This window comes from Leptosomus discolor, chromosome 12 (genome assembly GCF_034619465.1).
Source record: "Leptosomus discolor isolate bLepDis1 chromosome 12, bLepDis1.hap2, whole genome shotgun sequence".
Taxonomy (NCBI): Eukaryota; Metazoa; Chordata; class Aves; order Leptosomiformes; family Leptosomidae; genus Leptosomus; species Leptosomus discolor.
The window spans coordinates 6,079,756-6,368,113 of record NC_141402.1 but is presented as its reverse complement, the minus strand read 5'-3'; the positions used below and the strand labels follow the sequence as shown (position 1 = coordinate 6,368,113).

The 288,358-nt window shown below is 42.1% G+C and overlaps 3 protein-coding genes across 5 annotated transcripts; 1 reads left to right on the top strand and 2 right to left on the bottom strand.

The window, feature by feature from the left end:
- The first annotated feature begins 33,905 nt into the window (after nucleotides 1-33,905).
- Nucleotides 33,906-52,950, top strand: RIC3 (RIC3 acetylcholine receptor chaperone). Of its 3 annotated transcripts, none has more exons than XM_086472223.1 (6): nucleotides 33,906-34,053; nucleotides 42,003-42,226; nucleotides 43,572-43,650; nucleotides 45,773-45,866; nucleotides 51,224-51,369; nucleotides 52,460-52,950. In XM_086472223.1, exons 1-6 carry the CDS (start codon nucleotides 33,906-33,908, stop codon nucleotides 52,948-52,950), a joined length of 1,182 nt encoding a protein of 393 aa, XP_086328349.1. The 3 variants fall into 3 exon arrangements, with proteins under 3 accessions (XP_086328349.1, XP_086328348.1, XP_086328350.1); XM_086472222.1 differs by having other exon boundaries at nucleotides 51,221-51,369; XM_086472224.1 differs by lacking the exons at nucleotides 45,773-45,866; nucleotides 51,224-51,369.
- An 18,929-nt stretch (nucleotides 52,951-71,879) lies between these two features.
- Nucleotides 71,880-225,462, bottom strand: TUB (TUB bipartite transcription factor). Its single transcript, XM_086472147.1, has 13 exons — nucleotides 225,407-225,462; nucleotides 111,778-111,829; nucleotides 110,192-110,354; nucleotides 98,238-98,375; nucleotides 86,874-87,041; nucleotides 83,187-83,258; nucleotides 82,159-82,280; nucleotides 81,087-81,278; nucleotides 80,431-80,543; nucleotides 79,210-79,324; nucleotides 73,934-74,032; nucleotides 73,366-73,537; nucleotides 71,880-72,013 (listed from the first exon to the last, which is right to left on the bottom strand). The coding sequence occupies exons 1-13, from the start codon at nucleotides 225,460-225,462 to the stop codon at nucleotides 71,880-71,882; spliced, it is 1,596 nt and encodes a 531-aa protein (XP_086328273.1).
- Nucleotides 225,463-243,712: 18,250 nt separating this feature from the next.
- Nucleotides 243,713-287,879, bottom strand: RRAS2 (RAS related 2). Its single transcript, XM_086471949.1, has 6 exons — nucleotides 287,760-287,879; nucleotides 255,846-255,933; nucleotides 254,820-254,922; nucleotides 252,396-252,504; nucleotides 244,351-244,469; nucleotides 243,713-243,884 (listed from the first exon to the last, which is right to left on the bottom strand). Exons 1-6 carry the CDS (start codon nucleotides 287,862-287,864, stop codon nucleotides 243,797-243,799), a joined length of 612 nt encoding a protein of 203 aa, XP_086328075.1. The 5' UTR covers nucleotides 287,865-287,879; the 3' UTR covers nucleotides 243,713-243,796.
- Between the last annotated feature and the right edge of the window lie 479 nt (nucleotides 287,880-288,358).

Here is a 288,358-nt window from a genome sequence, read left to right as displayed (position 1 = left end):
TTCCCCCTCAGCCCCCAGGTATGGGTGATGCCTCCTTGTCCTGGCACTGTTGTAAATTTTGTGTGATTCTGGTAATATCTGCAGAGCGAGGCCTGATTGATACCCATGTATGTGAGCATGAGACGTGGAGGGAAAGCAGTTTATTAGTAGAGCAAATAATTCTCAGTGAATAATTTCTTCAACAAACACAGCCCCTATTTCTGAGTGCCTGCAAAGTGGCTGTGCTTTTCTGAAATCTGTTTGTGTCTGGAATGAATGGATTTAGCTTCTTGGTTTTTTCCTTTCTGTTTGGGATGGGTGAGAGCGTGCTGGCCCTGCTTGGGCTATCCTGGTGAACTGTGATGGCTCACACCAGTTCCCACTCTGGTACCTCATCAGAGTGCCCTGGCACGCTCCCTCAGCCTGGCCACAGTGAAAGTCCTGGAAATATCCCATTTCCCAAAAAATATTGCAAATGCAAGGACTTGTGTGGACAGGCTTAACACTTACCTAACACAAAAGACTGTGTGGGCAAACCTTGCTCACTGGTGGAAGACAAGGACAAAAGCCATCTAAGCAGGGCTGCTGCAGCCTCATGTTTAAGCTGACCTGAGTGCTTGAGAAAATGCCTTGGATACATTTGCTTGGTAATTTTTGATTTCATATGTTCGACCCATTTTTTTGATTTCATATGTTCAGTAGTTTTCTTTTGCATCTTCAGCGGCACTCAGACGGGCAGGAGGTTGAGAGGGAAGGCAAGAATGTAATTTATGGGAGAAAAAGCTGCAGCAATCAGGTGTTTTGTCCTCTATAAAGTACTCCTGCCACTTAAGTGCCCACTTGTTGAATGGCACTTTTGGTTGATGTAATTTGCTGGCTTCGTGAGCAGCTTCTTCCAAAAGCTCACTTTGAGGAAAAGCATATTTTAAAAAATGAGTGTGTATGATCTGGACTCTACTGTTATAAGTGATCAGGCCCAAGATCCTGGAAACAACTCCCTTATTGCTGGTAACATGATCTAGCAGTACTCCTGAAACGTGCCTCACACCCCCTAAACATTGCATTTACAGCAGGAGATATGGGCCGTGGGTAAGATAAATGTCGTGAGAAAGCTGCAGGCACAAATACACTGTGCTTTGAACTGCTGTTGTCTTTCCTCACACAAAGATCACTGGTGGTGCTGATTTGGCCTAAATTACCTCTACCCATTGATGCCTACCCCTTCTGAAATCGGGGCCCCAAGGAGGTAACTTCGGCAGATGCTTATTCAGCAGGAAGGTGTGATGGGCAACACTTACTTCTGGATGTGATGATGGCTGACCACACCAGGCAAAGTAAGATAAGCTCAGGTTTTGTCCCCATCAGCAATAGCTCAAACCAGTACATCTTTCCCGTGGCTGGTGATGAGCTGACACAGGAGTGGGCTCCAGGCTGCCTGCCTGCCGCAGCTGCTGAGAGGAGGGATTTGGGATTAGGGGTCTTGTCCCCTCAGCATCCTGCTCCGAGCCTGCCTCCCCTCACGTCACCTCTGCCCCAGGTTTTGCAGGGCTCTTTTTGCAGAGTCACTCCTGGTGACTTCTCCGTTGCAGCCCAACACTCAGCGGTGTGGCTGCCCCCTCCCCAGCGTCGCGGGGCTCTCCCAGGGGGTGTGTGCAGCACAAGAGCCGTACTCAGTGCTGTGCAGCAGATAAATCTGCACCTGCAGGGCAGGGAGAGGCATGGGTATCGCTGCCCTGGCAAACCACACTGCTCAGGAGTTCAGTAGATTAACTTTCTAGTCATCCCAGGTCTTTTAAAGGGCTCTCTTTTATTATCCAATTAACTATACATGTTAATAAGAAATTTTCTTTTATACAAAACCAAGCAAATTTTTTTTTCTCTGCCTGCAGTGACATAAATAGACCTTTTCACACATAGCTTCAGTGTCCTGGGACTGATTTGTGGATATATATTGCTGCTTAGAAAGACTGTAATTTACAGGTGATTGTTTGGAGGACTTCAAATTACCACCACTCATATATATGGATATATAAATAAAAAATGAAGCTTCTCAGGAGATTTCGCATAAACAATCTTCTTGGGAAGAAAAAGGATTCTCAATAAAAAAAGTTGGGTTTTTTTTATATCTATGCCACTGCATAAAGTATGGGTAGATTATTTCAGTCCTTCATTTCTATTTCAGCATTTCTGGACCATTTCCTCTAACATTTTATCTTTCTTCCATCGTATAAATCCTCCTATATTCCACTCCAAGGGGAGCTGGCAGGTTTGGGGGCTGGAGGCAGAGGAGCCCTGCTGCCCAGCCCCACCTGCCCGCACTGTCTGAGAGAAGAATAGGGACAGGAAGGATTAGCTCCAACTACCTTAATGAAATATCACTTCAGCTCCTAAGTCTCTCTCACAGAAAAATACACACACACACAAAGAGGAATACTTTTGGAAGCTGCTTGTGAATTTATTGCCTTGCTGCTGAGGATGCCCAGCTGGCAACAGCTCACAGCCACCTCTGCTGCTGGGAGCTGCTGACAGTGTCTGCTCTCAGCAATCAGGCTTCGTGTTAAAACCAGATATACCCTAAAGTCACTATTTCACTTTGGAAGATATTTATATAAAGTTTATTGGCTCTTCTGGCCCACGACAGAGCTGTGGCTCACCCAAACCAGGACCGCAGGGCTTGAGCAGTGGAGCAGGTCTGCAGCGGTGGCCGAGGGCACGTCCGCAAGAGCAGCTCTGCAGCAACGCCAGACGAGCAGCCAGGGCTGTGCATCTCCCCGCGACGGTTCTCCAGCCTCTAGTGTCTGTGCTTTGGGGGCAGCTGTGAGGGAGAGTTGTATCATAGCCCTTAAGGGATCTCTTCTGCCATGAATTTGTCCAGTTGCTTTTTTTTTTTTTTAACTCATATGAACTTTCATATCTGCAACACCCATTGCATGGTTTTGTGATTTTTTTTTCAAAGTTATAAACAGATTAATGTAAGTTTAGATGACTTTACGCGACCTGAAAGTAGATCACTTGGTTTTAGTTAATGTTCCTTCTCACCCACCAGCAAACAAGTCATTCTAGTCCTTCTATTAAAACTAGCAGCAAAATCTGCCTTCAGCTGCCAGCATGCGTTTCCAATATAATTATGGGGTTTAAAAATGAGTAAAACTTGCATGGAGGAAAAAGGATGTCTATGTAGAAAGACTATGCTTTTAATTGAGATTAGCTGATCCATATTCCATTAACAAATCCTGTCCTGTGGACACCGTCCCTGTGCAGCCAGGTGGGATTTATCAGCCTCTGTGCCTGCAGGCTCCCTTCTGCTGCTGCTCTCCCAGGGAGGAGCGAGGGCGGGACGGGCTGCTGTATATCACCCATCTCCTGGTCGCCAAATGATGATTCAGATTCACACGGAGATCTATAAAAGTCAGTGGTTTATTGCTGTCTTGTATTTCTGTATTAACCACCTCATTATCATCCCAAATGGAGTATAAATCCAAGGGTATCCAGTTGCTCAAGACTGCATGCTTGTGCTCCCCCACCTCCTACCATATAAATCTCAGCTCTGGGTGGCAGGAGGGACCCTGTGGTTTCCCAGCTCGGGAGCAGGAGCCGTTTATAAAGGATGAGCTTCCTCTGCTCAGGGGCAGGCCAGGCAGCGCTCCATACTTCTCTTGACCATGTGTCTGCTCCCGTGGCTGAGCCGCTGGCTCGGGGGAGCAGCAGTGCTGTGCACTCCGGGGATGCCACCGGCATGAAGCCATGCTTGCTGCCAAGCCACGCATCTTGCCCCCTATACATCTGGGAGATGTGCTGGTCCCTTGGAGAATGGTCTGTCTTTTGGGGTCTGGTGTTTTTTGTGGGGTAGGTGGTGGTTTTGTTCAGCCCTGAGGTTGCTGATGCAAGGCCAGTTGCTAAGCGGTCGGGAACCAGTCGGGGCAAGCCCCACACGCCCTGGCCGTAGCCGCATGCTGCCTGCTTTGGGCACTTGGTGTCTTGTCCTTGTGATGGAGAAAGCCTGAAATAAATAACTAGGCTGGACTGGGCTGGGTGAGGTCACATGGCATCAGGCAGCTGCGGCTAGGAACAGGGACCTCTCTGGAATGCCCCCTCAAAGCACATGGGGAATTTGCTGCTTTGGAAAACCCTGAGGATGGCCAGTCAAACCCTCCTGATATGTTGAAAGGAGCTTTTATGCCAGGTCCATAGTTCACTGCATGTCACAGCCAGAAATAACTGTCAGAGGAGCCGTGTGATCTTCTGAGCTTTGCTGTGATCATGAGGTTTCATCCCTGGGACCACGTGCCATTAGCAGGAGACAACTTGCTATCTAGTTCAAGGCTAACAAACTAGACTAACAAGCATTGGTTGAAGACATTACCGTTAACAATGAGGTATAATTTTCCTAAAATAAATCAGGAAAAAGATGTAACCTTTGGACCAAGATCTCTCAAAGGCAGTAGCTCTGTTGGCCTCAACAGCGTGACAAGGGTATGCATCAGTCAGGACACTTGTCCCACAAATGAGAGCTCGTGCATCTATCGTTTGGCTATAAACTTTGTAAGCACAGGCTGGCTTGCGCCGTTATTAATTGGGGCAGCTCAGACAGAGTTAATGCAGTCTGGCATCACCGCCTGCTGTTCCGTTACTGGCTGATGTCAAAACAGCAATTCTCCACGTTTTACTAAACTAATCCTTTTTTTCTGTCCTGTTTTCATTAAGAAATAATGAACTAATTATTGAACATCTCCGAAGTTCTTCAGCTGAGCCATGTCAAATCTGATGCAACTCTCAAAAATGTATCTTTTTTAAAAGGCCCTCTCTTCTCAATGAAGTGTGGGGCTTTTCCCTTCAGGTTAGTGCTAGCTACCAAAAAACTCATGTCTGTGCAGGAGCTTGGTTCACTACTCGGAGTTTTCATCATTACAGTTTGATGTGACGGAAGCTACAGGTGGAGAGTAAGACTGAAGGCTGAAGCTCCCCGTATTACAATTACATGAATCTATATGAGTCTGCATGTAAATAGTGGGCCAAGGCATGTTGATTTTCTCAGAGAGCTTTTCTTTTTTATTTGTCTAGTTCATTTATTGGGAGGAAACCAAATGAACAATGGGGAAAGCAAAATTATTTAAAATTTAAATTATTTTCTGTTTTGTAATACAGGGCCCTTTTTGAGTAGCTGCCTCTTCTAAAGCACGCACACCACCACTGGCTATTTTTGCTGCAAGTTCCTGTTCAAAGTGAAGTGATGAGTTTCCCAGAATTTGACAAATTACACCTCTCCTTCGCAAATTATTCTCCTTCAATCTTACACCATGTCTGCTCTTGATACGTGTGCTGGAGAGGGTGACAAGCTTTTAAACCTCATTTAATGCTCATACCCAAAAGTTGCACAGTTTTCCGGGTTTCTCAGAGGTCCGGCACACTTCTCGCACTCTGCACGCATGCTTTTTTCAATTATTTTAATCATAATGCTGTTGCTCCTGAGCTGATTCATGCAGCCAGGTCACACACATTCAAAAGCAAAGCTTTTGAGGAGGGAAAAAGTATCAGAGGCAGATACACTAGTGACATAATGAAGAGCCTGACTGATGCTATGCCCAATGCTGAGGCTGCCATGAGGAGGTGTGGCTTTTCTTCTCTTCCTTCTCCTCCTCCACAAGCTGCTGAAGGCCCCTTGTTGCCTTCCCTCTGGCACTGTGTTACCGTTCCCTTGCTCTTCATTGTCGGGCACTGAAATACCACGCAGTTGCACAAGGGGTTTTGTTCTGTGCCTCTTCTTTCCCTCTTTTGGGTCTTTTAGAGAAACAATCGTTTCTCTTGTTTGGCATGTCCTGAGCTGTCAGCTTCAGGCAGGTTTTCCCTCATTAACACCCTTTGAAGAGACACTGGTAAAATGTCAGTGCCATACCTCATCATATGATGAGAACTATTAAGTGAATGTTGTTATTCCTGCCTACACCATCTCTCTTTGTCTCGCTGGGAGCCTTGTGTAAAGATCAAATAGGATGTTATGGATGATGGTTAGAGTGGGCAATGTTCCTTTCCCTCCTGCTCCTACTCCTTTTTTTTTTTTTTTTTTTTAAAAAAAAAAAAAAATATTTTCCTCTCTCCAGTGGATCTTTTCCCTATCCTCATTATACCAAGCAAAAGCAACCGGGACATCGGCAGCATGGTTCTTTGTGGTTTTGTTGGGGTGTGATGGGGGAATTAAAGTGCTGGTAGAGCAGTTGGTTGTTACGGCCGTTCATGGGTCGTTTCAGGAACCGGGCTGGGGGCCTGTCCTGGAGAGGCACAGCCAGGGTTCACGTATGGCACCTCTCCAGGTCTAAAGTTGGGGTCTGTAGAACCAACTAGCACGTGAAGAAGCGTTAAACCACTACTGCACGTCACCTGCTCAGGTTCGCTTTTAACCGAGTGAACCGTTCTTGCAGCAGCTGGGATTGCTCACGGTTTGGGTCACTCCTGTTGGCAGCTTCCAGATGGGCTTTTTTGTGGGGAGGATAACCCTGGTTTCAAGCCTCCTGAAGGTGCCCAACACAGGAAACCTCCGCATTGTCCTTCTGCAGAACGTAACGTTTAATTTGGATTTTATCTGCAGAGAACTGCATCTTCTGCACCACTCCATTGCATTTCCAGAATACCTTGAGCACCTTGGCCAAACAGTCATCTTGGGAAGCCTACAGGCCTTCCTGCAAGGCATATAAGTTACCAACAAACGGGAGCACAAACTCAAGCTTGTGTACACTTGCATGCAATAGAGGAGGCAGAGGGCGCGCACCGCTCATGCAAGCAGGTGTTAAGAGGCACGTTCCCCTTTGAAATGTAGTACCAATGTCTTTCAGCTCCACTATTGGCCTTTTATTTTTATACGATGCTGCAGTGTTATGCAATTTAATTTGGGTTCTCCAGTTCAGCTGTTTGGTATCCAGAGTTCACATGCAGGAATAGGGAGGTTTGCACTTGGGTAAAAATGTACTCCCACTGACCCGGCTCAGTTTATTTGGCCCAGAAAAAGACTCGTTGGCAAAGGTGAGCCAGTTCCACTGCTACCTTACTCTTCCATGAACTGAAACCTGAACTGCAAAGCAAGTGAAAGGTCTCCATGGCTGGGCCATGCAGGTTGACCCAGAAATGTGCAGAGCAATGCAGCAGCACCCATGTTGGTGCTGGACACAGCCGGCTGCTGCTGCTGACCAAGCCCCGACGCCCAAAATGTGGAGGCATCAGTTTGCTCAGTGGGAGGGACAGAGGTGACAAAATTACTGGGTAGCTTGTGGGGCTGTCAGAGCGGGGATCTACTGTCTTGTTGGCTGCAAAATGGACTGTTCAGGAGCATCCACAGCCCTGAATCCCAGGAAGGATCCTATGGGAGGATCCTGTTAGCTTGCATTCATCCCACAGTCTACCATGGAAAAAGACTGAGACAGTAAATACAGGTGGGCTTCATTCTTCTTGTATTATAAAAAGTATTTAGTTGGAGCAGAAAGACAGCTGCCCTCAGCAAGAAAAAGCTTCTGCAATGCATGTACTGGACACAGGTGTACGCTGCTGCCGCAACCCTGCAGACAGACAATCATGTGTGATGCACCCTGCACTGGAAATGCAGGGGAAGGATGTGAGGGGGTGCATTGACCTTTGGGAATTTGGAGTTTAGCTGGGAGATATTATTTCAGAGAGTCTTTTGGAAATTCATGCTCGCAGATACAATATCATACATTTCAAAGCCCTGGTCTTGCTGTCCTAATGTAATTTGAGGCTCCTAAGGCCAAGTCAGCACCAGGAGAGGGTGAGAAGAAAGGAATTTAACCAGAAATAAAGAAGTTTCCCCAAACCTTCATTCATTTTTGGGTATATATCTGCTGGAGCATCCCCACCAGCACGTTCAGCATTGCCCTGGTCACTGCAGGCTCCTCTAGACACAGATGACTTACCCTGACTTTGGAGCTGCCACAAATGAAAGGCACTTAACAAATGTTTCTGAAACAAGAAAACCTCTGTACTCCTCTCCTCGTCATTCATTTTCAAATTGATAAGTTAAATACTGTACTCCAGCATAAACATTTCTCAGGGACAAAGTATAAACATTTCTAGTGGAGTGCACTTAATACAATTTTGTTTGCCAAGTGGCGCTGTCTCCTCCCAAGCTATGACTATGAGAGGGTTTTATTTAAATGGAGATATAAATTAATTGCACTCAGCACAGCCTCTCATCCCAGCTTTCTCCTGCATGCGTACCCTTGGACTCTCTGAAGGAAAGGGCAGGTGGGATTTGCTGCAGCACAGCCTTGCTGAAATGCTGGCAGGACACTGCCGCAGCCACTCCCCCGCCTGCTGCCTCCCCAGTCTCCCCTAGATGTTTTGGGTTGTTTTTTTTTTTTCCATTAGAAGAGATGTGACTGGATATGCTTCAGTTAGACAGATGCAGATGCAATTCCATAAAAAATCTCCTTTCCAAGGCAAGGGTTAATGCAATGTTTTGTGACCTGGCTATACAGTGACGGGTGACACCAACTCTTAGACAGCTGGATTAGATTAATAGATGTTAGATATTTTAAGGTTTCATTCAAGAGAAGAAAGCCTAATTTTAGACTTTGATTGAAAGCCCATCTTGGTAATAGTACGGCTAATTTCCTTTCAAAATTTGCAAAACTTAAGCTTTGACAATGTCTTAAACTGGGCCCGGCTACTAACAAGTCTGACCTTTCTGACACCTGTCCGTCTCCCTGTCTGTCTCTTCTTTACCTGAATTTCTATTTAGGTGCAAATTATACAGAAATTGGTGACACCTGACTCTCCCCCAGTTCCTGCTCAGTTATGTGTTTTGTTCACCCCTGAAATATTTTGGAAGAAAGGGGGAAAGTGTGCTCCTAGTGAATGGAAATCAGTTTTGCACTCTAGACTAAAATTTCAATGTTTTGCAAAGAGCTGCGCGCTGTTGCAGCTGCAGCCAGGTGTGGCGAGCGCTGCGAAGCCTCTCTGCCTCCATCAGCCCCAAAGGCAGGTGGGCAGTCATGAGTTTATTAGCTGTTTCTTTTGTTTTCTGTGAGATGCTAAATTTGCTACATAGATGATTTTGACACAATTTTTCCACAGCAATTTGACCTGCTCATTATGAAAGATGAGAGGAGGCTTGGGGCAGGGGATGGAGGCATCAGCTCAAGCACTGCAGGGTCCCATGGACCCCAGCCCGCTTGAGGCCCCTCTGAAGCTCGGCCCAATGCCGGCCCTAAGAGGAGATGCAATCTGTCAAGTCTGCAGAAACAAACTTGTTCTCATAAAACATGCAGCAGTAATTTTATGGTAGGAGAGGAGAGATGTACAGCCAGGGTCTTGCTGCTCATCAGAAAAATGGCAGCTACCTTTTGTATGACTATTGCTTTCTTTCACTTTTTTTTTCTACCTTTAAGATTAAAAACCTCCCAAAGAAGGCTTACAAGGTTTATGGCAGAGGTATACAAGCAGCGAATTAAAATTCCATAAATATATTTGCTGGCTAAAATTTATATATACTGTATTCCTCGGGTATCTAATTAGACCCAAGAAGAAAATAGCCCTGCAAAGGATAGGCATTTTGTTCAAATAATTTTAAAAAATTGAGCTAAATAATGGCCATTTTATACTGCACACAATATAATTGTTCTTCTTGTATTGGGGAGCAGTTATAAATTATCTGGTATCCCATTCAGTCTTGTTGCCACGCTGAGTACCAAACAATTGTGAATGTAGTTACTGGGCACGTAAATTCACGGCTTTCTGACAGCTATACCGTTATTGCCGCTGCTAACTAACCTTCTGCATAAAAAATGCAATCCCTGGGAAAGAAGGAGCATTTATCTAAGTGCTGACATTGAAACATTCTGAATAACTCTTTGAATCATTTGTACTATTATGGGTAGAAAATGTAATTATTGTAATCAGCCTTGAGTCTGAGGCCATGTTGTTTTAAAAAAAAAAAAAAAAGGAGAGAGAGAGAGAGGGGGGAAACCAGATCTGAACAACGAAAATGAACCTTGATAATGGAGCAGCCTTGAATTCCACTTCATTTATCACACTAATGGATGTCAAGATGACCTCAATCAAACATTTTGTTTTCCAGTTTTAAGCAATGGAAAATGCTTGCTTTTTTTTTTTCTGGAAAAAAAAAAAAAAAGTTATTTAAATTGTTCCTAGTAATTACATTAGAATAGAAGGTCAAAGTCAATATGAAATAATACCCACCAACCTTTTGATGAGTCTAGTCCAGGCTTTTTACTGGCACAGTTCACATATCTCTATAATCCTACTGCAAGCTTTGTGCTTCTCCTTCCCTATCCCAATAGAAATCACATTTCTTGGTGTTTTTATTAGTTTTCATTTGGAGCGCCAGTAGTACTTCATCTAATATTTTTAAGTAAATGATAATGTGGTTTAAACACTACCTCGCTGATAGGATAGGATATAGCTGGGAAAAAAAAAACAAAACAGAGAAATCTAAATAAAAAGAAGTTTATGACAGCAGCACTTCATTAAAATGTCTTGATTCACCTAAGCCAATATCATGAAGAACATCACATGAGACCCGAGGTAGGTCCTGGGGAAAACATTGTGAACATGGGCCCTGTATCTAGATTTAGTATTTCAGTTCAGTTTTATCTCTGCGATGGACAAGAGCATCCAGATACCAGCACTTCTGCTCCCCATGACTGGGAAAACTGTTGGCTGGACCCAAATTTAGCCTGTGCCCAGAGCTGCCTCTGGTGGCTTGTCTTCTTCTGGGTCATACAACTTAGTTCTGGACATTGCGTGACAGTGTCTGTCCACTCCTCAGAAATGAGGTGACAAGCTGTCTTTTTATGTCACTGTGCAGGTATAGTCTCTAATCTGCACCAGTGTCACCTGTAACAGTCAAAAGAGATACATGATGGATGTATTTTGACTCATTTAATTTGGCATGCCAGCATTTCTGTGGATCCACAAAGTATCTTGAATCATCGAGGGCCTGTTTCACAGGTTTCCAAACATGACTGTGAGCTGTAGAACTACGAATTCCTTAGAAGCTACAAATGAATTATTTCATTGAACACTGGCAGTCTTATTAAAAAGAAGAAAAATAACATAAAAATCATCAGTCTGGGAAGAAAACCAAGGAGGAACTATCTGTGAGCATTCACCATCCTTGGACCCACCTGCAGCTGTGGCAGGTACAATATTGTCCCTCTTATAGCCTCTTCTGTCCACGGGGAATGAAGCAGGTGCTGAAGAGTTTTTAACAAGCCTCTGCAGGAGGTCCCGTTTTGTAACTTTTGACATATGGCAGTCTTGGTGCGTTTATGCAGTAGTCAGGGAAGGAAGATATATGCCCTAAAAGAAGACACTGTTGGAAGAGCCAGGTCTCAATTTTAAGCCACACTTTCTACAGCAGACTATGCAAATCCTGGCTTTGGACACAAGAAGTAGCCCTAAACCCAAGTGTATGCACCTAAGAGATCTGCATCCAGTGGTCAATGGCTCGATGTCCAGATGGAGACGGGTGACGAGCGGTGTCCCTCAGGGGTCCATTCTGGGACCAGTGCTGTTTCATATCTTCATCAATGATACAGACAGTGCACCCTCAGCAAGTTTGCAGATGACACCAAGCTGAATGGTGCAGTCGACACGCCTGAGGTATGGGATGCCATCCAAAGGGACCTGGACAAGTTGGAGAGGTGGGCCCATGTGAATCTCATGGGGTTCAACAAGGCCAAGTGCAAGGTCCTGCACCCGGGTTGGGGCAGTCCTCATAACCAATACAAGCTGGGGGATAATGTGACAGAGAGCAGCCCTGCCAAGAAGGACTTGGGGGCACTGGTGGATGAAAAGCTGGACAGGAGCCAACAGTGCGTGCTTGCAGCCCAGAAGGCCAATTGCATCCTGGGCTGCATTGAGAGAAGCACGGCCAGCAGATCAAGAGAGGTGATTCTCCCCTTCTACCCTGCTCTGGTGAGACCCCACCTGCAGTGCTGCGTCCAGTTCTGGAGCCCTCAATGATGACATGGACCTGTTGGAGCGGGTCCAGAGGAGGCCACGAAGATGATCAGGGGGCTGGAGCACCTCCCCTATGAGGACAGGCTGAGAGACATGGGGTTGTTCAGCCTGGAGAAGAGAAGGCTCCAGGGAGACCTTAGAGAGGCCTTCCAGTACCTAAGGAGGACCTACAGGAAAGGTGGGGAGGGCACTTAATGACAGGATGAGGGGCAATGTTTTTAAACTAGAAAGGGGTAGATTTAGATTGGATATTAGGAAGAAGTTCTTTACCATAAAGTTGGTAAAGCACTGGAACAGTTTGCCCAGAGAGGTGGTGGAGGCCCCATCCCTGGAGACATTCAAGATCAGGCTTGATGGCACTCTGGGCAACCTGCTCCAGCTAAAGACGTCCCTGCTCATTGCAGGGGGGCTGGACTAGATGACCTTTAAAGGTCCCTTCCAGCCCAATGCATTCTATGATTCTATGATAAATTGCATTTTTTCTGTTTTCTAATGCAAGATTATTTCTATCTTTTCTACTTTTAATGGGATAATGATGTTCTCTGTTGACATTTTCCACCACGGCTTGTAACATAAGAATATCTTGATTTTTAATTCTGGAACTTTAAAGATTGCTTACATTAGTGTCTTTGGACAGCACTTGTGAAAATGCCATGGTTTATTTAAGAGACAGCCTGCTTCTTAGGGAAAAGATACTATGCAGTAAATGTTTTGTAAGAAATCTGTAACAAACCTCCCACCCCAGTAATAGCATCATGCGACAGATTGCCACTGGCCCTTGCTCACTTAAGCGTGAACCTCTTGGAGCAGTCTGCGCCAAATAAACTTCTTTGAAATGGTCAGAAATCATCCATATGGTAAAATATCATCTCACCCCTCTTTAACAATAATTCAGTATTTAGAAAAATATTTTGCAAAAAAATGTGAACCATGTTGGTCCATGCAAGGGACTCTCCTGCAGGAAGGGCAGAGACCAGCTCACCCAAGTCCTCTGCTCTCCCCAGTTGGGCACAAAGTACTTACATGGCAGAAAAGAGCAGGAGCAAAGGGGTAAGATGACAGGAAAGATGCGCAATGCTTAAAAGGATGTATAAAGAGAGGCAGGGCACAGACCTCAGTGTCTTTCCTGGAAATAGTAGTGCACTGTGTAGTAACTTCAGGCTAGAAGATAGTCCAGTGAATCATAATAGGGGGAAAAAAAAAAAAGTGTGGATATTTTAAAGTTAAGCTTTTAAGAATAAATAAATCTGTAGACTGTGACATAAATCAGCTGCCTTTCCTCCTCCTGTCCTCCCCCACCCTCAAACGCTTGCTAAAGCGATTGGAAACATTTGGGTCTGAAAAAAAAAAAAAGGAAAGCTATAAGTGCTTTTTCTTTCTTTTTTTTGCCAAATCATGCAGAAGATGCTGGCAGCTGCAAAGATTCAATTATACACAATGCAAAAAATAATTTAAAAAAATAATGGCACTTGAAAAAAAATTGCCTCTCCAGAAATTGCGTGGAACAATAAATCTGTTAATTAGCTAATTAATATTCAATTGGGGTCAGTGGGCTTAATAGAACCTTTTTCTGAGACCCAAGAAATTTTCCAATCACAATGTTAAGTCTGCCCACTTTCATTATCATCTAAGCGCAGGCAGCCCTTATCTGGCTGCCAGGCGCCCAGGAACAATGCAGCACCATTATCATCTCGGCGCAGTGGGTGCGGGTACCACAGTCGGATGTTGCAGGCTGTGAAGTAAAAATGCTTGAGCATTTAGGGTAATTGATATATGGGTTCTGCTGTATTGTTTAGGGCTGTTTGTTTGCTCTACTGGTATTTAAGGCAGCGGAGCATCAGAAGATTGATTTTCATTGGTTGCCATTTTTTATTTTTTTTTTTAAACAAAATTGATGACAAGTTGTCAGAGCGGGACCCAGACCAATAGCATCCAGCAAGTCCTCCCCGTGGCACAAGGGCTGCTGTCGGCCAGGCGCGTGTGGAGGTGCCAGGGCAGCCCACTACCCGTGCCTTCCACCGGATCTCGTCCGGCAGAGACACCGCGGTAACGCTCGCCTCTGCGGGGAAGACATTTAAATCCACAGCACTATAAAAAAAGGACACATTTAAACCGGCACCATTACAAAAAAAGGACAAAATGCAAGATCCATGTTATTAATGGTGGTAGCTGCTTTTATTTGTTTTTCCATCAGATTGCCATTTTCTGCCATAAGACCTGCTACCTGTTTCTTCCCTTGATAGCAAAATATAGAAGAGGGGGTTGTTTGGTTTGGGTGTCCCCCCCCCGCTTCCTTCCAGGTTAAGAGAAAGCTGTAGATTACAGCTTTTGGAGTTCACGGGACTGAGTATCGTTGTTTATGGTATTCCACAACATTTCATAAAAGAGTTTGTGGCTGAAATTACATTCGCTGCTTAGCTGGTAGTAAATCCCCTGGGTTAGCTTAGAAAGGCCATCTAGGTCCAAGCGGTTTGACACAAACTCCTTAAATCACTGTCCCAGGCCCCTGATGTCTACCATACTCTTCTGATGATTAGGTTGTAAATGAAAAATACAGTTGGCTTTAACTCTACAGAATGGGGAGATGATCTACAGGATCGACCTGCTCCTCCACTTCTTCACTGAGCTTCATCTCCAGACACTTTTGCAAGTGACACCAAAGAGGGTAAAAGTTGCCTGAATACTTTGCAGTTGCCTCATTCAACTGTTAAAAGTTTATCCAAAAACTTCTCCATCAAGGAGCAATTCTGCTTTCCCTTGCTTTGCATGGCTCCCTCACTGGCCCTAGGTTTGTCTGGGAGATGATCTTGGAAAGCTGAAGAAGAGGGAAAGAGGTTTTTCACTAGAAACTTTGAGACTGGGAAACCCTTTTTCTTTTCCTTCTTCCCTTTCCCTTCTTCACAAAGGATCCTCTTTGTGGTATTTAGCAGAGAATATCATTACTTAAAAAGAAAAACTGAGAACTTTGCAAGTATTTCCCAGGTGACACCTGTTGGTTATTTGTGTGCTTGAAACTAGAGACTCCTGGTTACAGATGGCTTATTCCTGAATCTGCTGGAAAAGAATATATCAGGCAATTTCTTGCCAGCAAAGCTATAGGTTAAATTATTTGCAAGTGTTGGCCTTTCGTGGTGGCGGCTTCTCTGCCTGCTGCACCCTGAGGAAGTTTTCTCCTGGAGCTGTCAGGAAGACGTGGGTGCTTGTCGGACAGGGAGATGAGAAGGTGCTGTACATGGAGCCACTGGCAGCCCCTCCAAGCCATCAGGCAAGTACTTGTATTTTCACTTCAGCCTTGCTATGGTATTTTTAGGCAGCTTTTTCAGCCCCACTTCCCAGGGCTCACATACTTTATTTTAGATACACGTGCTGGGGAGCAGGAAAGATGTTTTTTTTTTTCTTTCTCCTTCAACTTTCTTGCAAGTCACTGGACTTTTATATTTATTTCCCTGGTAGCCTATGTGCAATTATTCTGATTAGATCCTGCTCGTCACCTCTCTGCTATAGCATGCGCATACCCTAAACCTTAAAAGGAAAATAAAAGCTGCTATTTCCTATTTTCTTAAATGAAAAGATGTTTCAAGTATTGGGAGACACTGAAAGAAATTCTGCAGTTTGAAGATACTTCAACTTAACTACTAATTGCAGAGGACCAGTGGGCGTAATTTTGGCACTATATTAGCTTTGCCACTCCATGAATAATTTGCATACAAAATGCTTTATTTTGGCAATCTATTAAAGAGCTATACAGTATTTGTGGCTTATCGCATTCACGCAGGAAGCAGGATCCTTGGCCATCTCGTTAAATTCTGTTGATGCATAACAATTTAAAGCATGGCACAAGCTGGTATGACATTTAAAGATGCCTTCACTTAATTATATTACACAAATATTGGGTTGTTTATCCTTGGGAATAAAGTCTTTTTGAAGTCAAAGTTGGCATGCGTATAAAGGAGTAAATTTTAACTGATCCCTCAAGTGGGCCTCCTAGCTGCAAATTGGGGTTCTTGCATTTTTTAAATTATTTGTGATAAGAAGCATTACACTTTGAATACAGCCACTGGAGTTTGTTTGGTACTCCCTCCCCCTTCTTCTCCTTTAACGGAAAACATGCTCTTTAGCAATAAATCGTCACATGAAACCGGAGGGGTAAGTGTAGGCTGGGGGAAGAAATGGGACAAACAGTGGCAGTCGTAACAGTTTGTGGCTGCAAAAAATCCTCACATTTGTCTTCAATGGGAGGAAAAAGTTTAACAGTATCTATAGGCTGTTTGCATAGAAGCAATGGGGAAATTAGGGTAAAAGAAAAATCGATGGGTTTTTTTAATTCCCAGAAGGATCATCAGCATGAAGCAAACACTTGACTTTGAATTTCTCTGTAGATAATAAATCAAAAGGCTGTAAATCTAAAATTCACATTGTTCACTTTAGTGGGGTGATCAAATTTTCTTCAATAGTAAAGATACTTTATATATATATATATATCACATACAGAAGCTGAAGGGAAAAAGACTGAGAATGGTCTGGGCAGAGGGGTCTCCAGTCCAGTAAAAGGCACATACGTGAAGATCCTCAATGAGGAAAATTAAACCATCCAATATTTGCCAGTGTGGGAAGAAACTGTGATCATTTTGCTCTGTAGATGATGTTAATAATAGACAATAGAACAAATTTTTGCTCACTGGACGGTCAAAGGGAAGATTCCTGTTGATAAAAACCCTGGATTGGAGCAGGAGCTTGTCTCCATTTTCTGCCTCACTTTGAGCAAAAAAAGGAGAGAAAAAAAAAAAAAAGGAAGAAAATAAATAAATAAAATAAAACCAAAAACAAAACCAAAAAAACCCAAAGTCAAACTAGGGAACAATCCTACCTAACCTTACTTGTAAATAAATGGGATGACCTCCAGGTATCACTTAGAGGGTCACTGCGCATCAAATGGCCTTCTGTCCCTTTCTAGACTTATTTTAGAAGCTAAATGTGGTGGCTTGAAATGACTTTGTTTGTTGGGTTTGCTAATCAGAAACATTCGTCTGGCCAATTCTTGCATAATGTAGGAAAAATATATGGTATTTCACTCTCACCAAAAACAGCCATACAGAAGACAGCTTAGAGTGCCTGTCTGTGAAGTTATAACTACTATTTTTCTCCATTGGTTTAGCAGACATACTTGCTGTCATAGAAAAATCAACTTTATATCCCATTCCTTAGTATACTCATTCAGCCGCTTAGAGGGTGTCCTGGTTTGTCTGGGACAGAATCCCAGCCCAGCCATGCTGGGCAGGCCATCAGCAGTTTGGAGTCAGGCAGGGCAGGTGGCCTGAGTGAGCTACAGGGGCAGCCCACACCATAATGTCGTGTTCCCCCCTGTAAAGGGGGAAGATTGGCTGAGGAGAGGGGGTTCCTGCTGGGGTTCCTCCTCTGGCTTCTCTTGAGGACCGCTCTCTGGTTGATTGTGATGACTGGATATTCATTTGGCTGAGTATAACCTGTACATCTCTGTTGGTATTGGTGGTGTTTCATCAAATCTGTTTCTCTTCTACCCATGGGTCTGCTCTCCTTTTTCCTGATTCCCCTCCCTGGCTGGCGAGGGGTTGTTGGGTGACTGAGCAACTGTTACAGTTTAGCCCCAGGTATAGGCTAAATGTAGACAGACAGTTTTTAAAAAACTGGTGTATATATATTAATTTTAATTCTGTAGTTTCTCTTAGTCAGCCGCTGTTCTGCCAGCTGCAGCTCTGAGCTGTGGTTCACCCAGGAACTTCTTTACCCCTAAAGATAAAAGTGTCAAAAAACTGAAAAGAAGGGCTGGTCCTGGGATGGTGGCCTCATCTCCTCCTTTTTAGTACTTTGCAAAGCTGTATTGCTGTGAATAAGTATCCAAAAAAATCCAGGCCAGTGGGAATTAGCACTGCTGCACCAGAGGCAGAGCTTTTCACTTCACTCAAGGAAAAATTTGGGTCTTCAATTTACTTTTGGCTTTGTTGTGTGTCCCTCCTATAATTAATTAACTAATTGGCTGATATGAAGTAATTTTATATATCATGAACTATTGATAAAAATCAGTGTTAAGTATATTAGCAATTAGGAAACTAAGAGGATGTTAGGAACCCTTATGTCCAATTAAGTACTATGATTTAAATTACCATCCTCCCATTATCCTCCATTTCGATCTATAAACTGTCCCTTATTGATGATGGGCATGTATAGATGCACTCCTGGAGAAGCTACACCACATCTTGGACTATCTGCCGTGCAGCAGGATGGATCTGTGCACAGGCACTATGTCCCAAGCCCCAGCCAGCCGGTCAGCCAGACGGAGGCACCTGAATGTCTTCAAACAGACAAGCCTCCTTAGCCTAAATCCCATGGATTCTGGTAAGAATTAAGAGCCTCGGCTTTGTCCTTAGATCACTGCAGCTTTGTGAGTGCTGGCACATGCTGGTGCCCACGGCCAAAAACATGGGGACATGCTCCTGAAATTGGTAGACATGGCGCAGGTCTGAGTCCTACCAGTGTCCTCGAGTGGTATGGGCCCACCGAAAGCCAGGGTGGGGCTGCCCTGGGGTGCTCTGTAAATTAGCTAGGTGCATCAATAGCTTTTAAAATCTGTCCTTCAGGCTTTGGTCCTCAAAGTGTTGTGGCACCTGCCTTTAACTGGTACTCCAATGACTGGGGCATGGGTGCGCAGCTCCCAAGAGTGTAATTTTTTTATCAGGAGTTGGCCGTTACCTAACTTTAAGGATCTGCACCAAAGGACTGGCTCAAGTTACTGTCTGAAATTATGTATTTTCAACCACTCATCTGCCCTATAAACTATCAGAGGACTAATCTGTTACTAAAAGGAAAAGGTAATAATTTTTAGTTCCTTAAGCAAGAAAAAAAAAAGTTCTGCACAGAAATATTCTTAAGTATCAGAGAGGAAAAGTCTGCTTTAAGCTGTGCTTCGTAGCAATGTAGTGAGGTCTCCTCCTACAACTACTTCTGACACAAATTAAGCAGCATTCATCTCTACACTGGTAAACAGCATATTCTTTACTGTTTCTACCAAGTGCAGCCCTAATATTTATCTTACACTTTCTATTCGTTGTGAGATTTGGTTGAACAAATTTTAGCTTCATAATAAACATCTCTCAGAGTTAATGGACCAGCAGAGAGGCTGCTGAGCTCCAAGCTGCACCAGCAATGCCAGCGACTCCCAGGGAATTACTTGCAGGTGCAGGTACTTGGCAATGCCTGGGGCTTGCCAAATGCAGGCGGTAATGACTGGCATAAAAAGTTTGGCCAGTGTGTTAGATGAACTGGGCACGCTGCAACATCCAGGCTCGCAGATCTCCTGCGCCCAGTTCAGCAGCGCTTCCACCAGATATCTGTCTACAATCAGGACAACCGTCTCATCACTGTAGTCATAACACCCTTGAAAGCAGGCTGCTGCACAGCCTAAGGACATAATGGGAACGTACGGAAAACCTGCAGTATCAGCTCATACTCACTAGTAACTCTTTATTTTTCCCTTCCTTTTCTTTTTCTTTTTCTTTTTTCTTTTAATCGCAATGTAAAATTGAGAGCACTGATTTTTGCTTCCACATCAGTTTTTAGTCGTAAGAAGTTAGGAAACACAAGATGTACACACTGTAGTTATTTGTCACCAATGTGTGAGCCCACCACGCCAGCCCTGACAGCCATACCTAGCCGAAAGGTAGGCGCCCGGCCTTTTCAGTCGTGTAAGGCACAGCCATGCCACGGTCCTCGCGGGATGAGCGAGCTGCCTTTTCTCTATGCGTTTTTCAAAGTGTAACTACGTACATGAACAGAACCAAAAGCTTGAGAGTGGCCGGGACCAGAGCTGAAGGGAGCAGGTAGGACAGGCACGAGGTGCTGAGTGGGGGGACAAGCATAGCGTGACTGCTAGACCACAGAGCTGGTCTGGTCTGGTGCTCTTCAGGGGCTTTTTAATTTCAGTGGATGATGCCTGATTTGCAGGTAGAATTTGGGCCTTTGGGCTAATTTTACTTAATCTTACAAGATCTCCTGAGAGATTTTTAATGGGAACTCTGTATTAACTTTCCCTACAGCTGCACATCCAAAGATTATTTAAACTTGAATGTCTTCTCAGCCTTTATCATTGAAAATCACAAGCTATCGTTTCTCCCCTTTTCATCAAGCCCTCGATTCTTCCTTCATCCCTATGCTGTTGCAGCTGCAGTGTCTCTCTGAGGCTGTCTCCCCCTCTTATGGTTTCTGAGAGTGGAACTTTCCACAGCAAGATTTACTTGTGTCATTCTTCCTTTTCTCATTTGTGGGAATGATCTACCAGCAGTAGCAATAGTGTTGTGCCCAGAGGCCTCAACCAAGCTCTAAACATATAAAATGGGGACCACAGCTGAAGTCCTAGTAACAACTGCAGGAGCCCAACCAAGCAGAAAAAAAAGGCACAGAGAGGTTGAAGGACTTAAGACACATGGAAAGTAAGTAACTGCCCCAGAAATAACAAGTCCCTGTGACTTCAGTTAATGTTCTGCTCTTTGATCTGTCTGTCTTCTGGTGACTAGTCCTACCTGGTGCTGCAGAGGGATGGATGTGCTGTACAGAGTTGGGATGTTCATGCATTTCTTGCACAAGAAGAACAGCACTTGAATCACACCCCAGAGCAAGCTGCACTTGAGTTTCTGTGGGAGGTGCACATGCCTTCAAAGGTGTAGGGCTTCACTTCTGAAAATTACCTTGGTGGTAATGGATGACTACAAACATCCTATCAGTCTTGTTCCTCTAGTTTGCTTCCAGAGCCATCATTTTTGGGAGGAGGGTTCCTCCAGGATCTGGTTGGAGTTTTATTGTCTCTGCATTTGTGTGCTGTCAGGTATGTGCATGAGAAGTGTTTTACCCGATATTCAGCTGTTTCTCACGTATGACAGAAACCTGCTCTGCTCTTTTTTTCTAGTTCTGATGCCTCACGCTCCACACATACCTGGCCTGTTTAGTTATTGCACTGAAACATGCTCCAGTACTAGCTCGTTGTTCACATCTAGAGTAACATCTCTGAACAATATGGTCCGCAACACCTGTGCTGGCATTGCTTGCATTAAATGACAGCTTTTCATACAAGTGCAGAATTAAATCCTGAGTGGATATAAAACAAGGAGGCTGTACTGACTTGCAGGTTTCAAGCCCTGCTTAGCTGTCTTCTTACCCACCAGCACAGTCATATGATGGACTTCACGAGGCTGGTCGGAACGCTGCTTAGTCAGAAATCAGTATGGTTTATATTTTTCTTTTTCCTAACGTGACGAGTATCAGTCATAGGACCTGAGCTCCTTTTTGATTAGCTCTTAGTGTTGACCTGTCCTACTCATCCAATGCACAGTTTAATACGTGGAATGTTATATTTGAAAAGAAATTATTTAAATACCTCATTTTTGTGTTTTGTCATAAAGTCTATACAATAAATTGAAAGGTATAAACAATGGGGAGATTCTCTGCAACACACATTAATTTCCTGATGTTTTTATCACGTTCATAATGCAAAGTACCATTACCAGTTACTTCACCATCATCATTAACCCTGAGAATTAAACGTAACTGGTGTATAAAATGTTACTATGCAATGGCTGCGTTTCCTTCTCGTATCTTAGTTATCTCCGTTACCACAAATGCTACACTCCCTTCTACCAGCACCCACCAGTGGAATGCGTGTTAAGCATTTTGACATGTTCCTGCGTAGTATGGGACAGGGTTTAGCACCATCTAGGAGGGATGCAAATGATATGATGTGCATGCTCGTAAGGCTGTAAAGAGCATTGGGGTGCTGCTGCTGCTGCTGTTACAACAAATGAGGTTGCTGTTGACATGGCTTTCCATGAATTCCTATGACTTGCAAAAGATGATGTTGACCAGCCAATTATGTTATATTACTGTTGACTATGAAACAAGGATCTAATCTGAATCTCATTGACACTAATGAACATTTTTACACTGACTTCAAAAGGTGCTGTTGGATCAAGCAGCAAATTGTTTTCCTCCTGGGTATTTAAATTTTGATTGTGTCCCACAAAACTAAATATCTCAGGTCTAATGAGCAGTGCGTAACTCTTGCCTCATTACAAGGAAAACGCAGAGGCTAACACTGATGAAACAAGGTGGATCTTTCCTTCCACCAGCTATTTGACAGTTGTGACAAATTGTGTTCTGCCATGAGTTCCTACTAGAGACTCAGTTGTTGGTACGGAGGGCAGGGTCAGCGGTATAAACTTTCAGAGCTTCAAAAAAAAAACCCAACCACAAGGTGTTTCTATAAAGCACATATTTCTGGCCTACTTGAATCCAGCTGTGTGACTTTCAGGTCAGGAAGAGGAATTACAATACAATCTTCTCTAACTTTTGATTCTCCACAAAAGGTCTTAACAAAATTGGATGAGTTTTATATGAATACGTTAGCAGGGTGTAGAATAACTCTTTGCTTGCCTTCTTCTCACTGAACTGGTAGGTAGCCTTTCTAGTGTGAATAGAGCCCTTTTTTGTAATGAAAGACTTATGAAAATATAAGAAATGAATGGAAAGAGAAGAACAGTAAGTTCTGCATCTTTTCATTGATCTGTTATTTTTAGTAAATCACATGTAATCATAACACAAAATCCTTGAAATATGACGTGACAAAAATAATCAGAGATCAAGCTCAACCTGAAAATTAAAGGCATCAGTTCACACAGCTCATGAAAGCAAGAATATATTTTAGACAGTCTAGTTAGCATATTGCAATCTGTTTAGCACTGTTGTTAGCATACCACTGCATCTGGTGCAGTGCTGTGTTCCTTATTAATTTTCAATACGTTTTTTCGCCTGCTTTATTCTTCAGATCTGCCGGGTGCTGCCAGATGTGCTATGCCATTTCCTCGAATTGAATCCAGCGTTTACCGTCTACTTGCCTGCTACTGCAACTCTTGCAACACCTGCGCTCACCCCAGGTAGGGGCATAGGAGATGGGTGTTAGGAGGGCAGTTCAACATCCAGTGTGAACAGGTGAAGCAAAAATTAATTATAGCACATACTGTATGTGATAGAAATGAGTTACTGCCTAATTATGTCTCCTGTTTCCATTCAAATGAATTAATGTTTGTTGTGAGCCCTTGGGAAACCAGACACACTTTAAAGTTGTAATGAGTGCTATCATTATTGCTTTTGACAGTCATTGAAGTATAATTATCTGATCATTCATTTAAAAAAAAAAAATCAAAACTTGTTATATATGAGTTCTGAGCTGGCAAATTACAGAACAGTCACTTTAGGAGCTCAACCACTCAGCTATTTTCTGTAGTGGCACTGCCATCTCCTGGAAAAACAGAAGCTGTGCTTCCGAATTTTTCACCTTGAGATGAAAGAACTTCCAAGAGCAAGAGGTTAAGTACAAAAGCCAACAACCTCTTAAATTTAAGGGGTTAGGAGTTCCTGAGATACCTGGTTTCAATTTTAGAAATGGCTTCACGGCTCTGTTATCAAAGGATTTCCCTGAGGAAAAAGAATGGATGCAATGTTTGGAGTGTGGTGGGCTACTCTAAAAGGAGATGGTGAGAACAGCTAGGTGCTCCAGTGGTTTGGTGTTTCTTTACAAAACATAAGTTCCCTAAACACATCACAAATTGCCCACCAAGAAATGGTGCAGCATTACTTTACTTAATGCCCCCAGCAGCCAGAAACTTTCAGATGATGGGATTTTAGCAGGAAAGAGGTTTGTATTACAGTTTTCATCTGAAAGGAGATGGTATTGTATTTTTTTGTCTGCTTTCTTGGCCTTTCCTGAGCCATCCTGTGATAATTAGCATTGATCATCCTACCAACTTCCTAACAGTGTTCTGGCTGCCACTGGAGGATTTCCCCCAACTCCAAACACACTTCCTGTGTCTCCAGGTGCTACGTTAGTTTTGTTACTCAGATTTTATGTTTGTCCATATTCCTGGTTGCCCTCTGCCCCAATGCTAGCTTTTCCATCAATTAGCTGGGACCTCTGGCTGCTATGTATGACCTTCAGCCTCAAGAGGAACTGTAGTAAGAGCCTCTCACACTCTTCCCGGGCTCAGCTTCTCAGACTGGGTCTAAGACCAGCTGGAGGATCGGGCTATGGCTCTGCCTGCACCCATGTCTCCTGTGGGGCTGCCCTTCCTCAGGACAGACACCTGAAGCATGTAGCCGCTCAGTGGTGTTTTCTCGAGCAGGGCTGAAATCTTCCTCCAGGCCCGGCTACTCCACACGTGCCTCTCCTGTTTGCACACTGACAGGGCTAAGGGCGGGCTGCTCTTGTTTCAGCGACACAGTTTGTCACTGTTACAGTTATCAGGTAGCCTGTGAGACTATGCATATTACACCCCAACCCATCCCCCAAATTAGAACACAGTCTAACTACTTTCAAATTTACTAGGCCTTGTTTTCAGGGTATTTTCATATTTCCAGTCAAAACAAAGTGTTATGTAGTTTTGTGGTGTTGGTTTTTTTTTTTTTTTTCCTCTCACAATTACTGTCTCTCTGCTGAGGAGAAGCTGCGTCTGAACTATCTGCACTTTATTATCCACCCTCTGTGGTAATGGTGACTCATTACTCCCACACCTGCCTCAGCTGGTCCCATTCCCATCTCCGCAGTGCTGGAATACGGGTACGTTGGCTGCTCAGTCAGCAAGCTGCACGCAGCTCCAGCTGAACGGTTCCCCCTCCCACCACGCTCCGTATGCTGCAGGAATGCTGGCCTCACAGACCTCCAAAAATTGCACAGCCTTTCACTAATACTTTGGATTCAGATTTTTTTTTTCTGCCTATGATGCATGCAAGATATCAAAGCTGCTGCAAAGGGTGTTGCTAGGACTCAATTGCCCAGACTGTTCATTTCTGACTGTGCATAGTGTCAAATTGCTCTCTGAAATAATCCTGTGGAGAGTAGGATTGTGGAAAGTGGTACCCACTTCCCTGACTGTGGTCAAAGCAAAAGTCACATCTGGTCTGCTGAGGATTTTCCTTTTATTATAAACACCTAATCTCCTCTGCAAGATTTTTATATTACACCTTGTAATAGATTTGCTAAAATTTTTGTAACTTCAGACTGTACTTCTTTCTTAAAATTATGAAATAGCATCAGGATTTTATTTTATTTTAAATAAATTCAGTATAACCAGTTGATACTGGTACCAATACTTATGAGGATTTTTTTCCCAACCTATAAGAACTCTTTAGAGTTTCAAGTTTTCTCTTAGACAAGAAAACTTTTCCTGTGGTGTTGTAGGACATGTACCCGCCAAGTTGGTTACTTGACAGTCTCTTCCTGCAACTGTACCACTGAAGGATGAGGAACATTTGCATGTCTGCAAAGAGAAGGGAGACAACAGACTTTTTTCCCCTCCCTGAGCACACTTACTCCCTTCAGCCGCCAATGCTTTTCTCTTGTGCTCACAGCAATGTTTGATATTAGTTTCCCAGTAAGCCCATCTGGAGAGAACATCAGCAATGCAGAGTTTTTACACAAGACAGACTGCAAAGCCAAATCGCTTCTTTTTCTAAGAATTCAGATGGGCATCTGCCAAGATTCCTCAGTCACGAGCTACTGCAAGAAGCATAGTTTGAACTGGCCTCATAAACTGGGACAGAAATTCCTATGACACTCCAAAAATTTATTTCAGAAGAACTCAGATTTTTCTAGCAAGCCATTATCCTCTCAGCTCCTCTGCATTGAGCAGTGAATAGTGGCTCCAATACAAAAACAGTAACTCGAAGGTTCTTCAGCTCTGAAAATATGGCAGCTTGCACTGCTGACCATTACAGCACTCCCTTTTGTCCCCTCCCACAACATTTCTGAAGCACTGCCAAACCTACAAACACATTTTCTGCAATAGCAACAGAACCTCACCACATTCACATTTCTGTGGATCTCAGGCACAGGACCACTTGCTGACTAATGCACTGGTTTTCTGCCAGTAAAAGTGACCCCACTGAAGGGGTCAGTGTTGCCTCCATGTTCAATTTCAAGCTGGAAGCTTTAAACTTAGCAAAGGCTACCAGGTGACCTCATTATTTCTTGATAAAATGGTTCATCTTATACAAAGATACCACTTTGTTAAAACAAACGGCTGGGAAATCACACGCTTTTCAGTATCCTCAGCATTAGACTTTTTCATACGGCAAATGTTTTTAATAAGCTGAAAGCTACAGTTCGAGACTGCCAGTAGTTCTCAAATGAAGCTTGAGGCTTTCTTTGGTACTTCTGATGCTGTTTTGAACTTACACACTCATCTCATGATCAAGTTTTCCCAGTACCTGTTTTTAATTGAAATGCTTCATCAATGCTAATTTCACTACAAAATTAATGATTTTTTTCTCAATACATAAATGGCTTTCTTAGAAGCCTCTTTTCTATCCTATGTATAATGTACAGGTTGGTGCTAAAACAGTGCTTCAATTACATCATCTTCATCCTCTTTTTCCTCAGCTCCTCTGCAGTCACTGCTACTTCACATCACGCTCAGCAGAACTAGATAGATGTTTATTCACTCTGACCCAAAAAGTAACACAGTAATACAGCCCGTTCTTTGTTCATTAGCCGATGATATGCTGGAGGAGGCTACAAGAGGGCTGAGCTCAGCAGGAACTCTCTGGGTGCAAAAAATAGCTGCCTACGGAAACTGTAAGGCTGGTGCTTCTGCTCTGTCAGCTCAGACAGACCCCCCAGGCACAGCAGTTGGGCAGATGTGAGGCACAGAAAGCATTTCCAGAGACTTGGGCACAGATTTTCTGCTGGACACTGCCACAGTCATCCTGCAAGTGGGTCTCGCTGTAGTGGACACAGTGCTGCAGGGCTGAAACCCAAAAGGCTCTTCTGGCAATTGCATCATTCCTCAAACTGACACTGATTATCAGTTCAGTACAGGTACCTCAAAAAACAGCGGGGCCTCTCTGCCCTAGGTGATGATTTGGCCCAGCATACACAATCTTTCTTTTTTTTTTTTTTTTTTTAGCAAACACTGTGTAGATGTAGATTATCATCCTTCTTCGTAAACAATGACTAGCTCCTCTATGAAACCTCTCCCTTTGCCTTTAAGTCATGTGAAAACACACCAGCCTATGAGGGACACACTGGCTGGCAAGCTCAGCCTACAAAACAGTTGGCTGGTTTTCTTAGCAGCTCTTTCTCTCTTGCCTGGCTTCCAGTAATGCCTTTTGCTAGAAGCAAAGACCCTGAAAGATGCAGCAGACCTGCTGCCAGATACTTCGACCTGAAGCTGTGTTCTCCAGGTCACGGTGTTAGTTGTGCTCGAGTTAGTTCAGCCTGACGGCTGGATCAAGCCATATGTGAAGGGCTCGCACCAATCCAATGACTACGTGTTTTTGCTGCCAGTGCCATCTCTGTAACATCACCAGAGATGGGTCAGTTATATTTGCTCACAGGAATTGTCTTTTCTGTTTGTTTTCCCAGATTTTCATTTGCTGAGCTCATCAGGGAAGCTCTTCCCCAATTTTGATGTTTCACAATGACAGTTCAAAATGGCCCCTGTTACCAGGGAATTTCCATTTTCGTTTCTTTCTCCAGGTAATTTTTTTTTTCCTCATTTCCTTCAACCCTGCTTTTAGCTGGGTTTCTGAATCTTCAGAGATGCAGAAATCAAAACTTTATGAACCTCACCTGGCTTCTAATGCTGGTATTCTCTTTTGCACTTGCTGAGTGAATTGATGCTCCCCACAGACAGTTTGTGTTGCTTCTCAGTTGGTGGCATTCATCTGACTCGATGTTCACATCTACGGGGGGCTCATCAACCTCTGGGCAAGGCACCCCCTGCACCCTTTATTGGCAAGGAACGAAAATATAGTGTAATCTGTCACATCTGAAAGTAGACCTGCACCTATGATCAGGTGAACTGTACCTTAAAAGTACTGATTTCTCACTGATCAATACAAACATGTCTCTGACATAAATGTGTATGTCACAATATCGGAAGCTAGTGGCATGAGTCCACTTTTCCAGTCTCATTCTTACATAACCCCAGCATTTCCTTGGCTCCCCACAGTAAAGGATACTCCCTACAGCTGGCAATGTGGACTCAAAATAATTGTCACCTTTTGAACAGCAACAGTCCTGCCAGTCACACTGTGCAAGGAACGTGCCTTTAGAGAGCACACTGGAAATGTTGATCCCAATTATACACCCAGGAGATAACCCAAATTATCTCTGTACTAGAGTTCTGTTGACTTCAGTGAGAATTTACAGGTACCCCAAGCATGCTGGGGTCCATCCAGGTGCACCTCCTGAAGACAGCAGAGCTCATGATACATGTGACTGTCCTACAGCCACCAAAAGAGGCAGGCTTTGTGAGGATGGCACCTCCTCCCATACAGCATCTTCTCTGAGGGAGGCTTTGCATCGTAGTCAACACAATAAACACTCCCTAAATTATCTGTACCTGAGCCACAATGAAATCGATTCAGGATGAAGAACTTTTATTTCTAGGTAAAGTGAAAGTTTTGCCTTGTAATGGATAAAATTATAGTTTAACTGGCCCTAAAGGTGGCTGGCATGTAGTAAAGAGGCCATGTTCTCTGGTTCCTACTGTACTAAATGCATCCTCTAGCTGAAAGAAAACAGTGATTATCAGAAAGTCGATTGTCATTCTGCCTCTTTAGAAAAATTCCCATTAAAGATAAAGCCAATTTTAATTAGATTAAGTATCCAATTACTGTAATTACATTTTTAAAAAATTCACATCATGAGGATGACCCTTTTAAAAAGGGTTACAAGAATAATTAGTGTATTCATATTAACCAAAATGTATTGGATAATATTTATACCCAGAAGGCAAAGTACATTACACATATTTCACCTTTGGGGAAAGCTTGCAAATGTTTTGGCAGTGGTATGAATATTTATAGGGAAGAGCGTGCTTTAGCAAGATTATATGAGAAAGCATTTATATGCTCACAAATTTTTACCCAAGGGTAAAGTATACATAAAATATAGTGCAGAGATTATGGATATGCAAAGTACGATTTAAGCAGGGAATTTATATCAGTTTGTTTAATTAATTGGAGCAGAATACTACTTCCCTTATTTTTTTTTTTTTATTTTTTTGTGACAGAAGGGCCCAAAGAATTCAAGTCTGAGCTTACTTTCTGTTGATCAATGACAGCAAGAAAGATGCAAGGAAAGGGTCTTCCCTCTGCAAGGCAGCACCTTGTCCGTAGGTTAAACCATCCCCTGATCACGTGTTCCTGATCACCCTGTGTAAGCAATCCCATCTGTTACCTGGTGTCACCTTATCAACTCACCACGGAGCTGAAAAACACGCAGGCAGCCTCTAGTTAACACTGCTCATTTAGGGGCAAAGCCTCCAGTTCTCAGTGTGGGGAAGACTTGAAGATACACCACAGGTTTGCTCATGCACAGGTGACAAGACACCACACCCTTGTTCCAGGCTACCCACAGAAGGCACAGAGGGTGTGACCCACTTTTACTGCTTACGTACCCCACTGGCTCAGTGTGCGGCAAGGACAGCGGCTGTGTGAGCTCTTGGGCTGCGCACAAAATCCTCGCTGCAGGCTAGCGAGCACAGCATACCACAGAGGTCTGCACAGCCAATGCTGCTGGTGCAGCCTGACCACTGATTTTTGTCTGCTCTGCAGCTAATCAATAGATTTGGGAATTATCCAGGCGTTACATTCTTCCTCAGAAAAAAGCTCTCAGGCTTCCTACTGGTGTTTGCACTTACCTAATACTGTAGCATCTGGCCCTTTACTACTAAGATACTCTGCAATGAGAAGTATGCTTGCAGCACGCACAGACACCTTCCCAAGTCAGGTGAGAGGAGCTGTGATAGCACAGCTTTTGGCAAGACTCATTAATGTTTATAAATACGTAAAGGGCGAGTGTCAGGAGGATGGAGCCGGGCTCTTCTCGGTGATGGCCAGTGACAGGACAGGGGGCAACGGGTGCAAGCTGGAGCACAGGAGGTTCCACATGAACATAAGGAAGAACTTTTTCACTGTGAGGGTGACAGAGCACTGGAACAGGCTGCCCAGGGAGGGTGTGGAGTCTCCTTCTCTGGAGACATTCAAAACCCGCCTGGACACGTTCCTGTGTGACTTGCTCTAGGTGGTCCTGCTCGGGCAGGGGGGGGTTGGACTGGATGATCTTTCGAGGTCCCTTCCAACCCCTAACATTCTGTGATTCTGTGATATGAGGAAGCTCTTGAGTCATTTGTTAGTTTGATTAAGTTAAGAAATTTGTTCCTAATTTACATTTATATCAAAGACTGTTCATTTTTATAGCAATTTATATGTGGCCAGTCAAGAATGAGCGGACAAAAACCAGACAGGTTTACAATGATTCATTCAAGTTCTTCCACATTAATTTTCTCTTCACTGAATTATCAACAATCGTACTCAAGCGTTCATGCCCTTCCTGGTTTTCAGAATTGTTGAATATTGTTTTACATAATCTGTAGTTTGGTATTCATTAAGCCATAGACTGTGGCTCATGCAGATCTTTACCTACACAAGCGAAAAAGGTTCTAGCTTCTGAAGATAACCCTTGCCTTACGATAGGAAAAAAGTTACAATAAGTTGCAAATATTTGTGCAAATAGATGGTTGCTTCGATGCTGATATTGCCAGCATGGATAGTAGTATGAACGTGTACAATTTCCACAACTCACACTGTCATTTCCTGGGTTTTGAGCTTTTTTCCAAAATAAAGTAGCCCAAGAACAGCCCTACGAGAAAAGTGTAATAACAAGGAAAAAAAAGTCTGATTCATACTGAATAAATTGTCTGTGAAAACTCTTTCAACATTTGTCCCACAATAAGGAGAAACTGGGAATGTTGGTAACCACGGGATAGCGGAGAGGCAGCTAAGTGGGAGCACATCAGGGTTAAATAAAAAGGAAAAAACCCCCCAAATTAATTTCTAGCATTCCTTTCCAGAAGTTCAAAACAAATAATTTGTTGGAGATTGTTGATGATACCTGCTGAATATCTATTATACTACCTGGAAGGTATTTTGCTATTAAGTGCTGTTTCTGAACACTATAAAAGCTGTACTTACATCAGTTTGGAAACATAAATCAAACAAGATCCTTATGAATACTAGCACTTATGAGGACATCGTTCAGAGAAAACATCTCTTTCTACGTGATGGCAAACACAATTCAAAGCAATCTAAACACAGCAAAATCCACTTCACGAGGCTGACCTTTTTGAGGCCCACGTGAGCAATCAGTGTGTTCATGGTACTCAGACTGTGGTCTGAAAAACACGTATTCAGATCAGAATACATTTATGGTACTTTCCCTTTCCAGAAGGTAAAATAATCTAAAACATCCCCTTGATCTCCTTCGTTAGGATGCCGTTTTCAACGGTGGTTTTGTACGATTAGAAGCGGGTTCTACAGCAAGCTGAATCAGAATGATTTCACCTTTGACTTCCACAGACAAAGGAACAGGCCTGTGCTTTTTGTGAAGCCAAAGATTCATACTCTAGGCTTCCCCTGCAGCAGTTCTATATTTGGCTGTAGAAGGAAAATGGGTTTATCAAATCTTCCTTTTCTTGAAACATAACTTTTGATGACTGAAAACTTCACAAAGAGTCATTACATCTATGCAGTCTCTACGTGTAATCCCAATATCAAATTCCTTGCTTTGGCTTTGAGCTGCCGTAGGCTGCTTGTGTGGCCACGGACCAAGTGCCATGCCGGCATCAGAAAGCTGGTGATCGCACGTGAAATACTAGTTGTAGAACATCGGTCTCCCCATTCCTCCTTGGCTTTGAATGGTGTGGGGAAAAATACTGAGAACAATGCCAGAAGCATTTATTTATTTCTTTCTTCCAGTGACCTTCTTAGGAACAAGGTAAGAGTGGCAAGGTAAAAGTGGCTTCTTCATCCACACCTGATCACCAAGGAAGCCCCCAAGTATCAGTGTTTTGAACCAACTGCCTTGATGACACCCATGGCACTTATAATGGTGAAACTGTCCTTTGACAGCTGCAGCTAACGCCTAAATGGTGGTGCTGCTCCCCCAGTTGCTGTTTGTCCTTCCTGCACATCCCAAGAGCTACAATGGAAAGAGAAATAGTCCCCAGGAGTGCTGAGCCAGGCCAGTGGTGTTCTCCCTGTGCCCATGGAAGGTTGTTTTGCTTTTGGCTTTAGGAATGATGCTCTGGGGAACTTCAGCATCATCAGACACTGAGGATGATTGTCCTAAGCAACTGCAAAACATCATCACTGTACTATGCCAAAAAAGCTTTTTCTCCTCAATGAAGAGACAAAAGCTGCTGATAATGGTAGCACGTCATTGCCAGAGAACAATGTATTTTTCATGGCAGGTTGAGTGAACTTTTTGTTGTTAGTGGACTTAGGACTCATTTCTGATCAAGGCGATGCTTCCTGCGGTGCCCCTACCTGCTGACTTTGCCACTGCAGGCATCAAGAGCTGCTGGCAAGTTTAGGAAAGAGTCCTAGTCACCGAACAGACAGTTCCCACAATTCTTACCTCCTGGAGCAGTGTGGAGAGCCCCAGAAGTCCTACCATGAGGTGCCTGAGAACTGGTGAATGAGTGATGGGTGAAGGAGCCGTGTAAGGAGACAGTCGAGCCAGGATAGCCCAGTAGCGGTTGGTGGGACCTGACCAAGGGCTGCCATCTCCCTAGGGTTGAGGCGCTCCGTAAGAACAATTTCTGGAATTGTCCTCCCAGTTCAGAGGGTATCTCTTTTGTAGTCGTTTAAGAGTCTGTGGTATTCTGCTGCCGTAGTGGTCTGCAGCGTTAGTCAAAGCAATTCTGCTCTCAGCTCAAGTCTAATTAAGGGTAGCTCTTGCGTAAAGTGAGTTAAATTCAGTAGTCACAGCCCAGACCCCATGGAAAATAGTCTAATTCAACTACAGTAATATGGTGTAATATAAATATAATGGAAATACAAAACCATATAATTAAATTTGACACGACTGGCAGTTTTTTGCTTCAGTTGGTGAAAATGAATGGGTACAAACAACGAACTTCCCTCTTTACTTCGATCTTTTATTGTTCATATACTAGGAAGGTGGTTTCAGGATGACTTTGCATAGCAGCAACCTAAACGAATGCATTGACAATATGCAAATTTTAAGCTCTTTTGAAAATACATGCACATTTATGATTTTTAAATTTCTTAAGATAGTTGCAGTAAACTGAATTCATTTTAAATATGGTCTGGATTTTTCTACATCTGTCCTGTGTGCTCAAAGGAGAACAATTCCATGTGGTGAGCCCACGTGAGCCATGGCCTCAACCAACTGTTTCAGCCAAAACGCTTTCCTGCCCCTGCAAGTCCGACTGCCCTCACAACACCAGTCCTACCACAGGCCGTGCCCTGGCCCCTTCCCAGGCCGGGGAGAGCACCGGTAACCACACTGCTGGTGCCGACACCTGCTCACAGCATGGCAGGACGCCACAGAGCTTTCGGTGCCCAGGCCCACCTGCTCCATCCTGCCGTCACTGCCACCAGCAGAGACCAGTCGTGACACCACTGAAACCCTTCACAGGGGACAAAAAAGGGGCAATGTCTCCTCTTTTTTTTTTTCTTTTCCCCCAACAAGTTTGCAGCGCCTCAGTCAAGGCGGGGCAGAGTCTGGAAAACACTTATGGCAGGACTGGAAAGAGCGGATGCAAACGCGCCCTCCTGCCCCACGTTTTTAAGGGCCAGGGCCGTCTCCGTAAGGACCCAACCCAGCCGGGGACCAGGCCGCCCCACACCCCACCTCTCAGGGCCCGCCCAGCGCACCGGCACCGCCGAGCCCTGCCCGAGGACCGAGGCCGCCGCCGGCCGCCCCGCGCCTCCCTCAGGCTCCCGCCCTGCCGCGCCAGCGCACGGCGCATGCGCGCGCTGCCCGCGCCTGCGCAGAGACTAACGGCGCGGTGAAGGCCAGGTAGCGGCGCCGCGGCGGGCGGGCCGCCATGGCGTACTCGACGTGCTGCAGGGTGGCCGTGGTCTCCTGCCTGGTGCTCTGCGTTTCCCTCCTCCTGCCGCGGACCTTCTTGTCTCGGGGCGGCGGGAGGCAGGAGCCCGGGGCTGCGCCGCTCGCAGCGCCCGCGCCGCCCGAGGGTAAGAGGCCGCCGCGGGCCCCGCTGGCGGCGGCTCCGTTGAGGCGAGGGCGCGTCGCTCCCCGCCGCCGTTCCCCCCCGCCCCGGTACGCCGAGGTGCGTGTTTGGGCAGCTGCTGGGGGACAGTGCGGGCGGTGGCTCCGCGCTGAGCCCGGGGCGGGGCGGGCCGTCGCCGCCGGCTCGCCGGTCGCTGGGCGGTAGGCCGCGCTGCGCTGGGCCCGGCCCGGGAGCTCTCCGCCCCCCGGGTGCTGCCGCCGCCGGCCGGGCTGCGTGCGAGCGGGCCTTGGTTGCAGGGCGCGTCCGGAAGGTGCTCTGCCGCCTGGTGCGAAAGCGTAGCGTAGTTAACCCTTCCCGTGAGTGTAACCGCGGCACTCTCGGGCTCCCTCCTTAATGACGTGTGGAGTGTCAAAGGCTGAATTTACCGTTCCTGCTGTGATTGACCTTTTTCCTTCCAAAAAACATAGTTTAAATTTTTCTAAATTTCATTTTATTTGTTTTGAGTAAGTGGGGTACTAAATTAATGAAAAGAGACATACCACCTTTTTTTTTTTTTTTTTCCCATTGTGATACATCACTTTTTATTTGAAATCTTCATTATTTTATTATTTTCTGTACGGAATGCTTTTGTTGTTACATATGAAATAAAAGTTCATTTGAATCGTCGTCATTGTTTAGTTTCCTACTCCAGTATCTTAAACTTGGCTTTCATGCACCTTATTCTCTTAAAAATGTGCCACGTGGTGACTCATTTAGACTCAAGTCTTGTCCATGCAATCCCTTGAGCTGTGTCCTTCTTCCCTGCCTTCCCACTCTGCATGTCCCCTCCTAAGTGCTAGAAGAATGGGTTAATACAAGCATCTCCCATTATTTTCTTGCCCTTTGCCTTTTGCTGTGGGTGTTTCTCCCCAAGGCACTTCACAAAGGTAGCTAGTATCATAGCCCCAGCGGTTGTCAGGGAGAGAGTTTTGCCCAGGGCTGCCTCACCAGGTGAGGCTGGTGGAAGTACAGAGAACTTCTAGGTTGTGCTAGGTGCTGTCCCACAGGGCCTCCTGCTCAGTGGCTTTATCTTCTGCATCCTTCCAACAGCCTGGTTCTTGAGTGACTGTACGCTTCGGTAATGCCGATTTCATTTGACCAGGGTTTTTGAAGACATTCAGGCTGAAGTTACTGCTGAAAGAATGTCAGGTTGAACCAAAATACGTGACTTCTATACTACAGCAACCCTTCTGTGGTTGCTGTGTGTATTCTTGGTCTTTAAGGACTTGGGTATCGGTTGTAATAATGGAAGTTTGGTGAGGAGAATTGTAAACACGCTCAAGTGCCTTGCAGCTGGGGTGTAGAAAAACGTGTACCGTACTAATCATTGTTTAGTCTTGTGTGTTTGACAAGTAGAGCATCTGTGTTTAGATACGATAGGCCTGTGGTAGACTTCGAGGCATCCTGTTGAACATGCTTGAGGTTCCTGCCCTGCTGTGGGAAAGATCCAAGCCAAGTGGAAAACGCCGCCTGCGTGAGTCCCGATACACAGGTGAAAGCAGCAGGTTCACTGATCCTCTAGCATGGACCGAGCTCTGCGGTGCCTGCGTCCCCGCGTGTGCCACTTCAGGGATCCCCCAGTCGGCGAGGTAACACAAATAAATCTACTCTTTGCATTTCATCCATGGTTTTGTGGTGGTTCCTGTGTCCTGCCTGTGCTGGCTCACACATGGATTCATCAGCCCCATAGATCTATAGGGTCTTAGTGTCATTGCAGAATCTCTTAACGCTGAAAACCTGAATGGTAGCTGATTTTTTTGATAGCATATCAAGAGCAGTACTGTGAGGGCATGGTGAGCGCTCTGGAGTCACCTGCCTGAAGCAGGGATGGGAGCAGACGCTCTTAACTTCTGCCCCATGCAGCCCCTGACTGATCCCACAGGGATACCAGACGACAGTTTGACGAACTGTATTCCCACAGCAGGGCAGTCTTGGGCAGTTGTAAGTTAGTGTTCTGGTACTTCTTTCTTTGGCTGCGGGATGGACTGGATTGGCTTGATTTGACAGAAAAATTAGCTTTAAAAAAAAACAAACCAAAACAAAAAACTCGCCCCCAAATTATTTTCAGTGGCATCGTTCTGATGAGTGATGTTCATACCTGTTCTAGCCCAGCCTGCTTTAAGCAGTACTGTCATAAGCTGACTAATCAGCCACAGTTAAATGCTTAAAATAGGTAGCATAACTACCCTTTCCATCATCAATATGTAGTATAACTACTCTTGGCACCATCCTGCAGGAGAGCACCGTACAGCACGAGTTAGTGCGTGCCTGGTGCAGAGTGTGCTCCTCTGTTGCACCCCAGCACCTGTCTGTGGATGAGGATGTAATACATCACCTCAGCTGATCCGTTTCAGATGAGAATTTATAGTCCATATTTTCAATTTGATAGCAAGAATTTTATTACACCTGCTCTGTAGACCAAACTTTATTTCACCTGAAGTTATTTTTTTATTGGAAGAATAAATCTTGATTGAACAGTTCAATTCATATCTCTGTCATTAGTCGTCCTTTTCAGTGAACTGATAGCTGCAGTTACCTGACAGAAGTTTCAGGGACTTGAAGTAATCATGTCATTCTTGAAGTTAATAAAGTGCTTATTGTTGTCTTGGGGGCAAAATGCCTCTGAATAAAACATTCTTAAAGTTTACTACCATTTGTTAGAACTCATTGTTACCAGAAGGCTTTTTATCGAAACAGGCTTAAGCCCGGCAATGGCTCTTTCTCTAATAAAGCCATTTTCAGAGGTCTCTTCTAGGAAAATGATGAGCATAGCACTATAGAAGTTAATATTGTCTTTCAGTCAGGAAGGTTGTTCTTTTTCACAGTAATAGTTTCGTGTATATGAAAGAACTTATTTAAAGAACTTACTGTGAATGCATTAATTTCTAGTTTACTTCATGGGCAGGCATTAGAATTTTATTTATTTTTAAAATCTTTTGGAAAAGAGGAAGGAAGGAGCCACTAGCAGTTTAAAAAGTACTTTGAAGTCTAGTGTTCATAAATATATGCCATGCATTTTGTAAAGCAACCTTCTAAGTTGGTAGTTTAAGAAAAACCTTACAGCACAATGACAGTAGGTGTATAGTCTGGTTCTTAGGAACAACCAAGTGGCATCAACTTTACAAGAAAAATACATGTCTGTTCAGGTAACACCCCTGCCTAGCTCAGGTTTGGGCAATGCACACATCAGTTGCCTACAGGTATCCCTACTTAAGAAGGTGTTTCCATTTTGGGTAGTTTTTGTGTTTTCCTTTTTAACCTCCACCCACAATATTTAATAAAAAATGCTCAAGCGTTGACTGTGCGGCGATTTAAAGCAAGGGTTTCAAAATTGTCATTCCTTCTAACCTTTTTTGGGTAGGTTTGTAAAGTTGTGTTGTTGGGAACACAGCTAGAGCTATTTTGTAAATGTCAGTAAAAGAGCAAGAACTAAATGAATTCATACTGTATGTCCAGTTCATCTTCATGTTACGCTGTCTGCCAGAATGAGAAGTATTTATAAAAAGATTTAGAAGAGAAAAACATAAATGACTGCACGTGTAAAAAATCTAAAACATGAGTCTTGTGATAGTGTGTAATACTGAAATAGAGAGTGGCCTCCACAATGAACCGAATGTGAACTTGTAGTGCTATAAAAAGGATTAATTACTTGGGCTTTCTTTTGGCAGAGGTGTTGGGGAAAAAGAATAGCATCAGAAATGATATAGTGGCTTGAAAGAGAATTTAGATTAAATGTCAAGAAAACAGTTTCTGTGTAGAATATTCAAAGCTATTATATTAAACATGGAAAATGTAGGCGGATGCTTTCAGTCTAGAGAAGATCAAGTTACTTTATCACGGAGTCCGTGTTTGTTTCTGTGTGTTGCCACTTGCAGCTTTAGAACCCTTTGGCCAATTCCTCTCATTGGACAGAGAGAGAGAAAATAAATGTTTTATGAAAATACACTGCTGGGAGCGGCTCAAGATTGGTTCAAGTGTCCTGAGACGAAGGCTTCAGTATGAATGCCTCTTTATTGGCGTCTACCAGAGAGGGAGGTCTTGCATATCGTACTTAGCAAAAGCTTTGCTTAGGGCACACATCTTTAAATATCAAGTCCAACAGAGCAAGGGAGAAAAATGTACAAAACGCGGAGTTCTCACAGAAGCGTATTTCATTTCTGATCCCTGTGACTGTCTGAAAAAGCATTGGTTTGCGTTTTTGGTCACTATGATCAACATTTTGCCAGGAAAATGTAAATAGCACCTAAGCATCCCTAAATGTGGGAGACCGTTTGTAGATAGGTTTGAGGGCTGGAACTTGCATTGCTGAGGCAGGAGAAGAATTCTGTATCCCCCTGTCACGTGTTTTTTCAGTTAAAGCTTTTGCAAAACATCTAGCTGGTTTGTTCTTGGGATGTGTTTTTTGCTTTGGTTGGTTTTGCATGCACAGTAAGGAATAGTAAGTGTCTTACTTGCAAAAAACACACTTAATCTTAGCATTTGCAAACCAAAGTAGTATAACCATGGTTTTGGGATGGAAACAAAAAAAAAAAAGGGCAGAGCGCCTACCGTAGAGCGTGAGCAGAACTGTGGGTGCTGTCCCCCTGAGGAGCAGCTTGGTTGAGATTTAAGGAGTGAGGAGAACAGCTTCCTTCGCTGTGCTGCCAGCTTGGACAAGGCACGTGTGCTTCCCAGCGTGCCGTTTCCCGTCTCTAACCCTCCTCCTATGCTTCCTGGTTCCTGGGATCTGAAGAACATGCACGTTTACAAATTAAGTCATGTATTGTAAACCTCCTGATGAATGGAGCGCAAACTTAATGTAGCAACAGCCCATATGTACCGTATGTCAAACTTTGTTTTTTTATTATACATGTATGTATGCATCCCAGCATTTTACAGCTGGTCAGATATTGCAGAAAGACATAAGAGTTGCTGAATCATACAATAACTGGAGTCTAAATAACTTTATAAACAAGTTAAGTTGGGCTCAGTAGCAATTCCTAAATCCCATTAGGTGGAACATATAACAGCTGTCTTTTGTAAAAAAAGATACTTGGATGGTCTGAATATTATCAGCTGGTTGGCTGTTGTAATAGGTGTGCTATAAATAGACTTTTAAGAGATTTGCTTTTTTCAATTGAGTGTTAATATTGTTAAAAGAGTAAAAAACCCACAGTAATTCTGACATGATACTGGTGTTAAGGACTTCATCTACATTCAGAAATTTACAGTCTCTTAAACAACACAAGCGTTAGCTTGGGCGTAATTTCATTTTTGGACTTAAAGCTATTGAAGGGACAGGATTAGACAAAACATGCTCTGCTTGCCCTGTAGCTGGGTTGCAAAGTTGATTTGAAGCGTTAAACTGACAAATCATTAAATGTGTTGGGTAAACCTTAACTAAAGAGATTGCAAAGCCAGGTAGGGTGTATGTGGTGGAGTTATGATGCGCAGCAATCAGGTCGGCATGAAGACAGCCCACAGGCTGTCACAGGGGAGTTGAGAAATGGTTCAGAAGCAGAGCAGCGCTGTGGCACCCTTCAAAGCTAAATGGAGGTTAGTGTTCTTTCCTTCCCAGAGCATGGAAGATGTCCTGTTGAAGTGCTCACCATCAGGACTGGAACTGGATGGTGCAGCAATCAAGGACCCAACACATGCCCTTCTGCGCTCACATAGAAGCGTCGCTTGATTTTGTTGGTGGAGAGTATGTTGTTGTCTCCATTTGAAAGGGGTTTGTATCGTCCCTGGAAATGTGGAACCCAGCCACGTCACGTACCGGTGTGTGTGCTAGGGTGTTGGGTTTTTTTTTAATAGCAGGAAGTGTCTTGTTCAATTGACAGTGGCATCCAAATCACTATGCATTTCCATTTATATACTGTGTGTCTGCCAGCTTCATGCATATGTTGCCTGTGCCATCGATTTCCTCTCTAATTTTCATGGGTTCTTCACATAAAAAAACTATGGAAAATAAGGAAATCGTTATAAAAGTTTAAAGATCAACAGGGAGGATTTAGAACTAGGAGCCATGAAATTCCTCTTTAAAATTATTTTGATAATGAAATGACTAGTGTGTGTCCCTTTGGCCTGATTATCTTTAATCAAATTGAATCTTTTAAAGCACAAATGAGGCTTTGTGGATAATTTAGAAAACTATTCCCTTTAAATACAGTTTCACTTTGTCAATTATTTTCTGCTTTCTTCATCTCTTTTTTTTTTTACAAAGGTTTATCTACCCTGCTGTTTCATCCCCACCTCAGTGCCACTGCTCTCTACATGATGACGTCACACTTGTTTACACAGTGACCTACTGCTGGAGGGCATTCCTGCTGGAGCAGTGGGACTTCCTTGTAAATAAGATGCTATGCTTTCCATCAGAGACTTTGAATAATTCACTAAAATTAAAGTGCATGATAACGGCTTCCTCAAAGTTAAGCCTCAGCTAATCCGAGAGTGATTTTGGCCAGTGGTGGTATACCTGGGCAGCGTCAGTAACGTGTACAGCACTCAAAGAAAGTGTGCCATCACCTACAGGCGAAATGTGTTTTTAATAGTAGAACTTCACGAGTTACTGCTATCACTTCCTCATACGCACTGTAGTTTTTTGTGCTCAGGAATTTAGCTGCCTATGATGGTGTTTCCTAGCAAGAGCAAATGTTAATCTCATTTTCTCTTGTCTTGCAAAAAAAAAAAATATCTGCAGCTGGATACTCACAGAAATAAAGTTAGTTATTTTCAGTGCTAGTTCAGACTTGGTTTTCATTTTCTTTATGCGCCAGTGAGCAGTGTCCAGGCTGCCTGGCTCTCCTCCTCTGTGCCAGGGAGGGGGAGTTTTGCGGCTGGTGTCAGGGGGTGAGCTGCAGCCTGGCCTGGCAGTCCCTGTCTCTGGTGCTTCCATCCAATACCTCCTGCCGCCAGACTCGGTGGCAGAGTAGCTGAGTAATTCAGTTTGGTCCCAGTCGATGGAAGAGAGTGCGCATGAAAGTCCAGTCTGGATATGGAGATAGAAAGTAGGATGCCAGGTACATGGAGAAGTAAAATAGTAAATTTCATGGCAAAATTGTTGAATTGATAGTAGAAAGAAAATAGACTTATGTGCGAGCTTAGATTTATTGAGATTCTAGTGCCTTTCTGTTGAATGAAATCACTTGCAGTAGCATTTCAGGCTCTGCAGTCTTACTCTAGCATCCATGCATCCATTTATGCTCACTCCCCTTTCTTGTTTTAAATTATCTCTGCCTCTCTCAAGGCCAGAAACCATTTTTTTCTCGTCTAAAATGTCGAAGATAATATGTCCCAAGCTATATTCAATCTCCTTTCTTTTACCTTGCTTTAACTAACACCTATGTCAGAAGAACAGTTTGAGGTGCCACCACTTTTGTTTCATTACTCATTTGGTAAAATCAGGTAAAATACTTCTTCTTATGGCAATAGCTGAGAATCTATACTGGGCAAACACGGCAGTCATGTATCAGGATGTTAGGTAGATGGTGGAGTGGTCTATACATTAACATGCCTTTGCAGAATATTGAAAGATCAGGCTCACAGCGGCAAACTGGTATGTTGTTGGAGTTTTTTTGAGCAGAGAAACAGAAGTAAGAGTTTGGGGTTTCATCCTGTGAGGGATACTGATTCATAGGGTCTTTGGACATATATATACCTGTTAAAATCCGTGTTTTGTAAGTTGTCCTACCAGCTTTTTCTTTTCTTAAAATCAAGAGAGTAATTGTGCACACCTAACTCCTAGCACTGCATATAGTAAGTGACTGAGGACTGAGTTTACAGACTTTGCACTTACAGTCCAACAAGTTATTTATTCACCAGTGGTGGTGCATTAAAAGTAGAGGAAATAGGTCAGCCGCACGTGCTGCAGTTTTAGGCTTCATGTTGAAGGGTGAAAAGTAATAGAAGAACAATAATTGTGTGTTTTTTTTGCAGGGAAGCTTGGTCGCTTTCCCCCGAGGATGCATTACCAGGCTGCTCCCGACATCCGAGCTGCCCCACATTTTCCAAGGTCTCACCTTGCTGAAGCAGTTGCCAAAGCCAAGGCAGGTGGAGGTGGTGGTGGAAGCACTGGTGGAACTGGGAGAGGTCTTGTGGGGCAGATTATCCCTATATATGGATTTGGCATCTTCTTGTATATTCTGTACATTTTATTTAAGGTAAGACCAACATAAATTGGGGAAATAACAACTAAAAAATGATAGTCCCATTTCTGTACCTGTTTCCATTTCAGCCTTGCTCAAAAAAAAAAAGCTTTTGCTGGACCTTTGGCTGGTGGTTGAAAGATTGGTATATCCTGTGGCTTTTGCTATTGCAAAAACTGTGGCTAAGATTTCAGGGATGGGTTGCTGTGATCTTATATTGGCCTCTGACCACTTACAATTTTTTTAAGGATTTTTTTTCCCCCCTGGAAAATGCGTATGTCTAGAACAATGTTGTATTAATTTTGTATTCTTTTCTGTTATGTGTGACTACATATTATATACACTGTATATGTCACATTTTATATATACTGTCCAAACAGTATATATGTACACACATAGTGTGTATATATATACAGAATATATTTTTTTACATACTGTATGTGTCATATTGTGTTATGCACTTAAAGTGGGAGAGAGGGAGAACAGTTATGGCATACCTTCTGTAACAAAAGCACCACATTGTTGGAGAATGGGAGTTTGTAAGGTTGTACTGACCACGCTGGAGCTACCTCAGCTGAGGAACAGGTTGAAAGCTAGTTTAAAAAAATCACAACCCAAATTCCTCTCAGGTGTTTCACACATGATTTGAACTTCCCATAGCTTTTTGTTACACAGACCTGACTTGCATGTAGGTGATGACAGTCAGCTGCATGGGAGGAGGGAGAAGTGGACTTGTGGAAATGTTTTTTTTTCCTTTGAGTGGCAGCTGAATCCCAGACTGAGCAGTGTCCAAACAGCTGAGCCTGCTCTGGACAGACAGAGGCAAGAACAGCGTGAATTGGGTGAACTGACCAAACACAGAGAAAATGAAAAAATTAGATAGCGTGCAGCTTCTATAGAGCCAGCCAGTATCTTCGCTGCAGGTACAAAGTTGCTAAGGAATAATGGCAGAAAGCATTGCAAGAGGGCCAAGCTGGGTCACATATAATTCCTTCCGAACCTGTCCTTTATTTCACAATAATTGCCCCATGTGTTTGTTTTTTTTTCCCCTCCTATGCAGAAGAAGGGAACAGATAAATATTCTAAAATGAAGACGTTATTTTTAATGAGTTATGCATTCACTATGCTTAACTCATCAAAAGTAACAAATAGCATTTGTTCCAAGTGTCTTTCAGGAGTTTTCAGCTAGCAAGATTTCCCAGGCTTCTTTCATGGTTGTCTGGTTTTGTTGCTGGGCATGCTTTTCTCTGGTTACTTTCTGGTTTATTTTCGTTTTCTAGCCTTTTTTCTGTTACCTTTGCGACTTATTTACTACTATTGCGGTAACTCACAGAAGGGTCGTCATTTTTTCACTTAACAGCTGGCTTCCAAGGGAAAAACTGCTGCTGGAGAGCGGAAATCCCCTACTGCTGCACCTGGAAACATGAAGAGGAAAATCAGTGAGTACGACTTCTGAGTTCTGTCTGTGTAGCTGTTGACTTTGTAGAGGCACGGTCCAACTGGGTTCTTCAAGTTTTGGGCACACTGTAAAGCTGCTGTTCCCGTCATAAAGAGCAAACCAGAAGCTTCTGTGTGGAATGAGCAAGAGTTGAAGTGAATTACTGCGCCATCACTTTCTAATCTCATTCAGCTAATGAGACGCTGCGATAGTAGCCTGATCCCAAGCCCCCCTGGAAGCAATGGCTTTTCATGAAGTTCACTGAATTAACTGTACGGATTTGCTGAAAAGCTATATAGCTAATGATTAAAAATGGATAATAGGATGTCCATCTATTATAATTATTCCATAATCCATAATATGCTAGTAATAGTATATAAAGATATTACTAAAAGCTAGCTTCATTTTTTTTGAATTTGTGAATTCTTAATCATCACCAGGCACTTCCCTACTTTTTCCCTTCCCTTTTTGCAATACTCAAAGTTTTCATGTGCGTAATAAAGAAAGAAAAATAGTATGCTGAAATGTTATTTTGATTTTAGCTAAACATCAGTGGAACATATTCAACTATTTGTAGATATTTATTAGATAAATAAATGTGTTGTGTTTAGCTGGATGAATTGTAATAAGACAGAAAAGTATTTAGGGCTTTATAGAAAGTGCTAGCAGTAAGGTAATTCTCTTAACATAGCTGTAATTATCTTGACATTAATGCGTATATTAGGAATACCTAATGTACTCAGTGCTATAGATTGTCTTTTCAGTGCGCTTGTACTGCATTGTGCCTGGCAATTTTGTGCAATTTATTAGCAATGGTAATTGTATTTTTTCTCTCTAATGCTTGGTAAGGGAAACTAACTTTGCAGTAAGTTAAACATTTACCATCATTATAACCCAAAGAACTAGTGATGAAAATTATTCTGCCTTTTTCTAGAGCTCTTCATTTGTATTCCTAAAGCATTCGTGGCAAGCTGTAGCAGAGCAGGGGACAAGTCACTGGAGTAGGAACCTGGAGACTGAGTCACCACTTACCTAGTGACTTGGAGGGAGTAACTTCCTTTCTCTTTGGCAATTTCCCTTCCCCTGTTTTTAAAGCCTCAGGCATGCGAAGTAATGACATCAGTGATAAAGTAATGACATTCTCTGCAGAACAGAGATTTTTCCAAAAGCGGAATATTTGTAGATGGTTTTCTCCATTCCTGCTATTTTGGAGTTCCATTGTGCCTTTGTGCTGCTTAAATGGATGTGCCTGTAGCAGCTGAATGTTTAACTAAACCAGGCTGGTTTAATTTTGTTCTGCAGTGGGGAGCAATGAAGTCTCAGCTTTAGGATTTTGATCATGAGCTACAAAAGCCAAACAAGGAGCTCCAGCACTTTTGTTAATGTCCATGCTGTTGCATCTTTACTGTTAATGCTTTTGGCTAAATGAAAGCCAGTATGGGTGTTCCTGCATGTGTGCATGTGTGCCTACTGTTGTACTGTGGACACATTTTTGGAGAAAAGTGCAACCATGGAAATACCATGCTTTGCTCCCCAGACAGACACCATGTCGCTAGCTGTTGTTCATCCCGGTAAGCCTGGCAGACCGTTAGCACTCACTGCCTACCCTGGCCCACCTGCACAGGGTTGGATGCCATCAAGCCCATGAACTTTATTCTCTTTGATAAAGATGTGGTTTCTCAAACCTTAGACTCATTAGAAAATGCTCGAGTGACCTTTTTTCTCTGTTCCCAAGGAATTAACAGGGAAATTCCATGAGAACTATTAATTCTGCAGTAGACAGTAAACCAGTTTGGTTTCCTTACCCAAAAAAAAAAAAAAAAAAAAGGTATTTTCTTTTCCCCAGCTTTAATCTCCAGGGCATTTTCAGTTGCCCACTCACTCTGCTTATTGGGAAGTCACTCAGGAGCCTTTGAAAGAAGGTGCTTCCTGTGTGTCCTATTGCCATGGGCAATAGTCTTCACCTTCTGACACCAGAAGTAGGTAGAACTCTTTAAGCTGCATGTTTTGGGTTCCTCACAGCCGGTTAGGTTTGGTACAGTGTATGCTACCTGTGATAATGGGACAGGGATAAATTTTCAAAGCTCCTACTGACAGATCTTGGGATTTTGTTTGGTTTACAGCTGACTATGAGCTCACTCAACTCCAGGAAAAACTGAGAGAGACAGAAGAAGCTATGGAAAAATTAATCAACAGAGTGGGACCTAACTGTGACAGGTATGTTTCAAATTGTGGCATTTTTAAGGAGAGATTCTGCTCTGATTAGAACTTAAACTTTCTTACATTGGCTGTATTAAAATAGCATTTTTATTACTGCTTCAACCTGTAGAAATTTGATTTTACACATCACATTTCTTGTTCTGCAGTTTTTATCTTTTCAGCATCTATATTTAAAATAAATAATTTTTTCCAAATTTATTTTCCGTAAACTGAAAAGCAACTATCCCTACCTTTGTAGAGTGTGTTATTTGGAAGACAATGACAGGTATGTGTAAACAGAAAATAAAATGTCTACATTGAAAGTATATAAAACAACCCTTCTTAGGTGACCAAAGTAATATTCTGAATGATTCCAAAGAGACACATTTGGTTTATGTTATTTTCCAGTTCTATGGATTATTTTCCTAAATGGGAATGCTGTTATAATCTGTGTAAATGCCTGTTAGAATATCCATAAAATATTTCTTTAAGGGCAGAATTGTGTAATAATCTGAGTCCATAACTTAGTTCCACCCTGTAACCAGTAAATGCATGCATTTGCTTATAAATATAAAAGAAAAAAAAAGAAAGTAAAACCAGGAATTAAAAATTTATTATGTTTGTTAATGTTTGCTATAAATCTGAGATCACTATTCTACATTATAAAGAAACACTGGAAACAAGTCTGTTTTTCATAAGGAGTACATCAATAGGACAATGCATAACTGCAGTGTTTGAAAATTTAAATACCATGAATACTAAGGTGACGTTTGCAAGCAGAAAGGATGGTTGTTCAGGTTTTAACACGTGTTAACTTTGTCTGGATCAGTCAATGCCTGTTTTAACCCAGTATAGGAACAATTCTATGCTGAGCTTGCACGTTATGCTTCAAACCACATTCTCTTTGAGCGTGTAGTTTTGCCCGCTTTGCACCGTGCCGTGTATGGTGGTTGCACTCATCTCAGCAAGACAAGGTGCCAAAGTTGCCTGTGTTAGGCCAGGTCCCAGCGAGAGAACCCCTAAGCTGCCCTGGTTTTGTTAGTGCAACAGAAGGATGCTATTTTGACTATTACTCATCTTTGTTTTGGAGAGCTAACACAATGCTCTACGCGTACCTTTAAGCTGCCAGAAATAGGCTTACGAGCTGCCCAGATATTGTGTTGACTCTCAGAATAGGATATTTTTTTTACTGAGAAAATGGGTTAAGGGTCTGATCCAGTATTTGTTCCACTCTGTGTTACTGGCTCAGAGCCTCTATTTAGTAGAACTTCCCTTCTTTGTTCAACCAAACTATTTATATAGTTGGATCTAGAGGCCTCAGGGGAAATCATAATCTGAATCTAATAAAGAATTTTGTACGTAGCCTCTTTAAAGAGGTGACAAGCACCTCTAGATGGAGCAAATAGCTGTTTTTCAAATATACCCAGACTTTCTTAATCTACACTGTGATACTCATTAAGTTCAGTAATACTGGATGAATGTCTTTTAAAATAAAATGTATGTCCAGAAAGTGTAATAAGAGCACAGAGTACAGTGCTAGGCTTAATCTGTCTGGGTGTTGATAGATTTAAATAAAAAGGAAAGAGGAAGAGAGCAAAAATTACTTGAGCTCCACTTATTAATACACAGTTAGACAGAAATCCTTACAACAGGAAAGTCAGAGAAAGAAGTAACTGGTATCAACTTTAAACTAATGCTGGAAGACCCCAGGTGAGACTATGGCCTGTTATACTAGATATGGCAAAGTGGATTGCAGCCTGCCGTGTAAAGTATTAGTAACCAAACCAGAGGGTGTATTTTGCATTGTCACAAAACCTGATGTGTCACTGTTACACACCGTGTTGGCTGAGCTCGTGCCTCAGTGTCCTCTCACTGTACTTCAGGAACATTCTCCTCCTGGCTGAACTGCTCCAGGATTGGTCCTGGCTTTCTCCTTCTGGTGAAGATTCTTAGAATCCAAAGACATTCTAATTTTGTATATTTTCTTAAAAAAAAAAAACAAAACCACTTTTGAAATCTGAATGAATTTGGAAGGACAGCTTATTCTCAGATAATGCTGTTCCATAGAAAGAAATCCTGTTTATCATCACATCCTGTCACTAAGGGCACCTCAATATCTCCAGTTTATAAATGTAGATCTTCACAGTCCAGTATATCTCCCAGCAGAGTTGAGAAGCCTTGCCAGGAATTTCATGATTCAAGAATAAAGACTTGATTGATGGTTATATAGGGCTCTCTGCATTAAAAGCAAGCATATTGCTTTTTTCCAGGCTTTTACCAGAGTGTTTCAATGTTGGGACAGTGATATAATGGGTACAAAAGATTTCCCTACCCATTCTCACAGATGTCTTACCCATGTCTTCACCACTGTCTGTAAAAATTGATATTTTGAAACCACTTTAAACTGAAGAATACTAATAAATATTTTTCTCAATGGGAGTATTGGACAATACTCTCTGTAAAAAAAAAAAATCTCAATTTCTGGTAATTAGGTAAGAGGTAGAAATAAGGCAGCTCAATTACCTGTTTTTAAATTTCTGTTTACCAGGCTGTCAACTGGAAAAACTTACCTTTTTACCATAAACTGAGCAAATGTGATATGGGGAGAGAGAGAGGGAGACAGAGAGACAGAGAGAGAGAGAGAGAGAGAGAGAGAGAGAGAGGAAGAGGGGCTGTACTCTGTGGGGTGCTATTTTTGGGCTATAGCTTCATTTTAATAGTCATTATTTTAAGATCATGAAGCAAAAATATACTGGTTGACATGTCTGAGCTACCATGTTAGATTATGGATTCTCACTGCAGTCATGATAGCTCTTTAGGAAACGTTCTGATCTCAGTGTAAGAATAAGAAACCTTTACTTTACCTGTTAGTGAGCACTTTGGGACTCTGCAAAATGTAATCATTGCTACTATGAAAAGTAATAGCTGTGCTGGAGCTACAAACACACACAGCAAAAGTAATGACCTATTCTTACACTGTAAACCTTTTGCATCTGTTGCCCTCTTAGTATTCGTAAGTGCAGCCAGGTGCTGCATACATTGCCAGCATCCTACAGCAAGTCTTCCTAGAGGCCTTAAATGAAGTTGAAATAGTGCATGGGCTTTGGCTTCTCTCTCTCTCTCTCTCCAGGGAAAACTGTCTTTTAAGCAAGGTATCTGGAGGAAGAATACTCTGAAATACAGAGACCTTGTGTTGCTATAAGACAGTAATGCTTTCTAATGAGAGCATGAAGCATATTAGGAATTTTCCTATATGAAATGCCACGGTGATGTGGCTGCATTGATTGATCCTATTATCTGAGCTAGCATACCTCCCATTGTGCTAAACAGACAGGCCTCTCTGTCTTCATCCAGGTGACACCACCTCAAATGACATACACTCTGGTCTATAAAGGGAGGATTAGTTTGGCAGTTCTATTACAGCTTCTGTCAAAGGCAGCTAGGTGATGAAGCCCTTTCTTTTTGTGTGCTTCTTAATTCACATCTCAAATTCTACACTTGCATAACCCAGGCTTTTGAGAAGATGCTGTGTCTCACCTTCGCTGTGGAACAAACTGCCACCGCAACTTGAGAGGACTCAGCGCAACCTCCGTATGGCGTTGGGACCATATCAGCTTTTCAGACTGTGGGGCAAAGTGCCCCTCAGGGGAAGAGCAGTGAAGTGATGTTTAGCCTTGTGATCTCAGTCAAAGAGTTTAATCTGGGTAGGTGAAACCAGTGGGGCTGCTCATGAAACCAGTGGGCCTGCTCCTGAGCTAAGTTCAGGTACAGTCGACTGTGTGTCAACTATGCACAAACTGTAGCCCAGGGTCAGCGCTTTTTGATCACCATCGCACAAACCAGCAGTATGGTGCTAATCCCTTTGGCTTTAAACCAGTGTGACTCTGCTGCTTTTGGTGGAGTGACTATCATGTCACCATCATTCCCGTATATGTAGCGTAGCACGGAGTATCTATTAAAGTGCTGCTCTAGTCATGACAGTTAGTAAGAGGAAAAACTGAAGATGGACGCTGCAAGTTTCCAAGTTTATGAGAATTCAGGTACCTGAAACAAGGTTTAGGTAGATCCTAATGACTAAATCCAAAATCATTAATCTGTTTCCAGCTCCCCTCTCCCCATCTCACCCCTAAGACTCACTGAGCAGCTGTCTAATCTTGGAGATTATCTGTCTATTTGATGGTCTGGAGATCACCAGAGATCATCTGTCTGACCTCACATATTGGCTACAGCTCAGCGTTCTGTGCATGCCAAGGGTCACCCTCTCTGAGTAACTAGGGGCGATAGATCCTGCCTAAAACACAGTGACATTCAAAAGAGCGCCAGAGTAGGGCCTCAGTCTCCTGAGAGGCTTGAACTGGCACATTTGGAGATCAAACCCCTGCTTGAGAACAACTTGAAACTTAAGATGAAACAAGCACAACAGTCAAAACCATTTTCACCCCTAAGTACAGCCAGTGTCTTTCTTATTCTGACCTACTGAGTTAGTAGAGCTCAGATCACTACCCTCCACATATTTCTTTTTGTCCATAAGATTTTTAGGAGACTATTTTTTTTCCAGAGAAAATAACATGTAATGGCTATATGATCTTATCTGTTGGAGGCATTTTTTTTTACAACGGTAAGTAGTTGTATTACCTAAGCAGTAGTAATTACTAGAATCAGCAGTGTAGAACCAGTCAAAATTATAGTTTGCTTTTAATCTGATAGAAATCTCAGTCCTCTTCTACTCTACCTCTGATTCTAAAGGGCAAGTTAAAGTTAAATGTAACACCTTCTTGTCATTTTAAAATCTTCTTTCCCGCTTCTCCCCACACCTCCCCGCCACGAAGCATTGTTGACTGTCTATAATAACATGATGATCTGTGCAACTGGTGTTTCTTAATGAGGCCTTGCAAATTTAACACCTTTAATGGTGATAATTAGGGGTCATTGGACTCTTCAGACTAATGTCTGTGTGAAACCTTTTGATCAGCCCCACAGTTGGTTTAAATGTAGCATTGGTTCTGAATTACGTTTTCTTATAATGCTTCAAACAAGACATGGCCCTCTAATTCTCACCTAACACTCTTTTAAAGGCCAGAAATTTCTGTAGTGTCTTTTGTACCATAACTCTTGCTTGTGTGTCACTTCCATCTTGCTCTCACATTGGCTGTACCTGCCTTCCTTTAGCTGTTTAAGTTTGCAGGCTTTCTGGGTAAATGGATAAACCTTTATACTGATCTGAACTGCAGGCCACATGCAGTGTTGAACTGTGATCATACTTCCAGGTTTCTTCAGCCTGTGCTGCTGGGACAGACCAAACAGTTGGGTTCAAACTCTGTTAATAGTTTGTAGTAATAGTGGACTGACTTCTGATCTCTAATATTTTCTAGCAGGACTCAAAATGTTACAACAGACCAGGAAAAAAGGTTACTTCAGCAGCTCCGAGAAATTACTAGAGTTATGAAAGAAGGAAAATTCATAGATGGCATCTCTCCTGAGAAGGAAGCTGAAGAAGCTCCTTACATGGAGGACTGGGAAGGTAAGCAAGAGCCTTTCTTACCATTACCCTGACAAGAAAAACTGAAGAAGGATTACTTATAGTCCCAGATACTTTCAAAAGTTTTGTTAACTTTATCCTTCCTTTTCAGAGCCAGTGTTCAAAACTTTGCAACCATAATAGAAAGAAAATAGATTTTGAGGCATCCAGTGTTTCCCTTAGTGTAAACACTAGACTATTGGCTGCCAAAAGTGGCTTATGAATATTCACACGTGTTCCATCTGCTGCTGGGTCTTGGCTGGTCTAGGTTTATATCTTTCCCTTTCTTTGCTGGGCTAGATTTCATGCAAAATCATAAACCACTTGGAAATCAGAATCAGTATGTTTTGGATAACTTACAGTTTTTACTTTTGATTAGTCATTCTTTGTTTGCTCCAATGTTGTAAAAGTCAACTCCAGAAAGTCTGCCTTTAAAAATTCTTTATTTTAATGTCCTTTCCGCTCCTTGGTGTTTACTTGTTACATAAATGTGTTTTCAAGATATCCTTAGTTGAGCTGCTCACTATCATAATCTTAAATGCAGACTTAATTCCTTGCTTTTTGTGAAGCTTTCAAAAATGATCCAAAACATAAAGCATAAATAGTGGCCTTGAGCTCTGTTTTCTTAAGCCAAGTTCATGATGCATTTTCTAAAATGAAATGCACAAAGTCATTGACATATCTGGTTTTTCAACCAGATTTGTAGCAAAAGTCTTCAAAACATGAATCAGTCAATCTGTAGACAGAAACAAACAAACAAAATGGATCTATTTAAAGATCTAAGACATGCAATTTTCACCTCTTACCACCCGTAGCTTTCAGCAAAGCTCAGATATTCACTCCTGAAAGTCAGGGTTGACATCCTGGCTCCCTAAAATAAGTGGAATTTTCTCATCATCTCCCCAGAAGTCATGTTTTGCACATTCTTGCCATGGATTTAATAGTGCAACATATACATGACATTAAATACATGACACTTATACTGGCAGTGCTAAAATTAACTGTTGCAACAAACTTGTGCATCCATCACTGAAGTCAGTACTACTTTTAAATGTTGGTAACACTTCAAGCTGCATATCACTTTATTCCTAAGGTTATCCAGAAGAGACCTATCCTGTCTATGATAATTCTGATTGCTTCAAGCGGAAACAGGACACAATCCTTGTAGATTACCCTGACCTGAGCCAGCCCTCTGCAGAAGAGCTCGCAGAAAGAATGGAGGACATGGAGGATGAGGAGCATCTGTGCAATGAAAGCCTGTTATCTGATCTCAGCATGGGAAGAGCTGGCCACGATTTAATGCAGAAAAAGGGCGAAGTAACTGGCATCAGTGAAGAGGAGAGGGACGTTCATCACAGCCAAAGCATTGAGGAGTGCTGCTGTTGTTACGAGAATGACGATCCTGCTGTCATAGCGGAGAATGCTGGATTCTACTCTGAGAGCTGCAGTGAAGCAGAAGAGTCAACACAAGAGGACCTGTCTGCGGAGTCAGAAAATGAGAATGCAGCACTGGAAAAGCAAATGGCCAGTGATTCAGATGACACAGGCACACTAAGAAAGCGCAACATGAAAGGACTTGAGTAATAGGGACAATAGTGGATGTTATCTAGATGGTGAAGGTAGAGGTCATAAACTGTCATTCATGTGGTGTTTGTTCCCAGTGAAGACTTCTCTGTGTTCATCCCCTTGTACCAATTTCATTCCCATAACAATCAGTCACATCATCTACCTGAACTGGAAGCCAATGCTGGCTCTCGTGCAGTCTTACCATGATGTTGCCAGCAGCGCTTTGTCCTTGCCTTGCTTTTTTGGAGCCTGGTATCTTGAAGCAGATTATTCGGTTCAGATATTTGTGATTGTTTCCTTTCCAAGTCTGTAGAAACAGTCCTTGGTTTTGCCCTTTCTCATCCCAGAGGTAACCAAATGTATCTTCTTTCTCAAAAATATCTGTTTGTGTGCTACCAGTTATGAAAATTCATCAAATCCATATATATTTATGAGATTACCAGGAAGCTGGAGGAGAAAGTATGCCTTCTTTCTCTTACCTGAATGTTAACTGACCAGTCAAACGGACCATAGTCACACACATGACTCTTTCTCAACTGTGTCATTGCTGCTGTACGCCGGAGAAATTTGTCACTACAATCCACAAAATTCATATACTACCCCACCCCAAAGTCCATTTCCCAGCTTATTCTCTGCTGCAGGACCAGTAGCCTAATCTATGTTGTGTTCCAGGAAGAGCATAAGCAAGACTGAAGCGTTTTGAGTTGTTCTCTATCTTTGCCATAGCCGTGGTGAAACGTCGTGGTGAAATGTCTTGGTGAAACTGATGAATGCAGGAGCTGGACCATGCTTTGTGATGAAGAAGGACACTAAAAATGTACCTGGGGATTAAAAAAAAAAAAGGCAGCGAGAAGGTTTGTCCTTAAAAGCAGAGAAGAGAGCGAGTGAACCTCAGACTGAAAAGAAACCCTGCCACCTTTAGCCTCCAAGACCTCCCTTGGTGGCCTCCAACAGACTTCTCGCGTGGCACCGGCACAGCGGCCTAAAGGACGCCAGACCCTCTCCTCCCCTCTGCCTTGGGGCTCTGTGCAGAGGAGACGGCACCTCCCCGTGCTCCAGGGGCAAGGCCAGGGGACGAGGAAGAAGGGCCCATGCAAACACTTGGCAATCAGCAGTTTTATGGAGTGCTGGGAGACCTCGCGCAGACCAGCTGGGCCTCCCTTTCATGCTGGCAGGATGTCCGCGTGCTTCACCCCCTCTCAGCCACTGCTGGGCACAGGGAGGCTGTGCCACTTGCAGGGAATTGGCTGCATGATCACATCCGGAGAGTAGTAGTCCAGATGGCAATCAGTGATGGGTGGTGTCCTTCAGTGGTCTGTATTGGGACCAGTACTGTTTAATATTTTCATCAAGGACATATACAGTGGGATTGAGTGCACCCTCCAAGCTGAGTGCTGTGGCCGACACGCCTGAGGGACAGGATGCCATTCAGAGGGACCTGGACAAGGTCAAGAAGTGGCTTCATGTGAACCTCGTGAGGTTCAACAAGGCCAAGTGCAAGGTCCTGTACCTGGGTCAAGGCAACCCCAGTATCAAGACAGGTGGGGGGATGAAGGGATTGAGAAAAGCTGGACACGAGCCAGCAATGTGCACTTGCAGCCCAGGAAGCCAAGCGTATGCTGGGCTGCATGAAAACTAGCGTGGCCAGCAGGTCAAGGGAGGTGATTCTGCCCCTCTGCTCTGCTCTGGTGAGACCCCACCTGGAGGTCTGTAGTCCTGAACACAAGACAGACATGGACCTGTTGGAGTGGGTCCAGAGGAGGCCACAAAGATGATCAGGGGACTGGATCACCTCCCCTATGAGGACAGGCTGAGAGAGCTGGGGTTGTTCAGCCTGGAGAAGAGAAGGCTCTGGGGAGACCCGACTGCGGCCTTTCAATACTTAAAGGGGGCTTCTAAAAAAGGTGGGGACAGACTTTTTAACAGGGCCTGTAGTGATAGGACAGGGCACAGTGGTTTTAAACTGAAAGAGGGGAGATTCAGACTAGATATAAGGAAGAAATGTTTTACGATGAGGCTGGCAAAGCACTGGCACAGGCTGCCCAGAGAGGTGGTGGATGCCCCGTCCCTGGAAACATTCAAGGTCAGGTTGGACGAAGCTCTGAGAACCTGATCAAGTTGGAGATTTCCCTGCTCACTGCAGGGGGGGTTGGACTAGATGACCTTTGACTGTCCCTTCCAACAGAAACCATTCTATGATTCTTATGATTAGCCCTGGGACTTGAGAAGTACCAGAAGTGTATTGGACAGCTGATTTGAATCCATGCATTATCTTCTGTTTAACATCTTTGTGCAACCACTGTGGACCAGCTGTCTTCCTACATCACCAGGGTATATCTTGAGTGTTTCTGGGGAAAAAAAAAAAAAAAAAAAAAAGAGCATCTTGCCCTACACACTCGGGTTGGGTTTGTTGTTCAATGGCTGTCTGCCTTTGAGAGATCTCTTTGCGTTTTTTTTCAGCTGATTGTTTTTCCAGGTTATAAGTGTAGCCAGATGTTTACAGTGCTGATGTTATTTATGAAGAATTCCTACTGCAAAAATGAATTTGTAGTAAAGGAAGAGAGAAAATAGAGAAAACATATTGAATACTTACTCTGTTTTATTAGGAGCATATGTATTTTTGAATAATTTTATAAGCCAACATTTATTTTGGTTTTGTTTCAACACATTCTGGACTCTCTCAGTACTACTTAACCGTGTCAGTAGTTTGGCCTCTCTCTCTATGAGCAGGGCTAGTGTTTTCTTCACTGGGAATCCCCGCTGGGCCTCTACATGTGGGAGCTGATACACAGCGTTTCTTCATACCACATTTTATTTAGAGAATAAGTTAATACCAAAGACAGCTGTTAAAGGACTGCCTTCATTCCACTGCAAGTAACAGCATCTGTCCAGCTCTTTGTGCCCATAACAATGCTCCCACTGTTTAAACACTCCTAAAAGCCACGTGAGTGGAGAGACTGAGTGTAAAGGATGGGAACTGGATGGCTCTGGTTCTTCTGTAGAAATAGTCAGGCTGGATAAATTGATAGAGCTGTTGACTTGCCAAGCATACAGCCCTTACTTGTTACTTATCAGTGGTCTATGATACCCATATACCACAGCTGCTGCAGTAGTCCAGCCCCTTGCCCCGAGAAACAAGGATGTCATCTCAGGTCTACTGCAGCTGACAGAAATGTAGACTCACAGAATTTTACCTATCTATACAAATATGTGCTTATGATGTACTTCAAATTGCTGCTGCTTATAAAGGTATGTGAAATTTAAAAGGTTCACTGTTTTCATTTGCATTTGGGCAAATTTCTGCATTTAATTTTGTGCAAGACATTGTAAAAGCATGAAAAAGGGGTTTTATTTGTGAAGTACAAGGTAAAGTTTTTAAACAGCTATTTGCTTACATTGAGAAGCTAAAATGTAGTAAATGGTTGTGAATTAACAAAGTCCATGCTCCAAAGCATGATAATCTTAATATTACAGACTGCATGCCCGTAATCTTGCTGCTATGGACAGCTCAGACAATACCCAGCGAGTCACTGTGTGCATGTTGTACTCGTACACGAACCTGGGGTACAGGTGAACGTTTCCATTGGCCTTTCAATGGTCAGTGTTTCTGTACTGAGTAGTTTGACAAGCCTCGATACAGCACTGAGTATGAAGACACACAGAGGCAGCCTGCTGTGTTAATGAGGACCCAGTAGTGGAAGGTGTATGTAAATCCTCACACCGTGGTGTGGAGGAAGGACCACCAACCTCAGCTTTGCCCTGAGGGTGGCCTAACCAGTAGGCTCTCACCTGGTGTCGATCAGCATGTGCTTTGGAGCTGTTCACTTGGCATTGAGAATAATATCCTCCTTGTATCAGTGAGAAATATAAAGCAGTTAATTTGTGTCTAACATACTAAGCTTCCCAATTAATAACAAAAGTTTAACTCCTAAGTCCAGTATGGTTTTTGACCTTGCTGTCTTCCACCCTCCCACGGTCCTTACTGAAAGGTCATTTTTGGCAGACAAGTAAAAGTCTAGAATTTCTTTTCAGGCCCCTCAGCATAGGTAACTACAGAATTTGGTTGTGTCCTGTGAGTTAGTCCGGTGGGCCAACGTGGTCCCCACAGGCACACCAAGCACACGTTACACTGGTGTGTGAGGCGCACTATCACAACACTAGTGAAAAAACAAAACAAAACAAAACAAAAAAACCAGTGAGTTTACCAACACGAGACCAGTTGTTAGGACTCCGTTTAATACCTATGGCAGAGCTAAAGGCTCCATATTTCTTTGCAGCACCAACAGGAGAAAATGGTACTTGTGCAGGTTGACTGTGTGGTGTCAGAGTCTCAACAGCTCAGTCCTGAGGTCTCCATCACCTTGGCAGCCCCACCCCCGGTACCAGTAAGCACTCTCTGAATGTAGCCAGCCATACCGCGTGCAGCAGCTCACCAGCAGCCTTCAACCTGATAGTCTGCCTGTTTACATGACACTTCCTTTTCTCTCTTTGCGTCAGCTTTCCCCCCTCTGAAACAGAAATGGCTATTTAGATAAGCATTTTAGAAAAGGATCATCTCACAGGGGTGTCCAGCATTCTTAATTATTAGCTGTTCACTTTTAGCAGAGGGCATTCATAACTTGAAGAAGAGCTTATCTGAAAAAAAATCATTAACTTCTCTTAAATAAATAAATGAAAATCATAGGTCAGAACATCAGCAAACCTGGGACTCGGGGAAAAAAATTGTAGAAGCTCAGGTGGACACCCAGTGGAAGCAGTCAGGCTTATGAAAAGCACATGCTCCTTTACTTACAATGCAAATTAAATGGCAATACTTTTTATTAAAGCTGAAAGAAACAGCACATGTGCTGTTTAAATTAAATATTCTTATAAAACCAGATTTAAAACCCCACAAAAGTGTTTACATCTTCCTGGATATTTGTTAATGGTTACAGATCATTTCAGGCATTCCATGGGATCAGAAAAAAAGTACAAAGTATAAGATCAGTGCTGGTCCCAAAAATACTGTAAATCGTATTTGGAAAACAGATAAACATGTAAGAAGTTTATGACCTAACTCATTGCAATAGCAATTAGTGTTCATATGTTGGCTTCTTTCCTTTTCCAGCTGACTAAAAATACTATCATTAACTTTGAGGTCACAGAAAAATGTAGTGCAATAATCCTCTATTTAAATGATTTTAACTTGCACATCCTTATAAAAACATTGTTTCTAGCCCCATGTATCACAAACACTGGACAAGAGAACCCAGGTAAGAGTTAGAAAACTATCTATTTTTCAGTGGTTTTATACCAACCACGTATTTCAACACAAAGGAATGCAACATCAGATCAGACCGACTGAGCATCCCCTGTACAAATGCTGCTGGAAAGGTTGTCTAGTCAAGTGATTTTTCTCAGCTTTGGAGCTTCACCAGTTTTTGGGGGGTGGGGGGCAGAGATTCCTAGAGAGCAAACAGACACCTGACAACATGCTCATTTTTCTCAGTGATCTTCCCAGGATGGCTTAGATAGTGCCCAGAGATCACTTCTCTCTGCTGGTAACTACTGTTGTGATTAACCACCCGTTAAAGTCCAAGATTGCCCAAACCTACATTGTTCCTGACAGAGGAAAGTGCAAGTTTGCTGTCACCAAAAGTTTCTCAGATAAAAAGGTCTGTTCACTAGCCTTGCAGTCAGAAAATTTTCTGGTATCTAACCAGACCGCAGTTTGAATCAGTTCTGTCTGTCAGAGATATGGAGGACAGATGCTTCTCTTCTGCTTTCCAACAGCTTTTTATGTGTTTGAAGCTTGGGGGGGGTTCTACTTGTGCAGTTGATCATTCCTGCCTAAGTAGAGTTGTTTGCTCTTGGCCTTACTGAACTACATCCCAGGTTTTTCTGTCCATTTTCCAGACTCATTTTGGTAGAAATAAGTAGGCCAAAAATTCAGTCCTTAACAACAGCTAAACTTGGAAAGAGTTGGTTTACCTCAGAGCAAACAGCACTGAGGCAGCAGGAACAGGACATGGTCGTCTTGCGGTAAGAACCTAAGGCAGCAAACAAGTGGGCCTCTGCTCGGCCAGTGTTCATTCGGAGTCTCACCCACCTCTTCGTGAAAATGGGTAGGAGGAGTATTTCTGCAGTGTGCACCAATTCAAGTCCTTGAGCTCAGTTTGAGAAAACTTACAGGCTGAAAGTGACTACAGATCTGGGAAAGTATAACTTTCCATGGCAGTGTGTTTTGTTTTGAATCATTATTAGCGTTAAAGGTGAAAATACAGTTTAAAGAGCACTGGAAACTCCTTATGTTAAATCAGCTCCATTTAGTAGGTAATTTATCAAGGTCTTTCTGACCTTGGGTAGGGAAAGACATAGTTGTTTCAAACAAATTAAGTTTAATATGTCTGCACAGTGTTCTGTGTTGACAACACCGGAACCTCTATGACGTACACAAGGCAAATTATGTGAAAATACAAAAATCAGTCATTGCACATACTGGTAAATAAATACATTTACTCCAGAATACCAAAGAGTTTCTTTAAAAACTTTACTTTGTAAAAGCACATTCTTGCAGGTTTATCTAAAACTATATAGGTCTGAACAAAAATGAGATGCCTGACTACTCGAAACGGGTCAAGACAGTCTTGTGTGCAAACAGGCGTAACATATTACAGGCATCGTGAAAAAACATGACTGGTTAAATATCACTTCTCACAGTTAAGACATTTTTTGTCAGTTTTTATATTTTCCACTCTTTAAACTCCATATAATTTAAAGGGAATCTAGACCATAACATACTCAATTTCTACTGTATAGCATTGTTTTATTTAAGAAAGGCAAAGAGACGAATTAAAGATGTTTACTGTGGAAATAAAAATTTAAAAAATTAAAAAGCTCTAACCAAACTACTTTTTCATTTTATGGGGACAGAAATATTCATGTAGCACTTACATCTTCTACTTCTCAAAGTTTAAGTAAACAAGTCAGAAACAAAGGTGTATTATTCTTTACAGGCAGATAGAGTCCCAACACATTCTAAAATGAGTATTTCTACAGCTGCTCCCAAACAGTGGATCTTTCAGACTGTCATTAGTTGGATGAATACCGTGTTGGGAAATACAAAAACAGTTCGGTGTCTACTAGGAAATCTCAGAAATTAACCACCTCAAAAGTGTTTACTTTTGAGATACTTCTAAAGGTGTATCAAATTACGAAACATCCTCCACAGATCTTTCTTCCCTTGTTCCCCTACTCTTGAGTATAAGAAATTGTTCAAAAAGGAAAAACAAAAGCCCCAGTCTTGTAATGATGAGGTACGGATTGATGGCATGGATCAATCCCACTGCAAAGTCAGCTCAAAGGAAGAAGGAAAAGCAGATGGCTATCTGTAATAGATACAGATGCTTACGTGGAAAGCATTTAAGACAATTTTTAAAAATCATTTTCACAGAAAGATTTCACTTGTTCAAAGTTATTTTTAAAGGAGTTTCAAATATCAGACTCTTTTAGATATGTTTTGCAATAATTATGCCAAAACAAATAAATATCATGGTTTATGCTGTCAATGTGAACTCAGTAATCCCCTGATATCACCAAAGGAAATTTTTTAACACTATATACGTATGTATATGCCTGTGTGCACAGCACAAATGTTTGCACATCTAACACGGGAAATGTTGGGAAAGTCTTAAAATTAAAGCTATTCCTAATACTGAGAATCCTGCCGTACTGGGCACGCACGTGTGCCCCCTTTGTACTTGGTATATAACTTCCAGATGATCTTGCTTCCTGATCACAGGATATTTTTATTTGAAATAAACTGTTAGTTTTAATCAGAAGAAAAAAATTTTACACTTTTAAGATACTAACAAAATTAACAAAGCTCCAATATTTGTCTTTTTTCATACATGTTTTACGGTAACCCACTGTAAGAGGTTTGTCTCATACAGACCTTGCTTCTTGGGGAAACTCCCCATGTGATTTGCTAATTCTTGTGCAGAGTCAGTTATCCAGGAGTATCCCTTAAAACATGGGCAACTATCAGCCACTTTCTGTCTTTCTAAATTCCCTGTTTAGTTGCAGTAATGACATCATAGAATTTGATGGCACATTTAACAGAAAAGGTCAACTTCTTCACTGATAGGCATTTTAGATCCCCCTTTGAGTGTGAACAAGGTTTCATGGGATGTACTTAACAGCAAAATTTGGCCTCCCTTCCACATCCAATTTTCTGAAGTATTCATGCCAGTAATGCCCAATTTTTCAGATCCACATAAGCCCACTCTTAAACAAAGACAGACAAGAAGACATTAGGACTCTTGCAGAGACATGCAGTTGGGGCGTTATGAAGACACAACAGAGGTTAGAAATGTTCAGTTACACCAGCAGGCTTTGGATTAGATATTGAAATAGGAATAAATGGGTGAAAATGTCATCGTGAAGAAATCTGCACATAAATCTATCTGTTTAGGAGGGAAACAAATGGTATGGGCAGAGTTCTTACCAACGTAACGCAACATAAGCAGCGACCGTCATAGTCCATCAGTGAATACCGCTATCCCTCCCTCGCTCTGAGCGATGCCAAGCAGCGTGCCAACCTCTGCCAAGAAATCCCCCTGCCGTCAGTCCCCAGCACACACGGCTGCCTTGCCGGCATGCTGGAGTTCCTCCACATCTGTAAAGGGACCTTGTTTGCACTTCTGTTTGCTTCTCTGTAACCGCGCTCCTTGGATTGTATATTCCCTTTTCAGGGCTTATATAGTGCAAGTATAATAAAGAAGTGTTACCTTCTTATATGCAATGCAAACACATGAAAAGTTCAAATAACTTAAAAAGCCACAGGTCCCAGTCTTTGCCTTCAGGACGAGCTCTTTCTTCCGTACTAGGAGAGCTGTATCTTAATGGCTTTGGTTCTGCACTTTGCTAAGCTTCCATGCACGTCTTTGCAGCAGTGTCCTCTGACTGGTGACAAGCACACAGGGTGGGAAACAGCACACGGGGAAAAACAGGCACTGTTACACAGCAGGATGGCAGTAAGCATGGACTAGCTGCATTGCTTAGTGATAAACCCATCCGTAATAAACCTGCTGTGTGTGTTTTTCTTACATGGTGGCTGCTTGCATGAGTGCTAAGAGGGGCTCTCATCCTCCAGATCCAGGCAGATATAAATGAAGAAGAAAAAGAGAAAGGGAGATTATTTTCTGAGAAACGAGCATATGTCTGATGGGTACTGTAAAAATAAACCTAGTTATACTGGTATGATTTTACACCATGCTCCTAGCATCAAGCTCTGCAATGCTAGTAAAGCAGTTGCTTTTAGCATACAGTCCCCAGATCCCTGGCATCCACAAAATCCAAAGGAGAAAGCACACTGTTGTCAGGAAGCTTAAATTCATCATACAGGTAGCAACAAATCAGAGCGCGCTGAAAACCACTGCAGTAGAAAAGGAAGACTTCAGAAACATGGCCTCTAGCATGTCGGTGCTGAGCTTTGCCAGTACAATTCAAGGAGCCAGCTGTTAGAAATGCTGTACCGTAAGTCACAATGGCCACCCTGAGAATACAGCAGGGTGAATCCCTTTACATATGTTCTCTGGTATCTCGGCCAGAAACCTATTCAGCACTTTAAAATGCACCAACAACCTTGAACTGCGCAATGGGATGAATACCCCCGCTGAGGATTACGCAACCGGAATGGAAGGCCACCCTACTTCGAAATGAGAGCATATACACAGGGATTTAACACACTTTAATTCACAGACATTAACTTTATAGGTTTCACTGACTTCACTTTCTGGAGTGTCCCCATATAGAAAAACCTGTACATATTTGAAACAAGAGAAAGTTATAGATGGAAAAAAACCCCAAGAGAGAGCTTAAAACAAAACAAGGCAATTGTAGTAACACAGATTACTAAGCAGCTGAAAAGCATCTACCACCTGCAAGAAAGCATTTGAAGTGATACCAATTAGGAACTCATCCTCATGGACTTGTGCTGTGTGGTCCAGCAGACTAAGACAGAAAAACACGTGCTTTTGAAAAGAAGTGTTTTATAAAAAAAAAAAAAAAGAAAAAACAACCAACAAAACCCTTGTCATAGGGTCATTAAATTCAGTAACTCTTGGGAAAGAGCCATATTCCAAAATCAGCTTTTTAAGACGACATTGTGTCAAATCTTGTAAGAGTAAGCATCACTGCTGTAGCCCTACTTTAAACCAGAAGTTAGAATTAACAGTACACAGCATTTTTATCTTTTCAGCCTACATTATAAAACACTGAATCTCCAAATAAATACAGTTAGAAATGAAATATAGCCCCATTGGGTTTTTTTACTTAGGAAAACTCAGTGGGCCTGATTTAAATTATTTGCTGAGCAGCTTTTCAGTTCCTGACACTTGCACAGCATGAAACTTCATTTCAGTGTCATTTCAATCGCCTGATGAGAACCCTCTGTAGAAATGTGGTTTGGTTTTCCACTATTCCAAACTCAAGTGAAACAGTTCAGACTTCACAATGAAGTTCAAAACAGAAACCCTTCGCCTGCTAGTTGGTCACCCACGGCAAGAGCTAGATCACAGGTTTCGGGACTAAGAACTTCGTTCTAGTGCCAGCTCAAGAAAGAACTCTTTGTTTGCTTATCTGTTTGCTTTTATAAACTGCAAATCACAGCTTCACTGCCATTAAAAGGATAATAATACTCACCTGCTGCTTCTGGACTGCTGTAAGCCTTTACTAGCTGATGCATAGCATCTTTGGGAAGTGTTGGTTTTAGTTTGCGGATGTTCGTTAAGGCCGATATTTGCTAACCTAATCACAGATTGGCCCCCAGATGGAAGATACTGCAATAAGCATAATAGTATCAACAGAAAGCCCTCCAAAAGGAAAGCGGTGCCATTTTGGTGAGAGGGGGCTGTATCTTTGGACCAGGTCCTCACACTGTCTCAGATGTAGTATGCAACAGGGTATCATAGCATGTTTCGTGGCACACACTATTCTGCCCGTAACTGGTTGGAAAAAAAAAAAAGCCCTCTGTCAATCCAGGCACACAGCACTGAAAGTTAATGATTTTGCCTAGAAATCCTGTTTTTTTTTTCTTAGAAGAACAGTTTCTATTTTTAGTATCAAAATATCAAATCTCCACATGTAAGGCAGCAGAAATGAGGCAGAGTCTTAAGTAGAAAACACTGCTCTATTTGTATTCAGCACTGGAAGTACTGACCTTCAGAAATAAAAGTAGTGGTGCACACAAAAGCAGATCGTAAGGCAAAACCCAAGGAAAGCGTATTACAACAGCTATGTTGCGTCTTTCCAGCAAGACTACCAAGTGCTGCCCATGTCAGCTGAGAGAATCGCTGGAAAAGGCAGCTGCCTCTCAACAAACCAAACTGGTACACCTATAGCTACTTCAAAGGCTATTGTCTTTGAGCTCAAACTACATCTTTGAAAACCTCTTCAAAATAGCTAAAAAATACCATAATGTTTAAAGACACATCAGGATCAACATAGTTCTACTTCTAGCCAGTGAGGACAGGAGATTCTCCCTAGGGAAGTGAACAGGTCAGTAGTAATTGGGTTATCTTGTGATGTCCCCAGACTGGAATGAAACCCTCCTGTTACAAGAGCTCACAAACTTGTTTGAACACTGAACTTCACAGCATGAGCAGTGCCCAAAGCCCACTGTCACAAAACATACTCTCGTTTTGTGTACTTGTGAGATTTTCGGCACTCTCAAAATAAGTGATCCCATGACATAATTTTCCAAGACATCAAGACTAAATGTCTGATAAAATTACTCTTGCCTAGACAGTAAGCATAGCCTTGAGGGGAAAAACATCATCATAATAATAAAAAAATAATCAAAGGGAGTGAAAATATTCCTGCTGTTATTTGGTAAATCAACATAGGAAATGTACATGATTTTTTACCTGCTGTTCAAGAGCGCCTCAGAGAATTAGGAAGTGCGCTTTTGTTAGGACTTTGGAAATCCCATCACTTACTGTGTCCTGATCACACTGACAGATTCCTGCAGCCAAAGTCCATTAGTCTGCATAGGGCAAACTGTATTCTGCTTGCACAGGTGGAGCTGCAGGATGAGGAGCTTCCTGCTTAAATGAGAGCTCAAACTTCAAGACAAGCTTAAGGAAAGAAAATTTTGAACAAATAATTTCCTTGTGATTTCACCAAATCTGTAAGCATAAAAATCAGCTAGATTTTAATGTTAAAATCTATTAAAATGATGATAAATTACTTTCTGTTACTTTGAAAGAGTTCACTTTATATATTACTGATACTTCTAATGGCATCGTGCCAACTGGGATAACCTCAGTAAGAAGCCACAGATACACGGTCAATGTGAGAAACGGATTGCACTGTAAACATCCCATTTGAGTATGCAGGTAGCCATAAATCATGAGACTCATTGTTTTCAAATCAGATGTGCGTGCAGTCAAACTCTGCAGTAACAACAGTTTTGAGCAGCCAAGTCTCACCCAAAGGAAAAAAGAAAAAAAAAAAAAGTACAAAAAGGCACAATTGCCAAGTGTCTCAGTTTGCTACATGAAAGCATAAATCGGCAGTTGCATTAACGGAACCTCTGCAATGTGCTCAGGAATAATAGTTTTAAAACAACTGATGGTGCAAACTGAAACACAACCAACAACACATCACTGAGAAGGAAATGTGCATCAGGAGGTTTGTCCTTACTTTTTTTTCTGCACATTTAGTAACCAAAAGTGACACAAGGGAAAAATTCAAGCCTCACTAAAATCATTGACAAGATTTCCATAGAATTCAACAGTGTCAAGATTTTGTCCTAAGAGATTAGTTAGCTATTCAGTTTCTACATAAGTGGCAGAAAACTGTCCATATTTTCCTGCTGTTCCTTCAGTGAGAATTAAATAGGGTACTTAGCGTGCCATCAGCACCTGCCGTCCACTAGCCCCAAAACACTCCTGAGAAGCCTCTCAGCAGAATGGGGATGGACACAGGTGGGTTCAAAAACTATTATTTCTATTCAACCCCTTGGAACTGAGACACAAAGAGGTTACAAGATTTGCACAAAGTCACACAGTCAGTTGGGATTAAAACCCAGGTGACCTGATCCCCAGGCCAGTGTCCTACCAGCTGTCGGACAGCCTAAAAGACTAGGCTGATTTTAACAGAGTTGTGACTCTTTGGGACTTTTTTTGCATGCAAGCAGTACCTAGGCACAGAATAGATGCATGACTATTCGCTGGTACTTGCTAGGTCCTGACTCTCATTCCAGTTCATGTGCTAGCAAGCTGTTGCCAGAGTAATTTTCAAACTGCCGTCATAGAGTTAAATAAAACCATGATAAGCTCTCAGTGTTACTGAGTAATCCAATCATAAAGTGAATAGAAAGGTTTTCTTCTCAAAAACATAAGCCTAATTTTTCTGAACTGTGTCCTCTTCCTAAAGCACTTTAGCAAACCAGTGTACTGGTTCCACTAAACAGTTTCAAGAGAGCCAGGTAATTCAACTCTTCTCAGTGAAGGTATGGATAAACATACCCTTACTGAAAAAGAGGAATCTAAAATTTTTAGGCAGTTAAATAAGATACAACATATAAAACAAGTTTTAATGCATTTTCATCCAATATACAGGCATTTGTGAGTATCAGCTACTGAGCTATAGTTCATAGCAAAATACCGGAACACTGAGATAGTTGTGCAAATCCTTTTCTTAGTTCCTTGGCGAGCAACAGAAAGAGCTGAAAAAATCTACATGATGAATTTCAAACACTTACAAAGCAGAACCCTGGAAGGTACATTTCATACATGAAGCACAACCGAAACCCATTTTCATTTAAGTAGCACATACAAGAGAAGCCTGCATCTGCAGTTAAATTAACTCTAGTGCAAGATTTATACGTATAAAACTACTTTCTTCTAGTAATCAAAATGAGGCCTTTTGAGAAATCTGAAAGTCATCAGCCCGTAATTCTAATGAAGGTGACTGCTGCTTTATCACATGTGCTGTCCTTATTTGCCAAGCAAATATGTTTTATTGGTGAGCACATGCTTCTCTAAAACCAGGGAAAATCTTGCAAATTATGTTTTAGGAGAGCAATGGGATAGTACAGGGGAACTAGTTAGAATGCCACAGGATCAAACCCAAAGTCTTCCCTCCAACACCTGCCACACATCAGGAGAGACTCTCTCTGACCAAAACACCAGGCAACCCCCTGTCCTATCCTATTAAAATAATCAAGGACAAAATATTCATACTGGTCTAGCGTCCCCATCTCTTCAGGGCAAGAACTCGTTTGCCACGTGACATCCAGTCCTTATTGATTCATGCGAAAACACTAATAAATGGATAATAAAATTTGTAAATAGCTAAGATACAAGAACTGGGAGTGATTTTCTATACCAAGGACTGGGTTGATTTCCTTCCTTTTTAATTGGCAGCACTCAGGTAGGGGCAAGATATTTATAGGTAGAAAAGTAGGTCTACTCCTCCATACTTGTAGAGACCTCACTGATGTCTCTGCTTGTTGAAAAGCCCTCCTTTTGTTCATCCAAAGAGAGCAAAAACCCAAAAAGTTCTAATTGATGGCATTGGTTCACTGTGACTGATAACACTCAGTGGTGTCTTTTGACTCCACAATAATGTTTTTCGATCGTGCAGCTGCCAGGTTTTGGTACAGAGCCCTTTTCACTAAAGCTCCTTCAGTTCTAGCACCTCATGAGGACAGCCAGCTGGGAACTCCAGCACTACTGTAAGGCAACTAGAATAGTGAGAGATTTGCGCAGCAATTATTACAAAACCATTCTCACAGACTTCGCATCAGAATTTCTAACAATGGCCTACGACATTACTATTTAAAATATAATGCTGTATATTACCCTACAAAAGGAGTGGGGTGATGTCTAGCTTCTGAAAAATAAACTTTATTTTAGGGCACCGACACACTTCAGCTGACAGAATCATCTTCAACCTTTTGAAAAAGGAAAAATAAGGCAGCACTACAAAGCGAGTCTGTCTAACAGCCTGCCTCCAGGCTTGTGGACAGTTCTGCTCATTGATTTGCAACCAATGGTTTGGAAACCCTGGTTACTGAATGTTTACTGAGAAAAATTCTGATTATATTTTAGGCAAGCTTTTTTATCTGCTGCCTTTTAATGTGTTAATTCACTCTACTGAAAAGCCAAAGGGCCAAATTCACCCCTCTGATAAGGCTTCTATTGTAGGAGCAGTCACTGGATGTGCACCGAAGGCATTATTCATCTGTGGAGAGATCACCGAGTACTGTTGTCAAAATAAACACTTTTGAGTTGCACATCCTTGAAGAAAAGATAAAGGGATTGTGAAGAGAATAAGAAGGAACAGAACATCAGAGATGAAGAAAATTAGATAAAGGGCCAGGAAGAAACTGTTTGATGTAAACAGAGTGACAAGTTAGATTAAGAACTCTCATTAAAGCATGCAGTATTTGCCTATAAGCAACTCAGGCAAGGAATTTGTTTACAACTGTCTGCCAAAATCAACAGTAGATGCAAAAAAATCATCAATATTGAAATTTAAAAAAATATTAAATCTACTGTATCCAAACACTCACTAGGACTACGTGAAGGAAAAACACAGCTCTGTGCCATTATATTCTGTGTCACACTAAGTAAACAAGGTTATGCCCTGTTGCACGTTGACATGCAGGCCCTGCAGAAGCTACTACCAATATGAGTGTGCCACTAACTACTGCTCGGTTAGTCTAGTATGCACGTATCTCTGAAAATACACTCTGGTACCAACATTTTATTGCTGGTGTGGAGGGAAATCTAACTTTGTGAGGACAGTATAATCTCAGGTGTGACTGTATGTGAAGACAGGACCTGCTTTGACTTTACCAAGTTAGGAGAACAAATTTTGGAGATGTGCTGCAAAACTTGTGATATCACCTTGCATTGACATGCAGTAGCGACCTGCACCAGAAAATGTCTATCAGAAATTACATCGAAGCTAAATTAAAAGCAATTGCTTCTGGAGCAGACGGGGATGGTCAAGTGAATAAAAAGAACCCAATACCTTGCTCAACAACAGCGAGGAATTAGGGTTTTGACAAAGGCCACTAACCCCAAATCCCATGATAACTGAACCAGCTTTAATGACAGCTCCTCATTCCTCTTAGTCCCAGGTGAACATCCCCCTCTAGTGACCTCCGTTTATAGTGGGGAATTTTTTCCTCAGCAGCTTGTTGGCTGATGTCCCTGTATGATTCTGTTAAGATGATGGGAATTTGAGTCACCACTTTCCTCCTGGCACGCTTACAGGTTAAAAAAATACCTGGCTGGGAAGAACATGCAGTGAGAGTGGAGTTACACAATGTGCTGGCAGCAAAACTGTCCCAAGAAGCTGAACTCTCTGCCTTTCCCAGCCCCTCATTCTCACCCTTGTGCAGGAGTTCACTGCACATGAGCTTCCTTTTCATGCCAGTTCCCTCTCCTGTGGGGCCATGAGACAAGTCAGACCATTGTTATGATCCATGTTAAAAATAACCCTTCCTAAACCCACTCCAGTACTAAAGGCCACAGGTCGTACGTTTGCACCGTAAGACACTTAGTTCCTTTGACACCATGCTGTGCACGGAGAGGCGCAGAAAACTATGTCAGGTGCCACTTTCTCAGGCTTTAAAGAAAACAGAAGACTGGTGAGCCACAGAATTCACGCCGTGCAGATTCAAATGTTCCCACGCTGCAGAGTTCGTGAAATCCACATTACACCTAAATACCCGCAGTGGGAATTCCTGTCTGTTTTTGCAGTAGTCTAAACAAAAAATTCTGGTTATCATCGGAGCTAGGTTATAAAGACTGACGTGAGGTAACCAAAGGCCTAAGTGCCTTTGCTGTTAAAAATCCACAGTGAGATCACAGGTGGGGATGTGAAGTGGTGGCAACTGGCAACTACAGGGGAAAACAAAGCATCCATGTGCAAAGCCTCCGTATCCCGCTGCAGCTCATGACTCATCATGTTGATCATTCATTGAGGGAACTGACTGCTCGTTTCTGAAACAAAAGGTCTCTTTCCATTTCATACCATTGTATGGAAAGGCTTCTTGCAAAAAGATTTGAAAAAAGTGACAGAGCCTCCTGCTATTTAAAGATGACATTTGACAGGCTGAGTCCGTCAACAAAACACTGTTCAAAACCAGCAGATTTTTTTTTCTACAGATTTTAAAAAAGATTAGAAAAAATGCTGGCAATTACTTATTTCCATCTCTTATCTGAAACTTCCTCCTCTGAATACTGGGAAGGAGACCTGAAGGCAAATGTGAAGAAGAGAGCATATTTCTTTTATTAGTTGAAATTATGCAGCCCAAATGGCACAACCTCTCCTTATGGCCTGTCCCCTCTAGTAAAAAAGGGACTGACAGCTACGAGACGAGGAGATTTGATCTCATTTTCTCATTACATAATCTTTGGTTGTGCAACACAAGAGTCTATAACGAGTAAAAAGGAGGATCTGGATACACAGAGCATAAAACTCAACTGCTTCTTCACTCACATTTCAATACCCTTCTGGTGAATTACATATAAATTCCTTCACTTTGTGTGCCGTTTACGATAACATTGTACAGTACAATGGCAGAAAGATTCATTATTTTTAAGGGTGTTTTACAGTGTGCTTTCAGTTGCAGCTCTTGGTTTTTGAGATGTTCAGAAGAGAAGAGAATGGCTTGTTCTTTGCTTGTGTTTTGAAATGGTATTTGTTTCTATATTCCAGATAAATCAGCAAAAAAAAAAAAAAAGAAAAAATCCACACTATTTTAAGCTATTCTGTGTCCTGCCAGTGTCTCATTTGTATGCAGCATACACTAGAATTGCCTAGAAGGACTTAGCTCAGTAGCTGGCACATTCACTTCAGAGAACAACATATACAGTTTCAATCGATATCAAGCTTTCTTACAATGGGAAATAAATATGAAAAGTGGTTGTTGTTCAAAAAATGCAATCAACAAATTGTAAAATCGCAAAAGGCCAGACAAATTTAATAAAATATTTCCATTTACCTTCCTTAGCCTTACACAGCCTGTTCAAAATCGTAAGATTCTCTGCAGAGAGCCTTTATCCAACTGTTTATATCACTTCATACAAAATATGTGTTTGAATTACCACAGCAATACAAGGATATAAATTCCCAACAGGCAACATGCCAAATTCAACATAAGTTATGCTTTCTTGGCATCCAGACATTTTCCTTTTCCTTTTCTGTACTCCAGATACATTTTCATTTGAAACAAATTAAAAAGCATGTAGATGTTAAAACATAGTGACAGCTTAGAATTCAAGTGACTTGTGCAACATTGTTTTGTGCTTTCTACTTCTCCATTTCCTTCTACTGCAATTAAAATTCATCATGCCCTACTACATATACAATAGCAATGCATTAAGTTCAGTCCAGTATAGGTTTTCAACCTCCAGACTTGGTTTTATACTACACGAGATCCTTGCACGTTCAAAAAAGTGCATCTTTTTTGTGATCTTTCTTTTATGTTGGATGATGTGAAGCTCTGATTAGTCGATGTAGGAATGCAACCTTGAGGTATGATTGCAGCCTCAGAATAATTCTTAAATGTAAAAAGAAATTTTTCGAGCGTGCACGCCCTTTCTGGATTTAAAAAAGACACCGTTATACTGGTGCTACTAGAGCCACGGTACAGTACATCATGGCACATCTCCATAACATCATCAAGGACATGAGCTAGAACTCCTATTTACACAAACTTGATGCCACTTCCAGAAAAATACGACAGAAAAAAAAGGAAAATATTATTTCCTGAATGTCCTGAATTTTTAGGAGATTCCTTTTACTTTCTCTTCAGCAATAGAGTGGTCCTCCACAACTGCATTTTCCCTGACCTGTTTAGTATGGACCATGAGTGACACCAGCAGGCACTGGGAATCACATGGCAAACTGCTTCCTTTGAGAGGATGCTCACCCATGCCCCTTTACTCACAAGCCAGCTTGCTGTCAAAGCTTGAAAGGGCAATAGCAAAGGCTTGCAGCGCACACATTGGGTAGTTGTAGTCCATGGTGAACACGTCCTCAGCCACGCGGCCAAACTGCATCACGATATAGTCAGCTGCAAGAAAGGTCAGAAAGGTGACAGAGCATTATTGTTGTTTGCAGCCCTTACTAAATAAGTATGCATTCAACATCATCCTCTGGCCCAGTTCGATAAAATACAACCGAAACGTGCTCACTCATCAAACTTTGCAACACTTATTCATGCAAGTGGGTGTGCAGATACCAGAGGGAGAAGCAAGGATAGCTCGAGTGAGGAACAGTTCAGTGATAAAGGATTGCAAGACTTGTTACTGTCAAAAAAAAAGTACACAGATAAAAAGTGGGGTTTGCAAGCATGGAGTTTACGTCCGAATAGAATTGCTTCTGAATAGAATGCTCAAACCTCTTATATAGACCTAGTGCCGAGTTTCACATGCGCCAAGAACCAACCAATTCTATTCCCACTTAACTCCAAGCAAGCCAACAAGCAAGGATAGCAGAGGAAGAGAAGGCATGATTGTGATCTAGACCTAATCAAGTGTCTCTGTTACATCATATTCAGAAATTCTTCCTCAAGAATAATTTTTTCCCCTTTTTGTACTCTGTCAGCAAGACAAAATCTCAGCCCCGTTCACAGTTCAAAATGTTTAATTGCAGAAGCAAGTGTAATTGTTTCACCTTATAAAAGGCAGCAAATGCATACACCATTGTTTCAAATTCAGTGTTGCTCTGAGTCTGGCACAGCCACTTTCACCAGTTTCCGATATTCCCCCGCAGTCTCAGCATGGCACTGGGGTAGCCCAGTGCGCTCCAGCACCTAGTCACTATGCCTGCCTAAAGTGAGCGTAAAGCGGGGCAAGTATCGCTCCACTCGAGCCTTTGTCTTTATCCCTGCCCCAATAACTTAGTTAAGCTTGAGAAGAAAGGTGGCGGTACCTCGCTGGCAGAAAGCAGCACATCGGTAAGGCCCCAGCGATGGTGTTCCGTAGGGCTCATGCTACAAAACCTAGTCATGGCGAAGGAGATGGGCAGTGTGACTGCCACTGTCTCCAGCTGGGCAGTGTATGGGGAACAGAGGGAACAAAAAAACCCGAGGAAGGATTGTGTGATCCAAGTGCTTGAGCAGAGCGATACCGCCCCATGGTCCTGCTGACGGGAGGTTCCGCAGCTCTGAGAGCAGAAAGGACGCTAAACTGCTGCTCAGTTCACAAGCTGGGCAGCCAAGGGAGAAAACTGAGACAGCACATAGCAGAATCACTTGTCTCAAAGATGAGCATTTAGACACCCAACTTACATCAATGTCAGCATTAAGTTGGACCCACATAGCTAAATTAACTCACTCAGGTAACAACAGTAAGGGCAGAATCACTGCCAGGCTGTGTATGCAGTGCTGTTCCTACACATTACAAGACAGAGCGCTATACTTACGATCGTTATCATGAATAATTTGGAAGTTTTTCACTGAGGCCTGTGTGACTCGACCATGGAAATTTAAAACATAGGACTGGGTGTCATCATTCCAGACTGGCGTTTTGTTATGCAGCTCAATGACACTCTCTGTATTTTTGTTCTGCCATCTTGCAAGAAGTGTCTCATGTTCCTGCACACACCACAGACATGGACTTCAGTTTAACACTCTCACAAGACAAAAAATAACCTCACAAAAAAACCTCAAACGCATCCATATATCCTATCCCAAAGACTAAACTGTCACCTCAAAACAGCATCATCGAATGAAACTGAGAACTCTGAGTATCTTAATGCAAATGTGCATTCGAGTCCTTTCCACACCTTGGAAAAGGTTAGTTGTATCTTTTGTTATCAAAATACATTATTACTTGTAGTGCTTTTGTGAGTCACAGAACTAGTCCCACATCCCATCATTCTGCAATTGTTCAAACACTGTGTTTTTTAACCTCTAAACCTTCAGCAGTGCAAAAGACCAACTGAAAAAGAATTCAAGTCATCTTTATCATTGGCTGATAGTATGACTTACATTTCGTGGTCTGATGGAAACTCTTTCGTGGTCCATATTCATTCCTGGTATGATCACACTCATTTTACGAGGTCCTTTAAATCCCAAGACGTTTGTTTCCTAAAGATGTTTAGAAAAGAGTTCATGATGTTCTGTATTTTCAAAGTTAATTTCTTCAACAGAGAGACACAGTGGCAGCCCAGGGAACTTATTTGTTAGTCAACTCAAAAAACATCTTGAAACTCCTACCTTCACTGGCACTGCCAGACATTCTAGCTTTGTCTTAGAAGCCCCAACAACAGGAAAAATGGAAATAGAGAGGTTTCCAAAAACACTCCTAGCATTGGCTGCCAGCAACCTTAATACAATTAAAAAAAAAAAATCCCTTTGTTAAAAAAAGGATATGAACTAACCAGATTGCTTGGCTACTGCTAGATCCCAAAATAAAGTAGCTGTAATTTAAAAATCATAAAATGCAGTCACACATTTTGATGCGAGACAAAGTTAAATATATGGGACCAACTCCATTTATTCCAGAGCCAGTACAAAAGCAAACAAGAAGAAGCTGCCAGTAAGAGCATCTGTTAGCAGTGCTGTGGTTTTCAAAGTCTCCACATATGTTATGCTTAGAGATGAGCGTGGTAAAAAAAAACAAACACATTAGCATGAATGCAAATTTTCGAGCTAAGGAGGCAGGGAAAGTAAAGAAATAACATGGGCAGCAAAAATAAATCCATGGAAAATACAAGTTCTTCCATTAAACATGATTTGATGCCTTTCTGACCAGCTTTTCACAAAAGCGCTCCAGTATTGCACTGTCCTCTCAAAACACAACCACTAAAATCTAAATAGGCCTAAAGTCTTATTTTTATCTGAGGCACGCTTCCCCTCCCAAGCAACTAGGGCCAAGTATTTCACTTAGTTATCATCTACTGTTGGAAAAGTAAATGTAAAGGGTGATATTTTCCAATCCACTCAGTAAAACCTGATCGCCTATTTTAGCATTAACTCCAGTAAAGGAAACACTGACACCTCTGAAAGTCCATCTCCTTGTGTTTTCTGCTACTACTTCTTTTTTTTTTTTCCAGTCACATGCATTTTTTCCCCTCTACTTTTCCCAAGTGAAGGGCTGTGGACACACACTCAGGAATCTCAGGAAGGAAATTCCCATTGGCACCATTCCCAGCAACATACCACAAGACCTCAAGAACTGGGCAGCCCCAGGCTCCAGCTGGTGTGGCTTTAGCCCTGGGACATTTAGAAGTCACTTATTCAGATGTCTCTGCATTTAAGTGTTTAATTAGAAGTGTCCTGATTTTAAAGAACACTAAACTTTTTAAAACATCTCTACTTTTGCAAGTAAAAATCCATGCATCTGAACTCACTGGAAAAGACTGAAAATACCCACCTAAAAGTTACTCATGCAGAAGTTCCGTCATCCATCAGAACTTTGAAATAACTTTGGTTGTTTCAGCAAACCATTTAGAGATTCTATAACTCATTAAAGATTTTCATGCATGCAAGAAAAATTCCATGGAGTTATTTTACTGGATACTCTTGAAGCAATCCAGGTATGTTCATAGATCTTCATAGGTCTGTACATTAATAGGAAGATTCTACCTCTTTTCTGAATCATTTGTGCCATGGCCTTTGGCAGAGTAAACCAATGTTACCAGTTCACTTCGAAGTGTTTACTTGGTTCTGCATCACGGTGAGACTCAAACTAAAATGACTGCCAGCAGATTTGATAAGCAGGACTCACTCAGCCCAGCAGAGGTAAATTTCTAAGAAAAGATTCATGCTTATGCTTGTTTTCCACCAACTACTGACAATTTTGGTCTTCTCCGCAATGCTTTACAAGCTTTTCTTCCCATCAAGCTGCAGTTATGCTATATACAATTAATTTAGGTGCTGACTGGTTGAAGACATTGTTCAAGGTAAAATTAAATAATACCGCTGAATGACTTCCCTCCCAAGAAGCAGTATTATCACTCTGAATAAACCAGGACTATATTCTTTGTATTTGCTCAGAAAGACTAAAATCAATACTTCTGCCAAACGATAAGGGAATGGTTTCTAGTTTCACATTACATCAATCACCAATTATATCAAATGTTTCATTGGCACATGCTACCCTTTTGCTAAAATCAAGATACAGAACTGAAATTCTACAAACACGGAATATACAAGGAAAACAGTAAGGACAAAAGAGGAGCTTTAATTAAAAGCAGACCTTTCCAATCTACCTGCATCCAAATAAAATTAATTCCCCTTATCTTCTGTCTCATTCCCTGCTTCTCTTTTATTTCCCTCCTCCACTTTTTTCTGTGTGTAAATTCAAGACTACAAATGGCATTATTGGGGGAACATATTCCGATTTCACATCATTTTAATGCCACTGACAGTCTTGGTTTACATAGGGCTGTTAGCTGGCAGAGCCCGCTTGACTCAACCAGCACACTATCATGGTTACCATCAGCTAAGGACTTGGCCCAGTCTTGCTTAGAAGCTGCACTCTCTGCCTTAGCCCAACCAGCAAGCTGTTCTGTGAGCACGCGTCACAATAGACTGGAATGAAAGAACACAGAGCCTCTCCCCAGGCCTGCTTCTAAAATCTTACACACTTCCATAAAACTATGTAAGCATTTTGCTATGGCAGCAGTAGCTGCCAGGATAAAAGCAGCAAGGTGTATATCCCAGCAGCTCCCAGGAGATCCACAATTTAATTACCCCAATTGTCTTCCAGCCACTTTCCTTTCTGGACTTGATTCACCCAGCTGTGCCTTGTCCTTAACCTATTCTGTAGAAACCAGCATGCCACAGAAAGCCCAAACCACAGAACCCACTACGCTGGAGCACAATGCAAGGGATGGAGGCTGGAGTAGAAACACACAGGGGATTTTTATTGCTTTACCGAAACCTGAGTCACACCGCAGAGTATCAGCTGACCTCCCTGCCTGCAGAATCTGACGCAAAGGGAGCTGTGACATGCTATGAATATAAAGGAACCTAGCACAGAAAATCCTGGTGCAAACGGTGCGGTTACACCTCACTGCTTCTTGGTAACTTTTGCCAAGCGATTCTGAAATCAGCCATTAGGTGCTGCTGCAGGTTTATTAACATGCTAGCCTGCTGTCAGCAGGGAGAGCGAAAATGGTTAACAGCACCTGAGAAAACTGGGTCCTTGCACTAACTTTATTCCTGTCGCTTGAAACACGCCTTAAGGTGAGCTCCACAATGAGAGGTCTCGACACATTCATCCCGCAGTTAACAACAGATGCATCACCAGCTTCTGCCAGTATAAACGAGACCTGCCGAGATGATTCAGCAGGTCAGGCTCAGTAAGTTGGTGGAAGCGGGTACAGCTTGCTCTCCAGATGAGCTGAGAGACAGTGAGAGGCATAGTGGTGCTTTCAAAGTATTGTTTATTATAGTTTTTGCTGCAGGAAAAATCTCAAGGCAGGAATTAAAAGGTTTCCTTAGGACAAGGGTGTTTTGGGAGTGCTCTTTCTGGCGTTCTTTGCTGCAGTTCTGCCGCAGCCAGGAACAATAATCTCACTTTAGTAAATGCAGATAGTAATAAATATTATTTTGATTTCCTTTTGTCCTCTGGCCACAGCACACCTGCAAGCCTGCTGCCTTTCACCATGAATATCAAAATATCAATGGAATGAGTCATTTTGTTATACAAATGTACAAGTTTTAAGCTGCTGATCTCAAAATAGACATATAAAAGCAGTTTATCTTAGCCACATTCTCCAAATAGTGGCCATGGTTCTGTTCTTTCCAACACTCATGCTTATAATTACCTCTGCTGACCACAACTCAGTTTATTGGGCAGCATTAATGGTCCAAATGTTATTGTTGACTTAAACAAGCAATGCCTAAATTTTTCAATACCTAACTTTTTTTAAAACTGTTTTTTGCTTTCTCCTTGTATTTCCAGTTCGCACCAGAAGATTAGTTGCCTGGCTTCAGGGAATGCCCTCCTATATAAATAAGTAAAATTACCTTTATTAAACATGTAAATTCTCCTAGGTTCCTACTGAAACATCAGTCAAACTCTAAACTGAAATCAAGTCCCAGACTCTCTTGCTAAATACTGTTCACTGGATTTTCTGAAATTCTCAGAGAGCTGCAAATCCAACAGGAATGGAGGGATGTGTGTGTGTGTGTGTGTGCGCGTCTGCAATCATAGGCCATGTGCCTGAATAATAGCACAGGTGATCAAACACACTATTTATACTATATTCACAGAAAAAAAATGTACCCTAAGCAGCCGGAAAAGAACACGTTAGCAGCTCATACTGCCACCCTTCAGTGCTCTCAGCACTTTGCATGGAAAGGATGGCTCTTTGCTTTCCTTTTCCTGCGCCGAAATCTCCCAGACGCATTGCTGCCCACGACCTGGAGCTGACTTTCCAGGAACGCATTCTGCGCGCACGCAGGGTGTATGCTGGGATGGCGGGACCTTGATCCGACCGAATTCCAGGCATCCTTGATTAGAGCTGGGCAGGAGCTTTTCAGAAGTGGTTCTTGGGTATTTTTGTCAGAAGTTGTTGATTTGTGAAAACAGAGAACTTTCTGTAGCAGTGTACGTACCACTTTTCACTGGAAGAGTTTCTTGGGCCCAGAGATTTCTGGACAGAAAGAATACTCTCACCGAAACACTTAGTCATCCGGTAATCATGAAACAACAGCAACTGTGTTTCAAGTCTTGATTGTCTGCATTGCCCCTGACAAATGCTATTTACTGTCCTGTAAGAGGCTGGTTTCTCTCATTCAGTTGAATTTTGGATTTTGTTTGGGGTTTGTTTGGGTTTTTTCCTGGTAAAAAGGACTTTTAGAGTTTTTATTCCAGTCTCTCAGCCACTGCTGCAGGTCTAGCTGTCCAGCTACCTGTGTTTTGGATCAGAGAGGCCGCTTCCAAAATGCCATTACAAATGATCATCCTTTAGTGCAGTAATTCCATGTGCACAACTCTTTCCCGTTCAGGACGCTCCCCCGGATGGTGCCTGCAGGCTGTGAAGCATCCTACCCTTTCCAGAGGGTTATGTAAAAGCTCCAACACCTTCGGACCAAAAGTGAGAACTGGGCAACCTGGTTCAGTGCACACAACAGTTTTCACCTCTACTTTTCACTGAAATTTCCTGGTTTCTCTAGTGAAGATCAGCTATTGGATTACATCAAAGACTGGATGCAGATTTACATAACCATAAGTGAGAAGGAAATCCAGTGTGCTATCTCAGAAACTGAGCTGCCCTTTCTTGCATATTTTGCCTGTGAGTAGTACTTACATAACAAATAGCAGCTAGCTCCTGACGCAGGATACTCGCCTCCAGGCTTGATGTTGTTTTCATTGGATTTACTCCATTGTCATAAACTGTAAACTTAGTTCCCATAAGATTTGATCTACCAAAAAAATGGAAAATCCAATCACCATTTGTCAGTAACACCGTCCAGGACATCTATCCTTTACTGCATTGTAGCCCCAAAGGAAAGGCAGGTAATATCAAGTACAAATAGTTGCTAATTCTAATCCCAACTAAATGGCAACTCCTGGATTAAAGGCCATAACAAAAATGTAAAGGTACAGTACAGCACAGTATACTAAAGGTCCCTTATCATTACACTGAAGACTTCTCGTGACATCTGGCAAAACTAGTATATTCAAGAAAGCAATAAGGAAACACTCAGGTGGGGTTATTTTGTTCGTTTGCTTGGTTTTTGAAACAGACTTACTCTTTACAAAACTATCTGCTTTCTTACCTGACTACCAACTCTTCTAGAACACAGCAAGTGCTTTTCATAAAGTTATAAATAAGGTCAGTTTTTCCTATTTAAATGGAAATCACACCAAGGACTACAAAATACAACTTCGCACACGCTAAAACCACACTATCCTCATTCTGTGTCTGCACTGCAATAAATAGCACACGAAGTTCCAAGATCCACACAGGCAAATGGCAATTAGCAGCACAGTCCCTCTCTCAGGCACAGACCATCTAAACATACATTGAGAGGCTTCACATAGGTATCAACAACAGATTGATGTATGATGGGATGACAGACTGAAAAGAAGCACATGGATCTTGAAAGAATTCCACTACTTGTAAATAATTCTAATTAGGATCTTAAGAAACGGCAAAACCAAAGACATTTTCAGATTGTGTAACAGACAGAACTTCTGTTCCAAGGTATTTATATCAATAGGGGCTAGACACAATCTACTCATGCACTTCTGAAAATCCCATTAAGAGACGTTGTGCTTGTACGCCCTTGACAATCTGGCCTTTCAGCATTTAAGAGCTTCAGTCCTGCTGACTTTTAATAAAATGTGATCTTGTACATACTTGAGATGTTTTGAAAACATGCCTTGGATACTGGTGAACTTTAAGACCATTACCACATGAGAGAGTCAAGCTTCTAATTAAGAAGTCATAGTGGCTTACAGGCTTCTTAATTTCAAATGAACTTTATATTATATAAAGAGAATTCTTATACGTATCAGTGTTTACCTTAGTTTTCCAATAAAACTCTCTCCACCCCGAGACAGGTCAGTTGGGTCTATGGAGATGAGGTAATTAGAGGTTTTACTCTTCTTTCGTTTCCTTCCAGCTAACAGAAACACCTAAGCAGTGCAAAAAAAACATATTCTAGAATGCTTTGATATAAGGAAAACATAGGCAATTTTTCTGTCTTTCAGCATCATTAGCAAAGTAACAGAAGGTCTCCTGGGACTTAGCAAAACCAGATAAAAATCTGGAAAGGGAAAGTGACTTCTCAACCACTCAGTCCATTATTTATGGTTTAAATAATTTAATTTGATATATTTTGTTAAATGTTTCATTCTAAGTTGCTCTGGCTCTTCCAGTTGAATTGAAAATAGATGCTTTTCAGGCCACAGAATGCAGAGAGCCCCAACTGCTGACTGTCACATAAAGGTGCCATGCATGGATTGTTTCAGGCCAAAGATTAGACATATGAAGAAAGGCAGTAGAACAAAGTGATACCATTGTTTTACTTTTGGAAGACTGTGGGGCAGATCTCAGTGAAAGTGAAAATATATTTTAAATATAAGATTATATTTTCTTTGTAAGAGTTTTTCAGACTTTTAATATTTTTTTTTTAATATTCAGATACAACTGGTATGCCATTCAAGTTATTTTATGACCTTTTTACCATGCTCCCTTTCCAAGTGGAGGTAATAAGTAGGGTACATCCCTCGGTCCATTCCCTTCTTGTCTCTTGTGATTCTGCATTTGACAGTGACACCCTGTGGAGCAGGTCTTACGGCAAATTCCTCCAGGTCATCGACATCTATGAGAGGCTCATTCGTGGAAGGACTAGGGGCTGAGGCTGCTTCCTAAAACAGTAAGCAAAACTCAGGTTTCCTCAACTTTGATTTACAAGGTTGCAAGTACAAAGGAATGACATGTGATAGAAGCTGCACTTTAAAAATACAAAAACAATGGACATAGTCTTCCCTGTTCTGATTCCTCAGTAGCCTTGAAGGCAGCTTATCAAGCTAAGGATCTCTCCCCATCCAATCGGTCAAGTTCTTGGCTACCAAAGGCCCAGGGAGCAGTTCTCTGTGCCGCTGATGCGCAGCACACAGACACACCTGGCATAGCAGAAGGGGTGGCTGCACAGGCAAGAGTGCTGTAACGTTACAAAGCAAACCCTGGCTCACACCTTCCTGTCTCAACACCCTTCTTTTTTCAGAAAGGCCATACCCAAGGACAGTGGTGGCCTTTGATGAAAGGAAGAAATGGGATAGGGGGAAACAGATTAAGCTAGATAAGAGATATAATAGAGATGAGAAGTCAGTGCAGTATACAAAAGATTAGGGCACCATCAACTGGTTTAGCAAGAGCTTGTGATTTAGAATATTTGAACAAGCCAAAGTCTTATGTTCAGATGGTAGCAGTGAGAACAGGATGGGAAAATGGTCAGAAAAAGGCAATAGAAACAAAAGATCCTCCTGAGAACCTGCAAGAGGTAGAAAGGTAAATATTTACTGTTTACCTTTCTCTTCATTCAAGTTCAGACAATATTTGCTATTCTTTTCTCCAAGCCATTATTTTCATTGCTTGCTCCTGTGAACCCTGAAATCTATCAAAGTAAATCACCTTGGAGATACTCCAGTGCATACTAAAAACAAAACAAGAAAGCAGGCCTATCCTGACTGCACTCGGAAATCACACAGTACACAGCAGCCTGCATGCTCCAACTTTGGCACTCACCTTATTGGATTTCTTGCTCGTGGCAGAACCAGGCCGGGTGTTACTGTTTAACTGTGAAGAACTGGAGCTGTCTTCATCTTCCTCATCTTCTTCCTCATCAAAATTCATGCTGCTTGAAATGCCTGAGGAGAAAGCGGCACACTTATATGAAATCATAATACATTAAAGCTGTAAAACATCCCTTATTATACTGTTGTACCCTTAGGCTCACAGGTGAGAGAGGGTGTGTGTGAGAGGGGTTCACTGTGCAAGGTAGTGTACAAATACGTGGGCGAGACAGCACCCGCCCTGAGAAGCCAAAACATCTCAGCAAATGAGAATGGAAATATCATGGTTCCCACTCCACACACAGGATCGAGCTACCCAGTGATAAAGGAGTAATATCCAGTTAGGAATTAAATTCAGATCATCTTCATCCGATCAAGTACTTCAAACACAACACAAAATCTTAAACCTGAAATTGGAACTGAGTGGACAACATATCAAAGCCATTTGGAACCCTAAACAGTTAAAATACTAGCCCTTCTACAGCACACTTTTAACTGTTCCTATGTGATCTTATGAAGAGCAGATCTTAGACCGAGGAGAAACATTCACATCACGGAAATGTTCTCATGCATATTTATTTCATGTAAAAAACAGTGTTAGCCCAAGCCAAAAGAACTGCCTTACAGCACTTAAGAAATTGACTTTAGAAGAATTCAAAACCTCAGACATTTCAAAGGGAAACACAACTTTGAACATCAAATAGAACTTAGCAGCAGAAAGCATCAATGGTGGGACATTGGCCAGGCCTAGTTTTTCAAAGCGTATCATGCAGATGAAGCCACCCTGTATTGAGGTTCAAACTCTAAATTCCACATATTAGAGGCTAACTATGCAATATTTTTTCCTAAAAAAAATAAAAATAAAACACTTGGTCCAGAATTTCCACTATTGGTAAGTCCAATGCAGAAGGATAAATGAAATGCAAAGATCTCCAGAGCCAAGTAGCACGGGCATAATTAACTTTTTCCTTCTGTACTTACCAGGAACATGATCCAGGGCGACAAGACTGGATTGGGAGGTGGAAGAGGACCAGGATGTATTTGCATGGGGATCTGGGAAAGGAAAAAATCCATGGGCTTGATTCTGCAAACCCTTAATTGAGTGAACAAGCCTAACTTGCCAACAGGACTCCGCACGGGGCCTACTGGAAGGGGCCATAATGCTGCTGCCTGAATTATCAATTATGGACATTTTATCTTTCTGCACAATCAAATTCACCTTCTACCTGCTTTTACTTGCTGTCACCTTCTTTTTTAGTACTTTATTCAAATTCAAAAAGCCCTGGATCACAGAGCTGAGGCTTCAAAAAAAACCATCATCCATACTGAACAGCTGTGCCACAAACCCTTCTGTGCATGACGTGCCTTCCAAGGTAGGTTTTTGGACTACTTTTGAATTCTAACACACAAAAAAATACAACTGATTGACATCAGTGATATACATAGATTCTATACGAATATTCATTTAGTAACATTGCAAAAAGTATTCAGACTCATATTCAGATGGCCTAAATTCTACCTAAATCCCTGTGCTCAGTGTGTCCCCATCATCTTAGTCTCTCTAAACTATTCTTATGGGAATCCAGGAATACACATAGAGACTTTGATGTAGCTTAGTCTTTTGGAATATGAGCTTGGTCTGCAACAAGCAGAGACTGAATCAAACCTATGTACAGAAATACAAATATTAGAGCTAGTATCGGTAATGGTCGTCTTCAGTTCAAATTTTGGAATGGAATGAGAAAAAAAAAGAAAAAGTCATTTAAATACTTTTTATGTTATTGCTGCTTCCAATAACCTCAATGCCCATCCCTTTAAAACAGCTTTTAACACCAGATGCACACTGGATAACGAAACAACACCAAAGTGTTGTAAGAGTGAGTGTATAAAAGTAAAACAGAAGCATATGCAATGCTTGTATTCCATTCAGCTGCACCATGAATGGCCTTGTTATCCACTTCTTCAGTTCCCCCAGTCTGGCCATACACCACGCGGCATGACAGCAAGAAGTTTCAATAGGATCTGGTTATGCAAGGGATGCCTGAGTTCACAGGTCAACAGATACTTTCAAAGCCTGTAGAACTCACTCATTATTAATCACACACTCATTAATCACAAGCATTATTTCTTAATAATGACAACCACATTCTAGTCAACTATGCATGGGTAATAGAGACAGTCCATCTCCTCAGCTGGCAGCTGTGCAATAAAGCCATTCTTCATATGCACAGACCTAATCAGTTTATTTCTACCTCTGCTCACTATTTCATCACCAAGAGTTTTGTGGAGAAAATTCTGTGCCAGCCTTAGAAAAGTCTGCAGTCATGAGCTGTGTGAAAGAATGCTTCAGAGAGCTCTTGTTTTGTTTTTGAACCCAGGAATCAAATTTATTCCTTCTCTAAATCTCAAAACAATTGTAACTTCAGGTGGCAAAGAAGAACTAAGACCAAATTGCTCATTACAAATCTTTACAGAGACATATTGGAAACTGATACATGTGAAGACTAAATGTTACTTATTCAGTGTTAAAACTTATGGAAGTCTGGCTCTCTCCTAGTGACTCATTTGCCATAGAGGAACTCTACGTATTAAGACTTACAAAATCAAAAGGACAAATATTTTCTGCAGGAAGAAAATTATTCTAGTATGGCAATTTCCAACAGATGGAGAAATCAAAGAAAAAATTTGGCGTTTTCTTGCAAGTGGCTTCTTCTTTTCACACTCAGGTAGCCTATAACCTCTTGTCTTGTAATAGAACTTGACTCATTGGGGAAGCAGAGAAACGTGCTGAGAGGCATCACTCCACAAAGTTAGTGTCAAAGATCAGAACGGGCCCAAATCAGGGCTATGCGAATCTGATGGGACTCAGCCTTTCCCATTAGGCCAGTTCGATTTTATCTCTGTGGTCTTCTCCTTTTGCTCCTGTTCCATGCAAGAAAAGGAGTGATGGGAGACAGCAATTCTAAATGCTTTTCAGACGAACAGGGACACAGTGAAGTGGCAGTGGGAATCCACATGAAAAGCTTACCTCAACAAAAAGTTTTCCATGAATATGGGGATACTCAAAACTTTCTAACAAGCCTTCTCTGCTGCTATCAAGTGGCAAACCATACATGCATAGTAAAAATATTTTATGGAGGTGCTGCTGGTTGCAGTCTTTTCTTAATACCCTTCTTTGCTTCTCACAGAGCCATAGCTCTGTTATTAATACAAATGAGTGAACCTCAGCATTCCCACTGTAAAAAAGCATAGCATGTTCCCCCCCCTTCCACCCACAACTTGAAGCATACTAGTGGTCCACTCTTAGCAGTGTCTGTTCTGATCAGGTGTATACTCAGACCTGATAAAAAAGGTCTTATCACATATTTAAGACTACAAAGCAACAAAGCAAAACAAAACCAAACCAAGACAACAACAAAACACCTCGACCCACTGCTCCTATTTTAAAAAAAAAGTCACAAAACAACAAAAAAACACCCAAACAAACAAAAAATTGGGGAGAATAAAAATATACCTTAACCTGGAAAAAACATCAAAAATAGAAATGTCCCCCAGAGTAAAAATCCGACTGCTCTGACCTAATTTGAGAAGTCTGTTGATAGTTTTTAAGTCAATCAGCTTTAGTAAGTAGTGTGCCTGATGATTAAATATTCTGAGCCATGGTCTAAGGCAACACAATCACCACACAGATCAGAATTTGTTAGTCATGCCAACATCCCTCCGACTCAAATGCTCAGGAAATACCACACTTGGAGAAAATCTGCCCATTTCAGTTGAAGCTACTCACATCTGCAGAGTAATGTCCCAGAAAAAATGAATCTTAGTGAGAACGGCTCTGCAGGCGAGAGGCAGGCATTTAGGTATGAATAGTCTATTCTAGATGAGTCAAGTTTGCACTTATTTTGCTCTTTACACACAAAGAGTTTATTCTTAAAGCATCAGAGCACTCTTGGCTTGAACCATCTTTGCTTCAAAAGCTGTACACTGAAGAAGAACAACTGCAAAGTAAATGCCTTCAGAAAAAGCTTTGTGAGGATTTTGGGATTTTTTTTCTCCTTCCTACAGTTAATGTCTAATGAGAGATAACAACAGTGCAGGAAGGAAGAGACAGATGCACGAATGTGTACACACACAATCTATCTCCCAAATCATGCATGCCTCTAGAAAAAAATATTCCAGAACACTCGGGTATTCTGCAGCATTTCCCATGCATAGTCCCCATTTTCCCCTCTGCAAGCACAAACACACATTATGAAAAAATGAACATTATTTAACTAACAACACAACTAAAACTAATATTCTAGTTTGAGTGTTGTTATTCCACAGTCTTTTTTTAACCCTCAAGAAGTGATTTTCAGAGCTGTACAATGTAAAAATGTGAACAGATGGATAAGAGCATTAGCATCTGCCTGGTACCTTAATAGAGGCACTGCACTGCAGATGGGAAAGCAACATCCCTGAGAGCCTGGAGAGCTCTTGTTCCTTTGGACAAGAGAGAACTTCATTATTATTTTTTGAGGTAATAGAATAGAGCCCAACAGGCTCTGAGGAGAAGAAACACAGAGTAACACTCTCTGCTCAGGCTAGGGCTGAGAATAGGAATAGCAAAAGGAGTCAACATACATAAAGCAAGCAATGAGAACATGAAGGCAGCTTTGGTTACTTTACCTTTTTTCTGCATTGCCGTTCTAAGATCTTGTTTGCTTTGCTGTTGTTGGCCACTAGCCATTTTCTCTCCATCATCTTCATCATGGCTAGACTGTCCGACAGTGAGAATCTGCACTTGACTTCCTATCTTCTGAACATCATCTTGAAAAGCAGCTGGGCCATCAATCCCTGTCAGACGACAGCAAAAGCCTTAGTTGTCTTTGTGCTAAGAAGTTACTGAAAAGAGAATTGCTCACTCACAAAAATCATCTTTTCTAAGAATCAGAGATCAGAGGTTCACATTCAATAATATTTCTAAACTTAAGACTAAACTAGCCCCCAAGGCAAATACCTTACTTCTCACATACTGCACTACAGAACCTCCAAGAGGTGGTCAGGACTTCACTGCTGCCCTCCTCACCCCCCAAAGCACACCCATCCACACATCAGAAACACTGAAAACTGAACAGAAAAGACATTCACTGGAGAAGACCGACAACAGATGCAGGTTTCATAAGGACACATAACTGGTCCAGAAACAGATAAGCCTGAGTCCCAGATTATGCCACATGCCCTAACAAACAACACTGCTATTATGCAAGATTGCTTCGAAGTTTCAGAAACCTGGAAAATTTGCAAGTAGACCTAGCTGTGTATGCAACAGGAAGAGCAACACATTAACAAGCTTAAATACGCCTGCTAAGTTAGTAAATTGCTATACAGTGAAAACATCAGAGTGAAGCTATAAAGAAGATAATACATATTCCCCACAACCTCTATCTTCCAAGATGCTCAAATACCGACTGGGCACAATCCTGGGAAAACTGCTCTGAGCACGGGTGTGGGACTAGACAGTCCCCAGAGGCACTTTCCAGCCTCAGCCATGCTGCGATTCTGTGGCTTCTGATGACAGCCGAAGGAAACTATTTACCTCCTTATGGGTGTAAATTGCCTCTGAAGACAGAACAATGAAAACAGGGCTGGGGTGTGTTCTGATTGCAAGCTGACTTCATTTTTTTCTTCAGATCAGCATGTTAAAACATCAGATTGCAAATGTACTTCAGCTTTTAGTTAAGATTTAGTGCTGGTATATATTACTAAGTTATCTATATAAAAAGGCACTTTTGCACCAATAAAAATGGTAACATTATCATGTACAGCTATAGTAAATAACACAAGCCTGGGTACTGCTGCTGTTCTGAAATTTTTGTTAATAAGCAAGCAACATTGTGGAGAATTAGCAAGCATTACAAAGGGCTAGTTCAGTACAAGAATATGGTGCTTCTCACACCAAACAGAGCTGAATAAATGCTGAAAAAGAGCTGTAGGGATCGCGATTTTTTTTCAGACTGTGATCTGCAGCAGAAGTCTCCAAGAATACCATTTCAATCCGCTTTGCTAGCAGCTGTCAACTTGCATTAAAAGACAACTGGATTATACGTTTAGCATGCTTAACCGTACTTTGCCATACTTGCTGTCACTACCGCTGTGATACAAAGTGTTAAGTGGAAAAGAGAGTGGTCCACACCCTCGGGAACAGGAACAGCAACAGCACTGGCTGTGCAACTACCTAACAAGATGCAGTCTGACACTGCAGAAGTATTAAATTCACAGAGTTCAAGACCACAAGGAATTATTGACTCATCTGCATCACATAGACCCTTATCTGCAATCTGCACTAACCCCGTAAATTCTGTAGAACTAACAACAAATAAACAATCTGTCCATCCAACCTTGAAGGACTAAATAAGGTCCATGGAAACGTTTCTCTCAGATTGGTAGGATAAGAATTTCAGACAGAAGCTCTGTGACGCAGAATGAACAGTGTAATTTCCTATGTTGCAGGTATAACATGGCAGTGAACAGAACAGCATTTTTCTTAAAAGTTATCTCAGGATAAGCACTACAGCAAAGGTGCTCTGGAACAGAGGAGTAGCTGCTCAGATCCACTCTGGTATTTTTAACAGCTTCAACCATATTAACCACTACCATTAAAGTGGCTGCCTAAAGTTACATTCTTACCTTAATACTCTGAATCTCAAAAGCATTAAGAATCCACAAGTTTAATAAGATGCTTATGCCTCATGCATATCTATCTAGCTCCTTATTAAGCTTCGGATGATACAAACCTAATTTTAAGAACCCATTTGAAAATGAACAAAACACCTTAACTATTCTTCATCAAAGCAGACACTGATCTGCAGCAAATGAAATGCCTTTGATGGCATTAGACACTGCACTGAGGCTGGTTTTTTGTGATGCCTGCTGAACATCTGCACTCACATCCTGTGCTGTCAGGAATACCATGTATTATTAGGCATTAGGACAAAGGCTACACTGGCAGGTCACACTTTTAGAGAAGAAAAATCAATTTCAGTATTCTGAAGAGTCCATCACCAGTAGAGTGTGTTATTAAGCATTATGAACGGCTCCACTGGTGACCTCATTTAAGGGAATGGAAGATGCAGCCAGACAGAGAGGAGGAAAAAAATCAAACCCCAAAACCCCTCTGCTGCATTAGAATACTGTATACTGTAGATGGTTTGTGGCAAATGTAGCATTAACTATTTAATATTTGTGTGCACACATCTTCGTAGCTATATATGCATCTGTAAAACGGTATTAAATGCAAACACACATACACATTTCTTCTATCTCTATCATAAGATGTAAGTGTATCTTTGTATCTTTGTAAGCCAGAGTTCAAAAGGCAGCTTTACTATCACCTCCCTAATGTCTGAAAACACTTCCAAGCTTGTGTAACCATGACACTCAAGGTGGATCTCTCCCTATGTTCTCACTGTCTTTGCCTCGCTGACTCCTTTTCACCCACTTACTGGAAGGATGGTTCACTGTGCAATAAAACAAACCATTCATGTCTATAGTTATAATTTTCCCAGTTTAAGGACAGGGTCAAAAGAGGCAAAGCAGCTGAGCAAGCTGTGCCAAAAAGAAAGTCTATTGCTACGGTCAGTGTTTTCTACAGCTTTTCCCAAAAATCAAGATGTCCTTGAATACCTGCTAGAAGAAAAGGGAATTTTTGAGAGGCAACTGTGAAGAAGGGCAGAGAGGAAAAAGGAAGACTGAAACAACGCCCAGAATACCAGTCCCTTCAGTACAGGCTTTCTGGTAAACTTGGACATGGTCACGTCTCAGATGAAACCCAAAGGTACCAGAAATTAAAACAAAGAGAAAATGAAAAAAAAATGCAACTGAAAATTGGCATTCAGTGGCATTTCCATTCTATGAACTACTATTTATCAATGCCTGTGTTCTGTTAGCACCTAAAATATTTTAGACAATATTTATAAATAGACAGTAACATGCTCTTAAAAGCTGGTAATCTAAACTACCCCATTGAATGCTTTTACAACCTGAATTCATCTAAATTCTAAGAAATTCAAAACACATTAGGTGGACATGCACTTAGTTTTGATCTCAGGTATGTGATTTTTAGATATGATTTTTTTTTTCTTCTGCTTTAAACTTACAAAATGTTAACTATCTACACACACACAAAAAAATTTAAAAATATTACAAGATCCGGGTCTGGAATGAGGGGAGAGAGAAAAAGGTATGGGAAAAATAAAGAAGAAAACTGCTACTAAAAGTCTTGGGAAAGGAACAAAGTGGCAAAATTTTGCTTAGTGTTTATGACACATGAGAAACAAATCTAAACTTCCGTGCATTTTATGATACCACATTATGCCTGTTTAAAACTTCAGCTTCTAAAGGATAGATCAACAACCCCAAATCCATTCAGTCTCACTCAATTTAGGAATGACAATACAGTCTCAGAATATGAAGTTGAGACCTTGTTTTATTGTTCCAATCCAGCAATTAATGGATATCTCTTTATGGGAGGGTCACCAGGCATACAGTTCTCTATCCTACATCCCCAGTAGCTTTCTGCTGAACAGTTTCCAACCATTTTGATATGTCATATAGATAGATGCTAAAACGAATATAGATGAGCCATCTCAGTTCTACTAGATGTGGTTATCAAATTTCTTTCTGGCAAACTAAGCAAGTACAGACTACATGGGATAGAAGCTATAAATCCTGAAATATATCCTCCTCCTTGGCCCTGTAAATCTAGAGGTTGTTTTGGGATTGGGTTTTTTCCCCCACAATAGCACTTGTAGAGCATTACAAGTGCAGTTCTGGGTATCCATTTAAGCCTCATGCATTTTTATCTCTGCTTCCCAATCTTCAAAATGATTTTGCAGAAAAGATACACTTCCTAACCCTATTTGCAAGTGGGAAACTAAGGGTATAGTCATACGGAACGCAAGCTTAGAGCAGTATCTGTTGAATAGTCCTGTCTAAACTCAGAGTCTGTAACAGAACAGGTCTGAGTGGAACTTCCTCCCAAAACTGGACAGAAATTAAGTATTTCTGGACACTCCATCAGAGAAATTCTCAAAGTCATCACAGTCTAATCACACTACAATATTCCAGCAGAATAAGAAAATTATTTCATTGCTCAAGAGATAAGCAAGAAAGAGCATTTAAAATTTTTAGGGGGTGGAAGGGTGGTGGGAGAAGGTCAAACAGGAGGAAAAGACTACACACTACCAAGCTATGTATGACTAGGGAAAGTTCAGAGAGGCAGCTGATACATGTGTCCACCACTTCTAGACGAGCACGAGACCAAACATGAGGAGAGATTTTGCTATCTGACAATAGTGCACAATGCACAATGGTAGTCTTGAAAAAATTAGTTACAGATTAAGCCAGGTTGGATGGGGCTTTGAGCAACCTGGTCCAGTGGAACCCCCCCCCCCCATGGCAGGGGGGTTTTGGAACTGGATGGTCTTTAAGGTCCCTTCCAACCCAAACCATTCTATGATTCTGTGATTAAATATGTGACAAACTACCCAGCAGCCAATTACAGACATAAGCATAGTGAGTCAGCTCTCCAAAACTTCATTTAAGTATTTGACTACATACTACATGAATCCCCAGTAACTGGATCTTGCAGGAAAAGAACATAATTGTATTTGTACACATCATGTTCCTCTCTGCCTGTATTTATACATGCAAATGTTTTGCTGTGAAAAGATGTTCAGCAAATGGTATTTCCTCTTGGTTCTTTTACATTAACTTGTAAGTACAGGAAAGAATGATTAACTGATTATTTACAGAGAGTCTTTACTGTACTTAGGACACCATGAAAAGACACATTTCTAAATTATTTGAAAATAATTGTTATAATTAATTAAGAATCTCTTCACAGGACATTTGCTAACTAAGAAAGAAACTAAAAAGAAAAGTATCGTACATCAGAGAGGACTAATTGACCTCAGAGACTGAATAGCAAGTGAGATTACATATCAGGAAAGGAACGTAGCATAGAAAACAACTATTTCTGTCCCTACTTTACAAATGAAGAACTGCAGGATACAAAAATTCTTGTTCTCATTTTATAAAGCATTTAAGACACAAATTCAATATACGAAGTCAGGCCTATTGCTCACAGACTAAGTTTTAAGAACATGCTTAAGCTCTTTGCAGATCAGAACTGAAGAGCTGACCACGGTCAGCCAGGAGGTCTCTGGAAGAGAAAAATCTCAAGCTGCATTTTCTGACTTCAGTTACATACAACAAGGGTTCTACAACAAGTATGTCCTTCCACTACGAACACGCTGTCAGCAATGCAGGCACACTAGAAAATTTTCTCCTTTTTCTTTTGTTTTTTTAAATGTGCCTTCAAAGGCCAGATACCAGACAGCTAAGCCACTGCTCTGACACAAGTCATATCCATGTGGATAACACTCAAGGCTGCAGCCAGCAGCAACACTGCAATCGCAATTCCTCTTCAAGAACACTGCAGAGGAGCTCTTCCTCCAACTTCGGGCTGGCAGAATAACCCTTCAAAGGTCGGCTGACCTACTCCGAGGTCAAACACAGGGAGTCGGTCCTCAGAAATCTGTCCTTATTAGACTGACACCAGAACAAATAGAGTTTCTGTCCTTTAAAGAACTCGGCTTAAAGCAAACCCTGCTTCTGCTTTTATTGTCTCAAGGGACCTACATTTTAAATTAAAAAGACAAAACAACAGTTGATTTTTATTTTTTTTTTTAAAGCTGCATTTATCAAGAAGTGCGACCACTGAGTAAACAACATTTACTTCCAGAACAGTGGTACAAGAAAGTAGCATGGCACAAATCAATAAGCGGAAAAGGTTCTTTCACAGAATGATTGCTTACGAAGCTCTAATAAAATGGCTAGAATGAAATAGCATGAAATTATATCTTCTAGAAATGTAGAACTCCATTGCTTTTAAAAACAAAACAAAACAAATATATATATAATTTATACACACACCTATCTCACTGTTGGGCGAAATTTTCCTCAAAAGGAATTTACTGAAAAAGCAGAATGTTTAAAGGGGGGGAAAGCATTTTTTTGTCTATTTTTTAGGACTGAATAACCTTAAGTATATTGTAGCTGTCAATATTTTGTAAGCTACTCCCCAGCATACGCGTGTTCTCATAGGGGCTGTGCACCCACTGACGTAGGTTCAAGCAGCTGCAGAATCACAAAGGGATTTGTTTATAGGGAAAGGAGGCAAGTAGAAATTTTTTTAGGAAAGGACCTCTGGAGTTGATTTAGTCCAAACTTCCATCAAAAGAAGGACTATTGCTAACACCAGATCAGGCCACTAAAAGCCAGTGCTTGAGTACCAAGCTCTACATTCACTTTGATGAAATCTAGCAAACTGTAGCCTGAACTGTACTTTCATAAATCTCTATCCTGAGGAGGCCAAAATGATTTCTTCACAATCAAGTTCTTGTGTTGCCAAAGCACAGCCTGAAAGGGTTGTCAGCTCTAGAAATAGCAGGACTTTTCTCGGTGGAAACTCATTTATTGTCCCTCCCACCCTTTCTCTTTAATGCATAGGGAAGCCGAGCTAAATCTACTCTACATGAACTTCCCTCCCCCCATCAGAAAGGAAGTGTTATAGTGAGAAGTGATGCTTCTTATCCAACAAATGGTGCTGCTTTCTTAGTCAGCCAGCGTTAATGTAGTTGCTTGTTTCACATAAAAATGGGACAGGATGCACAAATCAAAACAGACAGACAGGCGTGAAAGACAGAAAAGAAACACGGAAGAAGCAAACCAAATCAAACCATGAAATAGCCATCCTGGCAGAAAAAGTGCTGTGTTGTCAGAGCAGCTCCTTTGCTTTCTGACTCTCATAAAGACAGCAGGGAATACCCAACATACTACATACATTTAAAGTACAATGTAAGAGAAAAATTGCTGGGAAGGTATTGTTTATTTGAACATTTTAAGCTCATCCAGATTCCTGATTTCAGTGACAAAAATCTTCATTTATATTGCACATGGCAGCAAGTGAACCAGTGCGGTTCAGAGCAAGGTTTTCCTAGAATATACTTACATGCTGTGAGTGCAGAGTGCTAGAGAAAAAAAAACAAACAAACCAACCAACCAAACAACAACTTTTCACAGAATGATTCCTGAATTTTCATATCAGAATTCACTTTGAATTAACTCCTGGCTTTGCAAGGTTTTCTTGGGTTTTTTTAAAGGTTCCACCCTCATTTGGTTTCACCCCATTCATTGCACATAGCCAAAAAAGCACTTTATCTGGTATATTTATTCAGTGTTTCACAAACCTGTATTGGGGGAGAAAACCCAACCCAACAAAAAACTCCACACCACTATATACCTGTAATACTTTCAGGAATCTCAATTTTTAAAGAATCATCAAGGTATTTGATATCTAAAGATTCTCTGATTTTGTATTCGCAATACCAGGCACGCTGCAGACTTTTCACAGGTTCCTGCTGCAACTATTTTCACTTGTTTGCATTATTTTTCAGTTGAACCATGAAGCGATACCATACACCAGGTTCACTAACACCCTTAATCACCCCTTACTAGCGTCACAAATCAAACCAGAATTTGATCCATTATCTCCACTGGAAAGACAACCATTTTAGATATTCATTTGTTACACTTTGGGATTTTTCCTAATACTGAATACTATGTCAAGCAATAAACTGGGAGACCAAAGCTTTCAGAAATACCAGTGTAATGAGCTAAGCTACTACAAAATATCAATTTACTGCATCTGCAGGCTGTCCCACAAAAACAATGTTTCTCTTTAAAAATAGGCACAGTGTATACTAGATACTGCCACTAAGAATGAAATACCAGTAATAATCAGAGATTTAGAAAAAAATGCTAAGTACCGTACTACCCATCGCAGAATTACAAAATGCACTGACCCCTAACTTGAGAGGCACAATCAGCGCTACATAAGTAATTAGCCACATGCTTTTTCTTACCTTATGTCAGCATAACCTCATTAAACCTAATATTTCTCTCGCTTTTGTCTTTAGCACATTGTTCTGATCATAGTTTCATCATTCTTCAAGCCACTTAAAAAAGCATTACACATCTAAGACCAGAGCACAATCATTACACTACAGCTTCAAAAGCTATTCATGTATAATTATTTTTGCTCTGAATTAGCTTATTATTCATAGGATCTGGTCTAAAGGTTCTTTTTTTCTTAAAGCACAGCGAGCTTGGCTATGCTTAGAAAGGTAATGCTCACTATAGCTTAATACTAACAGAAACGTTTAAAATGCTATTTTAGCTTGTAAAGTACATTCACTCCTCAGCATTCATCCTGCTCATTTACAGGACATACAAAGGTTACAGTCAGAGCAGTCAGAGTGGAGACAAAGCCTGAAGCAAACCCAAAGCTAAAAGCAGAACCTAAAACTTCCAAGATTTGGTCCAATTACCAATGAACGTCCAACAAAATCTCTTGTGCCACAAAATGGTCTAAAACCATTTAGCCTTCATCCATTTTCATTAATTAGATCTGAAGTTATTAACAAATCCATTCAATATCATTACAAAATCTTTTCTTAAGACTCACAGTCTTAAAAGTAACTGAAAAAGTGACACAAGTTCCACTACAGGGTTCTGATACCACTTGCATTCTCTTCATTCCTAAGGAACACAAATTAGCTATGTCTGTAGTGGATCAATCAGTAAAATCCCTCCAGAATTTTAAAGTCACGTTCAGTTTTACTTTTTCATCCAGTAACAAAATTTTCTGCAGCTTTGATAAAGATGCAAGACTGAAAATCCAGTTATAGTCCCCTGCAAACACTCCCAAGTTTACAACACTATCAAAGGTAAACTAGACAAGATTCCAAGGGTGAAATTATACATGAATGAACAGTTAAATACCAGTGTGCGGAAAAAGGAGATGAGCTGTATGAGAAGGTGCTACATGCAGGCTCTGAACATACTGTAACCAACAGGGATATTTGTTACTTGAGATTTGTTACTAATCATCAATATAAACTTCAGGAGAGGAGGTACTCGAAATTTGCTTTAGTATAATTGATAACACCTCCACTCTATGGAAACATACACAAGATGCAATTGTTGGGCAACTGCCAAAGGCCAGGGAAGACCACGCAGAGCACAGCAGGACGGGCAGTAAGAATTGCAGCAGAAGCAGAGTTTCCATAGCTAACAATATTAGTTTCCCACACATAGAGAAGCATCAGCATGCAAAAGTTCTCAGTCTACACAAAGTGACATTACTTTTACTGACACAACTTGCTTCTGTTAAAGCACGCTAACATCTGTCTGCTTGGGGAATTTTTCAGAAAGTGAAAAAAATATTTTTGCCATATGAGAAAAACACTAGGTGTTACCTGCTGTGAGATAATAAAACACTGTGCAACTCCTTTACAGCAAGCACACACTGCTCATGGACTAGCTTGCCTGCATCTAGCAGGTAAGTTCAAAGAGAGCTACCCAGCAAATGCAGCCCCAGTATCTGCAGAACAGCCCTGGAAGTCACGCACTCAGATGATGACAGTTTCTTGCTATGTGCCTCACTAGGCCTGCCGCTAGGCTTTTGCTCATGGAAGTTCATCAGAAAACTGCCTAGAAAACGTGAAAAAAATGTATACACACATTGCTGTTAAATTTGTCAAATCAAACCTACTGTAACTGCCCAGCACAGTATCTTCAGTTCTGAACATAGTACAGACATAGACACCCATGAAGGCAAAACGGTCATTACATGAGATGAAACAGAGCCTCAAGGTTTATGCAGTAACCACAATTTAACTATTACCCTGCATAATGCTCGGTTACAGCCTTTTAAACCAGTAAACAAAATTTTACTGTTCAGCAAGATGTACGTCAAAATTGAACTAATAAAGTCTTTACCTCGAGGTCAGGCTCTACAGCCTGTCTAACTTAGGGCTGCCTTTGCAGCCAGAAGGACTACAGACATAGAGATGCTGTAGATTCAGATCGCAAGAATTACACTGCAATCTGTAAAGGATTTTGATAAGGTAGGCTCAAGTCCTGCAAAATCCCTATACATAAGCCCTAATACTCTGACCCCAATAATTACCCTTATTAGTCATTGCTCTTTAAATAGAGTTGTCAAAGGATATGGACTATTTTCTTACTTAAGCCATAATGGAGAGACTGTTGGACATACAGTACAGTCCAGGCAGGATCGTGTTACAGTTGCCTTATCCAAGAACCACAAATTACTGAAACCATTTATTAATGTCATTACTCATTCACCATCAAATGTGAAGAAACTGTATACAGTAGAAAAACCTCTCTTTTCTTGTGAGTGTGCATATGTACATAAAATTTGAATACCTCTAAAGTAGCTCTTGTAAATTCTTCCATCTAATCTATGTAGCTCAGATAGCAAATCTAATAATAGCGATTTCATTTCTACCTACTTTTTTGTAATTACCAATAGTGTATATTTTTGTGTCTACCTAATCTTACCCAAAGTCATTGCAGAAAATTTTTCTTACAAACACCTCGCATATGTCAACAAGGTGGGACAGGGTAACACCGAAGTAACACCTTGAAGAATCCCTTCGAGGATGTTGTCTCCATTTTGTTGAATTCATTTTCAAAATGCCCACTTAACCTCTAATTTGTATAGTTTAAGCCTCAGTAAGAGTCTGGACAGAAATGACGGCAATTTAAGGCTGTTTCTCCAAATTACATTACATTCAGGTAGTTAAAAAAGCACATTGGTGTAAGACAGTTCTCACTTTAACAGTGCAGGAAAACACCAGCATCTCTCCATCAGTACTCCTCTGCAATTTGAACAAACACTCTCCTTTGGAAAAGACTCAGTTTACAAATTTTAGCCCTCCTTCACTCCCAGGTTGTACATGTCGAGACACGATGAAGTCTCTCACATTTTTCCAATCTCACAAAAACTTCAAGAAATGACTTTCAGGCAATTTTCATAAATTCAAGGAAAAAAAAAGGCAAAAGAAAAAGAAGTATTTCGCAGTCCATTCAACATCTGACATTCAGCCGCATGCAGCTAACCTTTGTGTTTCCCTTTTTTCTCCTTTCTGGTGCTGCCAGTCTGACAGCTCGCAGCTGCTGCCTTGGTTTTTTTAGTTGGTTTCGGAGCTTGGGCATCCACTACCACCTTTACATCTTCCTGCTCCGCCTCCTGCACTGCTTGAGAGATTCAGGGTACCCCACCAAAAAGAAAAACAGAGAGAGAAGAGAGAAACAATAAGAGAGAGAAAAAAGAGAACGAATTGAGAATTCTGTGAAGGCATAAAAGAGTAAGCAGACATAGCAGAGTTAGTTTGGTATTTCTGACAATTCATGCAGAAAGGAGAGTCAAATAAAACAGAATTTGCAAAAAACCTGAAAGTGTTAGGTTAGCTGGGATGTATTTACTAACTTTTTCCTTCTTCCAGTAATATATCAGCTCCTAACTTTCAGGCCAAAAGTGAGATCAGAATATTAATGTGTTTCTGAGCTATTGTAGGAAGCACTTTTCCTCACAGTAAAGCTTTGCCAGATTGATCATCAACAGTGGCAGTATAAAGGCAGAAAAATTTTCTTTAGACATTGTAGTGCCTATGCTTAAAGCTACATCCTAACCCCGTAAACAAGGAATCATTGGAAGGTTATTTTCAAAACACATCTTGCACATTTGTATATATCACAGTATGATGAGTAGAACAGCCATGCATTTAAGGTGAAACTATACCTAAGCTGAAATTAAAAACTCCTCGTACTTTGTAACATACACAAATTAATTAATTCCTTATAAGTCTCAACATAATATGCACGGCATAAACTGTGAATGTCAGCATAATTCATGCCATGCTAGTTGTTTTCAAAGTAAAATGAGGCTTTATAATTTTCTAAAAGCATGACACACTTCGAGGTCAACATCTGAATCTGTGAAAGCAACACACACAATAACTCTTTCTTCTGGCCAAGTCAAGCCTTGAAGTGAAATAATACTGAGTTTACAAAGGCATAAAAGCAATTACCTTTGTGAAATACATAAAGGAATCATCAAACTTCACACCCCAAACAAAACAACCTGTAGGTGGACCCTTAGAGATTTTAGTGCCAGCTGCTGGTCACTGTTAATGGCTAAGCCCCACTGGCTTCACCTGGGGACTGTGGTTTACCTTGGAATACCACCCTGGCACCTGGGGCCTCCCACCATCCCTAACTAAAGTACTTTCTTTAAAAGGATAAAAAAGTGCACTAAGGAACCCTACTGAAAAGAACTGGTTGCCCATAAAATGACTTAAAAAATATCCCGACAAACTTCATAAACCCCCACAAGACCAAATGATGCTCGAACGGAGCATGGACTGCCAGTAAACTTTCTTTGAAGGGGGAAATTCTCCCTCAGCTTCTGGTCTGTGAAGCAACCAAATCCTTCATGCGCGTGAATAGCAATAGAAATACCAAGGAGATTCTCAGAGGAGTAAGATGAAATGATTTAGCCATGTCTGTGTAGACTGTAGCTTACAAACTCACAGCTCCTTTTTTTATTATGCAGAGGAAGAGTTCAAGTTTTATAGAGGATATATGTTAAATTAGTAGAGTGACTAAAACCCCAAAGAAACAGCTTGTCACTGCCAACTCCTCATTCCTGTCTCTATCATACACTAATCACAAGATTGCAGTCCCTTTGCTGAGTGTAAAGGAGCACTGGAAATGAGTAAGACACAACCAAAGCAGTGAGTGCACAGGATGCCAGGGAAAATGGCACATAAAAGGCAGTACACTGGGTCCTATTTCCACAGGCATAACAGCCTCGGACTAAGCAGGGAACCAGAGAGTCCCCACTCCACAGTCTTTTAAAAAGTGTGATCTGCCAACCCAGCAATCTATCCTATATTTGTAGTTCAGTCTCTCTTTAAAAACTAGGGTGTACTCTTTTAATTGTTGTAGCGATGACAATACACATTACAATTAAATTCAGTACTTTACAAATTACCTATATTAAATGTCCACACAGTTCTCTAAATCATTTTAAATATGGCCATATTCATTCACTCAGATGAAGCATCATTTACTTGGTCCAAAGCAATGATTAATCAGCAAAGGATTAAACATTCTGACATTGCCAATTGAAAAGTTAAAGATTTATCTTCACTATCTTGTCAGCTATCCTTTGATCTAACAAGTAAAGCCTGAAGCTTTTTGAACTACTTTTGTCTCAACTTTCAGCAAGAGATATCTGATTATAAGTACAGCGATAGAGCTCCAAAGCACAGAGGAGGAAATATTTCCTTTGCTTTATAAAAGAGAACAAGATTTCAGCCCCATAGCCATTCTGAGCATATACCATTGCTGCTGTCTATGGTAAACAGGACTTTCAGACATAAGCAATGGACACTGCAAAATAAGATATAAACCACAAACGTGCAGATACTGCAGCTGGGTTCACGAAAGGAACTGGCATAGAATTTCATGTTTCTAAACGATGCTTTTCTGGGCTTTACCATTACATTTAAAGCACTACCTCTAAAATAAATCCAAATCTAATCCCAAAATATCACCTCCACCACAAAACCACCTTATGCTTAGCTATTAACTGTTTGGCGAATAGCAGACCTTGGCTGAGGCGCATCCACTCACTAATGTTTCCTCCTGCGACTGCAGATATCAACAAACTGTGTAGTTTTGTTACCGACTGTACACATTACTTCAGGACAGCACTGAGTTCCAGGGGACCTGGCTACATACTTGCATTTAAGCACAGTGTGAGCACTGGTCTCCCCTGCCCGTAAGCACTAACCTCCTCAAACACCTCCCGTGCCAGCGCTGCCCATCGCAGCGTGGCAGGCGGGGAAGTTCACGCAGCACAGCAGTTCTCTCAACAGGGCCAGTCAACACTTTGATCCTGGCAGAGGAGTGGGCAAGGGGCTATCTTCTGAAGCCTGGTGACCTACAGAGAGATGCCTGTGGAGCTACCCTGCTCAGCAGGTCCAACAGATTTAGGTGCGGAGCAAAGTAAAAAATTCCGTTTTCTGTTTCCAGTGCTTTCTCCTGCCCTAGAGAGTTGTAACAACCATTTCTGATACCCACCCCACTCACTCTTCAGCTGGTCATTAGCATGTGGAGCTTTGAACCTACTGAACCAGCACTCCTAGTCTGTCTTTGAGGAGATGAAGCAATTTGTAGAGGCAATGTTTATCCCCAACCATGTTGTTAGAGGATCAAATGTCTTCCCCTCTGCCCTTTACTACATCTTTTGATCACCAGGTAACAGTCTGACAAGAATTTCCCTTCTCAGCAGGTTAGGAACCTTGAGACAAACTCTAACCTGCACTCTCCACAGGCTCTAGATAGCCCCATAAAACAATTTACAGTTCCCAGCAAGAAAGTCTGAATACGGAAAATGAGATAAACTGGCCTCCCTAGACAATATTCACTGATATGACAGGATGATGATGTCCTTAGATGTTAAAAAACTAGAAACAACGATAGGCAGTACCACAGGATAAAGAAATTAAGAACCTTAAATGCAGCTATACAGGGATGGAGTTCCAAAGACTGTCACTCAAAAACGCATTAATTTCAGTACAAAAAGAAATTTAGGCAATTTTAAAAAACTGCTACTGATATTAAACAATAGGAGACTGCCTTTGAAAATCTAGCCCTATGCTCCATATGCCCCACCCCAAATTATTAACATCTTCAGTTAAAAAAAAAAAACCCACACAGATTTTCTATTACAATTATTTGTTTATACTAGAATTTGCATTTAGACAAGCCAAAAATGGAGGAGTATGTGTTGTGGTAAGACAGAATTCCAAACAGCAAGTAACACTGGACTCTCAGATCTGGTGTTTCAGTCTCATTTGGACTCATAAATTTAAAAAAATAAGTTTTGAGATAAATGGCAAACTTTCAAATAAAACAATGACATGATTTTAATTTTGGTGTTATTCATCCATGCTCATTAAATCAAGTACTGACTACTAACCTCAATACACTATTATAAAAAAATACTTTTGGAGAGACAGAAAAGATTGCAATATTAATTCAGGACCCGAGCTGAAAAGAAGAGGGGGAACACCAAACAAATACAAGATGAGTGTAGAAGGACTTGCATCAAAGCCAAGAAGGGCAGTGCCCTGGCTTTGCCCTGCATCACCAATGCCTAACTGCTAAAAGTAGGAAAAAGAAGCCTCTCCCATGAACCAGTTGTGCTGGACAACGCTGCATTTAGCAGGGATAAAGCTACAATGCACAATCAAACAATGCCATTTGTAAGTTAGTTCATAACTTGTGATACAGACAACACAGAACTGAAAAAAAAGATATTGAAAGGTAGTTATCCACACATATTTATATGAATGAATGAAAAAGAAAAGCATGTTTTTTCATCTGGCCTTCATGATGAGAAGTTCACACAGGAAATCAGTTTCAAAGTAGCATGCAATGAAAATGCAGATTTTTTTTTTCCATTTGCATGACAATTTTTCTTGATATGAGTGCTTGCATACTCTTCTGATCTTAGAGGAAGAAATAAAAAAAAATAATCTATGAATCATAATTTACCAATCTCTATCACATAAAAATGCCATGTGCTAAAAAAAAAGTGGTTTTGATCAGTACATTATGCAAAGAATTGAGTGGAAAAAATCACAAAAAGAAAAAAAAATTAAATTAATACATTAAAAATTTGTGCAATCTGTCTGTACAACTCCTTAAGTAGAAAAAGGCTGAACGAGACGAGGAGTTATATGAAGCAAGTCATTGGCTCAACTGTATAAGGCAAATATTCATTCTATTTACCGGTGCCCTCTCAACAGTAAAAGTGAAATCCAGAATGAGTACCATGCAAACAAAGACAACTGCAGTTCAGTCGGGGTGCACCTTAACAAATCAATGCAAATCGGTTGTTCTTTTCTTACTGTTGCCTGAGACGATCCTGTGTTCCATTGTAAGAATGGCTTGTTATTTCGCTTCGTAAAGTTCTAGCCTTAGTGAATCTTGCTGCTTATTTGGGCTGTCATTCATTATTACTTTATTTAATCAACTTAGATTCTGAACTGGTCTAGAATTTCTACAGTCATCTAAAAGTCACTGGATTCTATCAGAAGTATTCTGAAGATGGGCAAACCCACTATATTTTACAATGCAATGAAAATTTTTTTATTAGTTTTATATAGACAATAAAATTAGTTAGTTAAATACAAGGGCCTGAACTAGGGCAAGGTATGTTAGATACAACTTAATCACATGCAACGATTTGATTTCTGCTTCAAAATGCTTATAATCAAAGGCATTACTCCTGCAGCTAGTAACTTAGAGTCCGATTCCAGATTCCCCAAAGCTTATGTTGTCCATACATTCCCTCTGGCTCCTGGCAGTTTATGTATACAACACTGAGGTGTTGATCAGGCTGATTTCACAAAGGTGAAAATACTCATAAGTGAAACTGAATGCGAATGGATCGAGGCAAAAGCAACGCATGTACATGAGAACCTGATGCTGCTTAAGGACATTATTAAAAGCTCATTGCTATAAGATTTCCTCACAAAGAACAAAGGAAGGAATTAAACAAAAGATTCTTCTTAACCCCCGTATAGCTGCTGTCTGACCCTGGGGAGGGGGAAGGAAAAGGGAGCACATGAAATGGAGAGTTAATAGCAATGAACCAGACTCTTGGGGAAAGCAGACAACTAATAAGGAAAGCTAAAATTACCCATGAAAAACCTATGCCAGGAAGATTAAGGACAGTAAGAAATTACATAATTATTTAGTGTATCAGGGCCCTGAGGGCACAAGTAGGCTTTAATTGCCCTGATGAACCTCCCCAGGGGCTTCCACCCATGCCCTGCCCATGGGCCAGGGCCTCTATTGGAGCTCAGCCCAGGGCTACGCTGTAGGTGTGCTGCTGCCCAGCTGGCTCTCCCGGGAGGACCCTGGCTCTACGCTGTAGGTAGCTCATCTGCTCCACGGACCCCTCCCACGTACGCTGCAGCCTTGTCTCCTGGCCTAGTCCCCCTTCTGCCCGGACTGGCGCCCTGGAGGGCCCCAGCCATGGCTCATCCCTTGTCGTGTCTGGGACTGGGTACCCGTCCGCAGCGGCCGGCTCTGCCTGCCATGGCCGAAGCCTGTGGGACAGCGCTCCATCTGCGAGGGCATGGCCCATGCTGGGGTCGCCCGCACCTCCTGGCCCCTGCCGCCGCCAGACGCTGAGACGGTTGAGGACAGAAAATGATGGCTAGCTGTGAAGTAGTAACTGAAAGTAAACATACTTTAAGTGGAACTTTAAAGCAAAGAGAAGGGAGTTTTTCAAGCAATTTTGAGCAATTGCCTCCAAACTTCCTTCTCAAATCTTTCAGTACCAACAACTACAAAAAGATCGCTAAACCACTTGCTACCCGCTGCTCTCTGATCGTTGCTGCTGGGTTAGTTTGTTTATTTTGGAAATGTACTAGTGCAGTAAGGACTGCTGATAAATCAAAAAGGTGCTTTAAAGGACGAAGGTGAAGAGACTGCAGCTGAAAGGGAGATTTCAGAATATATGCTTATTGGAAGTTAAGTATTTTGCCCACATGATACTTGGAGTGCTGCCTGATCTCTCAGTATTAATAGGTTTGTGCACAAAACATTCCTCGCTATCTTCAAAAAATAAACTAATACCTTCTCATTTCAAGGTCAGTGGAAAACAGGGATGGTGAGACACTGTTTTGAGGAACACACAAATGTATGGTTTTTTTAAATGAATGGTAAATTGATGTCACCTTATAAAGCTGACAGCTTGATACTCATCATAAAACTCTCTCTCATCATTCATGGTAAAGGAGCAGAATGACACGTCAAATTTAACAATCCAGAAGCCTGTTCAACACACCACACAACCATTACATCTAGATGTGATGCCAAATGTCAAAGAAGGAGAGTAAGAAAGTAATTTTGCCTTTTTACACATCGTTAATCTAAATCTCTAAATTGGAAGTTGCCATGAAAATTACTCCGAGAGTATCTAATTGAAAACATTTTTAATTTCAAGTCAAAAAAAAAAAAGCCACAGCTGCAACAAAGTATGGTAATATTAATGAAAGCATATCTGGCACTCATTCAAATCTCTGCCTTCCTCAGTGCTGTGAAAAGAAAAATCACTCCCCAATGGAAATTCACCATTTTCACAGAAGTAAAATTACTATTCTCTGTAAAAATGGGCTTTCAGTATTTGCATTAAATGTAATTAAATAATGTAAGTAAATTGTGACAGTAACTAGTGTACCCCTCCATTCTACTTGGCCCCAGGAATGCTCAGTATGTATTTGCAAAACAGATTGAAAAGAACTGTACTCAGAGCAGAATTTTGCAATGTCATATCAGGCTAAAATGTTTGTTCAAGTTTTCAACAAACTTCACAAAATAAGTGGCGTAGAGATACCTGCAGACAAACCAGCAGATGTGACTGTAAGGCATTACAGAATGGAAAGTAAAATGTAATAAAAACTTTAACAGGTAGCAGTATGTCCTTATGAAGGACACTGAATTGGAAATAAACAAGAACACAAGAAAGAGAACACAAAGCAATTTGTAAGTGAACTCTCCTACGCAGAGTATTCCAGTGAATAAATGACTTTGTTGTCTTTTATATACAACGTAAACTTAATAGCAATACAAAATACTGTTATTGCATCTTATTTCGCTATTTATAATGACGAAATAGCAATGAAGTCATATTTGGTACTGCAAGAGACAGGCATTATTTGTAATAGTAACAATAGTAATGGAGCCAAACATTATGGAAGTTACTGAAAGGATACCTACTGCTTGAAATGGTAGGCAGATACTTTAGGGTCTAACCTACAAGTGTAGTCCCAAAACTATAGTAATACTTTAATTTCAGCAGGGGCGGGGAGAGGGGAGAAAAAAAAGAAAAATAAGGACGCACATTCACAATTTTACATGAAGACTTTCTGTTACCTCCATATACTCAATTTTGTCCAAGACTTATCTAGAAATGCTGACATGAAACTATTTCTCATGCTCATGTGCCTATGTTCCTAGATGCACAGATTATAAAATAAGAGGTTCTGTTCCCATGAAATACATCTCTATAAACCTTTCCAAGTAACAAAAGCAATTTCCTGCATGCTTGGTCCTACCTGATGCTGACAGGCAAGCACTGCTGACCACTGGCTAATACCCCAGCTCAAACTCACCACTCACGGACGGAGTGCCAAAGATTCATTTTATCTCGAGTTGGCCTGTTCAACTTCATTCGTGTCAGTTCCCACAGATAACTCAAATACTTTTGGTGTTAGAAGTTAATTAGGCATTATGCCAACAACCAAAAGCTTTTAAAAGGATACATTACATGCAAGTCATTTACAAGCTACAGGATCTGAAAGCTTTTACCTGTAGGTGAAATATGGTCAGGAACTGAGAAGAAATGATCTATCTGGAGACTCGTGCATGGTGAATTCTGCAGGGCCACTTCCTCAGTGGAAGGGCACCCATCTCATTAAAAGTCTTACGGCACCCAGAGGAATTGCTAGTAACACTTGGCAGGGAACAGGGATACCACTTCATCCTACCAATGTGTCACCTCTCTGCTTTGAAAGTATCTAAGAAAAAAATTACGGTGATCCTGGCAATACTCCTCCTTAATCTGTGGAGATATGCTTTCAGCAGAGCCCTTTTGTTATTTATTAAACTAACAAAAAAGAAACTCAAGAGAGTCCTGTACCTGCTCAGGTTCATATTGAATTAGACTTGTCCCAGGAATTTCAGTCCTGAGCCACACAAGTGTAGGAAAGCCACATCTGTATTATCCCCTTTGTGAGTTGCCCCAGCTGAGCTCAGTCACAGCCTTTAATTAACATCCCTCTATCCTACTGCATCTTAGATTTATTTGCACTTCCCTTTGGCTCCAAGCTAGATGAAGCAAAACACGCACAGCCAGAGGACTAGTAGCAATCACCCTGCAACTCCCTGCAGAGGTTCAAAAGCAGCCAAGGGCCCCTTTATATGGAAAAACTTATTATCAGCTTAACTAGCGAAATATGTGTTCCACTGTATCTGCCTACAATTAGCTCACCAAGCCGACGGTCTATTCCAAAACAAAAGTGACTGACTTTTCACTCCACACTCTTGATAATTATTCTGGAATGAAATGAGTTTTCATTCCAGAGTACAGTTGCCCATCAGGGAACCATTGCAGCACAGATAACTGCATCAGAATAAGCTATGGCAGTGTATGAAAGAAAATTTCCCAGCGCATAAAGCCTAACATCTCAGAATTGCTGAGATGTTATCTCTGACCTACTTTGCTCAAAGTACCATAGAGATATCTCCACACAGGCATCCAATTATTTGTTGAAATCAACAAGTACTTTTGTGCTACACAGAATTAGTACAAGCTAAAAAAAAAAAAAAAAAAAAAAAAAAAAAGAGCGTAAAGGAGGAGGATAGGTGGAAAGAAGTGTTCTTTTTGTAGCATTTGCAGTACAGGAATTGATTTCACAAATATGCTCATCTAAGCAATGTAGTTCATTCAGTAGACCGTCAACTCCCCATCAAAGAGTCATTCTTAACTTAAAATTAGCATGCCCATAACAGAAACAAATGAACGGAAAAGAGCAGAATAGTTCTTTAGAAACAGCCCAGCTGTCTCATGCATCCGACACTCCGACATACAAATGTTTTCATTGAAGGGGAAAAAAGTGCCATCCCTGAAGCTGAATACCATAGTTAAAAATGGCCATCAAAACCTAACTACATACCATGCAAACAGTGTAACCTAAGACACTAAGCACATTCCCAGAGAAGACCACACCAAAAAAGGACACTTCTGGAGTTCTTATATTTTCAAAAGCAACATTCATAACAAAGGATTTTACAAGGCAATAAAACACTTTACTAGGTAATTAAATTCTCCTAAGTTGGCTTTTGCTAACTGCACAGTCTATTACAAGTACAGCTGCCCCCAGGGATTAACAAGCTCCAGGTTGAATGAGAGACACATTACTATATTTTTTTGCTTCTCTGAAACCTTGTGAAATATTGAAAGGGTCTGAGAGGCAAATTTAGAAAAAAACAATTTAAGGAGAAGAAATTATTAAGTATTCCAGTAAATGGTGTGGTGTATTACAGGAAGGGTCACTTTTACCTTAAGAGCACAGTTAAATCTCACTTAAGTCAGGAAGTCCACTCGTGCAAACTGTTGCGAAATTTAGCTCAGTGCAGATATGAAATTTGCTACCATTTATGGGACGATAATGTCCCACATGAAAAGTAAAACCTTGCTTGACTGACAATACAGATTTAGTATACAGTGGCACCTGTGTACCATAAGATACTATTTCTTACAACAGTTCTGTACCTTTGATAAGCTATTGAGTGAAAGAAGAAAAATTCTGTTTTCTCTGATTAAAAAATGAAGAAAACAAACTAAAGTTCTGTGCTAAATCAAATTCTTATGTCAGATTGGAAAGAAATCTAGTTTCATCTTAAAATTTTCCTCCCAGACCCTGAGAAAAAGACAGTAAAGAGAGGGAAATATTACTAATGCTTCTAATATTTATTAGAAACATATAATTAAAATACCATGAAGAGAAAAGATAATCCTCCATCTGAAATCACTTATGGTAGCCTATCTGCTTGCCAAAGCAAGACAAAAAAGGCCCATTATTAATGAAACCTTAACATTTAATCAAAGCAATTTTCAGTTTCTAACAACAAATTCTGTAGCTCTAACCACACCAAAAAATCCCACCAATTGCAAAATAGGGGTAGAGACTGAATTCTGCACTTCTTACAGTGTGATTAGTTATTCCAGTAAATAATTGCCGTCTCCTTGTTGAAAGGTGTAACCACAAACTGATAATGAAATGACAGGGCAGATGAAAAGCATAGCACGTGCAGTATATTTGAGAGAGATCTGAGTTGAATGATCAATTAGTTTTTGTTTGTTTGTTTAACTGTAGGGTACTGTTTGGTTTGGTTTGGGTTTTTTTCCAGAGGTAGATTCACAGAGGCATCTTAGATTTTGGGTTTCAGACATCAAATCTTAAGTACTCCGCCACCTAATAGCATTCCCAACCTGAAAACAGCCAACTGCATTCCCAGTACCAGTAGATTTCAGCTCCTGTCCCACATACCCGTCAGTACTCAGAGAAGGAAGACTTTTGCTATTGAGGTTTATGAATCCTTTATGAATCAAATTCAACTTAACAATCCGCAAAACAAGATAATTTTAAAATTACTGTTCTCTTTAACTCCTGGAGGTGTTAACAGTCTGGAATGAGATCTATAAGAAACACAACACTGAACAAGGGTTACCCAAGCTTCCCTCCAAGAAATTAGGGGCCAACAAGCATGGGACATACGAGCACAGAACTAAATAATGACTGGTTTTCTTAGAACTTATTTCTGATGATTAAATTCTTTGAAGTCTAACAATACAGAAATGGCATTATAACTTTTTTCCCTATGCCTCTGATACCTGAAGTATCTCTGTCCCTTCTGGATTCTGTAATCTTTAATAAGAAAGCAGAGATCACATTGAAATGTTCTTCTCTACCTACTCACCTATTTTAACGGACATTGCAGAAATACAGTATCTTTGAAATTATTATATTCAAACTTAGCTGAAATTAGTTAACAGGTTTCAAATTTATCATTAACACTGTCAGGCTAAAGCAAAATTATGTAGAGGAATACATAGAGTGGAACAAAACAAGCTTTACTTCAGTAGGAACCAAGGCTGAAGACACTTAAATATTCATGGCAGAAGGGACAAGCCACTCTCTTTTCCCCACAGCACTGAAATGGCAGTTAGTGACCTTGCTCCTTCCCATCCATCCTTCCATCAAGTTCTGATGTTTTTATCCCCAAACACAAATGAAGGATATCAATTATTTACTCAAAAATCCAAAACAACCACCTTTGTTCTCATCAGCATAAACTTAACATGGAGAGCATCATACGATGACTTGCAGTAAATATACATGCAATAGATCATATTCGTATACCGTGATATATGGTGCTGCTGTTGCTGTTAAGATACGATTCCACCAACGGCGCTTGTTCTTCCGAATGTTTCATTCTGCGTGTTCTCGTGCGACTGTCAACATTGGACTGAACCATTAATGGCTCCTGGCGCTTTTTCTTCTGTTTCTGTTCTAGCAGTGCTCGCTGAGGAAAACACAAAGAAAAGCATCTGTTACTGGACTCCAAACAGTAGCAACCTATGATGAAAAACAACGGATATCTTTACACCTTCTCCAGATTTCCAGTGGCAGCTGTTGGCAAGTGAGATATTGGAATATCAGGTTATAGGAAATCTTTCCAAAAAACCACACCAACCCACTGCTAAAACACCTTCTGCTGAAAACAGCAAATAATTAAAATAGATCTTTCTGAGCAGTCTACCAGCTGTCAGAGCTTGCTTGCAAATAACCTCGGGAAAACAGCAGTGTGAGAGTGTTGGCTGTGAAGCAATGGGAGGGTAAGCAAGGTCATAAGGCAGAGATGCCAATTTAACTTTCCGTAAATTAAAATCAGGTAATCTGCAAACTAGATTCAAGTGATAATGCTGGACACGACCCAATTTAACAACTACACAAGATGATCTTTAATTAAACACTTGAATTTCTCAGCTAGACCTGCTGAAAACCAAAACCTTCAGCATCCAATGGCACCACAGGCACCTCTCTCTGAGCCCTCTTCCACAACGTTAGAGAACTGAAATGTTATTTTTACTTATCCATTACTTTACCATTTCCCTGCTCCTGTACAGTGATTTTTTGCTTCTAGAAAGGAGATGCACTAAAACTGAAGAATAAGAAAGGAGAGTGGACTGTTTCAGCTCCATAAGTTGCGTGGAACACCCCAACATGACTTCAAAACAATCAGAATCTAGTACAGGATTATGGCATAAATAGAAAGTATTTGAATTTGAAAATGAGATGCTGGTACACATGCAAGCTGATAAAACAGTGGGAAAAGAAATGTATAGAAAAACATAAAACTAAACTCACAAGGTTTACCTATAAACATGACAATGGTTTGTGAAAAGGGGACCACAGAAAAATCAAAGGAAAAGTGGAAACATCAAACCCCATTAGAACCTGACGGCAAAATTCCCTGAGACTTCACGGGAGAGGTTCTGAATCACTTACATGTACACGTCATGTAGGAATTCAGTAGCAAAACAGGCAACATAGCACATAGTGCCACTAGTTTACAGCCCCAAGGGTTACATCCATGGAACGAAGAGAAAAAGACATAAAAACTTTGTGGTTATCCTCTGTTGGCTGGCATGTCTGCCAGAACCTCTTGTCCTTTCTGGTCCGTCAAAGGGGTAACAAATACATTGTAAGTCAGCTTAAAGCAAGTCCAAGGCAGTGGAAATGAGAATCACTCAAACCACAGTCGTGAGAAAAATTTCAGTGGAAGTTAGAAGCCTAGTCAAGCTGTAACCTCCACAGACCTCTCTTTTGCGTTCCCTAATCAGAGGATGCAATTTTCTATTAATTACCAGATACACATGTCAGTGATTTCATTACTCCAAGATCTAGACTTCAGAGAGCAAGAAGGGCCCCCTCCAAAATCTTACCTGCCTGTCAAGCTTCTGCTGACGTAGGTTGCTCCCCTCATCATCCAGAACACTGCAAAGACAAGGAGTACGTAATTGGAACAAAGTTATTGCTCAAAACAACACCTAACAGCAATCACTGGAGCAAACTCTTGCAGGAGTTCTCCATGTAAAATTCCCACTATGTTCTACGGAAGTTTGCCTGCCCTAACCTGCAAAAGCTGGCTCAAGAGAAATAAAATGCAGTCCATGAAAAACTGAAAAACCCACATAAACTTCAACAAAAAAAAAATATTCATCCAGTTCACAAAGAAATGCAAAATCCACAGTCTACAGCTTGTTTTCTTCTCCACTGACTTCTAATGCAAAATGTCAATATATACCGCAATGGGGTTTGATTGAAAATTTGCATATAAAGCATATAAAAATCGAGGAGTGTAAGAGAGCTGCTTAGCAACTCAGCAGTATTTAAAATTACGTTAGGAAAATTAACTGTCTAATCTTTTGCACACTGAAAACCAGAATTTATTCCTAAATATCTGAAAAGCCACACTTATTACAAGACAAAGTCGTGCACTGCCATATTTCTTTCTTCTAATTGTTGCTAGTTGGGAGATTAGCTCCTGTGAGTTCAATCATTTTCATTAATTAAATGTTAAAATCTAATGGCATTGAAATCAGAAAATTATTTTTGTGAAGTATTTTATCAAACTGCTGACTACACTTTATTTTTCTGGAGAACAACAGTCTCTATTGTAAGAACATTATGGTTAAATATTTAACATAAATAATTAAATCTTTTAAACTGTAAAATATAATCTACAAGGAAAATAGTGCTACAGAAAAAAAAATAGCCTCCTGCAAGCAGAATTCATTTTCTTCTACAACATATTTTTATAAAATATTAGCCCCTTTTTTAATAATAATTCTTAACAATCAGAAAGGAGAAAAAAAAAAAAAAAGAAAGAAAAAATCCAGGACAAACAAACCTGGATTTTGACCTACATACAACCAAATTGTATTGCAATGGAAATTTAATAAAAAATATGACTTCACATATATTAACATATACTCTTTAGGAAACAGTAACATTAGAGAGAGATAGGACAGCTAATAAAGGCATGCGGAGTGCCACCTTTCCAATGCCAGCATCATCAAAGATCTATAATTAAGCATTATTGCTAGTGTCAGCCTTTTACAATTTATACTCAGGTTATATGCTACAAAAGGCTGATGTTCCACAGAATGAAATTACACAGTCTCTTGTAGAGGCAATGCATTACTCATCCACAAAAAAAAAAAAAATAAAGGAAAAAAAAACCCACACTCACTAAAATGTTCTGCTTTACATCCAGAATCCTTCGTTTGACAAATTACAGAAACAAGCTTTAAAGAGAAAACACACATTCTTCCCTGGTATACAATATCAGGTTTTTTTCAAGGCTACTTCACAACTGCAATACCTATTAGCTGCACCGCTAGAAAGTAAAACTACCCTTACAGATATCTTTGGCCAAACAACTGAGTAGAAGATGCCCAAGTATAAAGTTTCAGGCTTAATCACCTGAACAAATCCTCCTCATTCAGGACAATGCTTGAAAAAAGCCAAAACTGTATAATGATGCTAATACAGACCATAAGAACTGCAGAGGCAGCAAGCCTATACAGCTGCAATATGCAGAGGCCAAGAGCCAATATTGGTCCACTCTACCAGTCATTTGCAGAGCTAAGGAGAAAACTCTGATCTCTCCTCTCATCTTCTACTTTATAAATTAGACTATGCCAACTCCTCATGTATATTAAAAGAGCTATATATGCACTTCTCGGACATTATTATAAACCACCAGTTCAGTAATTATGTGAATAGAATGGGTTTCGGTATTGTGCTAGACTGGCTATAATTCTAAACCGGCTGCCACAGACAACGTGTCTAAGCACTCCAGATGATTCTAGCTTCCTCTGCTTTCCCACCACACCATATCCTGGCATAACACATTGCATGGAACAAGGGAGCAAGGAAATGCCCTCTGTCGGGTTCTCAACCTTACCTGTGACTCCCTGGGAAGCCACAACAAGCTACATTCAGGTTCAGGTAAACAAACACAGCTCCCTCGGGTCTCTTTATGCCCAACCTTACCACAGTAAACATGGCAGTTAAGTAACACCACAGCAAACATCAGTCAGAGGAAGCGTGTGATTTGCATTCATTCAGCATTCCACGAATGCAAAGCAACTATCAGACACACCAGAGGACTGCCAAAAAAAAAAGAAACTCCATCCAAAAACTATGGATGCTGCTACACTAAAACACCTCTCCATATTGCCCTTCTACTGCAAGACGTTGTTTTTAAAGCCTCTGAATATATGCAATCAAAGCTGACACCAAGAGCAGCGTGCCTTGAGAACCAGCTGACAAACTCGTCTGGAACTTCCAGGTCTTTCACCCTCACTTCATATTTTATAAACTTCTGGGTAGTTTTCCACAATCCTTCTGTAAATATGCATTAACTACAAGCCTTGCATTATTTAAGCTATAACATTCAACAGCTAAAACTGAACTCCAGCTTTCCTCACTGATTCAGTGGAATACAGTTACTTCAAAAATTCTCTCCCCCTCAGGATTACTGGACTTGTATGAGAATACCTCACTCCGACAAGACAGCCATACCACTCTTCTGAATCCTTCACAATGTAAAAAGGCCACATTACCACCAACTCTGTCTATTTTAACAATTACTCAATGCCAGTATGACTGAAACGCTGCAGTTCTGTCCTTTCTTGATGCCTAAATAATGCTTATGCAAGTCCAAATGAAAAAAGGATCCAATTTAGCCTACATATTCTTCTGCTATAATAGCAGAGCATTCCAGTTTGAGACTCTGTACTTTGTTAATATTTTCTACAGGACTAGTGGACCCTGGGGTTGATGATTAGCAGCCAGTATTTCACTTCCCTGATTTCCAATGGAAGAACACTCCTGAGGCTGGGCGATAGCCACGATTTGCCATTAAGGGACACCAGCATTTTAATAAATACAAACATACACAAGTAAATAAATAAATAAAATAAGCTCTGATTCCATAGTAATTCCATCAGGCCCTCACTCTCACGGCCTTGAAAAACATCTGCAGTGGACTCCAAGATGCAAGTAACCACTGACCTTTTTTCTCACACTTCAGTGAAGCCTTGCAGAAAGATTTAGCAGATGATCTTGCCACAGCATCTGGCAGTTCATGCACTCTGACAGACGCTCCAGGGTTCAAGAGCTGAAATCCAGAGAACCTACCCTTTTCTTTCTTTGGAAAATACTAAAATCTAGGAGCAGAAGCACAGCCTTCACCTTTCCTTGTCCTTGAAAAGAACAGAAATCAATTGCTCTTTCCTCTACAAGACTTGGGCACATGGTGAGGACCCAGCCTATCCTGCCCAGTTTCAGAAGTGGCCATGGTTTTCTCACTCAGAGGTCCAAATAACTGGGATGGTCAGAGACTAAAGGCCCAGTACAGTGGAAAAACCTATGTCTGTAACATGGTAGGACCACTACAGGAAATAACCTCATTGCGAGCGAGGCTGTTAGGACAATTCTGCCTACATGTTTGATGTGATACTAGAAAATCCCAGAAGCAGCATGAAACTCAGTCAGCCCTAATAGAGAAATATAACCTTATCATTCATATAAATTGAATTATTGAAGAGAATGCATGCATATTAGCAATCTGTTAGGCGTGCTGGAGCATCCTGAAAATCCAGCATGGTTCATTTTTACTCCTATTTGATCAAGTATCCTATATCCACCTGGCATCTTGGCTATGGCTTTGACTCATTTAAAACAAAAAGCAATTTTACAGCATATATAATACTGTAAACAGCGCTTCAGGTCTGCAGTAATAGTCTAGTCCAAATTCAGTTAACAAATCAGAGCTTACATGTATTTCCTTGCAGATAATTATCCAGGGAAGACTCATCCATCTATACACAGCTCGAGCAACCCACCCATTAGATCTTACTGGATGTTGGGCTTAAGAAGTCAAGCCTATAGCTATATATTATAAAGATTCATATTAGCAGCCTGGACCAAGGCTCACAGTGACTTAAGTATTACATTTAGATAGCATTATTTTCAAATTTTAAATACAGCATTTGACTCAAATATCCCTGCCTCCCATTTTCTAAGGGGAAATAGATTAAATGAACAATCGACTTTTTGTCAAAGTATTACTATTCATACTACCTTTTTAAGGTACAAAATCTATTTCACAGAGACAGTTTCAACATTAAATTCAATTTACACAAAAATAACCAGGCTTTCTATACTGCTGCATGTCATAATGAAGACCAAAAAAAATATATATATAAGCAACAATTTTAGTATTCTAAGCTTTTCATAATCTGTATTCCTTAAAAATAATTTAGAGAGAAACCCAAGACTAATCAGGTTTTAAGGATGAAGCTTCATGATTATGTGAAGCTCTACAATTTACTTCCGAGACGAAGGCAGAAGGTTCTGTAAATCAACATCTTGCTACATTTTACTGCAATTCCACATGGCCTGATTTCAACTTAAGTAAAATCAGAAAAGTCTTAATTCAAATAACACATTTCACAGCAAGTATTTCACTTTTACTCTTTCAACATATAAACTGCTCTCATTTCAGTAAGCCACTGCAGGAAAAAAGAATTAAAAAGAAATGTTTTCAATTAGAATGTGCAAAATGCATGCAGTCACTGATTGTATTTATTTTTTTAAAAGAAATAGTCTGACACAGTAAAGCAGCTCTATTGTTTCTGCCTGACAAACGAGGCAATGTTTTTGTTCCTTCCTGACCCTGCTTCATAAAGGAATGTCTCCCATGACAATAACTTCTTTACCAGGACAAAGGTCCAAAATCATATCTGTCAGATCTCTGCAGCCCAGTACTAACTGCAGTGAGCAGTGCTCCTGGTCAAAGAAGCAAAGACACATACTACCACTAACCTTTACAGAGCGTTTAAAGTGTCACCCTTGTGTTTTCTCTTTCTGCTGCTTCATGACAATACATTACTAACAGCAGCACCCAAAAATTCTACATGAAATCAGGGACCCTTGTACAAGGCAAATGAACATACATAGTGAAAATTCCTGAAACAAACAGTTCACATTATAAACAGATGAGGAATTGGATATGCAAAATATTCCTCCCATTTACAACACCAAACCAGAAGCAATGGAAAATTAGAGAAGATATTTTCATCTCTAGCGTCTTCTGCAATATTGCCAACTGCAATTCAAAAACCTATGAATGCTCAAACCAGATAGACAAAAAAAACCCAAACAACAATTACACTGTACCAGACTAATCTTCAAGATCACTCAGATCTTTTCCACGCACTCTTGCTGTGAAGTAAGTTGATACGTTGCTGTGTCAAGAGAAGCAGGTTATGGGCTCTTCTAGAGCACGGCTGACTCAAAAGGACAAGAATGGGTGTAATGTGCCATTTGAACATTACAAAGTCTCTAAAAAACATATGAAATAAAATTCCTGCGAAGAGATAGCACTTGGCTTATTGGATACCATCTGTCATATTCACCCAGTTACACTTCTCTATAATCTCTATATTTCCATAAAGTCTCTGTAGTTCCATAAACCCCAACTGCTCTGGATAATGTCACTGTTAAGCCTTCAGGAACAAGCTTTCCAGCAGCACTGATGAAATGCTACTGTAAAAGCCCATTAGGAGGGTCAGGGACCTGCAGGCTGAAGTCATGCTCCAGAGGGAATGGCACACGGTTAGGTTCTTCAAACAAGTGAAATTCAGTGAATTCCTAACCAGTGAAGTCAGCAGTCCCTACGAAGTGCCAACACGTGCAAAGCCCCCCAACACCTGCAAGTCCCCACCTGAAATAAGGCCTGCTCTCCCATGTACCCATATGCTGAGTTCACCAGAAGCCACCTGGGAGAATATTATTAGATCAGACACACACCCTAATCAAAGACTTTTAAATGAAACAAATCACTCTGAAAGACTGTGAAGGCTCCCCTCAGGCTAGGAATCATCAAGATTTTCTGACCCCAAAGCAGTTGCTCAGTCATCTGATTTAGAGTAAAACCTGCAGCTACTATCTTTATGGTAAAATCAGTAACTTCCTTCCTGGGCCACCTAAGCAAGCAAAAATCTAGCCATCACCTTCATTGAGGAGCAGCCCAAGGACATTCAATCTTAGTTTGCCCTTCTACTGCCAACAGCAAGCAAGGGCAGAAGCAATGTGATTTCTCCCATGCCATAGTCACATGGCAGAGAGGGCAATAGCCTACCATTTACTGGTACACCCATCAGTTACCACCAAACAGACCAGCAAAGCACAGACACCAGGAACTGCTGCAGAAATGAAGACTGCATTTCTTTATGTGATGCTTCAGGGGAATAAAACTGTTGCACTGTGAACCTCACACAGTAAATAAAAGCATGGCTGTCCAGGAGCACAGCACTGCTCCCTCTGCTCATGCAGGTGTTCTGAAGACTAAAAGAGATAAAGCAAAAAGATAGGGGGAAAAAAAGGCAGGAATATGAACACAAATATTTGTATCAGAATTATCAGCTCCAACTCAGCCACAAAACGCAAGAAGATGCAGAGGATCACACACTGTGCCAATGATCAAAATGGCATTAAAAGTAACGCCTGCAGGGCAGATGGCTGAAAGCACAGACTGAATTTGCAGTCGCACAAATAATTACAGAACCAAATGCTTTATTTTCTTTTCAAATCCTGCTGGTAAACTAGCTTAAAAATCAGTAAATTGATGAGACCTTCCTGAATTGTTGGTCCTATTTGCTTCAGTAAGGTTTATCTAAACGTCCATTGTACATTAAGATCTATGACAGTCATTGTGTCTGCACAACAGTTCTGTTTTGGGGATTTAAAAAAAAAAAAAAAAGGAAAGAAAAAACAAAAGCAAAGCCAACAACAACAAAACTTTTTAGCACTCTGTATTTTTCCAGCAAGTCAATGCAGAACATGATTTGTTAATAATTTGTTAATACTTTTCTCTTCCGTCCCTCCTCAATCATATAAGTATTTGCACCTGAGCAAGAGATAACATCTTTATCAACAACCTGGAGGAGACAATCGAGTGCACCCTTATCACATTTGCAGAGAGGACACCAAGTTGGGGGGACCAGCCAATATACTTGGGGGTGGAGCTGCCATCCAGAGGGACCCTGACAGGCTGAACGAACGGGTCAACAGGAGCTTTATGGAATTTAACACGGCCAAACACAAAGCCCTGCACCTGGGAAGGAAGACTCCTCTGCAACGATACAGGCTGGGGACAGTCTGGCCAAATAGGACCTGGCTTCTTGATGGACATCGAGGGGGGCATGAGCCAGCAGTGTCACCTGGCAGCAAAGGCAGCTGACAGCACCCTGGGCTGCACTGACAGGAGCATGGACATTAGATCAAGGGAAGTGATTAACAGCCTTCCTTTTCTCTGCACTTGTGAGACCCCATATAGAAAAGTGCATCCAGTTTTGAGTCCCCTGGCACAGAAAGGGTGTTGATAAACTAGACCAAGCCCAAAGGAGGTTAACCAAGGAGGTCTGGGACACAGGCTGGAGCACTTGTCCTGTGAGTAGAAGTTGAGGGAGCTGGCCTTGTTCAGCCTGGAAAATGGATGGCTTTGAAGAGACCTAATCACAGCTTTCTAGCAGTCCGGAAAGGTTGTGCAGCCTCCATCCTTGGCATTTTCAAGAGTCAAATGAATAAAGCCCCGAGCAACCTAGTCTGACCTCAAAGCTGACCGTGCTGTGAGCACGACATTGGAGAAGTTCAGAGGTCCCTTCTAGCCTCCAGAAGTCCCTTCCAGATTCTGTGAATAGCGTCCTCCTTTTGGATATCACACAGAACTAAAACATCAGTTTCCCAACTGAGCTACACGGCAGATTATACAAGCAAATTAACTGAAACAAAATGTAACATCATCATATTTTTTTTTTTTGTAATTCCACATAGATAAATTAAGCTAAACTCCAGCCAAATCCTCAGCATGACCACACAATTGTATTTTTACTTTGTTTTAATTAGCACAGTTCATCAAAACAGGTCTCCAATTGTTACAACTTCAGGGGTGTACAAAACAAACAGAAATTGTAGAAATCAAGTCTTCTAAATGTTTCACTCAGAATAAGTTTTTTTTAAAAAAACCAAACTGTCAGAGTCCAATTTAACGATATATTCGAAGATGGGTGTGTTACAGGTTACAACCAAGCACTGCCCAAAAGCAAACAGCCCAACAGACTTTCAGTGCTGCAGGGAAGAGGAGCTCTCCAGATACTGTAGATACAGCTTTGAGTTCAATCAGAAAATTGCTAATCACCTTCCAAGAACAAAACTGAAGTCACCTGGAAAAAGAAACTACATTTTAGGATCTGAAATGTCTAGGCAGACAGCTTTCAGTGAGGATGGTAAGAAGCCAGGAAAAGGTCTAATGAGAGGAAAAGCAAGCCCATTGCATGTTTTAAATAACCTGAACTACAGGGCTGCCACTATTGCCCTGGAAAGATCAGTTAAACTAATATTTGTACAGATTCATTCTCTGCAATTACACAGAGGTGAATAAGATAGCACACAGCAGTAAATGGCAGGCAACGAAAACAACACCTAAGGGAAGAGTGGATGGCTGGGCTATTTCTTGCTGTCCCTCAACAGACACAAACTCTGAACACAATGTTAGAAAGAAAATCTATGTCCCAAAAGAGAGAGATGAATTTAATAAACATGAATGATGGAACACAAACACATAACAGCCTTTGGGTATTACGTGAGCTATGCTAAAATTGTGTTTAAAGTGGATCGATGAGAAGTGCCTGAATAGGAGAAAATTGAGTAGGGAAAAAAAAATTAAAAAAACCAAACCCTGACCTAGAGATACACTCCCTGCAATGCAGATGGATCCAGGAGACAAATGACATGACTTTCAGGAAGTGCATTTATTGAAAACGTATCACTGCCAGCCACAGGAAAGATCCAGCCCAAGCAGTCAGTCTGATTTCTCTTTCAGTACCAAAATTCAACCGATCTCAATCACTAGAACAGTAACATATACACACAAGCAAACCCCATCCATTAATGTGCAAAGCATCCAACCACCACAAACAGTAAATTAAATGAGCAGAAACTAGGGAAAAGTATTGTCTGGACAGGGAGACTGCACTAACACATACACCGCAGAACAGCAGTTCTCCACCTGGACCTCAGAGGACCACGACCATTCCGCTACTGCTGCACTGGTAAAAGATGTCACCTAGAACAGACCTTGGCAATTCCAATATGGAAAAGACTGTGAACCACTGCGATCAAGAGAAAACCTGCATAAGATGACTGCTGGCTCCTTTCCCCCTTCCCCTACACCTGTTCTATGAAACGTGGTTTTGTCCAGTTGGCAGCATACTGGACCTGTTTTACACCAAACAGCATAACCTTCCAAGACACCTGTAAAGTAAGATTAACAAACACATCTGAACTCCTCTTGGAAACACCTTCATAATGCAAGAATGACACATTACAGGTACAGTAACTGACCTAAAAATATTGCTGGCCTTTAAAATCATAGTATAATTGTGAAGTGTTTAACAAACAAAACACTGATCCCAACAATAGGGTCAATGCTGCAGGTGCTCAGTGAGGCTTCTCCCAGCAGTAGGTGTGTAAATACAGGCACAGATATATAGATCAAATATGCTGCTGGTGAAAGAGATGATATCTGAGGTAATCGACTAACGCAGCAACTTATTAACAGATCCCACCGCCTACCTATGTTTAGGACAGGATAGAAAAAGATAGAGTTGTGTTTATTGGATTTTTAAAGGAATAGTAAAGTTAAGCTATCAATTTATTGAAACTACTAAGGCGAAACAGACTTCCTAGTCTCGCTTAGCTGCTTGAACAAACAAAACTGAAGAAAAATACAGCCACCATTACAACTCTGATAGGAGATGTTAGTGAAGTGAAACAGCCAAGCTCCTTTTTCCTTTTTACAGGTGGTTTTACAGTTTATATGGAATAGTTTCTAAGGGAAGACATGTCATTTCATGATAAATACTAATCCTGAAACAAAATATTTTGTCACTTCCCCCCCACACATACTATCTTTACAATCCAACCTAGTATTCTTTTGCTGGAACTGAAGAAAGCTGATTTTTCATTTTGGTTTGAGTTAATTCTCTCTAGTTATCTCCTATAAGTAGCAAACACCGACAACCCTGGACAACATTTTCAGAGAAAAAATAAGTTTGTCAGATCCTGGTGCCTGAGTATATTACACAGATTTCAAGAGTGGTAAGATGTTGGTGGCTGGCAAAAGTAAGAAAGACCATTTGGCCTAGATTTTGTGCCCAATAATGAAAACTAAGTTATTATTTCTAACAGTACTCTATGCAGATGAGGTATTCCATACAGTCTCATCCACATACTTGGGCCCTGATCCCAAACAATGCTATTTCAGTCTCATGAAAATGTTCCCACTAATTTCACATAGCATAAAGACATGCATGTGTATAAACCCTGTCAGGTTGGGATTTTTAATGATAAACTCCTTGAGACTGAGAATTGTTTTCACAATATGCATATACTGTGCCTGCACAAAAGAGACACTTTTTCTGACAAAGTCTTCCAGGTATCAATACAATCTTAGAAAAACAGTAATAATAAGGTTGGGATGGTAATTTCCCCCCCCTCCCCTTTCTTTTAAATGAGACAGAGGTATTCACTCCTTTGTAAAACATGGTGATGTCTACAGTACTCAAAGATAATTTCAAAAGAACTTACACATTTCATCTTTTCTAACTTATCAGTTCCCTCTGAAAAGGTGATCTTCTGAGTAAACAACCTGAAGAGCATTATTCTCCATTTCAGAACTAAGCCAATCTTGTTCCTTTGCTTCTGTGCGCAACCCAAGGTGGGTAAGCAGAATCCACTCGCGAGACTTAGGAAGCACAGGAAAAGTTTACAACACGGTCAGAGAGTTTTCTGCAGCTCTGAAGCAAACAGCTACTGAGAAGCAGTGGCAGATAACCAACATTACCTAAGTCAGTCATTCTTCTGGGAGTTTACAGTGAAGGCAAACATGGTGGCCACCTGGATGGCATTGTGCAGTGAATGATTCCTTTAGGTTACATTATCCAGTATGTAGGAAACCACTTCAGGACTGATACTTGTACATGAAGGCTTCCCAGAGCAGCAGACATCAATAAGACATGTGAGCCCATCCTATGTTCTTGTCCTCCACTCAAGTATTCTGCTCCTTGGAGAACTGGAGAGGGCTCTACCTCACAAGGCTGTGTTGGACCACCACAACAGGCTCCTGCCGATACCAGGGCTCGTCAGAGAAAAATAATTCCATTACATTGATCAGCTCCAGATTTTGAAATCTCACATCCTGAAATTTGTATCTGCTCTAAATCAGAAAGAAACCAAAAGCATTCAAATTTTCTATAGAACAGATAAAACACCTACAGAATTGAGCCCCTGGCAGCCCTGGGATCTCTAATCCTATGCCTGTCCACATGCCTGACTGCCAAAACAGGCAATATGGAAGGCCCCAGAAACTACAGTATACCAAGTGAGAAGCACAAGAGATGGGTGACGAATCTGCTGAGAGGGTATGCGAGCAAGCAACCAAATAAATTCCCAAAGGAATTTTGCCCAGTAAAGCTTTTCCAGGATCAGGCTTTCTCCATGAATCATTTTAAGGCAATAAATCAGCAAATTGACGAAAGCTTTCCCATCTCCAGCACATATTAGTATGCAAAATAACAGGTTGAAATCATTACTTTGTTATTATATTAAAATTATATTATTACATATTGTTATGGGAAACTGTTGAAAACTGTTGAAACTACAGTACAGCCAACAAAGTCTCTTTCGCTCATTAGATATTCTGGGTCTTTAAGATTATCAGAAATCTTGTTCCACAACTTTAGCCATCAGCCCAGAAAGCCAACCACATCCTGGGCTGCATGAAAATCAGCGTGGCCAGCAGGTCAAGGGAGGTGATTCTGCCCCTTTACTCTGCTCTGGTGAGACCCCACCTGCACTGCTGCATCCAGCTCTGGGGTCCTCAGTACAAGAAAGACGTGAACCTGCTAGAGCAGGTCCAAAGAAGGGTCACAAAGATGATCAGTGGGTGAAGCATCTCCCCTATGAGCACAGGCTGAGAGTTGGGGTGGTTCTGCCTGGAGAAGAGAAGGCGCTGGGGAGACCCAACTGCGGCCTTTCAATACTTAAAGGGGGCTTCTAAGAAAGGTGGGAATAGACTTTTTAACAGGGCCTGTAGCGATAGGACAGGGCACAGTGGTTTTAAACTGAAAGAGGGGAGATTCAGATTCGATATAAGGAAGAAACATTTTACGATGAGGGTGGCAAAGCACTGGCACAGGTTGCCCAGAGAGGTGGTGGATGCCCCGTCCCTGGAAACATTCAAGGTTGGACAGGGCTCTGAGCAACCTGGTCTAGTTGAAGGTGTCCCCGCTCACTGCAGGGGGGTCAGACTAGATGACCTTTAAAGATCCCTTCCAACCCAAACTATTCTATGATTCTATGATATACCTTTCACCTTTCTCCATGGCAAGCAACTCCCTTTCAAAGATACTATTAAGGACAGGCGCTGTGTTGGAAGAAGGTAGCATTGGAAATGAGGCATTAGAAGTCAGACTACTGTCAGGCAAGGTGCAGTGGCTCTAGCACACATTGGTAAAACTATCTCCACTATAAATTGTTCTCTATGGGTGGCGAAGAAAAGTATGCATTATTATAAGGCATATCAGCTTTTTTCTTTTTTTCTCCACATCTGTGTGTAATTCCCAGCCAAGGAAGCTGGATTACCACACACAAATTTCAGCCTCTGTCAGCTTCCAGTTCTCCCTGGTAAGAAAAATTGTAGACAGAAAATAAACAGGGGGAGGGAAAAGCACAAAAAGGAATAATACTATATGAAGTCTCATGTCATAGGACATATATGGAACAAATACTACTTTTTGATACATGTTAGGAAAAAACTTAACTTGTCCCATTAAATCCATATTTCTGTATTCCGACCATATTTTATTTAACTCTAAATATGCTGGCATGCATTTTTGTGTTTCAAATTGAGAAAAAGTAGTCCTTTTAATAGTAAAATGCATTCACTACATTTACAAGTACTTGGAAGTGTCACATCAAGTAACAGTCTCAATATTGTTATGCAACATAACTCTTTGTTGCATACCAAGATATGTACAGTGCATAAATTTTAATAGTCTTTTATTTTCATAAATATTAACTGTGCTCATCATTTGAATTTATATATCTAGTTTACCACATCAGTTTTAAGTATTTCAATTAAGTTAGTCAAATTTAAAACATATTAAATATTTGTTATTGGAATATTTTTGTTTCCATCTTCATTACGAATCAGAGTCCCGCTTATACTTCTTGACTGCTCTGTGGCCATTTTTGTAAAACCTGACAATCATGAGGCACTTTTTACGTACATAAGTGTACTGGAGGAAATTATATTAGGAAGTACAAGCAAGCCTGGGCTCTTCTGCCACGCAACAGGAAGATTTCAGCTATGTAAGTCTCCTCCTATCATCAAAATTCTGTCGTAAAACTACAGTCCAATGCAATACCTGTCCACTCAGAAAACTCCAACAGTTCATGTGATCTTTTGACTCCATTTCTGATATTTCCTCAACAAAGCTTTAGTTTCCAGGGTTGCAGCAGTCCTTCTTGATGTAAGAAAAGTTCCAGCAACTAGAATTATCTGTCCTGATATGAATCGTGAGCACATATGAATCCACTGGGTGCGTAAAGTTTTAAGTTGAAATCAACTATCAAGCTAATATGTTAAGCCAGGAAGTCTTTAATCAAATCTTCAATCAGAATCTCACAGCAAATGCAGCACACTTGAAAACACTTAGTTCGCAAGGCCAGTACCCGAAAGCACGTGTACATCGCAAACTGAAAACCATGGGAAACTACAGAAGGTACAGCATATAAAATACAGAGAGGGGGTTACACCTCGGGATTTTCCCCAGTGTTGTTCTAGATACAGACTATGCCATTAATATTTCAGCAAATAAGAAACCAAAAATACTCTGGCAATGAGACCTCGAACTGATTAAGATTATCAAGTTGTCTTCATGTGGTTCTGTCAAACTGCCTCCAATGAAGTTACCATTTAGTCTAATAATTACTCTGGATTGTTCTCTCAATACTTTATAATAATTGGGTTGAGCTATGAAGAGCTATGTGAAATGCCTCACTGTAGTGACACATAAATGGAAAAATACAAAAAAGCATTTAATTACCAAGAAGTGTGATGACTTGATAAAAGTAATACATTATCTGCTCTGTCCAGCTTGACCTCTCAACAGATAACTGAACAAGTAATTATTTCCTCATATTTAACTATATATACATAGATATATGTATATATCTATGTATATATATTTTAAAAAAGGAAGAGAAATCTGTAAAAGTACTACTTTTCTTTTAATACAGTTTGGAAAATTATCATCATTAAATCAGATGACATAAACATTGGATTCTTTCAGCACTGGGCAGTTAATTAATACAGCAATCCCTCCCTTCAAGACATAAAATTTTGCCCTACAACACGTATGAGACGTGTGCTGCCAGCTAGAAATAAGAATTGTGTGAAAGGCTGTGGCAGAGGAGTCAGCATGCAGACTTGCAGTTTCAGAGAACGAAATTCTGTCCCTAAAAAGCTTTGGATTTCTAGCTGAAAAATCCCCTCTGCAGTATATAGCTTATAGCTGATGGTTATCAAATTACTGGAAAATCAAGCAATAATTGTCATGACCCAACTAACTCATATTTCTAACTGCAACTATCTTTTCCAAATTACTGTTCTAGGCTTGAAAATATCTTCACGTGAACAGCCTGCATGGCACTTTTTGAGAGCCTCCTTCGGACCCCCGTGCAAGACATTTCAGAGTCTAGAACACCATTTTCACTATATTTGAAGAAGACTTAAAATAGGGTCTGATATATGCACACCACCTAATTTTTAGGGTTCTGATCCTGAAGAGACTAATAAAACTTGTTATTGCTGGACATAAATACTGCCACCTAAGCCCGCTCAAATGGCTAAGTATTTGCAAAATAAAAGCTTATAGCATGTGAAATGGCGAACATCAAAGGAAAAGGCCGATAACAAATAATTATTCTTACCTTTATTTTCTAAACTGCTTGTCAAATATTCACCAGTTTCATCAAACAGTATCAAAGAAGAAAAAAAAAGGCAAAAAGAATAAGATGCTTTTTTCTGATTGTTTTGAAAACTCCTAGGATTTGTACAAACACTTTACATGAAAAAAAAATAACCTTTTCTTTAAAATAAAGCATGCATAAGATAATTTTATTTTAAAAGGTGTGTCAACTTTAGGTTTGTTTTTTATCATAAATTGGCAAGCAGCTGTCATCTGTAACTGTAATAAAACATCCACAGGCATTAGATAAAAAAAAAAAAATACAGCATTTATCCAATCTACTATTTTTTTAAATTGTTCTTACCCAAGTTAAGCATTACTTTTCTCTTTCACCATGTGACAATAGCTAAGCAAATAGGGCACCATGTTTTGTAAACCAAAGAAGAGCTATCATACAAAACCACAAGCATTCTTTGCCAATCATGTACTATTACAGAGTTTCAGTATAATTTGACCTCTCAAAATAGATAACGTATATGATACGGGCATGATCTCCAAGGAATTAAGCAGTGTAATTCTCATCAAGGTTGTGCCATTAATCCCTGCACAGAATATCCTGAAAATTTATGCTCAAATGATATATTTCTAGATACTGTAGAAATTACTGTTCTCTAGAATCAGATTATAATTATATAGGATTGCAAATTGTACGTTTGTCGGTTCCTAGAAACAAAATGGATAGCAAAATCTGCAATTCTAATGGCTGTTTTCATGCTAAACACAGATACTGAGAACACTGCAGTTCATTTCCTAATTAAGACAAAAATTGTTTCCCTTGTCTTTTTCTTATCTTTTCTCCAAGATTCAGGCATATTATGAACACAGAGAAAGACAGGGATAAGTTTATTGGCCAGAAATAACATAGGAGAAATCTACTGACTCTTTACTTTGCATAGAATAGACAAACTCTCTTTTTAAAAACATAATTCAGATGTACAGAAAATTGGGGATCACTGGGTTTGGGTTTTTTGGGGGGGTTGGGGGTTTTTTATTCCCGCCTTTTTTTTTTTAAGGAAAGATGAATGATAGTCCTACATTGAATTTCAACCTGTGGACCTTAAATGAATCTTCAATACTCGATTATATTGTGAGAAGTACTGTTCCCATATATTTACAACTTGACAAAAATAGCTTCAAGATAGGAAGAACCAGAATCTAGATTTTTGTAAATGTCACTTCCCATGTATGCAGAAAAAGTGCAAATTGTATCCCATCCCAAACGCTGTAATAATAAAAAGTCTGTATAAAAGCACCTCCATTTCTGATTTCAAAACCGGTGCAGGTTTAGAGAGGTACCACTGATGAGAGCCATGCTCTTTGTAGCAGATTTGTTTAAGCATGACAGAAAGAGGTCCTGAGGTAATTCAAGGTTTTGGATTTTGTGCTTTCCATTTTCTAATGAACAAGCATGATCTAATTTGCCTCAGTGTGTCATTTAAAAAGTCTAGAGATAAACCATCTTTGGTTTTGTGTAACTAAACAGATCACAGCTGAGCTACAGATCACATTAACTGCTAAAGAAAGATTGTGTTGACAAACAGTACAGAAAAGTTTATCAGCACTTATTGTGGATACAAAAAGCACAGTAAAACATACAAATCTATTTGCCAGGAGGCTGTCTTAAGCCTGTGTTCAACCTGTTGTAAAGCAAAGGCTGGAAGAATAAGATGTAAAGGGGTTTTATCGAACAAAGAGCTGTTCAGGTACTGTGACATCAGTAGCAAACCACTACAGAAAAGGGCTTTTCACCATCCTTTTCATATTTTTTTAATATGTGGCTGAAGCTGCCATTTTAATTATTCCACTTCACCTGCTAGAATGCCTGTTAGCAACAATCATAGCAAAAGCAATCTCCACTGGGGACTGAAGCACCACATACAGCCTTGTCAGCGGACACACTTCTAAGCCTGCTAGTTCCCTCCTATAAACTATTTCCAATTAAAATGTGGGTAAAATGTGCATAGAAATATGTGATTATTCGATATCAGACCAGTTGCTGATTTTCTAGAACAGGAAGCAAATCATAACCACACGAGTAAAATTAAATTCAAAATATCTAGGTCTTTGTCAGAGAAGTATTTAAGTTCTCTCTCTCACATGAAACATGTATGTTAATGCTACATTTTGCATAAGAGTACGAGACAGAAAGCAGTGAACAAGCGTATCTCTGGAAGTTTCAGGAATAACTGTTTTTTCACAGGGGTTCTCTAATAAAATTTGACCAGAGCACTCAAACTTCAAAGTCCTTCATTGACAATACAGTATTTGTACAATGAAAGGGGTTTGCCTAGTTTCTTAAGGAAGAAAGATTTACGCATTCATAATGTCTATAATTTTTTTTTCTTCAGTTGATTAATTACAAATAAAATTAAAGAGGGGAAATTTTTCTAAGTCAAACAGATTTCATGATGAAGGTGGTGGCTGGGTAGAGGCAAACATCTTAAATAGCCTCTCTGTGGAAAGGAAGGTTTCAGGTTCAGCTCAGTAATATTATTAGAATAATGAGAATACACATATGAAAACACAAATGGCAGCTATAGGAATTCTGGCTTCAAAAGCTGTATTGATCCTAGGAACCACTTCTTACAGGTATGTGCAGAAGATCCCTTCCAACCCCAACACATTGTGAAGAAAGTTTACTGGGTTCATGTTTTCTTGTCTACATATACATAGTTCTTATTACCTTAGTTTGGATTTCTTATAAACAGACAAACAGAAATACAAAAGAAATAAAAAATATAATCTGCTTTAGAGGCAAGAAGGGTAGAAGTGGAAGAGAAAGCAAATATAATTCCTTCCCTGATCTCACTACTGAGTTTTTATCCTGGAAAAGCCACACTTCTGCTCTATGTGCAGTGTCCCCATCTATAACACAGGGGTTACACGCCTCCCCCTTTGCAACATCTCCCAGAGCCCCACACAAAGTGCAGCATGTGAGGCTGAGACACAACACAGGCAGCACACTGCAGCACCATGCCAAGGACCTGTCACACCAAGCTCTCAAGCCATGGCCACGCCATAAATCACCAGGTGTGTGCCAGGAAAAGGAGACAACAGTAGGAATAAGCAGCGAGCACACACACTCTCAGATAGAGGAAGCTGTACCAGACAAAGCTGGAGACCCCTTTTAACCATATCAGATGTAATTAAACCACTTCTGGCACTGTGGGAAGCCATTTCCAAATGCATTTGAGTAAGGCAGAAAGTATCATTTTAGCTATCGGATCATTAAAAAAAAGAGTGAAATAAGATCCCCCTTTGGGCCTAATCAACACTCATACAACAGCAGATGTTTTTGGGTTTCTACTCCTCTCAGATAAATAAGTTTGACTATGTAGCTTCTGGTTTCTTCATGGAACACTAATTGCTTATTGCACTAAAGGTCTAACGGATGTAGCAGGTGATCACTGTAATTTGCACATTTATCATAGCTCTAGTATTTCAATGCACAACCCGTGAGTTTGTGTTTGTTGTAGGATACGAGGTGACAAGGTGAGCCATTTCAGCCTGCAGGATCATCCCCTGCATGTCATTTGGCTTCATTCCCTCACATTCAGAGGGCTACGTTTTCTTGCTCTTTCAGGACGTAGCCAAAACCGCAACAGGACGAGGAGGAGTTCAGCCCAAGAATTATGGAAAGCAAGCCGGCTGGCTCAAGCAAGCGAGAAATGCATAAGACAAGAACAGCTTCTTCTATGTGACCCTTCAAAAGTGTTTATCATTCTGGGGTGGCACTGTACTGCTACAAGTGCACGTGCTCCTATCTTTATGTGTGGCAAACGGGGAGCACACAGCATGCCTCTCTGGACCGCCAGCATCACAGTGGTGATCTGAGACTGCTCTCCCACACCGCTGAAGCTACGTGTGCTTGCAAACCATGCTGCTCCCCAGGGAACACCTCTGTGGTCTCCTGCTCCCACGTGCTGACAGAAGGACCTCTGCTTAAATCTGAAATCTGTCTTAGAAAAAACTTTTGGTGATAGTCCCTAGGTGGGAGCACAGAGCTGAAATCCTGCTCAAATATTTATCTGCTTTATGATTATTAGAAGGTTTAATTTAAGAAGAGCTGGAAGATTGTAAGGAAATACTGCCACTGACTTACTGATAAATGTCACTCAACCCATATGATGTCCAGGCACTCTCCCAGCAGCACACACACTGTTCTCCCCAAAACCAACACCAGCCATTTGACAGCGCACTGGACAGAGCACTACAGGTCAGATTTCCAGATACAGAGGACTTGCACATAAAGGGAAAGAGTCACAGAAACAAACCGAATAAGTTTCCTTAAGTATTGAGGATCATTAGAATACAGAGGTAGGCATTTTGTGATGTAAAAAGAAAACAAAAGTCTTTCATTTCACAGAGTAAATAACTTAGGGAATTCTCAATAGTGACTTGATCGTAGTTCGTCATAGATCCATTCTAATGGAGTGAAAAAAAAAATAGAGAAACAGTATCATAGCCATTTTGATGAAAAATTAGCAACAAGATAGAAGTCATCAAGTGCAAAGTGAAAAGCAAAACCATACAAAACACCATCTTTCTATTTACTATTTATTGCAATATGCAGCCTTGTTTGGCATGGGTAATCCAAGTCCATAGTAAATGCAATATTGCAGAGCTGGCTGTAAACTGAAACCCTTTGGGCTGGATTTTCATCCCAAAGGACAGACTGCTACTTTGAGGACTCCTTGCAATGTCGATTGGGCATATTTACAATTCAGCACGCAACACAGTGAAAACTTCTATGCCTCTAACGCACCTTACATTTTTCTTCGAAATAAGCTTTTTCAGATGAGAATGAGTTGTTCTTGCCAAAGAACACATAAAAACTGCAACATGTTATATGCTGTCATTTTGACTAGGCAGCATAGTAGTCATTCTCCTCCCTTCTCTCTCCACCACATTAAGTATTTTCAACAGAAACTTCAGATTTTCAGAGGCTTACAATTAGGAAATAACATGAGCAGAGAATCAGAGTGACCCTGAGCACTCTTGACAATCCAGCCATAAACTCTTCAAGGTTGGCTGTGCAGCACTACATTCCATCCTTTGAAAGGCCTATACCAGCCTAATGCTAAAATGCAGCTATTTTGCACCTGTTCTTAAATCTTCTGTTTCAAAATATTTATATTTTAATGGAATGCAACAATCAATAAAGTCAAAGTCCAGCAATTGGATAGTCATTTCCACTGAGCTCCTAGTTGCCTTGCTAGCTCCTTCAATTTTTGTTATGGCTTATATTATTTAGTACCGCTTCAACGAAATTTTGGCTCTCAGAAATTATAACTCATTGTAAGCAAAATTAATTTTCTAAGCCCTAAAATCTTTCCTTCCAAGTCTAGAGTTCACTTGATCCTTTTGCCAGAAGTCTTTGTAAGAGAATGCCAATTTATCAAATCCAAATCTTGTAAACACAATGACCTCCAGAGTCTCAAGAGAAAATTTTGGGGGACAGGCCCAGCCCACATCAACAAATAACCTGAAAGTCCAGGCACTCATCTGAGGTGTTAGAAATACCTTCCTAAGGAATGAAACACACAGGGCAGAGACTTGAACACTTGAACTTGCATATCCCACTTTCCAGGCTATGCAAACATATTTTCACTTTCTTTTTTTTTCTCCAATAGAATAATCTGGAAATCATTCTGACACAGAGAGCACAGGATTGGAAAATGTTTTTTCTTCCAATACTACTCAGAACAACCTCTATCTTGCAAAGCCTCGAGCATATAGCATTAAATGAATAAATAACAGAAGATGCCTGAGAATCAAAACAGGAAGGAAAAAGAGAAGGAAAGAAGGAAGGAAAAGGGAGAAAGGGAGAACCTCTCATTTCATTTACATTTCTCCTGTGCTGGTTTTTCTTGATCTTTAAAATCTGTAAGCAATATTCAAGCCCCAAGGAAGTACTTAATTTTTTTCAAGCTGCATCAACACTGCCAGAATACTACAGTATATCATTATTTGAAATAGCTAACATTCAAAAGGCATCTTCCAGGATGCCTCAAACTTCCAGCAATGTCATGATCTTTCTGTGCTGATATGATGGCCCAGTTTCTCTGAATATTAATACAGTATTCCGTAATTAATAAACTTGGCATATCCAGGAAGAATTATCCTAGTATTCTGAAAAGCCAAAGCCTAGATTAGGCTACTCGTAAGTGGCTAGTGCTCTTAACAGCCAAAAACTAACATTCTTAGTTTAGACCAGATAATGAATTTTTAATTTAAAGTTACATCCACATTGTGAACTGTGCTATGACAGATACCCAGCTAGCTGTAAACAAGCTAATAGACATACTGGAAACAATTTAACTACGGTTAAACACAGACAGAACTGCATTGCTCCTCAAAGCAGTAACTCACTTCTGCATTTTTGATGTTGTTGTACGGCTTTCAGCATCTGTGTTAGCTCCCATGCAGCTCGCCCAAGTGTCTCTCTGCTGCACTGCAGTTATGCAGCACGGACAGACCACACAGGCCAAAACCAGTTTGACACAAAGCAAAGCTACAGGGTTCTCCGCGTCTCCATCATTGCACACATGTAATGACACACAATATGCAGAGGCACCTGAGCTCTGCCTCAAGGACAAGCAATAAAATAAAGATACTGTTGGTCTAGGGCAAGCACAAAAACTTTCCCTATAACCTTGTACTTCACTTTTTAAATCTGCAGCAACAGCCAGTGAAGTGATTCAAAATTCAGTAACCTGGAAGAATCAGATATCAAGGTCTGACTCAACTGGTGTGTAGAGACACCATTACTGTTATTGAACATGGCTCTACAGGTGCAGTGTCCCAAAAGATGCATTATCTACCCGTATAACTAACCTAAAGATTTAGGTAGGTTTATAAGAGTTCATGCAATCCCTAGGACTGCAAAGGATTGTTTAACGGAAATTCACACTCCTGGCTTGAGTCTTAGGATTTGTATCTGCCAAAAATAGTGGGATGCATTCCAAGGTACAGTAAGTGTCTTAGTCTTTCAGCTGCCACTCAACCTGACCGGAGCAGTTAGTCTAAGCCATTGTCCAGACAAGCTATCTATTCTTTAATTTCTACAATACATTGAATAATTTCCTCAAATTTTCAGAAGTGAGAATTGCAACACGATGCAATGTTTTCTGGGGTTTTTTTGTTGTTACTGCATACAAGTGAGAATGCTGCTCTGGAAAAAAACAGAGACCAATTTTCCTTACGCTTCTTGCAGTGTCACAGGTACCATTAATGGAAATACCTAGCCTTCAACTTTATTCACTTTGCTTTCAAACTGATACCAAATTTGAAACACAGACCTGTTTCGATCCCTTCCCTCAACACGGATCAGATACTGATGTATCTGTATTTCACTTGCAGATACAATTTCCAACTTAGTCACCATTTGAAGTTAATCAAGGAATTTCTTCATCTTGTAATTTCTCACCTGCAGGTAGTTAGAGCTGTGATTACAATTAAAATTACCATTAAAAACTTCACGCTGTGGTTCCATTACCTGTGTCAAATGAGTTATATTAATTACGAATTACAATACTCACAGACTTGTGTTAACATGCATCTCAACAGGAACCATGAGGTTTCCACTGAAATCTGCAATTCAAGACTTAAATTTGGTAAACATCTGAGAACTCAAGCTAAAACTCAACTTCATGAAAGAACGACTCGGGCACTTGTGTTGTCAGAGAGCAAGATAAGTATGTCACTCACAAACAAAGTGCACTCGCACATTCATATTAATGTATTATAGATCGCTTGCCTTTATTTGCTCAGCTAAAACCTGAGCTCAGAGAAGGTCGTGGAACCAATCCAATTCCCTTTGAAGTCAATAGAAAGGCTCTTGTGGCACCTCTTTGTGCCTGCTTCCTGCAAGCAACCACACACCTATGTGCAAGGCAGAGGGTGGAGTTAGACACAACAGCATCCCTACCTTTCTGCAAAGCTCCTGTATTGCCCGAAGCGGTTACTATCCTCTGGTGTATAAGGCCCTACTGCATTGCCCCAAAGGAAGTGTTTTAAATTGGGTCACTTTTTCCCTTTAAGGATAAATAATAGATAAATCTGTAATCTCCCAGCTTATTAGCAATCCAAAAGTACGAAAGCTAGTTCTGCTGTCATCACTGAAAGGGAAAGTAAAGATATATTTTAGCTTCTTATGAATGTAAAAGAAGAAAATACAACTACGTCTAGTAAATAATTTAATTACAGAACAAACTGAGCATTTAAAGACCTTCCTAAATGTCACAAAGCTACACAATGTAGCTAAAATTATTCAGTAGATGACCTGCAATACATCCATGGTTACTGAACATGTATAAAGCAAAAAAAGCTACATTACCATCAAGTATTAGATAAAACAAGGTGGTATAAAACAACATCAGCAACAAAAAAAGTTTTATCTTTTATCATGTGTACTCAACCTGTTCCAAAATAATTACTCCAGTCTTCCCACCTTCTCCCATAGTTTGCATGCTCTATACACCCTTCTCTGAGAGCACATTTCTTACCTAGTTAAGTCACCATCCCTTTCCTTCCCATTTTCTTAAGACCAGGATAGTCAAAAGAAGCTGATGATGGTATGTCTATAACAAAAATCAAATCAACAAGAAGTACCAACAATTACCCTGATCTTTCCACTTGTATTTTGTGCCGTTCTTTTGTACCTGCCTTCTAAACTGAAAATCCTTCAGACTGAAGACTGTCTTGCTGTATACCTGCGTACTATTAACGTAATAGAAATGATAACAGAGCCCAGGGAGGTGTTGTATTCTCAGCTGAGATCCTCAGAACTTGCTGGTATTGTCCTGCCACTACATCATGACAAAAGAGACTGCAGAAGTGTGAAAGAACAGTTTTTCGGTTCCCCACCAGCCCCAATTTGCATGGCACAGACTATCACTGAGAAGGGCATCTCCTAATCCCTGTTACTGGCCTTCATATACGGCAGTAACAAAAGCTTCAGCAATAAGCGAGATATAAAATAAACATTGATGTTAACATCCATGCTTAAAGCAATAATCTCAGAATAATTCGCTGCAAATACTGAAATTCTCAATAATCTGTAAAAAATAATTTCAGCTTCAAACAAAACTTCAAACAGTACTAACTAGTTAAGTAATACAATGAGAGGTGCGGATGGGATGAATTTATTCAAAACTTACAAACAATAAAATGCAAATTAAAGTGAAAACATTTACAGAGAAGGATATCTTCTGCAGGCACCATATAGCTATTAAATAATCTCAAAGTGGGAAAGAGAGAGGCAAGCAAAAAAAAGAGGCAAAGAGAGCAAGATGTAGGGACAAACAGCAAAAAGAAATCTGTTCATAAAGAGAAAGAACAAAAAAGCATTAATTAGAAAATAAGATAAGTCATTAGTATGAGGGGAAGAGGAACGAGGAGGAAGTGTGAAAAGAACCCAGCTCTCTAAAATGGCAATTTTTAGTTACTCATAAGAAGTACCACCTTCCAGAAAGGCTGCTGCTCTCATGTCTAAACGAATGCAGCTTTAAGGAAAGTCCAAAAACCCTCAGGCATACGAGTCAAAACTGTCCGACCCATGGAACTGCAAGAGGAGACACAGTATTTCATATTCACTTCCCAGCTGTGATCCAAATCTGGCACAGATGGCTTGTAAATGATTGCCACTGCCAGAAACCTGCAAGTGATTGCCACTGCCAGAAACCCGCAAATGATTGTCACTGCCAGAAACCCATTGGCCCATTACAAAACAAGTTCTAGTCTCGATTGGGACGTTGATACTGCAAAGGTGGTCGGGGGTGACAGTACTCTAGGACAGTTGGTGCATCTGCTTATCTGTCATAAGGCCCAAAGCGCACCCTGCAAGCCCCTTCAGCCCCTTACTTAAATCCACCTTTGGCACACTGCGAAGCACAGGACGACTAGGTTTCACTCCCAGCTCTGCTGCTGATCTCCCTTGAGCCTTGTCCCATTTCCATTTAAGCCCATTCCCCACAACTTCCACAGATCTCTATTTCCCTCAGCGGTAAAACTGAAGAGAGACTTTATTTTCCTTGCCTCTCTTTTCTGCCTGGTTGACTTAGGCTATCAGCTTCAGGGTAGCAATTGCCTCTGACGACGTGCTTGTTCAGCTCCCTAACACTGATGCTGGGCAAACCAGGACTTTGATCTCAGCTGGAGTCTCTATGCACTACAGCAGTAACACCCTATATCAGAGCACAGACCCCCATTAAGGGGGAGCTCTAACTTAGACATTTTCAAAGCACGCGACTAGGCTAATTTTATACATCGCAATAACCCGAGACAAGACAGCCTAATTTGTGACACATGGTCTTTTTACCCTTTTCCTCAGAAAAAGCAGCTCTCGTAAATTATCAATGCCGCTCCCCGCAGCAGGCAGCTGAGAGTGAGCTTGCCTGCATTGCGATGCGCTCGGTCACAAACTGCACCTTGCAGCGGGGCGAGCGCTCTACCTGCGCTGCTGCCTTTGGAATGTTGAGGCTTAAGGGTAGATAATATCCCAACACCTCAAATAAATATATAGAAACCAGTGTGGGACACCCTTGGTCTTCAAGCCTGTCCCTGTTCCAGGACTTGTTTACACATCACACTTTCAGAAATCTTCTTACCTGCTCTAATTGCCATGATTCATGGTCTTACAGCACAGCTGTGCTCCACAATTTTCATCCAGCTGTAATCCTCCACTTCGCAAACAAATAACTAGTGACTGTTTATAGCTGCAATATCCAAGCACAGCCTTAAAACTTCAGAGCAAATTCATAAAAGCTACAAAAAATTGAGCGTAGTACAAAATGTCACCAATAAAATAATGTGTATTATTACCGTCATCATGTACATATCAGAACGTGTTATGCCACGGGAAACACATCCTGTGTAATCTGCTTTAGACAGCCCGCTCCGCACAAAGTGCCAGACCCCCCGCGGCCCAGCTCAGGGGTTTTCCCTGGGCTTCGGCAGGTCTGTCCGCACAAACCAAGTCTCAGGAGAATTCCACAGACAATTTACAGAGAACTGGGGGGAATTGGGGCAAATTTACTCCTACGTGGACTGTGCCTGTCAGCTGACGGTGTTTATATATTTCTCATCAAACAGGTTAGATGGTTTTATAAATGCTGCTTTTTAAGTAACAGTTTCATTAACTACAGTTATGTAGCATGAGGAATGTGTTCGCTTATTCAAGACACACTAGCATAACATAAAAATGAATACGTTAGTTTCAGAAATTCTATAAATTAATAATGAGTTCAGGGAAAAGATGAAAATGAAACATATTTTTTAACCGAAAAAAAAATGAACTGCTGTGAATCCGTAATGAATACTTCTGCTTTGTATTTTCTGCTGGAAGCTGCTGAAGGCTACCAAAGGAAAACACTACTGGGCTTGGGAACATAATTCCTCAAGAAGCTACATCTTACTCTTAAACTGCCGTCAGGAACCACCTTTGGGGCTGGGGACAGCTACATGAACCATAATTTTTCACTTGAGTCTGAATTATCATGATTCTTTATAACAAAGGGCAGAAACATTGTTAAAAATGGGTTCAATTTAAAGAACTCCCAGCCTGATGTACCTGCTGCATAGCTTCATGTAAGTGCTTAATCATATGCTTGAATTTCTATTTATGAAACAGTTTCATGAAAGTACATGCAATGTATTTACTTTAAAAAAAACCAATTTCTCAATTGTATCATAACATTAGCAAACTGAAGTCCCATCATCCTATAACTATTAATATTTCAAAAGCAAAAACCATACGAGGAGAAAAAACATTAATGGCAAAATGCCAAAATCGCAAATTCACAAATAATACAAATCTTTTATCCACCTCAGCATGAAAAAGCTAGTGCTGACACTGAAAGAATGGCCTACTATTTTTTTTGTTAACTCACCCAAAATGTTCTCAGCATCTTAAAAGTGGAAGTATAATCTGTTTTGTGAGTTTGGGACATGCAGCTAGATTACTTAATGAGTTGTGCACAACACACGCAGAACTCATTCCCTCTGGCTCATTTCACTTGTAAGGAAAAATATGACATTTTACTAAAGAAAAAAACACTTCTCTGCTTGAATTAACTCAGGTATATAGCTGCATGTACGTTCAATCGCTAGGAGGAACAATGTAGGTTTACGAGTCATGCTACCATCTTAAAGTCCGTACCAAAGTTGAAACAGCTTTGCCAAGCTCAGAGAAGGGTTTGCAGCGTTTTCTAGCACGCTGTACATCAGCGAGGCTCAGGCTACATCACATATGTCTTTACAGACTTCAGCATGCCCAACAGCCTGTGCTCTGCGCCCCACGCTAGCAGCAGGGACATTGTGGGCTGTCACAAGCCACCCAGGTGGGGAACGGGCCTCCAAGCTTTGAGAGTCAGCAACTGTTGAACTCGCTACAGTAAATAAGAATCTGAAGCGAGGAGCAGATAAGCGTGGGGCATTTTGCTCTGAGGAAGCAAATGAGCTGCTCCAAGGGGGACACACCAGGCCTCTCCCTCTCCTTGTGTATTTCAGTCCTACAAAACGGTACTTTGACCTAATTTACTAACACGGTGTCTTCATGCGTAATCTCAGTCACATGTTCACACAGAAACTACGGTTTCCTGGGTATGTTTAGGGAATCCTGGAGGGTGCTTAAAACGAGCAAGCCCAATGAGATTCGCAATGATATACCTCTAACTCAGGAATTACCTGTGAAGACTGAAAAATAAATCAGCTTCTTGAGATAATTCTACATTAGAAACCTAAACAAAGACAATTCAGAGCAGAAGCATGGTTTGTTTGCCGCTTGTTTTGGGATAGTCCTCATCAGTTCCTGGCCATAAACATATAGTTAACATTAAAGAATAATATTCTATTGGAAGAGACATGACTGTCATCAGATCTGTGTTTCTCTGAAGATCTGCTGCTTTGTCTCCCTTTGCTTCTCTGAACTTCATGGCGCAGAAACAGAAGAGATGTTTTATCTCCTTCTTCAAGGCAACTGCTACAAAACCCCTCAGCAAACTTTTGGCATTGGCCTCTGCAGAGCCTTGTGTGCAGTGAGAGAACGGAGAAACAGTTCGTCTGCTGCTGGGAAGAGCCACGAACAGCTGCTCTTCTGGTATTTTTGCCTTCATTACAAGGCTTCAAATTGCATCAGAACGCATCCGCTAGTCATTTTTGAAGCCTTATTGCCAATTCCTTACGTCTTTTCAAAACGCATGGTCTGAAAGAGCTATTGGGCAGAGCACAGTGATATTCTCGGGTTCACTGTAATCAGATATCCTTCTTTCTGATTCTTCTATTGATTAGAAATATCACGTGCGCAGATTAAAACAGCAGATGTCCACTTGGGCAACTATCTTTTTTTTTTGCCCCCCTCCCCCCGTGTTAAGGAGTGATTTGTGTTTACATGTTGCACTCATTGCAGCATATGGTCGCTACAAATATTGTCATTTAGAACGGGGCAAACTACAACTGACCTGCTCAAACAGCTGTCTTTGTTTTTAAAAATATTTACAGAGTGCATTTTATTTCCTGATTCTCTGGTGGTTTTTTTTTAAAAAAAAAAAAAAAAAAAAAAAAAAAAAAAAAAAAAAATTGCCGTTACTGTATCTACCTTGTTTCGTTTACAACCAAACCAATCAAACCAACACGCTTTGCTGTCTTATCCGGAGCGGCTTGTCAAACGCTCGTGCTGTCTTTCTGCAACCATCCCGTCCGAAGGAGAGACTTCAACGAAAACTAAACCACCCATAACACGAACGTCCCTCGGAGCAGCCGGTTCAGGAACGGCTCTGCTACTGCTCCGCAGCCCAGCCCAGCCCAGCCCGCCCGCAGCTCAGCCTTCGGCTCGCCGTCTCCTCGCACCGGCCAGCCGCAAACCAGCCAGTCCCGTATTCCAGCACCGAACGGTCCCGCTCCACAACCGGGCGCTCGGGGCAGGCACGGGAAGGGCACCGCCGAGCCGACCCAGCACGGCCAGGCGAAGGAGGGCAGAGCGGCCCCTCCGCGGGGCGCGGGGGCCCCGCACACCCCGGGGCCGGGGCCGGCTCCCGCAGCGCCGAGGCCCCGCCGCCGCCCGCTGACGCACGGGGCTCTCGGGCAGCCCCGCCGCGCGGCGGCTCCCGTAGCTCCTGGCAACGGCGGAGCCAATGGCAGCCGCCCGCCGGGCGCTGCCATGGCGATCCCGCTCCTCGCCATGGCGGCACCACCGGCCGCCGCCGCTCCGCGCCGCGAGGAAGCGGCGGCCGCGCCCGCGCGCGCTGCCCGGCCCGCCGCCCCCCCGCCCCGCTCTCGGGGGCGCCCCGCGGAAAGGGGCAGCGAGCGCCCGCCAGCGCCCGGCGGGGCCGGGTTCCCCGGGGCCGGGGGGCGACGGCCGCCACTGACGCCGTACCGCCCCGGCCGCTGCCGCCCGGCCCGCCGGGGGGGCCCTGTGGCGGAGGCAGGGAGAAGTGCTCTCCCGCTACGGAGCGAGCGCCGCTCTACCGCTCGCCGCGGGCCTGAGGGCTCTCCCCAGAGACCAGCCCCTGAACTTCGCAGAGCGGCACCGGCCCGAAGTTGGGAGGAGGGACCGGGGTCCCTGTCCGAGAGCGGCCGACGACGGGCAGGCACGGGGCCAGCCCGTGACCCGCTCCCCCGGGCGAGACCCACCGCCTCCCTGCCGAGCCCCGGGCAGGGTCCGGCCGCCCCGGCCCCACTGCCGTGGCACGGGCTCCGGCGGTAACCCCCGAGCCCGCCGAGGGGCAGCGGCTCCAACCCGGGAGCAGCCGCGGTCCCTCTGGCCGCGCCCGCACCGCTCCACCCGCCGCCCCGCGGCGGGGGTCCCGCCTACCTGTAAGGGATCCAGTCCGCCTGGTGCCTTGAAGTCATCTCTCCCCGGCGACGCTGCCCGGAGCCGAGGAGGGGGACGCGGCCGCTGCTGCCCGTGTCGGAGCCCGCCACGGCGCGGGCAGCATCCTCCGTCCGGGGCGGGGGCGGACGGCGCGCCGGTTATCCCGGCAGCGGCCGCAGAAACATCCCCCCGGGGAGGGCTCCCAGCGGCGGGCCGGGCTGCATGGGGAGGGGGGCAGCCGGGGGGCAGCGGGAGGCGGCTCCCAGCCCTTCACTCTCTGCCCGGAGCGGCGGCTGAGTCGGGCACCGGAGCGGGGGAGGGGGGCGCGGGAGGGGGCGGAGGAAGGGCCAGCGGCGGGCAGGGAGAGGCAGGGCAGCAGCGCTGCGTCCCCGCTGCCGCTACCCGCCCGCCCCCCCGCTGCCGCGGCCGCCGCCGCGCTGAGGCATCCCCCGGGCGAGGCGGGCCGCGCCGGGCCGAGCCGAGCCGCCCTCCGCGCCGGGCCCGCCCCTGCCCCGTCAGCCGCGCCGCCACTGACTCACGACCGGCGCCCGCCCCGCCACTGGGCATGTGCGGGGCGCCGCGGCCGGCGAGGGCCGGGCACGGCTCGGTTCGGCTCGGCCCGGCTGGGCTCGGCGTGCTTGGCGGCGAGCAGCGGCCGGGGGGGGGGGGGGGCAGCCCTCGCAGCCGACCGAGGCGGGGCAGAGGCGCGGACAGAGCTCAGCCTGAGCGTAGGCGCGTCTCAGTCCTTCTCACCGGCAAAAATCTGCACATTTCAGCAACTCGACCCAAAATGGCTGAGGAGCCACGACCTGGGGTCTGTCAGTAAGAGCTTAACGCGGCCCTTGAGGGCAAAATCCGGTTTTCTGTTCGGCGGCGCGGCCGGCAGCAGCGGCGGGGGAAGGCTGAGGCCGGCCGGGAGCGGAGCGCCGTCACGGCGCCCTGAGGAGCTGCCTTTGGCTACCGGAGTGTCTCACCGGCCGCCGGCCGCTCGTCCCAGCACGGCCAGCTCGGTTCCAGCTCTGCAGCCGCAGCAGAAGTAAAGCCCGTTTAAACTAGTGACCATGTAAATCCCTGCTCCTCAGTCTCTGTCGGACTATACGCTTATAAAAACGGCTCCTGACCTCGCGGAAAAACCGTGAAGAAAGAAGGAGTTAATGAAAGATAAGGGTTAACAAAAAATATAATCTCTGTTTGCTTTGAATAGTGGCAGTCTGGCCCCTAGCATCTCAGAAGTTTTGTTGTAGATAACAGTTGTACTGTGTATGGAGGAGATACTTTACAAAAGACTGTTACAAGTTAACTGAAGTCACCTTTTCACACAGAACAGGCATAGTAGAACAAACCACCAAAGAGTTAAGCATGGCACCCACTGTACTCCGGAAAGCCTAAAATGGAGAGGGGCGACAAAGACGTGAAGCTCTGACCCACCAAGCCATCCCCGAATTGCAGCGTTGGTCTTATTGATGGTGTGAACTCAGGCAGAAGGAGTGTACGGTACAGGTTATCCCGTTGCAAGGTATTGCAGAATTAGAAGGCAGGATGAACGATCAAGGCTGTGGAAAGGTGTGCATCTGAGCAGAGAGTGAAAAAAAATGTTCACCTAAGAAAACAGAGACAGGGAGTTTAAAGTGAGTGTCTAGAAATACCAGAGCAGAATAGTAGAAAACTTTTGTTCTCCTGGTTCTGTAATATGAAAACCAAAGAGACACTATTATGATTTAGCAAATTAAAAACATTTTGAAGGAGATACTTTTTCACGCAACGTAACTGTATGGTAGAGTTCACTACCAAAGAACATGGCTGTGGCCAGGAAGCCAGCAAGAGTCGACAGAAGATGGCATGCTTAACAGATAACAGCAATGTTACTCGCTGTCAAACTTTTGAGAGGCTATTTTATTTTAAAGCCAGAAACCAGAATGTAAATGTTTTCCAGATGTCAAAATGAAATCTGCCTTTAAGGAAGAATTCTTTCATGCCCATGTGGATGAGAAAATTTGCTACTTTCTTGACCAGCATCAGCACTGGACTTGACAGACCTGAATTCCAGCCCGGCACGATCTGGAACTGTAAAACAATGGGCTTCAGCACCACCTGGCAGCGTTATTAGCCTGAGGAGGTGGCTGCAGGAGAGAGATCTCATCTCCCAGAGAGAGATCCCATCTCCTGGTACTAGCTGCATGCTTTTTAAGCACGCCCATTTACTGAGGCTTCTGTAGAAAAGAAGAAAGGAAAGATGAAAACTAGAAGGGTTTCATGTCTTCAGAGTCAAAAACTCTCAAGACTGATGATTAGAATGTCTGTTTTCAAAAAGCTGTAAGTGTAAAGTCTGATAGATGAGCTAATGCACACACATCAAAAAGATCCCACTGCACCTTAGAGTGATAAGAAATATGGAAGTGCTTTACTGTCACTTAAACAGCCCAAGACCATGTTTGCATTAACAAGTACAAAGCACACGGGGTTACTAAGTGTTCGAAATGGGAGACTGTCAGGGTGTCCTGGAAGATGAGGGTGCACAGAGCATAATGTCAACCTAGGGAGAGCTAACACCAAGGAGAAGAAAGATCAGGAAAATTGATGGGGAGAAGGGAGAAATAATTCTCTAATATTTTATCTGCTTTTGTAGGGTTTACTTATGTCCACAACCTCTTCCTCATCCCCCCTCCCCGATTCTCCCTCAACCCTTTACTATCTTGGGTCGCTTGCTTTTATACCGCCTCACTCTCCCGCCCTGGTTCTCTCTCACTGCAATGCTCTGCCCCCATTTCGGAAGCGGGTGAGCTGAGCAGAAAGGTGAATACCAGGGCTCTGCAGCTGGCAGTGTTAGGAGCAGGGTTCCTGCACTCTGAGCAAGGTCCCGACTCAGTCTCCTATGGATGTCACTCTGCTTTGTCTACGTGGCACACAGAGCTAATTCTGAACGACAGGGCAAGAGTTAAAGAGAAACCCTTGCTGGGCAGATGATCAAGGCGTTCATTTTGTCGTGTAACAAGCCTCAAGATTGCCCTTGAGGTGCAGATCGTCCACTGACATTTCTAACAAATTGCAGCAGCTCTGGGAAGATCTGGCTTTTGCAGGTGCCAGTTTCCCAAAGTACTGCTACAACTAAAACTAGGAAAAAATACCAGCATGTAACAAATAACCCTTGCATGAAACGATGATTTCTAGGTGCTGTCTCTAAAGAGAATTGTACTTCTCAAAAGCTGTGCTTAGTTTCAGATACCAGCCTGATGGGCAAGGAAGTCTGTTAGAAAAACAGCGCTTTAAAGGTTCAACAATGGCTATACGAAACAGTTGGAAAGCAGCAACGTAGATGCAAACCTATCTCCTCTGATGCCAAATGTGTCTCACTGAGTACCATCTTCCTCTACGTACACAGCGTTACCTTTCTAATTATTCCTGTTTTGTCCTCCATGTAAAATAAGTGTCCTACTAATACGTTTTTTGATTGAGATGATGAATAATACAACACAACTATATCTAACAGTTGAAAACACCTGCATTTGCAACTGAAAGCCTTCTGGCAATCTGGGTAGAGAGCAAGACATCAAAGCAGGAGGGCTCTGCTGAATGGGAGTTGGGAGAACCTAAGCAAGCAGTAAAATAAGAAACTGATGTAAGCTCTTTCCTAAATGTATAGATTAATAACTTTTAAAAGTCTAATTTTCCCATGATGAGGGAATTGATTTCTTATAAGTTAGCCAATGAAAAAAAAAATCAAGAAGTAAATGTATATACTGATGTGAAAAAGTGCACAGAATATCTTTTATGGAGCAGTTTTTATCTATCTATATTCCTATTGTTTCTCTTTCTATTCCTATTGTTCCACTTTGGCACTAGTGAGCACGGCACTGTTCAGAGCCTGTGTGCTACAGATAGAAAGGTCTGCATGTTGTGTGGCTTAGCAGGTTTCCTACACCTCACAGCTGCTGTAGTAGGCTCAGGGTATGTATTGAATTAAATTCTTGTTTCATTTGCCTTTTTAACTGGCCAGAAAGAAGGCTGATGTTAGAAAAAGGCAAAGAATAGTAATGAACACCGTAGATGATCTTATTTGCGGACCCATCCTGGTATTATGCTGTGGTGGAACACACGTCCTAACTCACAGTTCCTAATCCACTTGTAAGACATCCAAGAGACTATTTTGATCTTTAATTTTCAAGTCTTTTAAAAGGGCAAAAGCTGACAGTTTGTTGTTTCTGGATCAGCTCAAGCAGAATGCAGAAAGCACTTCTATCTGGTATTTTAAATCTTATAATAGCACAAACAGGACAGATTTGGCATAAGCGTGTAAGGATCTTGGGTTTTCCTTTATTGACTTGGACACTTCTAATTTTAAGCTCAAAATGACAAGGAATAGGGATGTGTTTGTGCTGGCATGACTACAGAAGTGGTTGTGTTTAGATTTTTCCATTCGAATGTATCTAAAATTCAGGAATCATCTTTGCAGTAAAACTATGCCAAACAAAACTTATCTGCATTCATTACAAACCTAGAGTTCCTAACAAAGTTCATGAAATATTCTGCATAAAGCTCAGGTCAGTTGTGGGCGTATCTAGGATATTTTGTTTGTTTGTTTGTTTGAAAATCAAACTGTGCAACTAACCAGGACCAGATCCAAAAGCTGAGGTTTTGTATAATGAGCTGAAATTCAGCAAGTTCAGTGGATTTCTTCCCAAGCAGTGAGCTCTGGAATGCATTGAAACAAATTCAGAATTAACTCCAGGGATGATAGTAAGGGTGTTAAAACTTTCACAAATCAAAAAGAATATAATCACAATAAGCAAATAAAAGCAAAGCCCTGAATGGTAATTTTAGCCATAAACACTTCATTAATACCCAAGACACGATAGAGATAGTTCTGCTCATTATTGCGGGCTTTGGATGAGGCTTGTCTCAAGTTCACTGTCCTTGTGCCTTCAACAGAAAGAAGCCCAGGTTAAATCTTGTTTCCCTAGTAAGAAAAAAATGCATTATTTTTGATATCCCAATTTCAACTATAACAAGAAAATTTTGTGGTAAAGGTGAGCAATTTGAAGATGAAACTCTGGGAAGGAGACAAATTGGTATATGAAAGATTTATTGCAGCCTTTACATGGTTGATCCTCCCCATCTCTCCATGAAAGCTCACTTTTACTTACAGTATTTTATCTATTCTCATTCCAGTAAGTACCTTTCTATTTCTTTATTGTGAGGCTGTGAAGCATAAATACCAGATTGGTAACACACTGAAATAAAATCCATTCTGCAATAACAGAATAGAGTTCCCTTGTCACCCAGAGTGATTTTTCACTTTAGTCACTTCACTCTGAACTTGCCTAGCTCCACTGAGATCCTATGTAGTATCAGGATTTTACAATTAATATCAAGCTGACAGCTACATCTACGTATTCCTATAAAATAGGTGAGTATGAGAAAATGTTAACTTTTTAGGAGTGAAAGTTAAGCTCACTTTGCGAGCACTAGAAATCAAACCTTGTACACCACTGTCCTGGTGTTTGCCACTGGTGGCCTGTTTTCAGCCCCTGCTGAAGTTCAGTCCGATAGCAGATCCTGTAACAACACTTATCATCTCTCTCAAAATCTTGCACTGGATATATCCAATGATCTGATTCTCCACTGTAAGTAATAAATCCTGTTACTGAGGTGAAAGCAAAGTCTTTTGCACAGAGACAGGCTGAACTATGTGACTGAACCTTGAGTAAGAAACTAGTATAATCATAATTAGAGCGCCTGTCATCTTTGGAATTGCTGTCCCATTGAACAATCACCTAAATCCTGTGGGACTGCTAGAAGTGGATTCTGCTATATATTCCCTTCAGACTCCCCTCTTTACCGCCCTCTAACATTATTCCTACATCCTGATATCTAAAACGGTTGTTCATGAAGGATGAATTTTCCTATGATAGTGCTTAAATACAAAAATGGACAATCCTATCCCATTTCAGCATGCTATTTCATACAGGTTTTACTTTTAAAGGTTTCCTTTCCCTTTGAAGGTTATTATTAAACCAAATTTTACAGTAAGTTTGCTCTCATCTGTTGCACTGATGCTTTTTGACCTTTTCTGAGCTGTTCACGCTATTTACATGTCACTCAGGGCAGTTACAATATCAAAACGAAAAAGACTGCCCCAAAGTACATGCCTCTCTCCTGTAAGACAGGTCTAAACTCACAGCAAACCAAATGCCAGTTTACTCCCCCAAAAATTTGTAAGACACTTTTTGTTTGTTCTTCCCTTCTAAAAATCAAGGATTGTTTTCAGTTCTGACTCCTTTTTTATTATTATTTTCATGGAATCACGGGATGGATGGCAATGGAAGGCATGCCTGGAGATCACTTGTCCAGCCCCTCTGCCCAGAGCCATGCCAACTACAGCAGGTTTCTCAGAGCTGTGTTCAGGCAAGTTTTGATTACCTCCAAGAACAGAGACTCTACAACTTCTCTGGGCAGCCCATGCTGCTGTTTGACCAGCATCACAGTCAAAAGGTGTTGCCTTATGCTAAATGGACTTTCCTGTATTTCAAATTGTGCCTGTTACTCATTTTGTTCCTCTGAGCTAAGATGCATCATTTTACACTGAACCAGCAAGAGGGGAACATATTGCATCTCCCTTTGTCCTCCTGACAAGTCCAGAGGACCCTGAGGTGTCCTTTCAGGATGAAAGCAGGCTCTTCTAACTCAGGCTGGGAGAGCCATGCTGAAATTCTCGTAAGCTGCTAGCAAACAGTAGCATGTCATAGCCTGCTGAAAGGATAAACACCAAACTGTTTCTTTGTATAAAATAATCTTTCCTTTGCAGCATGGTGAGGAGGCAACTGTACTTAATACTGCAAAACCTCAAGATTAATCTGAAGCTAAGTCCATCCTTCATAACTGTTCTGTAAAAGCATGCATAGGCATTACTTCCACCTAATGTAAATCAAAAAAATTCCATTGAAATTATAGATCTAAAACTCTCTGCACCAGCTGAGGATATAGTTTTAAGTGTTCATGCTTAGCTATCGGGGAGCTAAACAAAAAAACCCAGACAAAATCCCATCTGATTTCAAAGATGTTTCAAACTCACAGATGTTTCAAACTCAGATATGACTTACCTGCCCTTAGAAGCTGTTAACTTCACCTGACAATGAGCCAGAAAATTGAAATTATCCCAGCAGAACTTGTCAGTAGAACCAGAAATGCTTTGTCATAGGTGTTCACTTGGAACATCATGGTAATGACCTTCTCATTTTATACCCTCTGGATTTCTTCTTCCATCAAACATGATTACTCAAAGAAGTCAGATTATTTTTAAAAAAAAAAAAAAGCCACTAGTTTGGAAGAATCAATGTTCCATTACACTTTAGCACAGAGTTGCAATCAAATTAAAATGAGGTTGAGCTCACTGTACAAGGAAAAAAAAAATATTTTAATGGTTTTGTTTGGAGTCAAACAGCTAGGAAAATAGGAATCTATCTGTAGAATAGCTGAGCGTTTTTACAACTAGAAAATGTTCTACAGTCTTGAAAGTCTTCAGATGATATTGAAGGTTAAATAGTAGCAAGTTACTATTTTCATTTGCTTGCTTTAAAATGGTCTAGCTAGTAAAACTTTTCAAAAGGAGCAGGAGTAAGTATTTAAATTATTGTTTTTCTGCTCTCTTTCCAACAGGATAGGTTAAATATATTTGAGCTTGCAATGGAAACGCCTGATTTTCCTTCAGAATTTATGCAACATGTTAGCTTGACTTACTGCAATCATCTGCACTTCTGGCCAATATATGACACTATTCATAATATGACTGCTTTGCCTCATCTTTGTAATGCAATAAAATGCCACATTCACATTACGGATGATAAACTGAGGCGAGAGCTAGATTATTTAGTTTGCCTACAGCTATATAGAAAGTGTCTGGATAAGCTAGGAACTGATCAGTTGATCTTCACTGAAACATCCAGCTACAGAGCATACAAATTATATTCTGGGTATCGCGTGCCAAGCGCTTTCTGAGTCCTCCGCATTCGCCCGTACAAGGACAGGATGAGAGTGCATTGCTTACTCAGTGATTCCCTGAATTACAATCTGATGCAACAGGTAATTTAGTGTATCTGTATATTTGAAATTATTAACTTAAACAGTTGGCTGAGAATTTCAGTTTGCAAGAGCTATTAACGTTATTGATTTCACCTCACCATTTTGTCACTTTACCTCAATAGACGACTGAAGATGTGGCCAAACAGTTCAACATAAGCTAAATGTGAGACCCTGTGTCAATGTTCAGCCTAAAGAGACTTTTTTGGGGTTATGTTTTAGCATATTCTATAAAATATTTTAGTTCAGTGTTTACCAGGTTCTCAGTGATTTGGCTGACAGGGTTTCACAGAAACATGCTGGGCAGCTCCCAACTTCCACTGGGGAATGCCAGAGCAGTTTCTTTTTGACTGGTGAAGAGGTATCTCCCTGTGTGGGCACCTGGGCATTCCCTGCTACAGCCTGGAGGTCTCCATGGGCTCTCGTGCAGCCCCTGTGCAGCCCAGCGCCCACCTCCAGCACACCTTCCCGCCCACCCTTGGCAGAGCCCTCCTGCACTCCGGATGGTCCTACCTGACTGCTCGTTTGCCAGCCCCTCTGAAAGGCAGCACCTGAAGGGGCTGGCACAAAGCTGGCAAGGTCCCAGCACCTCAGAGGGGAGGGCACCTTCATCAGGCCAGACCCTGCTGCGCTGCAGCCCTCAGCACAACAACTTTCATTCAGAGGGGGAGAACCCAGTGCTGAATTACTAGCAGCTCTTCTGTGAGAACTGTATCAGCTGCATCTGGCAGACCATGAGCACATTTTCCTCATTAACTTCATCAGTGGTTTGAGCTGAGTCCGCTCACCAGCAAGTACAAATGAAAGTAGTTTTGTTTGTTATTTTTCTGTAAATAAATTTGGAGGAACAAAAGAAGATAAGCTTTTAAAATTTCCCTTTAGACATAAAATGAGAAGTGTTTAAGCACCAATTAATTATTAAGTAATGTATATATCTTCAAAAAGCACTGTAAAGAAAACACAAGGGATGCGTTAAAATAAGACTTCCACTTTAAAAAAATTAAATTCTTCACAGAGACTTTTCTTGCATGGCAGAAGATAAGGTAAAGCAACATTTCTTAGGTAATTTTCAGATAATAATTAAAAACAAAGGAAAACAAATCAAATAGTTTACATCTCTACAGTAAATATTGTATAAAAACTACATGGATACAAACTTCTCTGAGCCTGTGCAGATTTTCATACAGGGAGGTGACTGTATGAAGTCTGTCATCTTTTTCTTCATTTTTCTCTGCATGAACCAATCTTCTTTTTTGGCCTCTCACACCCTTTTCAGACAACATCTACTTTCTCTTAAATTACTGTAGGTAGGTATATGTGGATGTTCTTCTCTCTAATATCCAACTCAGAAATTGCTACTTTGACTCCTTGGGATTTCTTCACATCTCCTTATTAATGACAGTTCTGTGCTCTTCCAAGCCAAATCCTGCTGCACCTTCCTTGCATTGATACCATACTTTCCCCTCTGTCTTTCCTGTTGCACGGTCAGCTGGGTTCACGTGGCTGGTGCATTCACGTGCCAAACAGGCACAGTGCTATTCAGGTCTGGATCATAACGTTGGTGATGTGATTGTGACCATGTCCTTCAGCCCCCTTTCAGGAGCAGCAAAAAAGAGAGCAGGGGTAATTCCAGATTTACACAAAATGTATTATTTATGACTAAATCAAAAGGAGACTGCAAGATCAACGCAACACTCATTCAGTGAATGTGCAAATGCAGTACATGCTATGGAGAATGTGAAACCAGACAGATGATCTGAATTGGTAAAAGGATACATTCACCTAAAAAATTACATGTGTTTTTGGGGAAGCTTAGTCACAGGCCTGGATTTAGTGAGAGGCCTGGGGAGAGGAAAAAAGTAAAGGGCATGAGACAACTCAGGAAGTCAGTCTTGCTGCTGGTACCACCCATCATTCCCATTCCTGCATGAGTAATGTGGCAGTGTCTTGGTTTGCCTTTCTTCTTTCACAGCTGTCTCCTTTTCTTGAATTTAAAGAATCTATTAAGATTCTTCAGGTAAGGTCCGGGTTCAGGTCTTCAGGAAGGGATTTTTACTGTCTCTGCAGTATTGCCCCACCTGCCCCTGGACAGCACAGTTAATCTCTGGGGGTCAGCACATTTTGACTGGAAGATAAGCAAGAAGGAAAGCTGAGACAGGGAAGAAGTAGAAAAGAGCTAGGGTGAAGAGGGTGTTAGAAAATGGGAATAGAGACTAAAAAAAATCCAACAAACCAACAACCAGATTTTCCGCATTTACTAAAAGTGAATTCCAAAACCACTGATGGCCCTTTTCTCAAAGTGTACTAGTATGTTTAGATATGTTCTATATACGTATAATATACATACATGTTGTACCTCTAGCAGCCATAATGAAGCAGTTGTTCATGCTGGACATTTGGCACAGACTTTTTGCCGCTATACCGGCTGTGTGACTCTGCTCCCTCTCACAGAGTCCTAACTGTAACAACACCCTTGAGAATCCACTTCGCAAAAAGCACTGCCTCTTCCTCAGGAATTGCTGAGCAGTTTCCTCATTCTGACATTTGCTGTTCATTGATCCTTGCCTATATTGTTTTCCCTTACATTAGGAAGGTGGTAATGTAACAGCCTGTTTACAGCGGTGCTGTATTGTACTGTAGTATGAGAGATGTGTTGAGACACACTGACTCAAAGACCTAGAAAAATTCCCTTCTGAGCCTCTCGGCATGCTTTCCAATTTAACTCTCAAGCAGACCCAGTTAACAATATGACCCTTCCTTTACACAGAATTGTCAAAGCAATACCAAGACTTAGTGAAGGAAATTAAGTCAAGGAGAAACAGAAACCCCACAGCCAATCCCGAAAACATTGAAAAAGTTCACTAAAGGGTAATAGCCAAATTGATGTGGAAAAGGAGAGAAGAAGAGAGGGGGAAATACATACATAAAAAATAAACCCGGAGAATGGGAGACTCAGGTCTACAAGACAGAGTTGGAGTTAACAGACTAAATACAGCCAGAGAAGCTACACAAAAAAGGTCCATATACCAGCAGACTGGGGAAAAAAAAAACCCAACCAAACACACAAACAAACAACCCTACAACAATGAAAAGCCTACTAAAACACCACATATTGCAATAGTATGTTGGAGTAAGTTGGTCAATTAGAAATGAGTCACAGATGAAATATGCAAAGGTATGCAGCACCTGAAGTGGTACAGAAGCAGCTGGCGGGTATTGATACTTTTTTTTTTTTTTTCTATTTGCCAGCTTCTTACACTTGATGGCAATGAATTTTGTTGCACAAAACATGCCAGCCACACAGCAAATGAGCAACACTTGAAAGGAAACATACTGCATGTTTTTCCCGAATGGCAGATTTGACTTCAAATCATCTTTTAAAATAAATCTGTAGAAAAATACACTGTGATGCTAGCTTCTAGTGAAAGTACCCAGTGTCATAGAGCACTGTCCTTGGAGGTTATGTGTTTTCCCTGCTGTGTGGTCTAGCTGTCAAATACTAGTTGAAGAGTTCTTGTTTATCGCTTTACTACTCGCTTCGTGTGCAGACACTTCAACAGACCTAAATGTACTATTATATTGAGATAAGATATTGTAGGGGAGTCTGTGGCTTGGATGCAAATTGTGTTCTGGAAGGAAATAATTGGCAACAAACAGATATTTCCAGGAGTCCACTGGAATTGGTGGAAGTATTTATGCACATATACTCCATGGTCAGCCTAATATGATCAAGATAGGGATTCTGAGAGGAGGAAAACACAATTATACTAGCTAGCCTCCAGTTCTGTTGTATATTGCTCTCCCAATGTCAATAAGTGCCAGCTTTCCTTGATACAATTTCTAGTTATTTGTAGTTAAATCTAACTCTGGATATTTAGAGAAAATAGTTCACTAATTCGAGTATTTGGAAAAATCAGTGAATATAATTTCCTTTAAAATTAAACCTTTGATTTAACAGTAAATCAGAAACGAACACTGGAAAATTTTTAGGTTTTCATATTGGCATCTTTCTTAGTAAAATTCACTGTCCACTGGAGAGACTTTATAGTGGCAGTAAAACAGAGGGTGCCTCTGTGCATATTGGTCTTACCCTGAGATAAGTCTACTTTACTCCTTCAGTATAGCAGTTGTAAAAAATACCAAGTAGTATAAGTAGTCCTGTCTGCATACATGACACAGATACACATTGACCAAACATAAAATGGAGAGTCTGGGCTATTTTAACAGCCACTAATCAATGATTTGAGTCACTACATATAAATTATTTTCATTCCCCACTGACATGAAATTAATTCTAAGTAGGTACCAGGGGAGATGCACCTCTGTCCCAATTACAATCTCAAGAGCAGAATTGATTAAATATATTTATCTTGAAAAATGTCAAGTTTTCAGCATCACAAATTTATTTCCAGAGATGCTGGAGTAAACATTTCCTATCTTGTGATCAACTGCATCCCTGAAGCAATCTGTCACCCCTTTATTTAAAAAAAAAATATTCATGAACAAAGGTAGCGTTATGAACACCTGTAGCCCCTGAAGAACAAGAGAACTCTGGGCATCAAAGCGAAGAATCAAAAGAGGCAGCAAACTAGGAAACTGTAGTTTAAGAAGAGCACATGAGACTGAATTTCAGCTGAATTAGATTCTCAGTCCAGGGCCTGATTACCTGATTTTGAACAAGTCACTTCACCCTTAGGTCTCTCTTTCCTTATGCGATGTTTACAGTGTAAACACATAAGGCAATCTAAGTGTGATGCGAAACAGCCCCCAGATGTGTTTGTCTGCCCTAGCAGTGCCATTATCTGGATGAGGAGCTCTGCCAAAAAAAAACCCAAAAAGCAAACATGGAAAAAAATATCTAAATCCATTTACACTAAGCTGAACTTGTAAGCCATCATAATTTAAGTAAGTGAAAATCTGTACGGTCTTTAAGAAGGCCACGTCACTGAAGTGCCTACTGAGCACTCAGTCTTGAGGTACTAAGGATACCATTCCCCATCACAGGAATATTTCTCACTTAACCAGTCAGTCCTCATGGGCATGAGGAGTTTATCTCACTGCCTCATAATAAGCATCTTCAGCAGAGAAGTTTAAGAAAACAGAGTACAGAGGTCTGATCCAAATTTTTATGTCCTAAATGAGAGTCAATTAAATCAACTTACAACAGATTGTGCACTTCAAGGTGGAAGAATGAAACTTACTTCATTAAACCAAAGGGAATGCAGCAGTTTTAATTCTATCCCCAAAGAACACCCATGCTGCTGAATGTTACGTACTTTACCAGCACTGGAAACACCAGAGTTCGGAGGTTATTCCAGAACACATCCAGTTGGAAAGGGCAACTTTTATTAAGAAGCCTTGTAAAATTCCAGCAGCATCTTCTGAGCACATTGGACTAAAGAAAAGCTAGGATTTAGACTCCTTCCATGCTTCATTTCAGTGACATATATGCTGAAAATTCCTCCAGGTGAAAGATTAATGCATGCAATGCTCCATAGCAGGTTATGTGCATCAAAATAATACAGAAAATAAAGATGGAGATATAACTTCTACAGCGTCAAAGATCTGTTTTGCTGACAACACTTCTGATAATCTATAACTTTGCTAACTCATCTTAAGAACGATCCTTTCCTGTTCCATTATATAAAGGCACATGGAAGCTATACAGCTCCCCAATTCCTCACATTTCTCCGGAAGAAAGATTGATACTTCAGCCTGATCTCCGCCATGAGCGAAAGGTGTCCTTAATTGTAGCAAAACTGGAAGGTGCAGAGGGGGGCAAAACAAAACAAAACAATTATCCTTTACAAAATGTTTCCTACCCCAAATGTCTTGGGGTTCCTGAAGGAAGGGACCTGCCAGCCTTAATGTATGAGGAGCTGTCTTGCCTGGACAGCTGGCAGTCTCAGTGGTTTCACCTACTGCCCTCCTTGTTGCAATATATCTGTCATTGGCCAAGACATTGTCAAAGATGTATCTAGAGATAGAGGGGCAAGGACTAAATGAACTCTTGTAAATTGTATTTGCATCAGCAGATGACAATTCCACACAGCTACCACCCAACCTTCATCACCCTGTCGTCCAGAGCTAATGCCACATACTTTCATTCAGTGCCTTCTCATCTTGCATTTAAAACTGATTTTTTTCTACAGAGTATTTCTCCATTATATATTCACAGGGAAAGAGAAAAAGTGGACTGACTTTTGTACAAGCAGAAATGTTCCAGGGCAAGGTCATAATTTATTTATTGGTTTGAGTCTGAATAGCTTCATTTGAACTAATAACTCTCCTAAGTTCATTCTGTGTGTGATTTACTCTGGCAGACAAATTAGTAAGTGTAAAGAGATGGATCGAGCAGCCAAAATCTTTTCCATTTCAGTTCCAAGGGAATATAGCTGCTGTATGGTAGCAAAACATTGAATAAGAGAATAAAAGTTCAAAGCTAAATAATTGAAAACTTGGTTGAGTAAAATCATCTCTTTTGCTAACCAACCCTGTGTAAGTGTTTTATGGAAAATACAGAGCTGGGCTCGGTTCCTGGATAAAACCTATAATTATTTTATAAAGACATATAGTAATTGAGGATGATTCAGAGATAGCTGAAGAAATAGCAGCTGTATCAATCTTCAGGGAAACATTTCACAGAACTACATTTTTAAAGACTCCTCAAGGGCAACTGCTAGCTATAGTCCAGCTGTTCATAAAAATCAAAATAAGAAAAAATCAATTATGATTTAAATTTAAATCAGATTTCAAGCCCAAAGCTTTAAAATTTCTTCATCTAAGATTGCCAGCACACAAGCTTTGGATTTAAGACCTGCGTGATCTATTTGATAGAATGTCTGGCAGGTCACACAATTACGTGTTTGGGTCTCTCCTTCAGGCCAAATTTGTGAACGTTACTGAATTTTTCCCCCTTTTACTCCCAGTCAAAATGATATCCTAAACTTCAGTTTCCATAGCCTGGCCAGCATAGCAGCTCATAACCCTTTTTTCTCTAGACACTCCAGGCAGGTAGTTCACTGCCCTGGCCCTCTACCAAAGCAGGCTCTTGCCCCCCAGGGAGACCAAATGGTGGCTCTCTGGCTGTGTCTCTGTCCCCTCACATTTCAGAAGGAGAGAGCCCTGAAAATCGAGTTCCACATTCCTAGCTCAGATCAACAAAGTGTCTCAAAGGTCTTTTCCAACCTGAATGATTCTATGCTTGAAGTGAAACACAGGTCACCTCAAATATCATTTTGCAAACGAACAGATTGTTTCAACGTCTCTCAGATAAGACACTGCGCATAGATATTAGTAGGAAGCAGAACTCATAGAGACAAATTGATGGGTATTCTCACATGCAAGGGATGCAACCTCGGAATCAGTAGAATTAAATTTGCTGTGGCAGCATAAACATCAAATTACATTTTTGCTGGGAGAACAGCAATGCTAAGGGCTAATACCACAGCAAGACCTCTTTGTGTTTTCAATTGCGTTAGCAACGCGAGGTCAGGTACTTGTCCTTTTGTGAGATCAACTTCATGTTATTGATCTGCAGAGAAAAATCTGCATTCAGACACATTTATCAACATTGTCTATGTTACTGGAAATATATACTGCAAACCTTGTGGAAGCAGGGAAAATATTGTATGTAACAATAAAAACTGCAAATCAAACTCCAAATTCCCAAAGGGTCTAGCAGAACTTCGCTGAGTTGGAGTGAGCGATGAAGATTTACATCAGTTGAGAGCTTGGTCCATTATTTCTGTAATACTACGTAAATCATCATAAAACATGACAGATGCAGTATTAATGATGAGCCTCTAAAACTTAACCAGGGTCTCCCTCAAACCTTGCTGCTTCAATCAGTGCTATATATGACACTTCTGGAATAAACTGCTCTTTTATTCCAAATCCATCAAACTTTATATTTCACCTCTCCTTGAAGTGATGGATTTTTGGCTGGGACAAACTTTATAGTCAGGTCTTTGCTGGTCCTGGGCTAGAGTTCACTTTGAAAGTACAGCCTTCCTCCACTTCTGAGGATCCATGAAATTTGTGTGGGAGTCAGGTAATCTGATGGGCAAACAAGTTCCCTCTTACTGAGCCTAGAGGGTGAACAAGCTGACACTAGATGAGTATGTAGGGGGAAATCCAGAATAATGAAGAAGGTAACTCCCAGAACCAGCTTTCCTATCCTTTGCCCTCCAGGCAGTGAGTTGAATGGTGTGCAGAGAGCATGTCAGTTCATTCAGCAAGATAGTAGCTCTGCCCACAGTACTGCTGTAGAAAGGATGGACATCTATCAGTGCAGGAAGAAACACAGCACCTGCTTTTGCAAGGAGTCGCTGTTTAAGCAGGCACCAATCATCTTAGGAAGTAAAAAAAACCCCAAACTATTAAGTGCTTCTTAATTCGTTGAAGTAGGGCTGTAGCACATGCCCTCAGACACAGCAAATTTCTCTCCTCCCGCCGCTCTCCATGAAGTCAGACAAGGCAGTTGGCACGTGGCAAAACTGTCCTTTGGGGCGGACCTGTAACTTTCCATGCACTTACACGAAGGCATGTGGGGGAAGCAAGAGAATATTTAGCCTGCCCTCCAGCCTCTTGAGGAAGAAGTCCATCCCATCTCACTGCTGTGCTTAGCCACAGCCTTATCAAGACTTTGGGCCTGCAGGTGGCTGAATGGACTAGCATGCAGAAGTGGTTACCTTTTTCAGAGGAACTTGGGAGGCCTTATGAAAATGGCACCTGCACCAAGGATCCTATGCATCCAGAAATCATGCCACACTTCCCCAGCATTGAGACTTTTTAAAAAAATCATACTGTCCCTAAATAAATTGAGGCTATTTTGAGCTGCTTCTTGGATTTCAGCTTTAGGATTCTGATTTTCACATTTTCTCTGCAACAGGGAGTGCTGGAAGCATTTTCCCTGTAAATAGACGGGCTTAAGAAATCACAAATGCTGAGACTTTAGACCGCATCTAACGAGAGTCTCAGAGTGCTGCAAAAGCAAGCAGAAATATTAAGGAGACTTACAAGAAGTTCAGCTGATTTCAGTGAAAGTATTCAGTATGCAGCAGTGATTGTTTGCACAGGTTACCATAAAATGGTACACATTATAGCCATATGTATGCAGCATTCGCAGATTAATTCTATTGCAGACAACAGTACTAATACGGTCGAGTATTTATTTATATAATTATAATTAAATAATTAAATAATTAACTTTCACCACCACCATTGTTTCCATAACAGTTGAAAGTGGATCAGACCACAAACCATCAATATAGCAACTTTTTCCAATACTTTGCATTTTCTTGTGAGGTGAACTAGATAATTAACTAGTCTTTTCTCAGCTGCAGTATTCATCATTCGGATGCAGTGCCATTTAGATCATCAACATTCTCAATTTTAATAGTTTATGTGAAAAACAAAATTGAAATTAAACCATTTTTTCAAGCTACTTGTTATGAACAGTGTTGACACACTTGAGCTGAAAGATGCTGACTCAACAGCAATTTCATAGATGAGCATTTCCCCTAAGAAGTGGAGAAGAATAGGGGATAGTGAAGAAAAAGCCCCACATCATAGGGCCAAATCCTGACCCATGATAAATCTGTTCGAGGAAAACATTGGTGATGAAGAGCTGATATAGGAGCACCTTGCAATTCAATGCCGGCACCTGAGGGTGGTTTGGCATGCCGCCTCCCATCCAGAAGCTAAGCCAGATATTGAGACCCATTTGTGTGTGGCCCATTTGGTAAAAGTCTGTATTCGCTGTTAACTCCAGGGTCTCAAAGTTGTACGAAACTACACCAAAGGCTGAACAGGCCCAGAAAACTTCCTGCTGCTTGTTGCAAGGTGTTAAGCCTTTTGCTGCAGTAGGCAAGCAGATTCTGTAGCAACTACACCTGCGCCTTCCCAAATTTACATGCTGTCTTTCTTCTCCTCCAGCACAAAATGGAAATTTCACAATTAAGTCAGAGAAACGAAGCTTCTCCTGAGCGCTGTTTCCTTAGAGGACAACAGCATTGCTAGAAATTGTTGCTTGTGTGACTTGACCCACAAAGATCTTAAATTGTTGCAGATGGAGCAGACTTTGCATTTTCATTTGATTTCTCTTACAAATTTGTAAGAGAAATATTAATAGCACACTAATGGTAGCAATTACTATAATGAATGTAACAGCTGGTACCAGCAGCTGAGCGTACGTTTCTGTTTTATACTTTCCATGTACAGCGTGAGGTGGCTCTGAGCAGTTGCAATCACTTATCTCACTTTTCCTCTGTGGGGATTCTATTTTCAGCAAGTCTCTGCTTGTGGCAAAAAGGTGGAGAGCTACTTTTGTAAATATGTCACTTCTCAGGAGGTTACTCACAGCTCTAAGAAATAGGTAACATGTTCAAAGTATGGTCAGTCTCTCAACCTACTCTGGACCTCTGGTTTCACCACCAAAGCAAGTATCTTTCAGTTGTGCATCAAGCAGTGTGTTCCTCCTCCTCATAAAGAGAAAATTGAGTGGAGGGACTCCTGCAGTAGAACTACGAAGCAAGAAACAATTCTGCTCACAGCGTGTGCCTGGGCTTCCACAATTGCCACCCGCCTGCTCCGCCTCTAAACAGACCCCATGAGGGGAAATGAAACAGAAATGTAGCACAGACACTAAGAAAGGGCAGAAAGGAAAATTGTTCTGGCCCATCTTCTCTTAGAGCTAAGCCAGAATTTTAATTAGGAATGAGATAGGCTCCTGCTCTGCAGGACATGGGCATCTAGCAGCCATTAGACTGATAGGTGTTAGTCAAACCCATCTGATGATGCCAGCCTCCCCAAAGGCAATTCAGTTCACGGGGTTACCTCCAAATTCCCAAAGGCTGCCGAATCTGGCATTCAGCTTTCCTGTTTTAAACTTGGAATTCAAGCCTATTCAGAAGCTTTACTGCATTCGTGCTTTTCATGCTAACACAGGCTAGGTGCTAAGGAGCCTGAGGCATTTCCAAGCTTCAGTAAAAGCTGAATTCAGGAAACACAGGAAGCACGAAAGGCAGTGGGCACTTCTGGTATTCACTTTACATTGTGTGAAAACTTAAAAGGCTACAATGACTGTGCCTGTCATCTGTTCATCTACTGAACATTTAAGGATATTATTCATTGAATCAGAATCCTTTCCTGCTTTATCTAAGATAAATTTCAGATTTCTCTTTAAACCAGGCCTCAGACTGTTACCCAGTCAATCAATCAAAATACTACAGAAGTACTTCGTTTCTCCTGAAGAGCTACATGTTCTAAAATTACCTCAAATTTTTCTCGGAACGAAATGCTTCCAGAATTCACCAAGTTCCCAGGCTAATGTCCACATCTATTACCACATTTGGACTTTGCCTCTTGGAAACTTGAGTCACAGTTGACTCTCATGGCCCCGTCTTCTAAACCAACAGTACTAGTTACCCCATGCTCTTGTCCTGAAAGACTATTCCAGCTTACAGTGCCATTATGAAACGTAATGACTGCATTTTTTAAAACTCCTCTCTGTCAAATGCTTAGGGTGTGAACAAAACACAAGTTTCGTATTTAAACTTTATGTGCAGTCAGCAGAACATCACACAGCAATCCTCGATGTCAAAAGATGGAAAAGAGAGTGTAAGGCAGAGAGTAGAGAATACACCAAAATCATCGAAGAGAAATTAATTTCCTAGAAGTAACAGAAGACAAAATACAGTTTTTCCCTGCTAAGACACAGCTTTAGGATCTTTACTGTTCTGATATTGCTAGAATGCAAAACTCAAAGTACAAGGCTCAGAGAAAAACAAAGACAAGTAGTATATCTATTAAGGTCCAAAAAAAAAAAAAAAAAGGGGCAACTTAGAGGCAATCTGTCAGTGTAAGAGCAAAACAGGCACAGTTGCTGACTTCAGCAAGGAAGCAGACAGCTGCATTTTGAACAAATGAGAAGCTCTGAAGAAGAATTGCTGGCAGCTGTTAGAAGGACATTAAAATAATAAAATCCTGTGGTCACAAGGGCAAGCATTGCAGATACAGGTGAGTTGACTATTTCAGGACACGAGTTTTTGAACCTCACAACTAAAAGGGACACGTACAACGTGGCCTCACATGTCTCTTTGTGGCAAAAACATGATCAGAAGTTACATCCTCGGATGACTCAGCTGCCACAGTATAATTTTTAGACACCTTTGTCCAGCTTGCTTAATCCCAAACAAATCCCCTCAATGAAAAGCAAAGTAGAAGTCCTGTTTCTGCTCAGATGAATGAGTGCCAGGTTGATGGGAATATAGCCCTAGAAAGTGTTGGCTAAATGTCACCACAGCTATAAAGTCTCTTTTGTTTTATTTTGTTTTCTTTTAAGACATGGAAGAAAGACTATGTTCTTATTCAGATCCTAGGATATCATTCAGAAATATTGTGGCAGTGTGACCCCGTTGCAAAATTGTGGTAAAAACTGAGCAACAACAGCAGGTATTCTGATAAGTCTTCCAACTTTGACAAAGTATAAAAACAAAATCAGTAAATGAACACTGAATTGTAACAGATCAAAAAAAACGCACTTGACATTAAAAATGAACATAAGCTTCAAGGTGATTCTGCATGGCCTTTTCTATGGTGTATTTTAAAAGTACCAGCCACAACACAATCACCTACATCATGGACAACTGTCTTGCTGCTTTGTTACAGGATTTTGCTATTCCTTTAATGCTGAAAAAGAGGTAGCTCACGGTCCAGATAACGTCAACATTGTTTTCCCTTTCGCTTTTTGGTTTTTTACTGCATTATCTGCACAACAGCGATGTCACGGCCTAGTGGAAAGGCACTGTTCTCTGCTTCAGGATACCTGGATTCTTCTCTTGGCTCAGCCACTGGCTGACACTAACCTTGAGCAAATTTTCGATCCTTATTTTGTCCATTATGTTCATTCAGGACCAAGTTGGTCTCTGCCACTATTAATGTGATGCCCAGCACTTTGTGTAACCTAGCCTTTATGTAATACATTAAGACAAGTTGTAAATATGCAGAAGGAACAGTAGCACACGCATTACAAACAGAGAGGAACACCCATACAAGCTCAGGGGGAAGAATTTGTGCCTCCTTTGTAAGCTGCTGCTGCAGTTCAGTGACTCGAGACTTCCCTGTGATGCCTTGCATCCACAGCTAGGACAGGTAATCAATTCACCAGTTGTATTCTGGCCAAATTGCAGTATTATCACTTCAGACCAAGTGGCAGAGGAGCTTGGTGGCAAAGATACAGTGTGGAAGGTCATGTTCAAAACCAGACTATTTCCTCCTTATTCAGGGTCTTACGAGTTTACTTGTCACAGTCCTAAAGAGCTAACACCACTTTCAGACAGGTTTGTAGAGGTAGCACAACTTTCCACAGGCTAGAGAAGAAAGAATTACCATGCATAATAACAAAGAAAATCAAATGCAATGTTTTGTTTAAATGTATAATTCAAATGAAGCATTAATAATTATATGTCCCAAATTGGAAACATAGGAACAAAAGGCATGGGGGTGGGGGGGTGGGGGGGGTAGACTTCAGCATTGATAGTTTTCCCAGCTACACCCTGAGTACATCAGACACTTTCCATTTGCTTACATTCTGCTCTGGGTTCATTCCTGCCCCATAGACCTCAAGGGGTTGCCTGTGGGCTAAACACTAAGGCATATTCTTTTTAAATCTTGAGGGTTATTATATTCCAGCCCCTGAGACAGAGAAAGCAATGCATTAAATACAACATATTTTTCAAAGCAATTACTATAATTAGGAGTGTGTCAATGCATAAATCTACCACAGGGTGAACACTAGGTGAGAGGATATGTTCCTTGTCCCTAAATGCGGTCATAGACCATACCTGTGGGACTGTCCATTTCATTCTCCATTAAAAAAAAAATAACTAGTGGAGTCTCACATATTTTTAGAGCCAGAAACACTTGCTATGCTGTTGCCGCCATATAGCTGTCTTTTAAACTGCATTTTATATTATAAAAGTATAGATCTTCCTTGCTTTTGTATAGTTGATTACTCCCAGTGCCTTGCCACACCTGCTGCTTTGTGTAACGCAATCAAATTTTGCCACATGGGAAGACACTGTCCTGGGAATCAAAGAAAAAAAAAAATCAATGACCCCAAGCCCCCTCACCCAAGATAAAAACACCACAGGTTTCAGTCTTGATGTAAGAAACTGCTGTGCTGTACATACCAGCTACACTTAGTTTTCAGTATTTGTATTATGTCATTAAATATTTGTTCATCATGTCACTGCCAAACAAATCTCTCAGAGAGAACCTTTCTGACCTTGCTTTATTCTTTAATATATGATTTTCTTGCTTTCACAGACAGTTTTTCCATTTCTTCTGATCAATGAGCTCTCATATCGTTTCCCATCGGTACCACCATTTCTGCAGAAACCAAAAAGGCACAAACTAAAACTAAGCTTTAGTTTAACTTTATCTCACTAAAGCTGGGTTTCAGGCCATTTTGTGAAAATTACCAAAAAGTGTAAAGTGGGTTTCTAACTAGTAGAGAAAAAGCATAAGCATAAACCTCAAACAGCATAGCTTTTCATTCTCTTTTTCAGTCAATAGCAATGCTCCTTGAGCTTTTTGTGTAAAAGATTAGGTCCCTAATATCCTGACTAGTATTTTTAAACTTAGTGCCTTGCTTCAGACTCTTAAGTAACAGCCTGTGTGTCAGTTAATTTGCTGTAGGCTTTCTAGCGCGAAGACAATCTTCAAGTTTTCCAACATGTTTTCACAAAGAACCTCCTTACTCCTGCAGTCAACATTTGTTGGTGTTTATATGGTTTAAGAAATAACTTTTAATGCCTGCAGGCAATCCTATCCGAGCTACCTGCAGTGACTCACAACCTATACAGTCCCTCATCTGTACTCAAATATATACCAGTAAGTCTGCACCACCATTCAAGATAAAAACAACATTGTACTACTTACAATAGTGGTGCTAACCAGTGAAGGAAGTTCAGTTGCAAGCTGTTTTCAGGGTATATTCCTTCTGGATGCGGAGCTGACTTAACCGTGGCTGATAGCAATGCCTTGACAGTCTACTCAAAGGTGTCTGGATGTCTGAACTACGTATTTTCCTTTCTCACTGGGACAAAGACTATGTATGATGTCATGTAGCTGAGAACAGAGTCATTTTGTCAAAGGTACATCCAAAGGTAGTGGTTTTTTGCCAAAGATCCTCTGAGACTCCAAGACCTTGAGCATGTTTCACAGAAAAAGGAGCACAGCAGCTTTTCTTACATACCCAGTTTCATGAGGGACTGAGCTGAAAGCCCAGCTCCAGGGTCTTCATCATGCAATTTATCCACTCCCCCAAAGTCACCAACGAAAAAAAATCCATGTATTGTTTGAAAACTAAGTGACTTATCGATGTCTTAGTAACTAGTCTATTTTTATAATACAGCAGGCTAATGAATGTTCTTAGTCAGCCTGCAGAAGCTGGAGAGGAGGAAAGGCAGCAAAAACCCCATGAGCTGAAGCTCAAATGTCAAGGAGCACTTCTGCTTTCAGGATGCAGTTATCTGAGCTGTGCGGTGCCTTTATTGCAGCCAGCATGGAGCAGTGCAGAAAGTCCACAGAAGCACTGGTCTTGGAAATGAGAACATAACCCAAGTTCTGCCCTGTTCTACAACAAAAAACTCTCACCAGGAGGGCCTACTGAAATCAATAAACTTTTGCCAAATTTACACAGAGATAACAGGGATCAAAAATTTGGCCTCGCATATGCTTTCAGCAACGATCAGGTGGATAGTGTCATATACAAATATCTGACTTGTTAAAATGAGGTTCGGCAATGCCAAGTATGTGATTTTGGTATTTAAGTATTTTAGAATCACAGTGACCATTTAGCACACTGCATTCAAAGTGGCTCAGTACCCTGGTGCTTCCCAGAGCTGACTCAGCATGGTGCAGAGATCCTTTGCAAGGTATTAAGCTCCTGCAAATAGAGAACCCCCAAATCACTGGAGCAGAATAAAGCTTTTCCTACACATTGTAGTAACGACTGCAATTGATGCATTATCATAAGAAATTTCTTTTTTGCTTTGCTTACATTTTAAAATGGGTTATTTTTAACTACTATGGACAGAAAAATATTATACCAAAACTGGAGGGGATGATTGATGTGGGATTTTTTTAGTATCAATTTAATTTAAGCAAGAAATATAACTTGCGTGGAATATTATTTTAGTACTTTTCTAGAAACATACAGACTTTCTACCATGGATTGTGCGGTCAAAATCCAAACTCAAGAATCTTTCCCTGAATATCACTGTTTTAATTGTGTTCCAGTGACTTAATATTTACACATTTAGAAAGTAACTACTGTGGCATTTTAAAAGATTCCTGTGAATGGCAAACTGACAAGTGCTTGCATATCATTCTAGGTAAAAGTACTTCACATTGTTCTGCTGACTGTAACAACTATAATTACTCTTTTATTCAAAATGCTCAACATATTTCAAGAAAGAATACACAATCTTCCCTTAGCGTTCTAATGAGTTTGCTTTCCAGTGAAGGGCAAATCCTTAAGTAGCAGGACATGTAAATTAACAGTATGCCTAAAATTGCCCTAAATAATTATCGCACTGTCACTGGCAGTTAATTTGACTCAGTCTGACAATGCTGAGCTGTTAGGCTTATGGGTACTTCATGTAAATCAAGCATAGGAACACAAATTTTATGGACTAAATAACATTTTCAAAAATAAATAAGTTCATAGCTATGCTTTTAGGTCAGTATGACATACAGAAAAAAAAAAATCTCATGTGAACACAAAATAAGATCTAGCAGTCTCTTCAGTGTCAGAGCAGCCAGTTTAGCCATGTAAGCCCTAGTGGAAATTAATTTTTGAGAAACACTCTATTACTTACACTAACAATTAGACTTTTATGATTATAAGTTAGTAAAATTTCAAAGAAACTTTGTGGAGGAGGGAGCCAATGGATGGTTTGAAATTGAAAGGAAAGAAATAGAACACACAATACAAACACCTTTACCTCAACTATTCAATACATATTTGTCTGTGTTTAGCCTGTACCCAGGGCTAAACTGTAACAGTTGTTCTATCACCCAATGACCCCTCACCAGCCAGGGAGGAAAATCGGGAAAAAGGAGAGCAGACCTGTGGGTAGAAGTACAACAGATTTAATGAAAACACCACCATCCACCAGAGATACACTTAGCCAAAAAATATGCCGTTGTCACAATTGACTGGAGAGCAGTCCTCAAGAGAAACCAGAGGAGGAGCAGGAGGAATCCCACAAGAGCTCCCCTCCTCAGCCAACCTTCCCGCTTTACGATGACCATGACATTACGGTGTGGGCTGCCCCTGTAGCTCACTCAGGGCAGCTGCCCTGGCTGACTCAAACTGCCAGGACAATGTTGTCCTCAAAAGGACAATGTTGCATACATATTTTAAATAGGACTACAATCCTAATCCTCCCATTTCCAAAAGGACATAGCAAACTAGAAAAGATACTGAAAGGGAAACAAAACCAATCAGCAATTCTTTTATGGAGTGCTGGGAGACCTCGTGCAGACCGGCTGGGCCTCCCTTTCCCACCGGCGGGATGTCTGGGTGCTTCACTCCCTCTCAGCCACTGTCAGGCATGAGGGGCTGTGCCACTTGCAGGGAGCCGGGTTGGTGGGGGTCACTGAGGACCCCCGACCCTCCTGGAACACCATTGCCACCACCTCACCCAGGAGAGCCCAGGCACTGGATGAGGAGGGGGCTGGAGCCCAGGCACACGAGGGGAGGTGGAGGGCAGTCGCTGTGCCAAAGGGGCAGCAGAAGGGCACAGCAGCAGTTTCCCCAAGAAAGGGGCCCTCAGCCCCCCCAACCCTCCTCCTTCTCCCACATGAGGCCATCTTTCAGGCCACAGCCCCCCAGCTTCCGGAACAGCCATATTTGTCGACATGCATCTCCATCACAGTGGGGATATCAGTTTCCTGATATCACAAGCCACCTCACTGCCGTTTGTTCTGGGCCCTATAAATACGGCTGGCCCACAACTCGCTGATCTTCGAGGCCCTCACGTTCCAAGTATGCCTGGAACCCAGAGGTCCAAGAGCAGAGCGGGTGGCTGCCCATCTTTGTGTGGGAGGAGAGAAGGCGCATGGCTTCAGGAACCACAGAGGAAGCAGCTTGAGATTGGAGGCACATACCATGTGGAGGTGGATCAAGAAGAACCAATGGAAGTAGATCCACCTCCAGCATGGCTCCCCGGGCACCAACACACCGTGACAGGGCTCTCCATGGCACCATGGCAGTGGTGTCACTGGAGTGCCCAGTGTCACAGGAGTGCCTGGCCCAGTCTCTGCACCTGGCAGTCCTGCAGGCCCACCCGTTCCTCTCCCAGCATCAGCAGTCATTGTGCTGAGTGCCACGGGTGGTGTAAGCCCTTCTTTCCCATAATCCATCTTCCTCCCCTATTAAAAAAATGAAAAACAAACCACATTAATGAACCAAGAAAATAACAGTAAAAATACTTTCCTCCTCTCTTGTTTGGTACTTTGGCAACTGCATCTGGATTCCTCTGTTCCCTCCTGGTCTCCCCAGCCCAGGAAAGACGCTGATGCGTGGGGTGTGGGCCCAGTCCAGGCCTTCGAGATGGTGAGGGGCCGGGGCACACGGCTCAGAGCGCAGCTGAGGGAACTGCCTCTGGTCATGAGGGTGGTGACACACTGGAGCGGGTTGCCCAGAGAAGGTGTGGATGCCCCATCCCTGGAAGTGTTCAAGGTCAGGCTGGCTGGGGCTTTGAGCAACCTGGTCAAGTGAAGGATACCTGTCAGCCTCACCTCTGTGCCTGGGCAGATCATGGAACAGATCCTCCTAGAAACTATGGCACATGGAGGACAGGGAGGTGATTTGAGACAGCCAGCATGGCTTCACCAAGTCTTGCCTGACCAACCTGGTGGCCTTCTACAGTGGAGTGACTACAGCAATGGACAAGGGAAGAGCTATGATGTCATCTGCCTGGACTTCTGCAAGGCCTTTGGCATGGTCCCCCCAACATCTCTCTGTCTAAATTGGTGATGGATGGGCCTGGTGGATGGACTGTTCAGTGGATGAGGAAATGGCCAGATGGTCACATCCAGTGAGTAGTGGTCAACATCTCGGTGTCCAGATGGAGATCAGTGATGAGTGGTGCCCCTCAGGGGTCTTCATCAAGAACATGGACAGTGGGATTGAGTGCACTGTCAGCACATTTGCAGGTGACTCCAAGCTGAGTGCTGTGGCTGACACGCCTGAGGGACAGGATGTCATTCAGAAGGACCTGGACAAGGTCAAGAAGTGGCTCCATGTGAACCTCGTGAGGTTCAACAAGGCCAAGTGCAAGGTCCTGTACCTGGGTCAAGGCAACCCCAGTATCAAGACAGGTGGGGGGATGAAGGGATTGAGAAAAGCTGGACACGAGCCAGCAATGTGCACTTGCAGCCCAGGAAGCCAAGCGTATGCTGGGCTGCATGAAAACTAGTGTGGCCAGCAGGTCAAGGGAGGTGATTCTGCCCCTCTGCTCTGCTCTGGTGAGACCCCACCTGGAGGTCTGTAGTCCTGAACACAAGACAGACATGGACCTGTTGGAGTGGGTCCAGAGGAGGCCACAAAGATGCTCAGGGGACTGGATCACCTCCCCTATGAGGACAGGCTGAGAGAGTTGGGGTTGTTCTGCCTGGAGAAGAGAAGGCTCTGGGGAGACCCGACTGTGGCCTTTCAATACTTAAAGGGGGCTTCTAAGAAAGATGGGGACAGACTTTTTAATGGGGCCTGTAGCGATAGGACAGGGGATAATGGTTTTAAACTGAAAGAGGGTAGATTCAGACTAGATATAAGTAAGAAATGTTTTATAATGAGGGTGGCAAAACACTGGAACAGGCTGCCCAGAGAGGTGGTGGATGCCCCATCCCTGGAAACATTCAAAGTCAGGTTGGATGAGGCTCTGAGCAACCTGATCGAGTTGAAGATGTCCCTACTTACAGCAGGTTGGTTGGACTAGAAGACCTTTAAAGATCCCTTCCAATCCAAAATATTCTCTGCTTCCATGAAAAGTCTAGAACTTTTCCTAAAGAAAAATTCCGTATGCCCTGGCTTCTATAGCATGGAAAAAGGAGAGCTGAGGCTGGAATAGGATCAAAGTTTACTAACTGTGATTGTTGTGGAGATGAGCAGGGAAGGATGCGTTTTCTCTCCCTGGCGTTAGAAGCAGCTAACTGGAGGCATTTCTTGCCTTGGGATACTATGACTGCTAAAAGCTTACACGTTTTCAAAAACTTGTTGGAGAGAAGGTAGGAAAATCCACTGTGTGTCACAAAGCTGCTGCCTCTGGTTCAAAAGCACCTGAGGGGCCTATCACTGGAGGCTGGAAGAGCCATACAGCAGAAGTGATCGGTACAGTGTATGTGAGCAGTGCAGCATGCCCCTTCTGTAGGCGTGCATTTCCTACTCACCAACTGTGGGAGCTGCTGGTGACAGAGCAGGCGACTCAGTCATCCCGGGCCAGACCCTGCACCGCCTCCTTGTGACCATTTCTCACTAGTCAGTCAGGTGAAGAAATGTGTTTTGAAATTCCTGAAGGACCTCAAAGCATGTTATTGACTGTGAGTCAAACTCTCTCCAACTTTGCAAAGCCAGTATTTCATTCCCCGTCTGCATACAATCTCCTCCCTTGGACACGCAGAAACCAACACGTTCATTGTACTGTAAGAGGTCACTGTGGCCCATCACTCCAAGGTGCTCACTTGCCCTTGAAAGAGCCATGCCAAACTATGCTTTCCCCCTCACAACAAAAGAAAAATGTCTGAGTTGAAAAATGCTAGATTTTTTTCTGATCTCTGTCTCTGAAATTCTGATTAAGACAAACAAGTAATACTTATCATGAAGACTTCACTGCCCTAGAAAACAGTGAAAGACAGCTGTGAAAAATAAATATATTTAATGGCAAATTCGTGCTCTTAACTTTTCAGAATAAGACATAGCAAAGCGAAGTGGAGTTTACTGTTATTTGTAAAAAACAAACAGAAAAAAAACCACCAAAAAACCCACTCAAAACAAAACCCAAATGCTTTAATTTCTTCCCCCAAGTAAAAAAAAAGTTATTGATTTCATATTTTAATAATGGGTCAACTAATTAGTGGAACGAATCAATATAAATGTATGTTTACAAAGCCTTCAACATTGCTAGTAGTACATTAATGTTTGAAGCGTTTTTTATAAATGTGTCAGCAAGCATTTCTCCTTTGCATGCATTCTAGTATTTTTCATTGGACTGTACAAAGATTGCAGTTTTAAAACCTGCCTAGTTTAAGCTCAGTATTTTCTATTTTTGCCACCCTATTTTTTGCCACTGGTTTAGAGACTACAAAGTTCTCAAAAACATCCAGTTTCATTAGTTTTTATGCTCCCCATTTATCACTGCCAACTGCAAAGAGGAATGGGAGCAAAAGAAAAAGTGTATTGCATAGAAGATTTAAGGATTGCTTATGTGTTTTGTTTCCTCCTCCGAAACTCTACCACAGCTATAAAAAGTGCATAATCAAGTGGCCTGATTACCTTCTACAGCTACAGTAATCTAATCAGTAAACCAAAATGATACACACATGATGAAAATAATATATGTGATGAGATCAATGGTACAGAAGCATGCTGTGCAAAAACTGTCCCTCCAGACAAAAACTGAAATAAAAATACTTTTTCTGTTCCCAGCAACACGTAGTCTAATTTCCTTGCAGGTCAAGGTAGCCTAATTAGCTCTAAATAAGGAACACTCAGAAGAGCTTGTTCTATCGTACATTTTTTAAAGCCTTTAAACACGTGATTCACGCAACTGAACTCTGGAGTTTGAAATTCAGACTGTTTTGGCAACCATGATACTGCCCTTTCCCTCAGACGGAAAGGCGTACCAGCTCTTGCAACACTCCAGCTCCTGTATGATGTTTCTTTTAAAATCTCTGTCTTGGTTTAAGCCAAATGAATAAATGCTTCTGTGGCATGTTTTAATTGCACATCCTTCACATCCTTTCTGCTCAGCCCTTCGCCTGATGAAGCACCATCGGGTGGCACAGCAGAAGAAAACCAGGCTGCATGCCAATTAGACGAAAGCATTTCTGCTGCCTGAATGAAATCAACACAGTACTTCAAATCTTGAGGCTGCTTCTGGAAAAGCAGCAAACAGGAACTTCCTCACATTACGTGCGTGACCTCCATGCTACACAGGGCTCTGCTTTCTTTAGCAAAAGCACCTTCTTATCAGGAATATTCAGAAGTTCTGCAGCAGCAAAACCTCACCCTACATTTCTGAGTCGTCTGTGACAAGGTATCTACAAGGCCGTAGTGGCCTTTGCAGCCATGACTGTGAACAGCATGTGTTAGTTAAGGGCACAAATTTAGACACGAAGACGAGCCGTGGTGTTCTCCATTTGCCAAGGACAACTGCAAAGTTCAGGCAATGTTCATGGACACAATAATACACTATACTGAAGAAAACAATCATATTGGTTTCCATAAGCTGGTGTCTGTGCATAAAAAAAAAAAAGCAGCAGACTGATGAAACTATTTCATGTTTATAAAATATATCTGGAATATGATCCAAAAACTAGTAATATATCTGGAAGCATGATCCAAAAAACAGTAAACCAATGGTAGTTAAATTGATAGTTTTCAGCTCAGGCATCATCATGCAAATAAGCAATGCTATATTTTAGTACTCGTGAAATGCTGACATGCATACATAAATCAGGAATCACTTTGCCAAGCTGTTCTCATGCTCTTTCAGTTTAAAGTGGCAAGAGCCTCATCCAGACAATCTGTGTCACTGGTCACAGATAATACTGAATTTTTTCATAAAAATACAATATTTTGTATCAACCAAAGTATGGCTTTTCACTCCAAAGACTTAGATGATTTTGGAAATAGCATACTAAAAAAAAGAAGTTGACAAGAGGCATCTTGAAAAACCAGACACAGGCTTTTGTAAGTGATTTTTGTTTTCATTCCTACATAGTGCTACTGGTTATTACTGGTTTATAATGATGACTATTTCTGATTTGTGACTCATTAGAAACCTTCTGGGGTTCCTCATGTACTTGCTTTTAAACATTTCTCCATAGGTTAAGTAATTACATTTTTTTTTTCAGGTTGCTAATTTTCCCAATTTACAACAGTGAGTATAAGTGTCTACATCCTTTGATTATGATTCAGTTGATACTGATCTGTAATTTTGGTTATTCTTTAAGACAAACTAACTGCTATAATCCTCTGCACAGTAACAATTTTCAGCAGGAAGATTATAGTTTGTTCAAACAATTACATGCAAGAATGAAACTCAAAAATAAAAGCTAAGAATAGCCAATTAATGCGTATTTCACATTTCCTTTTCTGTAATCTATAGGGAAAAACCATCAAGTCAGAAAGAATAACTTCTCCTCTAAATTCCTATTGTTGTCCTACCTTCCAAACATCTAGAGGCTACATTATCAGATGTTGTTTGAAGCTGTATAAATCAGGTAAAAAAATTATATTTTTTCTGATCTGCAGTGCAGCACCATTTTATGTTGTATTCTTTGATGAAGAAAGTTATAGAAACCACAGAGCTTGGTTTTCACAAGTACACTGTATTAGAATGTCCCAGATAAGGATTTTCTGTCCCAATGTTTCAGTGCTGGTAGCCTACACAGTTTGTGACCCAGCATGCAAAAATTCAGCTGTTTCACTAACTGCTTTTAACCACATTGCATTTCTAAATCAGCCCAGTCAAATCTATCAGAATTTTCTTCATTGTTAGAATGAACTAAAAGAACTCTTAACATGGCCGTACTCAAATTGTCTACAGTGTTTAAACCTAAGTTACGGTGTTTAAACACGTTTAGATTTTCATCATCTATCCATCACGTTATCCATCACTCTAGCATCTAGCACACTAAAAGCTGGTGACCTTTGTGCCATCTGAAACCTCAGATGCTGAGGAGACAGCCTGACCCCATCAGAGGACAGCTGTTCCTTCTCGGCCACCTCTGGCCACATCTGAGCCTGATGGGCAAGGGCAAAGGATGTGGCCCAAAACACCCAGGACGTGCCTAGACCTCGGAGGCTCCCTTAGCGCCACGCACACTGGCTACCCCAGGCTGTGCTGGGAGCAGGGCTGGCCAGGGGAGCGTGGCTGCAGCGCTTCCACGACACGAGGGGCAGCAGAGCAGAGGCTGGAGCCCAAGGCTCAGCACAAGCAGTCACATATTCACACCCCTCAATTCTGCCTTCTTGGCACTGTTCCCTTGGAACCAGCACAGCTACTCACTATCATAAAAATCAAATGGTAAGGTTAAACAAAAATACAGGCAGCAGGAGCAGAAACGTAAACGAGGCATTTCCAACAAAAGATTTAAAAGAAGAACCTGCAGTATGGTGTTTCACAGGAAGCTAATGCATTTACCTCATGTCTTTGAATAAAAACATTCCCACCTGGTGTATTTATATGTAAGATTGCTTTGGGATTACTTAGTTAAGGTCGTGTTTGAGCAAATGCTAAGAGCTGTCACCAGAACAAATGAAAAGTATTTATAGAAAACAATGTTTAGTATGCTAGAAAAGATAGAGACAACTTTGGAGAGATGCACAGAAACTGAATGGGAATAGGTCTTTTGAATCCAGACAAGATTGAATAAACAGTTTTATCTGTATTTTCTGACTTTTAAAGTCTTTTCAAGCCACTGGTAACAAAAATAAATAATCAAGAGAATCATTAGTTTCACTGTTTTCCACTTTATGCAAAATGGGTATCAGATTCAGTAACATAATTTGAACCTGACCAGAAGTAGGGCGCTCCAAATTTCATCTCATTCTCCTCCTTTATCTTTCGTGGTCGTATTATTCCTCTCATTAACTTTAATCACCATATTTGAACTACCATTAGCCAAATCATCTTCTTTAGTGATATTTCTTAATAACCGTGCTCAACTTGATCCTTCTGACTTGCTTATTGCTCTGGCACAGTTCATCCTGTTCCAGATTGTCTGTGGAGAGCTTCCGCCTTCCTTCTCACATACTGCTTTCTGAATCAACACATAAAGCTCTTTATTCCCATGATACACCTTCCCTTTTTCTAGCCTGGCAGAATCCCTTTTCACACACTCCTATTTTACTGATAGGGATTCTTCTGTCTGTGACAGCCTTCCTGTCTCACGTACCCTTACTGCCTCCATCCCATTTGAAGCTTCAGATTAATTTCTTTTAACTCTTATTCATAGATTGTTCACTGTTAAATTAGAAAAGCAGATTAGGACTTTTAAAACATTCCTTCAGTGCTCTTCTGAGAGATGTCATTATTGAATTAAGTTGTACATTTAGCATTTGCAGTAGCCAGCAAGTTGCTTAGCAGGAGTAAATTTAAGATCTCAAAAGAAGTCCATTCTTCCTCCAAATTTAAAACTTATTTCTAGTTAAAAACATTAAGTGCTTTTAGGTAAACATAAGGGAACTAAACCACACAGCTTGTTCGAAAGCTGATTTGCATTTTACTTCCAGACCAACTGAAAGGGGAAATCAGAGGAAGTCTGTGTGATCAGCCTGCAGAAGTATTTAAATCCTAGAACTGCAAGTTTATTTTATCAAACAGGACCAGACATCAGGCTTCAGGTTTATTTGTAACAACTGTTTTTCCATAGGTATGCATTAGCTGTGTTTGGGTCACGAGTAGAGGGCCATTTCCTCCTACATCACGATTTCAGAATACCAAAATGGCTTGGTCCATTTGGACACTGCAGGACAATGAGATGAGAGACTTCCCAAGAAGTCAAGACCCACCACTGTATAACCCAGTACATTGTTCTGTGGACTGTCCTTCGGCCCTGGCCTGGGGTCTAAAAGTTTGTTAGTGCAACATTTCAGGATGGCCCTTGCCCACTCCATTGCAGGGATCCTGCCTGCTAATACGTGCCCTCTCTCAGCATGCAGCACAGCACCAGCTCCTTTCTGAGGATGCTATAAAAACGTTCAAAACCAAATTTCTGAACCTTGCCCTATGGCAGCCATGATAGTCCACCTTTATCTAGCCTAAGAGAGGGTAGGAAAGCTAATACCACCAGTTCAGTGCCAAAAATTAATGGCTGAGAAAGGCCAGATGGTCCGGTGTCCCCACTGCCCTGCTACGCATCTGCTCCTGCCTCGAGTGTGGGCTTAGAGATGAGGGCATGGGAACTCATCCAGCGTTACATCCTTTCACCATGTCCTGTCGCTGCACCAGCCTCCTCCCTCTTCGCTGTTGGTTTTTATAACAACCAGCATTTTCTACGTATTTCCACTCCAACTTCCGTAGCAGTTCTAGACAACTAACCACCACCCCCCAAACCATCAGCTTTACACCCGCCAGGTGGTTCCTTACCTAGCATCAACCTACACAATCAATCTTTCTGTTTCTCACTCAGTTCATTAAAAGCTGCACTTAATAACCTGACATAAAGCGTTTGCTGTACCTTTAAAGATTTTCTTAGGCAGTTCGAGTGCCACATCCTGTTCTCCAATTCAAAACTAAGTGTGCTTTGCTGGCAGAAATGACTAGAAATTTTTGTAATTGTTTAGTCAAAAGTAAAACATTTTCAAAGCAGCTAAAGCCAGACAAGACATAAAAGGATTCAGGACATTTGAAGGATGGTGCATTGTTTAGGTAGCACATTCAGGTGATGGATAATGGAGTTTCCATTGCAGAAAAACTGTCATCACAGTTTTCTTTGAAACAATTAGCATTTGATTGACAGTTTGCTAACAGACCTATTATTACAAAAGCAGCAGCAAATTCTGTGAATGCTATTTTCACATTCTGGCCATAACTCAGCTATGCCAATTATAATACTGGAGATAAAATGATGAGGAGGTTTTAGGTGGGGCTTTTTGTGTTGGGTTTTGGTTTTGCTTTTTTTCCTCTAAGAAGACAATTTAAGGCACAGACAGGCTTTGAATTGCAAACAGCTGATAATTGTTCTCTGGCTATAGCACAGTCTGATAATTCACCCCTAGTTTTAAAACTGCAGTAATGACTAAGAAGAGACTGGGCTTATGGGTTGAAATAGTTCAACAGTCATCATACTGTGAGCTGACCACGTGTGAACTGCAGATCACTCCCACTGACCCCACGTATTGGTTAGCCCCAAGCCAGCCTGCCCATCTCTCCAGTCCAGCTGGACCATTGTCCCAGTAATAAACCTCTAGACAATCCAGTCTGAATTTTCTGGCCAGTCTCCGTATCCCCTGCTGGTCTGGCTGGAAGAGATTTTCAGAGATAAAAGCAATTCTTTATTCAGCCAGCAGAAGTTATTCTACAGGAGCTAGAAAAATCTGTTTTCTGTTTATGCATCCCCTCCACACCTGTGGAGCATGGGGAAAATCCCCTCTTCTTGGAGGAACAGGGTTAAATCTCTTCTTTATCCCTCTTCCAATGTGGAGGCCTAATGGGTGACTAGAAGAAAAGCAGAGCCCTGAAGGAGAAGCAAAGCTTGCAGCTTTGCGATAGCTGGAGAACATTTGCCATTCGAAGCAATCGGACATAGTCATGCACATGGGTCATGGAACTAGCAGGCTGCAAAAAGGAAAACAAAAGTAAGCCTGTTGTCTTCTAAGAGTCATAGGCATTCCTTCCCACAAGGACACGTTCTGGCCAGCAGCCTACAGCAGGGGCCTCCGCCTTTAGTAAACAAATAAATAAATAGCTTCATTTAAAATTATTGAATTTAAAGCATTTTTGCCACCCATGACTGGAAAAGTGCTCCCTGTGTCTATCGCTTCTCATCAAGGGGTGGTGTTTCAGTTTTGTATCTTCTCAGGGAGCGATCAGATAAAGTCCAGGTGCCTTTTATACAAACAAATACAGATGCTTCAAAAAATTTCGAGTTTGCAAAGGCATAAAAGTTCCTGGCTTGGTCCCATCTTTCCTAGTTCTTCCAACCTAAAATGCATCCACCAAACTGCCTGATAAACCATGTGCATGCTTTACTAATCCCAGTTTTCATCTTATCTTGCCGATAAAATAGCAGCGCTCTCAGAATGACAAATGCTATCTCACTTCTGGAAGTTGGCATTCAAGGTGACTGAGTGAGACACAAGGAGAATTCATTTTCTTCAGTATTATTATGGCTGATTTCTAACTCAGCAGTGACACACAGATACATAAGACACATATAGAAATGCCTGATAAAGGAAATAAAATTCTTGTCTCAAAGAATGAGATACTTCTGAAGGTGGCAATAGGAGGTTGGATGGAAGACATCAGTAGAAACACCTGATCAAATTAAATAATTCACAGACAAAACAGCGAATTGTCTGATCTCCTTTACAATATGAGTGTGTGCACCATGTAGTCTTTATACCTTTTTAAATAAAGCTATTCTTAAACAAAAATAAAAATTGAATTTCTCTGGGTAACTAATACCAATTTATACACAAAATGTGTGATATTCTGTGTTAAATTAGATTGGCATTTCTCTGAACTTTGCTCCTTTTCAACTCCCACGTGTTTAATAATGCTCTAATGTTCATTTTCTAACATGGCTTGATCCAATAGCGTGACTTGGACTTCTTTGAGTTTTACAAAAGATCACTATGGCAGTAATGCATAAACAAACATTTAAATATAAACCTAAAGTTTATAGCCAACTCCTGTTCATAGAGCCAAATCAGAGCTTCTTGTAAACATGCCTGCAGTTTCTGAGGCTACTAATCAGTGTTTTCTTCTCATTATAGTTGTTGAGAGTTGCTGACATCTTAATGAACCAAAATTTCAAGCCAATGTGAACTGAAAGTACTTCTGATAATATAGGCACACCTGATACTGTATTTTCACGCAGCAAGAACTTAGCAGCATGTTATTAATTACCGTGCAACTGACACTTCGTTTCAGTCTCAGAGCACATTTCACCAAAGGTTAACTGAACATTTTTCAAAGTACTGTTTCTAAACGGCACAGGGTGACACTGAAAAACATAGATCAGACCCCAAGATGTTAAGTAACACTGCAAGTAGTGTTTTACAGGGCTGAACATTATTTCCAGAACCAACAGCATGAAGATTTGGTTTGCTATTAGTGTGACAGCTCATCAGGCAAGTCACGTGGCCTCTTTTCCTGTAAGGGATTAGCGTCTTCTGATACAGACAAAAGGCACTGCACTGAAATTTGAAGAGAAAGGAGCTGCAGGACGATCTGGGGAGCAATTTGCTCTGTGTGGCTTTAAGTGCTCTATCTCTGATTCTGTGATCTGACAGCAGATTTCCTTCAGGATACAGACATTCAGTTTGCCTGCAAGCCAGCTTGGTCTTCCAGAGACACTTCAGTGCTACCTCCTCACTTGTGTTTTCTCCATCTCTTTTCTCTAGGATGAGCTTAAAATAAAAACCCAAACCTGATGGTAATGGATGAAAAGAAGGTGATTCTGGCACTTGTAAGTAATGTGAACTGTCATATGATTGATAACATCAACTTGATAAATTCCCCTGTGCTGAGCTGTACTCTGTGTGTGACTGATACGGAGATGCTGGAGTGCTGGGAAAGAAGACATGCGTTTGTGACAGATGGGTGGATGTTTTGCAGTGTTGAAAAAAAAAAAAAATTACATCCTTCTCAAAATGTCATTTTCCTTCTTGCGCTGGCATCCCCAGGCGTCGCATAGCTGCTGGCAGAATCATCTCGGCAGTGAGTGACACCCCAGCTGAAGGAAACCGCAGAATGCAAATACGTGCTGCAAAACGTACAGCCAGTGTGGTCAGGGCTGACTGGGATGACAATAAACGATGCCGGTTACAGAGGTGATTTGTTACTCCACTGCTGTTTCCTGATCTGGAAGGCACTTGCAGATTCCCTGCTTCCCAAGAGGGGGCAAGTTTGCCTCACTGTAACTAGCACCGACCTTCTGAGATGACTGGCCAGGGCTCAAGGCACCACCTCTGTCTGCTCTGCCTTGCTGAAGCTGGGGGCTGCGCACAGCCATCAGGAGTTCGGCTGGCTGCAAGCCAGGACTCCATCTGAAAGGCCACCTGCCCGCCTCTGCCAAACCGTGCTGTCTTAATTCAGCCTTTTGACAAAGGAACATCATGTAAAAACCCCAGTCTGGCTCTTGGTTTCATTTGAAGCAAGCAATGCAGCAAGAACCCAGGCCTGCAGGAAGGACCTCCAAGGCTCACTAGCTAGCTAGTTGTACCCCGCCCCACAGCATCTGCATTTTGTTGGCAATATCGTATTTATTTCCCTACTTGTAGCTGTTGTCTTTAGGCTGGTTATTTCAAGGAAAGGCTGTGCCCGGTATGACAAGGTTTCACTCCCAGTTACCCACTGCTGTACGCAGTTATAAGACAGAACGATCAGGCACTTACAGCCCAGGTAACCCAAGACTTCTGGACTGAAACACAAGCCTGCACGATGAGGCTGTGTCGCGCCACCCCTGCTAACGGCCGGCAGGGCGGGAGGGCCAGTAACGTGGGGGCAGGTGCCCGCCCTGGTGCTGCCGGGGCTGCGGGGTACAAGCCCCATGGCAGCGCCATGCAGGTGGGATGGTCCCGGAGCCCACCCTCAGGCCGCCGCTTCACTGAGGTGCCCCCGCAGCCGGTCTCCAGAGCAGTGAGTGCCGGTTCAGTGCACCCGGGCCCTTTAGTGTGACCCTCTGTTAAAGCCTGTAAGTAAAAACTGAAATTCTTAGAGAAAAAAAATTGCGCCGCAGGAGAACTCACTGGCTTGGCGCCCGTTAAAGCCTACAAGATACTCCGTTCTGGGATGCAAACATGCAGCGTGCTCCCCACCCTCTCACACCAGCTCTGCCCACTGGCATCCTTACGGGGATCTCACCAAAGGGCGAACACCCCAGCAGTAAGTGTCCAAAGCAGTCATAAGGAAAAGGAAAAAAAATAGATCCATCGCAAAATGAGTTACATCTTCTCAGTAGCATCTGCTAATTCTTTCAATTCAGAAAAGGATTTTCCAGTTGCTTTCTATTGCCTGAGAAGGAAATGGACACTAAAAGCCATTAGAATAGGAAGTCCTGGCCTTTATTGAGATAAAACAGTTAATTTTAGCCTTAAGTGACTGTCTTATCACAACTTTTCCCAAGAGCAGCTCTAAGTACCTCCTAAATCATATTTAGTATCTTTTCCCCTCCCAGTAAAAAAGCTGAAGTAGTAATACAGTGTACTTTAACAAAGATAGCATCTAGGTTATTCTGTCTTTTGTGGAGAGTCAACAATGCTAAAAATAATTATAAGATTATATTATATAATAAAATAAACTGACCTGCCTAAATTACACATGCACTCATTTCTACCTTTTTTTTTTTTTACCAAAATTCCATAGTGCTCCAAAGAAGCAAACCACTGCGTAGTCCACACGATCAGCCAGAGAGAGCTTTTGGCATAGGACGCTTATTTCAGTCTACCTCCTGCTCACATGAGGTACTACCCAAAAGAAAACTGCCCCAACGCATCCTCTGTGAACAAAAAAACAAGGCAATTCAATATTCATGAAAAGATTTGGGAGCTGCTTGCCTAACTGCTTAATACCACATTAGTGCAGCTAAAAGGCTTCCCTTAAAAAAATGCAGTAAAAAAATAACCACAGGTATCTAAGCTTTACCACCATCAGACACATTAGCCCTGGAGAGCCGTTCTGAACTCCTGCCTAAAGAGATGCAGAGTATCACCCAGTAAGCGCTGCGCCAAACCCAATCATTTGTGTTAAAATCAAATCTGTCTTTCAGAAAGACAGCCAAATCTTGATCTTGGGCATGTAGTAACACGTGGGCCATTACACAGTAGATGATGATGTGCTGCTTCTTACATCTAGGATACTTCACTTTGATAGTGACATTAAAATTGCAACAATTAACTCTAATGAAATCGACAATTATGTCTTAATGCAATAATGGGCTTTAACACAATTAAGTAGAAGTTATCTGAGTGCTTTTTCCTAACATGCACATTCAGGCCTGTACTTTGATCTACAATTTGGCAAGAAAAAATGCAGAAAAAACCCCAATGGCTTGGAATGAGTATCAATAGCACTACACACTCTGCTGTCTTCCTCCCCTCCTACCTTTGTTGCACAGCCAATGCTCTCGTGAGGCCAGTTTCTCACCTTTGTAAACAAGCTGTATTTCCATCTATCTTTCATCAGGAGGAAAATGCCCTCATACTAGAAATGTCTTCCAATACAAAGGCAGAGCTTAGCGCTACCTGCTTTAACAGAAGTCAGGAACAGGAGTCTCAGACCAAGGCACAAGCAGCTGAGGTACCAAAATGCCATCTGCTACCATGGTATAGAAAAACCTCGTTACCCATTAATGGAGTTTTGCTCAGGGTACCACTAGTGCATCATCGTTGTTCCCCACTGAGCCTAGACAAAGCATTTAAAGGACTTGACCAAGGCAGCAGGGAAGTCTGAAACAGAGTTAAGGCAAACCTCTGATCCTCAGTGCAGTCCCTTAAGACCCCAGTCTTCGTGCTAACCAGGGCATCCAAGAACATGGAAACACAGCTAAGAGCAGAGTCAGCTTTAACTAGAGCAGAGTTAGTCTGATACATGAGAAACATGTGTAGTTTCCTTTAAAGCGAAAAGAGGAAGCTCAAAAAAGTCACAAGCGTAGACAACAACGTATTTATCCAGATTCTCAAGATACTTAACCTTTTTTCTTAAAGAAGGGCTTCTGGTTAAGAAGATCCTCTTTCCTATTAAGGCATTCTGCTGTCAGTTTTATGAGAGACAGCTTGAAAACCATGACCTCTGAAATGTTCAAGTGTGTTGGAACAATATTAAGTATCTAACCTAATTTTTAAACTCATTTTTTGGAAAAATACATACTATCAATGTGCAAATTCTCAGACCCACCAATATTGCAGTTTAGCACTAAATCACAGTATTTGCCACCTAGAGGGCACAGTGCAAGAACAGTTATGGGCTCACAATTTCCCCTGACAGGAAAGAAAGAACGAACATGAGAGTAACCAAAGGGCTAGATCCATTTAGTTTATTTGCTCACAGATGACAAGAAGTCTCTGTTATTTCATTCCTATGAGCCAGTTCTGCTTCACTCTGATTTCTAGGAACAAAAGGAGGAACTAGAAAGGAAAATTAAGTCCCATCTGCACAGGCATGCCTCTAATCTTAGCTGTATATCTCCTAAGACAAAGTCACAGAGTCTTCATCACATCTGGGGTGACAAGCTCAATAGGCACAGCTGTCACTCAGAAGTGGCTCCGTTCTGTTTGCAGGCACTCACATGATGTACTTTGAAATAACAAGAGCTCCACCATGGACCATGGGCAATTTCCAGTGCACCTCAGAACCACCCAGTGCCACAGCCCAACCAGCACTGCCCTTTTGGAAGATGGATATTCACACTTATGGTCACCTGCCATTCAGTACATTCCAGGGGCCAGGGTTAGCCCATGACCAACAACGGCAGAGGAAAGGTATCACATAAATGTTTTGTCTCCTTCTCATGTTAGGCTTGATCCCATTTTAAAGGGTTACCACCTCCTCTTCTTGGCTTGTAACGGTTCCAGTAATGAGGATATGTATTTTCTACCCTTCACTATCATATCTGATAGTAGCTTTTTGTGCTACTGCCTCCATCCAGTAAAAACTGGTTTTCTTTGAATTACATGCCAGGGGGTTGATTCTTGTCATGGCCAAGTTATTTCTTTAACCCAACAACAAAGTCTTGTATATGCGAATACAGATAAATAGATGAATATGTCTGCATCGCTCTTTTAATATTAGACTTGATAATCTGAGTGAGAAAATAGGTGGTGAAATATTCTTGGCTGCTTCTCACACTGTTTCCTTTGCATTTTCTGCTAGCTGCTGTCAGAAAAATTAGTGGACTAGTCAGATCTCTACCCTGACCTGAAACAACCCTAAACCTTTAGAAATTAGAACTCCTGAAGCTTCTACTTGGAGCACTAACTTTGCCCTATACATATATTTTTTTTTTTTAAGCAGAAATGAAGGTATGTCATGGTTTAACACCAGCCAGCAATCAAGAACCACACAGCTGCTCACTCACTCCCCCAACACACCAGTGGGATGGGGGAAGAGAGTCAGGGGCTGGGGGGGGGGGGGGAGGAGGCGGGGGGGAGTGTGGAGAAAAAGTAAAACTCATGCCAGTACAGTCAGACCCTCTGTATCCCAGATCCTAAAACCCTAGGGGTCAACCTCAGGTCTCCCTGGGTGCTTTCTGCTACGGACTCCAGGTAGGGCCATTCTCCCCAGCTGTGGTACAAAGCACATTTTTAACATCTTGTCCTGCCCAGACTGACCCAAGGGCTACTGCATGAACAATCTCCCATTTAACTTGTTCAAAGGCTTGTTGTTGCTCAGGGCCCCATTTAAAATCATTCTTCTTCTGGGTCACTTGATAAACAAGGCTTACAATCAGGCTGTAATCTGGAATACGCATTTTCCAAAATATCTGTTAGCCTGTACCTGGGGCTAAACTGTAGCAGTCGCTCTATCACCCAATGACCCCTCACCAGCCAGGGAGGGGAATCAGGGGAAAAGGAGAGCAGATCTGTGGGTAAGAGTGAAACGGATTTAATGAAACACCACCAATACCAACAGAGATATACAGTTATACTCAGCCAAATAGATATCCAGTCATCGGTCGACCAGAGGCCAATCCTTGGGAGAAACCAGCGAGAAGAACCCCAGCAAGAACCCCACAGGAGCTCCTCTCCTCAGCAAATCTTCCCCCTTTATAATGACCACGACATTATGGTGTGGGCTGCACCTGTAGCTAACTTGGGTCAGCTGCCCTGGCTGACTTGAGCCTGCCTAGCATGGCTGGCCTATGGTTCTGTCCCAACCAAACCAGGACACAAAAACTCACAATGCCTAAGAAAGCTTATGTTTCCTTTTTACTAGTTGGTGGAGACATAGCTGCTATTTTACTGACCACATCCATTGGGATCTGATGACATCCATCTTGCCATTTACTTCCTAAAAACTGCATCTCCTGTGCAGGTCCCTTTACTTTGTTCCATGACAAAACCAGCTTTCAACAGGATTTGGATTATTTTCTTCCCTTTCTCAGAAACTTCTTCTGCTGTGTTGCCCCATAGGATGATGTCATCAATGTATTGCAGATGTTCTGGAGCTTCACCCAGTTCCAGCGCAGTCTGGATCAGTCCATGGCAAATGATAGGGCTGTGCTTTCACCCCTGGGGCAGTCAGTTCCAAGTGTACTGGACACCCCTTCAAGTAAATGCAAACTGTGACCTGCACTCTGCTGCCGAAGAGATTAAGAAAAGTGCATTAGTTATATCAATAGTGGCGTACCACTTGGCTGCCTTTGACTCAGTTCATATTGAAGCTCTAACATGTCCGGCACAGCAGCACTCAGCAGCGATGTGACTTCATTCAGGCCCCAATAGTCCAGTGTCAGTCTCCACTCTCCGTTAGACTGTCACACTGTCTGTGTGATGGAGCTGTTAAAGAGTGAGGGAGTCCTGCTGATCACTCCTTAGCTCTCTGGTCGATGAATCGGCTTATGGATGGGAATCAGGGAGTCGGTACAATATTGCTGCCAGCACACCACTGTGGTGGCAATTGGCACCTGTTGTTCTTCAACCCTCAGCAACCCCACCACAGAAGGGTCCTCGGAAAGACCAGGCAAGGTAGACAGCTGCTTGATTTCCTCCATCTCCAAGGCAGCTATACCAAAAGCCCTCTGATACCCCTTTGGGTCCTTAAAATACACTTTCCTGAGGTAGTCTATGCCAAGGATGCACAGAGCCTCTGGGCCAAAGGAGAAAAGCTATTCCATTGTAAAATCCACTGCAGTTTCTGTATTTCCACAAATTCTTTCCCACAGACTGTCTCAAAGCTGAGATATTATTTTTGTAGTTTAGCCCATAAAAAAGAAAACTGTAAACATAGTACAAAGCATGCACAACCATAACTGCAGAAATACAGAATTCTTCTAAAAGTAAGGTGATACCATGATGCACGAGCAGCACTCACTAGCACAGCAGAGGTGGTTTTGAGAGGTGTGCAATCGGCACTTGTCCAGCGTTCAGAGACCTGCAATGAAGTCTCTCAGAGAACCAGCACAGAGCAACGCTCGTACACCCTGCCTTCCCCAACTGTTCTGAATGTCCTGCCAATTACTGTTATTAGTATCTACATAGCAAAGCCATTTTCTAAGAGTATTTGGCATTAACTGTGGATCTCATCTCATTTATGCATTTCAGGTAGCCGATCGTCTCTGTTATGGGCAAAGCTAGAACACAGGCACTCAGCCACAGGTTCAAAGTTAATCAGAAAGCCAGTGACCAGGTCAAGAATGTAAGAAAAGAGTTATAAAATTGTTCCCAGATGATCTTTTAGTTTCATCTGGAAGCAAGCACTAAAAGCTTGCCTTTGAAGTATTGTGAAATTCTGTTGGACTTGAACCCCACATACATTGTGCTGAAATTACAAACATTTTAAGAGCTAAAATTCGACATTTCTTTTCAATTTGTCCACCTAGATCTTGGGTCATTTGATTCAATAACCTTAAGAATTAGGAATAGGCATATATTTCAGATTACATTCCTTTTTTCCCTCACCCTAAACCATCAGAAAACAAGCCCTATGTATATAATAAATCAGTGTCAGGGTGATAAGAAGTAGAATTGTAACAAGTGTTTTTGTGTTTGGCTCTTGGCATAGTAGAATTTACTCACAGTTACAATTTGCAAAAGAGAATCAACTTGTACAGTCAAAACACACAAAATGACACATTAACAATTTCTAAGAACCTGAATCTACTGTGGTGTTATCGGTGTTATCCCTGCAAAAATGAATGCAAAAATTTTTATATGAAGGCACAAGTGGTAGTTACACTGTCTTAAAATTAAGAAATATGTTTAAAACATCACTTGGACTTTTCTCCCTCTATTTAACAGAAAACACTTACTATTTTAATAGGATTCTGACAGCCTGACAACTGCTATCATTAATGGTTTTTTTCTTCAAAAGAAAAGTGTACAGCTAAAGAAAAATAGAGTTTTCTTTATTGCAGCAACTATATAATTGTGTTCCATCAGAGCCTTTCAAGCAGAACCTAAGATATTTATTTTTAATTAGCCGAATACTTCTCTCATTGCCTTAACTTAGTCACCATACAGAATAGTAACCTCAAGATGGCGATATTTCTCTTTTTTTAGAGGCTGGGCTGACGGCTGGTGTTACTGAAGCATTGTCCTGCTCTGAAGGCAAAGGGGAATTTCTTTATCTTTGAGCACATTAAAGGGTAGCTGCTCCCCCCGAAATTTCTGCGTATCCTTCTGATAAATGTTCTTGCTGTTTATCAAGTCTTGCACGTTACAGTAAAAGAAAAGTAAACTTCAATTAGAAAGCAAATCTATTTTTTTGCAGTTTGATCCATAGACTTTTGTTTATTATACTGAAAATGATTCACAGAACAAAACTAAAAACCAAGTCATATTCTTTTCCTTACTTAGAAATATATCTAGAGTAAGACCCCAAGAATCTGCAAATAAACGTTGTGTTCAAATTCAAAAACAAAATACCCCCAACCAAACAAAAAGAAAGTCCCCAAAATAAATATGTATCTGAATACTAAGTGACCATTTGAAACCACAGGACAACAACTATTGCCAATGTTCATTTCAGATTTGCTTTGGATTAAAGACTGCATCAAAGGTGTTTGGTGGCTTGTGTGCACCCCATAAGGCACACATGAACAAAATGTACACTTTTACCAAAATGTCCTTTTCCTCACTCCATCATACTGTCCAAGACCTTTCTTGGATTTTATAATTCCATCTAGCATTAGGATTCAAGTTTACCAAGACACATTCCTCTTTAAATTAATCTCTGCCAAAGCTAAAGATGAAAGTGTGAAAGTCTTCACCTTTCACCATGCTTTAGGAGCACAGCACACTCAGAAACACACCTGTCAAACAAATACTCTCCCATTCCTGAATCTTCATTAAGTAATAGCAAAGGGACACAAACTCATGAATGCTGTAAAATATTACGTGATGTGTCTACAGCTTTTGCACAGATCCTTCTATCACCTTTGGCCCTTTGTACTGCCATGAGGGTGGTAGCCCTCGATGACCTTTGGCTACAGTAGTAGTGAGTAACAAAACACTTTTTTTCTGGTTCTGTAGGAAAGCAGTCTTTACGGGAGTTTAGCATTTCTATTACACACAGGGTTGCAAAAATTATAGGATACTGAGGAAAAAAGATTATTATTAGATCTGCAGGAGGAGAGAACTGTTCCTGTGAATCCCTCCAAGCTGCAAGCAAGCCAGGCCTGAAGAGTTTTGCAGGGAAGATGAGTTCTTTATAGTGAGGGTTTTTATTTGTGTTTAAAAGGTTTACACTGACAAAGGGTAGCTACGCTGATAGGCTGTGGAATGTAACATCCACGTACAAACCATAAGATTATGAGTGAAATTTGTGCAAAAGAGATAATAAAAGAGTTAGTTTTAGTTCAAAGTCTTACTTTGAGGCAGGTCTGACTGAGCAACGAACATTACACAGCTACTTTTGGGCATATGAGTTATGGACTAGTTTTCTCCAGGAGCTGATTCAGCTAGAACTCAAGTGCTGGAAATGTAACAATTTTGGGGTTTCCAAGGTCTGTTTGTAAACCGTGCATCTGTTTGCAGGTTGATTCTGTCCCTTGTACAAGGGCTCACTCTTTCAAATATCCTCTAAAGGAATTGTCCCTCTGGGTATTTTTGCTGTTGCTCTGTTAGCAGTTTTCTTGTTGATTCACTGTGAACTGCCTGTGTTAACCTTTATAACGGTAAGAAGGCCATCTTTTGCATTAGAAGCAAACAAAATTTACTCAAGCTGCCACCAAATAATATGGCTTTATGGATGTCATTTCCAGTTGCCCTTACAAGGCACATGTTCAAGGAAGTCTATTGCCTGATCAACTTTTGTTGCCTGTGACAGTTCCACAGCTTTTCTTAGCTCGTGTCTAGCATTGCCACAAGCCATCTTCCTAGTTTTAAAACAGCTGATTCAGAAAACCAAGCAGGGTAGGTATCAAGGGCTACATCAGGATTATTAGCTACAACTTAAATTCATCCCACCCGTGTTTATGTGGCTCAAGGGATCTGAACTGAGGGATAGTTCTTAGGTGGACTCAATTGGCCCTTGAGCTATACATCTCTCATAACTACACATGAAGCTGCAGGCAACTACTTTTCTCACTTGGATGGGGGCAGACCTGGACTTGAGCATACGTACTTCTCAGCCTCCAAAGCTTCTCAAGCCTAACCTCAGTGTAAGTTTCTGACTGCTCCAAAACTGCTGTACAAAGTAGTCATGCTCTGGTGTATGAAGATACTGTATCACAGCTGGAGACCAGTCCACCAGCCGCTAAGCATTCCAAACTCCTGGTGAGGTCAATGAAGACTGAGGATGCTCCTCACCTCACTGGCATAAGCCCTCTGAAAATAAGAGAAGGAAGTCTTTGTGAGAAGGAAAACGTCCCAATGCTGAGCAGTCTTTTAGTTTATAGGCACCAGTACTACTTCTGAGATGTTTCACTATGGAACTGGTCATGGTACTTCACTATGGAACTGGTCATGGTACTGGAGGTAATTATATCACCTGAATCACTACAATTAGACCTTTACTTTACCAGAATTGGAATAACTCTTGAGTTTCCTGGTTCCTTAACTTTATACTCTTGGTTTGATTCTTACTGCTACCAATTCAGACTCATGAAGTTTAAACAACTTTAGATACCATTAAGCTAAAAAAATTCCCCAAAAGCCAAAGCCAAAACACCAAGACAACAAAATCTAAAATACACCACAAAACCCACATTGGACACGTTGTTTTCATAGTCAACAATGTACATCTAGGGCAATGGGGAATGACAGAAAAGGAGGGATGTTGGTCAGACATGGGGAGCAGGCATTTGTTCTGGATAGAGGATGTCTAGTTAGTAATGCTCATCTCCTTGCATCCCCCAGTTATTCTCCCACTCTCCCTGTAGGCATCTCTTAAGTTCTTTCATTTAGGGAACTGTAACTGCCTTTCCCCCCATTTGCTGCTTCCCAAATGTTTCTCCCTGTCCAGTGGGCTTATAAACTCCAGGCACCTTAGTGGACTTTATTAGTAATAGGTGACTTTCTATTAGAACATGGACAAAAACTGTTTCTGATTTAACGTCTGTCGATCATCAGAAGAACAATTTTTCTTGAAAAACCTAGGCAGAAGGAAGCCCTCTGCTAGAGGAGATGCTACAGAGAAAGTATAATAACAACAGAGTCAGTTACCTGAGAGTGCAATTTAGAGAGACATCACTGGAAGAATGGCTTTAATTAGTGTGTTTATTATATCTGTTGCCATGCTTATACTGCAGATGTGCCTTCTGCTGTGTAGTATCTGACAGCAAGGACTCCACACAGGGACTGGACACAGGGAGTCTTTTTTTTTTTTTTTTTTTTTTTAAGAAAACAAAGGTGCAGCAGTTTCCGCCATCTCAGCTTGAGCCCTGAGGGGCTAGCTGAAAGTCTCTATGGAACATTTGAAATGGAGACAGGTAAGGAATGAAGATCAAAAACCCACAACTAGCCAGGAAACAGAGCCCTTTACATAACCTGCAAAACAACCTCATGCTTCCCCAGCCCAGTGCAAGCAACAATGCCCACTGCAGAGTGTGTAAAAGCAGAGAGCCTGCAGTCACAGCCAGAGGCAGCTAGTGAGGAATCACCTCCTTTAGAACTGGATCCAGTACTCTGGGTGCTGTCTCACCAATGCCAAGTGGGTGGAAATAAACACTTTCCCTGGTCTACTTGGATCTGTTCCTTCTAATGCAAACCAGAACACAATTTGCTTTTCTGCACCAAGAGTGAACTGTTACCATAGCTTCTTGTCATCAGAGCTGATATTCACCTTACAGAGACTGGGACAGACCAGTCTTTCCTGAAAAACAGCCAGGGAGTAGGTGGGCATGTGATACAGCCTGTTCTAAATGGTGCTTGATTTGAGTCCATTCCCCATGTAGCCCACCAGTTGGTGTCTGGCCCAGGAGCTGTACCAAGAATATTTAAAATCATCATCATCTCATGTGATTACAGTGCTATCTCATAGGTACTTTGTACACTGAGGAAATGCAGGTGCTCAGCTGCTCAGAAAGCAAGGCCAGAGTTCAATTTGCCCAGCTCCTATATGCTCTTGAAATACTGCCCTATGGTTAGTAGGCTTGTGCCAACAGAACCAAATCCTGTTTGCTTTTTACTCTGAGGCATTTCCCACACCTCTTGGCTAAATGCTTACTCTTTCCTACACTCTCTTTGCTTCAGGCTGCAGCCAACTGTCATCCCCTGGGAGCCAAACATTTACTGCATAAAAACTCCAACACATAACAACTAACCTCTCTCAGTGCTTCTGTCAAGGCAACTGCTGCCTTTCAAGACGATTTCACTGACTAATTAAGCATGGAGGCACACCAGACTGCCAGCACTGAATGGTGGCTGCAGCATCCATCACTCCAGCAGGATTCAATCTAATGGGCTAAAAGCTACAGCTTGGGAGCCCAGAAGAGCTTGTTCACTGGAATGGAAAAACCCATTGTTTGCTGTGCTCTAAAATTCCCCAAGTTATAAAGAGAGAAAAAGACAAACAAAACCTCCTACCTTCTGCAGCCTTGAAAACATTAATTATGAATTACCAAGAGAGAAAAAACACCTGCCTCCCTTTCATCATTAACATTTTATGTATTATACCTTTCAGTTTCTTTCCAGACATTAAAGCTCCCAAGGTCCTTCAGAGGTAGTTAAAAAGTACATGGCCACCCTAAGTCCCATTGGCCTACAAAAACATTTCATCTGTTGTTTCCACCAGGGATAAAATTTGTTTTCCTCCCGCATATATGCTTGACTTCCTTTGTGCGTGTGCACATATATTTTGGATAAAGTGGCTTCCCCATGTGTTTGGCAGAGCATTCTCCTTCCTGTGACTGAGTAGTTAGAATCATAGAATCATTTAGGTTGGAAAAGACCTTTAAGATCATCAAGTGCAGCCATTACCATAGTACCGCCAAGCCCACCACTAAACCATATCCCTAAGGACCACATCTACATTTTTTAAATACCTCCAGGGATGGCAACTCAACCACTTTCCTGGGGACTCTGTTCCAGCACTTGACAACCCTTTCAGTGAAGAAATTTTTCCTAATATCCAATTTAAACCTCCCTTGGTGCACCTTGAGGCCATTTCCTCTTGTCCTAGTTCACACAGAAACTTCATGCAGAAAATGACTGTGAACCATAAGATGTTATTTGTATGTTTTCTTACCCTTTGCGATGACTTAGACCACTGTGAAGACTCTGAGAAACAGGTCAGAATCTAGATAGCATTTACTTATACAAAGTGTAAGGCAACTAGACCTTGAAGAAAAGGGAAGTCAAGGACAATGATGCTATGTATCAAAACAGCTTGTAGTGCCCCACATAGCTCCATGCCTGCATTCTCACTCCGACTACATCTGAATTTGAAAAAAAAATTCTCCTCTCACAGGGAGGAAATAAAGTCTCCTAAACAGTACTCAGATAACACTACCTATGTTTATTAAGGACACTAGATTGTAAAATTGAGATTGTAATTGGTGATGCTTATCCTGATCAGATCAGATCAGTACCTCTGAACACGTTCGTGATAACAAAAATCTCAACAAAGCAGGTATTTGTTTTAATGAAAATATTTTCAGACTCAAGAAGGAAGGAAGGAAGAATTTCATTTACCTTATTTGGCATAGGACTAGAAAGCAAATTACTGTAAGAATGTTTAGGTTGCAGCTCTATTCAAAGAAAAACACCACTCTGGTTTACAAAATATAAACCGGAAGTTTCACTAAGTACAGAAAGCTGACCTCAGTATATAATTTCAAATCCTTTGAGACAGGTACAATATTACAAAAATGTATTTTAAATTCATCAGAGCCAAAGATTTTACAATCTGAAAAAACCCTGTCAACCTATTTTACATTTATATCCCAAATCAAACGGCAAAGATAAAAAGAATGACTTCTTTCTTGAGCTACTAATATTGGGTTAAGCTTCAACAGAGCCAACCTCTAATGCTGAAATTTGGCTCTGATAGCTGAGGAAATAACTAATGAATTTGCATCTTTAGGAGAAGTAATCAGAAAATTTCAGAAAAATAACATGTTTATAAGGGTCTATTTCAAAGAAGATAGCCAAAGAATGGCTGCCTGGATTGGGCAGGTTTTCACTCTAGACTATTAACAAGTCAACCTACAGAAGATATACAGAGCTGAAAGCTGTTTTGAACATCTTGTGAAATGGATTATTTTGCTATGAGAATTTTAAGTAGCATTTAAATGTATTAAAGTGACAGATTCCCATATACCTTTTTTTAAAATGGGACCCTAATTCCCGGTTACAGTTTTGCAGCCAGAAAGTGTAACCAGTGGTGTCAGCACAACAGGCAGTTAAACAAGTGCTGCTATGCTGGAGGAGGGGCAGGACAGGGCCTGCACCTGGTGATGCATGGGAGCAGGAGACACCATCGACCAGACAGGGCATGAAGCCAGCTCAACTTCTGCAGAAAAAAACGGGAGCAGGAAGAGATCAGAGAATAACTGTAAGAAGGTAGTTTTGACTGAACCTCTCCCTGTTTGTTCCAGCCTCATCAAATCTGTTTCAGTCTCCCTCAGGTCAGCCTTCTTGCCTGTCCTCAGTGATTTATCAATCTCTCCTTCATGTTCTCTTTACTCCGATTCCTGCCCCATCCTTCTGTGTAGCCTGCTGTAATTCTAGCACCAGAAAACCTCAGATACGAAATACCCATTCTCATTTTCTCATCGGTGAGCTATACATTCTTCTGCATCTTCTTGTGCACTATCTATCCTCCCTATTCAACTAGCAACCTGCACAAGGCAGGAGCCTCCAGTCTGTCTTTCTGCACCACCAGGTGCAGTGGGGATGAATTCCTCTTGATTCTCCAGCAGTCACGCTGTTGGGCAGGTAAGAGAAGGTTGAAACCTCAAGAACTGTGACAGCTTTCAAGCAAACTTCCAGTGACACCCTCAGACTCTGTAAGGTGTCACTTAATAATGTCCACAGCTAGGAAATGAGAATGTCTTAGAAGACAGATGTTTCTCTGGTGTGCTATTATATAAAAGTTTTCATACAAGAGTTTTTCAAGTCACAAAATATAAGAAAATACATTTTTCAAAAAATCAAGACATGCCAGCTTTTCCTGAAAATTCTTTCCTGCCTCAGGGATGCAAAGCACTATAGGATGTATTCACATCCTTCCACCCTCCTGGTAAGGGCTGCTTTTCCAGTGCTTCCAGCCAATATTAGACAAGAAAATGCTGCTTGTTATGCTGGCTTCTAACATCATATCTCTGCACTAAAGCATCAGCATGCAGCATTACCACGCTTTTGTAATTTCATCCACATTCCCGATCCAGTTGCGAGAGCCATTAAGCGCAAATTCAGCTCTCGCAGACCTCACTACAGGCAGCCTTTTTGCCACGTGAGCTCACAGCACAAAAACGTACTGCCGATTCATAAGCATCAACATTGCAATAATCAACAACTAAAGCATTTTTCTGTACTTTGTACAGCTTCAACAAATAGAAAGTACTGAAAAACACACAGCAGAAATGATCAAATCTCGCATATAAGGTCCAGTCACTCTTAGATCTGTGCCAACACCATATGTTAAAAGGACATATCTTCATGGCCTGAAGTACCTCCCTTTTAGCAATGTTTTTGTATCTCAGTTAATTAATACCAGTTAGATAACCAGAAATAGAAAATGTTTGGAAGCTGCCTGCATTTGTTTACCAACTCCAGTCTTCGATAAAAATATAGAACTGAACTGAGTAAGTTTGTTTCAGAGTAAAAGCTTCTCTTTATATCATGTAATTAAGTCAAGATAGAGGGGGGAGAGCTTCTTTAGGTAATAATATTGAAGCCTGTTTCTATCACCTGCCCGGTGACATACATAGGTATCTACATCACTCAATTATAAAAGCATAATTTTTTGGTGTATCTTCTGAAATAACTTGTCTCTCTCTGCAGACATAATGAGGTCTGTCCAACATCTTAATTTCAAAAGCAGTTTTGGATAACAAATCCCCCTCCCCCAATCTTAAGGAAAAAACAAGTGAGTCCTTAGGAACAAAATCAATATCAGGTTTAAAGGAGGACTGGCTGGTGAAGCATGTAAAGACGGTTTTGAAATTAGATTTTTTTTTTTTAACGCTGAGAGACTAGGCTATTACAACGAATAACAGAGAAGGTATTCAACTTCTCCCCAGCCATAACTGAATGCACCAAATCGCAACACTAATATAGCATGAATTTGATAAATGTTTAGGTATTTTTCAAGTAAGTTACTTAAATCACTGATGCATTTGAAGTACAGGTACTCTTTGAAAACAGCAAACGAACCCTTATCAAAGAAAAATTAGAGTTGAAACATAAAAGCAAAATCAGGCAACTTTACATGACAGGGTAGACTTCCAAAAATTAGCCTTTTGCAATTAGTCAGCCTAAGAGCAAGTAGGAAAATCCCATCACGTACTAGAGAAGGCAGGATTTCTTGAGTCACAATCCTACTGGCCCCACAGCTTTTTGTTTCTTATTATTCTGGAGAGAGGCATATGAGCTAATTGTTGGCAGAGACTCTGCAACAACATAATGACACACCTGTAGGAAGTAAGCTCTCCTGCAGCAGCTGTAGCAAGCACCGAAGAGCATATTCACATTGTTGGATCAAGCTTTCTGCCTCGTCATATCAGAGACAAGAAATGAAAGACATATGGGCCAAGATTCAGCAGTTCATTAATTTGTTGGTCTCTGATAAAAGGGCTATGCCATAACCCTGACAAAAGAACTAAATGCAGATATTTTTCTCATATTCCCCTAAAGCCATCAGAACATGCAAATAACGCAGTCTGTGCTCACATGACTGCAATTTTCTGTCCCTTTCTCCAGAGCATGGATCTGTTACAGAAATCTTTTTGCATGGCTCTTCTCAACAGTGTGGAGGGCAACAGAACCCAATCCCACAGCTGAGATTTCTTGCCCCTACAAGAAATAAAGTGTTAAATAACAAAAGCATAGATAAAAGCACTGTTAAAACTAATGCATCTAAGTCTAGGCTAGGAACAGTTTACTACAGCAGACCTGTTAATAGATGTTTCCTGGCATTTTTCTGCCCACTAAGCAAGAGAAGCGTTTTGAAGAACTCCAATCCCAGTGGAACAGATTGGGAAACATTATAATGATTTCCTGTTGGCATTTCAACACAGAGCAAGACAATTCACCGGTTTGCTGTTGTGGGGCTAGGTTCCCACCCCTTCCCGTGTTGCTAGAGCTCTCCTGTGATGGGTTAAGCAAGAGGTTCCCCACACATCAGTCTCCAGGACTGTTGCCAAGTATTATTTCCTTTTTAAGTTGCTTCACTTCCAGCACTCATGCTCTTTCTGTGCACTGTTGCAGACGTATTTCTATTCTGCTTTCTATTTTAATGCACAGTATTCGGCCTTTTAGCTAGTGTTTAACGCTGGAGATCCCAATATCTCCTCAGGGTGCATCTTTCCATGCCAGGCCATAAATCCCCCCTTTCCTTTGAAGAGAGCAGGATTTGGTCCCCCTCCATGACCAGTCCTTTAAGAGATACATCTGATAAAAACAAGTAACTCTCCTGCCCACCCACCCACACCATGACATAGTCCCCTATTTTTTTCTTTTACAGTCTGTGTGGCTTCCACCGGCAGGGGCACCGTAGTGCATATGCTGCTTAATGGAAAAGCAGTTTATGCACAAAGTTTGCTGGTTCCTTGACAGGCAAACGCGCTTGTTGACTAAATATCACTAAGAATACAACTCAAGAGCAGACGGTGGTCAAAGAGGAGCGTGGGTATGCTTTGTCCACAATGTACCCTCAAGATGACGGAACAACTGGTTTTTGTCTGCTGGCATTCATCCCTATCTATGTACAAAGGACAGGAAAGCAAGGCCAGGCTACATGCAATCAACTTGTTTTATCTATATATGGCACATGCAGTTAATCAAAGAGATTTAAGACAAAAATACTTCTTTGACACCTGTTTGGGTGAGTGGGAAATTACCACGGATGGAAGCAGAGTCTTGCAGACTTGGTTCTGCTGGGCTATGAGCAGTGCTGTAATTCCTTTCCCTCCAAATATACGGCTATCGAATTCCTCTGGAATTGCACTGACAGCGAAGTGAGTACCTTCCTGGCCTGAAGCCAGGCTGCAAGTCAAAGAGGCAGAGGAAGAAAGGCGTCTTTCCTTCTCTGGGACAGCAAGTTCTGCCTCCACCTCGTGACCGTTACTTGCTGACGCTAGAAGAATCAGCCAGGAGAGGAGCACTTGGAGGTGCTTAAAAACCTGCAAGGAGCTAGAAAGGAGATGCATTACCCAGCTCTGCAGAACCCCTGTCTGTCTGTGCCATTTGTGTTTCTTCCCCAGCTCTGACAGGTTCAACGCCTCTTTGTTTATATCTGGAGAACGGGCACCTTTTGTTGTCTACACAGAGATTTCCAGGTAAGAGCCTATCAGTTTCAATTATTATTTCAGTGGGAATTTTATGAGCTATAGAGAGAAACACTTATTTTCTTGAAGCATGGATAGCTGCAAGAAAACTGCTAACTGAGAGTAATTTATATTTATTGGTCTCTAAATCATTCCACTGTCTCATCAAAAGTACCAGGTTAGAACATGACTTTATATTTACTTACAGAGCTCCTTTCATCTCAAAGCGATTACATCGGCAAATGCTGACATGCAGCTACCTCTGGGGTGTTATTCTGTTTCCATAAAAGCCATGGAAACACTAACAGTGTGAACTGCAAAACCCAGTGAGAACAGCAGAAGAGCTGTGCAAGCTCAGACCAAGGGGCTGCCTAGCTCAGTATCCTGTCTGAGGCAGAAGCAATATGTGGACACCCAGAGAAAAGAACAAATAAGCCAAGTACATGCCTTAAAAATATATATATATATATATATATACTTCTTTTTACAGCTTTCAGGTATTTTCAGGGCATTTCAGGGAGTTCAGGGCATTTCCTGAGTCAAATCTCCTCCTGAATCCATATAAAAAACTTTTGCATCCTCAGCTTTCTTTGGCAAGCGGCTACACATCTGTTGCCCGCTGTGCAAAAAATTACTTCCTTTTCCTTGTTTTGATCACATCTCCCACTAGCTTCATTTGCTGACTCCTAGTTCTTCTACTGGAAAATAGTTTGATGCTTAAGGACACACTAAAAATGGAAGGAAAGAGAAAAGCTCATCATACATAAGGTGTTGGGTTTTTTTTTTTGTGGTTAGCAAATAAGAGCTTGGCAAACCCCTCTAACCCTTTAAGAGCAAGTATTTATATACAAATACTTACGCTTTCATAAACTAGCAAGGGAAAAGAACGAGGGGGAAAAACTCCCTGCGATTACTTGAGCTGAAGTTTGGACAAAGTGTTGCTTTTAACAGCCTCAGACACAGAGAGGGGTTTTTTTTATATTCTGAATAATTTCCCAGAATCCCAAATAAAAGAAGTAGCCCCTTACACTCCCTTCCAAATGCCAAGATATGGATTTACTGGAGCTGACAAGAAGAGTGCCACTTCTTGACCCCACAGCAGCTTTTCCTTCCTTTCCCTCCTCCTCCCTCCCCACCAGAAGTGTGGGTTTCAGCTCCATGGGCTTTACAGGCAGGTCTGCCATAAACTTGTAAGCACCAAGCTGCCTGATTTTTTACTTGGTGACACCTTCAGCTACCTCTTGACTGTGTCATGAACTGAAGTTTGCTAGAAAAAGTGGCAAATGCTCCAGCTAAATACTTCCTGGCAGCGCATTCTGTCTGTAATGACAAGTGCTGTTTATTTCAACTAGAAAAATAAATAAGTTTTTCTTCTTTAAGCTGGAGCACTATGGGAGGACTTGGAGACATCAGAAGATTCAAAATACGGATAATAATCATTTGATCTATTTCAATATGGCACCTCTGGTCCTCAAACAGAAATGAACACCACATTTTCTCTGTAATTAATAAAGGTGTTAACTTCTTAATTTTGCAGGGAATGCAGGTTACATTCCATGTTACATTAGTTGCTAAAACACTGTCTTGCATTACGTGTGCACAGAAAACACATACAATAGTTGCCTTGAAGTGTAGACTAGATTTCTGAGTATCTCCTCCTTCCGCTTTACATACAGCAAATTCCTTACATCTCACCTTGTAACTTGACTTAGTTGATAGGCTACAACAAATGATATTTCTACACCTGACTTTTCTTTACATGTGAAGTTTTCTGCTAGAAGAATTTGAGCTGACACTACCCAGAAAACCACAGTGCCCATTACATATATAGAAAACAACACAGAAAAGTAGAAAGTAAATAAAGCTGTAAAGCAACGAAGTGAAACTGGGAAAATGGATTACTGAATGTAAAGAATCATAGCTTCTATGATGGCGACAATTAGCTTTAGTAATCCTTAATGCAACGTCCAGAGTTTCAGAGTGTTTGTAAAAGTGGTCCAGAATAGCTCCCCCATCCATTTAATGCCAGCAGGAAAGCGAGTTTGGGTGCATTCGCCTACATGCTAAGTGTCAGGCAACATGTTGCTAGAATACCTGCCCTGTCATGCATGCAGATGTCCTGTATGTATCACAGTGATATTTTAAATATATTTTTGCAGCTATTAGGTTGGCTTCTTTAGCTGCCTGTATGAGAAGACTTGAAGTGCTACGTGAGCTTCACAGTTCACAGAAACAGATTGAGATATTTACAGATGCAAAGATATTATATAAAGCAAGTCTAAAAAAGGCAAATGGCTGTAAAGCTGCTGAATAAATCTTGTTTATAGTTACAATTAAATGCTGCCATAAATAATTCTTATTTTTCATTGAGATTTTTTTAAAAAAAAAAAAAGTAATAACTAGGTGATTCTGCAGTTTTTGTTCAGAAGCCTGAGGCAAATCGTCACAAAAGGCCTCGTCCTCCACCCCGGGGAATAAACAATGTTCTTCCATAGGCTTTGGCACAATTGAACAAGCCAAACCATTTGCTTTTTCACTTTATCTTTTTAAAAATCCAGTATTTGTTCATGTTTGGATAACACATACACTGTTGGAAAATGTGAAATATCTTTTATTGTTAAACATAGGAGATTCTGACAGACAGACCCTGTACTACACTTCCAGGTCTTTATTGAAATTTGGCACTGAACCCGGCTTCTCAAGCCAGGGGAATATTTATCACATGAGTCCAACAGAAGAGGAAATTTCTAAAACAGCAAAGGGAGCCTGAAACAGCGTTCATTAGTATTTCACTTCAACCAGGATTTTAAAAGCTGGATTTGCAAGCCAGTGCTGCCCAGACACACCCGTGCATCTTACTGCCAGTATTTGCCTGAAAAGCCGAGGACACAGTGTGCCTGGGGGAGTAGGGCCTGAGCTATTTTATAGCACATTACACACACATCTCCGTCCATTATTAGATTTGGCCATTCTTCTTCTCCTCTTCCAATATTAGTTGCATCACCCCTCTGCACCTATTTTGTTAGGAAATAAACATGACACTGTACAAAAAAGGAGACCCCATTTGTTTTGGTTTCAGATCTCACGGATCCTCTTGCAATACAGCAGGGAGCTACAGCTGTGCTGGGATCCTGTGCCACAACAGGTCACGTTTTCCTGATAAAGTAGTCAGCAACACATTTAAGAAGGTCTGTCACAACATCTTTCCCCAGAGAAAAATTATGGGGTTAGGACTGGATATTTCTGGTAAGCAGAATGAAAGTCTTTCTCAGTGTCTCGGGCATAGAACATTCCTAGGTAGGGCCTCCAAAAGTTTCAGCAGATGTGATCAAGGAAAGGATGAAGTTTTTTCCCCTCAAAATGTTATAAATGTTATATGGATGCTCAGCATCAATTAGAATACCCAACATATCTTAAGGCTTTAAAACTAGAGCCTATAGTACATTCATACAGAGATTTTACAAACATCAATAATCACGTTTTAAGAATAATTTTTCTTTTCTATGCCTTGGATACATTTGGTTAAAATACAAGCTAAAGAAGAAAGAAAACTATGAGCTAGAATAGATTTGGAACAATTTTCCATGTCAGAAAATCAATTTTATTTTTGGTAAGATCTCGCTTTAATAAAGAATCAAGAGCATTAAATTTAAAACTCCAAAGTATGTTGTTTCAAGCACCAGTGATTCATTTTGACTTGCTTTCTATATTCTATATAAATCAAAACAAAATGTTTTGACTGCATTCTGTCAAGATTATTAGCGGTAATTAATCTATTCCCACGAAACGTTTCAATTTCAGCAGGAAACTAGAACTGTCAAGATTGTCGATGGCTCTGGCAGAAGCACTGCAACAAAAAGCTGTTCTGTCTCAGAGGTCTCAGGTGACAGTTTCTACGTGTTTATACAAAATGTGCTTCATCTGCCTGTATTGACACACGTAATTCGTTACTGTGGTTAGCTGTGGATAGATTTTATTTTATATACACCAGCCTGTAAAATTCAATATTGTAAGGGAAGAAGCTTCAGATAATTTTTGTACTTATGTTAATAGCTGCAACCCTCATATATGCAGACTTCACATACTTCACAGACTTCCAAGGGAAACTGTACAGAAGCAATTGTCTTCACTCTACTAGAAAACAAAATGAAAACCATTTTGATTATATTCTTCTCCCAAAGACTGTCCTTTCCTAAAGTTTTGTTACTCTCTTTTCAGACTCATACTACATGTAAACTCCAGTATCTGGCCACACAGATTTTCAGCACAAATGTAGAAGACAGACATTTGGCAGCTGTCACAGATACAGACAGATACTTCATAGCTACTGGGACAAAACATAACGGAAGCTTCTAAGTTCCACTCAATAGCCAGCTCAGCTTCTTTAAAAATGGCACTTCCTTTATTTCCAGCCATGCTCACAAGGTACAGAAGTGAACAGCCAAGTCCCTGGAGATGGGCTATGCAGGGAACTGCCCCAGGGAGGAAGCTGGTTTTAAACCTTTACCAGATGATGCTGTATATAGTTTTTTGGCTCTCACTTGCCTGTCTTCCTGTATTTCATTCCTTAGCCCACTGGCTTCACCTGTCTTCTCTGCCCCAGCACCTCTGTTGTACACCATCATCCCCTAAATTCCCCAGTACAGACGACCTGCAGTCCCCACAGTTGCATCCTCACAGGTAAAGCACAGGTCTAGAAAAAGACACCCTCCCCATAGCTGTAGATTCAGGAGAGGTAAGTAATGTTTTTCATCACTTAGGTACATAAATTCTTGAAATTATTACTTTGTCAGTTCACAACATTGGTACATAGCTTAAAGCCAACCAGAATCATCAAAGATCACAGACACACTCCCTGTAAAGTTTCCACATCCATTACTCCTGGTTCATGCTATTTAGCAGCTGCCCAGCTGCGCACTAAAATGCGTGTGCAATGAGGCTCTCACGTCAGAGCTGATTTCACGTAACGCTGAATGAGCAACTTTGCCACCACTATGTTAGAAGCAGCTAGTCTTTTTGAAGATCCATGTATCAAAGAACAAGAAGGAAATCTATTTATGTCCTCTGTCATCTTCCCTTGCACCAGGACAGCCCCAAGATTGGGACTGGAACCTGCCATAAAGCACTGCACGTAAGGAGGGCACTGCCTGTGTCTACATTGAAAAGCTAGGAACAGCATTTTCTTTGTTTTCTTTTTGAGGAACATGCTGGCAATCCTCAAAAGTAGGCAGCAGCACCACCATCAGCCAGGCACAGCTGTTCCTAGACAGTCTCCCCCCATCAAGTTACCGAGCACTGCTTGTGCTGGACCTTATAAAAGGTTGCTCTGCCCAGCACAGAAATTTTAACAGTAGGGACAGAGTTTGACATTTTGCATCTTTTAGTGAGATGCCAGACATCTGCAGGGCACGGGAGGGCACTCAGTGCTCCCACTCCACCTGCTGCATCCTCCCCTGAGGATCTGGAGTGGGCGCCCAGGCATCAGACCCTCCCCCATCCCTGCACTGGGGAGGAGGCATCAGCTCTCTGTCATTTCTTGTTGGGGCCATATTCCCCCTTATGGCCTCGGACTGTGTCTTTACAGCACATGCCTGTAAAGGTTAAGGTGTAGAAGAGCCTTAAGGGTGATAAGACCACCCTTGGAGGCCTCGCAGTTTTAAGGCTTTGGTCTTAACTCATCGTTTTCCAGTTAGAGCTGAAGGCAGTTGCCTAGACAACGGGTCTGATTCATCACCAAAGAATTGTCAGGGCAACCATCTCTGGCCATACCTGGGACGTGCTGAAAAGCACCGTGGTGCAGCAGAAACAGCTGTCAGACATGGAAGGCCACCCCCAAAAAAACCTGCAAGTTAAAAAGATAAAAGCTTCCACTGGGGTATCTGTTTGCTAAGCCAAAGACAGATACTTTGCACAGTTCACACTTCACATCAAAAAACCTGAGTACAATTACTCCACATAAGGAAAGAAAAATTTTTTGAATTTTTTGGCAAGGGAAACAATCCTCTCTCAGCTTAATATGTATCCACATAACATGGCTATGTACAGCCCTTCAATGGTTTGTACACAGCATCTTTTGTTTACACTGTCACCATCTTTTTGGGTGATATCACTGATGTAACGTGGGAGGAAGTTCATTGTGTTGTTTCATGAAGAATTTGCTCTCCATTTCTTGTTGGCCTACAGCAAGGCACTTGTCTGATTTACAATTTTAAATATTTCTTTCTTCGTGGTTTTTTTTAGAATATTTGCACTTTACAAAAATCAATACATTCCCGAAACGTGTTATGGAGTTGGGCAAGGGTGGTGGAGGAAGGGGAAATCACAGTAATGTGTTGTCATCTGTTATTTAAACTACTTTATAGGCCTTTGAAAATATTTGAACTTTTTTCTCCAAATTTAGCCAGTCTTATGAAATATCAATTATTAATTTTCCCAATGTGTTTCAAACAATACAATCATAATTGAATAAAATACCCACTTATTCTACTTGACCAAGTCTCTCAACCAGTAAAGAAATCACATAGCACAAATCAGAATCTTTGGGTCCCTGACCTGTGCTCACCATGCTGCACGTTCTCATCTCACCTCTCTGAGAAGTTGATTAAGGAAGCAGAGAATTATAGCTGAGTTTGGTTTTCTCTTCCCAAACTAACAGACATCAGAAAAACTTTTCCAGCTTCAAGATCCAAAACTGCTCCCTGTCAGCACCTGCAGGCTTGGTTGCAGCGTCTTACTCAGATTTGTTTCAGTTATATTGCTGTGCCTGTCCAGGTTATGCCAGGCTCCCTTATTTCTATAACCATTTCATCCAACCCTACAGTCGTTTTCCCAAAGCAGTGTCCCATCCGCCAGATGCGCCTGGCTGTCTAACCCCCAGCACCAAGTTCACTGCAAAGACTTCAAGAGATGATACCTCATCACTTACGTCACAGAATTAAAGGCAGGGGTCCACATTTTAAAGTGTGTTTTCACTGGCTTAAGGATGTGGGATTTGGGTGGGGGTTAGGGCTAAGGCTTTTGTTTCATTTTGTTCTCTCCCAAACTTCCTGACAAGTTCTGCTATGTTCCCCCATGCCCCTGCTTAAAAGTGGCCTAAAGACAAGTCTATAGATAGATATTTTATACTTTCATGTAGATCCTATTCTGCTGTAATGCAGAATTTGGATTGAAATTTTCTCATTTGATCAGGGACTGCACAAACTCATTGAAACTTCTGGTAAGTCTCTATTTTTAACGTGAGCAAGAGGCTGCTTTGTGAAACATTTTGCTATGGAGTTAGGGAAAATTGTCACATTCTAGACCAACTTTACTTGCCACAATTTTTCTTATCGCTTATCATTATGTGGGTGTCAGAGTCCTATTTAAGTCACTTTTGGTTACTCCAAAGTCCATCACAAGAACCAGCAGGGCTGCCAGGGCTCAACCATTCACTCTTCAACCTAAAATGATGCTTGCAAATGTCAGTCTCCAACCACACCATCTGAGCAAAGCACACATATAGAATCACAGAACTGTTTCGGTTGGAAGAGACCTTCAAGATCATCGAGTCCAACCTTTGTCCTGGCTCTATCAACGCCACTAAACCATGTTCCTGGGTACAATATCTACCAGTCTCTTAAATCCCTCCATGGATGGTGACTCCACCACCTCGCTGGGCAGCCTGTTCCAGTGCATGACAACCCTTTCAGCAAAGAAATTCTTCCTCATATCCAGCCTGAACCTCCCCTGGTGCAGCTTAAGGCTATTTCCCCTTGTTCTATCGCTTGTTACTAGGGAGAAGAGACCGACCCCCACCTCACTACAACCTCCTTTCAGATAATTGTAGCGGTCTTCCCTCAGCCTTCTCTTCTCCAGGCTAAACAGCCCCAGATCCCTCAGCCGTTCCTCATACGAGACATGCTCCAAATCCCCTACTAGCTTGGCAGCCCACCTCTGTACCCTCTCCAGCACCCCAGTGTCCTTCTTGTAGAGAGGGGCCCAAAACTGGACACAGTACTCGAGGTGCGGCCTCACCAAAGCCAAGTATAGGGGAACGATCACCTCCCTGCTCCTGCTGACAGCACTATTCCTGATACAGGCCAGGATGCTGTTGGCCTTCTTGCCCACCTGAGCACACCGCTGGCTCATGTTCAGCCTCCTGTCAATCAACACTCCCAGGTCCCTCTCTGCCTGGAATTATATGACTTCAATTGTATGATTTCTGATCGCCCTATTACCCTTCATTTATTCAATAGGGTCAAAGTATGAAAGCCCAGCATTGCTGGGAGTATCTGGCTCTTGCCAGGTCTGTAAGGATATACTTCAGAAATGTTCCCTTGCTAGTATGGACAGGGGCCAGATGTGACATTTCCAGCGTGGCAGTGAGGCAGTGTCCGCTGCCTGTACACAAGCCATTGCTATGAGGCAGCCTTCCCTGGATTTCCAATGGTCCAGACGGCAATTTAAACCAAATGCTTGAATCCCAGGCATCTGGCAAGCCCAGCTCTGAAAATGCTAATCACGCTGCTTCACTTTCTCTGCTAACCTTTGCCAATATTGCAAAACAACTGCATAATGCAAATAAATGTTTCATAATAAAAACATACCCCTCCAAGTCTCTTTGCGCCTCTGCGCCTCAGGCCAGCTCGGTGTGGCCACAGCTTTGCTTCTGGCAGTGGGACTTGTCCTCCTCCCTGTGTGCCTCAGGCACTCCTGGCACCTGGGGACAGCCTGGGGGATTGGGGTGTTCTGCTTCAGAAACAGTGATTTGTGCTCAAAAGCAAGATTTCTGCCCAATGTCATGTAACTTGAGTGGCTCAGAAAACCAGATGCCTACTTACAAGGAATTGGCGGTTTCTTATACAATCATTTTCTAGTTAATATTTTGATGCCCAGTGGAGTATAAGAACCAGCTACAACAAGATCTCTTACTAACCAGCCTCAGGAGCCACAGGCATCAGTCACATCACTCCTCCTGCATGCCACAAGTCAGAGAAACCTTTACGCTTTCAACTCTTCACAGAGACCTGTGACTATTTTTATATTTCTTTTTCCTAGCCTGTGTGTGCAAATATCAGGCTTATGTTTTCTTGATTAGAGGACCTAGAATGACACAGGAATGAAAAGCTGCATGCAGTGTTTTAAGGAGGCCAAGGAATTTCAGCACTTCTCTAAACACGTTGGGAGTTCTTCAGCATTCAGCTAAAATGTTACTAATTCCCTACCCTTCTAAGATGCTAGATTTCCTGATCACTTATCATTTTTTCTAAATGGGCATTTTGTATCAAGGATTCCGGAGACTGGTCAACTAAGATCACTCACAGTATGCCAGGGTTATCATTTGAAAAACATCCTTGGATTTGTTTAGCAGACTGATGCTCTGCTTAAATTGCAGCTTAATCAGGACAAGATTGAAAATTTGTTCTGTAAAAAAAAGGCCAATACTTGCAAACTTGTTGACTCAACCAGGGTTAAAAAAGTGAGTTCAAGTGACCTGAGTTTAAATTCAACTCATCTGAAAAATCAACTCAGAGAAAATAAGCAACGTATCTCCCAGGTGAAGTAATTGTTTAATTAGTGACAGTAAAGTAACGAGCATCTCGTCAGTTTGCTTTTTAAACAGCAATCAAGGCATTATCATGTATATCTGGCAAAGAGGTCTTGGTGAGTTGAGAGACATATATACAACAAAAGATAACTGCTAATAACAGGAGCCATTTCACATTCAACATACGAGAGAGAAAAAAATATTTCAGAAGTATCTCCTTTATTCTGTGACAGCTAAGGCAAGCGTTTTTTTTAATGTCATCAAGCCTTGAAGACAAACCTGTGCTCCTTCTATCTGCCCCAAGATTTCTGCCTTTTTTATTTAAAAAATTACAAGGTATTTCAAGATACATGTATGCGAGTTATCTCCAACCTCTTCCTTAGTAACAAATGACTATTATGCAGCCAGTGCAGAACTGGAGTTAGAGGACCGCTTCTTTGCAACCTAAAATACACTGAAACCTTGGCCAAGGGAATGGTTCTTTGTAAAATCTGCACCTTCTGCAGGGCTTATAAAGAAAAACCTGCTGCGTCATAAATGCCTGAGTGCTAATAAGCCCACAAAAAATTGTTGGTTCAGCTATTTTATCTGTCCTGTTCTTTTGTGCATGGTGCAGGAAATGAACGGCATTTTACCAACATCAAAGTCAGCCAAATCAGATTCAGTTACCTACAGCAACAGGCATATCAAACTGCTTATCCAAATCCCATGCCCACTTCACTGGTCGCAAACCCCATGCTATGCGACATTTTAAAAACCACAAAGTTTGTGCTGAGGCCACTGTGCCGCATGAAGATGGAGCATCAGCTCCCTGCACCGTCACTGGCCTGGCATGGTGCACCTCCATCACCACCAAGGACAACAGACGTAGCCCAGGCTGAAGGAGGCAACCCAGTCTCTACACTCTTGTTTTTATAGCAAAACACAGCTGGCTGGGAAGGACTGGATAGGATTACTGAAAGTGTTGTCTGTTTTAGCAAGGGGGATGAGCAGGCTCAGAATTAGTTAAATTACATACACTTCTGCACTGTTCTCACATTTCGATGTGATAGTCTCAATTACAGATGACAGTTTCTATTAAGGGAAAAAATGCACAGAGCAAGAAAAAAAAAAAAAAAAGTTTCTCGATCTGGCAACTCTCTGGAAGAAATCCCAGCCCCATGTTAGTAGCTTCCTTGCTCTTTCATGAAGGCTTGACCTGCAGGGAGAGGGGAAAGCCTGCTATGTCACAAATCACTATATCTTTTAGATATCTTGTTCCTAGAGAAAAGCTATTTACCTAGAGGCCTCTGAAAAGCAGGAGCAGCACACCATTGCGCTTTGGCATAACTGCACGAGTATGACATAGTTGGACAAAAAAGCCTTTTTTTTTCCCCCTCCTACAAGAGCCTCAGGGAATTCAGCTTCCTCTCAGTACCTCGTGCAATCTACATAAAGCTATTTTTTGCCACAGGCATTCAGTGCTGTGAGCGTTCTGGAGTAACACTTCTTGATAACACTTATTCTTGGCAACCAAACAGCTGCTCGGGGGCTTGCTCATAAAATAGGCCTAAAACAGGGGGAAACATGCAGGAAAACTGCCCAGGACTGGCTTCCCCAAAGCTTCACAACAGCTGGAGAGTAAAGGGTAGTCCATTTTCTATAGACATATTTCCAAACTTTCCAGGCAACTCTGCTACAAAGAGTGCTGAGCAGTTTCAGCAATGGCCATGACACGTGCTGAAGAGCTGGCCTGCCTGCCTTTTAGTCCGTGGGGCCGCTGAAGACATGGACTGTATTTTTCATTATGGAAATTCCAGGGGATAAGATCTAATTTCCAGATGAGAGTAGTGTTTCTGATGAGTATCCTAAGTCAGCAAGTAGGGATAAGGTGTATTTATTCCATTAAATACTGCTTTGAAATTGATTTAATCAAAAAATGTGCAGGAATTATGCCTTGCAACACCTAGCAAGGCAGGTTAATATGATATATATCGGCAAGTAGAGGGAAAAAAAGAGAACGCACATGCAGGGTTTGAGGCAGGGGAGCTACCTAAGCTTACCTCAGCGGAATACACAGTCAGGATTCGGTTGTGTGTTTGGGAGGAGGGTCCCTCATTCCCACTACCCTTTGGTAACAGGTATTTTGAGAGCAGGGGAGTGGAAAAGCAGGCAAATGCCATCAACACCTCTCCCCACCCAGTTTCCTAAATGAGGAACTGGTCTTTCCTTTGTATTTCCTCCAAAATAAGCGCTCGGGACGCAGTCAGCACTCCCATCCAGACAGGTTTCACAGCAGAGGACAGTGCTTGAGAGCAGAGAGCAGTTTGCAGCTCTGCCCACAAGGGCAAGAGGAAATTTGGAACACGCTGAGCCTGTTCCACCTTCTGGAGCCAGGTGCTCAGGAGACGGCTTTGCTGGCAGCATCTACACTGCCACTTGCGTTCGCGTGGCAGTCACTATTTGATGGTGCCTTTTCCTGCTTGTGCTCTAGTTTAGATGGTGTGGTTAAAAGAAACAACAACAAAAAGAGGAAACAAACTAATCTTTCGTATACCTTACAGCTGACACTTCTTCAGTCTGAGACTAAACCCTTCTGTATCGACAGAGACCGCGTGCCCTGGGAACAGGGGAACTGTTCAAGGAATAGTATTGCAAAGAACAAGTGCCAGCCTGCACAGTGTCCTCTCTCTTCTGCAAAAGAGTTCATTTAAAAAGGAGCTTCTCCTGGGGCAACAGCACATGCAACGTAAGATGGCAGCAAAGAGTAGGGCCAAGACCTAAGAGGCATTTCCACCGAAAGCAGGCCTTCCTGGGAGAAGCTGCGCAGACCCTCAGCACCATCGCATGCCATCAGCATCATGTTGTCAGCTACTTGCCACTAAGAAATCATATTATTTCAGATTAAACTTAAAAAATAAAGCCTGACAGTTTTAAGTTTTAAGTAAACTTAAAGCCTAAGCTATTTCCAACAGTTCCCAGTGTTGGGTATTTTGGAGAGCCATCAAGGGGTCCTCCCTCCCGTGCACTCTGCCACCTGGGTAGGTGCTTCGTGCTGCTCACCCAGAGCAGCTCCTGGCACTCTCTGAGCCCCTGAGGCCTCACTGAGAGTTTTCAGTTACTGCTGCCTGTGGAGCTGGGCTGCTGGCACAGGGATTTGCCCTTTTAAACAAAAGTCTTGCCTGGTGTTTTAAAATATTTTTAAATAAAAGGATTATTTTTTGTTACTAACAAATCAAGAAATATTTCTAATTAAATAAAACAAAAACAAAACAAAACACCAAAACAAAAACAAACAACAACAAAAAACCCCCAAACAAAACCCCAACCAAACAAATGAAAAAAAGGTCAGTCGTGATGTAAATCTCCCCTATTACAGAGATGCCTGGCTGCAACCCTACCATTACACATGCAAGGCTTTCAGCACTGCAAAGCTGTGCTCGCTGCACAACCACCACAAGGTAATACTGTTTCAGAACATGATTACTATCTCAAAATAACAGCTCATATTGCTCTGGCCAACTGTCAGGTAATAGGCCGATAAGACAGCACAATTTAATTCAGAAGGCAATTGAATCCTCCATGTGACAGCTCAGGCAAGAGCCAGACCAAGTGAACAGCTATGAAGATTTACCCTTGATTTCTCTAGCTTCATCCACTGCTAAGATGTAACAAAAGTAATACCTGATCTTTTTTTTATGGTGGTTCATCACCAGGGATGTGACTGCAGTAAAACTGGAAAGAAAACGCAAGACAATGAAGTGGCAGAAAAAAGGAATACAAAGGAGAGGACTTAAAAGAGATGGGAGAAGACAAATCATCTTCCTAATCTTCATTTTTAAAAGGGTATTTCCTGCACCAACACCTTTCCAGACTGAGAGATGAGAATATAGTTTTGGCTAAAAAAGGCTCATCTATTGGCTCTGAAAGTCTCCTACGATACCCAGACGGTGTCTGAAAAGCATTGAAAGAAAGGTAAAGTTCACAGTTACAGGACAGACAAGATGGCAGAGGCAGCACAGAGCATGCCAGCAGCTCTCAGGGAGTGCCGCAGAGTGAACTTCACTGTAAACATCTAATTCTAGAGACTTCTTGTCTTCTGACATCTGATAAGAAATATCCCTCGTATGCCTGGGCAAGCAAAAGACTGAGAGTGCCTAGTTGACTTCAGCAACCAAATTCCCTAAAACTTACTGGATAACACTTCCTGCTTCCTCGGAAATGTTCTGTGCCTTATATTATGAGGTTATTTTTCTCTTTAAATCCATGGATCAGAATACCCATAAGCCCATCTGGGGCCAGGATGGAGAGCATGAAGCTGCAGTTAAATGTCAGCCCACAAGGCTGTATCTAAAACAAAGCTGAACTCAAATTTAAACAAATCAGTACTGCTACAGTGAAATGTTCCCCTGGTACCTTTGCTCTTCTCGCTTCTTCTGGCAAAGCCAGGCAGTGAGGCTGCCTTTGTGCATAACGTTCAGGCAAAGGTGAAATTTAAGATGGTCTAACAAGAATTTAAAACAGTCTCACTGTATCACACTCAGTGGGATCTGAATACATATTTGGATAGTTCATTGCGTCCGGATGGGTTTTCAGATGTCACAAACAAAAAAAGAAGTTATAACTTATAGACCTGCTGTAACTTATGCACAGAAAAATTTGACAGCGTGTGAGCTATAATAGCGCATAAGTTATAACTTACAGACCTCTTGTAACTTACGCATGGAAAAAACTGACGGTACACGTGGACAGAATCCAAGTAACATTAGAGAACTTTTTGCATAATTTCTGCACCATATTAAAAGTCTCAATCTTAGATACTTCAGAAAAGGCTCATTAAAGGGCTATAGTATTGTTCTCTGACGAATAATCTGTTTTATCACTCCCTCTCTCCTTGCCTATTCTTATCAGTCACCTACCCTGACTTTCTAACTACCTACACAAGAGTGGTGAAAAGACTTCGCAAAAAAAAATTGATTCTCTGTATTTTCAACACTGACATACGTTATTTCAGTTAGTGTACACAGAATTCAGAATTTGTGTTGAGCTGCACCATGACTGAGATGACATCAAAAAGGTAAATCAGATGTTTACAGCTGTAGAAAAAGAGCAATCATATGGCAAAGAAGCCACAGGCCTACAAACACACTCAGACCCTCATGCCACTACTGGAGCATCATGCTGCTACTGGAGGCACAAGCACTTTTATGCTGCTCAGTACATAGGACTCATAAATACATAAAAATACTAGCAGCTGCTCTTTGTGACAGAGTCTGGACCAACCATCCAGCCAGGAAGGTAACTGATCTTAAAGGTCTTTTCCAACCTAAATGGTTCTATGATAAGATGCAAACTAATACTCTTTGCAATGTTGTTCTCTGCAAGATTCCCAAGATCCACAGAAAAGAGACTTGGGCACGTATTTCAAATCGTGCAGACAACCCCACAGTTTAATGGGGCCAAAGTGAAAGCAGAGAGAGATTTTTAGCAGAAAGATAATTGTCAATGCCAAAAACCAAGCTAAGTCAACGATGAACGCACAGCTTCTTCTAACAAGCAGGTTTATCACAGCAGCAACAGCACTCGGCATCACCCTGCACCCACGATCCGGGGCTGTTCCCACGGCACAGCTCCTCCAGGCTGGGTGGGAACACTTCACACAGGAGGAGCAGAGAAAACACAGCAGAGCACCGTATTTGTTAATCAACAGTGAGCACTTACCTAAACAACTGCATTTTTGTGTACTGAGACAGGGACAGATACAACTTGTCTCCCACACATACAGCATCCTTATGTTTGACTCTTAATTCAGTATCTCATTGGATTATGTTAGCAGATCAACAGCACAACCAAGGCAACAGAAGAGCCTGGCCAACAGATAAGAAAAATAAATGTGTCTGCTTTTGCAGGCTTTCTAACCTCATTACATTTTAAACGAACCTTCTAGTCCACACAGATTTTCCAGTGAATGAATCAGATGTACATAACATATGGTAAAGACACTACAGGGAACAAAACAGTTTGGTCACCATGTTTGAGCTGCAATTGCCCGCCCAGGCACAGACATGTTCGTTCGGGACGCCTGCAGTCCCAGCCTGCCTAGGAGGATGCCTGTTGGACAAATTTTGATTTCACTTGCTCAGGAGCACGAGAGAGGCTGCACACACCAAGGCCGGTGTTTCCCTTTGCCTTATTGGTGGCCAAGAACTGATGCCCAGGGGACACAGTGAGCATCAGAAAAATACCACTGCCTTCCCTCCCAGCTTCCAAGTAAAAGGCAGTGTATTTGTACTTAATGATACCATATTTAAGGTGATGTATTTAATAATCCCTGTAGTCAGACTGAAGCTCAACTCTAGGAGCTCCAAAAATTATGAACAGAAATAACTGTGGCTTAGCCTCAGCTCCCTTGCAAAGAGCAGCCCAGCTGCACCAGGAGCTGATGGAAGAAGTGCACCTTCACAAAAGCAGTGTAATATTGTATGTTCGCTCATTATTTTTCATAAAAGAAAGCAAATAATGTCTGTGTGGTACAACTCCTTCCAAATACAAGTGGATGGCAGGAGCAAAGGCTCTGGCTTTTAACAAGTCTGGAACATTAACTCTCAGCTCTGATTTAAGGCCAATCTTTGTTTTTCAGTCCAAAGTTCCTTTTCTTGCTATATGTACACGTATTACAAGCACGAGTAAATGGCCTCGGATCTCAGTCCGCCCATTGCTTCGGGAATTATTTTATATTTGCAAAACGATGAATGAAAATAGCCCAGAGTCTGATATGAGCATCTTTGACTGTACTCATTCAACATCCCGTGCTCCTCAAGGTAATCCTCTTACCGTGATTAGTAGAAGAACAGAAGGGTTGTAAGGAGGGACTTAAATGGGCTTTGGCCTCAACCTGGGTTCATAGCCCAGACTGGCTCCTACACTTCTTGTGCAAGTGACCCAAACTGAATTTCAAAATCCCTACTGATTAAATGCATTCAAGGGATTGCTAGGAAAGAGAGAAAAATAAAGCATGCCAAAGAGGAAAAGAAGTTCATATGGTGCACACTCAGGGTGAAAGGAGCGAAATTTTAGTTGGTGGTGGTGGTGTGGAGGATACACTTATTGGAAAGACGTTGCAGTGTGTCTGTGCACTCCAGAGAACACACCTGGGAATCAAACCACAGCCGCCTTCAGCGTCCAAGGCAAAATCGCAACTTCCAAGAGAAGGTGACACTTACCTATCAGCGTCTGGATTTTAGGCCTGTTTGAAGCACAGTATGTCATGCAAGGAGAGTTACTGCAAACACCTTAAAAGCTTCTATTAACACGGTATGTTGGAGCCCAGCTCCAGTCCCATTGCTTCCCTGTTCCCCCTCAATATTTACCTATTATTCACCCATTCACTATAAACTGTTCATTTTTTAGAAGGCTTTGTTTTCAGAAACCTGCATTGAGCAAGTTAGCTCTTCTGAGCTTCCTTTAGACCAATCTAATTAAAACCAATTAAATCCACTGTCAACACACATCACCCCTGGTAGCCAACAGCGATTCACCTGTACATAAAAATCAACTCACCTGCTCTACAGTGAGACAAAGCAGCTGTTTAATAATGAACAACTACCAGTTTCACTGCTGGCCCCTCTCTTTATTTCCTCCTTCAAATTTATCTGTACCTTCCTAAGAAAAATTCTGTTTAGGTCTGAATTTACCATTTCACAATCCAGACAATTTCATTCTAAAAACTGGTTCAAAACTATTAGATCCTGTTATGAGGGCTAAGTTTCAATACTTCTTCCTAAAGCTAGCCAAGTTAGATTAAAAAGCAGGGCACTTTATTTGTTCCATCTAAATGTTAAAAAGTACAACGGAGTGATAAAGTAACTTTGAGCAGCAACTTCATCTTGGGAAAGCCCATATAATTGTACTTCAGTAGTATCACAGGAAAAAAAAGTTCAAGAGGGGAATAAAGTACAAACGCAGTTTTATTATTAGAAATTCAAGCATCCTGTAGACAGGCAAAACGTCTGTGTGGAGCCAGCCTCTCCTGAAATTACTATCTGATTAATACCCCCTGCTAAGTCCCTCTGGACAGCTTCCTTACACAGCTCCAGACCTGAAGAAGGGCAGAGCTCACACGATTAACTATGAACAGATCAACAGTTTAACATTAATATCAGTGTCCATAGGGGCTATAAGGAAATATTCCAGCCTGCAAAATACAGCTGTTTGTGTTCACAGCCAGCGAAAATGCGCAGCATGAAGGAGGATGCTGGTGGTGGTGCATGAAACAGAGAGATCTGAGAATAAACTGGGCTTCCTGAAACAGAAAGGCACTATCTCTGGAATAACAGCATTTAAGTACAACTGGAAGACTATTGCCACACATCTTGTCCCTCTAAGGACCCAAAAATTAGTGCAGGAATTTGAACTGGCACATAGGTATGAGGCTTCGCAAGTGGAGGCGAGTAATGATGAGAAAGACAATGGGTCATCTAGCTTGGAGGTGTCACTGAGGTTAAGCTGGCCTGCAGCACGTGTCAAAACTGCTTCGATAACGGAAAAAAAGACAAGTCATGTCATGGGAGACTCCCTTCTGAAGCGAGCAGAAGGCCCAACATGCAGACCGGGCGCACTCCTTCGGGAAGTCTGCTGCCTCCCTGGGGCCAGGTTAAAGATGTGAAGAGGAGGCTTCCCACCCTGGTGCGGCCCTCAGATTACTATTCAGTGTTGACTTTTTCAGGTAGGCAGCGATGATGTTGCAATAAGAAGTCTGAGGGCTATCAAGAGAGACTTCAGGGCCCTGGGACACATGGTTAAGGATCAGGAACACAAGTCGTGCTCTCTTCTATCCCTCCTGTTGCAGGGAATGACAAGGGAAGAAACAGGAGGAGCCAACAGATCAATACCTGGCTCTGAGCCTGGTGTCACAGGCAGAATTTTGGGGGTTTTGATCACATTTTGGTCTACACAGCAGCAGGCCTGCTAGCGACAGATGGCGGACACCTGTCACAAAGTGGGGAAAGGATTTTAGCCCAAGAGTTAGCAAGGGTCATTGAAAGATCTTTGAGCTGGACCTGAAGGGGGAAGAGAGGGTAGCGGGCTTGCTAGTGATAAGCCTGGGGGAGGCACATCAATGTTTGAGGGATGGTGTCCAAGCAAGACCCTTTGGACTACCGTCTCGGTGAAGGTAGGAAATGGAGATCTTGCAGCAGCAAAGACTCAAGAGTTATTGACGTGCTTGATACCATGGAAGTGCCTGAGAAAGGTCATGCAAGAATTGTGGCTTCCCCTCCCAAAAAGGGGACAGGTTCAGCAGCCCTACTGAAGTGCATCTACATCAATGCACGCAGCTTGTTGTTTTGGAAGCCATTGTGCAGCAGGATAGCTATGACTTCATTGCCATCACAGAAGCATGAGGGGATGACTCTCATGACTAGAGTGCAGCAATGGGTGGCTATAAGCTCTTCAGAAGGGATAGGCAAGGAAGGAGAGGTGGTGGGGTAGCCCTCTATGTCAGGGAGTGTTTGGATTGTTTAGAGCTTAACGATTGTGATGAGTGTCTATGGGTAAGAATCAGGGGAAGGGACAAGGCCGATATCATGGTGGGAGTCTGTTATAGACCACCCAACCAGAACAAGGAGGCAGATGAAATAATCTATAAGCAGCTGGGAGAAGTCTCAAGATCACTAGTCCTTAACAGATGTCTGCTGGAAATACAATACAGCAGAGAGGAAACAGTCTAGGAGGTTCCCGAAGTGTGTGGAAGACAACTTCCTGACACAGCTGGTGATGGAGCCACCTAGGGAAGGCATCCTGCTGGACCTGTTGTTTGCGAACAGAGAAACACTTGTTGGCAATGTGATGGTAGGAGGCCATCTTGGGCACAGCGAGCACGAGATGAGTTTTCAGTTCTCAAAGTAAGGAGAGGGGTCATCAGAACTGCCACCTTAGACTTCCGGAGGGCAGACTTTGGCCTGTTTAAGAGCCTGGTCAACAGAGTCCCTTGGGAGGAGGTCCTGAAGGGCAAAGGAGTCCAGGAAGGCTGGACTTTCTTCAAGAAGAAATGTCAATCCAACCCCACCATCCCCACTAAACCATGTCCCATGTGTTTAATGGTGGACTTGGCAGTGTTAGGTTAGTGGTTGGACTTGGTGATCTTAAAGGTCTTTTCCAACCTAAACGATTCTATGATTTACCCAAACAGGAAGTAACTGGATGTTTGACACAGTGCGGCAGTTTGTCAGAATAACATGACCGTAACATAACATAGCACCAGTAGGACAAAAGGAATCAAACACACATCACAGCAAGCTTATAAACACAAGGGAATAATCTTTTTTTTTCAGCAAGGTAACTTACCTAGCTGATTGTCCATGAGAGAGACAAATTACAATTTAAAAAATATTTTTGAAATTGATTTTGAGCTGATCTGTTGTCATTTTAGACTTCAAAGACCTGCAGTCTTCTGGGACCATCTTTGTTTTCATATCAACTGTTGAAGTCTTCCCCTGTTCTTGACCTCAGCGTCCATGCATTTCAGATATATCCAAGTGTTGACTAACATCCTTTTCTTCTACAAGTACAGGTGACTGCTGTCACCGACTCAGTCTGGTCACCTTAAGGTTCATGATACACTGATTTTTCAGACACAAGAATAAACAAAACTCAACAGGTATAAATTGACATTATTTGGTGGCCTGGGGCACCTGAGGTCAGCCAGGGCACCAGGGACCCTTTCCTGTGTGAGCAGTGAGCCTTCCTCCTTGCAGGCTCCACTTGCTGGGACATCTCTGAGACAGGCAGTGCCCCATGCCTGCTGGAAGTACTGCACATGCCACTAGCCAGGAGCACAAAGTCAAAGGCAACAGGCTTTCAGGGTGCTAGAAAGATAAACCAGCTGCCAGCCCTGTTTCAGCCTTCTCTAGAAAGGTATGGTTATGTATTTATTGAAACAGAGAGGTGCTTATTAACTTGATGAACATGACTGCATGAGGCTGTGGTTTTAGCCCAGTGGTATGAAGTTGTAGTGGACCAATGAAGCCTACATACTTGGGGGGGAAAAAAAAAAAAAAAAAAGAAAGAGATCAGCTTTGGCCTTTGCAAAGAAGAGAAAGAATTGAATAATTTTTTTTCTCTTCTTGCAGAAATATCCCCTAAAATCAGTGATGAACAAGATTCTCCAGACCCCACCAACCTGCCACAGCCACGTGAGCTGCTGGTCACCACTTGGCTGCATGTGCAGCACCCACCACATGCCACCGTGTTGATAGCCAGGGTTGCTCTTCTGTCCTGATTCATTTCTGAAGGGGGAAAACCCTCTCTGTTGGTTTTCAGCTGTGAACATTATTTCTCAGACTTCCGCTAGTAGAGACATTTACACAAATTATGTGTTGGAGAGAGAAACGTTTTTCTTTTTATGATCATGGAGATCATGAGAGACGTGGCTGATTTTTCTTTAAGACATAATCTAATTCTATTAGCTGCAGCAAGAGCACAGGGTACCTGATGGCTCAGAGCTGTGATGTTCGATCTTCCTTGTATGGTGCACATATTCAGGCACAGAGGAGAGGGTCAATTTTGCACCCCAGCACCAAAGACGAGGCACTTAGAATGTACTTTAGACCTGGTAACAAATGGCATTCACACAGAACAAGGAAAGAGAAAAGTACTAATAAGACATACTTGAGCAGCATTTCTTGTAGCATATCACACGCCCTTCATGCTTGTTTCCTGTTGCCCCTTCTACCCTGAAGAAATGCTTGAGTTGTCTTTATGGCTCAATAGAAACCCCGAATGCAGGTTTTAAACATGAAGCTTTACAGAGGCCTTGGAACTTTTATGGAGATCTACAAATGTACTGATGAAAGATAATGTATATTTTGTTCTATTTTTCTCTCCTTCTAAAAGACGTCTTGTCACAAAAATTTGTTAATGAACTCTCTGACCATAAACAAAGATAACTATTAACATAATGCTGAGATAATTTGCTCTATTGCCTTCACTCTTCATATTTAGAGACTATACTGCTCACCTCACATATTCACAAATTAAAATTTACAGTTTTAATAACATGCCTTTTAAAACTAGTTTAAACTTACAAATTCCCACTAGGAATTCTGAACTAATATATCACATACTGAAGATCATCTATAATATTGGTTTCCCCTTAAAAACTTCCCCTTAACTCTCATTACCGAGCTGCTGGCTGTGATATTTATTGCTCCAAACACAATTCTTACATTCGTTAGGATTGCAACACTGTACGTGAGCCAAGTAGGTTTAAAACATTTTCTCAGGCTACCTCTGTTTAAGCAGCTTTAAAATTTCTTCTTCAGCAAAGTGGGAGCTGAAGTTTCCTCTCCCACACATCTCTGACAGGCTGTCACAAGCCACCACGCAGTCTCTGGAGAATTCACACACCCCGAGGATGTGCCACCAATGAACGCGAAACATTCATCCTGAACACGGGAGGATGCACATGAACACACTTGCAGATCAGTCCTAGTGTCCTGACTCGAGGAAAAAAACATTGTTCCCAAACTCTGTGTTCTCCTAGGTAATTGATATTATGATACTTTTCAATGAAAGAAAAATAAAGAACAGATTTCCAGCAAACTAGTTGTGCAACATTGATCCATAAATCATCATAAGTTTACCTGTTACATGAATGTTTTATTCTCACTTAGCTTGAGGGTTGGCTGATTCCACCCCTCCTTTTATCCCATAGAACAATTTCCACTGCTTGTCCCCTCAGATGTGTGGGTTTTTTTTTTTTTTCCAATGACTACAGCTATGAAGGTATCTACTCCAGAAGGAAACACCTAAGGACACAAGATGGCAGAGCAGAGAAGGGTGGTAGTGGATAGGGAGCTCCCTCCTCAACCTGCTTCCTCAACGTGCTACCTCCCCTTAAGAGCAGACTTACTAATCACTATCAACAGAGGTTCAGGGCACCACGTGCTGCCTCTCTCCTGACAGTGGACCAGCACACAGGGCTTGAGACGGCTGCGCTGCGAATGGAGAGAGGAGCTGCTCTTCAGCGTAGTCACACCGCGCTTGCAGCAGCAAGCCCAGGAAGGTAAGAAGTGTACCCGCTTCAGCACTGCGCAGCTGCTACTCCAAAGAAGAGAAGGAAAAAGAAATTACAGTTCCCCTAAGAAAGTCCTTTTCAATGAAGTTTGGAGGACAGCCCCTCTTTACTCATTGATGACAGTATGTCCCACAAAAGATCAAGGTAGAGGAGTTTAAAAAACCTTCAAAAACAAGATCTAAGATTGAAACCCTCCAACACCTTGACCCAAATACAGAGTCACAGCTTTTCAACACAGGATAAAAAAGACAAAACAGAAATAGCAGCTTCAAAAGGAAGCCACAAACAATGCTGATATCCAGAATAGACCAAAGATACAGATCAATAGAAAAAAGTTTTCAGCTGTCTCCATCGGTTAAAACATCCTGGGAGTAAGTCCCTCAAAATACACTTCCAGATGCTAGCAGATAAAGGTTTTATCACATTAATCACAACGTGGTAATTCGTGAAACTGGTATGGCTGCACTGAAGTTCTCCAGGAGAAAAATAAAAAATAAGTGTGGAAATGAAGCAGAGAGGATAAGGAAGAAAAACTGTGAATGCACTCGTCTAGGGGAAGAAATGTGAGGAAGGAGGGAAGCAACTGCCTTTTACTGCCTCCACAGCTGGCGTTTTGTTGTGGGTTTGTTTTGGTTTCTTTAAAAGAAGCAGTACTAACATCTTTGTTCATGCATAGGCATAATCTGCAGGTTACCCATTCCTGCTGCTGCAAAACTTTCTACTGCACCTGCGGAAAATCCTTCTGGACTAGCCATTTAGTTTTGATTCTCCTCATGAGAGCTATGCATAGTCCGCCAACACCTGAAAAACCTTGTGAAATCATGCAGCCCACCGCTGCCTTGCACAGGTTTTTTCCAAGCATGTACTGCAGATTCCCAGTCTACAGTGTTTGCCCATATATTTGATTTCAAATGGGCATCCTGTGTCCATGGACTGACTGAATTCTGCACACTTTCCCGAACTGTACCTTCTCAGAGCCTGGATTCAACTACATCCATGGTATCAGAGCTCACTCAAGCCTTCATAAGCAGGATTTTTAATTCAGTGGTCAAATTGCTCATGAGAATGGCTCTTTCATCTTACACCAGCCAAAACCTGTTCTCCATTTTCACCTTCCTGTCATGTTAATGACTCTTCTCTCTGAGATTCCATTTCCACCAGAGTATGACGGGAAGCGCTATGTAAAACCTCCACTTGTCACCTCCATTTCCAGAGGCTGCCAGCACATGGAGGCTTCCGAATACCCCATCTTCTGCTGCTCAGTTCACTCCTGACACTGGATGTTTTCAGCAACTGCTCAGCTGCAAGCTGCCTAGAGGAAGCCAACTTCACACAGCATTCAAGTCCTACCTGATCAGTGTTGGGTATCACCAGGAACAGCCATGGCACAGAGCAGAGGCCATTAAAAGCACAGCTCCCTGCACACAGACCATGAACTCCTACAGGAGTGCATCAAAGCCAAAGAAAGTAATATATGGTGGCTCTTACGCCAACATGGACAACATTTGAAATCAGTGAACTGGGATGGGTGAATGCTTCCTGAAGAGCTTGAAGGGGAAATGCTCTGCTAGTCCCTGTGCAGCATCCTTGAGAGTGAGGCACTGCACGGCCCCCAAACAAAGCTGGGGGGAGGCAGCAAGAGCGCTGATGGGCAGCAGCAAGAGGAGTGCTGATGGGCAGCAGCAAGAGTGCTGATGGGCAGCAGCCCAGCTGCCCAAACCTGCACTGGCACTGAAAACAGAGAACATGAAAAAGGGCAGGTTTGGCTCTGCTTTGGAAGATGAGCATTTCTGCATGCCCAGGGGCCATGAGCATGAGGGCAGGTTAGCGCACTGCTCAGGAGGAAACTAATCTGAATAGAAATGAGTAGTAAGTACCCAGAAAACTGTGTGTCACCAAAGGCAGAGGGTGAAAGAGTGGCATTATCTTACTCTAGGAGGTAGCCAGCTGACCCCAGAAGTTCCAAGTGTTTCTAGGACCTTCAAAATACCCCCACTTTTTGTTTAAATTGCTGCCTATCCTCTGCTTTTTTCTGGCAACATTCAGAGCGATGAGGAAATTATCACAGCACCAAAACGGGAGGAGGGCAAAGACGTGTCGTTGATAAGGCTGGCCTTTTAGGAAGGCCGACAAGTCAGATGTAGAAATGCCACATATGATCATTAAGAGCCATTTCATATCGTACCTGTTTCGTTTTCACATAGACACTGGTGTAGTTTGGTGGGGGGAAGCTTTCCTTTGGTTAGGAGAGCAGCTGAGGTGACCTTTGTTGAACAGTCTCTTCTCATTGCATGGGGCTCCCCCACCTCATGTTTCGCAGTTAAGTGTTTGGACTTGCTCTTCACTACACAAACTACCTGCAGGAATGAGCAGTGTCTTTCCCAAAGAGAAGTCCTGCACAGCAAGTCTAAGGAAAGACCTTAATCACAGGGCTAAATGCTGAGATAATACACAACAAATGCCAGATAGACCCCGCTAGAAAAATGTCTGCATGTTGCACACATGTGCTTTCATCCACAAAGCACATGTTTGGCCATTAATAAGGGATATAGCAACTCCCTTCTTTTCCAGGGGTTTCCATCATCATGCATCTTATGGAGTCCAGAGGCCAAAACCTCTATTTAATTCTCTTCATCTGATTCAACTAATGATGAGCATTTTTAAAAATTATAGATGCAATTGTATTTATTGGAGGCAGCAACTGCTCCATCAGCCCTGTCCCTCTATAACTGCAATGCTGATCCATGGACGCCAACACCAAGAGAAGAAACCTGGGTGTGCATCCAGAGGTGCAGTTGTTGTCTTTCGCCCAGCACCTGGCCATTCATGGTGCTGCCCCACACCTCCGTGCAGACAGGTACGTGCTGAAACCACTCCTGCCTCCAGAAAAATAGGGGGTGACGGACAAGCAAAAGAATCACAGTGACTTCTGCAGGTTATGCTGTAGTGAGTAACTGAGCTAAGACTTATAAGCATTACGGTTTTACTCAACAAAAAAATATGTTAGACTCCCTTTGCTGCCGGCTGCTGTTGGAGGAACCCTGGCCTGAAACACTCTGCTACAGAGCAGCTACTCTCAGAGCAGCTGTGACATTTTGTGGCCACTGGTGAGGAGGAATAACCCAAGCATTATCGCTTGGTTTCACAGGACACTTGTAAATGAGGGAAGCATCATTAACCCTGCTTTACAAGCAGCAGCATTTCTTGCCCAAGCTTACAAGCGTCCCTTGAGGAAGGAGCAAATTATGTTATTTAACTCAACTAGTAAAGCTCCTACAACCCACTACGCTGGAGCACAGCTTCCATGAAAACTTTCAATAACTTCATGTTCCCGTCCAAGCCCCAACAGTCATGTCAGCAGTCATGGGAGTGTCTCAGCCTGCAGGCCTTCGTGTGAGCCTGCAGGCCAGAAAGTCATCCTGCGCCCAGCACAGCAGAGCCCACGGGCAAAAGCCCACATCCCCGGGCTTCAACGTGTACCGCAGGTGCTCAAAGATGCTCAAAATGAGCACCCTCCGTTTCCTGCTCTCCCTGGCAGAAGGTTCCCCCAAACCTTTCTTCTGTCGTTGCTCAGTGAGATCTAAGATGGGGCAGTGAACATGCTCCAAATGCAGACGACATCCACCAGGGTTTTGGATACAAAAGAGTTATCTCCCTCTCCTGTCGTGGGCCTGGGCACAAGAGGGGTGTGGGAGGACAGGCTCAGTGTGCGGGAACAACTCTGCACCATTTTTCAGAAAGGGAAGACTGTGAGTAAAAGCAGCAATTCCCTCCTCAGCCTCCTGGCACTGAAAAATATATATAGTACACAGGCATCAGTTCGTGGAGCTTCGGTTTACTAGGAAAAAAATCTCAAAATTTGGAAACTGGCCACCAAAAAACCACCCTGGGCACTGAAATACTGTATTTCTCTCCCCAGATGCAGTACCAAAGCTAAGCAGGGTAGACACACAAGTGCAGCACACCTCCTGGTGCAAAGCTAATGAACAGTAATTGGTGACTTCTCTGTCACAGTAAGGAAGACCAAAAAACGAAGAAATAGATCACAAGCAATACATAAGGTTAAATCAAAAGGTGATACCACTGCGAGAAAGCAACCGAGAGGAGTTTTTGTGAAATTTCTAGATTGTTTACTGTAGGGTTAAGATATCAAAACTGCTGCAAACTCAGACTGCATGGGACAGACCTGAGCACTACAGGGTCTCAATGCTGCTGTTTCTGAGGACAAGGCATCAGACGGAAAGTGTCCTCTGTGTGGGAGAACATATGCGTAAAAACGGCTTGTTGTATAACTCAGCTTTGCATATACATAAACACACACATTTTTTTTAAAGATGACACCATCCCCATTGCCACCTCTGTATGCACCTGTAAGTATTTTCTGCTGAGGCAGTATGAACGTACCGAAAATGAGTGAAACTCTCTAGGTGCACATATAAACCGTGTAAACCCTATAAACCCACACACCCAGGGAGCGTGGGCGACACTGAATACGTGTTTAAGCACTGAAAACCACTTCCAAAGGTTATTTCTTCAGAATATTATTGTGGCTTGTGGTAGTGATTCAGTGAGATGCTAATACTGCTTAGCATATGGCTCCATTTCAGGTGTAACATTTACATAGACAGAAAGTTAAAAGAAAAAAATTAAAGTACCATTTTTTTTATCCAGGCTCAAAGAACCTGTCAGTCACAACCATGAATCACATAAAAGCAAAATCTGTGCTACAATAATTTTACACTCCCCAGAAAAGGAAAAACACATATGCATAGTTGCATCTTGATATGAAATACAATGTGAATATTCCAGCTATCTCAGTGAGACACCTAGTCCAGCCCCCTCAGTGGCACCTGGGCTGTACACAGCATTCCTCACAGCTTTTGCGTGAAAATACTGCCTTTAGCCACATCCTGGCTCCCTGGTCCCTTCCCTTCCCAAGGTTTAGTTTATATTTGTAGAAAATGCCCAGGTGCTGGCTTTGAGCAGTAGTTACCAGGGAGCACCTTTCAGAAGTCTAGGCAACTGCTCAGGCAGTCACTGCATCTCAGCTGCCCTGCTCAGAGAAGAAAGCCCAGGAAACCTTTGTGTTCTACTGGTCGGGCTGGGAACAGCCCCCAGTCCTGCCACAACAGGGTGAAACTACCACCCTGGTTTCCAGACAAATGCCTGCTAAAGAGCAAACACTGCTGCTCGAGTCACTGAGAAACCAGGGTGCCTCGAGTGTCTTTCAGACTGTAAAAGCAGCATCAGTAAACGTTTATGCTTTCCTGAAGGGGCTCTCCATCCCAGTTTATAGAAACAGCTTGCCAGTTGTACAGTATCAGGAAGGAAAAAAAAAGAAAAAAAAAAAGCCAACAACAAACCAAACCAAGATAGACGATACCTGTTGTAACTCCATCTACTGTAAGACATGGTCCTGTTGCTGCCGACACCATCCATCTCTGGCTCGGCTACGGCACTTCCAGCATTGCTCGCCTCCCGCAGGCACCGGCTGCCGGGCTTGGAAATCAAACACCCGCCTGGAGACGGGCCCACCGCGGGGATGCGGGCGGACGCCTCCGGCCTTGCGCGGTGTTGCCAAAATTCACCGCCGTGGAGCAGAGGCTTCTCATGGAGCTCTGGATGCACGGAGCAAACCACTGCCCTCGCCGGGGAGGGAGGGTGAAGGGAGGGAGAGGCTCCCGGGGTGCCCGCCAAGGGGACCGGCAGCAGGATGCTCTCAGCCGCCTGGCAGACACAAAGGCGCTCAGGTAATAAACTGGAGCAAGGGTGCTAAGCTGCTTAAGAGATATTCAGCAAAGCCATGCTCGGGAGCAGCGCCTTGTACGCCTCCTGCTCCAGCACACGCGCTTTATTTATTTATTTACTCTGGTTGCCACAGATACGGGTCCATCGCTGTGACATCAGCCATCTCCCACCCTGTCGCGGGTCCCTGGGCCTCGCCAACGTGATCTTGCAGGCAGACAACGACCACATCCCCTGCGTGCAGGGGCGGCACTGGGAGCCGGCCGCAGGCAGGCAGCCCCGCAGGATCACCTCCTCCCTGCTGGGGCCACGGCCGCACCGCCCGCTGCAGCCCCTGCATCCAGCAGGGCGGAGTACGGATTTCTCCAGGCGTTGCTCGGAATATAGCAAAACCGCTTTGCATACCCCTTTTTCAGTCCCTGGTTGTGCCCAGCCCCACTTTGCCCCAGAGCCGGGGCGTCAGGGTGGCATTCATCCAGCCCCTTGCCGAGCACAGGCCTCGGGCGCAGGACCGAGAGGCAGGCCATGCTTCACGGCTCCCGCCAGCATTTCCCTGGTGAGGGCCGGCGAGGCCGAGCGCCACATCCCGTGCCGAAGAGCTGTGGGTCTCTCGCAGGGGCATTTCTCACCTCTGCCAGCTGCAGGCAGCGCAGGGTCTGCTCTGCTCCCAGGTGCCCCATCCGCACCTCTGTGCTGGTGGATTCAGACCTCGCTTGCTCGCTGAGTGATTTCTGACCACCTCAATATGAGGAGACTGTGAGACAGTAGTTCAAATTGAACCACTTGACCACACAGTGGTACTTTCCTGACTCCTGTTACAGACGCTGTTGTTGATGTTACGTATAGACAGTGCATTCCCATTTATCTCATTTATAACCTGCATTGAAGTGACCTGGATGAAACAAACTGTCTGGAAAGCAGAGTTAGTCACAGTCCATCTCCTCCACCTACCTGCATCTGCTCACGCTAAGAAAATTGTAAATGGGCAAACTGAAACCTGACCGTTTACCTGACTGTTGGATTACTCAGTCCAACATTTTCCACAATGGAGGAGCTGAAAATCACCCTGATGAGTCCCTGCATCCCAGCGAAGCCTCCTTCAGAAGCAAACACTTCAAAGCACATCAATAAAAGGAGCACAGGTTCACTGCTGGAGCATGGGCTCTCCTCTCCATGTGACTCACCCAAGCATAGCTCACTGGCACCTCGGGCACCTTCTCACTTATCCCGGACCAGAGCATTGAGCAGGAGAACATCAACCCTGTTGGCTTATACTGCAACAGGAGGAAATGCAGCTGTAAGCCCAGAGCTGCCTGTCCCAGCAGCCTCCTTTCCTTACACTGTCACCAGAAATTAAAACTGTCCTGGCACGCTGCAGCAGGTGGGTTGTAAAGATTTCAGGTTGACGCTCATGGCAAGTACAACCTCTCCATAGAACACAGCAGAAACCAAACTCCACATCCAAGGTCCAAATACAGAGTATGATTTCAGCAAATCAGTGCTTTGGGCACTTGTCTGGGCCTGCTTCGGGAGACCCCTCCACACACATCCTCAGACAAGAGATGCTCCAGAATAAAAACAAGTGCAACCTCTCCACTGCTGCGCTGTAGGTGAACAAGAGTTTGAAACTCCTCAGAAAAATACTCTGGGTGGCAATTTAACCTCCTGGGACACAAGTGTCTCCCTGCTTCCTGCACAGGGATGGCACATTCCCTGAATGCAGGTATGCAAAACCTCCCAACTATTTCTCAACTCCTGCATCACTAACTCAAAACAAGCACTAGCATCTTTGACAGTGAAGCTTTGCCTGTGAGTAACTGTATCTCTAGCTCCTGCTGGGCTGTGGCTTTCTTATGCAAGTGTCCCAGCTCTGCTTTTGCCATCTGACCCCACAACTTGCATTGCTGACAGTATTACTGTAAACCTGAAATTTTCAGAACAGCTTTGGTGGGGAAGACAGGGCACTCATAAGCTTGTGCAAAGTGAACAGACACAAATCAGACCCGTGCTGGAGCTCAGTCAGCCACGGAAATGCTTTTCTTGCCAGTTGCTCTGCTCTGTTAGCAGTGCCACAGGGCATGTGTCATCATATCTTTGTGCACAGGCATATCTATACACATCCAAAATGAGTCACATCTGCTCCCTGTTTCAAGAGATTCCCTCTGACCACTGCACATACAGAGGGCACCTCAAAGCGGGTGTGTTTAATCTGGGGTGAGCAGGGGAACTAGGCTTCTGGATTACATGTTAACGCCAGAGAGGTAATAAAATTTCCATTCTTCGTTACAAGCATTGGAGAGCTGCACCACAGAGTGACCATCCCAGTGCCAGCTGGGGGAGAGGTTGGAACCGAGCACCAAGAAAGCACAAAACCTCCCTTTCTTCAGGTGTTTAGTATGTGGTAAACAACTTTACCGTCCAAACAAACGTGATCTGGAATATTGGCTTGAGCTGTTGAAATACCACAGAAATTAAACTGGCAGCAGTACTGAAGCAAACAGGCTGTTTCTGCGTTTTCATGATGGCACATATGATGCTGCAAACAAATGACAAAGTACCTGCTGAGTCACTGGATGGTGCCTAAAACAGGTTTAATGGTGGAAAATCAAAAAAAACCCAACATAGAACTCCAGATTAGGTATTCTGGAAATATTGTGTGGCTTAAGTGTATATTTTGGGCATCCCCAGACAGTAGTTTTTCAGAAAAACTTCATGTTTATGACCAACCACCTGTCCCATCATCAGGTGTCTCTGGCTGCAGGATCTGCTCTTTCGTTACAGCACAGCCCGAGTCTGGAGGTGAGCTCTGGAGAGGGACAGACAGGTCTCTGTGTCTGCCCAGACAGGAAGGTGATGGCCAGAACCAACTATGGCATATGCTTTCCTGCTCCAGAAACCCACCACCAGCATGGGTGTCCTCAGTGAATGAATTGCCAGGATCTCCCTTTGTATCAGACAGGGCTCAAAGCCACACCTGCCAGCACTACTCAGGTAATTTTCTAGCCACAGCCATGAAAAGTTCCTCAAGGAGATTACAGGTCCTTCAGCAGTGCTAAGTAGTGCTTACGCAAGGGAGGATTTCTCCAAGCCCCTGGGGCTGATGCCTGGAGGGGACAATGCTCCTTGGTCTGCAGGCGGTGCCCTGGGACCCAGGGGCAGCAGGACACTAACTGCCCCCTTCCCCGTGGTTTTGACAAAAAAAATTCCTTCTCTCCTCCTCCTGCGGGGCTGCCCGTGTTCAACCCCACGGCCAGATGATCTCCAGGTGACAAGGAGATGCGAGGGGTGAGCGAGGACAGAGGACTTCAAGGCACAGGCAGAGGAGACCCGGCCTCCTAAGCAGGGGCTTTTTCAGAAAGTCACTGTAGCGTGCTTTGAGACACCCGCTGCCTCCGGCACGCTGCTGGGGTGACGTTCATGAGACATCAGCAGGAGACTATTGCAACCCAGCACGCATGTCAGCTCCAGGGGGACTCAGACTGACTTGAACAAAACACGCATATTCTTCTTCAACAACCAAACAGATTTTAGGACAGCAACAGGAAAACCTCGAGAAAAACCTGTTCTAAACCCTTTGACACCTGGGCAAACATCCTTGCATCCCCCTGCAGAATAAAAGAGACTTGGGTTTATACTTAAGCCCTCTCACAACAACCCTCTGGCGTTTAAGCACACCCCTCAGTGAGGTCCATAAAGCAAGTCAGCAGAGCCTCGAAGATACTCACACCCTATCCAGACAGATTTAGAAGTTAAGAGCCTCAATCATTTGTTGGCACCACTTGCTGTTCCTGCAGCTAGAGGTACTTGGCCAGTAGCAATGTGAGATGCTACCTGTGTCCACAGGGACGGGTGTGGGAACAGCACCGCAGAGCCTGCTTCCTCATGCAGGATGCCTGTGAAAAAACACTACGGGATTTAGGAGGAAAAAAAAAAAAAAAAAAAAAAAAAAAAAAGGCAAAACCAGGCTGCAAGGCACATTATGTCCTACCACAGCTGAAGAAAACAGTGTAAAACCACCTGGAGATGCTGTGCTGCTAGGGAGCACCTAGCCGAAATGAGGAGAAACACATACCAATGGGATGAGCAGTGGAGACTCCAGGCCACCTAAGATCTGTACCAGGGACTAATAAGCCAGTGTCTTGAATAATATAATGTTTTATATTGAGGAACTAGGCAAGAAGGAATGCTGCTGTTTGTTTTTCCACGTGCCCTTATGTGACCCTGCCAAAATAAAGCTCATGAAAGTTGGTCTCAACAATTTCGTCTGAAAAGAGGGTATTTACATCCTTAAAAGCATCTGACATTTCTGTATTTCATCTTCCCTTCAAAGAATAATGGAGCTTCTAAAAATTCCCTCCGAGAGTCATTACAATTTTACTCTGCTCCTGATATAATAAACAACTTCATCCATCAGTCTCCAAGTACTTTGCAAAGAAGCCAGCATCACTATTTACATCTGACAGAAAGGAAACTGAAGCAGCACAGCTTTCCCAACAGCAACCAAGAAACCATGGCAGACACCCGTACTGCCCATAGTCTCCTCGGTCCCACTCCAGCACCTTGCGCATTGCAGTGTCCCCAAGTCCTACACGTGCACAGGACAACCACCTCTCTCTGATAATCACTTGCCTGGAAGTGTTTGGAAACCTGTTGTGCTTCCTGGCCGCCATGCAATCCCGGCTTTTTTCAAAGTTCCTCTCTTTACAAATCCAAGGAACTGATGCTGCACTCATGAGAGCCTGACTTCTTTCTTCCTTTTGAGTAATTAGAAAATACTACATTTACTATATATACACTACACATGTGCTACACTTACTTTATAGAAAATACTGTAATAGCTAAACCAGAGAAAGTCCACAGTAATGTGGTGCTGAGCTGTATTTTTTAGCAGACTCTGCCTTCCTCATGGAGCATATTACTGAAAGGACTGCTTGCTGTTTCCATCCATTTGTACAGTCCTAATTGCTAAGGCAATCTTAGCAGCTCGTTAGCTCTTTTCATCCTTTACTCATCTCTGTAATACTTGCTAACTTCCCACATGTCCAGGAATTGCTGTACTTCAAACTCATGATTGTGCTGATGGATGGTTCTAGTAGCCTTCAGCAAAGTATTGCTTTGAGGAATACAAAATTAAATATGAAAATTGTTTTGACCATTTAGGTTTTCCCTTGGGTTAAAGAAGGTGCAAAGCTACTCTGGGTGCTGATGCTACAGTCAAACATGTCCTCCTCCTTTGGGGCACCTGTGGCTCCCCGATGTTTCCCTCAGGCTTCAGCAGCTTTCATCAGCCCCGAAGCCCCCAGGAGCCAGCTCACAGCTCTGCTTTTTGGGAAAAAGTGCAGAAAATTTGACCCAGTGCAGCAATCCAGTCTGGTGCTTGCTACATACAGGCTTTGCGTTTCAAAAAGTTTTGCTTCTACTACTTAAGAGGCCCTAAGGGTGCTAAGTTGTACCTGGGCATGCGATTCGAAAAGGCAGCACTCCACTCATGTGGATCTTATGGTTCACATGGACCAGCTAGCAACAGAGATACAAAAATTAGGGAAAAAACAGTGAGGAGAGAGCAAAAAAACGGCGTAAGAGAGGGCCCAGGAGAGGCAGAGCAGAAAGATAGGTAACTGCAGCAGGCAGCTACACAGAAAGAAGCCAGGTGAATGATACCTGATGTCCAGAGACAGACTGTGAAGAAATCATGCCTGAGTTTTAGAGGGCTGAAAGAGGGGTTGCAGTTAACTTTGTTCGCTACTTAAAAAAAAAAAAAAAGGAATTAAAACCAGAAATGCCTTGAGTACTGTGTTCAGTTTTGGGCACCTCAATACAAGAAAGACACTGAGGTGCTGGAGAGAGTGCAGAGAGGAGCAACAAAGATCATGAAAGGCCTAGAGAATAAGTCTTACGAAGAGCAGCTGAGGGAACTGGGGCTATTTAGTCTTAAGAAAAGGAGGCTGAGGGGAGACCTTATTGCTGTCTACAACTACCTGAGAGGACATCGTAGAGAGGTAGGTGCTGGTCTCTTCTCACAGATAATTAATGATGGAACAAGAGGGAACGGACTCAAGCTGCACCAGGGTAGGTTTAGGCCAGACATTAGGAAAAATTTTTTCACTGAAAGAGTTGTCAGGCATTGGAATAGGCTGCCCAGGGAGGTGGTTGAGTCACCATTCCTTAATGTGTTTAAAGGTCGTTTAGATGTGGTGCTTGGTAGAGTAGGGTTGATGGTTAGACTCCACGATCTCAAAGGTCTTTTCCAGCCTGAATGATTCTGTGATTCCAGTCCCACCTGCTGGCAGAGTTTCGCATTGCAGTCACGCCTCTGGACCAGCACCCTCGTAGCTGTGAAAGTGGTTCCTAACTTTACCAACAGAAATTCAGGCTAAACAAAACAGCGGCTTTTTAAAATACATGTATTTTTAAGAAACCTGGATAAAACAGTGACTGTGCCTACAGCAATCCACATCATCTGCAAGGAACAGAAAATCCTCAGCGTCAGAAAAGAGTAAGGACCCCACTGGGGCTGGGTTGAAGCGCATCGCCCCGATACACTTGTCTCCTGTGTGCGCACACGTTTATGATGGGGCGTGGGCAGAGGGGGGCTGCGCTCGGCTGACCCCCACCAAGTGCAGTGCCCAGGCCGGCCCCTGCTCTGCTCCTCAGCCCCTGGGGGTGCCAAGCCCTTCCCGAGCCAGCTCACAGCCAGCACCTGCCTCACCCACACCATCTTCCAGAATAATTAAATCTGACAATGTCCTCGCTGCTCGGACACAGCTCCAGATGAGGAGGCAAACGAGCATCTAGGATGTCCCCTAGCAGCAGTGAGGATAAGACCGCAGGATGGTTTCCAGCAAGAGGAGGATGCCGGCTCACAGCGCTGCCTGCCTCCACCCTGCGAGACACCAGCTCTTCAGAGCACACTTCAAAGCTCGGGGTCCTGCAGGAGCGACGGCATCGGCCCCTGTACAGAACCGGGTTCTAAATCCCTGCCCTGCGCTATACGTGTCGCTTCCCTTGCTTTTCCTCCATGGCTCCTGTCGCCTTTGGCGTTCAGAAGCAAACTGTTAACGCTGCTTTGGCTGCGGCCACGAACGCAACTACTGATGCTCCTGCAGATTTCTGTAACTACTACAGACAGCAGATAAATTAGAAAGCCAGGCAGGCCTGTCCTTAAAGCAGTGCAGTAACGAGGACAGCCACTGCCTTCCAATACAGAAAATTTTAAGCAACCATAATCTTGCTAGAGAAGAAACTCAGCACCAGGAGCTCCTCTCCAGGTTTTTTTAAGACTAAGTCTGAAGGTGGAAAGAAAAAAAAAAAAAGAAAACGAAAGGCAAGTTAGCCAACTTGCCCTTTTAAAAATTAATTTTTAAAGCTTAAAAACAAATGTGTTTACATGTCATGGGAAACTGGGATTGCAGAAACTGAAATACATAAAAATACCAAAATGTTAATTTGAGATTTTGCAAAGAAATCCAAGAGACACACATGCCCACATACTTCAGGCTGTCCCCTCTGCTGGGGAAGTAGGAGCTTTGTCACCTCAGTGGCGGCACAAGCCAAAGATGAGGTGGCCACCACACCTCAAACAAACACTGTCTTCGAGAGAGCTGAGAAAAAAGCACCAACAAAAGCCCCACGCAGCTGTCAGCCCTACTACATCTCAGGGGGGTTCATACAAAACACTAACAGATTTCATGTTGGGAAACACCCCAGTTACACTTTGCAGCTTTTTAATGCTGTTCTGACATGAATAGTATCATTTCCAGACACGGAAAAAAGTCGCTTGATCCTGCTCTGGCTGAGAAGAGTTTTGAATTGCAAAATCTTTCACTAGATCATAAAACCATAGCAGAGATTTGCTTTTGCACAGGGCATTGATTTCAGAGGGCCCATGTCCAAGTATCCAGTAGCAGAACCTTTTGGCAGGTGATCAGTTGGAAACTAAACTGAAAGCCTAATAACGTATTGATTTCCCGTTCATTAAAGACCAAAGCGCCTTGTCCTTCCACACACCAGGTACAACGCCCACTTCATTGTTCACCTAAAAAAATCTGAGCCTGAGCTGCAAACCACCGTTTGTCTCCTTGTCATCTGCTTGACAAGCTGCTTCTTGCCAATAAACAACCAGCTTTTCTGTAGACAGAAGTGGCATTTAACAGACTCAAAAATAGAGTGAAGGTACCCAATTATCCCCTAAAACACATTGCTTGCACAAGCCACTGCTCATGGCCATTGGTTTCCCCTTTCTGGATCTCTGAGGAACCTGAACATGCGATACAAGACTGGCGTGCCCTGGGCAGCCGCCATAGTCTGGTGCGCCTAAATCCTTCCCGACGTGCGTGACTGTAAACCCAACACCAGGCTCTGGCAGAGGCACTCTGCTCAGCTGAAGCCATATGGTGCTTTAACTGAAAACTCTGGGTTTAAAAGTTCTCTCAGGAATGTTTTTTAGACGTCCCATCGAGGTCCGAGTGTGCTGCAGTCCATCCAGCCAGCTCCTGCAGTCCCTTGAGTAAGCTCAGGCTGCAGGACGGCTTCGGTTACTGCTCAACGGGTTGGGTGTACAGTCACACATACAGAACCAAAGGGAAGGGGGGGGGGGGGGGGCTTGTCACAGCTTGGGTGGAAAGGTTTTGATAGGTTAGACCCTGATAAACATCTCAGGTTATTCCTGTTTGGGTTCAGGGTAGTTGCATTATTCACTACAGCCAGCGTTCTTCATCCCAAAGACACCCTTACAGGACATCAATTATAATGATATTCTTACCTATTTCCCCAAAAGTATCAAAATGAGAATCACAAGATGTCACAGACGTCACGGATTTGAGCACGTGAGACACTACCACTCTTACTATCACCAGATTAGGTGGGAGAACTGAGCTCTTGCTCCATAGTAACTACCTTCTTCAAATGCTGGTCTTCTGTAAAAGTCATAGGATAATCAAAGTTGCAAGTATGCCTGGAGGTCTGTTAGTCAACCTTCTGCTCAAACTATGGTCAGCTATGAGGTCCGTGCATGGTGAGAGGAGGTCTGGGGCTAGAACATTTGTCCTGCGAGGAGAGGTTGAGGGAGCTGGCCTTGTTCAGCCTGGAAAAGGGAAAGCTTATTGCGAGGGGGGAGGGAAACATCAGCCTTCCTAGACCTGCAAGGAAGTCAGTGAGAAGACAGAGCTAGGACCTTCACGTGAGGTCAGCTGAGGTTGCTCAGAGCTTTATCCAGTAAGGTGTTGAAAACCTCCAAGGACTGAGACTGCACAGCCTCTCTGAACAGCCTGTCTTTACAGTGAAAAAAATTATTCTTTACACTCAGTCTGAACATCTCATTTAAATTTTTGCCCTTTGTCACCTCCAAACATGATGAGAGTGCACTCAGTTGTCTCCTTCAGGTTACTGCCAAAATACTTAACACAACAGGTGCCAGGCTAAACCCCTGTAGCACCATCTTGTCACTGTACTCTACCTGGAGACAAGCCCATCACCCTCTGAGGCCAACCCACCAGTTGTGTTTTCACTCTGGTTGTCAATAAGGTCCTGACTTTGATACAAAAACATGGTGGGAGAAAGCAATGAAAGCCTTGCCAAGTTGAAGTAAAAGATATCACTGCTCTTCCCTCATCTGCAAATTCAGTCATTTTATCATAGAAAGCAACCACCCCATTACCAGGGTCAATCAAGGTGTGATTGTCCCTGGTAAATCAGTACATTCGCGTGGACCATTTCCAACCACTTCTCTTAGGTGCTCAGAAACGTGTTCCTGGAGGACTTGCTGCACGACACTCCATGGACAGAAGCGAGGCTGACCCCCTGCAGCTCCCTACATTGCTCTCCAGGCCTTGCTTGAAGATGGGTGCAACGCTTGCTTTCCCCCAGTCACCAGGAGTTCCCCTGATCTCCACTAAAGATGGTCACCAAAGACATCTGGGCAGCCTTGCAAGGACATCAGCTGGTTCTCTCACCACCTTTGACAAAACCCATCAGGTCCCATGAATTTGTATGGGTTGAGTTCTCTGAAGTAAACCCTGCCTTGATCCTCATCCACTGCTGCCAGCTCTTCTCCTCGTCGTACCTTTTCACTAATCACAAGGCCCTGGGAAACCCCGTTGGTCAAGACTGAGGCAACGAAGGCACTGGGTACCCCAGCGACACCCGTGTCTACTGTCACTAAATCACTCATCCCATTCAGCAGTCCCCCGTTTTCCTTGTTCAGCAAGTCTAACCCAACTTTTGAAAGACAAAACCAGAGGAATCGTCTGCAGCATATTAATTATGAAATAGCCTGGAGGAGTAAGCCAGATTCAGTCCTAGTAATACGGAGAATTCAAATGGTAGTTGCCAGCACTAAGGGATTGCTCTGATGCCACAAGTGGGAAATGGGTGTATTCTCTATTTGCACATCCAGAGCTCTCCAAAGGCATCAGGAATAGTACTGCTGGGAAAAAGTCATCACAGAGTAGCTCCTGGCAGCTCTGCATAAAAAGAGAAAAGCAACAATACAGCCCAGACCTTAGGACTTGGCAGCAACAGATGCCTTCCCAGGCACTTTACAAAACCCACAAAATGTGGTATTACACCCCGGCAGATGTTAATAGTATCATTCAGCTGACTATTGTAACGAAAATTTGAATGATCAAGTTGGTTGTTCAAGAGAAAGATAAACAGAAGTCACACTTCCTTTTAATTACAAAAAAAAAGGATCAAGAAGTTAACTATTAATTGCATAGTTCATAAAGGCAACTGAAGTAGAGAGATGAGCAATATCAGGGTGCAACTTGCACATTAGGAATCCACAAAACAAAAAGAAACCCCAAACATTCAGAATTCACAAGGTATTCTCCTTCTCATTTCTCAGAAATGCAACTGGATAGATGGGTATTTTAGAAGTGGGATTAGGGAGGAACAAAAAGTTACAGCAAGCATGTAATACTTTCTAAAGCCTTGAAAAGGTAGCCCTCAGAACAACAGAAAGTCAGCCTAACAAATGAGAGGGATGACTCTGTAAGTAGAAGAGGTACCAGGTCATATTGCCAGTGTGCTACTTGATACTTGCATTACAGCACTTAATTATTTCATAAATAATAAAAATCAGCTTGAGACACAGAATGGCTTAGTCTCACAAAGAAAGAGATAGGACAGAACGGCTTTTAAGGCGAGACAAGAAGCCTGCAGTTCAGGAATATGATGTTCCTCTGAGAGGCAATGAAGGACAGGCGTATTTTAGTTTGCAGGAGAAATATTAGAGCACACGTAAACTCTTAATGCTTAAAAGTCACAGCAGGTGTTGCCCAAAAGTTGCAGTAGGAAGGAGAAAAGCATTAGAACTTTGTCTGACTTTTAAAGGTCAGCACTGCATTCAAGAGATTACCCTGCTCCTCAGGGAAATGCCAGGACTGGTGCCTAGACAAGAGGGACTCCATTTTTCTCATGGTAACAGTAATCCTCATTTAGAGGTATTATTTAGCTGAACATGAAGTGTTTATACATAACTTTCTGATGGCAAATTGTTCATGTTACTAACGATATACAAAGATTACTTTTTTTTTCTCAAGTATTTGCACTATATTGTAATTAACATGCATTTAATCCTTTAGATTGCAAGCATCCTTCCTGCTTTTCACACGAATTTCTTCAGAACCACTATTTATGAATCATTGTTTTTTCCCTAGCTACTGACCATCCGGATTTTACAGAGTTCACAGAACAAAATACTCTGAAATAGCACTGACACATGGCCCTGTTTAATTATAGACCAACGGCTTTGTTATGGTTCTTGTCGTTCATTCCTACCCTGCCTGTGAAAGTAAGAACTTTAACTCTGTACAAGGGTCTCGGTAAAAGCAGCATTTGAAAGCCCATTAAATACCCACATAGGCCTACCGATAGTGACATCTTGTGGTTGTCAACAAAGTGCATTTCACCTTCACGGCAGAATTTACTGCAGACCCACTCCAGGGCCACAGCAACCTGGTGGCAGCACCCCTCGACTCCCCCAGAGCCGCAGGGAAGCCTTCTGGACACTCCACCCTTCAGGAGAGCACAGTGGGTGAGCGCTGAGGGGCTGCTACAGCTTTGGCTGAACTTTCCATGCCCACAGTCAGCGGCTGTCTTGGGCATTTCCCCCCCCTCCTTATGCCTTCACCTGCACATGGCTCTTATCATCGTTTTTTTTTTTTATACCACCTTTCATCCCTTGCTTGGAGACAGATTCCCTATGCAAGTCCACTGCTTTATAAATAAATAATTGCAACAAAACCCACACCATTTACTCCGACCAGATCCTTTTTCTCTAACAGTGCTTGTCTTACCTATGGAGATTACAGTTTCTTATAGAGAGGACAAACTTGTGTTATGTTTGCATGGTGGACTGGATATACAGTCCCAAACAGGTCTCAAAACACTGCTTTACAGAAGTCTATAAACTACTCCTGTCACCAGAGTAAGTTCATTTTTTGCATTTGTCCTAAGAAACGTGACATGCTTTCAGAGCAGTACTTGTACCGTACTATTGCTCTTCAGCAGCCCAGTACAATGAAATTAAAACTGTCTTTAGGCTGTGTTAATCCATGGCTAGGACTAAGAGACAAGGAAATGAGAGGTTTTATTGCCTCTACTTGCATTTTTGGTGCACATACTTCGCACTGGTATGTTCTCCCTCTCTACAACACTTTCATATCAGATGCATTTTTTTAAAATGTAGTAATTTATGAAGGGCTCATGTCACTACAAATTAGTGAGCACCAAACACTGTGTGTACCTCACTGTAGTTCACAGGATTCGGTTTAAAAATCATAGAAGGGTTTGGGTTGGAAGGGACCTTAAAGACCAACCAGTTCCAACCCCCTGCCATGGGAGGGACATCTCTCTAGACCAGGTTGCTCCCAGCCCCATCCAGCCTGGCCTTGAACACTGCCAGGGAGGGGGCAGCCACAGCTTCTCTGGGAAACCTGCTCCAGTGTTTCACATAGCTGAACAGACTAGTATTTGCTTTCCAGCAGCAAGATGATGCATTTAGTTCTACATACAACTTGCTGGCTGGCTCGCGAACATTACTAATTATATTACACACATTAATCTAACCTAGCTTTTGTGTGGGACATCATCTGCCCTTTGTATTTAATGCACAAAAATCTCTCAAAGTCTCCAAAACAACGGCAAGCTTGAAGCCTAGCAGCACACCTACAGAAAGCAACCATAGCGCACACGCAGAGTGTTGTTTCTAGGTATTACAGTCTCCCTATAGTTTAATCCACTGCCTTTTCCACATCTGCTGCTTCTCATTTAAACTCACTATCTTCCCAGCTAAAGGCTACTAAGACAACCTACCCGTCCTCATTTCTGCACCCGATCTGTTGCACGCACTCAGGCTACAACATAGGAAAGCACCACAGCTATTTTCCTCCTTCTTCCCTTCATTATCACCCCTCTGTGATTTTGCCCATTTCTTATTGTTCCTCATACAGCCTGGACAAAAGCCAAGAAAGTGGCCTAGACAGCTACAACATTCTAAGAACAAAAATTGATTCCTTTCAACCAAATGTTCCCGTGGTCAGAGCACTATGAGAGTATCTGAATATTGAGAACGTTCACAAGCTTTCTGGCCTTACAACACGTGCCACACAACACAGTGATTAAGATCTTGAACACACTTTTGCTTGACCCCACTTAAAACCCAGAGTCTGCTTCAAAGCCTCCAATTTTAACTCAGCTTTCCAACAGAAGCAGGCAGGTACAGCAGAAAAGCCCTGTTTACAGGGTGGTAAGCATGGCACTGACCACTCAGGATGCTCTGCGCAAGAGCCTGTGTTAACAACTGTAACCCTGTGGGTTTTGGCAAACACTGCTGCCCTGCACGGGGTCAGCTGAGTAACACAGGAACCACCACCATGTCTCCGCATTTCCAGCCTAAGCGTTCTTTTAAATTCACTTTGAGTGTTTCTTTTATCATGGTTTTGGTACACAAGGGTAATCGACTTCCAAAAATCTAAGCCTAAGTCAAGTGAACAATGTATTCCCTGTTCAGCAGATTCCTGGCTTTTCAAGGCAACACACTTTGAAGTAAGAAGTGCAGGTACCTTTTGGCAGCACTTGGCTTGTGGTGACTGACAGAATTCAGGAATCTTCTGTTTGGAATCAGCTCATTAAAGCTTTGTAACAAGATTGCATGGCAAGGCCAGTCAACGATGGCTACAGCAACGCCATAGGTGAAATCTTGTCACAAACATGTCAGAAGAATCTTGGCTAGTATTTTTGTTTGAATCCAGACGGGAACTTTATCAGTGATGACTAACCACAACGCCATGCAGAAAGCCAAGAGTCTTCCTTGCCGTTAGTGGGCGTTAACTCCTTTCAAATACATTTTGCTTTATTAAGCCTTCTACAACAGCTCATCTCTACATGGTCCTACACTGGGCTCTCCAGGCTCGCTTAGGGCATTTATCTGATTGCCTCTCGCCTGACAGTCTGAACACCGACCACTTCCACAGGGCCCACAGCAGCGTAATGAGGGGGTGGCAGCGGAGCCTTCCTTCTTCTGCAGGAAGGCGGGCGTTGGCAGGGTGCGCTGCACTGGGTCTTGCACACTGCAAGACATTGCAAACTTACATCATCAGAAAAAAGAAAGGAAAACAATTTTGAGAGGAAGATCATCCACCTCATATGCCTACACAACTCTGGTTTTACCACACCAGGTTAGTTCTAACCTGCAGCAGAAAGGGCGACCGGCTGCAGATACACAGTTTGGGCACATGCCCAGTGCAACAGGCTGGAAACAGACAAAGCAACTAGTCCTAGTTTTTATTTACCTTTCCTCTGCACAATCAAGGTCAATTTAGAATTATCATCAGTATCGGTGGCTCTACTGCCCCTGAACAGGCCACGACAAAAAAGAGCAGACTTTAGAGAGGTGATGTAATACTTCTGGAAATTCTCTTCTTCACCTGTGATGTGCATGAGTACTGATGCAGAGGAGTTGCTAGGTCTGAGAAAGCAAACACATTAACCAGAGCAGACATAAGGAACTACAGTGCGCTCACATGGAAGTAATTCCTCCCCGATTCTGGACCATCCATAAGACTTCACCAACTGCACAAAAAGGCAATTCAAAAAAGGCCATGGCCTTGAACTGAAGTAACTACAAACATAAGTGACAAATCTTCAAGCATTTCTTCTGCCAGGTAAAGTCTTAAGAAACTCTCTCTCAGGTTGTCAGCTAAACCGCTACCCTACAGCAAGGGGGCAATGCTGTAAATTCACAAATAATCTAAGGCATATAGATCGGGGCTACTACTTTTGAGAAGACTGACAAGGTCCCTATCGCACTTTGCAAGTTCCACACGAGGGACAGAAGCACCATTCTCCACCATTACCTTCAGGTATAACGGTTAGAAAAGCAAATCATTAAAATACCTTAAGCTGTTTTGAATTCACAGCCACCTAGATCACCATTACTGGCCAAAAATCCATCTTAGTTCTCTAAATACCTACTTCAAGTCTAAAGAGTAGGATCAAAATGCCTATGTTTAACACTCCTTAAAGTGTCATACATGAACCAGTCTCAAAGAGAGACCATAACATTGCAAGAAGATTTCCCTGCACTTTCTCTCCAGTAGAACCCTTAAAAACACATGCACAGGAACATACTGTCTTAGCTAATAAGCTTAGAGCAGACTCCCACAGCAGCAGCCTGTGGTCCCACTTCTCTTTAAAATTGTTTATAAAGTTTACCATGTTTACAATGGGGCTTAGCAGATCGGAGTAGGTTGCTTAGCATCAACCACCCCAAAGCTATTCTGCTGTCCATATGAGGAAAAGCAAGGGTGTGGTGCTCTCCGCCTTCTCTATGAATTACAGAGAGTTAGGTAGTAAAAGACCTATCTATATGAGAGTCTACTATTTTAAAACCAATCTGTCAGGAAAGGTTACAAAAAAAAACTGATGAAACTTCAAGGTATTTGCACCTCACAAATTCCGTCTCAGCACACATGCTGTAATTTGTTGTCTTAACTCATTCTAAGGCCACGTACTTAGTGACTTCACTCTAGAGAGCTTTACATACTTAAGGAAACATGTGGCGTTTGCTACAGGCCGCAATTTCTTACATTTGACTTGAAAAATGTAATCCATCTCCCAAACGTACTTCCACTGTAACTTCTTGTTTGAATCTTCTACACATTATTCATAAGCAGCTTTTCATTAACCAATAACTTTATTTAAAGGGGAGTGGGGGGGAACTCCCCACTCTTGCAAAACAGTACTGAACAACCTAATCTAAATTACATAAAAAACTTAAATTCCTCTGCTATGTGTGGCAGTCAGCGTTACTTCGAGGTATAATGCTTTGCTGCTGTAAAGGTAACTGGAACTTGTTTAAGCACCATTTTCTCAGCAGATGTTTAGATATTTATGGCAGAGCACCAGACAGTAAGCACAGCCTGCACACAAGAATTAGCGATTGGACCACTGACTACATACTTTAAGTCAAAACAAACATCAGCTTTTATAATCTAACATTATTTAAATGGAAGTGGCTCTTCTTTACTTCCAAGCTTAAAGAAAGGTCATGCAGATGTGCATATTATCTCCTAACCTGGTCCCATCAGCCCCTTCTTCCTCCCACCCCAAAAAAATTCAGGTTTTCGAAGACAGTCAGAAAGAGGCAATGTGCTTAACCCCCTGATAATGGTTAGATCATCTTTAATTCTAGCACCTGAAGTTATACAAGGGTTTGCTTAATAATCAAGTTTCAGAGAACTGTTGGACACATTCAGTAAGGTGACAACTGTGCAATACCACTCAGTATTTCAATATCAGGGACCATACTCTTGAATTGTTTAAACACAATCCACAGAACGCGAACAACCATCCACAGTTTAACTAAACAATCAGTTAAAAGTCTTACAGTTTAATAATTCACATAATGGTCAGTCTTTAGTAAGGGATACTGAAACTCATTAAAACACAACACTAGATTTTATTCTATGGGTGTGTTGGGCAGGCACATAATTGGCCATTCTTGGGTATAACCGAAGAGTAAGGAGAAGTTTACCACAGTTTGGCAAATCCCACATTTTGTCAGTTAAAAGTGAACTGTGAGAATTAAATACTCATCTTTACATATACACAAGTTATGCTGTGAAAGCATATTTGCTTACAAACATATAAAAATACTTGTTAACTAGTTTGATAAGAAAATAATGTATAAAAGTATATAGCAAAAACATTTAATCATCTCTGACAATGGAAAGATCAAATTCATTTTTATATCACATGAAACAAAAACAGCTACAATTTTAGTTTTCCTTAATCCCTTACCCAGAAATACAAAGGAAGACACAATTTGTTTCCAAACAAATGATGTGAAATTTCTCAATAAGCTGAAATGCCTCAATCCAGAATGAGCTCAGGTATTTGGCCATATCCTAATAGTAGTAGTAATCATCCTGTAGCTGTTCTGGATTCACAAAATAAATACAGTAGACTGTTTTGGCCACTGAAATAAAACTGCAGCATAAATGAGAGATGAAAATTTTTGCTGACAATGAAATTCAGTGTAGGTTTCTTAAGGCTAGCTGAATACTCAAGTCTAATTTAACTGAGGGCAAAAAAAGCCAATCCACCCCTTTTTTAAAAAGTATTCTCTATACTTCAATATAGGTCTTTGTAATAGCTAATGAAATGTCAGAAGTAAAAATAAATTAATTCACAAGAGAACTTATGCATGACTTCAACACCTTGTCCTACACGGTTTTGTTTCATCTCCTTTGCGAATAAAACTCCACAAGGTGCAAGCTCTTAAGGGAGAGAAGGAAGGAACTGTGGTATTAAAGAAGCAGCCTTAGTGTTTTGTTTTGAAGTCTGCCCCAGGATGACCGAGTCTTCTTCAAGAACTATTCTGCCAGCTTCTTGGACTAAGGCTATTCTGGTGACCACTTTTAGGACATGCACATATAAGGCTAGACCAATACCAGAAGTGATGTAAAATGATGGAAAGCAAAAAAAAAAAACAATCTGGCAGTTGATAGCTTGGTTCTTGGGATTCTCAGAAAATAACACAATGGCAGCCTTTCTTGTCTTTTTCTTTCCGTGTTGGCTCTGGTGAAGGAGGGCACTCTTGTTCTTGAAATTTCCTGGAAATAGATATTTCAAATTAAACTCACAGAATCATTTTCTGCTAAATTAAATTAAATACTGTATTTAAAGTTACGGTTTCTACATTTTCATAGAGGATGGACTTACTTTTGACAGTCAAACTACTGATTAAATGAGTGATATTTTTGGGGGGTTGCCTTTTTCTTTTTTTTAAGAAACACGATTTTTTGCAGAAGGCAGACTTAGTTTATCAGGCTTACTTACTAGGTGATCAATAAAACCTGAGAGATTAAGGTGAATAAATTCTCTTTCAAATACATATTACATATGTGTAAACACTTTTCCTAATACACAGGAATATTTTATAATGGAGAGCATCGGTCAAAGTTTTATAGGTAACAGCAGGCAGAATTTTCCCAGCGATTTCCCACTACATTTCAATACATTTGCTGTAGCTACACATTAATGTAGGGATATTAATTATCTGGTCTCAAGTTATCATACCTTATAACTCTGACAAGTTCATGAAAAGCTTGGTCTACATTCAATCTGATTTTTGCTGAGGCTTCCATGTATGTTACTTTAAGTTGCCGTGCTAGCTGCTGACCCTCCTCTTGTGTCACCTGTAACAGACGTGGATCATAAGTTCAAGGATCATAAGTTCAAGGCTTCCGCAGGCACATTCATATCAGCAGACACTGCACATACATGTTAAGGATCTGCTTCCCTCAAATAATAATGCTTATTTGGCCACAGAATAGCTTCCACACTGTCCACATTATACAACTGGGAAACAAATCTCTTTCAAATTTCAAATACATCTTTGCAAATGCAAGTGAAGACTTTTTTTAAAAGGTTTCTGCAATAGGCAAAGACTGACCCTTCAAGGAATTTCCCCTCACTCTAGCTGCAGCTGCCTTGTCTTCACTTCAGTTCTAAGTAACAAGACCAAGTTTTCCTTCACAGGCAGGCAAGAGTCCCTCACACCCCCTCAAAGCAAGTGCTTCAATCAACATCTGCTGGTTTATTAACACTACTGTGAATATGATTGCTAAATCACCTTCTCCCTGTCCCAGCTAAATCTAGAGGTGGGAAAAAAAAAAAATCAGATGACTATTTTTAAAACAAGAACTGATGTTTAATCTTCTGAATCTTTATAAAAGTCACTAAAAAACCATATCTTTATGACAGCAAAATATTAATACAGACAGTTTTACACGTAGTTTAAATTACAAGAGATCTAAAAATTTATGAAGCCTTCAGGCTATCTGGAAATATTAAAGCAACACTGTCTACCTCTTGACTCCTTGAGACAACAGAGGAAAGGGAGATGAAGAGAAAATAACGTGTCCTAAAGAGTTGGTATAAAATGTGAAGTGATGAAGCAGAAGGAAGGAAGCTAGTGGACCATTATAGGAAGGAGGACTAAGCCAGTCACAATGCAAAACTGAAAGAGATCACTGCATATTTTTGGATGAAGTAGAAAGCAGGGAGGTTGGACAACGGAAGGTTACCCTGAGCAGTGCGAGGCACGCAAGGCTTCAACGGGAAGGTCACCCACAGGGCTGGGAGGAAAGGGCAACTTTCAGTGACAAAAGGAAGTGCAACAGACCTTGCCAAGACAATGGCTAGTGGAAGAAACGTCAGAGATTATACTGCTTTCACAGAAAAATGTTCAACCAGCATGTAGAGGACTGATTTGATGAGAAGAAAAAAATGAGGGTTTATTTTTAATTTAGTTTGGAAAAGGCCCTCAGATAATCACTTAGATTAAGAAGCTACACAGAAATGGAAATAGATAGGAACGGTAAAGCATCATGGGCAGCATTCACCACAGTGCAAAATACAGAAGTACTTTCTAGCTTGCAAAATACTTTCCGAACAACTACACACAGTTGGAGAACCTTTATGCAATGGCATCTCAACAGGTTTGATTCCTCTGTCCTTAGCACCTACGCTGGTACTACATTCACACATTCAGTGCTGAATTGAGAGCTGCTCCCACTAAATCCTCCTGAAGCTCTACAAGGAGCCCCCAGCCCCTTGTGCCATTAGCTGGAGTAACTCAGGATGCATCTGCTGATCTCAAAACACTCTCGGAAGCTCTAAATTTATTTCGGTGTTATTGCCGTCAGATGAAGCCAAAAAACACCCTCAAAACCAAACCAACCCCAAGATCAACTACTGGAGATGCATTTTTAACTGCAGGGCACAAAGTGAGAATGACTGGGAACCTTCAGCCCTCCACTGCTGTCTGAAAACCGAGTGATACTCAAGACTTTTGCTCCACTAGCCAGAACAAATACACTTCCACCTTCTGCTCTGGCCCCAGATGTTGAAATACCCTTATTCCAAAGCTTATGAAGGCTGCACTTAGAAACATTGACAGCTGTTTTCTGGCACATCAATGACATTGCAGAATCCCCCAAAGTTTGCATCAGGGCTTCCAGAACCTTCTATGCATCTCTGCCTCACTCACCAGACAAAAGTAAGTTGAAGTATGGACATGGCAGTTTTTGCAAAACCACCCCCCTTTACTTTTCTTCATCCCTGCACAGTCTACTGTAGCCCCAGAAACTGAGACGCTAAAGTCTAATAAAAACAAGTAATTGGGAAGGAATGTATAGTCCTAAAGAGAAACTGAACCCAGTCTTTAAACAAATGTGGTTAATACTTTCTTCATTGTTGTATCTAAAGCACATTAGAGGTACAAGTCCAACACTGCAATGAAGTCAAGCTACACTTGCACAATATTCTGCATTTAAAGTATTATAGATGCAACATTAATGTCTTTATTGTATATACTAGAATATCTGTAATTGCTTAATTCCAAAATAATCTTTTTGTCAAACTTACAAGTATATTGCCAAGTAGCTCGTGGTCAATTTTAGTGACCTCAACATATAAAGTCAGTTTAAAAAAAATACTTGGTTTTGGGCACACTACAGAAGCATTTGCAGTGCCCAAGCTGTAAATTAGAGGCCACAACATGACAGTTTCATTTTCAAAGCTGAGGGAAATATAGTAAGTACAAACATAGAAAAACTTGAAAACAAAAATATGAATTTACATCTTCTTATTCTCCATTCTCAGGTACGGCAATCCTGTGCCATGACATGCTTTTCAGTAAGCGTGATGGGAGAGCTTATTAAACATCACGGGCAAAATAAAAACTAAATCTTTTTTCTTCAAAGAACACTATTTTATTTTGACAGGAATAAAGAGAAACACAGATTTTTCTGGTAGTAACTGCGCGTGTACGTACGCATGCGTTAGTTCTGCAGCAAAATTCTCTTGGTAAGCTCAAGGCTGAATATGAACGGGAATCACAATGCTTATCCTTTGTTATAGGATATTTTACTGTTTATTTTTGGGTATCATTCATTCACAGTGTTCAGATACTTGGTAAAAGTTTCTCAAATTAAACACCATTATAGAAGACAAAAGTGAGCAAGTCAAACATAGGAAAGCTTATTCCCCAACTCCCTAAGTTAACAGTCTTCTTACTGAAACAGTTTCCATCTTTGCAAGAATCCTGTGAATACATCTCATGGCCCTCCCTCTTCACTACTGTATCTGCCAATTGTCAAAAATACATTAGTTTCTGGAGTATCTATTCTTTCCTCCACCTAAAGCAGCTCAACAAGGCTGCCTAACCTAACACTACATCTGTATTTTGCCTGGACACTTACGCAAGACGAAGGGTCCTGCTGTACTCATATCAGCAGGTTAGCAGTTAAGTGTTTCCTCGAGTTTGAGAGGAATCCATTTCTACCTGCACAGAAACAGTGCCCATTCCTGCTGAGAGCTCCATCACTCCTGAAGAGTGCATCTTTCATCCTGATTTTCTGCCTCACCAGCCCACCTACAAGTGCTGCTTGGTCATGCTTACAGCAGGCTACCATAATGCTTTCCTCTAGGGGTAGTTCAGTATCCACTAACTCTACTTAGCCCACATTCTCATATAAAAGGTCATTTTGGTACACACAAACTGTGGTTATGAAGCACTGACACATATTCAAACAGACTGACTTGCTGTATTCAAATACTGCATCAGATGCCCGACTCCTAGTTATCTATAAAGCTCAAAATCAGGCAAGCCGCAGGAAAACCTGAAGGTACAATCCATCTGTGAGAACACAGGCATCACTGTATATGGCCATAAAATCTACCACCTCAAGAAGTTACTGTCACACTTCCATATAAGCTCACAACAGTTAAGAGGAAAGCCAAAATGAAATGTTAATGAATTATAGGCCACCACCTACAGGTCCCTGTACCCATCCACCCCCTGCAATAAGCCATCTTAGGCCAAGCTATTCGTGAAGCAGTGAGTCTGCAAATCCAACGTATTAACCACTTGTTTGCTAGCATCTAGGCTGATGCTGAACAAAGCACAAGGCTTCTTGCCTGGGATCAGCAGCTTTGCTCATCATCTGTCTATGCATAAACTGAAGTCACGAGGACCTCTCTGTAAAACCTTGCTTTAAAGGTATCTAGCAGCACAAATGATCTTAGCACTAGGTCATTGTATTAATTCAGTCAGGACGCAAAAGCAAAAACTAGCATTTAATGAAACCTAAGCACTTTCCTGTTGCGACTTGGATTTTCCTTGAAACCCTGCCATCTGGGGAATGATCAGACTTGACCCAGTTTAAGCTAGCAGTTATCTACAGAAAGTCATACATATCCTGCACTGACAAGTCTACTCTTCCGTCAGTAGTGGTTATTATTAAAACATCTGGTGCTCTACTGAATTGTCTTACTGTAGAAACATCCAGTGTTGTTTGAGTTGTACAGAATGAACCCATTTAAGAGAAAGACTGCTACACAACATTTACTTTAAGTAAAGAGCAATGAGAGATGACACTTCAATTTTAGTTTCACAGTCACCAATCTGTGACCGACTGAGGAATTTGGAAACACTGGTAACTTTATTCCTTATCATACAAAGGCATGCTAAACATTAATGCTCGTCTTCTAACAACTCATTTTTCTTTGTCAACCTCACCCATGGATATTGAGGACTTTGCCTCCCATACCACAAAGGAGACAAAATTACAAACTTCCTTTTTCACCTCTCATCTACCAAACACACCTGTGAGTTGACCTATAGTATATTACGGCCACTGAAATTTTAGACCACACCTTTAGTATGCCCCAACACTTCATCAAGATCACACTATCGTCTGTGTGCTTCTGCTGTACAACCCCAGCTCACGTGTTTCCTGAGAAACAGCTGCCACCACACAAGGATTACTGGTTACGCATCATTTGCTTCCAAATTTATGGTATCGTGTTCAACTACAAAACAGTTACTTGCATAAAGGTGTGGTCAGACCCTTGAGACAACCAAAATTTTCATACATGTTTAACTCGTCAGGGCGCCAGGAAGATTTGTGTGTTGATCCTATTGAGTATCGTCTGCTGATCAAAACACACACTAAATTACATTAACTTAGTTTTACACTCTCAGAGGTAGTATGTCTTCTCTATTTCACTGCTTGGCCTCCTGTCTTTCAGAAAAAGGCGGCAGATGCCCAGTACAACAAGGCTTCGCTCTAAAAACTCATACCCAGCTTCCTGAATTTCTAAAAACGATACTTAAATTCTGAAGCTGAAAAATGTACATTTGTGATTAAAGAAGTTGAGAGTAATACAACTTCTCATCGGTCTGCCAGGTAAGTAAAAGGACTGCAGCACGACACTCTAGCCTGGCCAGTCAGGTTCTTGGTGTAACTAAAGTGAGGCCTGACACACCAGCAGACTGAAAATACAAAAATGCAGACGACCAGCACTTCTCATGTTTTTGCCCACAAGTCACAGCCTGAGGACACCCTAAACTTCCCACTCACCCCAGCACCCCTAATCAAGGTGAGGGAGTACTCTCGCCTTTGCCCCTAGCCCTCCCATTGCAGCTGCCTGTGCAGCAAACCTGTAGCCAGAGCAGGATGGACAACCTTGCTTGTCAGGCTGAAGTTTCTCCATACTGGGGCAGACGTGGTGGCGGGAGTAGTTTCCAGCCAGATCAGCAAGCTGGTCCAACTCACTGACTGGATGCCTGCATCAAGAGTTCACGTGATGGAGCAGAAACAACCCTGCGGATGAAGCAGACCCTGGATGTATTTAACATCCAGCTGATAAGATCTAACTGCTTGCTACTGCCAAAAGGCGAGGTCTCACTTTCTTCCCCCCACCCCAACTCCTCCCTGCTCTGCTCCGACACACAGTCCCACCCCTTCCCTGCTTTGAGCACTGGCACATGGATCTTTCTGCAAGCTGATATAACTCACACAGGTCCCAGAAAGCCATTCCAGCTCATCTGTTTTTCTCCCCATCTAGAGAGATGATTCAACTCACAAAGTGCTTCAAGTGAGAGCTAGGGCCAGCAAAGGAAAGAGTGGGAACATGAAGTCTAGAGGGAGGGGAGCCTCTCCCTTCTGGGGACCGATTACATCAGCTCAGCAACCCCACACCGCTCCTTCAGACTGACTGAAGGCCAACCGAAACACACCATGTGACAGGGAAGAGTTAAGAACACATAAGTAGCTGTTTCAGCAAACCTAGAAGCGCTTTTTCAGCCACAGCTGTCTAAGCCCCAGCTTATGATGGAAGTCAAAATCCGCCAATTTGCATGTAAATTGTGTGAGTGATAGCACTGAGTTACGCTCATCAGCATCTAACCAACTAAGGCAATTAATATAGCCATAAAAAGAGAAAGGAGCTTCTAGGGACATATGTTTTTATTTGTGTTCAGATGTAAGCAGCAAAACTGCGAAGTTAAGCAGCTGTTTTCAAATGGCTTTGAGCCTGAATGTGTACCAGCCCATCATTATCTGAAAAAGCAGCTAGGAATTGGGGACGGAGGGACAAGCAGCAGAACAGGTGACAGGCACCTATTTCTTCCTTTAAGGGAGAAACGGATGCAGTGTAATCACATTAGGAGGGTGGAGAGAGAACAAAGTTCATAACTGTTTCTTGAAATAGATCCACAGGATTACCAATGACATCTGCAGGTATCGTCTGAGAACTGGGGCTGACAGCGATGATGTTATTTCCCTCCCAAAGCATCTGGATGTTTATCCTTCAGCAATTACAGTTTGCAGAACAGTTCTGTTTCACCTACGTGGTCTCCATGCCAACATTTGTGCATGAGATAAAGTACATTATGTTCCAGAACCTGCAAGGTTGAATTTGGGAATTTTGATGGGAGCATGATTGTAACTGAAAAGGGAAAGTTTCACTTCTGTTTCAGGGACAGGCTGATAGTTCTGTGCACATGTAAGTACACGAAGTTACTTATGATGAGTTTGTGAGCTACTTCTGTGAAAACTTCTTTCAAGACAGCATCTTTCAGCATAGGCTTTAACTTTGTCATGATCTTTCCACACAGGTTCTGGGGTAAAGAGGCTGTGACAATCAAGGGAGCATACTCAACAAGGACTTTTTTTGTACTGAAGGTTTTACATGGTATTCAAGAAACTCAACAACATACTAACCCACTAAACTCTTTAATGTTATGTGTTTTGAGCCTATTTTTTTCTTGCTCCAGCCACAGTTTTTTGACAGGGAAAAGATTTTATTTAGCAAAGAACAAAACTTATGTAAGCACTTGTGGACAGAAACTAAGTCATGTCCTAGTACACAAATCTGAGAATATCTTATTTTTTAAAGCTGTGTTTTCCTTGTGAAACTCTTTAAAATAATTACAGCAATTTCAGTAATATTTAGTTTGCACTCAGATAAAAAAAAATCAATCATGATTTTTACCAAGCTTTAAGTCATCTTCCTGTCTCAGGAGAAGATAGGAACTTCTGAAATAAGTTGCTGAAGAAGAATACAAGTTTGACACCTGTTCCTTTCCTACTGATGTAGTAAGATCATTTTCATTTCAGCTCAAATCAGTTTAATGAAAAATCAAGAGTAAATAGGGAAAACAAATTTAAAGCTCCTTCTTTAAGTCATTCTAAACTAAATCTTTTAAGCTTTCTTACAACTAGAGGTAAGGTTGAAACCTACCAGCTTCAAAACTTTAAAATTAAACTACATAAATATGGCATTAATTGTGCTGCTATACTTCTGACTTTTAAAAGCCAGCTAATGCAGAAGATGAGTGGCCAAATAGAAAACAGTGAATGGCTACTCATTTATACATAACAGCAATGAACAGTAAAGGCAACAGCACTGAAGTCTCAGGATCATTACAGCTAGTGCTGGAATGCACCCTGCTTGGCACAGCACGCTATGGTGAGTAACAGAATGGAGGAATTAGACACGTTCATGCCTGAGTAATCAAGTCATGACAGAAAGCTCTCAACTCTGTATGTGAATAGATTTGCTCTCAACATAACCCCACTAAGTCAGGCAGATGATGTGCTGCTTCTAAGACTCTTCAAGTACAGAAACTGAGTGTAGTTGTGTTTCTTGCACTGGAATTAATTGCCATGATATGATTTTTTTAAAAATTTGTTTCTCATTCACACTATTTCTGGGAGGAAAACTGAAGTTTCTAGAAGAAAGTGAACAGTAATTAACAACAAATGAATTACCTGTCTTTGGTGGTCCAGATCTGCTTTATTACCAACTAGAATCATAGGAAACTCATCACGATCCTTCACTCTAAGAATTTGTCGCTGAAACTTATAGATTTCTTCAAAACTGTAAAAGAATAATAAAAAGTAGAGCATCAGTATACTAATTCATAGGTTCTCAGGTTCTACAGAAGTTCAGAAATGATGAGTCACCTATCTGGACTGCCCTGCCATGCCACACAAGCAGACAGCTGCAGGCTCTCCACCAGAGTCCACTGCCACAGCATGACCTGTTAGAGAACCATTCAACACTCAAACTAAAAAAATCCTCAAGTTAGCAGTGTGCTATGCACTGGACTTAGGTGGGGCTGCAGGGTAAGCAAAACGCAGTGTTTTCATCTAGAGGGACCTGGACGCCAATGCATCGCAGAAAACCAAGCAACCACAGTCCATCCTACACATACTGACTTTGGAGTTCAGCTCTGGCAGAATATTCACCCTGATGATCAAGATTTCAGCTGGCAACTTCCGCAGCTACTTCTAGGAATTTTGGGGGAAGCCATGAAAGCTGGAAAATAGCAGGGCTAAATGATCAGAAAGCTTTCCAGTTACCAACTAAGTTATACCAGGTACTGATGCTGTTCAAGCAGTAAGGAATATTCCAGCAGTGCTTAAGGGAAGGTAAGCAAAGCAGAAAGCTCCTCCAAGGACAGTATATTAAACAAGCTAATTCTGGCCTAAACAAGGATTTTTGGAGGAAAAAAAAAAATAAATCACTGCTTTCAAGTAAAAAATGTTTAAGCTACATCACTACACAAGGAACTTCAGCACAGATGCTTGCAGACAATCACATATCCTTTGGGGCACAGACTTCCCAAGCACTGTATTTAATTCCAGGCATATAGTCTGAAGCCATTTACACTTAGATTTGCAAACTAAAATTTAAAAGCAAGATGATCATCAGTCAGAAAAAAAAAATTACATAGTCAGATATGACAATGCCAATCCACCTCACCCATATAAACCAATCATGAGAAGAAAGGTGAATTAGAAGGAAGGTGTGCCACTAAGCATAGCTGGACCTCCACTTAGATACGCTGTTTTAACACTCTGCTCAGAAATCTGTAGCAACTGGAAGACGAGAGTTGAAAGCTACCAACTAAGTCATCTAGATTTCTTTTTGCTTCAGAATTACTTTCCACCATTCAAGCAGGACAGACACCATTAGCAACTACTTCATTGACAGGCAAGGCAAGTCTTGAATCAAATTGGTATCAGAACAAAAATGAAAACTCTGCTCTTGAGAAGTCTTTGAAGGATTTCAGAGAACGATATGCAGGTTTAATGTTTCAAGACCTGCTTAAAATCAAGGCAGACCCTTAGCCAGAAGAGCAAACAAAACTTAAGATTTTTAGACAAAGCAAGAATGATGACTTCAAAAAATACCTACAGTCCTCTGCAGCAAAAATATTTATGTTAACAGAAGTGCTCAGTACATCTTAGATCCAGACCCAGATTTCTGACAGAAGTGTAAGAGTTTCTTCTGGACAGTACAACAAGATGAATTTAAACATTTAGCAGCATTCTTAAGTGTAAGATACAGATCCAATGGAAACATGCTCATGCTTCACAGAATATTTATTTTAATTCTTATTATAGACAGAGCTGTTAATAAGATCAGAAGTAATTTATTAGAGCCTAGATTGAATTGGTGGGGGTGGGTAATATCACTTTTTTTTTTGGTCCTTATTGCTCTTCTGTTGCAACACAAAACAAGTAGAAGGACAGATCCCTGAGCACTTCTCCTTTATTACTACATATCTGGCAAGCTCAATGGAGGAAAATTACAGTCAAAATATGAAGTGACTGTCTGTACGTACACGACAGTTTCCTACTCCATGATCAGGAGCTACCTGACCAAGCTCCGTGAGCTTCTAAAAAGATACATTTCATCTCAACTCTGTGGTCAATCAGTTATGCAGGTTCCAGTCAATTCTTGGGAGTAAGCAGAGTGAGCACTGCCTGCAAAAGAGTCCAGAGACACACCCTGAACTGGACACATGCGTTCAGAAATCCAGAGCCAGTCACTCAACGTTGATGAGCACATGGCAAGGGGATATTGCCAAGAACTGATCAGACATCATATTAGTTTAAATTTCTGTCACTTCCAGGAAACTAGTATTCTGGACTGTAAGGAAGTGCTTGAATAAAGTTGTCATTTTTTTGTTATGCTTTCAAGTCATCTATTGCAAGAGACAGACACTTTCAATAAGTAATTGATTTAAAATGGGTTTTCATCAGTGCTGAAAGAGCGTCACACCACAGAATCTAAGAGTGAACGTATACTTAATGTTTCTGCTTGAGATTATTTCACCAAAGGATAAACAGCAATTTAAGATTAATTACAACTCGTTTGTTTTAGTAACTTGACATCAGGCTTACCTTCCTCTATCAGTGACTGAGAAAACAAGCAGAAAACCCTCCCCTGTCCTCATGTACTGTTCACGCATGGCTCCAAATTCTTCTTGTCCTGCTGTATCCAGAACTGAACATAAGCAAAACATTGATTACTACAGTTCATGTTCTTAGAGTATAGACCAAGAAAAAAATCCTTCCTAACAGGATATTGTGAGAGTCTCTCCCATACATCGTAACTAAGGAGAAACCACTTTTCACAGATACTATTAGATTTTTGCTAAGATTCCCAACAAGTTCCCAGCAATTGCCCAGAGAAGCTGTGGCTGCCCCTCCCTGGCAGTGTTCAAGGCCAGGTTGGATGGGGCTTTGAGAAACCTGGTCTAGTGGAAGTTGTCTCTGCCCATGGCAGGGGAGTTGGAACTAAGTGGTCTTTAAGGTCCCTTCCAACCCAAATCATTCAATAATGCTATGATAAGTTCTTGGACTGACCGAACAATTCAAGACCTACCAAACTAACTGAACAACGAAGTTTGGTGGACTTTGCTAATTCACGACCAGCTGAAACAGCTGGAAAATGCTTAGAGAAACTTGGGGATGGCGGTTGGGAGGGTTGCTGGTGTGTCTTTAAATAAATCACTGACAAGGGATAACCGAAACTTTTAAAGCAAGCATGTATATTGCACTTGGGAGAGGCAGCACACAACAGGCAACCCATGTGTTTTTCACTCCACCATGTCACCCAGGTGACTGCCAGGAGTTACATAAATTCTACAAGTTCTGTAGGCACTAGGGCTTCAGGAATAATTCTTAAAAAAAACACATTGAATTTACTTTAAAGAGAGACACTTACACATAGATAAGGTATAAGCACTTCAAATCCTGGGTATCTCATTAATAAAACAAAGGTAGGTAGCTTTTATCAGCCGCACACTTACATAAAAACCTCATGCTGGGCAGCTGTTTACCTGCCTGGCAGTTCAGGCATACAGATGGAACCCAGGCACCAACAGCTACAGGCTGGCAGTACCCCGCTTCAGCTAGGCTACTTACTGTCCAAGCGCGCGGCTCTCTCATCTATCACACATTGCTTGGTGTAGGAGTCTTCAATCGTCGGATCATAATCCGTAACAAAATAGGACTGCAGAAAATAAAACAAGTTTGTAAGGCAAGGACATACAGGACACTCTGAGTAAGATGATAAAAACACATGCTTGACAGCTTAGGGAAGGTGAGCAGGTTTTACCTGTGTACAAACATTTGCCACTTTATCCAATAAGACAGCAAGTAATGGCTTTCCTATTCTTTGTAAATGCTTGTAAATTGTAGAAATTACTAGCAGAGTCACTGAATTTACTGGATACCTACAGAATTTCTAGCATTTTCCAGAGATTCCTGGTAACTCCTAGAATTTCCCAGTAGGAATTCCTAGAAACTTTTAGTTTTAGTGGCTTTTAAGGTCTCTAGTAACTGCTAAGTTTCTCTGAACTTCTGGTAGCATTTAGAAGTTTTTTGGAATTCTCAAAAGTTTCCAGGATTTCCTCCCCTGCTCCCAGAGCCAGTCATTTCTAGGAAGTGCCAGGATTTTCCCAGCTATTTCTAGAATTCTGTAGCAGTTTGTTATTAATAACTATTTCTAGTAAGAGCTCCATGTAGCACAAGTGGCACTTAGTTTGTAAACTGAATAAAGTTTAGTGGATCATCCTTGTTCCCAGGATTTCTCTCCTGATTTTAATGACTTTAAGCACACACATCCTCCAAAAAGAATGCGCCTGAAAACAGAATAAGTCATGAAACGCCTGTGTCACCCATTACCTAAACGCAAGGCTCCACAAGATACTGTCAGTTGGTTACTTATCACCCAAGCTGCAGAGCAAAGCACATTCTGGCACATCTTTCTAGAGACTGGGTGACCTGGTATTGAACACTGGGGTAACAATACTATCTGAAGACGACAAGTTTAGATTTCAAATGATGAATTTCCAGCTTGCATGCAGCCATAGCAAAGTTATCTTCACCCAAAACCAAAGCACACTGACATAACAAATCTGAACTCTGATCAAATTCCTCCCCCTCTGTGCTCAATGCAGCAGGCACTGGGGATGGGTACTACCCTGACTGTCCAGAAATCAAGTCGGGCATGCATGCACCCAGACAAATGCCACCGTAACTAAAGGAGTACTACCTGCGTATGTTATTCAGTTCTGTAAGGAAATAGGAATGCTTTAAAAATACACACTGGCTCCTAGGAATAGGAAACAAAAAAAAAAGGGGGGGGAAGGGCAGGGGGGGCTGTTCTTGCATTGAGAAGATATCACCAAAACCAGGGTGCACCTCCTTATTCATGGCCAAAATTAATAGTTCACACTGAAGCGTTTTTCCCATCACACAAATTCAAAGATACCAACAAGATACCTCTCTGTTCCTCTAAACTTACCGAAGTCAAGTTAACAGATGTCGTGGTAGTGAAAACAAAAAAAAAAAAAAAAAAAAAAAGAAAAAAACAAAGAAATAACTGAAGTTACAGCACTAGCCCACCAGCCTTCTCCAGACACATCCCTGTCAGTGCAGAACACAGTTAACTCTATTCTTGCAGATACCATTTTACTAATGTGCTGTATTTGTTCTTGTCCAGTTTCAAAACGGAGTTGCCCACGAGGGCTGGCTGCACCCAGCTGACTCCCACCACTTGGGCATGTCTGCGCTGGGTTTCTGGTTCAACAGCGTGGACATGGGATTCCCAGCACAGCTCACCAATTGAGCTGCACCTCCCTTATTGGGAGGAACACATCACGAGTCACAACACTCTTTACCAGCTGTGTATACTATAGATAACCTATGCTCGTATACCACCGCCTCACCATCACGCAGTTGGCTACAGGAAGAGTACGTACAGGTTGCTGCTGATCTATTAATTTACATCTGCCACCACACTGGAAAACTGCTGACCCCTAGAGCCAAGACACCAAACAGCTCTGCACATCTCCTTTGCATGTTAAGTAGACATCAGTGAACTGGCCTCTCAGGATACACCCACGCAGCAGTCTCAGTTGCTCTGCTTCAGCGGCACCACTATGTAACCAGCTACCTTTAGGTAGCAATATTAAAACAGCCACGTTCCTCTCTGAGAAGGCTAAAATCCTAGCAACCTGTCCCACCAGGGATAACTGAGACATATGAGACGCCATAATTCATTCACTCCTTTCTCAGTGTTTCATATAAATCAAGTTGCTTATTTCTGGGTAAGAAGTGGTTTCTGCCTTGTTTAGAACATTCACCCAGGCTAAGCACACCAAACACCCTCCCAACCCCTCCCAAACGAAAAAAAAACCACCAACAAAACAAAACAACAAAACAAAAAACCCAACACCCCACCCCCATTTCAAACCATCCAACAGGCATGGGGTCCTAAATGGAGCACACAAGCAAACTTCACGTTTTCCAGCAGCAGACTGCCTAATTGCAGACAGCAGAACATCTCACCACAGAACAAACCCCCAGAGGATGCTGATCCAACTACAAGTTGTCCCTTTACCTTGCTTCTCTGAAGATTTTAAGAGGAAATAACACAGCCTTCAGAACTGTTCTTGTCTTTTCTTTCGCCTGTATCCATGACTTAAAAAGTGCTATCCAGGAGCTTAAGAACAGACTTTGAGGAATGAATTTATTCATAAACTATAAATTGCGTCTCAAGCCTCCTGAGGCCTTTAACAATCTTTGAAAAATGGAAGAGAAATTCACTTAGTGAACATACAAACATGTAAATAAAATCATTTACAAAATCTGACTTTAGAAGGGATGATCACAAGGAAGGGAATTCAAGTCCTATGTTTCATTAAGGAAACAGGAAGTCATATCTATATAAAAAAAAAATTATGTGACCAAAACATGGTGTCACTGTCAGCATATCTAGAAATTCAGGGTTCTGATTTGGGAGATAAAGCACGCACTCTGAAGTTACTACCTATCCCTCTCCAGCTTCAACTTTCATTTCTCTGTCCTGCAGAACTCAAAGTTACTTCCATAAATTGGTCAAGTATGCCAAGTTTTAAATACGATTGAAATAAATTGATTCCAAATTGCCCCTTTTGTTAATCAGTATTAGTAGACCATCTAAAGCAGCAAGTTTATATCCAACAAGGGCAGTATTTTTCACTAGAGAGGTCAGAAAAGGAAAACCATAATAATCTCAGAAAGATTCTTCTTATTTTCCTTATTATCTGTCCAAGGGCCAAGAACTGCAGCACGTTCTGCAATCTCCAGGGCATTTCTCAGATTCCCTCCACCCTTTTTGGTTTGTATTTTGTTTGGTTTTAAGAGAAAGGAAACTACACACAAAATGAGAGTGCCAGACTAGGTACAGAGACATGGAACACTGTTCCTTCCTCAAAAAAGGGAACAAGACTAAGTTGCCCTGATGCAGCATCAGTCACACCTCAAATTCAGAATGAGCAGATGCCAGAGCTCCCCCATTTAACAAGCCTCTTACGAGCAATTTCTTCCCTCCCATGGAGCTGCACTGCCCAATCTGCTGTCGCAGCCACTACAGGAGAGGTTTGCAAGGCAACTGGTGTTGTGGTTTACCTCCAGGCACTGGACAAAACTGATGTGCCTGAAATAGCTGCTGGTTTTGAAAGAGTCTTCCCAAATTGCACTGGGATTATTTGCCACGGGGAGCACAGCAACCACAGCTTACAGGCCTTACTCAGTCAGGGCTGATTTACACAAATTAGATGTAGCAGATGCAGTACTTGCCAGTCTGAGCAGAAATGGACCTTGCTGCCGCTGTACAGACAGCGTTTAAAGAATTAAGGGATGGCTGAGCATATCCTGAAACATCCCATGAGGCTAGACCTTTACTTCTGAATGCCGTCCTGCAACAGGGGCAAGGTGCCTGCAGCAAGCCCAAGACCACACAACCTTTGCAGAGGTTAAGGAGTTTGTGGCAGAACTGTTTAAAAGACTAACAGGAGTGCAATTCCAGCAGATGCAAACCACTGCCACCCTACTGGTTTTAAACTGACACCGAGCCCAGACAAATTAGAGAGGCACGCGCACACCACAGTGGTTGAATACCCCAGCCTGCCTACTGCTGTCTCCTTGATGAAGGCTCTATGTGCAAGTCCTAACACTTCAAAGCGGTTGCCCTGCTAAGCTACAAAGATACCAGAAAGCTACAGCATGTGCCTGGGATGCCAGCTGGTACAAAACACACTGGACCACTCTCCAGGGTGACCTATTACAGACCAGGTTGTCAAATCTGCTCTTCTAGGGGCAGTTGCGTTTCTGTGACGAATCAGAGGAGCTAAGTCTCATTCAGCCACTTCCACTGCAGTTGGCCACTGCCTGCAGGAAATAATTAGAAGAAACTAAGTTTCTCCTACGAAGACAGTTACTTGCACATGCTCTTCTGCAACACCACTCCCTTAACTACTAGTGAAATCAAGGCTCTTTCCACCCACCTCCTAGAAGGAAAATGGGGAGCCGAGCCTGGTAGCCTCATCAACCATTCAATTTACACAAAACATTATGCAACAAGTTTTCTAGGTTTCCTCTTTCTAAGACTGCTGAGGCAATCCAGTCCAGAGATGGGAAGGCCTGCCAAGGACGCAAGCTCTTCTACAGAGGGGAAAAAAAAAAGAAACAACCCAACAACAAAAATCCCCACGCTGCCTACACCACCAAAATCCCTTCCTATACGTAAACTTGTCATCTCAAAAATGTATTTCAAACATAATCTCCTGACCTTCGCAGGAGTTTCCACTTGCAGTGCTCAGGAACGATGACGCTACTATACCGAACACTGCTCTAGCAGTCTTTCTCCATTTAAGGTAACAGTAATCCCTAATTCATTGTTTCAATCACTCAAGTCTTTTGGCAAGGAGAACGTGTGAAAACCCGCTTCTAGTTTATCATCTTCCCCCTCTGTTATTCTGCCTTTAATATACGTAAGAGAATTCCTCCATTAGCTGGACTTGCTTACAAGCTCAGGAGTCTTGCTCCATAAATTAATAAAATCAACTAAGCAGACATCTTACATGGAAAGATGGAGAACTCCAGTGCAGTTTCACAGCTCTTACACAGCTTTTCTTATTCACTCTTTGTAAGGCCAGCAACAGTCCACAAGCTGAAAAGCCACTGAATTACTTTCTTTTGCACCAACATTTGTTTTAAGGCAAGAGAGAAGTCAGACACTATCAACAGGGAGCTGCTACAAGCTGCAGTCCAGAGGCTGGCTGCAGAACGCACTTCCTTTTATCTTCACTCAAAGTTTGAGGGATGTGCACCAACGGCAACCCAGCACAGTGAAAGCACACCACTGTAAGTTGAAGGAGTGGTACATGCCAAAATATATTGATCCTCCCTGTGTCTATAATCTCCATTTGTATTTACTAAATATACATTTAATGTTTCAAAGAGCCACTAGCTGCTTATTTAAATTTTTTCCACATGTTTACATTTTTGGTTTTAACCCAGTGAAGGCAAGAAAATAAAAGGGTTTCCACCCTCCAGCCAAAGTTACAGACCAGCTCCGGATTTAAATAGTATCTACAATTTCAACATTGCAAAAATCCTTCCTAGCTATAATTTAAGCTAGAACTTAAAACAAACATGTTGACAAATGCTACACACCAAAGCGTCAGCTTTAGACTTGAGCACATTTCCAAACACCTGAAATACATGATCCCAAGACACCTCCCAGGCTATAAGTGTTACTTGGCAGAGTATTTCTTTTCGCAGTTTCTCCTTTGACTACCCTTAACACTGTCATCTCTTCTCTAGGTTCTCCCTTGTTTCCTCTGCACTTCACCAAGAACATCTGCCTGTTCCTGTCCCACTCAACAGACAAAGTCCAGTACACAATCTGTAGTGGCATGTCTTCACCACAGGCACAGAACAAGTAACAGTATCAGCTACAGCCCTATCATGTGCCACATTGATCAGAACAAAAATACTTAACCCAGAAAAAGACAGAAACCCGGCCAAGCTCTCTTCTAAACAGCTTTCTTCATTTAAATGAGTATTTCTGGCATCTGTTCCAAGTCATAGATAAAGTCAGTGCCATAGTTTAAGACCAGAACTGTAGTGCCCTGGCCAGTTAGTAGGACTGGAAGTGGACACCTTTCTGTTTGAGGCACTTGGCTACACTGTAAGAGTTTTCTCAGACCACGAATTAAGATCTAAATGACTGATAGCATAAATAAGTCTGTAACCTTCACTGCTTTGCCACCCATGGAAATCTTACAGCCTCTGCCTTCAGCTCTTCTACCTAAGACAAGTGACACAGCAGCCAAGGCTATACCAATGTGACCATTGTGCCCTCCTCCAGCCTGGAGGATGTTAAAGACCGTTTCAAGGAGGTTTAATCCGCATTTCCATCTCTGTCCCTAGAGGAGCACAAGCAGGTTCAATGTCACCATAGACATGTTCCTAGAGGACAGGTGGCAGTAACCTGCCACCTCGCTCAAGCACTAGCTGACCCCAGCCCAGAACTAACCCACCCAGCAGAACTGGCCATTAAGCAAAGCAGCTGGCTAGAGACTCAGCACCTGAAGAGATTAAATGAAGAACCTCCTTTCACACAACAAAGGAGGCTCCTCAAGTCATTTCTTTAGAAATATTTGAGTTGGCTGGCTAGAAAACAAGGAAAACACGCATGAAAAAGTGGGAACTGACTTCTGGAAACAAACTTAAATCCAGACTGCATTCCAGAATAATGGAACAGGCAGAGCAAAACACACAAATTTGGTATTTTGCAGGGCCCCGTGTACTTGCATCACAGAAAAACAAACAAACAAACAAAAGCACACCACTGACTAGGTAAGTATTTAACAAGCTTGTTAAACACTTAACATATACCCCCCCAAGAGCAGGTGGTTCACTAGGACCTGCTGTTTCCAGACCATCTAATTGGTTGGCATTGGGGGACTGGGAAATCAATGCTGTTGGGGTGGACAACAGGGAGTGCCACCTCTGCAAAGGGCTCGGGCACTGTGCAAAACCATACCAGCAAGACTGCAGGAGCTCCCACAACAACCCAGCACATTTTTAAACAAAAGTGTTTGAAATAGCATTGAGCATGCTCTGCTGGCATAAACAGTTACACTTCACAGAACGAGGGGAAGTATTTTGGTATTGAACATCAGGGAGATGGGGGACCAAAGGTCTAGAATTATGCTGATAAAGACCCGACTGCAGAGATAACAAGTAAAACACTGGATCATGCTACAGAAGGCCAGGTGTATCCTCCTCCAACTATTTCATAAAAATCTTTAAGAGTTACTTTCTTTTAACTATACAAACAGTAGAAGTATCTGTTCCTTTCTTCCGAAAAATAAATTAAAAGACAGTCAGTGCCTGTAAGCAATCAATGACGCTTCCCTCAATTTACACTATTTCCCACTGTTCTAATGCATACTGTTGGCACTGTTATGGCCATCCAGGGAAACAAATGTCATTTGTAACCACAATTACTGCAATTATCAACTGACATGAAACACTTGATAATTTCATGAACAGTGAAAACTGACACACAAAAAGAGAAGAGGATTTAAGTGAAGAAAGTCACAGTGAAAGAAAGATTCCGTGAGCCATATATAAACTAAAACCTTTGGAAACCCATACACAAGTTGAAAAGTTCTTTTATTTATTCCTGAATAGCTAGCATTACATATAATACTGATATTTATGATTAAGTATGTGCTTAATCAAATCTTAATGGTTCTGTGTTAAAGAAGAAAAATTATAATGGAGAACCCACAGTTCTTGAAGAACCCATGGCAGCCTCAGAGTGCATCCATTAGATTACCCTCCAACACATAATCTCAAGACAGAAGAGATACAAACCTTAAATTATGAGATATGGTAGGACACAAAAATAAACATCTTACTTGGTTAAGTACAGGTAAGTCTTCCCCTTAACTCTTTTATGCAATGCAAGGATTGTCAAGAGCTTGTGCTCGGTCTGGAAACACTAAACAAAGCATGATTTAGTGCTATTATACAGCCACATACTCTTCTCTCTCTCCCTTTCTCCACTCCCTGCCCTTCCATATACAGTGATCACTGAATGAGCACATCAGAAAAAGAAAACTATCACGAAATCTGTGTTCAGTGCATGGTCATATTTATTGCACGTAGTCAAATATAGCGTGGCTCTTTTCTTTATGGGTTCTGTTATGGTCCCTTCCCAAAGTATCCAAAACCAAAACTAACTTTGCTTCCCTCACAGGTGTTGGGAAACATAAGTCAGGACAAGGATGCAAGGGTATGGAGGATAAAGTGTCTTCAATCTGAAGGCTAATACACATATCTGAATTCTGCCTGCACACCTTTAATTTTCATATTTCCTAAATGAACACTTGAACTTCATACCCATACACACACTTGTTTCCAATGATGTTTCTCTAGACAGGTGTACGCTAGGAAATGCCACAGACTTCATCCACAGTTCAGGACTGACCCACGTTGCAGATTTAAGAGCCACGTCGGTTCTGGAGCATCAGCTTACTGTGCAGGTCACACAGTGGACTAAGACTCAAGAAGACGAAAGACTGAAATCAAACTGACTTTTGCGCTCTGAAAGAGAACATCCACCAGCTCTTTACACCTTTCAACACTCCTAAAAAACCTGCCTGTTAAGTTTTTGGCCTTCCCCTATCTGCTACTTATAATAAAGCAGCTTCACCTTCTCCAACCCCACCTGGGCTGCAGCAGCCCTTCTTTTCTCCCTAAAAATTTGGCACCCAAGGCACAACTTGCAAAACAGCTTGGGCTTACAGGCAGAAAACCAGAGAGTTTGTAACTGCTAAACACATAACTACAAGACTCTGTGAAAAAAAAAAAAAAAAACCAACTAAGAGTCCACCCAAGACAGTGAGATTTGCCTGGGAAAAAGAAAGTGTCTTTGAAACACAACAAAGGCAGCCTCTCAGTGCTTGTTCAAATTATGGAGGTTTAAAGAATAATTGTTACAACTACCATATTGAAAAATTGCATGCCTTTTTGCTAACATCCTGCCAAGCTTAAACATACTGTTAGGGTAACTCTTGGCAAGCATGAATGCAGTCTCAACACTTGAATTATGGACAGAGTGGGTCCTGGTTATACGCATGTAACAAATAGCAATGAGAGTGGGGGTTTTCAACATGTATTTTGAAATGCATGTGAACATCTTTTTAAATACTATCTTCCTTAAAAAATAGCAGACAGATGCTTTTTTTAAAACAGCTTTCACCCTTTAAACTTGAACCGAACCTGCACTGTGTTTAGGTCTTCTTTCAGTTACTAGCTTACAGCACTCCACGCTGTACATCAACTCAACATTAGCAGCTCACCAGCCTGTGAACATTTGCCTCCAATTTATAATTCTCAAATTTCTCTAAATCGAACCACACCAAACACCAAGCACACTCACACAGAAACCCGTTTTAGGCACTACACGTATTAAACTTTGGCTTCTTGAATACTTCCTGGTGATGCAGTTTTCATTACTCAAGATCAGAGAACATACACTTTCACTGTCTGTTAAGACTTCTTTGTAACACCTTGAATTAATACCTTTTAATGCCAGTAAGCACCTACAGAATTCTTTGAAGGTAGCTATGCAATTTCTCAAGTCGAAACATGTCTGACCAAGATGCACTCTACACTACAAGCACAGATGAGTCTTTAATTTAATTTCAATTCTGCTTCACAGTAAATATATGCAAGAACTACGAACACGCCTAGTAGTTAATCCTCCTGATCTTGGCCACTTGCAATTCAAGGAATGTTTAAAATATTTGCTACATACTATCTTTTCACCCATAAAATTTTATCAGGCTCAGACAGTTTTCAACATAGCAGCTCACAAAAGCTCTTCAGGATGAACGCAGGTTTTTATCTCAAGAAGCCCATGATACCTTTTAAAAAGTACATATCTGATTTCAAGATACATGTATAACCAGATAATAGGGACTATAGCTGTAAGTGGAAAAAAAAAGTAAAGTTACTCAAAAAGTCCACTGGTGAGGCAGAAGTGACTCAAACATCTTTTCTCACACACATGAAATCATTAGAACACCTCAAGATGCATGGTGTAACAGCACAGCTTTTGATTTATAAATCTAAGTACAGTAACAGGGTAAAACTTACAATCAATTAAAATAGCTCTTCACTTCAGTAACTTAAACCTAACTAAAACACAGCTAGCAACAATCTTCAGGTTAGAGGCTATGAGGAGACCCATGTTTAGGGCATTTACAGTCTATTAAGAAAGAAGCCACTTCATAACTCCTTGAGGAACGTACTGGATGAACTGAAATCCAGGTCGGAAGAGTTAACTCCATGGCAAAAACACTTTCAAGGAGAGTGCAGGTATTCACTTCCAAATCAGGACCTTTAAAATAGGTTCGTATCGCAAACAAATTGCTTGTTAATTGGACTTTTCAGATCGTCTAGCCTAGGTTACAGACCTTTAGACCCCTACAATTACATTAATGCAGTAAGAAGTTTTTCTAGACCAAACAAGCCAGTAAAACAAAGCCCCACTTCAGCAACTCTAGTGCATTTTAGAAGCGTTAACTCCTAATTCACATTTTACATACCTGAAAATGTTCGAGCCCTGGGACTCCACAGCAAGCTAAGGTCAAAAATTTCTGAAGTTAATACTTTCTTATTCTGAAACTTGGAAGGAAAGATCCATTGTAGGAAGTAAGAGCCTTTTCCTACCTTTCCTATCACATGTCAGTTCTCTACAAAGCCAGACACTATTGTCAGTTGTGTAGGTTTGTAACAGCTTGGAAGCAGATGTGGGCTTGGACCACAGTTCATCAGAAACAGCCAGGCAGAAAGTCTGAGGAAGGTAAGTTCTCCACGTTCTTTCTCTTAAAACATTTGTTTAACACAGAGACACAGCCAGGTTAACCAGTCCATTAAACCCAGAGCCTACAGTTTTCTGGAATGATCCAAGTGAGGATTAAATATTTGTAGAATAGTATTTCACAATACACTTGAACTATGTTAGCAACTTCCTGCTAGTAGAAGATGGAGGTTTTGTCATCTCTACTCTTGACCTTCCACCATGGTACCCTGCTGCCCGCAGCACAATCAGGAGACGAGACAGTTCAAACTGCCAGCTAAAAATTAAAAAATTCCCCATCCAAATACTAGCCAGCTGCAAACCACCTTTAAATGTACATACACTTCTGGAAAGCTCACAGCATATCACTAAAAGATGCCTTTTCCCGCAACACTAATATATATATATTACATATATATAAAAACACTTTTTAACATATAATTTGCTTTTTTATATATATGTATTAAAAAGATGCCAAATAGGGACTGAACCAAAAGAGTGAAAACTTCCAGAATTTTTCATCATACCACTTTTTCTGTTAAAAAACCGAAAAGGGACACAGAATCATTATCACATAAGTAATTAAAAGTTGATTCTTTCAGCATCAGTAACACATTTCATCTATGCTGCGAGATCATTATAGTCACAGACAGCAATACACTAGTTCCTGTCCTACAATTTTTTTCTATTGCAACAGTTAAATCACACAGAATTTTTGAACACCAGCTTGGACAATATCCAACATGAAAACATTCAGCTTCATTAGCAAAGTCTGAAGTACTTTATTTTTCGAAGATTTATTGACTGATCATTAGAAGCTACTTATTTAGGAAAAAGCTATAAAATAGCACTTATATCGAATAAGAACTATTGTATCAAAAGATAAGCACAGCTCTAATAGCTTTATTTACCCAAATTATGTACTTATTCAACTCCAACCTTTTGGCCCGAGACTAGACTGTCTAGACTCATTTTGAAGACTAAAGATAATTACTATAATCTTTAAGTTTTGAAAAGTGACATAACCAGAAGTGCCAAGAATGCTAAAGTGGCAGCTGTGTTACTTAGCCATCTAGTTTCATTAGCAAGGCTAGTTATTACTAGCCTTTCCCCAAAATCCTCGCCCAACTAAGTAAAATACACAAGGCAGTTATCTTTGAGACATGAAAACTTTAAATGACACTGAAAGAACTGTTGCCTACCTACGAAATAATGGACTTCTTGAAAGTGTGTTAATCATTCAGGAGTGCCAACATCTGAAGCTGCACCATGCATATATTATAATGGTAAAATGTGCAGCAAAATCAGCTAAAATGAAAACATACTAAGCAATTTCCCCTTAGAAAAGGGTATCTGAACAGCTTGTAGGTGTCAAGCTACAAACAAAAACTTCATGCTAAAAAAAATACAATAGTGATAACGTGTTAAATGCACACTTTTAACAAGGCGATTTCTTAAGTTTTCCTCACACCACAACAGACACGGTGTGAAAGCTGTACAAAACCAGGCTGTTTGACTCAACGCATGAGAGCCCCACGCCACAGTCCCGTCAGATGCGGCAGCTCAGCAGTCAAGGGAACCCACTATGGCCCAACACCAGGTATTTTTGCACATCTGTGTCAGTCATTACACTTTTTTAACATGAAAATGTGCTTTCTGCCTCCCCAAACCATTTCTCAGAAGTTTGTGGCTAAGCAGTAAAACCTCAGATAGGGGGAGAATTCATACTGGTCAACAAGTGTTTTTCCATGTGATCTGTACTCAGATTTGGCAGCTCCGAGCAGAGCCAGCACATGCGCTCCCACAGGGACCAAGGAGGAGAACAGAGCATCTACATGCCAGTCACTCCCAAGTTCAGCAGCATGCTCCACAACCCTGATGTCCCCTCTGCGAAGAAAAGTTTTTCAAGAGATTGGCATTTCAGCATCACGTTTTTAACCCAGGCCTATCAAGGAGAAATACTCGTAACGTTAGTTCGGCATTCAGATTCAAACAACAAAAAGCCTAAGACTATTTTTTGCCTCGTCTCTAACCTAAGGTGTCAGGTTAACCCACCTAATTGTGAAACAGAGGGAAGGGGATCTCTTCCAAGGTAGGGCAGGCTGTGTAAGCCTTTTCATGCTCAGGACAGTGTGTTCAGATCTTCCTCACACAAAAACAGTCCCTTTGTTTTGTTCAACTGCTTGGGCACGGGTTCGACAGATCAGATTGACAGAGGGAAAGAAAAAAAAAAGACCGGACTTGGTTATTGTCAACCAAACTTAGCAGATCAATGTGATAAGTTACTCCACCCTTGAAGCAATACAGAGAAATCCTACCCCATCTCAGCAGAGATACCCGACACAGACACTTCAGTGATGCAGGCTGACCTGAAATCACAATGAGGCACGATGCCTGTTAAAAAGCACAAGCATTTTAAACAGAGGCTAGTCTCACAGATGTAGACATTACTGCTTCATAAGAACTTGTTCAAATTAATACCACTATTTTCAAAAACTCTGGGTTTCTGTAAGAACAAAAGATTAGAAATCCAATATACGGAGTTCAAGGAACCTGCAGCGTGGACTTGTGTAACTGAAACAAAGCTTCAGCTAGACAAATCGCTTTGAAAAAAATATTGTTTTCCATCACAGATATCAGCACAGTACAGTTCTTTTCCCTCCAGCCTAATCAGTGCTTGCAGAGAAGTTAAATCTTAATGTCCTTGGAGAATGTCTTCATAGTCTCTCTTACTAGCACCAGCGGCAGATTTCAAGATCAAAGGTTACTACTCCTTCACATCTGACAACAGCGTAATTCAGACTGATTTCCTCATCAAGTGGTAAGTTGCAGTACAGTGCATAAGGACTGTTTACAATGGGAAACGTAGCATTTCATTTCTGACTTTTCAGAAGCAAAGCAAAGCCATCTTTTACTTTCAGAAAAAGTATTGGAACTTTTACATTAAAGACAGTTAGCTGAAGTTCCTAGAAGAAATACAAGCGGTAACAGAGAAAAATCTTAGCCCAAACAGAAACAAAAACAAGCAAAAAAAACCCAAACTACCAGACCCAGGGTTGGGAAGGCTCAGAAGTTACTGTTCCATGTTTTGTGTCAGTGTCTCACAACTCAACCCAAAGATACTGTCCTGCAGTAGCTCCAGTCCCTATGTTTTATTTCTCTTTGAGATCAGTGCCCATGCCTACGCTATACTTACACCCATAGCTCAATAGCACAAAGTTGCTCAGAATCAGCGAATTCACTTTTAAAGTAGCAAATTTGCAGACTTAACACCTGAAGTTTATATACAACCTAGCATTTTCTGTGCACCTCACCCCCAATCCATACTTGCTTATGCTTAGCTCAAGAGTATCAAACTGGGCAGCACCTATTTCACCCAAATTATTTTTACAGCGTGCACAAAGTCACATCAACGTCAGAATCACACGACAAGCAGAGGAGAGATGCTTTCCTGTCCGAGGATGCACAGAGGGCCCTCCCTTTCGTTCCACCAAGCAAGCAGCTGCACACAGGCACACCTCAGCAGCGTGGCAGTCACGCAGCCGAATCATTCACAACAGGAAGGTTTACTAGGGACGTTGACAGAAGCAAGTTCTCGAGTGGCATTATCCTCCCCATTAAGGAAGACTTCAAAAGCACAAGATGACCAATAGTGTCAAACTTACACATGGGGAAAAGCATACAGACTCAAATTCCAGGAATCAGAAACTACCGACTGATTTTATGGTTGCTAATACTGACATGTGAGCAAGATTTCATAGCGCAGAACCGGTTACAAGCATTGTCTTGCTAAAATTAGCTTGGTAGCTGATCCACAGGGAAAAGGAAGAGATCCTAAGCCCCAGTAAACGCAATTCAAATTCCCTTAAGCAGTGCCAGAATCTTCAGCCTCAGCAACTTTAGATTTTAGAGTCGAAAGAGTGTCAAATGGAAACATGCTTATGGTTCTCAAATTTTATTAAAAATGCTTGTGTCTTCAGTATTCAGTCTACAGATTTAAGCAAGCATCAATTTGTAGCTAAAAAAAGCATATTTACGAGCAAAACATTTACTTATACTAAAACCAACCACAGTGTTTCTTCCCCTTTGTCTCTGCACCTGCAGGTGTAGTACCACTCTTAGTCAGCACCACCCCAAATCATAGGGCAGGGAAACACGTAGGAAACTCAGAGGAAGCTTACTTTCTGCTTGGAATTATCATAGACACCGCATGAAATGGAACAAGATAACCAACTTCACTTAGCGTCTACAGCATCAACAACGTTAGATGAGTATTTCATGTGACTTTTGAGCTAGAGGACCTAAGCAATTAGACTTTGATCCTGTCTCTTACACTTTGAGAGAATTTATTATCTTAATAGCAAGGACTGTTATATCTCAGTGAGAACATACCCCCAAACCAAGTGCTGTTATAACCAAGGCAAAAAAAACCTACATGCATCTGCTGTAAGGCACTGTCCTCATTCAAGCAACAAAACCCAGCGACACAGTATGCTAAAGACAAGCATTAGCAGACTTGTTCTCATGTTAAGACCTGCTTCACACTATATAATGCCAGAAACTACAGTTTTGTGTGCAAATACCTACTTTCACATTACAAAAAGCCACATCTATTACCAACCACATCAAGAAACTGCAAGCAAACATTCAGCTGAGGTACTACATAATCAAACACCACTAGCAGTCAACAAATGTTTTTACAGTATGGCCATTTATGGTAGCAGTAAAGGCAGCAAAATGAAAGTTTGGAGCAGTTTTACACAGAGCAGCATCACTTCCCATGGTGGAGTTGACTTTAAGTAACAGATAAAAAGCATCATTTGCATTAAACACTACATCCACAGATGATGCCTCGTTGTTTAGGGAATTTACAGGTTGAGCCAGAAGCATTTGCTAGAGTCACGTCAGATCCCTGGAAAGCAAGGTCTAGTATTTTCTTCTCCTGCTTAGCAGTACGTTAGAGCAGGTTCCAGAATAGTTCTCTACCCACAGTTTGAGAGTCAGGTTCCTCCAAGGGGAAGGAGAGCTTAAAGATTAAATTGAGAGTAAGCATTATAGACAGTCTCATTTAGAAGCACACATAAACTGCTAAAAGGAATCAGTGCTTTATTCCTAAGAGCTTTTCTCATGAAACTATGGGTGTTGCAATTTGTTGTTTGAAGCCCAAGTGCTCCAAATATTAACTTAGTCACACACGCTATGACAGCACAGCACTGAGACAGCCATTCTCCACTCTTGGTTCTGTCATCTAAAGCTTGTAATCACAGCTTTGCTTAAATAATTGGCCAGCAAAGTAATACTGCAAATAGGGCTTTAACATCAAAATGTTCTTCCTCCAGTATAGCAGCAAACTCTCTGGAGACTACTAAATGAATCTACAAAACTTAAAATCATCACGAGAACACAAACTCTCATCAGATCTAGAAATCATCCTCCTTTTTTGCATTCTTCCCTTGTTCCTTACCTAACCCTCCCATGAAAAATCTCAAGGGGACCATCCTCACTGCAGACCCACAAACCCTTCCAACAGTGTATTTCTAGCATTCTCGTTGCTGGTTTCCCAAAGCCGAGTAGACCTCCCCCACCCAAAGGTCTTTCTGTTGATGGTATCTTACCTCTTTCACACACTTCACTTCAGGGAAATGCCCCATCCCAACTAGCAGAGAGCAGAAGCACTACCAGCTAACATACAACAGATCTCAGCTCTATTCAGCTAAGCAAAATATTTCTCTCATCTTTTTGCAACACTGTAACTTTCTATCCTTATTTAAACACATTTGAGCCCAGTTTTCTGTTGGCATTTCTTATTAAGAGGAGCATAACTAATCTTCAGAGCCACCCACCTATGTCCACGCAAACCTTCAAGGACAGCTCTTTTACCAAATTTTGCTTGAATAGGTTCAATTATTCTCTCCCTCTCCTGCTACTCCTGTTCTGAATAAAACACAATCTTGTATTTTTGCAGGCTTTCAAGTTTTAAGGGAAAATAAGGGACGCACACCACTAAAAATTTAAAGCATTTATTATTCTCCTACACTGTACTCCTGTTGACCAGCTCATCATCCCATCCTCAAGACCGACAGGCTTTTGGACTTTCAGGCTTGTTAAAGGTGTGAACTTAAAAACTAAGGGTTCAAATTCAAATACTTCAGTTTAGTGACAGCATATAGTCAAGATTTGTTGTGGGGGTTTCCAGCAAGGTGGTTTCCCTTCTGTCCCCGTGTGCTCTCATTCTTACAGAGAATTTACATAAACTCTCAAATAAACTTGTTTTCTAAACTTGCGAGCTGCCTTCAGCCCGCACAGCGCAGGCAGATCACCTGATTTACTTCATTTGCATACCGAGGATACATGCCGACTTCTCTGTATGACATTCCTTTACAGACATCAGAAGAAAAGCATCACTATCTGGAAAAGCACAGGTGCACATCAGATGAATATAGGTCATGAAAAGCATTGGTAAACATCTAAACCATGTGCAAGTCTGATCAAAGTGAGGAAGGACAAGGGCTGATGAAAAATAACTCAATCACACTAGTTATATTTCTCCACTTAAGGCAAGTGGGTTCCACTACCTGCTGCTCTCTCTCTATGACTTTATGATTACTAATTTGTAACAAATCTTTAATGAAGGAAGCTACCTTCTTCAGGACGGATTCTGTGAACAGCCAGTCACAAAAGCAACTCTGTCTATTACTAAGATATTTTGCCTTTAAAAATTTACTTATACCAATGTTCTTAGGCCAGATAGCAAGCTCTGAGAAGAGGATACTAGTATGAATCCAACAAACAGCACAGAAAATATTAGAGTTCTACACAGGCCAGTAGCGATTTACAAGAAAGATCCTTTTTGTTTATTGTCTCAACATGAAAAATTAAAACTTACACTACCAAATGCCATAATGAGCTACACTATGCTAGTTTACAGTCTTTCAGCTCAACGGATCTGTAAGATTTCCCAGGAGAGAAGTCGTTACTCCCAAAGTAGAGCCTTGCTGCTCTTAGTTGCCTTTTGGACCCAAAGCAATCCATCCATTCTCCACCTCATTTCTGGAAGCCATAATGCAAGGGGAGGCTGACGCTACAGTGCAGAAAGCACAGCACCAGAAGAATCAGCTATCGCATGCAAAATGCAAGAGAGAAGGCAACCCAGGAGTTTCTGTAGCATGAAGTAGGGCAATTATAAAATCCCCAAACAAACACACTAGAATCAAAACAAATTCAAATTCTCCTCTCTCCAAGCTAGTTCACACTGATAGAAACTGAGCAGCTAATAAATAAACTACCTGAGCTCAATTCATAATATGTACAGAAGTGAGGAACTCATACAAACTAGCCAAATTCATTGTATGTCGCAGCCCTATAGTAGAGCAGCAGGTTAACTGCACTTGAAAAAGTGGCTTTACTGTACATCTAGTAGGGAAGACAGCTTAAAACATCTTCTCCTGAAGGAAAGAACATACTCTATCACCTACAAGCACTCATTTTCATTAAGAAATCATCTATATGGTAACTTCTAAATTCAAATTGTAACGTGCTGTATTCTTCACTGGTCTGACAGGCACACACAAAGTATGACTTTAAATAAGTAAAGAACATCATTACTTGATTGCTTTCTTGAGCAAAAACCTCATCAAACATCTTGTTTAAAGGTATACAGAGGTAGCAGTACAGTGAATGCCATCTTAAAATGTGTAAGCAGTGTGCAAAGACCTGCAGTTTTGTTTACTTTCACAAGAAGGTTTTAGCATGCACAGGGTTTGATCAGAGGTTTGGTTTTTTGTTGTGTTTTTTAAAAAAAAAAAAAAAAACAACTACTGCTATTTCCGCTCCCATATTCTACCGAGTAGTGATCTTGTGGTAAAGGCATTCAGTAAAGAGAAAACAGAGTGTGGAATGCACAGGCAGCCAGCCTTCTGCACTGAAACCACAGGAAAGCACATTAGTTTCTCTCATTTTGATAGATTAGAAACAGGTTCTTCAACTTGATCATACTTAGAATAATGAACTATTCAGTGTTACTCAGATTTCCAGCAACCATAGGTGAAGTCTCCGGACAGGCAGTACTTCAGTATGACATGTAGAAACCCTTCACAACACCTTATCTTCTTGCCGGTTAACTCATACACAGCCAAGTGTGAACGTACCTCTGAACACAGCATTACTACCATACAGCTCTGCTGTTATTTACAAGGACAGGGTGGATGCTACAAATTAAAGGCAAGTTTCTCTTTTGAGCTTTCTTCCAGCATTAGAAAGTATTTTAATTTAAATCGTAAATCTTCTGGATTAATTTCCTGTGCATGTGTTTACAGCAGCCTTTCATAATGACCAAAACTCGAAAACGATTAGATGGGCTGTACGCTTCACAAACTTGTTGAACAGAATGAAGACCGCACTAACATGTTGTTGGTTTTGGGGTGGTTTGGTTTTTTTTTTTAGAAAGAAAGCAGAGTTACAACAAAGTCATCTTCAAATATGTTTTGGCACTGACAGCCTACCTACGTGCTTCAGGTTTCGGAAACAATTGTCAGATCCTGAAGATAAGCCATAAAAACAAACCTAGGGATATCTTGCTATGAATCGCTATGGTAACCCACTGCTAGGACAGCATGTGGCCACTGGTTTGAGACAGCACGCACTTAAAATCACTAGCGTGGAAGCTGACAAAAAGTCTGAGTACTCCAACTCTGTGGTGTTCAGTCAGCAATAACTGAACTAGCAAACACACAGGGTTTTGCCCAGGAGAATCAAGCAGCATGAGTCCCTTTCAGTGTATTTTCCAGATTTAGGAGAGACCAGAGGTATCATAATCCATTCAAGGAAGAAGTTACAGAAAGATTAATAAATTCCCAGCCAAATAGTGTTAGGTAATCACAGTAGCATCTCTTAATAACTACTAGTACCGGGGAAAAGCTGAGATACTTAAATTTCTCAGGCTACACAACTGGCATGGAAGTACTCATCTACATAACAGCTAGCTAAAGCACGTGCACTGCAAGAAATTTTTAAGTTTTAACATAAGCTGTTCAGCTGTTAGAAAACTCAGTCTCAATTATCTAGTCTGAAGCAAGTGGCTGCAGCTTAAATTATTCATCTTCTGCAATCACCCTGAACAAATTCTTCCAGATCACCACCTTCCCTCACACAGGGAGGCAGCCAGAGCCTTTTTCAGGAGATCACGTCAAGAGACACAGGGCTCTTGTTTATTTCTTCAGAACATCTGTAAATTGAAGAAATGCACAGAACACAGAATTTCAAGGTGCAATTTTAGCTCTTAAGCTAGAAAGATCCCAAATTCTTAAACCTTGAGCAAAATCCCCAGGTCACAATTCCACTCAACAGACATCCAGTCAGCACAGACCAGATTATTTTCAAATTCTACTACAAGTTTCCTTTTTTGGGAGAAGATCTCTGGTGTGTCAGTCAAAATACTCAAGTCCTCCCACAAAACAAGTCAAAGCAGCTATGGAGGAGGGGAAGGCACTATTAAAAATGTGTGGAATGTAAGCTACTTGGAAGAAGGCAGATAATACTGGGACAAGGAAGTCTACTACTTCAGATATGAGGCTCTTTTCCCACACAGTCCCACCAACATAGATACTGGGCAATTTCAAATTTACAAATATTAGCTAATTTCATCAACCTTTGTAGGACATACATCACTAAAATTAGTTTCAGAGACAAAAAAAAAAAAAAATCAAATCCTTCAGTTACCCGATAGTACATCCATTCTAATGGGTACAAAAACTCTGACAGAGCAAAAGGAAAAAGTGTCTTTAACTATTTCAAAAGCTGAGCTTTGAAGTGTCTTTTTTAAACTCAAAGAAGTTGAGATGCATGCATCAATGTATTTAAGTGTACCTTTCCAGAAAGATAGAAAATGTTTTGTCTCCTATAGAGTTCCTGCTTTGTTTCTGCAGTTAGTAGATTTAGGCCACAGACACACAAATTCAGAAAATTTTCAAGTTTTAAACATCCCTGTTAGAAGTAAAACCCCCAATTTAAAAATGTCTCCTTGCACAAAGTAATGCTCTCAGAACTAATATCCGAGGGGGTAGAAGAGCTAGCCCACCGTCAGGCAATACACTAACTTTCAGCCTTTGTAGTCTCAGAGATGCACAAGCACCAACTGCAACTAGACCAGTCAGAAGACCACGATAGCTTGAAGCCTCAGAGCTGCCTTGACATTTCCAGCTGAACCTGAAGGAAATCAAACCTCTTGCTCCATTAGTTGATCTGACACAGTCTAAAGTCAGAGAGACTTCAGCTGAACACCTTATCAGATAACAAGACTCCCTCATCAGTATTACACACAGGAGGCATTCTGCAACTCTTCTTGTGTTTGCTCTACACGACAAGAGCAACCACTCTTAAGTCTCATTCTCCACCCTGAGCAGAGCTGGAACAGGTTAACTTCCCCTCCGCTGCACAAGGCTTCATGCAGTTGAACACACATCATCTGCAGTGGTTAACCCACTGCAGAAGTTGCTGCCTGTCCCATCCCTCCCCCACTCGCTCTGCCCACACACGGGTCTCAGCATAACCACACTGGTCCACATTAGCTACAGAGAATTTTACCTGGGTTTTTGTGATCGCTTTTACAGCATCACCCCGACGGCTGAAGCGATGAACTGAGTAACTGCTAGAAGCAGAAGCATTCTAAGTTATCTTTACTGCTGAAGACTTGTTTTTGTGTAACATTTAATGATAAAATCATGCTCAAGAAGTCACAGTGAGCAGCCAAATTCCCTTCTGATGATTTCTTGATTATTCTGGAGTGTCTCCCGATGAATAACCCTCCCATAGTCCAGGTATGGTACATAGCTTAAATGTTCAGTTATTGCAGCAATCAAACACGATGAGAGCTTTAAGGTTTTGTACTTTGGCAGTCGGCAGTATTGCTTGTACTACATAAAATAATACTGCACCAAAAGCTAGAGTAATTAAACCATACACAAGATTGTACAGCAGTTTATGGAAAGAGACTTCTGGACATGAAAGAGCTAGAAGTACAAGCACTAGAAACAAAGCTAAGCAGTCAACAGCACTGTTGGTTGGTAACAACATGTTAAGAGCCAGCATCAAAAGCAGCAAGGCAGGATACTCAAAGTGGTCCATCCACTGGATGCCACAGGCAGAACACTTCATTTCTACAAGCAAAAAAACCCAACCCACCCCCCACACAAACACACCTTAACCCTACAGAGGCAAAAATACGGTAATCTCCACAGTTTAAAACTTCTCATTTAAACATTCTCAGATAGTAAGGCAAGACACATTTGGCTTAACTTATAGAGCTGTTTTACCTTGCTTATGTACTAAGAAAGATTTTGGCTTCACGGGGTTACTTTCAAACTTGAGGGTCTGGATATTGTTTATCATAGCATACAACCTACCCACAAAGTTTTCCGAATTCACTGCAGCACTACAGGACTGCTGCTGAGCACAGGAGGATGTTGTCTCCACCCACAGTATTTTAAGACCCCAAGCAGGCTCTCAAGTTGAGAACTCCCAGCAGAGTAAGAACCTGGTTCACGAGGAGGAGGAACATCAGCTAAAGGAAAGCCAAAGTATGGGAAATCAAAATGATACAGTATGCATATTTGCATCTTGGAAATCTCAATCAGGACACACGGTCAAGATTCAGATAACATTGTTTGGGGTCTGGGGGGAGGCAGGAGAATAAGATGTAAGGGCAAGGCTGTTTCTAGAGGACTCCAAAGACACCGCTAGAAAAAAATCCTAAGCAGCAACTGAAATTGCAAGACAAAATACACTCATAATTGAATTCTTAATAATGCTGGGTCACGCAAAGCCAGAATCCTTGTAAATACACCACCATTACTTACTTTATTGGGTTTTGCTAATGAAGACTTCTTAGTGTGAGCTAGTAAAGGAAAACATTGTATGCATTTTTAACAGGATCTTTTTCTTCAGTATTACAGTTGGTAACATATACATAAGTATACTACCAACTACTTCTTACACGATTATAAAGAATCTTCAAGAAAAGGAGAGATAAAAACAGAAATACTATTCGGAACATGCAATTTAGAACCCCCCTACCTCAAGCAGCACATATTAATGTAATCCCACTTACTTTCCTTACGTAGAATAACAACAGAAGAAATTTAGCAGATCACTTTTCTACCCAAAGATGCCAGATTTTTCACACAGATTTATTACTAGCATCCTACTATTTCATGGTCTACTTACCACTTAAGCAGCAAAATGTTTAGATTTGCTTGCAGGTTTATAGACTTATATCTATTTAAATAAGGAATACTGAAGATGTTCTGTGATATGAGCTGAGCAAGTTAGTTTTGTCAGAAAAACTCAAAAGGGTAACTGCAGTGATTTTAAAATGTCTCCTTTTCTTAGCAAATATAGCTAGTGACTCAACATATTATACCACTAGTTACAGAATACTTAGAACAGGACTGGAAAAACAATTTGCTTGTAAGTTATGTGGAAGCTCAAGTTTATTTTCTGTCTTAAAAGACTTGAGGAAAGTGACGCACATGATAGTTATGAATATGTGTACCTAAGGTTAATCTGCTGAGAAATAATGCTTCTCATAAGTCTTCTGCATAAAGATTTTTGTAGAGTACTTCAGTTATCAGTGTTACATTAATTTTTTTTTTTTTTGCTTGAACTGTAGCATTTTTACGTATCAGTGCTAACATCTAGTTAATTATTAATGCACGCTGGTCCTGGCAGCTAGTACTTTATGCTATCTTTAATAGTGCCCTTCTGCATACATTCCTACCATCTGAACTCACTCCTATCTAGATTCACCAGAAACTACAGTTTACTTTCTGGACACAGATGAGAAGCCGGTGCAGGTCTGGTTAAACGAGCACAACTGCCAGATGAAGTTGTTTGCAGAGCCGCACAGTGAACCAGACAGGGAAACCGATCCTGGGTAAAAACATTCCCTGGTTATTTTTAACTCTGATCACTTGTTGAGTTTCAGGGAACTAGCTGGAGTAAATAGCTATAGTAAATTACTGTGGCAGCATGGGGACCTTTTGAGCATTTTCGCTTACTGGTAGCACTAGCTTATCAAATTAAGCCTTCAGTTACAGCAAAGCCCTGTTTCTTCAGGCTTGAAGAGTAAAAACATTGCCCTAGCCTTGTGCCTCCCCACTGGTTGTCCCTTCTAAAAAGCAAACAAACCACCAACTTGCCCTCACTGTCAAGGCCTTTCAGTTCCTCCAGCTGCACCAGCACGCTCCAACCTGCGATGCTTCAGCACGGCCCTCCGCTTTCCACAGAGTCGTTTTGGGGACCTCCACACAAGCCTCTTCCAGAGGCACCTTTTCCTTTTCAGTTCTTTGGGAGCTTTTGTACCTTACAAAAATTCACCACAGCACTTAATCATCCAACAGGACCTCCACCTGCAGGCAGAGCTTACGGCACTCCCCCAGGTCACTGGAGCAGCGCACCACAGCCCTTCTCAGTAACTCCCACCCAGCTCAGGTTTGAGGCTCTGCCTGCACTTAAGGACAGCTAAAGTGCAAGTTCTCCAGCCTTTCCCTCTCCAGCAGCAGATAAGAATCCCTGACCTCACTTTAATGAAGGGCAGCCTTTGCGCACAATGCTTGATTAGTCGCAAGATCAAGCACTTCAAACACGAATACGTGACCTTCTTTAACTTAACCATGAATGGCCCATGCACTGTGTTCCTGCCAGCCCTCTTAGAAGCAACCTAGTCAAAGCAAGCCATCTATAAAAAAAAAAGTAATTTAACCTCATGGAAGTTCCATCTAGAAGCAGTGCTACCTATCAGGCAGTTTACTCATTGGGATGTGACTAGCTGAAGTATACACATGGTGTGTTGTCGTCAAAGAATAAGTAAGAAAAGGCAAAGCAAACAGGTTAAGTAAACATCCTTTTCATCTGCTATCTACTTCAGGTAATTAAGTTATAAAGAGAGGAAAGAAATACTTTCTTTTGTGTTACCTGTTCCCACAGAGTGCCTCACAGGTTACCCCAGACCCAAGCTGCAACTACCCTTAAGCTGCAAGATAGACCATAAAAATGGCAAAGAACAGAAGGTAAAAAAAGAGCCAGGAAAAAAAACTTTGCTCACAATCACAGGGCCTATCTCTCAATAAAGAGAGATACAGCTCAAGACAAACAGGAAGGGTCTCATTCACACACTCAGATTGAAATAATTCACCTGGGATCCAAGTCTCTAAATGTGCAGTAACAAGCTACCACTACCTGTCAGCACTTCAAAACAAAACTCCAGTAACTTTGTAAGGTAAACCATTTGCCAGGCAAATCTTGCCTACCCACATTATTCACAATTAAGCTTTTAAATCTGGATCCCATTCACTCTACCTCTTTCAGCACAAGTTTGCCGTGGTTGATGAAAGTTACATCCAGAAATCTTTGGACGTACAATAATCTTATGTTACATGTAAAACAACAGGGAAAAGTAAAAAAAAAAAAAAAGAAAGAAAGAAAAAAAAGAAGAGGAGCCATTATAAGCGTGATTTCAGTTTTAATGCTGGTTTAACATACTTTTTGAAATAGAACACAAGTATAGTAAGTGCTGCATTTACCTGGACGTTACATTTTCCTTTAATGGTACTTATTGCCACAACTAAAGACAAGACTACCAAACTAGTGCAGTTAAGCCACCTGAATCATTAGAACGAAGGGAGAAGTCATCCACTTGTGTCATACCAGTCCAGGCCTGCAAGTGACTAAATTAGCAAGGTCTGCAAAAAGCCTAGCTTCCTACCAGCTAGACAGAAGACTCCTACATTGCACTTTGTGAAGCTGGTATTTCAATTTGGGTACACCAAGCAGCTCAGTCACAACACTTTCAGTGCTGGGAACGCTTTCGAGAAATGCAGACAGGTTGCGTAAGGTATACAAACACAAGCCATTCAGGTCCTTCAAAATTCTCTGAATAGAAGGGCTCCACTTGTAAGAGTCACCCTCTACCCACCACTCTGAATACTGGAATTCAGAGCTCCAGCCAAAACCAGAAGCAGGAGAGCAGCAGTAGCCTCTCCCTCTAGGGCGGGAAAGAGGAACAGAGCTATGGGCCAGCGGCTGCCTATTCATCACCAAGAGCGCAAAGGGCACGCCGGGCAGTAATCCAGGAAGCTGCGCCAGTACTCCTTGTGCAAGTGGCACTAGAAGACAACCTGATAACCAAAAGGTACGTCAATATTTGCTTGCTATATAAGCAACTGCTGCTAGGGGTTAACAGATGGAAAGGTGCTTTCTGACTGCGGTGTGGTTTAAGCTATCCCAAAGGAATTTCACTTTGGAAAAGGCTTGTAAATTCCTCAAAACTGGAATGATCAGCATCTCAAAATTTAAGCACTACTCCAAATTTACGCCAGCTTTTGAACCCGGGACAGTTCTACCCTGTACGTACATTAACAGACGGTGTCCCTGCTGGCTAAGTTACGATGCATTATACCATTGCTGGCCGTACCAGAACACCAACATGCAAACCAATGCTTCCTTCTCGCCTGCAAGTTGAGCCAGAAGTCATTTACTACATTTCCCAGGCTGTAGATCTACAACTAACCGGAGCAAGACAAATCTTTTGTTTGGTAGCAGTGCTCTAGGAAGCAAGAAGCCAAGCAGTTCAAGTTTCACAAGAGGTGCAACAAGCAGCCCTTATTATTCCAGGTGACTGCATCTCAAGTGCTTTGTTTTGATTAGGATTTTTTATTTCCCACCTTTAACCTCAACAGATGCCAACCATCAGTCGCCCGCTCTCCCAAACAGTATTTTGTCACTGTACTACTTACCGTAAAAGGCCTCACGCTTTATCAAAATGTAAGCATACCAGGCCTAGCGTAGCCCTGCATGAATCTGCGGCCTGGAATTCATGGCATTTTATTCCTTTGATTTTCTTACACGCTTACTTGAAGAACATTTTTTTGATGGTCAGCAACGGTTAGTCAGAATACCTAGAAACTGCAGAGGGATTTGCATCCCCCAAGTCTAGCATACAGAAGTGCTACACTGAGACATCGGGGTCTGTCAAGCATCCAGCATGCCGGCTCAAACACCAGCTGCATTTTCAGTTGTTGCTTTTCAATCTGCTTTACTAGTTTATTTTAGAGCTTTACCATAAAATTCAGAACAAGCTATTTTCTTGCCCAACAGCTATTTCAGAGATAAAAGCTACTTTCAGGTAACCCACTTTTAGTGTTATTGCTAGTTAATGAGAACTAACAGTCTTGTGAAAGTAGCAGCTTGGAAAAGGAAAGGAAAAAGGGGGAAAAAAAAGTCTGGACAGCTGCTCACCACCCGTCTGCAAGTCATATATGCTTGCTTTCAGACAAGTGTCCAATACTAACATTAAAGAGTCAACAAATCCACATCCAACTCATTTTACTCACTAGCTAGTAGAACAGTAAGGTCAGCTCCAATCAGAACTTGTTACTGACAGTTTAAGAGCAGTAGGAAAAATATTTTATTTTACAAATTTTGGCAGTAAGCTTGTAAATACAGCATGAAAGCAGTAAACAAAGAAAACACAAACACTGAATCGCTACATACACTTTATATTACATTAAGTGTTTTAGCCATTTCAAATACGTTCATGCGTTGCCATAGTCAACATTAAGCTGACTGACAAACGAAGCTCAACTCAGCCACACTGAATTACATCCAGTCAACACCATCTCAAGGTTCTAGTGACATTTATTAACTATTACATTCTTGTAAGTCACCAAAGTCTACTCAGTATGCAAAAATATACATGTCATTGTCACAAAACAAAAGCTACAGTTTTATGAAGAGGAAAAACAGTATGACAAATAATTTTAACCATTCTGATCAAAAGCATCCACTACTTTGCAGAGCAGATTTGAAAGAATAAAACATTAGTAGGTTTCTTGCTGTATGCTGCTAAAACTAGCTGTACATTGTCCAGTTTAAAAAAAAAAGGTATGAAGTAAATGGCAACTGCAAGATAAAAAAAAAATGCATTAGGTATTTGCCTGCTAGGCTGTACTCCCTTTGAGCAAGGAAACCTGAATATGACAAAGGGCTGAGTTAGAAGGGAATGTGGGGTATTTTGTGACAGACCTCTGCATGACAGCTGGAGAAAAGCTATTGTGGCAACAGCTGTGTGCTCTGCACAGCTCATACTCCCAAATACCTCAGCCTGCAAAGAGGCCAGTTAACTGGCTTCAATGCATTTTAAAAGTTTTCTGCCTCTTGGGATGGGAGTATGATGGATTATTTGTGTATGTTTTAAATAAGAGAAGGAATGTTTAGTTCTGTCACTTACAGTTTTACAAAATACTGAGATGTAGAGTTGAACTATCACTCACTGCTGCTTTCCTAAAGTTCATAGCTGCGGCAGAGCCCATCAGCTCCGCTCTACAATTAAAACGTCTTCACTTCCTGTCTTAACAGTGCACAGACTTGACAGCAGTACGTTCATATATCATATCCTGATTCAAAGGAAATGATTTGGTATTTCCAGGATGAAATCCTGGCCCACCAACAGCAATATTGAGCTGTGTTTATCTCCCCAGAGGAAGAATTTTGAGGAACACATCAGTCATCTAACCACTAAAAGCTTTGATCTGCTAATTTGTATTCCAAAGTTTCTCCAAGTTGTTAGATGAACTTCTGAAAAGTGAACGCAAGATCACAAGCAATTATACACAAGTGACCAGTTGCATCTCATATACCATTCCCACTGCACTGTACTAATTAGCACAACGATGCTGAACCCAGTACGTGAAAGAGCTTTCATTGTACGACACGGGTTTGCTCACTCAGCCTCCTTACAAAAACATTGTTGTTTCAGCTCAGATTGAGGCACAACAATCTTCAGGAACCGATACTCTCGCAGGCAGACAGCATGCATGGGAGCACTTTACGTGGTGGTCGCTACCATAATAAGAGTCCAACCTCAGCCAGTACTACTCTCTATTTCCCCACTGACACCTAAACAAGGCTGGAAAGGATGCGCTCTGCACAAGTCCCAGAAAGCTGGGGGCAAAAGAAAGAAGATGAACTGGTTCTTCTTATATCCTCAGTTCCTCATGTTTTCATTTATTTCATCTCAAATGAAGGAAGAGTTTTCCCACTTTCAAACGTGAATCCATCTTTCAAACACACAACGTAAATCACGGCATATGCTTTCCCATGATATCCTATCACCACAACAGTCTTGTTTACTGGAAAATAATCAGCAGCGCTGAAGTAAAAGCAAGTATAACTGTACTTGAGTACAGATTTACTTAACATTAAATAGAGGATTACAGAAAAGCAAGACCAAGTGTGGAAATATTTGCTAGTATCAGTAAGAAGCAGCTTTCCTTTTTAAGCTTCAAAACTGAGTTGTTAACAGTCGTATTTTAAATACAAGCAATAAAGAAGCAAAAGAGAATTTAAATCCCTCACTGACATCAAGATTTGTCATGTGGCAAGAGCAAGTACTGATCCATGTTTTAGTGAAGGCAACTACAAGTTTGTCACTTAATCCTAAGAAATTCAAAAAATGAAGCACGTGACTTGCTTGTAATGAATTTTAAAACAATTTGAGCAGTTTCTACGCAGTCTTAAGAGACAAACAACATATTGGGCAATACACTTGCCATACAGAAACTACACAAGTGCTTGCATAACATCGCACACACTTGACATCATAGCTTTAAGAGCTCAGGAAGATACTGTGGTATGTAAGTAATAACACAAGCCTCATTTCTTATCGTCCCTCACTACACAGCAAGCATGGAAACACCACAGAACTCTTCTCTAAGGTACCCGAGCTTCTGCTCAGAAGGTCTTTATTTCCCAGCTATTTCTCATCTTTTTCAGAAGGCTGAATTTTCTGCTAGACATTGCTTTGTGATGACAAGATTTTATCTCAAGATAAAGCAGCTGAGAGGGCAAAAGGATATAGATAACTTAATACAAACTGACAATAAGTTGTTCTGAAAATTCATCCTCAACATGTCAACTTAACACTACAGTGCTGTTCCCTCAACACTCTTTCAAAGTGCTATTTTTAAAGTACTTCTTTTTCTGCTATTAATTTGATGAGATCCTTATATGTGACAAAGCAGACCCAGGTTCCTCTTTTGCAGATATTAGCTGGAAGACAAGTGTCACTCTCAGCACTTGAGCCAAAGCTTTTATTTCTACAGGGGTGTAGCTCAAGCTTTTAGTTTAAGGAATGAATTTCTACCCACACACAAATATTAAAATTATTCAGTACTCGGTAGAACCTTACTGCTATTAAAATAAACAGACAGACCAAGACATTGAGTGTGAACTTCACTTCTGGTTTTTTTCTCCCTATGTCTTTAAAGAAATTACAGCTTTTTCTTTTTTTCTTAATGAAGTTAAAATAATCTAAAAGCCTTTAATACTGCCAGGGACCCCAGGGATCCATTTGGCAACATTTTCCAAGACAGCAGCATCTCAGAACTGAAGCCGTGTCCAGCTGCACACATTACTGTCACAACCAGTTTATTAGATGCCCATAGGAAGATGGAGGCAACACCACCTAAAGCAGTAGTACCACATGTCTGAGTGACTGGCACTCTAAACCAGCTTCAGCCAACCGCAATAATTAATTATCTCCGTATACAAGCAAATATGAATTCAATCCACACACCACAAGCACTGTAGTTATTTTAGACCCATCACCTTCAAAGAGACCATCTTACCAGTATCTGACAAGCTATCTACACATCTGACAAACAAGGTACCTGTACAACACATACTTCCATTCCATCCCAAAGGCACTGTTCAAACTAATTTCCAAAGAACAAATTTTTTAAATCGTCAGTTACTTTAATGCCCTGTACAATACTGGATCTTCTGAGCATTCAGTTCTCCAGTACTTACACAGATTTTGAAAGTACCCTTTTCTATATAGTTACTCGGTCTATGCTGCAAAGCTTAAATTCTCAACAGAGTACCACAGCTAACAGGCACATGGACGCACACATTAGTGAAAAAAATCTGAAATAAACAGTCTATTTGCTATCAGACCACCGGTTCTAGCAAAATATTATTTGAGAATATCATTGCCCCAGCCACTAAAAGACAAGTTTGCCTTGTGGTCGAACAGCCTATCTTAGGGGCAGGTAGAGTATTACGGGCTCTCCTCCGTGGAAGTAAAAACACAAACAAAAAGTCATTCTCTACAGATTTGCTGATCTGCCACCAGCAATACCAGCAAGCACAACACAAGTAGTTGTCTCCACCTTCCACCATAAACAGACTGAGGTAGATTAATAACGCTCCCGCGACAGCCGTACAAACGCTAAAAGCAACAGGGCAAGAGACAAAAATAAGTCAAGCGGGCAGGGCTGAATTAGTGGCGGAACAGTAAAAAGACCTCTTCCTCATAAGACTGATACGTGCGCTTTACATCACCTACTTTGTCATGGTTTTTACCGAAAATAAATTTTTAAAAACAAGTTCATTATCTAGAAGTTGAAGCACCAACAGCAGGAGCTCCGAGGGGCGATGGGCGACGGCCGGCCAGGGCCAGCGCGGCGTGTCCCCCCTTCCCAAATCGCTCTCCTCTCCCGGGGGGCTGCCACAGCTTCCTCGCCCCCCGCCGGGCCGGCACGAGAGGCGTAGCCCCAGCCCCAGGGCGGCTCTTTCGGAGCCGGACGCCAAGTGTCACCGCACCCCCGGCCGCCGCTGGCTCCGCGACTGCCGCTTCCCGGGCGGAGCGCGGGGCCGGACCCCGCCCGCGCCACCGGGCGGCCACCGCTCCCCCCGCCTCGGCGGCCCCGGCCATCCCGCGGCCCCGGCCATCCCGCACCCCCGGCGCGGCGCAACCCCACCCCGGCCGCTGGAGCCGCGCAGCGCCGCGGAGGCTCCCGGCGGGCCGGGGGCGGCGTCCGCCCCTTCCCGTCCTCCAGAACCTTCCCGGGGGCTCGCACCTCGGCCGCCGCCCCGGGCCCCTCAAGGTCACGTCGCTGCCTCCCCGCCCCGGCTTCCCGCTTCCCCGCCCGGCAGCCCGCGGCGCCTCCGGGAGCTGCCGCCCGCCGTGCCGGCCCCGGCCCCCCCCCGCGCTGCGCGCCGGGCAGCGCCCAGGCCCCGGCGCCGCCGCCGGGCGGAGAGGTTCCCCCCCGCCAGGCGCCGCGGCCCCTCACCTGGATGAACTGGATGGTCAGCGCCGACTTGCCCACACCGCCGCCGCCCACCACCACCAGCCGGTACTTCTCCTGCCCCGGGCCGTCCCTGCAGCCCGCGGCCATGGGGGAGCCGAGCGGAGCCGATCGCGGCAGCGCCGCCGCCGGGTCCGGCGCCTCTCTGCCTTCTGCCTCCCGCTCTCCTCCTCCTCCTCAGCCCGCCGGGGCTGAGCAGCCGCAGGCCCCGCCGCCCCGAGTGCGCCGCCGGCAGCGCCCCGCCGTGCGGTGCGGCAGCGCCGAGCGGAGGGAGCACCGCCCGCCCCCGCAGCCAGGGCGCCGCGGCTACAAATGGCCGCCGGGGGGCGGGGCCCGCGCGCATCGGCATGCTAATGAAGCGACTATATGCATGAGGGGGCGGGGCCTGCGGCTCACCGCCCCGGCGCCGCCGTCCCGCGGCGGGACCCCGCGGGGAGCGGGGCGGGCTGGGCCGGCGGAGCGCCCGGGAGCGGCTCCCCGGCCCCGCAGCTCTTTGTCTGCAAGGCGCGGGTTGGGGCAGCCCCGGGGTCACCCCCCGCCCGCCTTCCCAGCAGGGCGCCGGAGAGGGAATGGCTGATCCCCTC

Bases quoted from the DNA above. Each gene is read 5' to 3' on its own strand.
- RIC3 (XM_086472222.1), top strand. From the start codon at position 33,906: ATGGCGTACTCGACGTGCTGCAGGGTGGCCGTGGTCTCCTGCCTGGTG. The intron at 43,651-45,772 runs GTGAGTACGACT...TTTGGTTTACAG, and splicing joins AAACATGAAGAGGAAAATCA to CTGACTATGAGCTCACTCAA. The intron at 45,867-51,220 runs GTATGTTTCAAA...AATATTTTCTAG, and splicing joins GTGGGACCTAACTGTGACAG to CAGGACTCAAAATGTTACAA.
- TUB (XM_086472147.1), bottom strand. From the start codon at position 225,462: ATGGATGGTGTCGGCAGCAACAGGACCATGTCTTACAGTAGATGGAGT. The intron at 111,830-225,406 runs GTATCGTCTATC...TTGTCTTTGCAG, and splicing joins AGTAGATGGAGTTACAACAG to TGTTCTGGATGATGAGGGGA. The intron at 98,376-110,191 runs GTATACGAATAT...GAATCTCTCAAG, and splicing joins CAGCAGCACCATATATCACG to CAGTGCAGGAGGCGGAGCAG.
- RRAS2 (XM_086471949.1), bottom strand. From the start codon at position 287,864: ATGGCCGCGGGCTGCAGGGACGGCCCGGGGCAGGAGAAGTACCGGCTG. The intron at 255,934-287,759 runs GTGAGGGGCCGC...TATTTTCTGCAG, and splicing joins TGACCATCCAGTTCATCCAG to TCCTATTTTGTTACGGATTA. The intron at 244,470-252,395 runs GTAATTCATTTG...CGTCTGTTACAG, and splicing joins ATCTGGACCACCAAAGACAG to GTGACACAAGAGGAGGGTCA.